At 37.8% G+C, this 288,358-nt stretch overlaps 1 protein-coding gene and 1 pseudogene across 1 annotated transcript; one reads left to right on the top strand and one right to left on the bottom strand.

The window, feature by feature from the left end:
- Nucleotides 1-51,717: 51,717 nt before the first annotated feature.
- On the bottom strand, nucleotides 51,718-230,742 carry HMGA2 (high mobility group AT-hook 2). Its single transcript, XM_087967954.1, has 5 exons — nucleotides 230,136-230,742; nucleotides 227,624-227,710; nucleotides 214,110-214,160; nucleotides 75,763-75,795; nucleotides 51,718-55,538 (listed from the first exon to the last, which is right to left on the bottom strand). The coding sequence occupies exons 1-5, from the start codon at nucleotides 230,253-230,255 to the stop codon at nucleotides 55,491-55,493; spliced, it is 339 nt and encodes a 112-aa protein (XP_087824080.1). The 5' UTR covers nucleotides 230,256-230,742; the 3' UTR covers nucleotides 51,718-55,490.
- On the top strand, nucleotides 123,148-123,757 carry LOC148130169 (uncharacterized; annotated as a pseudogene).
- Nucleotides 230,743-288,358: the final 57,616 nt, after the last annotated feature.

Raw genomic sequence — 288,358 nt, 5'->3', positions numbered from 1 at the left:
GCTGCACAGGTATTAATGGATTAATTCCATTATTATTATTCAGGAAAAAGGAAAAGAAACAAAATGTCAGTAAGTGAATATGTATATAAAACATTGAAAATATATTTATATACCCGAGTCAAGATTATTCATGGTTCAGAAGCTGTGATATTATATGTTTAGAAGCTTGATACCCATGTTTCGCTATGAAACTATGTGGTTGGGCTTAGTTTCTGGGGAGGAAAATAAGGGGAAAAATTCTGCCTCTGCCTACCAGCATTCAGCGGTATTCATCTGGCTAGCCTCCTGTCAGTGTGTGAGAGAGGTGAGGGCTGTTTGGAAACTGAAAGAGTATTTGCTGTGTGAGCAAGAAGACAGCAAGGAGCCTGGGTGTGGCTTAACTCAACTCTTCTGTATTCAAGCTGCTTGGTGCTATGAAACTAAAATTGAAACTGAAATTCCTCTACTCTGCTTGTGTTTTGCATTTGGAACAGATTTCTTTTCAGTTAGGGAAGGGGAGTAGAACATATTAATAATAATATATGAAATACTAGTGCTCTGATGGTTTCAAAAAATCCTTTCTTAGTGAGCACCTAGAAGCCAAGAGGAACATTCATGCCAAATTTCAAGTTTGTAAGGTTTATGGTTCTGGAGATTTTGTGATGATGAGTGAGTGGTATTTCACTTTTTTATATATATATTTCATACATTATATACAGACATATAGACAAAAAGGTTGGCATATACTTTGGCATATAATGAAAGCATACACCATATTGAAAATACAGAACCTACCTTTTCCAAAATACAATATTTATGTGGGCTTAAAATTAAACAGAAACTATTAAACTTTAAAAAGATAGGTATTTTCTGCAAATTGTTTAATTAATTTTTAATTAATATATTCTGGGTTGAAATATATTCCAGTTAGATAGATATTTTTAAAACTGAAAGCTAGGTAAATTCCTTCAATAATCAAAACAAATCGCTTGTCTCTTCTATATCCTGCTGTTATTTGATGGAGGATATGGTTTTTCACTTGTGAGAGAAAAATTTAATTCACTATGTTGCCAGATGTTATTCCCTAATTCTTCAACCTCCCTGCTTACAGAGTAGGTGGTCTCTTGAGGAAAAACTAAGTATATATACACAGAGCTGAGGATATGTTTAGCTAAATGATTCAGAAATATTAAAATCACAATGGTGGAAATAAAAAGGCAAAGAGTACATTTAATTAAATTTCATTTATATAAAGCATTGGTCTTGCTATAGCATTCATAAAGTATCAAAATGAATAGCTCTTGCAAAATGAAACATTAGCAGAAAATATATGTCTGTGTTTCCTGCACCAAAAACAGCTATCACCATTAAAGGTTGGAAAAATGGTGGATTCAGCAGAAAATTGAGCCTTCCAGTCTTCGTTCAAAGGGAGGGAGAGAGGGAAGAAGGGAGGCAGGAAGGAGATTGGGGTGGCACGATTTGATTGGGGTGGGATTTTACTGGTTCACACCGGTTCAGTGGAACCGGTTATTACGGTTCCCAGTAGTTCGGAAAACCGGTAAATCAAGCCTCTGGCTGGCCCTGGCCCTCTCCTCCCACTTCTCTGCTCTCTGCCCAGCCAGTCTCCATTGCACAGGCACAACATTGTGTGCATGTGCGACATGCCTGCAGCCTGTTTTTGCCCGCCTGCCAGGCCAGCCATTGCTGCCTGTTTTCGCTGTGGCTGAGCGAAAAGCTTGCAAGTTCCCAGCCCCTCCCTTCAGGAAATGGCTCCTGTCTGCTCGCAGGTAAGCATGTGAGTCATGCTAGCCCCTCCCACTATCCCCGGGCCTCCTGCACCCATCTACCCAGGCTACCCAGGCCTCCCACACCTATCTCGGGGGCTCCCCAAGTCTCCCTTGCCCATCTCTGGAGCTCCCCAGGCCTCCTGTGCCCATCTCCGGGGCTCCCCAGGCCTCCCGCACCCATTTCTGGGCTCTGCAGGCCTCCCATGCCATCTCCGGGGCTCCCCTGGCCTCCCATAGCCTACCTACCTGCCCCTGCCATTCCTGGGCTCGGCTGGCTGGCTTCCCCACCGGCATGGCCCCATCCCACCGGCGGTGCTGCCTGGGGCCTTCCTACCTGCCCACCTTCCCCCCCATCCATGGTGTCAGCCTCAAGATATATTCACCCCTAACTATCAAGATATCTTCACCCCTAATTATTGCTTATTTGTTGCTATGCTCTTTTCCTCTCTTTCGGCTGTCATGAAACGGTGGGAGGGGGGAATCTTGGAGGGGAAGAAGGCAGGAGGTGTTTTGCATTCCTTTGCTGGGTTAAGAAAGGGAGGGGGGATTCTTTGTTTTAACTTTCCATTTCTTCGCTAGCCTCTGTCCTTTTTTCTGCGCAGCTGCGAACTTTTATCAAAATATGTCAAGGTCACTGACAGTAGCCTCATCATCACCTGGAGATGACCACATGATCCTATTTAGAAGTTTTAATTGGAAGAATCATTTGATCTTTGGAGGGGGAGCAATTCTATCCCTTTGTATATGCATTTTACCCGCCAATATCTCAGTTTCGGAATTGATTCTGTTGCTACCATTCAATTTCCAGTAAAAGAATAATTCTGCTCTACACCATGGAGTCTGAGTATTTCTTTCTTGGGATTTAGAAGGAGCACAGTCTGACATTATTCCGAAACTGACACATCAACCCACCCGGAGAAAACAGCAACTTTTCTTCCGAGGGGGTTTCATCTCATGTCGTCTCCAGCCAGCGATGAAGAGGACCAGGGAGCTGTGGGGGGGCAGCCAATGCTGCTACCAGAGCTACCGGCTGCTGACCTGCTGGCCGACCTGACTCTGGAAGAAACCCCAGCTGAGATGCCCAGATGGTCGTTGGGGGTTGGTTGGAGAGATCGGGACGACCCCCTCCTCCCAGAATCACTGTAAGACGAAGGGGTGCGAAGGAACGGCTGTGGCAGGAGGGGGGAGGAGATGGAATGCAAGCTGGATCAAGGCAGCAGATTCCTTATGGATGTTTCTGAAAAGCCCGGCACGGCTCCAAGGTATGAGGGGGAAGAGGGAGCGAAGTCAGCCCGGGAAGTCGAGCTACCCCCACCCCCTAGCCCAGCCTACACCGGCGCAGCCACCCGCGGCTGCCTGGGGAGCCCCAGCAATAGGTGTGCTTCCTGGAAGACGCCCCCTGCCTCCTTAGATGTGAAATTTGGAGGAAATCCCAAAGACTTGGGGTTTTTCCTGGTACAAGTTGGAAGCTATATGGCAGAATTTGAAAGGGAGTTCAATTCTGAAGCAGCCAAAGTGAGATGTGTTACCAGGACCCTGGAAGGGATGGCAGCAGACTGGGTGGTGACTTTGTTCAATGATAACTCCCCCCAACTGCGAAACCTCGATGTTTTCATGACTGCATTGAGGAGAAGATTTGAGGACCCCCTGGCAGAGAGAAGGGCTAGAATCAAAATGAAAACCCTAACCCAAGGGGGGAGATCGGTTGCAGATTACACCCAGGAGTTCAGGCAGTTGGTCTCCTGTCTCCGAGGCTGGCCCCAAGAGGCCCTGGTGGAAACCTACAAAGACGGCTTAAATGAAGATGTATACCACATGTGCATCTCCCGGAGGGACCCACGTGATTTGCAGTCGTGGTACTTGCTGGCGGAAGAGGTGGATATTGATCTGGCTCGAAGCAGACGCAGAGGGGGCCCCGGCTGGAGAAAACTACTTCCCCCACGTCTACAAGAGACCTCCACACCCCAAAGAGGAGGGATGGCGGCGAGAGCCAAGACCACAGCCTGCTTCCGTTGCAGGAAGGGGGGCCACCGGATGGCGGAGTGCCGAGTCAAGTTGGTCCCACCGAAGATGCAGGGTCTAGGGAGGAAGCCCGAAAACCCCTCAACCAAGCCCCGCGAGACCGGACTGAAGGCGAGGGAGGTTGTAGAGGTCGCCCTTCCGGCGGGAGAGGAGCTGGGACCTCCAACCTTACTCGACGAGAACGATTTGGAGGATGACGCCTCGGTAAGTCCTACCCAGGGGCCCATGACCATCCCAATAAAGTTAAGGGAGCCTACATCGGGGACCGAGGGAGAGATGTTGGCCTTGTTGGACTCGGGGTGCACGAGGTGTGTAATTAACATGAAAGTAGTTAAAAATATGGGCATCGGACTGAGAACTTTAAGAACGCCCATAGCTTTCTGTCAATTGGACAGATCTGTGGCGGGAGGTTGCCCGGCAAGCTTTATAACGGAACCCTTAGAGATGACCATGGGAACTCACCACGAGATCTTATGCTTTATTGTGGCCCCTGGGATGGAACAGCCTTTAATATTGGGATTACCTTGGCTTCGGAAGTGGAACCCCCAGGTGAACTGGAGAGAGGGGTGGATACGCATCCGCACCAATCGGCCACCGGAAGGGGAGGAGCCCCACCCTCTGGAGGGGGAGGAGAAGTCCCATCCGAAGCCCCAAGTTCCGGCCGAGGTAGCTTCCGCAGGTGTCGAACGAGTGGATGGGGAGGAGAAAATCCCGAAGGAGTACTGGGACTTAAGAGAAGTGCTTCAGCAAAGAGGCCTCCTGGTAAACCACCAGGTTTGTTGCAGAATGTGGCCAGGCCAACTGCTCCTTGGAAGGAAATTTCCATGGACTTTATAGTAGATCTACCCGAGAGTGTTGGACACACTGTCATTTGGGTAGTGACTGATTTGTTCTCCAAACAAGCCCATTTCATCCCTTGCTCCAAGATTCCTTCAGCGAAATCATTGGCCAGAATGTTCATTATACATGTCTACAGGTTGCACGGCGTTCCTGAGCGTGTAGTTTCTGATCGGGGGGTCCAATTTACCTCGAACTTTTGGAGGGAATTCTTGAAGTTGATAGGCTCCACCCAGAGCTTAAGCTCCGCCCATCATCCCCAAACTAATGGGGCCTGTGAGAGAACAAACGGGGTGTTAGAACAATACCTCAGATGTTATATAAACTATCAGCAAGACAATTGGGTGGACTTACTGCCTTTTGCGGAGGTGGCATATAACAACTCTGTACACAGTAGTACGGGGTTTACTCCTTTCAAAGTAGCCACGGGACAAGATTTTGTGCCCATACCTGAACTGCCTCGAGAAAAACCCAATGTCCAATCGTTGGACGACTGGATATCTAAACTTCAACTAAATTGGCCGGCCGCTCTCAAAGCTTTGGATGAGGCGCACCAATCTCATAAGAAATTTGCTGACAGAAAGCGAGCCCCACAGATGTTGTATAAGGTGGGTGATAAAGTTTTCCTCTCAACCAAATACTTGCAGACTACCCAGAAATCGAAGAAGTTGGGTCCTAAGTATGTGGGACTTTTTCCCATTGAGAGGATTGTAAATCCGGTGACTGTTCAACTGACTTTACCAAAGACTCTTCGTCGTATTCATCCAGTTTTTCACGTCAGTTTGTTGAAACCAGAACATACCAGTACCTTGAGACCGACCCAGTCTGATCCCCCCGTACCTCTGTTGATCGAGGGGGAACAACATTTTGAGATTAAAGAAATTCTAGACTCTAGGAAATGGAGGGGTCGTGTCCAATATCTTGTAGCGTGGAAACATTTTCCTCCATCCTATGCTGAATGGGTAAATGAGAAAGACATTAGGGCCCCTGAACTGCTTAAGGAATTTTATGCCAAATATCCTGATAAACCATAGAAATGTATGCCAATGTTAATATATGATTGTTTTTTCTTACAGGGACTAATGTCCTTCTTCTAGGGGGTCCGAATGTCAGCCTCAAGATATATTCACCCCTAACTATCAAGATATCTTCACCCCTAATTATTGCTTATTTGTTGCTATGCTCTTTTCCTCTCTTTCGGCTGTCATGAAACGGTGGGAGGGGGGAATCTTGGAGGGGAAGAAGGCAGGAGGTGTTTTGCATTCCTTTGCTGGGTTAAGAAAGGGAGGGGGGATTCTTTGTTTTAACTTTCCATTTCTTCGCTAGCCTCTGTCCTTTTTTCTGCGCAGCTGCGAACTTTTATCAAAATATGTCAAGGTCACTGACAGTAGCCTCATCATCACCTGGAGATGACCACATGATCCTATTTAGAAGTTTTAATTGGAAGAATCATTTGATCTTTGGAGGGGGGGAGCAATTCTATCCCTTTGTATATGCATTTTACCCGCCAATATCTCAGTTTCGGAATTGATTCTGTTGCTACCATTCAATTTCCAGTAAAAGAATAATTCTGCTCTACACCATGGAGTCTGAGTATTTTTTCCTTGGGATTTAGAAGGAGCACAGTCTGACAGTCTCAGCTGGCTGGCTAAGCCACCACATGGCACTCTGCCAGCTCTCCCTACCACGTGACAGCCTCCCGTAAGAAGCACCATCGCCACAGCACCTCTGCCACCTTTGCCCACTTCTCCTGGGCCAAAACAAAAGAAAGCAAGCGGAAGCGGCAGACCTGGCTGCCTCCCATAAGAAGCGCCATTCCCGTAGCACCTCCGCCATCTCTGCCTGCTTCTACCAGGAGCAAAATGAAAGGAAGTGGACGGAGGCAGCCAGGTCTGCCGCCACCGCTTGCTTCTTCTTGTTTTGCCACTTCCACCACCACTGCCACCACCCGCAGAGGTATTGTACTTTGGGTAGGCTTGGGGGAGTGCTCCATAGCCCTGCTACACCACACGCCTCCCCCACTCTTCCTTTTCCCGTCACTTGCTGCTATCTGGAGCTCACAGGATCATTCGGTTCGTCCTAGACCAGGTGTTTGTGTTTGTGTGTGTGTGTGTGTGTGTGTGTGTGTGTGAGAGAGAGAGAGAGACGAAAGAAAGAAGAAAGAAAGAAAGAAAGAAAGAAAGAAAGAAAGAAAGAAAGAAAGAAAGAAAGAAAGAAAGAAAGAAAGAAAGAAAGAAAGAGGAAGGCAGAGAAAGAGAGAGAGAAAGAGAAAGAGCAAGAAAGAAAGAGGAAGGGAGAGAAAGAAAGAGCAAAAGAAAGAAATAAAGAGCAAAAAAGAAAGGAAGGGAGAGAAAGAAAGAAAGAAAAAAAGAAATGGGGAGGGGAGAAAACTCTGTACTATTATTTTTAATTGTTCCATTATTTATCATATATTAATATTTTACACTGTCCCTACACCAAGAGTGATTTTACTGCCTTTCTACTGCCCAGATATTTTTCAGGGTTTACATGTCTATAGTCCAGAGCATAAATACATGTGTGTTTAACAGAGTTGAAAGGGACTTTGAAGGTCTTCTAGTCAGAAGGTCTCAGGCAGGAAAACTGAAGATGCCAAACTCTGAGTAGAGGTCCTGGGAAAGGTGTCAGAATAACAGAATGACACTTAGAAGGGACCTTGGGGGGGAACCCTATACCATTTCAGAGAAATGGCTGTCCAGTCTTTTCTTAAAAATGTCTAGTGATTGAGCACCCAGAACTTCTGGTGGCAAGCAGTTCCACTGATTAATTGTTCTCACTCTCAGGAAGTTTCTCCTTACTCTTAGTTTGCTTCTCTCTTTGTTCAGTTGCCATCCGTTGCTTCTTGTTTGCCTTCTGGTGCTTTGGAAAATACATTGCCCCCACTCTTTCTGGCACCCCCTTAAAAGCCTGTTGCCTATCACACTCTTGAGCAAAGCATGTGAGCCATTTCCTCCTTTCAGTGGACCATGAAAGTACATCTATAGTATGCAGATAATAAAGTCAAAAATGGTGAACAACATTTTTACAGAATTATAAAGTTGAGGCTGGGTGTGACAAGGAATGGCTGGGAGGGGAGGGGCCAGATGAGGCACTCCTTGATGTGAGTGACATTGAGTTGGTCACGCCCACCCAGTCACATAACCACCAAGCCATGCCAGCCAGTCATGTGACCACCAAGCCACGCCCAACCAGCAAGCCACACCCAGCTAGTCACATGACCACCAAGCCACACCCACAAATTAAGCCACGCCCACAGAACCGGTTGTTAAGAAATTTGAATCCCACCCCTGGATTTGATCTATATGTTTTGTCTCTGAATATGTCATTAGGATGCGATCCTCAGCTGATGTTGGTAGCTCATGTCTTTTGTTTTTCTCAGTGAATTGAATATGGTAAAATTATAGATGTTACTACTTTATGTTAACATTCTTGAATTTTTGTTCTGGATTCATGGGCATTTGCAGGAGGAGGCAAGTGATGAAGTACATATTTTGCCTTAAAAACACAAATTCAGCAATCTTCAAGAACCAAAGCATCATGAATTTATAATGTTTCATCATTTTGGTATATTTTAGTTACTAATACACTTGGATCTAAGCTGCAGTTTTTATTTTAATATACTTCTGCTTCTCTGGATAGATACAAATCAGGGGTGAATTTCAAAAATTTTCCCTTCCGGCTCTGTGGGCATGGCTTAGTGGGCATGGCTTCTCCTTTCCCCGTTGCCCAGTTCTGTCTCAATCATCTAGAGGGCCCCCCATGAGCTGGGGAGCTCCAGGGAGCAGCACATGGGCAAGCGATGCCGCCATGACCTCCGGAGGGAGCGCAGAGCCCCGAGGCTTGTAAGGGCGGCTCTGTTTTGCGCCATGGTGGTTTGTGAAATTGCACACAGTTGCCTCTCGCTGCCCAGGTAGCTGGGAAACATTAGCTGAGGGCGAAGTGCAAAGTGACACCTACCTACAGGTGGGTCAGGGTTACTACGGGAGGGAAAATCGAAGAGGGAACCCTGAAGGGAAAAGGCAAGAATAGAGATCGGGATGGAAAGTGGGCAACTGCCCATGACCGCTTTACAAAGTCAGGGTACATGAGTCATTTGAAGGCAGAGAGGCTGCCCTTTGCTGGGGGGATCGGCAAGTGGGGAAGAGGTGGTGTGAAGGCTGTGGGAGATGGGAGGGAAGCTAGAGAGATGCAACCCCCAAGGAGAGGGCTATAGCCATCAGCCTTTTCCAGCACTGTGGCCTGCTGGCTGGGAAAGATGGAGGGGGGGTGTAGTCCAATATATCTGGAGAGTAATGCTTACCTTTGAGCTGAGCAGGGATCAATGAGGCAACCACGTGGTGAGAAGGGATATATAGGGCAGGGATGGGTGGGAGATCAGATTCAAGAATTTTTAGTATATGGTACTTGGTGTGCCAATAACCAATGGGACCATCACAGCCAGTTTAGTCTTCCAACTTTAATTTTCTAACCTTAATTATCAGATCTTGATATTTTCTAATCTTCTCCAATTCTTTATCTTCTATTGTACTATCCTCTGGTATTGCCACCTCAATTAGCTTCATTTTCTTCTTTTCAACCATGGTTAAATCTGATGTGTTATGTGCAAGACTTTATCAGTTTATATTCAGAATATAAATATTTTAACAATATTTTAGTCTACTCATTTTCAATTTCTTTTTCGGCGATGTTCCCACTGCAAATGATAATTTTTACTGAGGTTCTAGTAATAATATGTATTATTTAGACTTAAAATTTAGTATAGTTATCCAATCCAATAAATTCTGTTTGGTTTACAAAATGTAACATTAAGTATAATAATTAAAAATATAAAAACAATTAAAAACATAGGAAAAATTAAAAATTTTAAAAAATCAACAACATAAATGAAACAATACGGTTTGATTATGTTGACAATTAGAATAAAAATTATCATCTTAACTTTTAATTAGTGTAAAAACCTGGTACAGCCTGGGATAAAACATAGCCAGTCACTATCATTTAGTGCAAAACTTTTTAAAATCTCTATATATTAGTTTTATGCCTGTGTATGGATAGCTGTTTTTCTGTCAGCATACTTGTAAAAATTATAGATCAACCAGAGATTTTCACTGCATTTGGGTATCTATGTTTGTAGAATTCCTGTTTGTTTTGTATGGCCGAAGGGGAGGAGACCAGCTGGCCTAAGGGGCGGCTGCTGGAGGCGACTCTTTTTCGGTTTCCAGCTACCTCTTTCGGGCAGAAATCCTCCCCCAACTGGCCAGCTGGTCTCCTCCTTCTCTGCCAGAGGTGGGATTCAAATATCTTAACAACCGGTTCTGTGGGCATAGCCTAATTTGTGGGTATGGCTTGGTGATCATGTGACTAGCTGGGCATGGCTTGCTGACTGGCATGGCTAGGTGGTCATGTGATAGGGTGGGCGTGGGCAGGTGGTCATATGACTGGGGTGGGCATAGCTAGGTGGCCATGTTACTGGCAAGCCAAATATAAGTGGTCCTCGCTTAACGGCCAATTGTTTAGCAAGTGTTCTAATTTATGACTGACCTCCCCAGAGCTACTTGACCTGTTTTTGGTGTTTTGACAGCCATACACACACACACACACACACACACACACACACACACTTATGACCAGTTACAACATCCCACACAGTCTTGTGACTGAGGTTTTCTATGTTTTTTGCCAGTTTCCAACAATTCCTTCTGGTTTCTGGTTAAAAATGCCCATTGGGGAAAATGGACTTGTTTAACAACCAGTGTTTGCTTAATGACCACAAGGTTCACTTAATGATCATGGTGTTTGCCTAACCCAGGGGTCTGCAACCTTAAATACTCAAAGAGCCATTTTTCTATTTTCTTTTTAAAAGGTATCTCTATCTCTTTCTTTCTTTCTTTCTTTCTTTCTCCCTCTCTCTTTCTCATCACTCTATCTCTATCTCTTTCTCCCTCTCTGTTTTTCATTTCTCTTTCTCTCTCTCATCTATAACTGCTAAGATTGGAAGCTGTATTTTCATAATCCTATTTCTTTGCAGTTTTTTTCACACACATTTGTGTATATGTATCCAATACTTTCTTCCTTTCCACTATGTATTCAAAATGGGCATGATTTTGTGTGTGTGTGTATGTGTGTGCGTGTAGCATGTGTATATGTGTGTTATGTATGTGTATGGATATGTATGTATATTTCACTTTTAATGTGTGCCAGTGTACTTACAGTAAAAAAAATGACACTAAAAGTCATCTTATCCTATCTTCCTTCTTTCCTTCCCAACCCCATTCCTCCCTACACCCCATTTTGTGTTGGCTTCCCAGCCAAGTACTTACCAGGTCTGATCCTGTTTAGCTTTTTTAAAATCAGCCTATTGAAATAAATACAAAACTAAACTGCCCAATAATTTACCTACCATCACTTATCTTGCACCTGATTTCAATGTAAACAGCCAATCTGTAGTATTACTAAATTTTGCTAGGCATCTGCTGTTATGCTCTCTTCCTTGATAATCTAGTCGAGCGGTCCCCAAACTTGGCAACTTTAAGACTTGTGGACTTCAACTCCCAGAATTCTCCAGCCAGCTATGTCCACAAGTCTTAAAGTTGTCAAGTTTGGAGACCCCTGTCATAGATCAACCACATGAAGTACATACAAAGCACTTCCACACCATACAAATGGGTTACAAAGACAAAATGATGAAAAATGGGAGACACTGATTACAGCATAGACCAAAAAAAAAAAAAAAATCATATATCATTATTGGGTAGGGGATGATAGCAAAAAAGTAACATAAACCACTCATGGTTAGAACTTGCTTGCTTGAATCCCAGAACTTTAGGATTGTGCAGTCCATCGGCAGCTATGCAAAGCCATCCAGTCCCTTAGAATTATCCATTCACTCGAGACACACAAACACACACGCCCCTTATCCTTGCACGAAGGTGTCAAGCTCCGAGGGAAGTTCACCTGTTCGTGCCCCAGGTAAACTGAAAGCCCTGCAGGGGTTGGGGGATGCAGCAGCAGCAAGGCGGTGATGGTGATTCCAGCGGCATAGGGGCTTCTGGGATCGTTTCCCACCCCCACCCCGCCATCCATGCGGCTGCACACGTGGTGCATCAGGGCTTCCAGGCTCTTCTCCCCCCCCAGCCGCTGTCAGCTGTCCTGGAGTTGATTAAGGGGAGCCTTGCTGACACGAGCCTCTGGCCGGGCAGAGGAGAGAACGTTCTCTTCTCTTCTCTCGCTGACAAGCACGGCCCCAGCCCCGCAGCGCCTTTTCCGTGGCCAGCGGGGGGCAGGAGAATGCTCTCTCCTCTCTCTGGCAAGTACTGCCCCAGCCCAGGCAAGCCCGGGGATGGGGCAAGGTGTTTGGAGACAGTGCAGCAGCCTAGACTGGCCCGGGTTGGGTGTCAACTCAACCGGGGCTTGCTTGTAGGCTCACTCACCCAGGGAGATCAGGGCCACAGTGGAAAGAAGGTAGCAATGGCGGGCAAAGGCAAGTTAGCAACGGTTGGCGAGATGAGGAATAACTGGGCGGGGTGGGGAATGGGCGGGCAGGAAGGGGTGGGGCCAACCAGGGGCGTGATTTACCGGTTCTCCGAACTGCTCAGACTCATGACATCCGGTTCTATAGAACCGGTCCGAACCAGTAGAAACCCACCCCTGTTCTCTGCCTATTTGTTTTGTATGGCCAAGGAGGAGGAGACCAGCTGGCCAGTTGGAGGAGGATTTCTGCCCAAAAGATGTGGCTGGAGACCGAAAAAGAGTCACCTCCAGCAGCCGTCCCTTAGGATGGCTGGTCTCTTCCCCCCCTGCTTTTCCATCCACTGAAATCTACCTGGGGTCCCTTCCCATAAAATTATTTTTCCCTCTTCACCGTGTCTTGATTGCATCCTTGCATATGTCAGTTAATTTGGGGGACTTCTTTTAAACATAGGTTTTACTGCTGTTTCAGATTATAAAGTGCTGTTACAGATTAGCACTAAATCCATGTCAGAAAGGAAGTTAACACTTGTTCAAAACCAGATCAAATTTTGAGAGATGGCTGAACTCAACAGTTTAGACATCTTTTAAACTCACTCCCTTTCCAACTCTAACTCCATTCTATATTAAGAAAAATGACTGGTCAATCCTTCTTTCCCTGCCTCTTCATCCCCACAACCAGATGGGTGATGTTTGCTAGGAAGGCAAAAGAAGCCAAAGGAATTTATCAATTGCTTTCCTTAATGTATCCTGCATTAACACTCTTCCTGATGTCTTTGGGAGGGGGGGCAAATCGGACTTAGTGATGAGATCAATGCAAAGTTATCCAGCTTATTTTTCTGATGCTTCAAGGACTGGAAGAAAGCACAATAAACATAAACCCATCATTGTACATTCTATCACATACCGATTACTAAGTTTTAGGTGTCCTAATATGTACTTTAATTAGTTGGAATAATATAAGTGATCAAGTGATGTTAGAATAAATAAGTTCATTCAATTATTATAGATAACAGTACTGGTGTGCCAGATGACACTTTCCAGGCACTCTGTTGCACCTGGTTTAATTTTATGTTATACATTTCTTTAGTTACAAATAAATAAAAGGGAAATTAGAACGTGGCAAAGCAAATTTCCAGTTTCAAGCATAACCTTTATAACTAAGGATGTTTCTTGGCTCCACTCAGTTCCCAGAGGCAGTCTTAAAACATAAAATACATACTGTCTGCAGTTCAATGTTTTCTTTTGAAAGTGTACTCCTTTTCCCTCCCAAAAGTCAGAGTTAAACTAAAGTAAACTAAAGTAGTCTCAATAAATTATAAGGAAATAGCAGGAAGTCAATTCACCAATTTTATTTTTGGTAAATACTAGAGACCCTTCCTCCTAACATCATATCTGGCCTTTTGATCTCATTGATCTTTTATTAGTATAATTAATCCTATCCCAATCTACAGTTAGAGAAATTGAAATATTGAAATATCTAAGAAGATCACATAATTCTTTGCTTGGCCTGTTGCATTGTTGATGGTTTTACTAAATGATTGACTAGAGACAGATAGTGTGAACCACTTTCCCTATGTGTACTGTACATAAATCTCAATATAATTTTATACTTTTACATAATAGTTCAGTAATGTAGTGCAGAATTAAGTAAATATATTTTTGAGTCACCAAAGGGACTTATACTTTCTTTTGTCTGTCCTTGATAAAACATCTGTAGGATGTAGGATGATTTTTCTCATCTTCAATCCAATTAACCTTGAGAAGTAGATACTCCTTAACTTTGAGATGGTCTCATCACCACCTGGTATAAACAAAGACTCCTTAGCCTTTACAGTCTCATTCTTGGCAGAAGAGCAAAGCATTCCAAGATAAGATAGACTTATCCTCCTTGTCCTTGGTGAAATCCAGTGAGATAAGACCATTGAAAAGCAGATGTGCTTAATTATGGTTCAGAGACTATATAAGTTAGTCAAAATTCTCAGGGTATAAAACTTTGATACAGACCTACCTTGGAGGGTGCTACATGTTTGCTGGTTTTGAAGAAGTTGATGCTTTGTCATCTTTCTGGGGTTCCCTGACTGGTAGAAGGGATGTAAGGTCTTTTTTTTTATTGTATTCTTGTATTTGAATGTTTTAATTGCTGTCTTGGGTTATGTATATTCTTCAGTATTCCCAAATATTCTTTGATTGCTGTCTCACATAAAGTTATTTTCTTACTACCTTGGAGTAAAGTTTTAAGTACTCATATTGTGTCATCACTGCATCGAAATCCAATGACAATCTTGTTGAGCTGGAAACAGAGCAATAGACCATTACAAACCAGGTCCTTTGTTCTACAACCAGGTAATTCAATTATTTTGCTTTTCCATCTTCACTTACTCTAGGCTCTTCCACCAATCTGTGCAAAGGACCTTGACACTTCTACAACACTTTTTACATTCTGCTGAGTTTTATTCATCCTGCTCCTTTTGTGTTGGTTTTTCTGTACACTAAAAGTTGCAGCTTGTATCTTTTTTACTTCTTTCTGATTACTATATAATTTCAGTGACTTTGTACACTCCATATGCTATTTGTTTTATAATTAAAATAAGTTATTTTGAGAGTGCCCACAACATGTTCCTAAGATTCCAAATGTGCCCACCTGCCAAAAAGTTTGGGAGCCCTGGCTGATTAAAGTAGTGACTGGTGTAGGAAGTTTTGTTAATGAAATATCATTGAATGGATTAATGATATTGTAAAGAATAAACTTATTGCTCCTTAATAGGTATTTTTATGAATATTTAAAAGTTTATAAAGATTTTTAATTAATTTCTTCAGGTTGAAATCTTTTAGTTTCTATACCTCCAATTCTAGCAAGAAAAACTTGACATCAAGAGCCTCTTAAACACTTACCACCCTGAGGCTGGCTAATTTCTGAAGTCAAGTTAATATTTGACAGTCAAAAGGAGATTCATTTCAAAAGCTCCCAAACTCCCAATTTCCTCAAATCAGTGGAAATTTATACTATTTCTAGAATTTCTTGCTTAAAGGTTAGCCTAGAGTAGGGGTGTCAAACTAAAGGCCTGGGGGCTGGATCCGGCCCACGGGTGCTTAGATCTGGCCTGCGGGGCTGCCCTGCAAATAGCAAAGGACCAGCTCACAGTGTCTCTGCCAACAAAAATAGAGCTTGGGAGGGCCATGGGCTGCCCTCCTGTGCTCCATTTTCACTGGCAGAGGGTTGCAAGAGGCTGTCACTGATGAAAATTAAGCTCGGGAACCCCTTTTCACTGGCAGAGCGCTTGGGCCACTACAGGCACCCCAACACAAGTAATGTCAAATTGGCCATACCCACCTCATCCATGCCCACTCTTCCCCCCCCAAGGTCAAACACATCTCTGATGCGGCCCTCAATGAAATTGAGTTTGACACCCCTGGCCTAGAGGAATATAATATTCCCTCCATCATCCAAAGTTTAGTGTGATTTCTATAGCAATTTTTGCATTTTCCCCACAACGATCATCTATCTATCTATCTATCTATCTATCTATCATCTATCTATCTATCTATCTATCTATCTATCTATCTATCTATCTATCTATCTATCTATCTATCCATCTTCCATCTATCTATCATCTATATCAGGGGTATCAAACCAAGGCTCAGGATCCGGCCCATGGGGCATGTAAATTTGGCCCTCAGGGCTACCCTGGAAACAGTGAAGGACCAGCCTGTGGTACCTCTGCCAGCAAAAACAGAGCTTGGGAGGGCCATGCATTTTCAGCTACATCAGCCTCCAGCAACCCTTGGTGAAAACAGAGCTTGGGAGGGCCACTGGTAGAGTGCTCAGGCCACCCCTGACATGAGTGACATTGAGCTGGTCACTGGCCACTCCCACCCTGTCCCCTGAAGTCAAACACAACCCTCAATCAGCCCTCAATGAAATCAAGTTTGACACTCCAGATCTATATCATCTATCATCTATCGATCAATCATCCATCTATCTCTTATCTATATTATCTATCATCTCTCTCTCTCTCTCTCTCTCTCTCTCTCTCCCCACCACACTCTCACACACACACCTCTCTCATATATATCTATTTTACACTTCATAACTGCTCCTCTCCCACAGAAATGGCCTCTGGATGGTGTACATTTTAATCAATAAAATTAAGCATTAAAATCAGAATAATTTAAGATTGCATAGGTTGCATATTAAGAGTACATTACTTTCTGAACTTTATTAAGTAAGTGTCTATGGCTAGGAGTGACCTTGAAACAGGGTCTTCTCTTCACAACAACATTATATTTGCTTCTCTCTCCTAGCAGGAGTGTTGAAGGTCCTAGATATTGCTAAGGATCACACATGGAGATACTTCAAGGACAATTGAATAGCTATGTTTAAGTATAAGTATTTCCCAGACAGTCATTCTAATCATTTAACCTAAACAAACAACTTGAGCAGTAACTGAGACATACTACCTATTCTGAAGTAAATATCAAGTTTAGTGGTGTTTCCTTCAAAGTGAATAAATAGAACTTGAACTTCCTTGAGGGGCCTATCCTTTCAAGTCAAAATAAGAAAAAAAAAACATGGAAGAACTGATTGGAGTTTTTGCCCAAGGCTTTGCACTGAAACAAACATACTGATGAGTTAGCTATTATATGGTTATTTCTTTCATCTTTCATGTCTATATGGGTATTTCTTTTTGAATCCTGCCACCTGGGCTTCATCACACAAAAGGTAAGGGCAGGGGGATTCAACTTGTGGTTAAATTCACCACATCAAAAGTAATTAACCTCTTGGACCAAGTTGTTTGAGTTACTGACATTATTTTTAGACTTCCTTATTCAAAATGATGAACCCCTACTGCTAATTTTAAATATGAGCTCATGAAACAGAAATAATTGTAACAATGAAATATTTTTAGAAGCTGAAAAACTGATTTTTTTTCTTTGTCTATTGCATGATATAGTTATTCCTGCTTCCTAGAAATAATTATTTGGATCCAGTTTCACATTTGATAACACAGATATACCGGAAGGGCCTAACCATCAGCTGGGACCCATTGCCAAGTTCACAGGAGAGATATGACACGTGCACTGTCTAAAAAGGATGTGTTGCATCCTGTTATTATAGTAGCCCTCAACAGCTTTGCTGAAGTGATGGTTGACAAGCTATTATAAATGCTTCCTTAAAAGAGTTCTACTCCTCTGAAGTTATCATGCACAAAGCCTCACATAAGCAATAGGAACTGCATGGTGGGGTGGTTTTTTTTTGTTTTTGTTTTGTTTGCTTCTTTGTTTCAGTGGGGATATGTAGGAAAATGTCCCAGTGGATTGTAGCATGTATTTTCTTATGGCCTAGATTTCCCTAACCAGGTGTTTTTCATATGGATTGGACTGTCATAATTCTCAGCCATCCTGGGAACACATCTGGAGAGCACTAGGTTGGGGAAGTCTATTAACAGCCAATAGAAGATTACTATCTCTGAATATAGGAACATTGAGTCATTTAATTGCATCACCAATGATGTTTCGATTTCCCTAGAGTTTTGGCTTATGAGTTAAAGTACTTTTCTGAAAATCATCTGCACATCTCCATCTGGATTCTTGGCTTTTAAAACTTTCATGAAAATAGGGATTCTCCATTCAATTCTATGGAGATTAATATGTTTATCCAGATATGAAATTGTAGCAATGGATCAGTAATAATATTAATTCATAGAGGAATACTCATCTTGGAACCTGATTCAGTACTTTTTGGGTGGGAGGGAAATTACAATGTCTTCCATGTGACTCAATTCCTTTTGTATGCGTAGGATTAGGTGATAATATAATTTCAATCTCAGATATATTTTTAATTACTTTAAATAATAATTTATAATTATACAAAGCACACTAAAATTTATGCACTTAGGAATGTTTTACTACTTTGTTTAGTCTTTGTTCAGAGATTCAAAGACCTCTGATCTAATTTGCATTTTATCAGCTAATTTATGTATAATATAGGTATGAGGGGAGAATTTTGCTTTGAATAATTTCCTGAATTTTGAAATATTTTCTGTTTGCATGTGTATATGCTTGTGAATAAAATTTATTTGTGATTAATTTATTTGTGATTAATATGTATAGAACAGCACATATGGTTCTATGTTATTTATACAAAATATATGTTTAAAAGTAACGTTCATACATAGACATACACTTAAAACACAAGCTGCTTTTTTTTTTTAAAGGAGAAATTGCAGATTGAAGCAAGTCAGGATGGAACAGACTTATGAGGGAATGCATATGAAATTAATATGGATGAGAAATAGATTGATCTAGGCCTCATTTGATGAGGCACTGTACAATAGAAAGTAATGCAATACTTGGGTAGACATAATGTGGTATCTTCAAGAATGAACAAGTTGGTTTTGTAAAACGCAACTACAGATCAGACAGATTCAACTCATATGAATAATTTGAATAAAGATCAACAGGAACAAGGTGCAGTTATATTACTAGATGATGTAAAAGTGTTAGCTAAATTTATAAACAGCATATGTTTACCACTTTATCTAAGTTTGGATTTCCTGAAAAATGTATACATTGGATCTGGATTCTATATTCAGCTCCTATATCAAAAATAAAAGTTAGTGGTACATTTTTCATCCATTTTTTTCAATGTCAAGGATGCCAGCTTCTCCCTTTGATCTTTAATATTTGTTTCAAACCTCTGCTTATACTACTCAATAAGATTATAATATACACAATATATTTATATAATTATCATGATATAAATTAGGCTTACACGAATTACATTTTATTATTTAAAAAATGTTTGAAAAATCCATTCATTAATTAATTAAGCAGTTATCAGTTTAGCATTTATTATAAATATTAGTATGAATACCTATAGCTTTTATTCTGTGTGATATTTTGAAAATACTCACTTTAAATAAGAATAAAAACATGTAAGCTATCTTTCAAACCCAGCAGATGGTAGTCTTTTAACCTTATTTTTTAGTCAAAGTTAAACGACTTATAATATGAACATATTTCCTGGAGTAATATAATAGAATAATATCTGTAATATGTAACTGCAACATATTTTCAAACAGGTAATATAATGTTTTGGAAAATTATTTAATTATTAAAAATTACATATATTCTTAAAACATAATTTGAATTAATGAAGGAAGACTTGCTTTTCAAAATCTTGAATTATGCCATTTTGTATATTTGGCTGGTTCCAAATTTTGAAGGACTACCTTTTTTGAAACTTCTTCATTTGGCCTTTTAGAATAATTATATATTGTATATTTACTTAGTTATACTGTCTTTAGTTAGTCGTTGATCTTACATTTGGTTCAGAATTAATATAAAACTATTATATGATCATCTAAATGGAAACCAGGATTTGTACATTGGATCATTTAATGAATGAAAATGATGAATGCTTATTATGTTTCACATTCAAGGACAAACCTTACTCTGTCCAAAATGTAATTATATTTACAATTACGAGTACTGACATTCTAATTTGGGCTTCGTGCATTTTTGATTTTGGCAAATTTAATCTGATACAAACAATCATGACATCCTATGACACAACACCCCCCTGCAACTATAAAATTTTGTTGATGATGAATCAATTTGATATGAAGTCTTTAATGGCTGAATGGAATAAAGAAATAGGTTTCTATTTTGCTTAGGCTCTGGGAAGATATGTGAAGATCAATGCCAAAAAAAATCTCAGTAGAATTTAGATCACATCTTACTCAACAAAAATATAATAATATTGCAGCCTTAATGTATTTAATTGAATTTATATAGAAAAAGCTTAGGTAAATGATCATGTTGGAGATGTTGTAAGATTAATTGAATCATTGAAATAATTGATAGTTTTAATATTCTCAGGCGGTCATATTTTTTGAATTATTTTCCTATCACATGAAACCCTTTACTTCTAGACAAGTAAAGTAGATTTTTCATGCTCTCCTTATAAGACTTGTTCTTCAACCTTACAAAGATAAAAAACAGAAGGCAGAACTGATTATATTAAAAAAAATGAAAGTCTGATTAGTTATGATTATTACAAAGAAAAATAGCTATTATGCATTGAAAAGTTCCTATTTTTTCTTCAGTTCTCTTCTTTTATTATTATTCCATTTTTTCCTTTATAAGTTTATCTCTTATTTGTTTCTCATTCTGGGTTAATTTTGTAGTTTTTATTTGTATAATGAAAATATAACCCAAACATTCTCAAGGAAAAAATGTAGGTACAGGATATTTGTGTCAATCTTAGAAATTAAAAAAAAAAAATCTTATGGATTAGAAAGCAAAGCTCAACAAATGAGATATTCTCAAATCTGAGCAACTCCTAAAAAAATAGCTCTTGCCATTTGTAATCTGAATGGAAAAAAATGGAGAAAATCAGATGTCTACATAGACGAAAAAGGTCGGAGTAAATACAAAATTGTTTTCTGAGATTACATAACTGATTTTTCTTTCTGACCAGTTCCTTTCTCCTCTCTGTTTGGCTGCTAGCAGGGTTATTTTTTAACTTTAACAGATAGAACTTTTCTTGGACATGAGGTTATTTATGCTGTTGATATTGTGGTAAACTTGCCCATTGAAACTCTTCTCAACAGAGCAGACCAAAAGTTACACACTAGCTTCCTTCTCCCCCCCCTCCCCACCTAGAAACATTGCAGGCCTTCACTTTTGAATGTAATCAAGACAACATGCTCAGGACTCTATTGTCCTTAGAAAGCAAAGTAAAAGCAGATGAAGGGTATTTACAGACTCATCGGCAATGAATGGATGAGGAAGAAATTAAGAAATTAATGGGTGTATCTCAGCACAAAGAAGGAGTTTTGGACATGTGAAATTCATGTCCAGACCAACTATTTGGAATTAATTCCAAAGGTCTCTTGATTTACAAAAGCAGAAGAAATGGCATTTTATCTGCAGTTAATTTTAAAAATAAAAGAAAGGAAAAGCCTGGCTGGTTGAGATTTTAAAATCAGATCTGCAAATGATTGAAAAGGAAGGTAGCAATTCAAGCTGGCCAGCTAAGCATATGTGTCTTTGATCTGGAGTTTTAACATTTAAAAAATAGAAATAATTTGAAATGAATTGTAGTCTATTTGCATCATATAATATCAATGTAAAAGAGAATGGGTGGAAGAAAGGGGGAAAGGCTCAGTCAGTCTCCACCTGTCAGTGGGAAGATAAACTTAGTTCTGTCTTATTCCGTAAATCTTTTTTTCCCATCATAAGCCAAAACAATTTCACATGTGAAAACACTTTTGAACCTCTCTCTTGGAGTTGGTGTGCATGTGTGGGAGAAATATAGTTTTGAATGCACTTGTGTCAGGTTAAGCTTGTATAAAAAGAAAGCATTCATGAAGTTTTATGTCAAGAAAGAATAACCTTTCCTTTTGAAGAAAAGTAAAACACTTGTAGCGCTAATAATATTATTTCCATTTCTAAATCCAGAATCAATGGGATAGTGAAGAAATCTGTAACGAATTGGTGGACAATAATACAGAAAACAGGCTAATGCACATTGTCATATTGTTCCTATTCTGCATACTAATGAAACTGTATATGAAACCTGGTCTTTTTCTAGCTGGAGAATAGAAAATAAGAGTGCCATTTTGGGAAATTGTTGGTTTTTGGCTACTTCCATGTATGTTATCCCATGCTAGATTATACCACTGAAATGGTTCCATAGACCTTCAGGAGCACTTTGGGAGTGGGGATTGTGACAGATGAGAGACTAAAGAAAGATTGGGTATAAAAGTAACACCCTACTCTTTTGTGCTTGCATATATAGTTCTCCTAACATTCTTTTTTACCTATATACATAATTTATTTTACTTCTGATTGCTGTATTTATATTTACATTTGATATTAGTCTTGCATCTACAAAATCTAGAATATTACCCTTTTAAGCAAAGACAGATGAAAAATCATGATCTTGAATTCTGCTTTTAAGATATATAAATTGCTGTCATGTGCTCTTTCTTCACAGCTATAACATGGAAATCTACTTGGAGACTAAACTAACTCTGATTATTTTCTAACTACTGGTAACGGTAATCTCTGTAATTAAATTACAGAGATCTTTTGTAGTTGGAATGTAAGTATGTGTTTAAACTTAAAGCTAGTATAGGATAGTTCCTAAATACAAAGGGGTGCATAATTGGGTTTACACATTATTCTAAGTATAATATGTGCAACACAAGTGTTCTTGCTAAGCAATCACAATTGGGACAAGCAGCTCAGTCCTTAAGCAAAGTGGTCACTAAGTGGGAAATCATGTGACTCTGATTATGCTTTCCATTTCCCCACTTTCAAATATTCATCCTGGTGCTAGAAAACTGAAGAAGTTTCTTGATGAGATGTGAAATGTCTTCAAAGAAAGTCCAGTTGCCTCCTGAAAAAGCACTTTTGGGACAACCATGACCTGAAATCTCCATAGACAAGAAATTGAATGTTTATATTTATAATGTTTTTGAAGGAAGGGATTACAAGAGAGAAGCCAGCACACATAATAAATACATTACAAGGGATCCAATGGCACCGGCAGCACCAAGAATCAGATAGCTCAATGTACACTGCTCAAAAAAATAAAGGGAACACTTAAACAACACAATGTAACTCCAAGTCAATCACACTTCTGTGAAATCAAACTGTCCACTTAGGTAGCAACACTGATTGACAATCAATTTCACATGCTGTTGTGCAAATGGAATAGACAACAGGTGGAAAGCATAGGCAGTTGGCAAGACATCCCCAATAAAGGAGTGGTTCTGCAGGTGGTGACCACAGACCACTTCTCAGTTCCTATACTTTCTGGCTGATGGTTTGGTCACTTTTGAATGCTGCCAGTGCTGTCACTCTAGTGGTAGCATGAGACGGAGTCTACAACCCACACAAGTGGCTCAGGTAGTGCAGCTCATCCAGGATGGCACATCAATGAGAGCTGTGGCAAGAAGGTTTGCTGTGTCTGTCAGCATAGTGTCCAGAGCATGGAGGCGCTACCAGGAGACAGGCCAGTACATCAGGAGACGTGGAGGAGGCCGTAGGAGAGCAACAACCCAGCATCAGGACCGCTACCTCCGCCTTTGTGCAAGGAGGGACAGGAGGAGCACTGCCAGACCCCTGCAAAATGACCTCCAGCGGGCCACAAATGTGCATGTGGCTGCTCAAACGGTCAGTAACAGACTCCATGAGGGTGGTATGAGGGCCCAACGTCCACAGGTGGGGGTTGTGCTTACAGCCCAACACTGCGCAGGACGTTTGGAATTTGCCAGAAAACACCAAGATTGGCAAATTCGCCACTGGCGCCCTGTGCTCTTCACAGACGAAAGCAGGTTCACACTGAGCACATGTGACAGACATGACAGGGTCTGGAGACACCGTGGAGGACGTTCTGCTGCCTGCAACATCCTCCAGCATGATCGGTTTGGCAGTGGGTCAGTAATGGTGTGGGGTGGCATTTCTTTAGGGGGCCGCACAGCCATCCATGTGCTTGCCAGAGGTAGCCTGACAGCCATTAGGTACTGAGATGAGATCCTCAGACCCCTTGTGAGACCATATGCTGGTGCAGTTGGCCCTGGGTTCCTCCTAATGCAAGACAATGCTAGACCTCATGTGGCTGGAGTGTGTCAGCAGTTCCTGCAAGATGAAGGCATTGATGCTATGGACTGGCCTGCCCGTTCCCCAGACCTGAATCCAATTGAGCACATCTGGGACATCATGTCTCTCTCCATCCATCAATGCCACATTGCACCACAAACTGTCCAGGAGTTGGGGGATGCTTTAGTGCAGGTGTGGGAGGAGATCCCTCAGGAGACCATCCGCCACCTCATCAGGAGCATGCCCAGGCATTGTAGGGAGGTCATACAGGCACGTGGAGGCTACACACACTAATGAGCCTCATTTTGATGTGTTTTAAAGACATTACATCAAAGTTGGATCAGCCTGTAGTGTTTTTTTCCACTTTAATTTTGAGTGTAACTCCAAATCCAGACCTCCATGGGTTGCTAAATTTGATTTCCATTGATAATTTTTGTGTGATTTTGTTGTCAGCACATTCAACTACATAATGAACAAAGTATTTAATACAAATATTTCATTCATTCAGATCTAGGATGTCTTATTTTTGTGTTCCCTTTATTTTTTTGAGCAGTGTATTTATCAATGTGCAGCAGATCACTCTCTTATAATCTTTTGCTTTCCAATCTATTTGCGATACAATGGGTGGGGGAAAAAAAACAATAGATCAGGCACAGGATAATTCCTGATTATAATGGTGATCACATGAATGAGGGACACTGCAAAGGTTGTAAATGAGGGCATTGGTTGTAAAATTATTTTTTTAGTATCATTGTAACTATGAACTATCTTACTGAATGACCAGTCAATAAGCAAAGTTTATTGTATCGTTTATGTAATACACTGCAGTTGAGTTATTTATATAAGGCAGATCACAAGGACTATATTTTTAAAATATAATTTTGGAACTGTCAGTAACTAATATAATATATAAATATTTTAGTTTAGAAAGATAAACATTATAGAGAAAATAGGAAGGAAAGAATAAAGAAGAGAAAAGAAAGAGAATGTAGCTGGAGATGAAAGAACATAACAATAAAAGGGTAAAATATATTTGCAATCCACTTCTATGAAGTAAATAAAATGTGGTGGAATTTATTTCTAAGCATATGTTGGATTGTGATCTAATCTACTACTGACTTCTGTATCTTAAAAGTTCCTTGCAAAGAAACAATGAAAGTCTGTAAATTGAAACATGAATGATCTATACCAAAGGCCTAAATAAATGTCCATTGACCATGTGTCCAGTGTACATCATTTACATCAGGGATTCCCAACAGGTGGTCCGCAGCCCGGTTGGAACTGGGCCGCACAAGTATCAGGCACACACGCTTATGCGCACAGCTCCATTTGCATGAGCGGCAGGCACTTGTGCGCACCCATGAAGCTCCATTTGTACAAGAACAGTGGTGCTTCATGCACATGTGTGACTCCCCACTGCTTGTGCAAATGGAGCTGTGCTCGCAAACTCATACACTTGCCACACACAGAGAAACATTTTCTCTCCCCCCATCACCGGTCCACAAAGCCGGAAAAGTTGGGGACCACTGTGGCTATCCTGCATTAGCTATTTTGCCATAGAACAAATCTTGCCTAGCACGTACACCTCTCAGGGCAAATTCCACTGACAGGACTGAAACTGACAGGATTAACTCCAAAGTCTGTGTCAGCTAAAAACTGTGTATTTGGTATTAAGACATGTTTACCTGAAAAGTATCAGTCATGAAGTTTGCTCCTTGTGTCACGTAGCTTGGTTTCAATGATTAACTCTGTAACTTCATTGTTTCCTGCAATCACCCCGCACCCCGTCTTTGAATCAGCACAATAAAAGAGGACAGCGCAAAGCAATCGGGCCGCCGAGACAATTCCATCTGCCCCAGGCGCGATGTGTTCCTCACCTAAAGAAACTATTTGTTTTGTGTCTTTTTCTTTGTGCTTTGGCACTCACCCTTGCGAGGGCTCCGCTAAATTATTTCTTGAAGGGAATTCAGCAACAGACTGGAAAATCGAATCAACGGACCGGTCGCTCGACGCGACAGACCACTGATTTACATTATTACAATAAGGAAAGTAATGAATCTCACATTCCACCACATTTTCAGTAACTGCAATCCCAAAGGTGGTTTTTCAGGAGGTAACTGGACTTTCTTGTTTTTTCTTTTACTTTTTTTCTTTGAAGACGTTTCATTTCTCATCCAAGAAGCTATGTAGGATAGTGTCAGAGCTGAAGAAGCTTCTTGGATGAGAAGTGAAACGTCTTCAAAGAAAAGCACTCCTGAAAAAGCACCTTTGGGACAACCATGACTGAGAATTTCTATAGACTTCCAGTAACTGCAATATGATTATAAAAATTACATTGCAATTAATTTATATAAATGCAAGCCAAATTTTGCATACTGCTCAAACCGCAAACTCCATGCATCAGAAATCAAATAATTTTAGAGAGAGAAAGAACAACCAAATTGCCCATTTTTTGAAGATTCATCTTCAATGAATCTAAAAATTTAATTAAGAAAGAAAAGAGAAAGAAAGGAAGGAAAATGAAGGACTTAAGACTTAAAAAAAACACTTAAGAAAGAGAAAAATAAGATGCAAAATCAACTCAATGTTACTAAGCAAAAGGAAAAAGGAATACAACAGAGAGGGGAAGCTAAAAGGCGGAGGTTAGTAGAGGGGAGGGTAAAAAGGCCAGGTGGGATAAGAAAGGAAGGGAAAAGAGAGGAAAAAGCCACAAAGGTATGAAACAAGATGGGAAAAAGGAATTTTTTTAGGGATAAAGGGTAATGTATAATTTCTTTAAAAAAGAAGATTCTGCAAGGTATATAAGATGGTATTGTAGTACTTGTATTAGAAATAGAAAACTAGAATGTTATAAGAATTAATAAAAGATCAAAATATTGAAATGTTTAGTAATGACAGATTTTAAAATTTAACAAAATATTAAAAGGAATGTTTAAAATACTGAGTTTAATTAAAAAGTTTAATTGACTATTGTTTTGATTTTATTATAAACTCATTATTGTAGCACTTGTCCTTTGAAATAGACAATTGGAATGTTATAAGATTTAACATTTAGATTTATTATTTAATTATATTAATTATTATGGACTTATTATTATTATTTTTTTCTCTTTTTAAAGGTTAGCAGGTAGAATGTACTAAGCAGAATCAGATTGGGCATTAGGCATTATTTTAAATATTAATTTAGGGGGAGGATAGAAAGGCATCACACTCTGATCAGTGATTTCAGGAGAAATCCTTTTTTTTTCTTACTGTAGGGAATGAGATAAATGGATAATTTGGAAAGAATGGGCAAAAAATACAAATACAATGATTTAAATTAAAATGAATTAAATAAAATAGAAATAAGAAGCGTGAAAAGCGGGAGAAGTTATATAGAAGATATAGAATGGTAAATAAGATAGGTAATGGTATATAAGATGAGCACGGATTTAATTGAAGTCCATACAAAGAGAGGTAATCTGGGGCCAAACTACTTTCTTAAAAGAAGTTTTATATTTTTGTGTTTTGTGTGTTCATGTTTTGTTTGAGAATTAATAAAACCTCGGAGGAATGTTGGAGGAGAATAATGGTAATCAAGTCAGAGAGAAATGTAGATGATGATTATAAACTGGATAAATATAGAAAATAATAATAATAATAATGAAATTGAATACGAAAAGAGAAATAATGAGAAATTTGTTAAGAGATATCTATATGTCCATATTGAAATGGTGTAAAACAGAATTATGTTGTATAAAATAATATTTTACTTGACTTGTAAAATTAATAATGGAAAGAGGTTTTATGTATTTAATGGTTAATGATGGTTTGTTTGTCTTTAAAATCAATAAAATTTGTTTCAAAAAAACCAAAAACAAATTGCCCATTTTTTGCTTACCATATGCTTTGTATAATATTTTTTTAAATCAAAATGCAGCATGATTGCTTTATCCAAAGGTGAAAATTTGGTGACAACTGTGTAGAACTTACTTTAACCATTTCAATCTGATCCATAAATTTAATTTATGAGCAAATGTTTTGATACAGTGTTATCTGATGCCTTTCTATATGCACATTTAATTTGTCACAGTAACATTTTCTTGGCATTTTTAAATAAACAAACCTTCTAATTTCACAAAATAAACCTTTGTTAATACAGCTGACCAAAAGATAAGTGATGAGGGCCCTATTTGAGAATGGCAATTACTCTGCTCCCCTCCATAATAGATGAATCTATTATTTTCATTGGAAAGCAAGATAATTACGCATTAAAATATAATCCTAGGAGTTATTTCAATGTATTGGTTTTCCCCATATATTTCCATTTATTGTGCCATTGACATCAGCAGGAGAAAAGAAAATTATATTGACAGATATCCAACTAGAAGAAAATGGGTGGGAATAAAATAAACATTTCAATTTATGGTTTATCAATATAATTATTTAGTGTTAATGCAGTTCATTGTTTTGGCCTAATTTTCTCTCTTTATCTGTATGTTATAATCTAGAAACAATCTAATCTTTAAAAAAATGTTTATAGTACCATAAATAATGCTTTCAACATTTTGCAATAATTTGCATTATTAATTAACACATTAATAATTGCACAGAGCAGAAAGCAAAAGCTTCACACCCTGTTACTGGTGAAGTAAGTGTTAGAAAACACTGGTAGAAAATTAGAGGCTAGATAAAACCAAAAGCAAAAGAATGAATAGTTTCAGGCAATAATCCTCTTTTAGTGCAGATCCTCAAAACTTGTCATACATTTTGTTTCCTTTCCAGCAACATAAACATCTTAGAATCTCAAAATATGGGGCCTATGAAATGTCAGCTGAGTGGGAAATGAGATTCTCCTTTAGCGGCTGCTTCACTTAGAGCCAATTCACATGATAATCAGCACTTTGTAAATGTATGTTAAGAGCCACCCTTGCTCTTCCCCTTTTAACCCTGAGTTTGGGAGGAAAAATAATTCTGATTTATTAAGGATCTTTTAGGTTTTATCTTTGGGTTTTATAGTAAACAATCCTGTATTTCCCTCTGTTATACAACAGCCATGCTGTGAAGCATAACATATCAGATTGGTACTTTGTGCCTTTCTTTAAAGGAAACCACAGTTTGAATTCAGGGAAGTTGTCTAAGGGGTCTTCCTCACAGCTGAGTTAAAGAGCTATCCATCAGTTCCTGAGTTAGGTGGGGAAAAACTACTTTGGCATAAAATTTGCTGCCCCCACCAACAATCTGTATTCTGTCACACACCATTGTGCCAAATGATGCTGTCCTGATTTATATAAGCAGGCACTATTAGGGAATGGCAGATTCTCCCATGTTTGCTTCCCTCCCATACATGTCACCAGTTGATTGCTTTCCTTTATGTGGCATGAGGATTGTGTGACAGATCACTAGGCTTGTAGTGCAAATATAAGCTGATAAGACTTTGTTTGTCCTGGGAATAGTGTTCCTCTGGAAGACTGCTAATCCTGTGTACAAAAAAAGTCTAATAGTTGATATCAATTTAACACTTGGACTTCTTTCAAAAGCATGTCTGCAAAACACTTGTGCCAAACAACAGCTGATTATCAGGTTTTTTAAAAGATGTAAATTTGATGTTATTCCTGAAAAACATTAAATTGATATCTAAAAGAAGCACAAAGAACAGCCAACAAAAACAAAGAGTTTTGCCAGCCAAGAAACAGCCACCTCTTTATTCCATTTCACAATGCTTTTTCCCTCCTTACCCCTTGCCCCATGGCCACTATCTTGCCATCACCATTCTCGACTGCTGTTCAAGTTCTTACACATGTATGAGCCAGTCTTGGAGACGGTTCAGTAAAAGGGAGTAGAATAGAGTTAGTAGGGACCTTGGGGGTCTCCTTGTTCAACCCCCTGCACAAGTAGGAGACCCTATCATTTCAGACAAGTGGCTACCCAGTCTCAAAAGAAGTTACTTTGAAAGAATTGGTCTTTCGTTCTATTCAAAGCAGCATGGAAGGAAGAAAACAGTGAAGAGACGAATGAAGAAAAGAATAAAGGATGGACATGATGAGTGGGAAGGAGGGAGGGAAGGAAGATTTCTGATGGTCCCTGCCAGCTTCTCTCAAGGAAATTCAATGGGGAATTCAGCAAAAAGTCAGAAGTTACTCCCATTTTAACAGGTACTGATGACAGGATGATTAAAAAATTATATGATTATTTACTTGGAGTGAAATTAGAAGAAAATGTTAAAAAAATAATGATTGCTTGGGGGATATGGAATAGATTTAGAAAAATGGCAGAAATTATGGTCTTGAAATTATAAATTTACAATGACAACAGCATATAAAGAGAATTTATATAAGATGTTTTACAGGTGGCATCTACCCCCAGCAAGAATAGCAAAGATGTCTAAGGATAAATCGGCAAAATGTTGGAAATGTCATCAGATACCTGGATCATATTACCATATGTGGTGGACATGTGTGGAAGCCAAAAGATACTGGACTAAAATTCATACATTTCTGGAAAAAATGACAAAACAGCACATAGACTTGAAACCAGAGATATTTTTATTGGGTATCTTACCTGAACGATACAGTAGAGAATTGATATATTTGGTTATTAATGTTTTAACAGCAGCTAGAATTGTATTTGCCAAAATAGAATTGGCAAATTGTATTTCCATGACTTTACAGGTGACGCAGCATAAAGAGATTGGTCTGTAATTTTCAACTAGGCTGGGGTCTCCCTTTTTGAAGATGGGGATCACAAGCCACGGTAATCCCCATCTTCAAAAAGGGAGACCCCAGCCTAGTTGAAAATTACAGACCAATCTCTTTATGCTGCGTCACCTGTAAAGTCATGGAATCAATTATTAACCAATCCATTATCCTCCACTTAGAGACAAACAACCTACTCTCTAATAAACAATTTGGTTTCAGAAAAAAACTATCCTGTAATCTGCAACTCTTACACTGCAAAAACATATGGACTACACAACTCGATCAGGGCAAAGCAATAGACACAATCTAGATCCCATTTCATGTATTCACAACTATGTATACACTTATACTTATTATCTTGTAAACAATTGGCAAATCAATCAAATAAATAAATAAATAAATAAATAAATAAATAAATAGATAGATAGACTTCTGTAAAGCCTTTGATTCAGTGGTACACAACAAACTACTCCTAAAACTAAAATCTTATGGTATCTCTGGACACCTGCATAACTGGATAGAAGCATTCCTGTCAAACAGACAACAAATGGTCAAAATTGGGAGCGTCCTATCAAATTCTGTCCCTGTCAACAGTGGTGTCCCCCAAGGCAGTGCTCTAGGACCAACTCTCTTCAAACTCTACATAAATGACCTCTGTGATCATATTAAGAGCAACTGCATTCTCTTCGCTGATGATGTAAAGCTATTCAACACCACAGACAATACTGCTACCCTTCAAAAAGACCTTGACTATGTATCAGAATGGTCAAACAAATGGCAACTTCAAATCTCAACAAATAAATGCTCTGTCTTACATATTGGCAAAAACAATCAGAAAATAAAATACAGGCTGAATAGTCAAGAACTTGTTGATGATCCAAACTCTGTCAAGGATCTTGGAGTACTCATCTCTAATGATCTAAGTGCTAGAACCCACTGTAACTACATAGCCAAAAGAGTTGTTAACCTAATCTTATGTAGCTTTTTCTCTGGTAATATTACACTAATAACTAGAACATACAAAACTTTTGCTAGACCAGTACTCAAATACAGCTCATCAGTCTGGAACCCACATTACGTATCTGATATTAACACAGTTGAGAAAGTCCAGAAATATTTCACAAGAAGCGTTCTTCATTCCTCTACTCGTTGCAAAATACCTTATGCCACTAGACTTGAAATTCTAGACCTAGAAAATCTAGAACTACGCTGCCTTCAGTCCAATCTAAGTATAGTGTATAAAATCATACATTGCAATGTCCTACCTGTCAATGAATACTTCAGCTTCAACCATAACAACACTAGAGCAAACAATAGATACAAACTCAAGGTTAACTGCACCAAACTTGATTGCAGGAAATACAACTTCAGCAACAGAGTGGTCAATGTTTGGAATACTCTACCTGACTCTGTGGTTTTTTTCCCCAAACCCCAAAAACTTTAACCTTAGACTTTCTACTATTGACCTTTCCTAAGAGGTCCATAGGGGGTGTTCATAAGCGCACTAATGTGCCTACTGTCCCTGACCTATTGTTTCTTTTATTTTTCTTACATGTATCCATGTATTCATAACTATGTTTTTACTTATACCTATTATCTTGTAAGCAGTTGACAAACCAAATAAAATAAAAAAATAAATAAAAACTGGAAAAATGAAAAAATTCCAATAGAAGAGGTGATTAAGAAAATAATGGAATGTGCAGAGATGGATAAATTGACATTGGCAATTAGAGAGCAAGAAGAAAAAGAATATTAAAAAATATGGGATTTATTTTATCAATGGCTAGATAGAAAAATAGGAAAATGAAATATATTATAATATAAATATAATTGAATAGTAAATATAATACAATAGTAATGATACGTTATAATTGATCATTATAGAAGGAATTATAATATGAATTAGAACTTGTAAAAATTGGAAGTGGGCTTGAAAAAAATAATGTGAATTTGCAATCAAAGTCTAATGATGATGTAATAATAATAATATAATATGACATGATTAATATAATATGAATACAAATTTAAACTCAAGGGGGAAAGACTATTGATATTGTGCACAAGAAATATGTACCAACCGACACACTGTAGAAATAAGGTTTTATTTGTTATTTTGTGTTTGTGTTTATTTATGTTTGTTGTTAAAAATAAAAAAAAAATGAAAAAAAGAAGTTACTCCCACTGCCATTGCTTTTTTTTGCCCACCTATGATTATTCTGTTTCTCTGTTCAGATATCTCTGAAATGGTGACACACCAGGGCCTGAGATATCTAGTTGTAACTAAATCAGCACAGGTACCATAAACTTATTTTCTCATACATTCACATAACATTCTGGAAAATAAATAAATCTAGTCTGCAGAACTCCTGGCCACATTAAAGCTGAACTGTGCTTTCCAAATTTGCCTCATTGTCATTTCTTGATATCCTTTCAATCACAGTTAAGAATCCTGTTCTTTGGAGCAGCTTTTTCCGTGAAGTCTGTACAGGCCCATTCCTGGTGTCTTTTAGGAAACCTCTAAAACCTAGCTTTTCAGTAAAGTGACTTATGGGGCAAGGGACTTATAAATCTACATTAAATAGGTGATACAGTTTGTCCTTGTTGGGTGACCAGAATTGACACTGGCAATTCAGTTGTTAAGCAAAGTAGAGGCTAAGTGAAATGGTGAATGTGCTTATTATGATAGGAGTGTACCATATAAAGATAAATTTGCTTTTTATAGAAGTTTATAGTATTTTTTATCAGCAATCATTTAAATAATAGCTTTAATAAGTGACTATAATCTTTTACACTCTTGCACAATAACAGGAATAAAATAACCGAAGCCTGAATTTCTAGGATTCTTTTATGTAAATTCTATTTGCCACTGTTATTCTCCCTTTTCTCATATCCCTTGAGGATCAATTGCCTGCATAATATATGAATGTGTTGCAAATAAAAATACTTAGATTACATCATTTCCAGTGCATGGAGCTAAAAGAACAATATCTTTTTTTTCTATGCAAAATTGCCAGTTTTGTGGCATTTTTGCTTCATAATAAATTCCAGACCACTTCTCATGGTAAATCTAAGTCTTCTGTAAAGTGATCTTATGGACTGTAAAGACTGTTGGGATTTTGTCCCTGACTTGCAAGCAGAAGCTTTTTGAACATTAAAGTTTTATTTGTTAAAACTGAACATTGTTTTGAAAGTCATTTCATGAAATTATGTTTAGATGACTATATGCTGCAAAATTAATTTAGGTGATCACTGTCTGGTTGTCTTTGAAAATAAAGCTATGTTTCTCATTTAAGTTTAGTTACAAAATCAGTATGTATATATCAGATTCATATTGAAAAGTTAGTACAATGATCAAAGGTATCTGCAGGAGAAGTCAGAAAAGTCACGTAGTATGAAATGCATGTAAAACAAAGATGGGCCCTTTTAACCCTTCTGTAGATAATAATGACATAGGGCAATGGTGACATTGGCATCTTGATTTCTTCATTTCTAAGAGTTTTTTAAAAAAATCTTAATGGGTTCCAGAAAATATTTACAGCGTGTCATTTAATGGGATGAAAATTATTTTTTGCATTTTTTTTTCAGTGAGGGGTTCTAAAAATATGTGTTTTTATACCAAGAATTCAAGTTGCTATTATTTTTGCAATTGCACAATGCATAGCTTGGTATAGTAAATCCACATCTGATCATATACCTCACAAAAGTATCTTATAACCCAAATACTGTTAACTTTATCTTCTTAAAATTACATCTTGTGCTACAAAAATTAGAATTTTTTTCTGCATGAATCTTATCTAGGTAAGCAAAAAATAATCCATGCAATCATAAACTAACATCAGAAATCAATTATTTGAGTTTCAAAAATGTTTAAGTGAGTTTCATTAAGTCTTATTTTGATTCATTCTTCGATATCAGCCACCAGTTTGCTTCTTGGCTTCAGCTACTGTATAACCCTCATGTTTCTCATGTGTATATACGCTGCTTGCTGCCTCTGTGACCTGTTTCACACATCTCTCTATTGATTGGGCATGAGCGGGCCACTCTGGTACTTGCATTGGTTCATCAATGAACTTCTTTCTTTCTGCTGTAACCACTTTAAAGAACATAAAAGATCGCTCATATACCCCTTAAGACCAGTCAATCAGCTCCAGCAAAGTGGATGTTCTGGTGTTGATTTGCTGAACAGAAAGCCATGGCAATGCACTCTCAGATAATCCCTTTTCTTCTGTACCTCTTTTATATAGAGTGATTTGTAGTTTATTGTTTTGTTATTCACAATGGCAAAAAGATTGGATTTAGCATATGTTCTGTTTGATAATTGGCTTGATAATGGGTTTTAATAGAAATGATCAAGAACAAGTTCTGGACAGGCAAGCCCTTGGAAAGTATCTAAACAATGAAGATTGGGAATCTCTTATCAGTCCAAGAGTTTACAACTGTAAGTGACAATGATTCATTCCCGGTAAGTAATAAATACAATTTATTAAAACAGCTTAGTTCATCTGGGCTTGAGGACATTAGCCCTCTTTAATCACTGCAGCCAGGTTTACTGACACAAGGGGATGAACTCTCATTAATGGAGTCACAGCAGATGGCAAATTTATCAGCCCATGAGGTTATGTCCAAGAAGCCCATGACAGAAATAATTTCAGTTGATTTTATAGCAAAAAGTGCCCCCCTAACTCCAGAAACTATGACTTCGGTTTCAAAAACTGTTATTAAAGAAAAGCTAGATAAGCTTCAACACTCTTTTAATTGCTACTATAAAAGAAAAAGTATAGGGGTACAGATGACATAAATAGAAAGGATTGTAAGTTGAATCACAACAAAGAAACAGATCCTTCGATGATAAAGTGGTTTGGGGCCACCCAACCACTCAGATACAAAGGATATCTCATTTTCATGTATTTCAATCTGCAATTAATGTTTTTTTAAATTATAATAACATTAACAAAGGAAATCTGTTCACTTACAAAGCAATACTTTTTAACTTAAGTCAGTCTCAACCAAATGTTCCAGGTTGATTTGGAAAAGATGGAATGATAGCAACAGAATGTTATTGAAGTTATATCCTAATGTTTTAGAAATAAGAATATTCTTGGTTCTCTTTTAAAGGTATTTAACAGGATATTCCAAGGTATTGGTGTTAGGTCATTCTAATCCAAACTGTAAAAGAAAAATGTCAGGCTTCAATGACTCAGAAAGAGGTAATAATTCTGATTATAGTTAGATGAGATCTTGCACGGGGAGGGGGGGGGAATTAGTAGAGCTCCAAACAGTCTTAACATTGTCTCTATGTAAAGTTTTTTTTTCCTGATGATGATATGCTAAACATCTTTTAATTTATCATTGAATGACAAAGAAACTGATTCTTTTTGGAGGTTGGAAGATTTAAAATAATCTCTCACATTTCTATACATAATCATTACCCTACCCTACTTAATATCTTGCTGCATTTCAGAACACAAGCAAGAAATGTGGAAGAACAAATGTAGCAAAACACAAGATTACAAAGCAGATAGTGTCAATTTCAAACCAAATCTGGCAGAAGCCATTTTGTTAGTTCTCAGTTGCCACACAGCATGGGGTGAGGGAAGGAGCCTGGAATGCACTGCCAGACACAACACCAATCTTTCTGGTCGGAACTAAGATCACCTCCACAGGTGCCAGATGAAGACAGAGAGGAGTGCCTAATGAGCCCACCAATGAACCAGTGGTGGTATTCTACCATTTCAGTTCTACTGAGTCGGTAGCATTGATGAGAAGCAGAGATGAAACCGGTTCTTTCTGATGCTCTGCTGTTGGGCCCACACACACCCGGGCCACCATACTAACCTTTATGTCCTGCTTTTGAAGCTCAGCTGCTTTGCATGGCAAACAGATTGCTGTGCGGCAGCTGCTGAAGTGACAGGGAGTGTGCAGGCTTGCAGGAGGTGAGTCAGAAAGCCTCTGCCCCTGCGCGAAGTGCTCATTTGGCATGCGCATGCACGCAAAATGTGTGCACGTGCACAAAGCACACCCACCAAGTCACACCCAACAAACCAGGTGGTAAAAATATTTGAAATGCACCACTGCAATGAACCTTATTGGACAGTGTGACCTGTGACACTTGAGAAGAGAACATTTACTATTTTAGCTATACTGAACATATTCTTTGTCAAAATCTTTGTTTTGTCTTTATTTATTTTCAAACCAGCCACCTTCCCATATACCTCTATCTTTTCTATCAATTTTAAAGCTGTTTCTAGTGGGTCTTCTAAAATAAAAACCAGATCATCTGCAAATGCTTGCAATTTAAATTCTTCCTTTTTAATTTTCATCCCTTTTATATCCTTTTCTTCTCTAATATTTCTGTTTAGCACTTCCAAGGTTAACACAAACAACAAAGGTGACAGTGGGCACCCTTGTCTTTTTCCTTTTCTTATATCAGTAGAGTCTGTCAGTTCTCCCTCTATCATTACCTTTGCCGTTTGGTTATGATATATAGCTTCTATTGCTTGGATTAATTTTTTACCAAAGCCCATCTGTTCCAGCTGTAATAACATGAATCGCCAATTCACATTGTCAAATGCCTTCTATGCATCTAAAAATATCAAAGCCATTTGTTTTTCAGGGTGTGCTTCGTAGTATTCCAAAGTGTCCAAGATTACTCTCATATTGTCTTTAATTTGTCGCTTTGGCAGAAATCCATTTTGATCAGGATGAATAAAATTATTTAGGTATTTTTTAAGTCTTTCTGCCAATATTGAAGCAAAAATTTTATAATCTGTGTTTGGTAGGGAAATAAGTCTATAGTTCTTGATTTGTAATGGGTTGGCCTCTTCTTTTGGGACAAGTGTAATATAAGCTTCTGACCATGATTTAGGTATCTACTGTTTGTAGAAGAACAAAGAAAACCAGAAGGGGAGGAGTTTAACAAAGAAGAAACCAGCTTTGAAGAACAAAGGGAACAACAAGCAGGGGGAGAAGGAATTAAAATTAAAAATATGTGGTTTGATGTGATAACAAAAGGAAGAATGCTTTGGAAAATGAAAAAAAGGAGAGTGAAAAAGCAGAAAAGGGAAGTACTAAAGAAAAATTGAAAGAGGGAGGGAGATAAATTTAATAATTGAAATGAGAAATGGAGGGGAATAAGAATGGGGAAAAAAGGAATTAAGAGAAAGGACCAGAAAATGAAGAGGACTAGAAAGCAAACAAGGATGAAAAGGATTTGTACTACAAGGAGAGCGAGAGATAATGGATGAAAAAAAAAGGATAGGGTAAAGATTTTGCAAGGTAATATATTGTGACATATAAGAATAAGTACTGAAAATAGATAAGAAGGTAACCGATATGGGTTTTTTTTAGTTTTCTTTTTCTTTCTTTTTTATTAAAGGATTATTGCTATATTAGACATAGAACTTAATTAAATAAATATGGAAATGGGAATTTATAACAATATTATATATTAATTGATGATTAGTGATGCATAAGAAAAGAAGAGAGAAGATGATGAAAAGAGAATTATTGTGGAAAGATTCATATCAATTGCTATAATTAATTGAATAGATTAATATCTTTGTAATGTATAGATGACTTATAAGGTGATAGAGAAAATGTAATGCGGAATCTGACAAAAAATATATATATTTGTGATGTATAGTAAATAGGGAGATTGGTATTAAGGTAGAATGAAGGTGGCTAGCTCGAATTACTAACCAAAGGGGACAAATTTGAATTAATAGAATAAGGACTGTTAAAGTTGCAAATGTGACAGAAAAAGGTAATATGGAAAATGACCATAGAAATGAGATAAGAATTTTATATAACATTGTAAAAAGATATGAGAATACCCTAAGAAAAATGAATTAAGTTATAATATGAACTCGAACTGGATAAAATAAGTTTAACATTTAATATTAATAAGGATAATGTGATATGAAATTGAATAAATGAAATTAATAGGTAGATTGAAATAAAAAACTTTATTAAAAATAAAAGAATCAGAGCTGAGATTCAGGTAGTCCCAGGTGCTATTATAGCGGAAGGGAAAATTCATTATGAAGTACAAAGGATTTTAGACTCCAGACTATATAAGGGAAAGCTGCAGTGGAAGAGTTACCCCTATCAGAAGCTACCTGGGTGTAGAGTAAGGACATACGAGCAGATAAGTTAGTCAAGAAATTCCATGATAAAAAACCCCAGAAGCCAAAAGAATAATCTGCTGATGGGAGGGGTGGCTAATAGGGACTTAATATGTCTGCACATTCTTCAAAACAGTTGATAATATTAGGAGATACTAGCGGCTTAGGATTCAATTAAAATGTTTAGACTTTAGTTGAAAGCTAAGCTTTGGTTTGAGTGGGAAAGTCTTGATGCCAAGCTAAACTAGCTGAAGGATATAAAGTCTGTGGAGATAATGCTACTGCTTTATGATTGCTGAAAGAAACACAGTAACCACTGAACAGTTGGTAGACATTGGCCCAAATAGACAGGTAGAAGAATTATACTTCATTATTCAGAGTCTCGGTGGTGCAGCAGTTAGAGTGCAGTACTGCAGGCTACTTCTGCTGTAGCCAGCTGCCTGCAGTTTTGCAGATCAAATCTCACAGGCTCAAGGTTGACTCAGCTTTCCATCCTCCCAAGGTGGGTAAAATGAGAACCCACATTGTTGGGGGCAATATGCGGATTCTGTAAACCACTTAGAGGGTGCTGTAAAGCACTGTGAAGTGCTGTATAAGTCTAAGCGCTATTGCTATTCAACTTGGGGCCAGAAAAAGCTACTTCTTAGTTGAATTGAACAGTTCTACTAGAGGAATGGGGTGAGCATAGTCATGTATTATTGCCCTACTTGCAAGATTATGTTAATGTAATCTTATTATAAAGTAGAATTAGCTCATCTGACCATTTAATGTTACATTACTATAAAGTAGAATTAGCTCATCTGGCCTTGTGAGATAGACTTGCCTGGTCTACCTCACAAGAAATTAGGGAGAGTCTCTTCAGAACTCCTTGCTTCATCAATATTCTTGTTGCAGGCTAATTTGTCTTTTATGTTACCCTTCTTTTTACTGCATATCTTTGCCTGTATCCCAAGTTCATTCCCACATTCTATTACACTTATTGAATGATAGCCCAAATAATTTAATATTTCTTGAGCTACATCCAGAAAATTCTTCATATTATCCTCATATATCTCCTTTATGATATCTCCAAACGTATTCTACAGTTGAAAATGGAAGAAGAATTGGAAGAAATTTAGTTTCAGCAGAATTATGTAAGGTAAGTTCTGATTGATACATTCTCTATTAACATCTTTATTTATTCATATAGATAATTTTGCACAGATTCCCAAGTAGTGCAGTTAATTAGTTTCAGTGACAAAACTGATCTGGAAAATCTTCATCCAATTTCCTAAGTGTAGGAACAGACATCTTTTGTGGACATTTATTGATTTACTGTTACAGGACAACTTATTGACTGATGAAGACATTACATTTGGGGCAGGGTGGACAAAACTTTTTCAGTGTATTATTTTTCATTGCCCTCATTGAAAAGTCGTTGTCATCATCATCAGCCATTCAGTCATGTCTGACCTTCAGCCACTCTATGAACTACCACTTCCTCTGACTCACACTGCCTCCCTCAGAACTGCCATAGTCATCCCAGTGTCCCAATGTCATCTTTTATGAGGTTCTCCTTGAAAAGGACTCTGTAGAATAAGTCTGAAGATTTCATAAGACACAAATGAGGAGATACTGGGGGAAATTGACTTAAAAGAAGTATTCTTTACGCTACTTTTATTGATTGAAAAATTGATTCAATGTCTAAAAACAGACTGTGTGAAATTGGTCATCTCTTCTATTGACCACTGACCTCTAATTATGAGATTTCATTAACGTTAGCTATGCTATTTTAGCATACTATTAATTCCACTTTCTATTCAAAAAAGGAGTTAAGCAAGTTGTATCCTAGCCTCCTTCTTTTCAACATTTAATAAAATTAGAGTTCCACCCTCCAAAGTTGGGAAATAAATCTGTTTCAATGCTATATATGATGAAGAATACTATCTGCAATATAGGTAGATCCAAGTGGAGTCTTCAAGCCTTCAGCTCACATTATGGAGACAGGAAACACTTATCAGTTCTAACAAAACAAAAGTGATGTATCTTACTATGAGGCCTGCAAGAGGTAGACATTGCTGGAAGATTAATAGTATCTGCCTAAAATAAACTAAAGCATTTAAATATTTTGAAATTATTTTCAATCTTTTCCAGTTTGAAAAACAAAATAAAAGCTGTTGCTGACCAGGCCTACGAAACTGCTAGTGCTATTACTTATCTGGTATCAGCAGATGTAGTAATTATGTTCCCGCTGATATAAATATTTTTAATTTGAAGCTGATCAGCCATTTGTCATGTGTTTGCAGACTTGTACTTGCAAAGATTCAAAATTTTTGGAACTGGAACAGCCAAAATTCCTAAGAGCCATGCCCTGAGTTCCCAGGAATATTTCCATTTTTATTGCCCTTGGAAGCTGCACTAGTTTCTCTAGAGGCTTACAAGGGGTTCTGACATTTAAAATTCTGGCTAAATTTTGAAATTTCCCCTTCTCTTTCTTTTAATTGTCTTGGAACTTATCTTTGACCATAAATAAAGTTTGTTCTATTTTTAAATAAAAGAGTTTAGAAAGTTAGTGAATGGTAGCAACTTTTCTAATGCCTCATTTAACTATTAAAGTTATTTAAATAATTTATTTTTTTAATTTTACGCCAGATCTCTATTAATGCCTCCCTAATTAAATGTTGCCTAACATTTGAGTGTGTCTTTTGGTTTCTCTCCCATAGGATGGCATGCCATCCAACTTGCAGGTCATGTCCCTTTAACATTAGTATTCTCCTATTGCTTAAAGATATCCAGTCTCTAATCCAGGTTAATGTTGCTGCCTGTTGATATAACTCCCAATCAGGGAGTCCAAAACCACCTCTGTATCTATTATCCTGCAATAGTTTTAGTCTAATTCTAGGTTTTTTACCTTCCCATATTAATTTTGATACCATCTTATTTAGTACCCCATATAATTTTTTATTTAACTTTACCGGCACAGTCTGGAATATGTATAACCATCTTGGTAGCAGGTTCATCTTTATTGCAGCAATCCTTCCTACTAAGGAGAGCTGCAATTTTCTCCATATTTCCAAATCCTTCTTTGTTTGGTTAATTAACTTATCATAATTATCTTCTTTTAAGGATGAACATTTTGCTGATAACCAAATATCCAAGTATTTAATTTTATTTGTAATTTGAAGTTCCGTTTCTTTTTCTAATTCTTTTTTTTATGATCTAAAAGATTTTTAACTAACATTTTAGTTTTATTTTTATTAATTTTAAGACCCGCTACTCTACCATATTCCTCTATTTCGTTTAGCAATATTTTCCCAACTTCATTCGGATTTTCTACAAAAATACCATATCGTCAGCAAATGCTTGCGTTTTATCTCTTCTTTTTTTATCTTAGTGCCTGTAATTTCTTCTTTATTTCTAATTTGGTTTAATGAAACCTCTATTGCAAGTATAAATATCAGAGGTGAGATCGGACATCCCTGTCTCATTCCTTTAGCTATGTGAAATTTTTCCATGAAGTCCCCATTGACCCTTACAGTAGCTTTCTGATTTGAATAAATTTCCTTTATCATTTTTACAGAATTTAGTCCAAATTTCATCTCTGTCATCTGATACAAAAAGAATTCCCAATTTAAATTATCAAATGCTTTCTGAGCATTCAGAAAAACCAGTGATACTGGTATCTCTGGATGTGCTTCATAATATTCCAAAATATTCATTACTGTCCTGGTGTTATTCTTTTTTTTATTTTTTTTATTTTTTAACAACAAACATAAACAAACATAAACATAAAAAAACAAATAAAACCATCTTTCCATTGTACAGTGTGTCGGTTGGTACATATCTTTTGTGCACAAGATCAACAGTCTTTCCCTTCTACATTTAAATTATAATTCATATTATATATATCAACTATACATATTATATTATATTGTTATTAACACCTTATTAGACTTTAATTATAAATTCACATCATTCTTTTCGAGCAAATCAATAATATTTATATTATATTTCTTTTTCCAGTCTTTCAGTTATTCCCTTCTTTTAATATTTAATATTACAGTCCAAGCTATTCCCTATATTATTTGTTTATATCACAACCTTATACCCACTTTAAATAATATAGTTTGATTAGATTATATCACAATCTTATATCCATTTTGAATAGTATAATGTCGTTATCTTATAGATAGTTACAAAAATATTAAGTACTCTATGTTATTTAGTAAATATTAATTAGTTCAGTTAACTTAAACAATTATCTATAGATTCTAACAGTGGTAATTTCTTATGCTAATTTATACTCTAAATGTATTTAATTTTCTTTAATCTAAATATTTTCAACCAGGTTGTATTATCAAAGTTCTATTATCAAAAATAAGAATTCCTATTTCACTCTATCATATACTTATAGATTTTATATTCTAAATAATCATTACTTAAGCACTATCAAATAAACCATTTAAACATAAGCATCAAATCAGATATTTAACTTTACATTAAGTTCTTTTATCACCTTCTTTTATTGCCTATACAATGTTGCCGTCTCTTTTCTTGTTAAGTTCTCCTGTCATCTACTGCATCAGCCATTCCTTGTTGTAGCATCAGGGTTCCTTTCTCCTCTGTTTCAATTGTTAAATAATATGCCAATAGTCCTTTTCAACTTCCTTTCTTCCAGTTCCTTCCATTCATCCTCAGAAAAATTCTCTGCACCTTCACTTTCCTTCTTCACTTTCTTTTCCTTCTTTTTTTCTTCCCTCCTGCCGTTCTGCTGGATTCCTTCCTTCAAATTGCTTAGTCACTTAGCCACTTAGCCTTTATATGTTCTGGACCAATCCCTTCCTCCAACTCTAATTCCAAATCCTCTACCCTTCTCTGTCCAATCCCCTTTCCTTCACAGATACTTTAGCTTACTCTCACTCTCTCCACGTCCCTTTTCTCTTTCAAAATTATTCCAGCTGCACTCCTCTTCCCTTGCAATCTGCTCTCACCATCTTCTAGCCACTGTCCTTTGAGACCTTCTGTTTCTCTCCATCCGAGCCTCTCCACTTGCCTGTTGATTGTAAAACTTTCTCTCCTCCCACGCTGCTACAATTATGGCTCCTGGGGTTTAGCTTCCATCCGATGCCATGCTTTGTCGATCTTCTCCTTCCCAGTCTGGTGGCTGTCACAGCTTCTGGCCAGCCATATTAGTATGACTGACACTTTCACCTAGGACCTGTGAGGTTCCTTTTAGTTCCAGCAGGTGGTCACCTACCACCCCCGCTTCCTCTCTTTATCGCGTCTCCCTCCAGGAGATTGCGACCCTCAAATCAGGCTCCTAGTGCAAAAGATCGAGTCCAAGAGATGGAATCCAATATCTCTTCCCCGAATCGCTGCCACGTCACCACCGGAAGAAATTAAATTAAAACATTATATTAAGATGCCGAGTTGGCTTTCAACTATGGAAACAATGTTCAATCCAAATACCATGGATATTTCTAAAATGATCAGGTACAACCAATTATTGGATAAACAGGGAAACCTAAAAACAAATCAAAAATTGAAGGAAGAAGGAATCAAGTTAGACTGGTGGCCCTACCTGCAGGTGCAAACAAAATATAAAAAATATATGGAAGAATTTGGTATAGAGTTAAGCCCTCAACAGTGCGATAAAATTTTATTAGGACCAGAAGAAAAATGTATATCCAAAATTTACAACTATCTCCTAAAATTTGATACAGAAGAGGAGGTAGTAAAACAGACAATGATTGCATGGATGAAAAATTTTGGATATAACATTCAGAGGATTGGGAAAGACTTTGGAAGAGAAATTATAAACTAACAATGACAGCTACGTATAGAGAAAATCTTTACAAAATGTTTTATCGTTGGCATCTAGCACCATCGAGATTGGCCAAGATATATCCCAATTTATCCAAATCCTATATGTTGGAAGTGTAAACTAACAACTGGTAACTTCTTTCATGTGTGGTGGTTGTGTCCCAAAGTCAAAAAAATTCTGGAATAAAATTAAAATTTGGCTGCAAGAAATAATGAATGAAAAAATAGATCTCAAACCAGAAATGTTTTTATTAGGGATAATTAGAGGCAATATAAAAAATAAATTGAATATCTTATAATACATATTCTGACAGCAGCGAGAATAGCTTACGCTCAAAATTGGAAAGTGGAGGATAATCCCACGGACAATATGTTAATTTAAAAAATTATGGATTGTGTGGAAATGAATAAGCTTACTATGGAGTTGCAAGAGAAGGAAAAAAATTCTACATGATCTGGGAGAAATTGTATGCTTGGATAGACAACAGCAATAATAGATAATGTATAAGGTAAATATGAACAATGTATATAGATATGAATAAAGAAAGATGGGAAAAACCGATGCTACAACGAATTGCAAAAATTGTAAACACGATTTGTGGGGATTTTTTAAATTTGTAAAACTTTAATAAAAATTATTTTTTAAAAAAGTTATTTAAAGAAAATATTCCGGAGACACGGATTTGACAAATATTTTTATGTAATTATATATTTTTGACATAGATGGGAATATATGATACAAATTTATTAAAATATCAAAAGCAAAAGCTAAATGGTTTTGCATTATTTTAATATTCAGGTTTAATGGTACTATACCTTCCCAGATAGTTTGCTTGGTAGTGATAGTGAACCTTAAAAGAACTTTATAGTTACTACTCAATTAGCTATTTTAATGTTGGCTATATTTTATATATTTCCAAGATCTATTAACATGTCTATCAAATAAGCCTTTGAAATTATTATTTTTATGACAGCAATGTATGGAAACATGATATTTTAAATGGAAGACTTTATAGGAAGCAAATATTTAAAGAGTCTGTGAATGGGTTTTATATGTATGTCTTAATATTTCACAAAGTATATACTGTACATATTTTTATCTCAGTGAGTGAAAAGGTCAGTGGTGAAGTTACACTAACAAAGGCAGTATTTATATGGTTTTTCTATATCCAAGCTTCTGTTGCATTATCCAGGAAATTTTCTCTTGCAAAATTTGTTCTTGGTCATTGTGTTGGCTAATTAGGAAGCTTTATTGTACTTTGAATCTCATCAACTAAATGAAAATGTCACCAAATGTTATATGCTATTCCAGGACTTTGCATATTTTATATGTAGTAACAAAATGATTTGTGCAATTAGCATTGCCATTGTTTTTCAAAGCAAGCTACCACTGGGGCTGTGCATTCCTGAGGTCTATATAGAACCATGAATATATTTATAATTTAGAGCTTGGAAGATGGAAAGAGTATATTTGCACTCTGAAACCCACTATACACTGTTTCCAGAATGAGGAAAATGCAGTGCTGAAGGTCATTTTTTTCCAGGTCAAGGATAATTACTAAAATGACTGGGAACAACTCTGAAGTTGTTAATGGAAAGCAGATAGAATAGTGTGAATGTTTCCTGTGTTCTATATAAAATGAAAAAAAGTACTATATGTCTTAAAACATATTTCCTTTGGAACTCAGGAGATGCATCATATAACTTTATGTGTCTGCAAAGGAAAAGGATTGGCTTCATATCAACTACATTTGTGTTACACCTATTTTCTAAGGAAAAAAATATGGCTTTTGGGAAGCCTACTGAACTCAAGTAGTTGCTTGAGGATATTGTTATTATTAGAACCTGAATTTAAACACATTTAGTTGAAAGAAAAATCTTCTGATTTCAATGAAAGGTTCATTTGTACTTATGATTGCATGCGTAGTGCATTTTCTAGACATTGTATATGAATGGGGCTTTGTTTGCAACTTCTAATATTTTATTTAAGCATGAAACTTAATACAAATAGTCCTGGATAAAATAGAAGCTGCATTCATACACTGTATTAGGCTATAATAAAAAAAATTGCTTGACAATGTGTGAACGCAGATGGTAGTTAATTTAATAAACCATGGTTTAAATATACGTAGAGGCAATATTTTCAGAGTTGAAAATAGATGAATTGAAAGAGAGGAATTCCAGGAGATGAATACAGGTTAAGAGCTGAAACAAAACAAAAAAATTCAGAGTATATCATCAAATGTACGGGAGAAATAATAACCATAAAATCAAAGGTAGAGAAGAAAATTAAGCAGAGTCATCAGCACATGAGGTGAAGTCTCATCTCATGAAAATAGGAAAAAAATATCTAACCAATTATTTTATTCTAAAAGAAAACAATATACTCTATCATAATAGTGGCTGGGAAATGGAAACATTGATTCCAATTTAATAAGAATAATATGTACCTAGAAGCATGATTAGTCAAAGTCACCATTTTCTGATAACCAATTAGGCATGGCAATAGTTGCTTTGTGTAGGAACTCCATGCGGTTTTCCACTGTTGAAGATTGTTGTGTTCAGGCCAATCAGGATGCTGGTTCTGTCTGTAGTATTCTGTAAGATGACAATTGGGGTTCTTCTATCACAATGGATAATTACTGTAGTGCTTTGAACTATTTGATGAGAAAATTTGGAAATTCAGGTAATTCTACTTGTGATTTAAAATTCACAAGCAGCTAAGACCAGTTTGTGACTGGCTGTGGAATTCTGGGAGTTGAAGTCCACAAGCCTTAACGTTGCCAAGATTGGACATCCCTTGCCTTGATAGTAGATTGAGTGTATTGTTCAAACAATGTGTATTGTTTGAAGTTTCATGAAAGAATGATGAGCTACTAATTTAACTACACCTGTCTATCATTTATCATCTCACACTCTCATTTGATTAGGTCAACACAAAATCAATTAAACTGTAGAAAATGAGTGTAGAAAAGGCCATGGTGTGATGGAAGAAAAGTAGCGTTATCACTATTGAAATTTATGATAAGAATATTTTTAAAAGCTTTCTTGAGAAAAACAATCCCACCCATATACATGATCTAATTACCATTAAAATCACGATTACATTCTATTTCTCTGTTCAAACTGGACACACAAAATAATTGTGACTTTTATGTTAGTACTGAGAATGTGAAAACTGTATAATTTGATGGTGATTTCATGTGAGTGTTAGGGATTTAAAACGTGGTTGTCCTGAGGTGCTTTAATATTTAGTCTAGTCTACTTTTTGAGAAAGCCTGTAAGTGTTAGAATCAAGGTTATAGAATGCAGGCTACATCTGCGTAATAGAATAGAATAACAGAGTTAGAAAGGACCTTGGAGGTCTTCTAGTCCAACCCCCTGCTTAGGCAGGAAGCCCTACACCACTTCAGACAAATTGTTATCTCTTAAAAACTTCCAGTGATGAAGCATTTACAACTTCTGGAGGCAAGTTGTTCCACTGATTAATTGTTCTGTCAGGAAATTTCTCCTTAGTTCTAAGTTGCTTCTGTCCTTGATTAGTTTCCACCCATTGCTTCTTGTCCTACCCTCAGGTGCTTTGGAGAATAGCTTGACTCTCTCTTCTTTGTGGCAGCTCCTGATACATGCTGCTATCATGTCACCCCAATCCATCTTTTTATCAATTCCAGCAACCATTCTTTATATATTTTAGCTTCCAGTCCCCTAATCATCCTTGTTGCTCTTTCTAGAGTCTGAATATTTGTCTGTGTCTGACGAAGTCATGGAATCATAAAAGTATGATTTGGTGTTGGATTAATGGCTTGGCTAATCCAGTGTTCTGTTCTTGTACATTTTATGAAGGAAGTCTATGGGAAACTCACGATCAACATATTTATTTTTCACATTTTGAGTTGCCCATCTTCCTGAGAAATATGTGTGCAGTATCATTTTTCTCCCCCTAGATCATGACTGATAATGATAGTTCTGTGAATGACAGGATTGGCAATTAGAATGCCAGATTGGTAGATTCTCTGAATATGCTCAATAATTTTTTGGGGGGGTGGGGTGGGGTGGGGAATAAATTTTATCTTGCAGTGGTGATGGTGACATCCAGTGGTGGGATTCAGCCAGTTCGCACCGGTTCAGAAGAACCATTAGCTAATTTTCTGAGCAGTTCAACAAACTGGCTGTTGCAAGAAACAGCCTTTTGTTTTTCCCACTTTACAGAGTTAATCCTGTCAGGAAGGAGGGATTCTGGTATGCCTGTGTTTCTAGTCTAATCCTTATCTTTATTGCCCTGCTTAAGTGTTTTCAGAAACTGCCTCTGTTTTAAGTCTTGTTACATTGTAACAGATAATGGTTCTTGGCAATACACCCAGACTTTCTGTACCCTGAGCTTCTCTGGAGTTTTTTTATTAGGGGCTTGACTTTCTTAAAGAGGAAGTATTGTTTTAAGCTTTTTACACTGCTTTACTTGTTCCTGGCACTATCCTTTTGGGGTGTACTTCCAAGAGGCAGGATGCAAGGTTGGCACTGATTTTTTTTTTTTACTGCCTTTCTGTGGGCATGTGATCTTTCCTTAAATCTGAATGATTTTCTTAGGATATCTTGTGAGGTGAGTGAGACCAGCCGGTATGTTTAAGTGGTGCAAATGGATCTTCAAGTGGTGCAGGATTGCTTCTTCTGGGTGGACAGGGTGCTTTGTCAGCACAGGAGTCTCTTCTCTAGGGGATTCTTCAGTCATCCAGGTCAGTGGTCGCCAACCAGTGGGCTGCAGCCCACTGGTGGTCCCCGAGAAATTTTTGGTGGTCCGCAGAGAAATAGCAAAGAAGCTATTTGTACTTTTGTACAGGTTATCTTTGATTTACAACAGTTCATTTAATGACCATTAAAAGTAATGGCACTGAAAAAAGTGACTTATGACCATTTTTCACACTTACGACCATTGCAGCATCCCCATGGTCATGAGGCCGGGTGAGGCAAAATGCCCCTCGATATGACATTGAGTTGGCCACACCCACCCAGCCACACCTACCCAGCTGGTCATTAGGCAGAAAACCAGTTGTTAAATTATTTGAATCCCATCACCAGTGACACCCTTGCATCCATTTAGTTTCATTCAATTGAGTAAAAACTTAAATGACCATCAGTCTAGGTTGTGGAATGTAGCAGCTTGAAATCTTAAATGCCCATTACTATTCGTTTTGTAAATACTAGGTAACATGTAATACACTTGTACTGTGCCAATACTAGTATATCTAATATATCCATGCTGTTATGGATTGGATATTTTTATTTTTTGTGCATTCTGAAGCCATGGCATATTACATGCTTACTTGTTATGAAATTCCAGAGTTTTTCTTGGAAGTGCTGTTAATAACTGAGCATCTTTATCTTTATTTTTAACAAAATAAATGCACTTTTAATTATAATTGCAATTATTCCAAGGTGTTTTTATGGTGCTTGCATTCCAATTACCATTACTTTCTTGGGTATAAGAATGGATAAAATTGCATTTCACAGAATAAGCAATTGCAAGTTTTTCTGCCCTTATCCAAATTAGGATGCTTTAATTAAAATCTCCATTCAGGTGAACTAGTTCTGCTGATTTCATTAATATCATAGAAAGGGAGCCTCGGTGGCGCAGTGGTTAGAGTGCAGTACTGCAAGCTACTCCTACTGCAATTTGGCAGATCGAATCCCACCAGCTCAAGGTTGACTCAGCTTTCCATCGTTCAGAGGTGGGTAAAATGAGGACCCAGATTGTTGGGGGCAATATGCTGACTCTGTAAACTGCTTTGAGAGGGCTGTAAAGCACTATAAAGTGGTAAATAAGTCTAAGTGCTATTGCTATTGCTATATCCATTCAGGTTTTTTTTAGCAACAATATAGATGTAGGATGCCAACATATTTTTCTGTGATGTTCCTCCTCTTCGAAGTCCAGAGGAGGTTAGCCAGTTGCTACCAATAAGGTAAAATACCTTAATGGTCTTCCTTGTGAATGTTACTTTCTACCCTGACTAAAATCAATGCTATAAAATATTTATGTGGGTAGCATTTGTACATTATCTTACTTTATGCTATTTAAAATCTGATTTTCTGATTATTTCATAGATAATGGTATATGTATATGAAATATTTTCAGTTCTGCATATCTATATTTTTCTTTAGCCACATCTAAATGTTTATATCATTCAGCTGAAATAAAAATTAACTCATCATTTGGGAATGTAATTCATTATAACAATTACATTTCAATTGAAGAGCATAATTATACTATTAGAATGTGGTTTATAGTAATTTTCCAGTTGACTTTACTATTGAAGGTCTTTGAATTGCTGATATCAAAACTATCTCTGCTTAAGTATTTTGTTATTTTTTTTATCTTGTTCTTTCTTGAAACAGTTCAGAAAAGTATATATCCTGCTGCCTTACTTTTATCATTACTTAAATCTTGTGAGATAAGTTAGTCTGAGTGTAATTTATTTGTAAAGATTAGAAATTAATTGTCTACAGGTGCTCTGCAATATCCTAATCATCATAATAATCATGTTGGCTGTATTCGTGTTATCTACTGTTTAATACACTTAAGGTTAGAGATCCTTATTGCCGCTTTTGAAAGCCAGACTGAAAAAAGTACCATCTACTCATTTGAGATTTCATAATTAATGTCCTTTACCTTTATCCAAATAGAAGGCAAGATTAGAGTAACAAATTATTTTTTCTGTAATGATAAGAATAGGATAAAATGCATAACATTTAACTCACTAATTTTCATCAGCCAAAAAATTTAAAAAAACATCTAAAACTTAAATACAAGTTTATAGCTCTGGAGTTTAACATTTTGCCAGCAAGTTATCAAATTTCTCTGAAAACCAGTATGTGTTACGTAACAATTCTTCCAGAATGAAGAAGAACCCATAAATTCATATAATTGCTACAGTTATTTTTCTATATATTTGCCAATTGCCTTGCTTCAAAGTCTGATTGAGTACTTTCAATGAGGACACAGCAATTTCCTTTTCATAACAATGGGGGTTAAACATAACTGTCAGGTATGTGTACATGGCAGTATCATAGTACTCTTGGTTTCCACTTCTTGCTATACTTTGATCAGATAATTTAGAAACGGCAGCAAGTGCAACGGATGGTACATTTCTGCTCACAATGGTTATCATATCCTCTTAAAAATCATGTTGGGCTAGAACTCACTCTCTCCTGGTTTCTGTCTTGGAGCCTTAATCATTAATTGGCTCTCCCTTTCATGTATCATATATAACATACAGCTTGAATGCTGTAACATTTGTACAGCATTTTAAGATTTTTTTTTAATAAGCTTGTTTTACTAAGACCAAACTTTATTGCTTAATTATGAAGTATTGACAAAATACTAGCAATTGAACATGATTACATAAACTATGAGTTTATTGTTCTGAACAAACTGTGATAATCCAGCAAAGTAACAAGCAAGCAGTTCAAAATCATAGACAGCAACTCTATATGAATAACAAAGCAACAAGCTAGAAAACAGTTGAGGAAAATAGAAGAAAAACTGTAGGTTTTTACAAGCATATCAATTGCGCATAAATGGCAGAAAAAATAATGTCCAGTCTTATTTAGGTGCAACCAATGACAGCAAAGAACAGTCTTATAAAATTTATCTCCCATAAAAAATAAACTATATATATAAAAATTTTATGATGTTCCTCCTGTTTCAATGGCCACAAGGTTATTTTCAGTCTGAAAAATGAGGTATAGAAGACCCTGAGAGGTAGTAATGTGTTTTGATTGTTCTACAATATATAGAAAATGTAAGATTTGATCAAAGCTGTAAGCCCTTAGGAATTTGATGCCTGCCTCCATTTGTCAGTAACATTTAGTTCTTCTCACATTGTTAAACTGATTTAGAAACTCCAATATAAGGATACTGATGCTTAAATAGAGTTCCATATAGGTAAAGTTTACTTGATTTCCTTCAGTAATTCATGGTATATTTCCATGTGCACAATAGCAATTTCCTATTAAATCCACACCATTCCTTAAGATTAAAAAGATACATTATTTTCCCTGGATGGGGCTTTTGTACATACTACAGTCATGGAATTAGGGAGTGTGGAATTAGGGACTGTGGCCTATGCCAGTATTTTTCAACTTTGTGAGTTTATGATGTGCACATGTTTTTTTTTTTTTTTTTTTACATCTGGGGTATTTACAGAATACTCCAGCTAGCAAGGCCAGCTGGGGAATTCTGGGAGTTGAAATCCACACATCGTAAAGTCACCAAGATCGAGAAACACTGACCTATGCTATTAAAACCCATAGTCTAAAGAAGAAAGCATTTTGGAGTCTTGATCAAGTTTTCCTCATCAGTCACTGTTTTCTTCCCAATAATATCCCTTATGTCTCATGACTATTCTAAGGGATTTGTTTGGGAGGGAGGGTGAGTGCACCCAGTTGGGTGCACCCAGAAGGAAAAATCTGTCCACTCGCATTGTAGTTTGTCTTTCAGGCCACAGCTTGAATGGTCATGACTAAGTTCCATATGCAGTTATTGTATAATTATTTACAAATTAGGTAACATTAGGACACCTAAAATACATTTTTTCTTATATGCTTTTTCATTGATCCCTAACACAAGGCACTCATGTTACTGGAATAGGTGTTTGTCCTTAACAGTCAATCATGTGAAGCAGCCAGTAAGTAGCTCTCCTTAGTTGCATTTGACTTAACGCTAAAGTCATCCTGAAGAATGTTTTCCTGAGAATCTACCGCTGGCTCAAATAATAAAATAATGTTTACCAACAGATATATCCACTGAGGGTGAGATAGACAGATGAAATAAAAAGAAAGAAATCAAATAAGTCAGAAAGTATTAATCTCTACATAAGAAGCATTTAAAATAAATCTGGTTGACACATATTACAAAAAAAATCACATTTGTGAAAAAAAAATGAAAATACTTGATGAGTATTCTCAGATAATCTACTAGTTTTTACATACATACACACACACAAACATACACACTTATTTGTTGATTGCATTATGCAAAAAGCTGAGCTTGTTGCGTCCAACCTACAAAGATTCAAGTTTCTTTGAGGGGTGGTTTTAATATGGAACAAATTAATATGCGTTCATTTCTCACAAAGCTCTTTTGTAAAAAATAGTTCTAATTAGGGGTTTTTCTTGCTTGCTTTTGTTTTATGTTTTTTGCAGTTCTAAATATTTCAGTCTTTCCATAAACAAATGTTGAAAGAAACAGCAATTTCATCAATAGTCTGGAGGTAGGTCTTGTCAATTGACTAGTCAATTTCTTTTTTTAAAAAAATCAATTGAGGTACAAACTTGGACAGTAATATTTAAACACTGCAGTTAATTATTTTTATGTGATGTAGTGTCAATGAAGAAAATTATCATTACAAACCTTATGAGCAATTTGGTACAAAAATATATTCAAGTTAATGGTACATTTTATAGAAATTTAGCAGAGAAAGGCATAGCGTACTTTAAAAAGAAAAAATATTGTAATGCTGGAAAACATTAACAGTATTGTGTTCTTAATTGCAATGTAGTAACAAAGTAAAAAAAGGATTGGGGGAATGCAAAATGTATGATTACATATCCAATAACAAGTTCCTGCATTGTATGATCATAGCAGCAAGTGTTTATATGATTGTTGAGTTCAATGAAAATAACAGAGGTAGTACTGAAAAGTGTGGTAATATTGCAGTTGTTGTTAAAAGTGCTGCTTTTTAGTAAAAAAAATAAAAATGGGGATATATAACTGAACCAACCTGCCCAGATAAATATCCTATGTCAATGTATATTGCTTAAAAGTAATAAGCCCATTTGAGGTACATAGTATTGGCTCTTGAATGGAGATGTATTAGTGAAGATGATAAGGCCATTCCTCTGAAGGAGTGGAATGGGCTGGCAGCACAGTAATAAATCAAACTAAATATCTAAATTATTTCCCTTGGTTCCAGTATGGTATGATTTAAAATTATTCTGAGGTATTGTTTAAAATTCACTAAAATCCAAATTTTAGTTGCTAAATTTCAGTCCTGAAAGAGAGTCTGATGTAAATCATTTCTAAACAACATGACAATCTCTAGAAAGCAGATTCCATTTCAGGGTGTATGAACTGTTTCCAGAGAGGGTGCTGTTGAGTTCCATTTAGTATTACTTCAGCAGATATGTGTATTGCTATTATATCTTTGTCATTTTTTCCCCTTTCGTTGCAAAGTACCTTTTTTCTTTTGACTTTTGCTTCCTGATTATCAGTTTTATTAATTGAAATTAACTTTTGATGTGTCTCCAAAGAACAGTAACATGAGAAACAAATAAACACAAATCTATTCCAAGGCTAACAAAATAGTATCTAATAGGGCTGGGCATACTTCAAAAATTATTTCAAAGAAGCACTTCAGACCTTCCAAAAATAAACTCTCTGCTGTTCCCTAAAGTTACCAATTTCTTTTTGCAAATTTCTACTCAAGCATAAGAAATTGTACAGCTGCTTTAAAGTCCTGACTCATTGAAATTAGTGTGAGACAAGCACAACACTAATTGGGTAGTTATTAAAGGCATTTGCATTTTTCTTTCAGGCTGCTTTAATGAACAGCAGAGAGGTGCTGTGCTTGCATGAGGTATGTAACCCTCCTGAATCATTCTGAAGCATACACAATCCTAGCATCTAAATCCTTATCTTTGGTGTTCTAAAAAGGGAATTTACTAAGCTAGGGAGTGGGTTGTCAAGAGATGTTGTAAGAACTAGTGTCAAACACCAGTCCTTCCAATTTAAATGCCCATGTTAATTAATATTTTAAAAGAGTCATATATAGGCAGTGCAGTGAACAACTTGAAACCTGCTTCTGAGATTTACTGACCCATTCACCCTTACTTAGCAGCTCAAACTATTAGTAGGTTAAAGAAAACTAAGAGAAAACAGTAAGTATATGTTGCGTTGTTAATCTATGCCCTCTGTGTTACAGCAGTTTCAGGAAACCTGGGACAATGAAGGGATTGCAATAATTAAGTCCTTTTTAAGGTGGATTCCTTCCCTCCTCTCCACCCAGGCCAAAGTAAAAGATTGTGGAAACAGAAGCAAGTGGTCATGGCAGTGTCTTCTCCCTTCAAAAGATCCAACTGCTGATGAGGTAGAAATGGAAAGGTGTGGTTTTCTAATCATCTTCTGCTGATTCTTGTGAGGACGTCTCTTCAGGCTGATCCTGGAATGAGCAATCAGAGTAGTAAATTAATTATACAGCTATTAATACTTTAAGTCAAAGTAAGTAACTGAGTCAGTTCAAACAACTGTATTTTAGCTTAATAAGAGTAAAATATTCTCAGATATGCTTCCTTCCTTGCTTTGCAGTATGAAATATGAACCAGGAATCCATTATCAATAACTTTCTCAGAATTATTCAGACTTACTCAGAATGTGGTAGTCAAGTTTCAAAGTGTAGTTTCAAACATGGAAGCCATGCTTTGTCTTAGCTTGTTGAAGAAGTCACAATGACTGAATTCATGTAACATACTGCATTAAGATTGACAAATTGCATTATGGATGAACAAGGAATATGAAATGTGACTACATTTAAGATGTGAGCTAAACTAACTGCTAACAATGGATTCTCTCTTGGGGAGGAAAAAGGAAACTATGATTGAATTAATTCCTTTGCTCATGTTTCACAAATCAAAGGAGCTGCAAAGTCATGAACTTCTTAACTCATTATAAAACTACTTTAGGCTGTTTTAAGCTGTTTTCCATAGTACCAAAACTTAGGGACATCTTTCACAATTAATTTCTGCAACTGGAGGTGCTGTTTCAATTGTAAACTTTAGGTCATGCCATTTCCATATTGTTCCTTTTAAAGATATTTTTGATTCCAAATATACAGATATGCCTAACAAGTTCATAGAGAAATGCAGATGGCAAAAATTATAAAAAAACCTTTCAATTTTCAGATTAAAGAAAAGGCATGTGCATCTCATGTGCATTGTTCTTTTGATAATCAAATGTTCAGGACTTTTCAACATACAAAGTACTTTACTGGGCTTATCTCATTTATCCACTCAGCTAAGAGTCCTGGGAAACAGGTTATTCTGGGAAATGAAAAACTGCCCAAGGCCACCCAACAAGATTCAGAGCTAAGTGTGGATTTGAACTTTGGCCTCTAATATCCCAACCTATCACACCACACATGACAGCACAATAGTCTTCCAGTTCAGCTATTACTGAATTTTTTAACCAAATACCACACTAACATTCTGCCTGAAGCTTAAAACACATGTAAGCATAACTCTGTTTTGGGAGGCAATGTCTAAAATTTAGGTTAAAGTACAAAACTAGAAACTGTCAGAGATCTGTTTTACTGTCTCTTTCATTCTTAGCCCCAGTCTCCCTCCCTCCCCCTTTGGTTTTAAAATACGTAGGGCCATCTTCTGACCTTGCTCCACTGTGCCATTCTTTTTACACTCCTTATTCAATTAATGTGCAGTACCTTTCAGGCTATGGGTGGTAAACTGGAGACAATAAACACTGCTGATAAAAGGGGCTGTTAGGGAGAAGTTGATTTTTATCAAATTCTGCACATCATCTTGTAAGACAGCATGTGAAAAAGATCTAGGGTGAATAGGTAAACATTTACCCATATAGCAAACTGAGACCTTTTAAGAATGACCAGCTTATAACAGTCTTCATACTTTAATAGATTTGATTTTCCACATGGCTTCATTTTGTCTGGGTGGCTAGCTGACACAATTTATAACTCTCTTCCTTTCCCAGGCCACTGCAGTACACCACTCAGCAAAGCCAGAGGTACAGCTTGTCTGCATTATGTGACCAAACTTCCATTCATTAGTGTTTGAAACACTTCAGCTGTGAAGGGGATGCTAAATGCTACCATGTGTGACACTACTGCACAAGAGCAGCATGGCGAGAAAAAAAACAACAGTAGGCTTTAATCATAGGCCACTGCTTTCTGCAATTCTTTTTCAAAAGGTTTCAAACATTCACCCCCCCTCTCAAAAAAAAAAAAGGCTTGAAAAAAGCTGTAAATCCAGGGAATAAACACAAGTACAAATGAATGGATGACAGCTTAAAAAATATAACCATAGCAGCATCAAGTCATGAGATTTCACACTGGTTTTGTTTAGTCTGCTCTGGGTTATGTGGGAAATGGGGAAAGCATTAAGCAAAAAGGCCCCCCTGCTAAACTGTGGGCCTCAAATATTTAAGCCAGTAGGTTTATACCTCTTGACTAGGAAACAGGCCATGACCCTGAGATGGTCTCTGGAGAATGAGGCACAAAGAAAGATGTAGCATGATCAAAGCCATGGACAGGGAAAGAGAAGGAAGCCAAGCGTCAGCTAACCTCTGGCCTTATTTTTTCAATTAATATTTAAATTACAAAAAAGCACTCAACTATTACAAAGATATAGCATTTTCCACAATCTCATTTCCAGTCACCTTCATGCTCCCAGGCTACACAATTACAGAGGATGTATGAATACATAGAAACTGTACTGTTTATTATTTCAACTTATTTCTTAGACTTTTCAAAATATTTCACAGCTATCATCCAAAGCATGAAGTAGGCAACTTTTGACTTGCTGTCTTATAATCTAACTACTAAACTAAATTACTCTGACACATTACTTCCTCTTGCTTTTTCTGATGACACTGCTAGCTGTTCTATTGTATGTTTCTGTTTCAGCTGTTCTGATCTTTACAACTGCCTCCAGACATCATCAATGGAAGTGACATCTTATGCTTAGCCATTGGATTACTGTTATTGGATCTGGTCTACAAAAAACAGATCATGGCTAAATGGGGGCAGGAAGTTGTATCTCTTTGATACCAATTAGGGGTCTTCCAGATTTTTGCAACTCAGAATTCCTAGCCCTATGAATGGTCACTAGCACCCAAACCTATTGCGTTTTCTATTACTATTTTCAAATACATGCAACAAGTCTTTCAGCCTTGCATGCAGAATTTTTTTAAAAAACTTACGAGGTGACAAAACTCTGAGCAGACAGTTATTCATATACTAGTTCTGGGGTCATGTTGTAGCACTAATATACATTTTAACTGGTGTACAGGGAAATCTCAAGGCTCACAATATGAGGTAACAATTCTTGAAATAACTTTGGCTCACAAGAAATCCCCCAACTTCCCAAATGCTGGTGCAGCAGGAAAAAACTGGCACCTGGTAGTGGTTGTAAGTATATGTGTGTATAGACACGTATTGTTGTTTTTATGATTCAGGAGTTAGTTCTTTTATGTATTATTCATGTGAAGGGGAAAAGAGGGAATTGAAGCCCTGTCTGTAGACACCTACATTTTCACACTGCTGTTTGCAACAATAGACACCTACATTTTCACATGCTGTTTGCATGACCTGATACAGATTCAAATTGTAATCTCTGTAATCTGAAATGCAATGGTGAATGTAAACTGTCGTCTAGTTTTGTCAGATTGGCTTATAGTTATCCAAAATATGCAAGTTATCAAGGTTTTCACATTGTTTTATTAGGAAAGAGGGTCATGCATCAAAAGGGTGATGATAGCATACTGATTTAAAGTCACAAGTTTTGGACTCAAAAGCCAAATACAATTCTTTGAAACTATAATTTCTAAAACCAATTCAAATAAATGATTCAGGAAGACAATATATCTGAAAGTTGTCCTTAGGTCAAGAAGAATAAACACAATTGCATTCTGCCTATCTAATCCTCAACACAAATACTAGGGCAACCAAGCTTACTTCCATCCCAAAATAAAGCTTGACCCTGGATTAACATCTCTGTGTGGGATTCCCTTTAATTCTTAGCTGCTGCAGCTATCTTTAGAAAGTAGATGTTTCTAATTTGTTCTTACCACATCTGCTCTCAATATGGCTGCTGCAAGATTATACAACAAAATGGGATCTTTGGAAATATATTTCTCATGATCAAGGGTCAGACTAGATGGGGGAAAAGGATACAATGGTGGTTACTACTCCTATGTACACTGCTCAAAAAAATAAAGGGAACACTTAAACAACACAATGTAACTCCAAGTCAATCACACTTCTGTGAAATCAAACTGTCCACTTAGGTAGCAACACTGATTGACAATCAATTTCACATGCTGTTGAGCAAATGGAATAGACAACAGGTGGAAAGCATAGGCAGTTGGCAAGACATCCCCAATAAAGGAGTGGTTCTGCAGGTGGTGACCACAGACCACTTCTCAGTTCCTATATTTTCTGGCTGATGGTTTGGTCACTTTTGAATGCTGGCAGTGCTGTCACTCTAGTGGTAGCATGAGACGGAGTCTACAACCCACACAAGTGGCTCAGGTAGCGCAGCTCATCCAGGATGGCACATCAATGAGAGCTGTGGCAAGAAGGTTTGCTGTGTCTGTCAGGGTAGTGTCCAGAGCATGGAGGCGCTACCAGGAGACAGGCCAGTACATCAGGAGACGTGGAGGAGGCTGTAGGAGGGCAACAACCCAGCATCAGGACCGCTACCTCCGCCTTTGTGCAAGGAGGGACAGCAGGAGCACTGCCAGACCCCTGCAAAATGACCTCCAGCGGGCCACAAATGTGCATGTGGCTGCTCAAACAGTCAGAAACAGACTCCATGAGGGTGGTATGAGGGCCCAACGTCCACAGGTGGGGGTTGTGCTTACAGCCCAACACTGCGCAGGATATTTGGCATTTGCCAGAAAACACCAAGATTGGCAAATTCGCCACTGGCGCCCTGTGCTCTTCACAGATGAAAGCAGGTTCACATTGAGTACATGTGACAGATGTGACAGGGTCTGGAGACGCCGTGGAGAATGTTCTGCTGCCTGCAACATCCTCCAGCATGACCGGTTTGGCAGTGGGTCAGTAATGATGTGGGGTGGCATTTCTTTAGGGGGCCGCACAGCCATCCATGTGCTCGCCAGAAGTAGCCTGACTGCCATTACATACCGAGATGAGATCCTCAGACCTCTTGTGAGACCATATGCTGGTGCGGTTGGCCCTGGGGTCCTCCTAATGCAAGACGATGCTAGACCTCATGTGGCTGGAGTGTGTCAGCAGTTCCTGCAAGATGAAGGCATTGATGCCATGGACTGGCCCGCCCGTTCCCCAGACCTGAATCCAATTGAGCACATCTGGGACATCATGTCTCTCTCCATCCATCAATGCCACATTGCACCACAGACTATCCAGGAGTTGGGGGATGCTTTAGGTACAGGTGTGGGAGGAGATCCCTCAGGAGACCATCTGCCACCTCATCAGGAGCATGCCCAGGCATTGTAGGGAGGTCATACAGGCACGTGGAGGCCACACACACTAATGAGCCTCATTTTGATGTGTTTTAAAGACATTACATCAAAGTTGGATCAGCCTGTAGTGTTTTTTTCCACTTTAATTTTGAGTGTAACTCCAAATCCAGACCTCCATGGGTTGCTAAATTTAATTTCCATTGATAATTTTTGTGTGATTTTGTTGTCAGCACATTCAACTATATAATGAACAAAGTATTTAATAAGAATATTTCATTCAGATCTAGGATGTCTTATTTTTGTGTTCCCTTTATGTTTTTGAGCAGTGTATATATGACATGGGATGTCTGTGGAGATTCTCAGTCATCTATGTCATGGTTGTTCCAAAAGTGCTTTTTCAAGAGGCAACTGGACTTTTTGTTTTTGTTTTGAAGAGGTTTTGCTTCTCATCCAAGAAGCATCTTCAGCTCTAACTGGATGGTGGGGAATGGAAGGATTTATATTCCTTGCAGACAGCTGGTCATTTACATTCTTTTAGCGAGTCGTTGAGGTCACTTGGAGGTTTATCTGTGTCCTCAGGGTCATAGGAATAGTGCCTGCATCTCAAACCGAAGCACAAATAGTTCCTGTAGTCTGTAGTCCTGTAGCAATTTTTCTGGAAATCCATTAATCCGTTCATACTCCTGCATCATTCAAAGGGTGTTCATCCCAAAGTGCATAGCTAATCTCCATCGATGTTTAGCTATACACTTTAGGATGAACACCCTTCAAATACTGCAACAATATGAATGGATTTCCAGAAAAATTGCAGACTATAGGAATCATTTCCACTTCTGTTTTAGATGCAGGTACTACTCAGGTGATCCTGAGGACACAGATAAACCTTCAAATGGCCTCAACTACTCTCTAAAAGAATGCAAATGACCAGATATCTGCAAGGAATATAAATACTTTCATTCCCCATCATCCAGTCAGAGCTGAAAAAGCTTCTTGGATGAGAAGGAAAACCTCTTCAAAGAAAAACAAGAAAGTCCAATTGCCTTTTGAAAAAGTACCTTGGGACATAGGACTAGGAAAAAGATCTTTTGAACTCCAATTATTTACTTGATGGTAAACATACTTAGAATTGGATTTCAAGATTGCTGCGCTGCATGTATGAAAAAGATAGGAGGCACATTTTATGCACTAAAACTCTCACTACATACCTCCCATCAAATGTTAAAGGAATTGCTTTGAAGTTAAAGAGAAAGAGATTGAACATCTAAAGCCAAATGCTGTGCACACCTCATTAGGACCTAGCTATGTGAAGACCAGGCTGTCCCTTCCTAGTCAAGCATGCTTATCCATTGGAAAGGGGGCTCAGAAATGTAGATAAAAGAACCTTTCAAAGGGGAAATACACAGTGACATTATTGTCAGCATTAGTCAAGAAAATTTTCCTACTACGGAAGAGCTCACAACATTACATAGTCTATTTAACAGATAAAAATGAGAACTGCTACAACAGGCTATAATCACATTCTTGCTGGTTGAATGGGAGAAACTGTTTTTAACTGAGCGCAGTCAACATTTTCCTGTTTGTATATTGAATTACTTTTGATGTTACAGATTATGACCAGAGCTACAACTGCTTGAAGAATGCTCAGGGGAAAGATAGATCCAAGTCCAAGACTGCCTTGAGTAATATGTTCATGAAGAGTTTAGATAGTGTGTTGTGGTATTTCAATTTGGAAGGGGGGAAGTGTTTTTCATGTCAAAAATCCATGCAATGACAGCACCACAACAAATCACAATAAGAATAATGACAAATATGTGAGATATCCTCATATAAACACTGCAATTAAGTATTTTGATCATAAAGAAACAAGTACACAATCTGTTGCATATAAGTGATATTGTTATGCATGTATTGTTATTCACCACTTCTTCAAACCCCTAAATGCTTTTTAAAATAGCTGACTCGCTTTGACATTTGTCCCACAGACATATGGACTAGCAAGAAAAAGCACCAAAAGTATGTTTTTTTCTCTCTGTGTGTGTGTGCATGTGTTAGAGAAAGGCCTGAAAAAGAGCTCTTTGTTGCAATGGCTTCAGGCCTTATGGCTGCCTTTGTGCAGATCCAAGTCAAGGACTATTTGACCACCATTAAGGCCTAGGAAGGGCAATATGATGAAAAATTCTGCAGACAAGCCACAATAGACAAAATTCTTGGCTATTCCTGTTTGCCACAATACAGTTAACAACAATAGCAACAAACAGCCTGAGCCAAGAGCCCAACCAAAAGACTAGTTGTACTCAACATTTTAATGACAGATCCTGATGCAAATCTTAACAGGCAAAACCAAATTCCAAGCAGGGAAGTGCATTAAGTACCAAGTAAAATCAGGAATGGGATTCAAAAATCCCAGCAACTGGTTTGCTGGGTGAGCGTGGCCATGGCCTACCAGAACTTCCTGTTTCTGGCTTCCGGTGGATTTCCAGAGCCCAGGGGAGGCTGTTCTGCCCTCCCAAGGGTCCAGAGGCTTTCCCCAGGCCTCTGGGAGGCTGAAAATTGCCTCCCCTGGGCTCTGGAGGCTCACTGGAAGCTGGAAACAGGCCCGTTTTGCAACTTCCGGTACTTACGGGAGGGCTGTTTTTTGCCCTCCCAGAGCCTCCACATGGACCCTGCACTTACCTGCATTGTGTGGAGACTCCTGGGAGGGGAGGGGCGGGGCAGGGTGGGCAGGGCCAGTCATTCGGTTGAAATACCGGTTCGGTGAACCAGATGTAACTTTAACATCCAGTTCGCCCGACCTGGTCCAAACCAGTAGAATCCCACCCCTGAGTAAAATTCTTAAATATCTGACTGCAGTGCATTCAAATCTTTACAGAGACAGACCTTTTATGTTTATAATATGAAGTCAGCACCTTTGCTTACAAGCACTTGGTGGCGGCAGCTAGGAAGAATATATTGCTGTTTCATCTGGCAAAACTCAGTATAGATTTGAAGGCTTCTGGGAACAGATTGAGAGGTAGAAATTGATATCACCACACAGTGAACTATTGAAAATAGATCTTAAATACTTAAATAGCTTTATTCATGTTCCACTTACATTAAAAGTTTTCACAAAGATTAATAAATAAGACATTTTTTGTTTCAGCTTACTTGATTTTAAGTTGTACATCAAGAAAAGGGGTCAACTGAATTGCTTTTAGTCTCTTGACATTTACCGTATATCACAGAAGTGAGTACACCCCCTCACATTTTGTAGATATTTAAGATTACCTTTTCATGTGACAATACTTAAGAAATGACACTTGGCTACAATGTAAAGTAATGAGCATACAGTAGTGGCCAAAATTGTGGAAACCTTTTGGGAAAAGTGTATTTTTATGCATCACTACCAAACAGAAAGATCTTGGTCTCATCACTCCAAATAACACAGTCCCATTGCTCCTCTGACCAGGTAACATGGGATTTACCCAGTTTATTCTTTTCAACTTTTATTTGAGAGATAAAAGTGGCTTTTTTCACGGAATTCTAAATTTTAGGCCAAATTCCTGCAGTCTACGCCAAACAGTTCTTGCCGAACTTCACATTGCATTGTGCAATTTCATCTTGGCTACACCCAGATGATTTTCTTCTGTCACATAGGCACAGCCTCTTAATTCTTCTATCATCACTTGCTGTTGTGCACCTTTTCCTGCGTTTACCAGAGTGGTTTTGTAGAGACTGAGTCTCCTTATACCTCTTCAAAAATTTAGAAATGCCACCTTTGGTTAAGTTCCCACCTATTTTTCCTCTAATTTCTTTATAGCTGTCGCCTTGTTTACTTAATAATACTATTTTACATCGCTTTCTGGGTGACCAAGTCAACTCTTTGCACCATTATTTAAATTTTAGTATGTTTGCAAGCTCACTAAATGAAATAACACAAAAAATCCCAACCAACTTGATAGCGATCACATAACACACTTGACAAATGTCCTCCTCTCAGCTTCAATACATGACATCAATAACTGAATCTTACTGTGATCTGATTGGCTCATTGCCAAAACAAGATGACACCTGATTGGCTCTCTAAACACTCATGCTCATTGGGTACAATCAGATGAAGGAAAGCCACCTCATATCAACCTAAGCAAGTTGTGCTTCCTTTTTCTGGTTATTTGGCTATAACTTTTCATAGAATACAGATAATTGAACAAATTTTGTTGTATTACATTCTTGACTAAATTTCCATTGATATATAATTTTATGGTACTACTCCAAAAAATGTGTGGGGGTATACTCACTTCTGTGATATACTGTATGTCTTTTCTTTTCTTCCATTACATTACCTAGATGGAAATAGCATTCTTGTTTAGGTTTGAAGGAGTTAGGGATCAACCTACTTAGAAATAACACATTTACTTTCAATTCCTTTTGTATTATTTTACAATGTAATATACCCATATAGTATGGCACTTTGCATATGGAACACAGCTGTTGTAAGCTTCTTGTAAGTGAACAAACTGACATTATTTTCTCTTTGTTTATAATTTAACTGAGAAATAACTATAGAATTAACTTGAAAGTATCAGTTCAATTTTAGTGACTGAGAGAACAATGATATGGGTATCTCCTACTCTAAATCCCAAAACAAGTAAATGTTTTTTTTTTTTTAAAAAAATCTGGATGAATTTACTAGTGGCTTACAAGATGATATGGTATCTTTTCTAACATAAGCTCAGTACATTCTTCTGTCATTCTAAATCATTTCATGTGGATGTAACATAACAGTTTGTTAATAGAAATAAGGAGAACCTGTTATGAAATTCTCCAGCTCTAAGGCGGGAAATCTTCAAGATTCTGTAACTGTCTGAAGGTAGTTTGGGATTTAATACAAAATCTCCATGACTCTAAATAAGAAAGCATACATCCCTAATAGTGAATGCATTTGCTTTCTTGCATGTGAAAACTGAAATATAAGATCTGGAAGGTATAAAGGCATTTCAAATGCATGTTGGAAATGTGAACAACATGAAGGAATATTTTATCATACTTGGTGAAACATATAAAAAAAGTTGGAAAAAAATGGATTCACATATGTTCAGATACAGAGGATTTTATGATATAAATGTCAATGATTTACATATATACAATCCTAAGAAACATTTAAATTTGATCAAAGTGTTTCTGTTTTTGAACATGATAAAACTACATTTGAAACCGAGTTATGTGGCAAATGGCAAATATAGCTAAAATGAATGTTTCTGTTAGATTGGACATAGAAAATTAACAAGTTTAAAACTGTATGGTAAGATAAAAGCTATTTTTTTTGGATATAATGAATAAATGCAGCAACAGGAAAATATGTGGACCAAAAGGTTGAACGTTTGTTAAAATCTAAAGGAACATTTCTATTTTATTATGTCTGGTGGACATACAGTATAAAAATCTAGAAAATTGATAATGAGGATTTTAAATATTAATATTTAATTGAAGCTAGAACTTTTCCTCTTAAGAACTAATGGATAAATAGTTAGAAAATAATCATGGAAGATTATTATTACCACGATGACTAGATTCATAATTGGCTTAACCATATCAGAGTTCCTTTCTTATGGTTCTGGAAATCAAGAGTTATAGTAACTAGGCCAATAACTATTATTTGAAGGAACTCAGAGTCCTTGCACATCCGCAATTCTTCCTGTATCCCCTGATCTTGCATCAGCAAGGAAATGGAAATAAGTCAATGGCTTCTTTCTGACTGACAAGGCAAGGCCATAGTGAATATGAGCTGAGCATAATATTTGAATGATATGTTTTATGTTGCCAAGCTTTGGCAGTGAATATTGTAACACAGCCCACTGTTGTCAATGTTGGAAGCCATATTAGTACCAGAAGATTCCATGCTGCCACATTCCTGTGCCTGGGAAAATAGGAGGGGGGTATTGTAGAGTGTTGGTAGTTAGACATAATAGCATTCTTTTCTTCGGTCAAGGTCATGTTATTCATGCACCTGGAGGAGGTGTGATTGAAGGGATGTCTCTAGCTGGGGTGGTTGGTGATTGGACCATGTGATGGACTGATGGGTGCAGGAGTTTGATTTTGGACTTTTGAATTACTAAGAAAAAACCTGAACTCTCAGATTTGGGTTTTCCCAGATGTGCCAGTATATCTACTCTAATAAAAGAAACTTTTGAGAAAATGCCTGTCTCTTGAGTTTTTGATTGGAGTTGGGTTTTTCTGGAACCCTGACATTAACCGAAATCTTTTAATAGTCCAGGGTGCCGAGACCCAGCAAAGATGGAGGAGAAAGTGGAGATCACAGAAGGAGCCGTGGGAATGGATACCGGAGAACTTATAGAGACATGGTATTCTCCTTCTGAAGACGTGGTGCGAGCCTTTGAAGCTGCAGAGGAGAGACGACGGCTGGACACTCAGCCCAAGGAAACAGATTCCTGGGAAAGTTGCCAGACTGATCCAATTCCAGAGATGGGACCGGAGGAAAGGCTGTCTGACTATTGTTCCAACTCCAACCCAGTGAAGTCAGCCCACGAGCCAGAATGCAGAGATGTGGGAGTTTTGGGTCCAACAACTCCCGAGACTGAAACCCATTGTCTCTGCCTCGAAGCCAATCATTGACAGGGCTTCTGGAGCATTTTGAGCAACTTGAAGTGGGAAGTTATGCCTCACAGTCCCAACCTCCCCAACTGAGATGGAGCTTAATGCAACTCGTATTCACTTTTCTTGATCCAGGACCTGGCAGTGGAACCAGTATGGCATCGGCATCTTTCCACTCAGCTAGAGATGACTGGAGAATCGGCTCAGCATGACAGAGACAAGCAGCAGGGGGGAGACAGCAGATGCATCCAGCATTTGGAATGCTGCAACCTCCAATTGTCCCCCCCAAGATAGATAAAATCACCCACATCGCAAACCTTCATCTGAGAGGCCCCCAAGGAGAACGTTGGCCCGATGTCCTCTGACTAAACCTGCTGAACCGCTCCTACCCAACCTGCAGGAGTTATCAAGTGCTACTATTGTGGTCAAGCTGGTTATCAAGCTTCCAAATTTCTGGCACCTGCACCAGTTCTGCAACTGTACCCAGCTGCAACAGCCAGAGGCGGAAGGGCTCCATGGAGGCCCTCAGAGACCAGTCTCTGCCATAAACAAGCTGTAGAGGTTCCCCTCCCCACGGGAGAGAGCAAGGAACCTCCGGCCAAAGAAGCCCTTCCTGGAGAGGCTAATGATGACAAGGACCCAATGGTGAGTGCAGCCACCCCCCCATTACAATTAAAGTGAAGTTGGTGGTGCCTGATACCAGGGAGCTTGGAGAATTAGAAGCAGTAATAGATACAGGATGTTCCAGATGTTTAATTGGGTCCCCAGTCATTGAGCAATTAGGGATAAAAACTAAAGCCCTAAAATGCCCAATCAAGGTTGAACAGGTAGATGGATTGGAGGAGTCCCAACCACCCAGATTACAGAACTGATCAGATTAGAAATGGGAAGGCATCATGAACTTATATGATTTATAGTAGCTATAGTAGCTCCAAAAATGTCAGAATCTGTCATATTGGGACTTGCTTGGCTTGACAAATGGGCCCCTACCATTAAATGGGAAGATGGATACTGGAAAATCATTAATTGGTGTCGGCCCACTGCCCCCTGTCCCTCCTAATAAAAGACTGCCAACCAATAGGGGCCTACAACCAGAAACATCAGCTATCGCTTCAGACTCTCCTGCAGGTGAACCCCAGATTCCTAAACAATATAGACACTTAGCCAAGGCAATTAGTGAGGAGGAATGCAACATCCTCCCCCCTCATTGAGCCACTGATTGTGCCACTAAATTAGCACCTGGGGCAAAGCTGCCCAAACCAAAAATGTACTCTATGACACCTACCGAAATGACTGAGTTGAGGAAATACATTGATACCAATTTAGCCAGAGTTCAATGAACCAGCAAAATCTACATTGGCAGCCCTGATATTATTTAAAGAAAAGAAAGATGGGAGTTGTCAATTATGCATGGATTTCCAGGGGGTGAATGGGGTGTGCATACAAAACACGTACCCCCTCCCCCTAATGAAGGACTTGGTAAATCACCTGTCCAAAAGCAAAATCTTTACCAAGCTAGATCTGAGAGAAACCTACTACCGAGTCCTCATAAAAGGGAGATGAGTGGAAAATGGCATTTAACTGCTCTCTGTGGAGTTTCCAATTCTGAGTCATGCCTTTTAGAATCCAAGGGCCCCCTGCTGTATTTATGCATCTAATCAATCAGGTACTACACAAACATTTGTATAAGGGGGTCCTTGTTTACCTGAATGACATTCTTATATTTAGCAAGATCCTGGAAGAGCATGTCAAACTAGTCAGACAAGTATTGAAAAAACTTTTAGCTGCCAAACTATATGCAAAGCTGTTAAAATGGAATTCCATAAGGAGTCTTTGGACTACCTGGGCTACCAAGTGTCAAATCAGGGGATTGAGATGGACCCTGGAAAGGTGAAGGGGGTGCTAGATTGGCAACCCCAAAAGACACGTAAGCACTTCAAAGCTTCCTGGGTTTTGCAAATTTTTATAGACAATTTATCCCTTTGTTTGCCGAGGTTGCCCTCACTTTAACAGAGTTACTAAAAACCAATCCTTCTCTGACCAAACTGAAACCTAATCAACCTCTCACTTGGATAATGGGCTGTCAAAAATCCTTTGAAACTTTAAAGTGCCTTTTTGCAGCAGAGCCTATCCTCCAACATCCGGATCCAAATAAACCTTTTGTAGTCCAAGCCAATGCCAATGACGTGGCTGTAGTGGCTGTGCTACTTCAAAAGAATTCTCAGAACAAACTGATGCCTTGTGCTTATGTGTCAAAAAAGTTGACTGACATGGAACATAGGTGGGCAGTTTGGAAGAAGGAGGCTTTTGCTGTGCAATGGGCTCTCCTATCTTGGAGGCATTTCCTGGAGGGAGTTATAAAAGCCTTTCGAGGCGTGGACTGATCACAAAAACCTCAAGTCTCTGAAGACTCCTCAAAAGCTTTCCCCCAAACAAGTTCACTGGGCTCAATACTTTAAACACTTTAACTTCAACTTAAAGTACATTCCAGGGGGAAAAAACCTATTGGCTGATGCCTTGTCCAGAAAACTCCAATTTGACAGCCAATGAGAGGGAATAGTGAATGCCATGATCTCTGAAGCCCAGCTGGCAGCCCAAGCAACCACTGCAGAGTGAGCCAAGCACCGTTCCGACCTCCCTGGAGACAAGTTGACAGCAGATTTAAAAGCTGCGTTGTCAAATGATGCGTGGTTTAAAGAAAACCAAGCAGATTTGACTTTGCAGGAAGGCTTGGAAAGGAAGTAAATTATATGTGCTTGCCAGCATGAGACTAATTGTGTTAAAACGGAGTTTCTAAAAACACTCCATCTCGCAAGGAGACAGTTTTGGTGGCCAAAGTTGAAAAGAATGTAGAGGATTATCTAAGAAGCTGCTTGGTTTATGCCACCATGAAAAACAGACCAGGGAAGCCGCCTTGGTTCCTCCAACCTGTAGCTGAACCAACAAAACTGTGGGAGGAAATTGCAATGGACTTTATCACTGAACTCCCAAACAGCAGTGGAAATACATTGATTTGTATTGTCATTGACTTATTCTCTAAGCAAGCCCATTTCACTGCTTACAATGGACTGCCTTTGGTGAAAAAGCTGGCCAAACTTTTCATGAAACATATTTACAGACTTCATGGAGTTCCGCGGCAAATAATTTCAGATCACAGAGTCCAGTTTACTGCTAAGTTCTGGGGGAGTTCCTAAAGTCCATTGGATCATCCCAGAGGTTTAGCTCTGCTTTTTACCAATGGATCTTCAGAATGTGCGAACGCCATGGTGGAACAATACATTAGATGCTATGTAAATTATCAACAGGAAAATTGGGTGGACTTGTTACCATTAGCAGAAGTGGCATATAATAACACTGTACACAGTAGTACTGGGTTGACACCTTTTCAAATAACTACTGGCATGGAGTTTGTTCCTATGCATGAGTTACCTAGAAAACCATCCCTCTCCATGTCCCTAGCGGAATGGATGGACACGTTAAAGAAAGGGTGGGACAATACAAAGAAAGCCTTAGTGGAAGCGGCTGAGGAATATCAAAAACAAGCAGACAAGCACCGATCTCTCATACTTTGTGGGAGACAAAGTATATTTATCAACTAAATGCTTAAGATTGAAATTATCTAGTAAAAAACTTGGACCAAAATTCTTTGGCCCTTTTCCTATAGTGAAAGTAATTAACCCTGTTACTGTTCAGCTTAACTTCCCTCGAATACTAGGGAAAATACATCCAGTATCCCACAGCAGTCTGTTAAAGCCAGCTAGAGATTCTACTTTAAGACCTATATCTGCTGCTCCTCCCAAGCCTGTGGTAGTACAGGGTGAAACACATTATGAAGTAAAAAATAATGCTTGATTCTCGATTGCAGAGGGGTCGCTTACAATATTTGGTTCAACTGGAAGGGGTACCCTTTGTCAGAAGTGACTTGGGTAAAAAGTTGGGCTGTCAAAGCCAATAGACTAGTTAAACAATTTCATGATAACTTTCCTGACAAACAAGGTCCTCCTGGAGGGGGGAGAGGGGGTTAAAGTGGTTTGCTTGGACAATGCATTGATCCCTTATTGTGTTTTGTTTATTTTATTTTCCAGGACATGATTTTTTCTTCGCGTGCGGGGGGGGGGGGGGGGACGGGACGCCTGTCAGCTTTGGAAGCCATATTAGTACCAGAAGCTTCCATGCTGCCAAATTCCTGTGCCTGGGAAAGTAGAATGAGGAAATTGTAGTGTGTTGGTAGTTAGACATAATAGCATTCTTCTCTTCAGTCAAGGTCATGTTATTCCTGCACCTGGAGTAGGAGTGGTTGAAAGGATGTCTCTAGCTGGGGTGGATGGTGATTGAACCATGTGATGGACTGATGGGTGCAGGGGTTTTGTTTTGGACTTTTGAATTACTAAGGGAAAACCCAGAACTCTCAGATTTGGGTTTTCCCAGATGTGCCAGTATAACTACTCTAATAAAAAAAACTTTTGAGAAAATGCATGTCTCTGAGTTTTTGATTGGGGTTGGGTTTTTCTGAACTCTGACAACTTTATTTTCAGCCATGTCATATCTGTTTCTAATTTCTTGGAAAAATGACTGGGCAGAATTGTTTTACTATCTTGCAGATGACTGGTTTATTTTAGTTTTGTACAACATAGCTGTCAAGCTAATTTGACTTGCAACTGCCTTGGTACAAATTGGATCAAAACTGCCCTAATCTTGTCCCAATAGTGATAGGCTTAGTAAGTTTATACAATACATTGCATTCTTAACTAAGGACATATTGTGTGGATGCTACCAACATTTACATTCTTGCAACAGCTGCTACAAAATGATGCCAAATCTACTTGCAGGGCATGTTTAATCAAACTGTACAGAAACATGCATATGTATTTTATAATGGCAGAAATACAGGAATCTACTTTGGTGACTGGTTAATTCAACTAAATATTTTTCTTCAATCATCTGCTTTAAAATTTAAACTATTCTTGGATTTGTTTTTTCTTCAGTTTGATGTTCTTCAGATAAGGTGGATGTCAGCCCCCATAATCCTATAGACACCACAGATGTGAACTGGAGTCCAACATATTCAAGTTGGTGGAATTGCGCTCTAGACAATTCTAGCCCACTAATTCAAAGAGTTAAGAGTCTGTGAAAGCTTGGTATATAATACCTCAAAGTCTCATTGATCTCCACTCATTGATGAATATATTTCTGACTTAATACAAAAAGCATCTTGGAAAATAACATCTGTGAAGATATTAGAAGGAAACAGACAGAAAAGGAAGTGACTCTTCAGAAGGCAGCAAAAGATTTACATTATTCTCCATGAACTTCCATGGAGTCCTATGTTTATATTTTATCACTACTTCCTCAGATAACTCAGATTAAGAAGTCTGCATGAGCTCATCTTCTCATCCATTTTGACTATGAACAATATTTGCCTTTAAAAAGCATTTTGATAGTAAGAAACAAAAGGGAGCAGTAAAGCAATGTAAATTATGACAGGATTCACATCCCTCTTAGGTATGTCATCCCTCTCAGGCTTATCCTGTTCTTGTCTATAGAAAACAGTTATGACTGTTTTGGGGCTGTTTCTGAAATTCAGAAAGGTTAAAAAAAAAGATTTAAAAAACAGAATACGTTTGTCAGAGTCTGACATCTTGACAATTTGTTTCAAGGTTTTTTCTTTCCTATGCATTTTTGAAAAATATTTCTAAAATGTGTCTTCTTAGTGTTTTCTTTTCTATTATACTTTTTACAGACAGAATATGTAATGAAAAATGCAGAAGAGAGCAGAAAGTGAAAAAGTCCTTGTTTTTTTGTACTTTGCTCTGAGATTAATCTTTCAAAAAATACTGAGAAATCGTTTAAAACTTGATATTTTGGATTATATCCCATGGTCTTGATATTTTGTCAAAAGGTTTTCAATATCTACATACTTTCTGCAGAATTACTATTTCTAATAATTGTGAGCAGAATTGACACTTCAGTTCTCAAACAAAATAAAGAATGTGTTTGATCATAAATTAATAACTAGAACTATTTTGGAGATAAGATAATCACTCAATTTTAAAAATGCCCTATCATTACTACGAAAGGCTTTTTTTTTTCCTAACAGCTTTCGGGGCACCCACCTGAGGGGCGGCGGGCGGCTTGAGGCCTCGGTTGGGGGGCCGTATCGGGTCACGCGGCAGCACCACACCCCGCCCCCCCCCCTTCCTAAGGCCCCCGACCCCAAGAAGCAATGGGGGGGGCAATTCACCACCCTAAAAACCCTATGGGGGGCCATTGTGGAACGGGTAAGCAATAGTACAGGCAATTCAATCATTATTTTTGTAGCAAATTATTTTTTAAAAAAAACAGCTTGTGACAAATTGAAATAGTTTTTGAAAATGTTTGCTTGAGAGGAGAATGTGTGGTGAAGAGAAAACTCCAGCTTTCTTGTGAATACACCAAAGCAGTAGAATATGAGTATCTGTATAGAGTATAGCAACAGTATGGTCTAGTGATTAAGATGCCAGGCTAGAAAGAGGGAGGCCTTGAGTTCAAGTCCTGAAAGTCAGCTAGTAACTATGGGCCAGACACACTCTCTCAGCCCATCCCATCTCACAGGGTTGTTGTTATTGGAAACATTAGAGAAGGAAGATGTGTTGTATATGTTTTGTCATCTTAAGTTGTTAGTTAATATTCCATCTCTATTATTTTTACAAACAAACAAAATTTATAGGCTTAGTGCCTGCTAAGCAAAAGGCTGCTCTGATGAAGGAGCAGGTGCGGAGCTGGAGAAGGAGGGGATAAACGCTAGAGGACAAGAAAGGAAATGTCTACACAAGAAAACATCTGTTGGATTATCCTTATCAGGTTTGTACATCCTCCCCCCACCTTCTAAGTTACTTGGCCTAGTCTTAGCTCATTGTCCAGGCAGAGAAGAAAGTTGTTTCCTCAAGATCTTCCTCGGAGGAAAGAGAAGACCAGAGTCTACACAAGTAAGGAGCTGCTTATAGAGCCACAGCTGAGACGAGATGGCTCGTTTTGATTGCTGCTGATGGAGCAGGAGAATAAGTTCCAAACTGCTACTCCGGAGGGGTTTCACTTCCTGGTTAGGCATTTTATTTTGAACGTTACATTGAGTTCTTAGTTTCGATTGAGGAGATTCTAACAGCTTATTTTTATTTTCAAACCCATTCCTGAATGCTCAAGAGACTAGGGAGAGTAAACTTCAACAAGTTTTTTTACATTGTTGGGAGTCCAGGGTTTTCTTTCTATTACTTGCTCTCCACTTCTCTGTCCACTACGTCTGTCATACTGGTGTTTGAAGTGGGATCAGGAAACAATCTGGTTAGGGACCCAGCAAGTAGCTGACCCATGAATATCAGAGGAGATCCCTCGGGGTGCTAAACTATAGAAATGCATATTGAATGCACTAGAATTATGCCCTAAAATCCAGGCTTATTCTCAGTTGGTCCAGCAAAAAGACTAGCCATAATTGAGAATGTGAATGGAAATGTGAGACCCCTATCATACACCACTGAGATTCTGCCAAGGTTCTCTGCTGGGATGGGAGCAATCTACAAAGTACCTGGCAAACACAATTAGGGAAAGCTTTATAGATTCCTTAGCAGACTGAATTTTGAATTCTCCACATTTTTTTTTCCTGGGAATTGAAGGTGTTAGTAGGATTTAAAATTAATCAGTAAGATATATAATGTCACAAAATTAATCAATGAAATTTCATAAGATTATTTCACTGAGAGTTCTATCCTCCTTAGCATTGCATCACTTCTGGAACAGAAAAGGCTATCAATTTTTCATCCAAAATGTTATATTTTTTTCCCATTTTAGCAGCTTTATTTCAACACACATAAACCTAAGTTTTATCAAGGAGGTTGCTCACTTACAATACTTGTAAGTATTATAACTTACAATTACAATAATTTATATTAGTTATTAATTTCTAATATTTTAACTTATATTCTATCCTATGCCCTTCTCATTAATTTTACTTCAAATGCACACATATAAAATATATTTCTATTCTAATTTTCAATAAAGTGAAAATTGCCACAAAAGCGTAAGCTTTCATGACATTATGCCATGTTAGTAAATGGTGAGAAAAGGTTCACTTGCTGACTGGTAATCAAATTATGTTTATTTTGTAGGTGACTCTGCAGTTTTGAGTTTTCTGATTTCTCATTGTCCCTGGAAATGGAAGTAATTTGATTTTGAGCTTTTCTTCCCAATTCATGAAAGAATTCTGCAACTGTACTTTAAGATAATCAAACTAAAGTAACCATAACCTACTTCTGTATTTCAAAACAATTAAAACAGATCAGATCATTTCTTGCATATTGTTTGAAAATATGGTTAATTAAATAATGCAGCAAAAAAGTTAGTAGGAATCTAAACTGATAAATTGATGAAATGATACGGTATGTCATGGTATATTTTTAGTCTTTGCAAAATAAATTTAAAAAAAAATGCATATGATTATTTGGTCATTCTGTCGTAAATACTTATAATATGTACACCTCCATTCATTATATAGTAATGTTACAAGTAAAGAAGCATGACAAACAATTATAAGGAACTGAATTAACTATTTGGCAAAATAATCCACTTTTTACCTTAGTTGGCTTCTTCTGGACCACTTGCTGTGGCTGCAAAAAAACAAAACAAAAATAATCCCAGATTATATATATATATATATATATACACACACACACACATTAAAACATCATTTAGACCATTTACATGAATAAAACTTGCTATATTTTCTAATGTAGTAAACATAGAAAAATGCTATTTTACCATAACATGCAAGATGGCTTACAACTACATGTTGATGCCTTTACATACTGAGGTTTACATTTACAGTAAAATAAATAGAATGTCAGGTAATTTTCACATTCTAAACCATATGTCTGATTTAGCTGCAAACTCTCCATTTATATATATAAACTGCGGATATGCCATACTTAACAGCAGACTGCAAGTTTGCCAGGTAAGGAGTGAGTGGGCAGGGAGGGTTCCCGCGGGCCATATGTGTGGTGCAGCCTTGTGTTTCTGCGCAGCCTGGATTAATTGCTTTGGGGGGGGGTGCTCTGGGGGTGAGATTTCTCTGTGGCCCACCAAAATTTTCTTGCGGCCCACCGGTTGGCGACCGGTGGTCTAAATCTACTTTGAACCTCAGAGTAGATAGAAGCCCATGTCAGAAACATCTGGGCTAGAATCAGCAACGTCCAGCTTCATGAGCAACTATTTTATACAAGGGTTACCAGATCTATAGTTGAAGTATCTTCAAGAGCAGCACCCCTCCCCCACTTTTTTTGGCACCAGGGACTGGTTTCATGGAAAACGTTTTTTTTCACAGACCATGGAAGGGATGGTTTTGAATTTGCTCACTCACCTGCCACTCACCTCTAGGCGTGTGGCCTGGTTCCTAATAGGCCATGGACTTGTAACGGTCCATGGCCTGGCATTTGGGGACCCCTGCCTAGAGCAAGAATTTATTATAGTAACGTTACTAGTACAGAAGCATGAGAAGCAGCTGAATCTAATATATGCCACAATAATTTATTTTTTATCTTACTTGGTAAAAGGTTTAATTTTGGAATGGGGTAGATCAGAGTTTCTCAACTTTGGCAACTTTAAGAAGTTTGGATGTCAGCTCCCAGAATTCTCCAGCTAGCATTCTGGCTGGACAATTCTGGAAGCTGAAGTCCAGACATCTTAAAGTTGCTAAGGTTGATAAATCATGCTAGATATCACATCCTTTTTTATATGAATGGCTAAAAAGTATTTCCTATTTAAGCTCAGGCTCTCACTGAGTAACATGTGCGCCCTGCCCCCGTAGAATACTCTCCAGCTGGCTGGGAATTCTGAGACAGCATTAATAATATCAAACACACCAGGTTGGTAAATATAATCAGGGGTGGGATTCAAATTTCTTAACAACTGGTTCTGTGGGCGTGGCTTAATTTGTGGGTGTGGCTTGGTCATGTGACTGGCTGGGCGTGGCTTTCTGGATGGGCATTACTTGGTGGTGACGTGACTGGCTGGGCGTGGCTTGATGGTCATGTGACTGGCTGGGCATGGCCAACTCGACATCATTCACATCGAGCGGCACTTCTCACCTGGTTTTTCATGACTGTGGGAATGCTGCAATCGTCATAAGTGTGAAAAATGGTCATAAGTCACTTTTTTCAATGCCATTGCAACTTTGAATGGTCACTAAATGAACTGTTGTGAATCAAGGATTACCTGTACAAAAATACAAAAAGCTTCTTTGCTTGCAAAAAGCTGCCCTAAATACCAATCATTAGATTAAAAATACCTGCAAGCCAGAGTTACAAGTCAGGCAGGGTGCCAGAGCTCCTTGAGGAATTAAAATAATTAAAATGCAATGATAACTATCAGCAGCCAACTCTTGCTCATAAAGTGAAACCCTTTAGCAGAGGTCATTTAAGCTCTCTTGAAAGAGCACACCCAGGAAAAGCAATCCTTAGATCCATTTGCACCACTTAAAGATACCAGCAACGGGAGAGAAAGGCAAGCAATGGGGGGTGCAACAAAGGAACGGGGCAAATGGAAAGCAGTTTGGGGTGGGAAAAGGAAGAAAGCGGGGGAGACAGCTGCAGCGGGACTTTGAGCACCCCGCCCTCCCAATGTACCTCCACGTGCGGCGGCAGACCCAGCTGCCATAAGCAGGGTCATCACTGACTGCTTCTCATGCCAGCAAAATGAAAGGAAGCAGGGGGGGGGTGCTGCAGTGACGGTGCTGCTTACAGGAGGAAGCCATGTCAGCCACCGCTGCACATGGAGGTACTTTGGGAGGGCAGGTGGTGGGGTGCTCAAAGCTAGGAGAGCACTGCATGGCGGCTTAGCCAGCCCGCCGAGCCCGGGGATAGCGGGGAGCAGGTAGGTAGGCTGGATGAGGCCTCAGGAGCTACGGGAAGGGCTGGCGAGGGCTGGGCGAGGCCTCGAGAGCTATGGGGAGGCCCACAGAGGGCTGGGTGATGCCCGGGGATAGTAGGGGAGGGGCTAGTGTGACTCACAGGCTTACCTGTGAGCAAATGCAGTGAAAGGCAGGCAGCAATGGCTGGCCTGGTAGGCAGGCTGTAGGCATGTAGCGTGTGCGCACAATGTTGTGCATGTGCGACAGGGACTGACTAGGCAGGGAGCAGAGAAGCGGTCAGAGAGGGGTGGGGCCAGCCAGAGGCCCAATGTACCGGTTCTCCAAACTACCGGGAATGGTAACAACTGGGCAGAACTGGTAGAATCCCATCCCTGAGTATAATGATATATAATCACTCATCAATTCGTTTTTTTTTTTTTGTTATTTAGCTCTCAATAACTTGCTACTGATTAAGCCTCAAGCTTAAGCATCTAGCAAGATATTCTGTATATATCAAGTTCATGAAATAGTGAAACAGATCTCTATGGAGACACAGCTGATATTATTCACCATATGTATAAATTTATGCTGGGGATATCAAAATAATGAATTATTTTTCAGTGCAATCTCTCTGAATATGGCCAAATCTCATAAAAGTGTGTGTTGATTTTTTCTATATGAATGCCTAAGTTTTTAGTGGAAAGTTTAGGATACAATGATTGAAGGTATGGGAATAGCACGAGAAATAAGCATTCACTGCCATAATAAAAGGAAACATTTGACAACTATTGAACACTCATTTGTTCATGGCAAATTTGCTTTACAGCTAATATGCAACCAGTCTATATAATCCCTCATTTCCAATTTTTACAATGGATTTTTGATCATAATGTTATCAAAGACTAAAATTTATATCATTATATATCAGCAGCAGCAGCTAAACTATTTCTCCTTGTCTGACAGATATTATTTTTATTTGTAAAATTAGACATAATATATGTAATCTATATTTAGAAACATCTACTCTCTCCCCGGCACATAAATGAAACCTGGAAGGTTGCTGAAAATATAAAAATGAAACTGTAAAAAAAAGTGAACTTTCCTCAAAGGAATAAAAATGCAAAGTGGGGGGCGGGGGGAGAAGGAGGCAGAACTAATTTATAGAAGAATAACCAAACCAATTCCAATCACAATTCTATGCTTTCTAAATCACAAACAGTAATCTAGTTGGCAAAGCTTTTATCGGAGCTGTTAGGAAAAGCCCTGCATGAGTAAGATTCCTCTAAACTTTGGTCTGCATCCAATCAAAGTACAATGTTTCCTTTTGGTTTTTTTCCCATGAATGGCTGCAGTATTGTGCCTCGGTTCAGTCAGACTCCTCTTCTGCAGTCATTCATAAAAATAAAAACAAATCAAAACAAACGCCTACAAAAACTTTCTGAGCCCAGTCTGGAGCCAGTGGGTGCCAGAGGCTGAGAAAACATACTGGCAGCTCTGAGCCTAAACAGCATTTAAGTATTCAAGGATCTGCTTGGTGGTCTGTAAAGTATGAAGTGTTGTGTGGAAGGGCAGCTGGTAGAATTATGTGACACATACTAGGCAGTAAGCCAGAGCTGGCTTTATTTCAAACATTGTCTTTCGTCTCATTGAAGTGTCAGGACCTAATTCATGGAAAATTTGGTGAGTTGGCAGCTGTTTCAGAGGATTTCATTGAGTTGCAGTGTGCAGGAGTCACATGAATGCCAGGAACACTGCCAAGAAAAAGGGGATTTCTGAGCAGTAGAAATCAGTTAGCCTACAAGAATGTACATGGGTTTGATGTGGTTTTGGAGTAAACATGTTATGTACAGGTGTAATCAGCAGGAGACAGGCAAGAGGCAAATGGGCTTGTATGATCAAGATTATTAGAAAAGAGCTACAATACTCATATGACAGCATCTCTTAGGTCCCTCAAAGTGATCAAAGTCATAGTTTGCAAAATACTTTTGGGCAGAACTACTAAAAATTCTGGATCTGCATATGGCTCATTATTGAGATATAACTGGATTCTAAAAATAAGCAGTTTGCTGGGGTTTAGAAATAAAACATATTTTACCAAACATGTTTATACTGTACTTGCAAAACTATTATGAATAGACAGTACTTTGAATAAGCTAGTATTCTAATTTTGTGAAGGACAGCCCAAAATGCTTTCATCCTGTCTTTTCTGCATTTTCAGGTATGAAATAATAAATCATTAATGCTCAGCAATTTAAAAGGGAAAATGAGACCAGTTCCTTATGACAGGTCCAAAACTGGACATTCCAAAACTTTGTTCCAAAACTAGACAAAAATTGGCAGATGGATGAGATATAGATAGAAATGAGAAAAAAAGACAAGTTATAACAAAGGACCTTTAAAGAATTGGGAATGGGCCTTTTCCAGATATTGCATTGTTCATAAACATCAACTTACAATAATACTTGTATTATTGAACAAATAATATAAAGATATTTTATAACACATTTAACATATAATAGTTGTTTCTTATTATTACATTTTGGAAACAGGAATTGTTATCTCCTGAATGCCAAAGTCCATAAGATGAACGAGGAGAACATTCTTAACATACTTTAAAATAGTTTATTCACATATGCATGCTAATGAATAGCAAATCAAAAGCACTAGTGGATATGGTAATATATCTCAAATTAGAGAAGGTTACTCAAATCTCCTCAATAATCTGTTTTGGATTTGGATTTTAGAGCAGTATTTTTCCTAAATACTAAACAGCTACAAATTGTAAAACAGCAGTCTTTAATCTTCATCTTCCCTTTTTAAATTTGTAAGCATGGGTGTAATAGTATACATGCAATAGCATCCATATAATAGGGAACTTCAAAGATGAGGTTCAAAAAGCAATCCACCACTTAAAATTATCTTGCCCTAAAGGCTGAATTGCTGATCTTTCTGCTGATTATTGTCATTTATCTGATGAAGTAAATCACTTGTGTTTTATACCAGATTCTAATAGGAGCTACACCAAAATGGAACTGGATGTCAGAATTCCCAATTGCCAAATCATTCTGGAATGGTACTGTTTTGTTCTGCATAACTGTAATTAAAACCAACTGGCTTCATCCAGAATTCTAAAAAAGTTTAAATTCTTTTTTTAAGTCAGATTCTTTTAGTCAGATTCTTTTTTTAACCCAAGCTTGCAGTGGCTGGGTAAAATACCATACTTAGCAAAAGATGTATAAAAGAAAGGGATAGCTAAGAAATATGCTCCAGCCATTTAGCAATTCATAATTAGATCTCATTTTGTTAAAAAAAGCCCTGGTTTCTGGAATAAGAGGTTGTGATTTCTGCTTAAATTCTATTTTTTTAGTTTAATACCCAAGTATTCATAAAGCATCACAAGCAAGCATAATACATTGTGAATTAATTTTTTCTATATTTTCATTCTTCTTTATTTTCTAGGTTTTAATTAATGCAAATTATATAAAAGAGTTGCCCAACTTATCTTAGTGAATTTATGAATGACTTCTTCCGATCTTTTCAGGGAAATTCATCATAAGATGGGAAGCTATGGTGGTGCAGTGGTTAGAGTGCAGTATTGCAGGCTGACTTTGCCTACAGCCTGGAGTTCGATCCCGATGGGGACTCAAGCTGCCATCCTTCCAAGGTCGATAAAATGAGGACTCAGATTGTTGGGGACAATATGCTAACTCTATAAACTACTTACAGAGGGCTGTAAAACACTATGAAGCAGTATATAAATCTAAGTGCTATTGCTATAATGTCTGGTGTTGCACGGTGGGAATATGCCATTGTTTGGTCAATTACAATATAATATGTATGCAACTTTTGGGGGAATAATATTATGGAAAACAATACACCTCAAAATTATTTGCAAGGATACTCCTTCCAAATTTAATTGCATTCTCATAAAAAGCTCATTCAAGCAACTAGAAGAAACTAACCAATTGGTTTTGGAAAATATTGTCTATACATTTTTATTTATTTCTCATTTAAATTTATATAGTTGTCCTCCTACATACATGACCCTGGGCAGTTTACACAAACTTAAAATAATACAAAACAATCTAAAATAAAAAAGAATATGAAAATATTACAAAACAATACAAAAATTCACAGCTGAGGTAATTATATCTTTAAACAACACTCAGTACAACCACTAATTAATCGCTACTAATTACTGCATTTTGTAGTAATTTTCTTTTATGATATATAATTTTCCTTGGGGCTCATGCTTGTTGACAGAATTGTGTTTTCAGGATCTTCGTTTTGACCAATCTATGCCACTCTTGCATATTGTTGGAATCATGTCTTTGTTCCGGGGTTAAACAAAGATTATTCTTACTGCTATAGCATAAATTTATTATTAAATTATTTTATTTCTTTTTCTTTTTTCTGACACTATAACTAGTAAGAAAAGTTGTGGCTTCATTTTAAATTTAAATTCTATTATTTTCTGCATCAAACGACGTATATCTTCTCAATACTATTTTTTATATATTCACCACATGTGATAAGACATTCCTTCTATTTTAGTACTATAACTTTTTCAACGTTTAGTAGTATAAAATTTGTCTATCTCAGATATTATTGACGGAGTGGTATATCATCTATAAAACATTTTGTAGTAATTTCCTTTTACGATGCATAACTTTGGATTATTTTCTTTAAATAAATGAAAAACATATCATTTATTATTCAATAAATATTAAATGTGTAATATTTTGGACCATGTGTGTAGTTGATAATTTCCTTTAGCGCTATAATTTTTGTGTAGAGCAGATTAACATTTTATGTCATATGCAGAAATATTGAAAATTCAAAAGGTTTCACAAACTTTTAAACACTTCTGTAATTCCAATATGATAAAATAATAATTAATTTTGATTGTAGAAAAACACATCTTCCAATACAGAATTATTCTTTTCAACTGCATTCACAATGTAGTTGAACTGCCCAGCTTTCTTCCAATAGAATATATGTCTGCATATATTTTACTGATGCATTCATCACAAAACATTTTTTTGGGGCAAACTAATCACCATTAAAAATGCCAAACATATTTAATGGATTAGTTTGATGTTTCAAACATATCAAAAACAGATATTTCTTGAGGATTCTTTATGTTATTATTTTGTCCAAAGAGCAAGAGAATGAATAATTGAATGCTAAACACTCAATGATTTAAATGCAGCAAATTTTGGAATTGAGGAAGAATTATTTTGCAGAAATATATGGACTTAACTTTGTTTCAGTTTTATCTTTTGGAAAAGTGGATACCCCTTAATGATTTATGACTGTCTCCCTGATGTTGGTTATAGATGAGAGCTGTAGTTCATCTAGAGGGCACTAGTTTATGGAAGACTGGTTGATGGCATCGTATCTTTCATAGCCAAACAATTCCTAGTTATATTTGAAAATTATCATGGGACTATCATAAATCTTTATTTTTTTATTGGTTTGCTTGGCTGTTAACATGCTGAGTTTATTTTAAACAGATCCATTACGTTTCAGAAGTACTTTATAGCTCCAAACATTAGTATCAAATTGTTTTATAACTTTGCATAATGTTTTCCATATTTCCTTAAGTGATGGATTAAATTATCATTAGATGATACATGCAATTATTGTTTAGTTTAATTAAACAGAGGGCAATATCTAGCTTAGATCCTTGATTTTTGAGGTACCCGGGGGCTATACTTTGTTCCCTTTCCTGTTTAACATCTTCATGAAGCTATTGGGAGTAAAAGCACCTGCTGACACAGGATGAGATATTAGCACACTGAAACCCAACTGTACCCTTAGGACAGTCCCATCCCCCAATTTCTGTACGCTATAGGCTTGGGTGGGCTTAAGCTCACTCCTCCAGACTGAATGGCTGCAGATTCTATGATCTCCACGAAGACTTTCCATCTTTAACTTTGAAGAGGCTGGCACTCATTCAGAACTTATAGATCCTGATTAAACAGCAATCATGGATAGGAGGCATTTGCCAAATCCAGCTTATGTGACAATTGTGCCTATTTCTGGATTGGAATGCTCTATTCATGGCTACTCATACTTTAGTCATTTCCCATTTGATCTACTGTAATGTGTTGTACACAGTGCTGCCCATGAAGATCATTAAGAAGCTGCCACTTGTGGAGAGCAAGGCAAATCAAGGTGTTATCTACAAAGCTTTACAAGAACAAACAATTGAAGACCACTCGTTTTCGATTATTTCTTTTACTACGATCTAATAGAGTGGGCATGTCCTCTCCATTGATTTCAGCAGGAATTCCTTGGTACCAAACCATATAAGGCTTTTATAAATGAATACATTGCTTTAACGTGACCTGGGAATTTATGGTTAACCAATGCAAGACCTATGATAGGAATAATTTGATCATAACAAGTGCAATTCAACAATTTGAATTTGAATGATTTTCATCAGTATATTGATGGAATTCCACCCTGAGCCACCAAGATGAATTCTCCCATCAGTTTCATACAAAAATTAAGAACCCAATGGTGCACTACATAAGAGTCTGCCCAGTAATCCTTTATGGCCGCTAACAGAAAATACTCTTTGAGATAGGAGAAGAACCATTGTAGAATAGTGCAAATGGAGTTGCATGCACGCATGCCATTCAGAACTATCCCCTCCCCCATCACTGTTCTGCAAAGCTGAAAGGGAGGACCACTGCTCTAGCATATTTTAAAGTTGGATTTGTATTACATGCCTCCCCAAGAAAGGCTTGAGATTTGTCAATATTTGTCATCCAATGATGGATCTATAAACGCCTCATAAAAGGTGCACATCACGACTTCCTTTAAGACTCCTAATATTACATTTGCAAAAATGTATTGACCACCTTTCTAATCCAAATGAAAATATTCCCTAGCTCTACAAAAGAGTTAGGCGAGGTAGGAATCACCCTAAGCGGCACTTTATCCCACCTTCTCAAAATTTACAGGTCAAAAGAGTCCATTATAAGAAAAATAAATGATGATCCAGTCACCTCATTAGATTCAGCCAGGAGGATCAAGGCTTTGATGAATCTGAGCAATTTTGTTGCCAAAAGGCTGAGCAAAATGGCCTGAACAGCCAAATAGGATATTTTTCTGCCCATTCCTCTCAAGGATATAGTTTAAAATAATTAAAATATAACTGTTGATGTAACATCAGGCACTCTCATGTTTAATAAATAAAATCAATTAACATCAATAGTGTACAGGATTACTACTCTAAAACAACTGAGGGGAGGCATTTGGCTACGGCTGTCTCTAGTTAAACATGTATCTTAACAACAACAAAGATCATACCACACTTAATTTTCCACATTCCAAATATTCTAGGCTAAGAAAAATATTAAGTAAAGGTAAAAAGTTCCCCTGTCAGTCATCTCTGATCTAGGGGAGAGATGTTCATCTCCGAACAGCCAACGTTGTCCAGAGATGCTTCTGTGGTCATATGGCCAGCATGACTATATGTTGAAGGTGCATGGAATGCTGTTACCTTTCCACCAAAATAGTATCTATTTATCTACTTGCATTTACATGCTTTCAAACTGCTAGGTTGTTAGGAACTGGGGCAAGTAATGGGATCTCATTCTGTCACACAGTACTTAGGTCTTGAACTGCCAGTCTTCTGGTTGATAAATCCTGTATCTAAACTCAGCCTCCATACTTTATGTTGGCATAGGAGTAGGATCCTGGTCAGCCTTAGCAAGTTCTTTTAAATGGTAGGAACAATATATTATTATCTGGGGAATGAGTGGGTTAGAGAAAAACTTATCATATAATGTTCTTGCTCCAATTAAAGGCTTATCCTTAACTGTTCTTTTAAAAAATACTTAAAATTGTCTAGTTCACTTTAGCATATAAATGAAGTCAAATGAACCACAGGCATGTTCACAGTCATGTAAGAAACTTCCTAGGTTGCCTTTAAAAAGTTTTTCTTTCTGGAGAGACTGACTTCTCTGATAGAAATAATATACTACCCCTCAGAATATCTTAAGATATTGCATCATGATTAAAATATTAGATTTTCCCAGATAAAAGACCCCCCAGTCATGGAAATTCAATAAATGACTTAGGGCTAATCACTTTCTGCCAAATCAACCACACAAAGTCAAATGGAAAGAATGAGAGGATATCACTACATCAGCCACTCTGACCTTATGAAAGAAAAGTGACACATAAAAATCATCATCATCATCATCATCATCATTGATTTTAGCCTACCAAGACTGTACAGTACTGTGTCTCTTCCCCCCCCCAAATATTACCACAGAGTTCACATTCCCTGCAAAAGAAGCATGATACTTTTGCACCTTTTAGAATTTCATTTAGGTGCTCTTAGGATGTTGCCTAGCTGACCATCTTAATGCCCTCTAGGACAATGGAATAGTATCCATATGGTAATAATTTTTGCTTTCTGGCAATATAAACCACATTCAAATTCAGAGACCTAAACTGAAAAGGATGGTGTCTTATTACCATCCTCTTTCCTTATTTGCTTAAACTTTTGCATTCTTTGCTTCAGGCTTCCTTTGTAAAAAGAAAAGATGTGTCCCTCCCTCCTGTGGAAGACATTTCTGTTTACAGACAGCTACTTGTGGTAAAACCAGAACTGAATTAAATTCATGCAATTATCACATTTACCAGAAAGAAGAATTTAAATTTAAGACAAACCTCTGAGCCTCACAAAACAGGGAAAATAAACTTGACTGACAAATACAAATACATATAAACAAAGACAAAAACCCTCTTCAATATGGCTTTCCTACTTATTCAGTTTATGATTGCCAACACCAACTGCAAACAATCCAGGAGATCTTTCTCTTCCCAGTAAATGTGAGTCTGCAACAAAATTGGGCATGCACAAATTTATATGCATGTATGAACCTGCAAGGGTCTGCATTAAAAACAGTATAGAGCTGCCAAACAATAATAATTGAATTAATAATATACTGAATGAACTGCTGTAAAATAATATGTCCCATACTATAAAATTACTTCCACATCGATAGGCCAAACAACATAAACCTTTCTCACAGAACCAGATTTCCTTCCCTCTTTCCCAAAGAAATGTCAAAAATGGGATTGAGTTTCTTCCAGAGGAAGGGGAAGGTGTACAGGGAAGGGAAGAGAAAATTGAAATTAACTGTATGAGAGGAGGTAAAAGAAAGAGATAAGAAAACGTTCTTTATGGTGTTTCAGAGACAACTACAACAAACTAAGAGAGCACATGGGCTAATTCTTTTGTTTTCAGCACCTTGCTTCAATCTTATCACAAGATAATCTTCTCAGTTCATAAAATGATTTGGGAGAGAAACATTTCATTGCTTTCACAGTGATGGATAAAAAAAGTGTTCATATGTGTTTGTCAGCACAGATACAGAGAGAATATAAAATGATTTCCATTCTTCTTCTGCCATATTTAATTGCTTACACAAGTCTAAGACCTGTGTAATAATAATAATAATAATAATAATAATAATAATAATAATAATAATAATAATAATAATAATAATAATAATAATAATGGAAAATAGGTATTTTAATAGGTAATTTCAAGTTTTTTTCTTTAAATTCACCAATTTCAGTTATCAGCTGCTCCTGCTTCAAATGTCCTACAAAATGGCATAGGTTTTTCCCATCAATTTTGTGAAATTTTTTCTTAGCAGATTTCCCAGGGGAAGAAAGGGCCAGAAACATTGTACTCAAGTGAACATCTGTGATGTACAATAAATATAGCAACATGTAGACAGACCTATCCAAAGTAAAAATATTTAAATCAGCCTATGCAGTATATAATATTTTCAGTTTTATTTAAATATAAGAAGACATTTGAATTATCTTTTCTTCTTTTAGCAAATTAGAACATGAAAGACACCAAAATCAAAACTCATATTAATCACATGTTGTTAAGACACTATCTTTTTGAAATGTAAATGTTTGTTTAAATATATGCCTACACTGAACAAAAGATGTGACTCTTCTTTTTGAATCCGATGAGACTAGACATTTTTTATTTCATCTACTATTACAAACTGCTGTTTGTCTGCCTTACCAATTTGGGGCTAATCATGGAGAGGTTAGCTGTGTCTCAAGCTGCAATTTGGTCCACAGATGGCTGTTGTTGTCCTAGCTATGACCTCACGAGGAGCTTTTTAATTGCAATGAAATATGGTTGGCTTACTGGCATGTGTTAGAGATGATGTAGTCTTTGAACAAGATCCAGAAACTCTTGGTGGTTCAAAATAAATGTATGTTTTTAATGGGTTTTAGTAGCTATTATCACATTATATACAGGCTTTCATTAATGTTTGAGCCACATTTGTAGTGTTGATATTAAACTATAAGGTTCTAATTGCATGAAGCCAAGGTATCTGAATATCACACCCTTTTCTTAAATATGTGCCTGAATTTAGGATCTTCATCAACTCCCACCCCTATCCATCTACAATCCCTTTTCAAAGTCCTGTAATTTAAAAAGGTGGTTAGCATTTACAAGGAAGGCCTTCTAAATTATGACAGTCAGGTTAGGTGATAGCCTACCTGTTGTGCTTTTTGTGGCATTAGACAACCCTTTTAAAACTTTTGTTTAATTTTTTTGCACACAATGCAATGTCAGGTTTAACTAAGTATTATGTGCAGTAGCAAGAATATAAAACATCAAGCTTCTCTCCTGTTTCTCCCTTGTATTTGAAAAGAGGGAAAAAATACAACCAATAATTTTCAGCGCATTCCTGAATTGTGTAACTTCATTTTAATGCCATTGTAAATTAATTTCAATCCTTATATTCTTTTTCTAGTTTATTTAGTGCAAGATGTTCTTAAAAGAGAGAGAGATAATACCTGGTTAGCATGTTTTCTGGCACACAACAGAAATATTCTTTAGTCAAAATAAGTACTATAGATAGTTCTTGACTTACAGCTATAACTGGGATCAGAATTTCCATCACTAAGTGATACAATAGTTAGGCTATCTCGTAACTGCACCGCTTAGTGATGGCAGTTCCAGTAATCCCAGTTGCAACTGTTAGTCTAGGAGAGTGCTATCATTAGATGAGGACTTCACATTTATGTCCTGCTGTGCTTGCTTTTGATCAATTCTCCCAACCCACTAATCTCCCCTGATCTGTGCCTTTTTGCTTGCCCTGCATTCTGCTGCTTACCCTTGCCAGCTGTGCTGCCAGAGCTGATTTTCACTGTGTTCTTCCTCCTGCAGCTGGACTGGAATCCAGTTGATGAAAAAGGAATGCACAAGGTGAACAAGGTAGGACACGCAGAGTCTCATCTGTCAAAGGGATTTGCCAGGCCTGGCCAGGGAGGAGGCAGGGACAGAGAGGCATAGCATTCGCCATTGCTGAGCAAGGCTGGAGAGGAATGCAGGCTTTGGGCTGGTGCAACACATACTATGCAGTTCATGTTGGAAATGCTTATGGAAAACTGGCCTATGGACTTAGTGAAGGGTGAAGGTGAGCTCAACACCAACAGACTCTACCTGCAGGCCCTCTGCTCAGTTTCATTCCATCTTTACTCCTGCAAAGCCGCATAAACCATCATTAATTTCCAGTATGCTAAAGCCTGAGACTGATTCTGCTGGGGCATGTCCCTCCGTTCTGCCACTACCCCAAATAGTGGTTGTCACACAGCTTTCACCTTTGTCCAAGGAGCAGATGCCAGCTCTGCTTTCCACCCAGTAAAAGTGAGTGCCACATCTCACTGTTCCAGTCTCCTTCATAGCCAGGCCTGGCATGCTCCCTCTAGCAGACAAGGCTCTGCGGCATTTACTGCACGCATGGTAGGCTAAATCCTTGCTTAGCACATAGATCTGGGTCACCAGCAGGGGAATGAAGTTCACCTGAGGGCAGTGGCGGATTAAGGCTCACTGGTGCCCTAAGCACTGACAAATCTTGGTGCCCCCCTCCTTTGTACATACTGTACAAACGAAGCCAAGCTTAGGTGACATAAAAGTTTTTGTGGTGCCCCCTTTAGTCCTGGAGCCCTGAGCACGTGCTTAGTCTCCTTAATGGTTAATACACCACTGCTTGGGGGAAGTGTTGTTGGTATGGGGGCATGTAGTGGAGGGCAGGGCACCCAAAAAGCAGAGATGAAATGGAAGATAGGTGGGTAGACAAGTTGAAGCACCCCCGAGATTATAAATGTGGGCAGACTGCCAAGCAACTGAACTTTGATCACATGACTGTGGAAACACTGCAAGACTCGTAACTTTGGGGGTTGGTTTTAAGTCCCAATATTTAGTGCCTTGAACTCTGAACACTGACTGAACAAATGGTGGTAAGTCAAGAACTACCTATGCAGCAGTTTATCCTTTCTCCCAAGTACATAAATAAACTATCTGGGGTAAAATGTTGTTTGACCATTGTAAAGCAATAGACGAGTAAAAAAGTTTGAAATTTATGTTAGTTATAAACAAGACAAATGTTTGCATTCAACAGGAAGAATTTTTTTTTCACTTCCAGCAATTGTTTCCCTTTGATAGCATATTGGCATATTTTGTGGCTTGTATAGAAGAAATACAAAAGAGAGTTCAGCTTGTTTCCATTTATAGTTGAGTAACAAAGAGAGTTTGATCATGTTCTTTTTTTCTAATGTTCATAATATTTTTATCACTATGTTTATTGTGGTTGGATCTAATTTGTTATTCAAGGGAAGGACATTAGTAATTTTTTTTAATACGCTGCTTTAATTTTTCTTAGTTGGGGCAACACTTTTTACAGTCATGTGTTTTTAAGATTCTGTGGGAATGACCAGATTTTGTCATCAGTGCACAATCTGTTGCATTAACATTAGTTACTGAACAACTGGTAGATATGAACAGGTGCTGTAAGGACCATCCATCCACAAAGCATGTACTAATGATAAGCTAATTTATTCGTTACTCTTGAATAATGAAGGTATACTCTACAGACTATTATTTCTTACAATATCCATTTAAATTTCTTTACTAAATTTTTGTGTTTAAATTTAAAGTGTTAATCAAAAAATGTCAGACTTAATCTTGACCATATAAGAAACAAGAAGATTCAAATAACATATACAGGAAATAAAATTATAGTAAATAAGTAACTGAAAAAAGCATATTCCTAATTATGGAGAAGTGAGAATATTTTAGAATGTTTATACTTTTATTATTTAAACTTTTGAAATAAAATACTACATTTTATGAAGTCATATCAAATTTTGTTATATAAAATGAAACATTTAGTTATTTTAAATGAAAATTCTTTAGATTATTTTCAGTATATATTCCCATTAATCAATAGCACATGCACAATTTTTGTTATTTCCTGTACATTCATGGTTATTCCCTTCATTACAGAGATATGAAGTCTTAGGGGAAAAAATCCAGGGAAAAGTGCATTTTTCTATGTATGTTTCTGTATGTTTTTGGATTTTTGAATGTTCCCCCGCCAAAAAAAGTAGGAAAATTCTTATGCATATTCCGTAACAATTTAATTTTAAATCAACACAAAAAATTTAAGATATGTAAAAAAGTTTATGAAAATACACATATGAAATGAAGATGTAAATTAGCATGCAATAATGTACAATAGTATCATCAATGCTTCTGTTTTTATAACTCAGTAAAACTGGCAAAATGATTAAAAATATAGAACAGAATATCTGTAACTCAGGGGTGAACTGTGTGGTCCTTGATGCTCTCTGAGCTTGATTGTTTTGGTAATAAAAAGATGTTTCATTACCAAACTAAGTAACATCTTCAGTGCTAGGAGGGAGTTTTGCTCTCACTTTAAATACTAGTGGCCTGCCCTGCCAGAAGTGTGGGGAGTGGTTTTGGTGGTTCATTGGTTAGTCTGTTATTTCCTGTCAGGTGATTAGTCTGTTATTTCCTGTTAGACAAACTCTGAGAAAATAAATCATGGGAAATACAATACACAATGAAGATAAGACATTTTATGATATTAAAAACTGGGTACTAGAGGGGATTAAAATTCTAGGCAGAGGAAGAAAAATACAAGTCTACTTTTTTTTGTGTTAATTAACTGGGACCAATAGAATAATGAAAAACATTTTGACATTGAAAATACTAAAATAAACTTTTAGAAATATTGTTGGTCACGCAGTATTCTACCTTGAATAGATTTAAATCTCCAGAGCCAAATGCATTACATTCTGGGATATGAAGAAATTTGTCCCTAACTTCAAAAGGGAGGGGAGAGGAAATCAAGGAAAGCATATACCAAGCACAAGGAGACCTTGACATAACTGTATATTAACAAATGATTTCTAAATTTCTGCTGACAGATTTTTATATACTTCCTTGGAGAAAACTCCTTCTGCCTTTAGATATTAATCTCTTTCTCTGCTGTTACTTGGCTACCAACTAAAAATAACATTCTTGCACTGTCCATTAATTATGAAATTTTTTAATACAAAAAGCATGAAGATACTTTTGTTTGTGCTTTTTAAGTTTTGCTTGTGCTTCTTAAGTTTTCAAGTCCCTGAACTCATATATATTTAACTTTATAGGGTGTTGGAGCACTTCAGACTTACTACTAAAAGAATTTGAACAGCATGATGGAGGAGCAAATGTTTTTGCGTGTATTTCCTGTAAAGCAAATAGGAGTTATTTGTTGAGATGGGCAGCTACAGCAAACAATGCTAGCATCTCATAGTGAACATGTAGTCGCAGTGGTGATTCTTCTAATACATTGTTTTTTGTTTTTTGTTTTTTCTCCAGCATCTTGATTTTGGTGGCATTCTCCATCTGGGATTTGTTTCAATTTAATTTGTTAGATCCAATTTGAGGAAGGATTCTGAGAGATCAACTGAATGCCTAATCTTGTTGCTTGCTCAGTTATGGGATGGAAGCCGGCTAAAGATAGCCTAATAGCTTAATTCCAGAGCTCTTCTCTTCTCTAATAAAAAAGAAAAATCTATTCCTGGTTATTAAGTATTTCCTTACTTTTGCAGTATGTAAAAGGGAGAAATTAGCTATTTAATTGATATTATTTCAATTTAGCCAGAAAACGTTTAGCTGAAGCTGATATAGTTAGTCCTTGATTAACAATTGAGCCAAAATTTTCATTCCTAAGGGAGACAGTTGTTAAGTGAATTTTGTTCAATTTTGCAAGCTTTCTTGCCACAATTGTTAAATGAACCACTGCAGTTGTTAAGTTAGTAAGAGAGTTGCTAGATGAATCTGGCTTCCCTGCTGACTTGGCTTATCAGAAGTTGCAAAAGATGATCACATGACCAAGCGCAGTGCAATAGTCATAAATACGAGTCAATTGCCAAGCACCTGAATTTTATCAAGTGACTATGGGGGTGCTACAATGGTCATAAGTTTTTTCACTGCTGTTGTAACTTTGAAAGGCAGATCACAGCTTCAAAATAAACATTGCCAATCCTGAACCTAGGTTTATTACTCTAAGAGTTTGAAAACTTATTACTCAAACTGTGCATATGTCTCTACATAATTCATACATCTTCCAATTTGAATGTTTATCCATGTGTTTTTCTTGGTAAAATACAGGAGTGGTTTACGATTTCCTTCCCCCATATAGTATGAAATGATGTCTTTGCTATTGTAATTAAAAGGATCATGCCTCCATTGGCTAGCATTTAATATGTGCATGGAGAAGAGCTGATGGTTTTTAGGAATACTAATGGTATACATGCCATGATTAAAGAGTTTGGAATGTCTAGTTGTTGATGTTGCCATGCAGGTAAAAAAATCCATGAAGCTGCAAATGCAGAATCACAGTGGGAACAAGGAGTGTATACGAAAAATAAACATGAGAAAGTTCCAACATTGTGAAAGATGAACAGAATCAACTTCACATTGACAACAGGCATGAGTAAATTATTTGGACTAGAAATTTGCCACTTTCATTTAGAAGATCATATTGTTTCAGAACATGAAAACTAAGAAAGAAATGGCATTGCTTATTTAGTCAGAAAGAATATAGTAAAGAAAACCCTGGAACACAATAAAACCAGTGACAAAAATATAAATTAGATTTCATAGGAAAAGACTAATGAAGAAGAGCAGGTTGATAAATTTGAAATTGGCAGAACATGGAAGCAAGATGTTCTCATTGTGGTTGAAAGCTAGAATTCCAAAGTTGAAAATTGTAATGAGGGAAATGCAATTAAACATAACCAAGAAACAAAAATGAAGGAAAATATATTATCCATTTTTGCCAGTGATTACTAGCACATTCTTCAAACAACCAAAACAGTTCTTCAAAAATAGCAATCAAACCAACTGTTAGTAGTACAGAGTGGTACAAGAGCTCAGTTATAACAACAAAGATGTGATCAGATCAATAATTGCTCATATGCAAATTTCAAGTAAAGCTAAAGCTGAGGAATAAAGCCAGCCAGTTTTCACAATATGATCTTGAGCACATGCCGATCATTTTCAACATCAGGAATCAATTTGAAGTCCTGAGCTTCATTGATAGGAAACCAGAGAAACTGTGGAATAAACAAAGATGTTGTAAAGATGAATATAAAATAGAATGTCAGAGACCATGAAATAGATAAAGTAACCTGGATATCAGAACAGACAATGGAAATTGCGAAGAAAGAAAAAAATCAGAAGGAAATTTAAAAGAATTTCAAAAAGTTTATAAGAAACAGGAAGCAGTATTATATCCACAAAGACACTAAAGATAGAAAAATAATGGAAAAATAAGGAAAATCTGAGTTCTCTGAATTCAGAAGGAATTTTAAACCTTGAATTGGTAAATTAAAGAATGTGCTAAAATACAATAGAGGTATCAATATCCAAAATACCATAGAACATATTCCTTTCTTATTTATACTAGAAGATGAATTTTAAAGTTAGAGGAATTTGTGGAATATTTGCAAATATAGGTCAAGTAACTGAAAAAGAATCAGTAAAGGCTCTACCCAAACTGTGCCAGTAAATCTGGAGAACAACACAGTGGATGAATGTCTGTGGAGATTCTCAGTCATCTAGGTCATAGTTGTCAACCCAGTAGACAGCACAGTGGGTTATATATTTGAAATATTACTTTACAAATCAATACCAAAGAGAGTCAAGAGAGTATGCAAGCAATTGCACAAATTTCACATGTTAGGAATTAATGCTATGCCCTAATATGCCTAATAATGCCCTAACCCTAACTCAACACAGATTAGAGTGCTACACTAGAGATTTCAGATGCTCAAGCTAGATTTAGAAAAGGCCAAGGAACAAGATATATTTACCAAAAGATGTACCCTTGGTAATTAAGAAAGCCAACAACAGAAATAAGTCAGTTTGGATTTCATAGATTGCACAGTAAAAGCCTTTGATTGTGTTGACCATATTAAGCTGAGCAGGTGGCAACCAATGGCTAGGAAGGCCTTTGCACACCTTCAGTTAATGTGCCATTTGCACCCATATTTAGATCGAGAGTCTCTGTTCACAATAACTCATGCCCTTGTAACCTCTCATTTAGAACACTGTAAGAGGCTCCACAGGGGGCTGACCCTGAAGATCATTTGGAAACTTTTAACTGGTGCATAATGTGGCTGTACTTTCTGCACCAGTTGAAGTAAATGGTGCCAAGTACACAACACACATAACACCACTTCTGCATGATTCAAGGTGCAGGTGGCTACCTTTAAAGTCCTACATGGCTTTGGATCAGGGTACCCGAAGAGTCAACTTTGTCCAAGAGTCACCCATCCCACCAGATCTAGGAGAATGGGCATGCTGCAGATCCTGTCAGCCAAAAAGTGTCAGCTGACAGGGACTAGAAGTTGGGCTTTTTCCACAGATCTGCCCTTCGAAGATTACAATGGCCCCAACCCAGTTTGCCTTTTGTAAAGCCTTAAAAATCTTTATATTCCCATGTTTGGTGTGATGAATGTGTCAAAGGCTCCATTTCCTGGTTGTATTGCTAACTGGCCAAGAATCTTGTTTTCACTGTTTTACAATGTTTTTAGTATTTTTGATTGTAATATATTTTTAAATTGTAAGTTGTGCCAAGCCATTGATTAAAATGAGCAGCTATAGAGGTTGAATGAATGAATTGCATGAATGTCTATAAGCCTATAAACAACATAGATTTAACATTTCTGCAAGGCCCTGTAGACTACATTTTTCCATAAGAGAATCCAAATACTTTCATCAATAACAAAAAGTAAGCTATGTTTCTTCACAATCAATATATAACTATTTTTATGTTTTATTTTTGATGTTATTATACATGTTGTCCATTGTACATCACTGGAAGTTCATCCTGATTCTAGTGGTATATAAATTAAACCCCTCAGCTACTCATAGTTGCCTTGAATCACAAGGTAGGCTGCAAATATATTTTATAAATAAAATGAACCAAATCAGCAACGTGGACTGAAAAGAATACAGCAATTTATTTTTATGCTACCAAATAGTGCAAATGATTGAACTATGTGCTCTCCTTCATGGACCAAAGTATTATTTTTAAAATAATTTACATTATTATTTATTTCATAGCAAATTTTATAGAAAAATTGCAAGGTAAAAAAGGAAGAAATTTGTGAAAAAATGTTTTATTTTTGTAATTTTGTAATTTTTTGCATATTTTTTCCTTTTTTCTATTTTCTAATCTTTCTATTACATTTGTTAAGAAACAAATAAAACTAATTAAAATTAGGCAGAGATCTATTGATTAGCCCATTATTTCAAATCCAATTGTGGCATAGAATGCATTTTTATCAACTGTAATGTAATCCACAACAAGCTCTATGAGTTAGCCATTATACTGTTATTTGCACACCACTGTCAGAAGGGCAAGTCAGGGGACTTCATCCTTGTTGGCAGACTGAAGACCATGATCATCCGTGGCTTCAATCCGTGCTCAGAGGGCCCCGATTGACTGTATCTGGGGCCGGAGCCACTCTGTAGGGGTGGTGAAGAAAGGGGAGACCACTAGCTGGGTCGAGGGGAGACACATCTCCCCTCCTTGGCTTGGCAAACACTCCCCTCCAAAGACGGCTGTAGTGGTGGTCTAAACAGGCCACACTGAAAAGGAAGAGCTAGCCAGGATAAGATTGTGCCAGGAGCGGTGAAGAAGAGGACAGTTTGAATAACTGGGCTAATCCGGTGCAACATCTGAATACAAGGTACCCTGAAATTAAATGTTAAAGAATTTCTAAGAGAATTAATTAAAGTGGTAGACAAAGACAGTGGAGGGGAAAAAATTGACAGTTGAAAGTGGCTTTGAATACTGAAAGAAAAGCCTGAAGAAGATATTTTTTAAAATTGGAGAATATACAGTACTATCTTGACACTAAATAGGCAACTCTAAAGCTGAACTTGAACATGTCAAAGGAAAAAAAATATTAACTGATATATGGACTTATTGGAACTTTGGATTTAGAAGCCATAAATAGAGAAAAAAATGGAGAAAAAGGGTGGAAATTTGACATAACAGAAAGTGCCATCTAGTGGCAAAAAAATACTTGTGAATTTCTATAACCTGGATCTTTCAAAGACTTGCGGACAAAGCTGACTGAGGAACTCTGGGAGTTGAAGTCCACAAGTCTTAAAATTGCCAAGGTTGGAGACCCCTGATCTAAGGAGTATTTTGTTCCAATAGAGGCCAGTTAGATCCCAATGGAAAACTGAGTGCATCAACATCACCCTATGAATATTTTCCTGAATCTGGAATGGGAGATGAAACTGCCACTAATTCTGGCTATAATACACCAGCTTAGTTTTGGTTTTCATTTAAAACTCTTGTGAAAGCGGGCTATTTTACATGGAACTTTAAACAATTAATTATTTTTATGTTCAACATGCCTGAAAGGAAAGCTAAAATAAGTATTGCTTTCAAGTAGATTCTGGGTGTAATTTGAACATATGCTGGCTGAGGCACTGTTTAAACAGACAAATATTTTAAGAGTTTATTCATATATGAATGTAAAATGACCACTGGGGGGAAAGATCAAGTGATTCAATGACTACTGAGTCCATTTCATAAATAAATACTTTAAAAAATGACTGAATTTCTACAATTGCCATCTTCCCATAATCTAAAGTGTACTTCGTGCTCACTAAAGAAAATCCAAGGTTTTATTGCTATGAAAATACAACTATTTTATAAAGCTATTCCATTCTTTTGCCTATAAAAATTTATTGAAACTATCTGGCTTGTGAAGAACATTTTAGATATTAATTTGTCTGATTGATTGAATATATTTCTACTACAGTTTATCCTCAATTTATGACAATTGAGCCCCAAATTTATCTTGTTAAGTGAGTTTTGCCCCATTTTACGACTTTTCTTGCCCCAGTTGTTAAGTGAATCACTGCAGTTGTTACATTAGTAACATAATTGTTAAGTGACTCTGGTTTCCCCATTGACTTTATTTGTCAAAATGTCATAAAAGGGGATTATGTGACTCTGGAACACTGCAACTGTCATAAATATGAGTCAGTTGTCAAGCAACCGAGGGTAAATCACATGACCATGGAGATTCTAAAGTCTAATCTTTTTGTTTTGTTTTACAAACTAGGAAGATGAAAATTATTTATTGCTTTTCTCTAAAGCAAGGATGGAAAATCTATGGCCAACTACAGTTAGCTTTAATCTTCTCTTTCTTCTGACCATCGATTTTATGACTGAGGTCAGACTGTAATTCATTGTTAAATGAATGGAAGGCAACAAGTTTTCCACACTTTTTGCAAATACCATTTTGTTTTAAAGTTGTCAACAGTATAACAGGAAATATAACATTCTCTTCAAAGATGTTTCAGGAATATTGTGTTTTTATATTTTATACAACATACAATTGTCATTTTGAATCACATCAACATGTTAGAATATTTGACAAATTTAGAAAAAAATAGAAAAAATGATGGTTAAATTATTTTACAGATCAAGTTGTATGAACAAGATGACAGTGGATCGGAAATGTGTCTATATTCTGATCACTGCTTTTAACATTTTGTTTAAAAATATGGTGGAAAGTCTGCCTGTTCACTTCTTATGGTTCTGCAATGAATAGGTTTTTGTTGAGAACTTCACTATGGCCTGGAGTAAGTGTTTTCCTTCTTCTATAACATTAAGGTTAGTCCATTTAAATGTGGGATCGAATTTAACATATGTCTCAAATTATGAAATTGCATAAAATCAGGGGTGGGATTCTAGCTGATCGGACTGATTCTATAGAACCGGTTGTTATGATTCTGCCCAGTTCGGAGAACCGGAAAATTGCAACACTGGCTAGCCCCTCCCCACCCTTCCCCACCCACTCACTCCTTACCTGGCATGCGCACCATCCAACTTGCCTGCATTAGCCTAATTTTTGGTAAGTTGCTATTTTTCCCGACCACCAGCTGTTCCAACTATCAGCTGTGCTGGGAGTTTTAGATTAGCTAGAAAGCAGGAAATTGTTGGATTTCTTGCTTTCTAGGTAATCTAAAAACACAGCTGAACCTTCCTAGCTTCTATTTTTCAGTGCAGACTCAGCAGATTGCAGAATGGTAGATCGCTGAGTGAATCTGTGATACTGGGAGCAACTCAATCGGCCTGCCTGCTTTGTCTGATTTTGGGTAAAAGTTGCTCTTTTTTAATAAAAAAAGTCAATATTTACATAATGGTGTGTTGTGAGTTAATTTTGTGCGTTTGCTTGCTAGTTATTTACTGAACAAAATAGGCTAAGTACCATATCCTGAATGAAATTCCAAATAAAATTGGGTTTGTGGTTTCTGGTAAAGTTGGACCTTAGGAGAATTGTTTTGCTGTGATGCTGATCTCTCAGGATGAAATGTATTATTTTGTCATTTATCTGTAGTGTTCTACCTTTCTTCGGCGACGGACAGAAATCCATGATTGTGCGCGGTTTCGATCTGTGCTCACCGCTGGAGCACCCTGATCCTTTGGATTCAGGGCTGAAGCCACCCTGTAGAGATGGTGAAGAGCGGGGAGACCGCCAGCTGAGTCGAGGGGAGCTACATCTCTCCTCCTCGGCTAGCCATTACTCCCTTTCCGAAAGGCGATTGCAGCGGTGGTCAGAAATGGCCACCCTCAAAGAGGAACCCAACCGGACAAGATTGAGCAGGAGGGAAGACAAAGGGGAGAGCTTGACAGACCGGGCTAAGTAGAGATAACATCTACGCAAGGTACTCTGGAACTAAAATTATTAAGAGTGTTATTCCTAAAAGAAGATTTTTAAAGTGGCAGAGAAGAGAGGGAAAAGGGAAAAAAAGATTTTTTTCTTTCTCACATGGACAGTTGCAATTGGCTTTGAATGCTAAAAAGAAGAGATTTAAATAAGAAATTTGTGTTAATTTACTCTGACACTAATAGACCATTTTAAGCTGAAATTAAAGTGTCAAAGGGAAAATAAAGACTTTCTGGATATTCTAAAGCCTTCAAAAGGAGGAAAGTGGAGGAAAAAAGAAAAGGTGGACTCGGAAACAACAGAGAGTGCCACCTGGAAATTAAAAGAATTAACTGTGAAATTTTAACAAGACTTCCAAAGGATATATTGTAACTGAAACTGTGTTACAAGATAACAGAGTCCCCGGAAAGGGAAAGTGGAAAAAAGAAGCAAGAATAAATAGTTTTGGATTATTTGGTGATTTTGGGAATTTTGGGTGTTGAATTTTTAGTGGTTTGAATTAAAATTAATCGGGTGGTTGTTTAAAAGTGCTTAAAATGGCAGTACTCCTTGAGGAATTAAAAATGGAACTTAAAAAATGAAAGAAGAGTCGCAAGAGGGAGGAGGATCCTTAGGCTTCGCACTTCAATTTTTAGAAAAGGAGATTTTGAACTATGAAAAACAACAAGAAATGCTTGAAGAATAAGAAGGGCTGGACAAAGAAGAAGCCATATTTAATGACCAAACAATTCAATGTGGGGTAAAATGGAAAAAGAAGGGAAAGGGAGTTAAAAATTCAAAATCTGAGGAAACAACTAAAAAAAAAGAATAGTCTGAAAAGTTAAAGTTACTACATTTGTTATCTAAATTTCAAAAAAAATACAAATTAGAAAGAAAACTATGCTCTTTTGAGGAAAATATTCTAACACACACACACACACACACACACACACACACACAAAATTAGGCTGTTTAGGTTTCACTGATTCAGTTATATGGGTATTAAAATAATATAGTTTTTGAAACCAAGTTGGGAACATGTATTGTTCAAAATATTTCAAAAAGCACTCTGGGGAAAGAGGCATTTTTTATATCTCTTCTTCAATGTATAAAAATGTATGATTCAGTCTAAAAGTACTTCCAGAAATCTGAGTAATAGGAAATTCAGCAAGGAGAACCCTTAAATGCCTTTCTATACTGGCCAGAAATGTTCTTCAAAATGATAAAACCACAAAAAGTATGTATTTACAACAAATGTCAACATTCCAGCATAAATTAAATCAAAATGTATATAGGACAAAATGTTCCAGTCTTTTTCTACTCATCAATTATTTAGAAGAAATGAGGCCTCCAGAAGCAACAAAAATATTGTTATTCTACAATAAGTCTAGGGACTGAACCAGGGGTGGGATTCAAATTTTTTAACAAACGGTTCTGTGGGCATGGCTTAGTTGGTGGGTGTGGCTTGGTGGTCATGTTATTGGCTGGGCATGGCCAACTCAACATCACTCACATCGAGGCACGCATCTCCTCGCCTGGCCTCTCATGACTGTGGGGATGCTGCAACAGTCATAAGTGTGAAAAATGGTCATAAGTCACTTTTTTCAGTGCCATTATAATTTTGAATGGTCACTCCACACAAGCAAAGTACCAGCAAAGGAGGGGAAAAAACTCCAGAGATGTTCCTGAGACAGGAAGTCTAGTCCTGCCAAGAATGTAATAAGGATTAACAGAGAGGCAGTTTCTGTAAGCAACACCAGAATGTTTCCTTCCTGCCTTCCTTACAGGATTAGGCCAGTAATTTCTTCTAACAACCGGTTCTCCAAACTGCTTAGAATGTTAACAACTGGTTCTAGAGAATAGGTGCGAACTGGTAGAATTCCACCCCTGGACTGAACATCCCAGAACTACAGGTTCTATAATCATTAACCCATTACCATATTGGCTAAGGCTGAAAGTCAAAATTCTGAACATGTGGAAGTCAACACTTTCAACCATCATCTTCAAATAATCCACTCCTGTTTACTCACCTACAAAATATTGATTCTGACAGAATACAACACTATGACAAAGGCCAGAATACATTTGTACATGTAGTACAAAATATTTGCATATCCTTTATAAGGTGTTTGTTTATGTTATTCTCGAAACAGGGAATTTAGATAGCTTACTCTAAATTTAATTCCTTTTTTTCTTACCTTTTTCCTTCCCATCTTTGTGCATGAGGGCAGAAGAGTACATATTTCATGTCCAGCTAAGAGAAGATCATAAAGATTTTAATTTAAAGGTGGGGAACTATTTTTCCTGTAAATTGTAGTTTGAGGGCAAGCTAGAATGCCAAAGGAGATATATATTAGAAATCCAATTCCAATTTGCACATTCTTGGTTGCAAAATGATGAACTGGGTTTGCTGTTAATCAGAATCAGAAACTTCTAAACTTCTTGCCTTTGGCAAAGTGAAAGATAGATACAAATTATATAGGCCAATGCTTCAAAATAGAAAATACATCAGTTAATTCTATGACAAAAGTCCATATTTCAAAAACCAATTATTGGAAAAACACATTTATCATCTAAACAAGCTGTCTTGTAGTTCTAAGGAAAACTAAGCAAGGGAAAAACTAAGCAAAGAGACCCAAATGAGGGAATTATATTAGATGTGGACTGATACATGGCCCAACATATTAATAGCTATTCTTGTAAGAGCAAAGCCATTCCCTTTTAGTACTGATGATGTTACCTAATTTGGTAATGAAATGTCTGCAAGAATAGAAAAGCTCAGAGCATCAAGGATTCCATAGTTCAACCTGGAGCTATAAAGATTCTGAACTAAAAAATATTCATCAACACCCCAATCAACAACTAAAAAGCCACACAACCAGGCAACACATAAATACTATGTATAGCAGGGGTCCCCAACCGCCGGTCCGCGGACCGGTATCGGTCCGCAGAACAACTCTTACCGGGCCGCTGGTTGCTGGGCGCCGCCATCTTTTTGGTAAAAAGTGCTTCCGGTGAGCTTTTCCGGGTAGAAAGCTCACCGGAAGCACTTTTTCATCAAAAGATGGCGGCGCTCAATCTCGGTGAGCTTTTCCGGGTAGAAAGCCATTTCTACCCGAAAAAGCTCACCGGAGCGCTGCGCCGCCATCTTTTCGTCAAAAAGATGGTGGCGCCCAGTTGATGCCGGTACCGGGCCGCGGCGCCCAGCTGATGCCGGTACCGGGCCGCGGCGTCAAAAAGGTTGGGGATCCCTGATGTATAGAATAGCTCAAAGCACACATTCTGATAGAGAGAAGTTCCCTCAGGATGGGCTCCAGTATGAGTCCAAAAGGTCAGAAAGCAAAACTTTTGGTCCCGGTTACTGACCAAAATTGGATCCTAAAAATATTACCTTCTACACTATTCTTAAGTAACTTTACAAAACTCAGTATCTTATTTCTTTACAAATTAATTTAGATTTAACTGACTATACTATTCTTGTTTGCTGTATTAGGGTTACCAAAATCTGACAATGTTTTTTTTATCTTTTTATCATTTTTCTCTTAAAGATCCAGAATGTGCAATAAAATAAAGAATTAATTTTACAGCAATCTTACCAAAAATTTGCAGAAAGTGATGCATAATGGTATTTCACATTATCTAAACAAATATATATATATATATATATATATATATATATATATATATATGTATATGTATATGTATATGTATATGTATATGTATATGTATATGTATATGTATATGTATATGTATATGTATATGTATATGTATATATATAATCAAGATATATTTATTTCTATTACTTAAATTATGGGATTAATATATGTTAATAGTGTAATAAAATCATAATTATCTCACTAATCCAATAAGCATTATGTTTAGAATATAATTAGATAAGAAAAAATAGCTAATAATTAAAATAAATGAAGAAAAATTGCATTAATTTCCAAATGTTGTTCAGCGTGAACCCCAATTAATACTATTAACAATTTGAAGATTGTTAGCAAAATACTTTGAAATTTTTTTTGAGAGATGGTAACAGAACAAAACAGATTGAAAAATAGAAAAAGAGATTAGCAATAATATTGAATTCAAAATTTGAACTACTTTTACATAGAGAAAGGAACTTCATGGTGCGTATATACCAGCAAACATATGGAAGTGGAGAGCCAGGAAATAAATCCTATCAAAGGGTTGATAGATACTGTCAACAAATACAATAAAAGTTTGATTTTATGAATCAAGAAAGGAAGCATAATGTTCATTAAATTAAAATTTATGCAACAAACATAAATATTACATTTTTCACACAATTTTTACATACAATAAAGTATATGCAAATTGTACCAACATTGTCCTGGCTGCTTCATCAAACAATGAATAAAATTGCTGTTTGACAGAGCAGATAGAATTCATACTTTCCTGTTAACATATTTTTTAAAATATATTTTTATTAATTTTCTTTTCTTTTTTTTTACATTATAAAACATCATGGTATCAACAATGTTCTTGGCATCTGTACAAGATTTTGGTTTAAATATCATAATACATTATATTGCGTTCATCTACTATTAAATAATATCTTTAGCTATAATTACTATTCTTATATCTTTATATAGTTTACAAAATTTTATTTTACTTTCTTAAGGGTTGTTTCAATTAACATTTTTGTTTCACTTCTTGGTTCTGTTTGTTAGCCATTTATACCAATTGTTCCAAATTGTAAAGAATTCAGAGTCACCTTTTTCTTTCAATTTCATTGTTAGCGTATTCATCTCAGCACTTTCTGTTACTTTGTGTAGTATTAGTTCTTCATTGGGGGTATTTGGTGTTTTCCATACTTGCGCAGAGGCTATTCTGGCGGCTGTCATGATATGTAACACTAGGTATTTTACTTCTTTCGGTAGTCTTTCTTTAATGATTCCTAACAGGAAGGATTCTGGTCTGAGCTCAATCTGATAGCCAGTGATCTCTTTTAACCAATTTTTAATTTGAATCCAGTATGTCCTGGCCTCGGGAACATCCACCACATATGATAAAATGTCCCATCAACTTTTTTGCACTTCCAATATTTAGGACTCATGTTGGAGTAGATTTTTGCCAATCTTGTTGGGGCTAAATACCATCTATAAAATATTTTATATATGTTTTCTTTGTATGCTGCAGATACCGTTAATTTATAATTTATATTCCATATTTTCTCCCATTCCTCTAATTCTATAGTGTATCCAAAATTCTGTGCCTTCTTGTACTTTTGACTATTTCCTCTTCCATTTTAAAATCTAATAAATATTTATATATTTTAGTTATAAGTTTTTGTTCCAGTCCCATTAATATTTTAGTTGGTTCTGCCCTTTGTCAAATCCAAAATCTTTTGAGTCTTTTTTATATTTATTTTGAATTTGCAAATATGGCCACCAATCGATTATAATTCCATTTTCCTTCAGTTCTTGGTTTGATTTTAATTTCCCTTGACTATCTAATAGTTCTTCATAGCTTACCATTTTCCGTAGGTCTAATCTATTTGGATGTATTATGGCTTCCATGGTTGACAGCTATCATGGGATTTCTGTATAGTGTTTACCTTTGATTTTTTTCCAAATTATTAGGTGTTCCTTTTATTTTCCCACGAAAATGCATGCCAACCTATCAAGAGGTCATGTCCTTCTAATGTTAAGATTCTTTTGTCTCTTAATTTAATCCAATCCTTAATCCAACTCAACACCACTGCCTGGTAATAAAGCTCCCATTCTGGTAGTCCGAGACTGCCTCTGCTCCTATTATCTTGTAATAGTTTCATTTTAATACGTGACTGCTTGCCCAACCAGACAAGATTGGATGTCATTTTATTTAGTTCTATAAAAAAAGATTTCCCTAATTTAATTGGAATCATTTGGAATAGATATATTAGTTTTGGTAAGGTATTCATTTTCAATGTTGCTATTCTTCCTAATATAGACAGTTTCAATTTGGCCCATAATTCCAATTCTTTTCTGATTTGCTTAATCTGTTTAACATAATTGTCCTCTTTTAATGATGAACATCTGGGTGATATCCAAATTCCCAGGTATTTCACCTTTTTTACTATTTGCAGTCCCATTATGTTTTCTAATTCTACTTTCTGTTTTGTTGTACAGTTTTTGACTATCATCTTAGTTTTATTTTTATTTATTTTAAATCCTGCTGCTTCCCCAAATTTTTCTATTTGTTGCAACAATATTGGTCCCGAATTCATTGGATCTTCCACTATAAATACCAAATCATCGGCAAATGCCTGAACTTTATATTCCTCATTTCTAATCTTAATTCCATAAATCTCTGGCTAGCAACACTTCTAAAGACAAGATAAATAACAGAGGCGATAATGGACACCCTTGTCTCACTCCTTTTGCAATTTCAAAATCTTCGGTATGATCTCCATTTAATAATACACTTGCTTTTTGATTTGAGTATACTTCTTGTAGTGTTTTTTCTATATTAGTGCCAAAGTTCAGCCTTTTAATATGATATAGCATGAATTTCCAATTGAGACAGTCAAATGCTTTTTGTGCATCTAAAAAAATTAAAGCTGCCTGTTTTTCTGGGTGAGCTTCGTAGTATTCAATCGAAGTTAGTACTGTCCTAATATTGTTTTTAATTTGTCTATTTGGCAGAAAAACCATCTGGTCTGTATGTATAAGTTCACTCAAAATTGGTTTCATTCTTTCTGCTAATATTGTCATAAATATCTTATAATCCGTATTTAGCAACGAGATTGGCCTATAGTTCGCAATAGATCAGTGCCATCTTTTGCAATTAAGGAGATGTATGCCTCGGACCAGGACCTCGGAAGTCTAGCTTGCATTAATGCCTCATTATATAGTTCCAGTAATATTGGTTCAAATATTTCAGTTAAATTTTTATATAGTTCGCCTGGTAGACCATCTGGGCCTGGTATTTTATTATTTTTTTGTTTTTGTATCGCCTTTTGTAACTCTGTTAATGTTATTTCTTTATTAAGTACTTCTCTGTTTTCTTCTGAGATTGGGCTCAGACCGTTTCCCTCCAAGTAGTATCTAATGTTTTCTTCCCTAACATCTTCTTGCTTATAAAGCTCGACAAAATACCTTTGCGCAATTCTCTTTTTCTCCTCCATCTGATAATCCCTTCCTCATCCTTGAGTTGCTGAATTAATCTTTTCTCTTTCTCTATTTTTAATTTATGGGACAACCACCTTCCTGGTTTATTTGCTGATTCAAAGAAATTATGTTTAAGAGTTTTTAAGTTACGTGCATTTTCCTCAATATCTATCAAATTTAGTTCATGTCTAATCATCCCTATTTTTTTCTTAACTTCCATATTTTTGGGTCTTTTTGGAGCTCATATCAAATTTTTTAATCCTTTCTTGTAATTCGTTCTATTTCTTCCATTTTTCTTTATTTTTCTTAGCTATATAGGCTATTGATATGCCGCTCACAAAAGCCTTTGTAATATCCCATAAATTTTGTAAACTACTATGTTGTTTTAGATTAACCTTAAAGAATGTTTCTAACTCATTTTTAATTCTTGAGATATATTCTTTTTCCTTTGTTATTTGTAAATTTAATATCCAACTCCTTTTCCTTTTACTATGTCCTTTCCATGTAATTTAACCGGGCTATGGTCAGCCCATATATTAGGCATTATCTCCACTTCATTAATGTCCTTCTCAATTGCCCCATTAACCCATACCATATCAATTCTGGACCATGATTTTTGTGGACTAGAATAAAACGTATATTTCTTCTCATTTGGATTCCTCTTCCTCCATATATCTTCCAAATTGGTCTCGTGTGTTAAATCCAAATTTTTTTTGGGTAGAATTCTCTTTTTTTTTCTTCCTAGTCCCTTCCATACTAATATAGTCTTTTTTAACATCAACAATGGCATTAAAATCCCCTATCAAGCAAATATTTTCTTCACCTACACTAATTATTTATCATACAGTCCCTTATAAAACTTCTTCTGTTTATCATTAGGGGCATATATCCCCACTAATAGTAAATGGTTTTTTTATGTAAATTAATTTGTATCATTAAAATCCTGCCTTGTTCATCTGCATATTTTTTTTCTGCATTTATCCCTTTTTTTAACGTAAATTGCTACCCCCCTTTTCTTTTGATCTGCCAATGCTGTGAATAATACACCCAATTTGGGATATTCTAGATATTTTTTATGCTGTTTTTGGATATGTACCTCTTGTAGGCATATAATATCAACGTTTTGTTTAGTTAATTTGGTTAGTATTTGTTTCCTCTTAATCTGGGAGTTTAATCCATTGATGTTTATTGAGAGTAATTTAATCTTTTCTTCCATTGTTAATTCTGAGTCTACCTAAATCTTCTGTTTGTTCTTGCTTCTCTTTGGGGTCTTATTCTTAGTCCTTCTCTCCTTGGGTATTCTCTCTTTTCTTTGCCTCTCCCTTCTTGGTCCATTTCCTGTATTCCCTGTTGCTGATCTTCTTGCTGGTCCTCCTGACTCTTGCTTTCTGACTCTTCTTTGCTGCTCCCCTCTTCCTCTATTTCAATCAACTGATCGTAAAGTTCTTGCGTCTTTTCAATACCATCAATTTTTCCTCTTCTTTCTCGCCACGTCACCAGCATTCCTTCAGGGACCAGCTATCGGAACCTGATGTTTTGTTTATTCAGGAGTATCGCCAGAGATCTGTAGTCCTTCCTCAACTCTCTTACCCACCTCGGAATTTGTTTCAAGGTCGTGATCTCTTTTTCTTTATACACCATCGGCTCATCCTTTGTGATTCTATATACAATATCTCTTACATTTTTTCTGGCAAACCTGATGTGGACCTCTCTAGGCAGCTTGTTTCGTCTAGCATAGTTTGTATGGGTTCGGTAGACTTCATCTAATTCTTTCACTATTTCCTGTTGGTCCCTTTGCAATGTCTCTGCTATTAAGTGGTACATTATGTCTCCCAGGTCTTCATCTTTGGATTCCAATACATTTTGGAACCTCAAATAGAATGCTGCACATTCCATTTCGAGATAGATAATCGAATCTTCTAAGTCTCTGTTCATCTCTATTACTTTCCTATCCATCCCTTCCAATTTCTTATCTGTTTGTTCAGCTTTAGTTTCTATATTCTTTATTCTTTGTTCATTCTTCTCCAGTGTCTGTTGGATCGTTCCCATCTTCTCCTCTAAATTTTGAATCTTACCCTTCATTTCTCCCATTTCCGTCTTCATATCTGTATGGTTATTAACCATTGTCTCCTGCATTTTAAGCATCGTTTCCTGAATAGCTAGCTGTTAATGTTGCTTGCATTATCTGCATGTTGGCCACGTTGCTCATCTTTTCCGTATTCAACATTCCTTCTATTGTTTTTTGGCCCGCTGGAGATGCAATAGACATTGATGAGCCAGACATAGGTTTTTTCCCTTTCAGGTTCGCTGTTGTAGTATTGGTTATATTCCTAACTTTATTGTAGATATCTTCCCACTTTACCATTCACTATTTAATTTTTCCTTTGTTATTAGTTCTATTCAGTAGTTTCCCTTAGAATATAAATATCTTTTCTCACTTATGATATTCTAAATTATTCAGATTTGATTCAATCTTTTATAGAATCTGAAACTAACTGGATCACCAAAATTAAAGAAGATAAAGAAGGGAGAGAGCAAAAGGGATGACAGGAAGGATAATATCAAAATGAGAGAAAAAAGAGAGAAAGGGTGTAATATAATATCCTAAAATATACTTGCTGTAACTTATTCTTATACAACTATTTTCTATTACTATATTATGGTATATCAACTGTATTCTTTATCTTTAACTGTCAAGTTCGGTTTCCTTTAAACCAGTGGTCCCCAACCTTTTTTGTACCAGGGACCAGTTTCACACAGAAACAGTTTTCCAAGGACCGGGTAGGGGCGGTGGAGTCCGAGTTTGGTGGTTTGCTTGCAGACGTTTCATTACCTGACTAGGTAACATCTGATGTTGTTACCTAGTCGGGTAATAAAACATCCGCCAGCAAACCACCAAGTTCAGGGAGCGCCAAGGCCTCCTCATTGCAACCCTGAGCGACAGATATTCTCTTCTATTGGGACATTTAAAATGGAGGGTTTCAGCTGCAGATTCAGAAACTGCGCCTGGCTGAGGAGCGCCTTCAAAACTGAGCGCTGGGTGGCGGCAATCCCCAGCACTGGCTTTCTTGCTGAGAACTCCCTAGACTCTTGGCTCCGGAAGTGCCAAATATAAACCACGCAGTAAAGCAAACGAGAAAGTCCACAAACCGAGTTGGGGAGGGGAGGGGGAACAGGAGAAGATCGGCCGAGCAGGGTGAATTCCACACATCTAACCTAGGCAGAGAATTGTTGATGTGACTTTTGAAAGGCATTCGTGGCTCGCCCCCACCCCACCCCAAAGAGTTTTATAAGAAAAAGTAGGACAGTGTTCTGAACCGTGCACACCAAACTCTTTCCCTCTGGGGCGCCTTTAGGGCCAAATTTTCCTTAAATGACTTCGACCATTTAAGCCGAGATAGCTACCAATCGGAAGGTATGGATCTGCGTCCAACTCTCTCACCTAAATTAAAAGGTCGCCAGGCTCGAAGCACGTGCCACGGTAATTCTGTCTCCACTGCTCCGCTGTGGGGGTGAACGGGCGCTTCGGAGGAGCTGCGCCGACAGGAAAAGCCACCCTGCCGGCTTCTTTGAAGCAGTTTCTTCCTGGGCTGGTGGAGGAGCGAGAGAGCGACTGAGAGAGGAACGAGGCGGGAGGAAACCGAAGCCACTGAGCCGGAGAGCAGGACAGGCTTTGGTTGCTAGAGGGCTGGCAGGCACTTCGGGGGCCTGGTGGCAATCGGGGGGCTGATCTGAAACTATGGCTTCCTCCCTCCCCTTCTTTGCGGCCCGGTACAAAATGATCCACAGACCGGTACCGGTCCGGGGCCCGGTGGTTGGGGACCCCTGCTTTAAACAATTCTATATTCCACTTCTTATATATATGACCTTACTTATTTCATTAGTTGTTAGTAATCAATCAATCAATAATCATCAAAATAGTATTTCACCAGTTTTCAGTTTCATGTCATTTAAACTTTTAAATTCTTAATAAATTCAATCAAACCTTAATCAAAAATGTTATTTCATTAACTATATTCTATGAAAAGAAGTCCAGTAGTATTCAATCACTTTCCTTTCCTTGTCCATTCACGTTTTGTTTAGTCACAGTCTGTTACATCAGCTTCTCTTCTCTCCGTATAATCTCAAAATGAATGTCACTTCCGTTCTTGGGTTTAGTCCTGTCTCTTACTTTTTTTCCACTGTTCTTCTTCTTTTACAAGTCACAGATCCATCAGGTTAAACTCCAAATTTCTAGATAATCAGTCTAAATCAACTCCATTTTTTTCAGAACAAGTCCAAAACACCAGTCAATCTTTAATCAACTAAACTGGCTTTGATCTCTGTCTTAAGAGTTCCTTGCTTTCACCGCCAGATTGCCATTTCCCTTTGGACTTCCATCTTCTTATTTAAGACTCACAGTTCTGCCATCTCTCTCTGCCGTTTCTCTCCTCGACTTTCACTTTCCACCTCCTTCACTTCAAGTTCAACCTGTCAATTGATGCTAAAAACGCTGCCCATTTCTTCCAACACCTTAAACATAAAGGCCCAATTTAGGTTGTCAAAGGCCTTCTAAAATATTAAGGCAGCCTGTTTCTCATTATGATATTGTAAGCAGAGGTGGTATTCAGCAGGTTTTGACCAGTTCTGGAGAACCGGTAGTGGAAATTTTGAGTAGTTCGGAGAACCGGCAAACACTGCCTCTGACTGGATCCTTCCCCTGCCACGCCCACCAAGCCATGCCCACAGAACCGGTAGTAAAAAAAAATTAATCCCACCACTGATTGTAAATATTCAATAATATTTAAGACAGTCCTCACATTATCTCTTAGCTGTCTTTTCAGCAGAAAGCCTGCTTGATCTTCATGTACATATACCTGTAAAATCTTCCTTAGCCTTTTTGCCAGAATGGCAGCAAAGAGTTTGTAATCTTTGTTTAATAATGAAATTGGTCTATAATTTTTGTCTTTGTAACATCTTGACCCTCCTTTGAGAGCAACACAATGTTGGCTTCTTTTCACTTCTATGGTATATTTCCACCCTGTGGTATATCATTCATTGTGTCCTTTAGTGGTTGAAGAAGTTTATCCTTGAAGCACTTATAATATTGGCTTGTGAGACCATCTGGGTCTGGGGCTTTGCCTGGCCTCATTTTTTTAATGGCTTCCGATAGCTCAAAGGCAGTTATCGGGTTGTTCATAAGTTGTTTCTGGGTTTGTGATATCTATCTCCTGTCTTTTATACAAATTTGAATGGAAATTATAAAGGACTTTTTAATAAGTTCATTATTTGTTATTACATCATTGCCTTCACAAATTTTTCCAATCACTGTATTTTCTCTTTGTTTTCTTAATTTATATGCTTATCTGCCTGGTTTATTTGCAAACTCTAAATGTGTTTTTTTGCGTAGTTCAGTTTTGTCTCTATTCATATTTTGTCCACTGCAGTAGGTCTGCAAAAGTCTGATGTTTTATGCAAAAACACAATTACATTTAAAACCAAAAATAACAATTGTTAGATCCTATCCATAAGCCAGTTAACAGCAATGACCTTGAAGGAGTGGAGAGGAGGAGTCAGGCTGGAAAAAGTTAATGAGATGGTCTCAGCTCATCTTCTTTCTTTATACTCTTTTTTTTTAACAATTTATTTATATGTTTTCACATTACATACATAGGTGCTTAACAGTGTATTGTCTGGATTGTTTTATTTATATATAATACTTTACCCACTCTTAATTTGTACCTCTACTAGCCAACCATTTGTAAAACAAGTCCCATATTCAAAACTGCTGTGTGTTTTCTTTTTCTTTTCTTTTTAGTGTCAATCTGTCAATTTCTGCACAATCTAAAATTTTTAAAATTACATCTTCTTCTGTAGGTATTTCCTCATTTTTCCAGTGCTGTTTCTTTCTTTACTTTTATATGGCTGTCTGGGTTAATATTAGCAGGATGAGGTGGAAATGCTACCGTAATTATACATATATTTTCCCTTTGGTATATTATTTTGTTACAAAATAAAAACAAACCTAAATTTTGTACAAACTGGGTTTCTATCACTTCTCTACCCACAGTTATATAAACTTGGGATCTATTATACAAAGTGATATTCCCCTCCTCCCCCTATGTGCGCAGGAGGTGGCAGGCATACATGCACACAGTCCTGGCCCACCCCATCGCAGCTTGCACCCGCCTCCTCCTGTATGCATACATTCCTGATGGGATGGGAGGGGCCAGGCTGGAACAATGTGGTGCAGCCCCTTATTGTTTCCAGGATGGCTGCACTTACCATTTCCAGAATGGCTGACTTAACAGCCTTTCAGGTGTGTGCACAGGGGAGAGATGTCCAGCAGCATAGGCTCTGCACCTGGCCCTCCAAGAAGTAGGTGCGGTGGCGGCAGCACTGCCAGAGTTGTGGGTAAGGCACATGATGTGGTGCCTGCTCCATCCCATGTGGCTGGAACAGGGGAGGTAGCTACCCAGCACATCCAGCAGGCCGGACTGCATGCCTCTGCCTTCAGCTATTGCCGCCACCATGGGCCAAGACAAGATGAGGAAGGTGCAGGGCAGTTGCTGCCAGACACCATCAGCCTGCCTACTCTGTCGTGTCTGTTTTGGCTTGCGGTTGGAGAGGAGGTCACTTGGTCATCTCCTCAGCCCCCTCATAGAACTTGCCCTTGGCCCATGCATGGAGTGCATTCCCACTGTACACCTGATGTTTAGTCAGGCAGCCCAGTGGTGGCAGTGGGCTCCGGGTCTGCAGTGTGGATCAGCTAAGTGGCTGGTAGGCTGTGGCTACAACCAGAAACCATCCCCCCTGCACACACAGCAAGCACACGATGGCTGATGACTTCCAGCTGTAGCTGTCCCGCCCCCTGCCTCACCTCACCTCATCCCACGGGACGAGCCTCCTGCTCCCCACCCCACACATCGGAGACCCCTGGATCCCCACTCCAACCCACCAGGTCCCCACTTGCACCATCCACACGAGTGACGTCAAACTGGCCATGCCCCCAGATCACGCCTAGTCAGCCGTCCCAACCATGTCCCTCTCCCCCAACTCCTATAGGCCAATACAATGCTGATCCAGCCCTCAATGCAATTGAGTTTGACACCTGCATTAATCAGTTTCCTATGTTGTGGGTATTCACAAAGTGATTGTATTAGTTAATGAATATCTGGCAGTTGGAACCTTCATTCTATGTCAGCTATGCAAGCTGTGTGTTTTCAACAGGCTCATCTCATGAACGAATACATAAATACAACCTTAGAATACCTTGCTAGCAAGCTTCTAATTGTACATTTTCAACTAAAGTGCCATGGTGATAGAGGTGGTCTCTATGGTTGCTAATCTCAAACGATTTCAAGATTTATAGGCTCATGCTAACAGCTTGCATCTTGAAACCCATTAAAGCCAGTACAAAGTATAATGTGCTCCATATGGGAAAAACTGCTAAGTGCAAAAACAGGCATATCCCACGGAAAGTAAATTTTCCAAATGGACACTCTAGAAAATGCACTTTGACAGTGACCTCACTATGGTCACACACAGCTAGCCACTTCAAACCAGAAATGCATAATTGTTTTCATCAAACCCAAGTTGATGCCAAGTTACATGCCAATAAATAAAGTAATTTTTAAAAGATGTGTCCTCTATAAAACTGCATGTGTGCAAGCACACATACCCCTTTCCACACATTATTTTTCCAATATATGTAGTGAATGCACATGAATAATTTTTCTTTATGAGTGTGTAGGAATTCTGGCAAAAATTATTTTTAACTTTACAGTCTAGATTATAATTGTAAAGAATTAATAATTCTTCAGGAATTTTAATAACATTTGTTAGACCTGGCTCACATCCTATTTGATTATTCCCTTTAAAAAAGAGTGAGAGACAGGTACCTCGGTCTATATACTAAACGAATGATCGATTGGGAACCCCATATCAAAACAACTTATCTTCTGTGGGGCCAAATTTGAAAACAATATTTAATACAGTACAGTACTAAGCAAAATGGTTCAGCTGAGATCGGTATATGTGGGACTGACTGGGGGTAGATTGTAGTGTTGACACTGAAATATAATTGTATCATATTTTATTTATCTTTATATTAAATTATTGTATTTTATTCCAATCTCATTTTAAATTGTATTTTATTCCAATCTCATTTTATATTGTATTTTATTTCAATTTTATTTTAAATTGTATTTTATTCCAATTCCATTTTAAATTGTTTTAATCAGATTTTAGTAATAATTGTGTAGAAAAAGAATCAGATTTGTTATTATCTAAATATGTGAATGAATGCGCTATAATTTTAGAATTATTTTAACATGAATCTTTGCATACTGGATGCATTATGGTATTCAGAGCACACATCTTACATCCTTAAACAGGGAATAGCATAAATTTTTTTTGACAGGTATAATTTTCTTGTGTTCCATCAGTATTGCTTAGAAAGACATTAACTTTTTTCCTGTGGGGCCAATACCAATACTTGTAATAACAATATTCTTTTGAAGTGTAAGCATTCCATGAAAGTCTTGATATCTCAGATATATTCTGCCACATGTGCTATTAAGTATACACATGTGAAGGATATATGCATTATATCAAACAACTAGTACCTTAGAGAGTTTTTAGAAACTATTGTGGTGAAGTCAAAGATGCCAACAACTTTTTAAACAGATTCATATACCATTTTCATAAATTTATTGAATACTAGTTTTATTTAACTATGTATTGTGGGATATAATTTTATCTGCATAGTTTTAATATTTTAATTACTTTTCTATTTATCTTGTTATCTATAAGCCTCCCAGAGTTGTTTTAGAGGAGAAGCTGGGCGCATAAAGATTTAATTTCTCTCTCTGTCCCTCTCTCTCCCCGCTTCCCCCCCGCTTTTGTTGTTGCCTGTGAATCAACCCAATGTGATACTGGGGAATGAGAATTCTAGTTGGCAAAACTTTGCCCCAGTCACCTAACGGGAAAGAAAGGTGGCATAGTTCTTATCTCATTTTCATACATTAGAATCTAAACGGCTAACCTAAATTTACAGAGTTGGGTAAAAATGGCTTTCTGAAAAAATTAGGGTACAGAGTAATATGTTCTTGTTCTTGACTTGAATCTTGGTTTCTCAAGACTCAACCAGCCTTTCTCACCCACATTCCAAATCACAAATAGCAGAAATTATTATTCCCTGACCTAGCATTTAACTTCAGTACTTGCAGGCCTGGAAATAAACCAGAAAGAAGGAGTAGTCCATAACTCCCTTCAAGCATAGTGAAAATACACTCACGTCTTGAGAGCCATGGCCAAATAAAGCCATTGGCTCAGGAATTGAGGTCTTCTTACCCAAGCCTATTGTGAAAAATAGAGAATACTCTTTCTATCAGCTATTATTTTATAATGGATAAGTATGGGAGTGTGGATTTGATTAAGAAAGTCTCTTAAATCCTTTTGTTGATTTAGCTCCAGAAAATTAGTTTGTTGATGCACAAATATCTCTTCCAATATCAAAAGACTCACATTCAAGGATAAAACTTAATGTTCCCACCTGTACACACAGTAGAGTCTGATTGGGGAAGATGGGCCTAAGATATGGATAACTGTAGTGTCAATTAAGTTGGAAAGTGGGAGGCCTCAATTTTGTATGCAAAATAATTTCATTGGCACCCTTATCCTTATCCTGATAACCTGAAAATAACCCCAAATTTGGGTCTAAAAGATCCGCTGAGTGGAACTGCGCAGCCCAATTCCCCTCCCCCACCAGCTCAGCCACCCAAGCCGCAAAGGGTAGGGACTGCTGCCATACACTACAGTTATAGGATTACTGCATTTAAAGAATGACTAGAAATTTCACTCAGTACTCTGTGGTAGTATTTTGTATTAACCTGAACTTAGTCTTATGAATATCATATGCAAATTTTATATTATCTTTACTCTCTCAGTTCATTTCTAATCCCCTTCCAAGGGGTTAGCATTAATGTATAGTTCTTCACAGCTTAGAACCACATTATCTGAAGGAACACCTCTTGCTTTCTACAGCTATTCTTACTGTAAGACAACCTTTGAAAACACTATTCCAGGTGCCTCCTCATGCTGAAGTCCCCATAGTAAAGCAAATCCTTTTGGTGCTAGCCCTTGACTCTGAAATGTCCTCCCCATGTGATATTCCTGGTACTGATTTATTATTGTTCAAACGAAAGTTGTTGAAGTCTCTTACTATTTCTAAAGTTGTTTTAGGTGTGCATATTGCATAGGTACTTTTAACAATTTAGATTGCTGATTTTTAAATTATTTTTTATTGTGTATTTAAGTATCATTTGCGATTTTAACATAGTATCACACTAGCAGAGTTTGCTTTGGAAGGATATAATATAAAACTAAAATATGAATCAACTTGTTACGCATGTGTAACACTTTCTACTTGGAATTCAGCAGGGAGAAATTTCAGCCCCAGAGAAGAGAGACATTCACTCGTCTACACTGAGCCTCCCTACCCCAAAACACCCTGTGCTCCTCACCTTACTACAGTGCTTCTCTGCTATGGTATTTTCCTTTACTTGGGGCTCCATGTGTTTAACGACCATAATCAGGAATGCCAGGATTGTGGTAATTGAGCAAAAGCAGTCACAAGACATCTTGTTTTATGACTGCTTTGATCAATGACTGAGATTCCAGTGTAAATTGTGGTTATAAGTTGATGTTGATGTTAAGGACTTGGTTATTCCAGTATGACAAACTATCTGGAAGATAATCAGACTCTGAAACCATACTTGTAGTAAGTTTCTAGACATGTTCCAATGTCCAACATACAGTTTAATTCCTGTATGTTGGACATCGACCTTCCTACATCTTTTCAAACTTTACAGGTTATAACAGGTTATTGATACATAACTGTACAGGACACAGCACATGCCTATACCGCTACCAGACATCGCAATAATTTTTAAATAGTAATTTTATTAAAAATTACAATTAAAAAGATTAAAAACATTTACAAGTTAGGAAAGTAAAAGGATAAAAAGAAAAAGAACATGCATAAAAGAAAACAATAGAAAAAATAGAGAGGAAAAATATAAGAAATACTTTCCCCTTTCATAACAGTATATAAACAATTTTAGTAACTTATCTTTCTTAAAATGCAATAAATGATCTTTTTGTCCCATTTGTTATCAATCAACAAAGCCTTAATTAGAAAGAGGGAGGGTTGGGAGGGAAGGAGGGAGAAAGAAGAACCAGTCTGCTTGCTGGCTCCACTTTCAATGGAGCTGTCTTTAGTTCACAATTTCTTCCTTGGAAATCTCAGGCATAGCAATAACTTTGGTGTGTTCTATTCTGAAAACACTCAACAGGAATCAGGTTTAGTAAGCAGTGTTGCTAAAGTTAAATTGATAACGTATAATTTATTTATGTAATATGTTTTAGTGGGATGAGTCTAATGCATAGAGGAAAGAAAAGAATCAAACTAAAAATTAAAATAAAATAATTCTTACTTTTAACCTTAATTTGTATCTCCTTAAAAAGTTTTAAACAAATGTATTTTCCCAAAACTGAACTTCAGATCTAAATGACATAAGGTAGAAGTAACTGTGTACAATGATACCTCAGTACTCATTGTTAACTGGTTCAAAGAGGTGCATTGATTAACAAAAACAATGAACAAAAAGTTTTCCCATAAGGAATAATGAGTCACAAGGCAGTTGACAATGAAAAGTTCTAGCTTGTGCTTAATACCAAACAAATGATGAGTAATAGGATGAAATTTTTGCATCAAAATGTATTGAGTACCAAATTCAATGAATTTCAAAGCAGTTGAGTATTAAAGTACTACTATACTATACAAAGGTAATTACAGTGGAATTTCAGTTGCTGTCAGAGAACAGAGAGTATTACTTATTATTTATGTCCGGGATGTGAAGGGTCTGTAAATATTGTAAATATTGTAAATACTTTACAATATATAATCTTTGAGGATGGACCCTGGAAATCGTTCTGCCTTTTAACAAGGATGGATCTGGAGATGACACAATGGCTCACCGTACACCCCATTCCATGTGGATGCCAAAAAACTTTTTTCACTGCTTTAGCTAAAAGAAATCTGGCTCACATGCTGTACAGAGAGGATGCAGATCAGCCACTCAGATTTGTTAGGATGCAGTCAAGTGCTCAGAAAGACCCAATATGCATAATTTGGGAACCACGTTGTACGTTAGAATTGAATTTTACAGTCTGATGAGAAAGTATAGGGTGAATAATTAAATTTCCACAGTCATTTAATTAATTAATTAAATTGCATCTGAGGTCTTCTGAAAAGTCTTTGTAAAAATATGAATGAGTTCTATACTCAGAAACTCTAGGAAGCTCCCCTTTCTTATACAATGAGTGACTTCTACTTTCATAAAAGTGAGTTAACAAATGTTGATGTTTCTCTCCAGATTAGGACTGAAAATTACAGTTTGATTTTGCTCTTGTGTTAACATAAGAACTAGATACTACCATACTACCACCTCTTACAATACTAGACAACACAGTATCAACAGTAGAGACCTTCAAATTTCTAGGTTCTACAATATCACATGACCTAAAATGGACACCTAACATCAAAAACATCATCAAAAAAGCACAACAAAGAATGTTCTTTCTGCGCCAACTCAGAAAGCTCAAACTGCCCAAGGAGCTGCTGATACAAGTTCTACAGAGGAATTATTGAGTATGTCATCTGCACCTCTATAACTGTCTGGTTTGGTTCTGCAACCCAACAGGACAGACACAGACTTCAGAGGATAATTAGCACTGCAGAAAAAACAATTACTACCAACCTGCTTTCAATCGAGGACCTGTATACTGCACGAGTCAAAAAGAGGGCTGTGAAAATATTTACAGACCCTTCACATCCCGGACATAAACTGTTTCAACTCTTTCCCTCAAAAAGATGCTATAGAGCACTGCACACCAGAACAATTAGACACAAGAACATTTTTTTCCTGAAAGCCATCACTCTGCTAAACAAATAATTCCTTCAACACTGTCCAATTATTTACAAAGTCTGCACTACTATTACTGTTAATCACTTTTCATCACTCCTTATCACCCATCCCCTCCCACTTGTGACTGTATGACTGTAACTTTGTCACTTGTATCCTTACAATTTATATTGACTGTTTCCTAGTATGATTGATTGCTTATTGTACCCTATGATGATCATTAAGTGTTGTACCTTATGATTCTTGACTCTTGATGAATGTATATTTTCTTTTATGTATACTGAGAGTATTTGCACCAAGACAAACTCCTTGTGTGTCCAATCACACTTGGCCAATAAATAATTCTATCTATCTATCTATCTATCTATCTATCTATCTATCTATCTATCTATCTATCTTGATATTGCGGACTGTAAAGATATTAATAAAATAATGAACACCTAATTTTTTACAGGAAGTATCCAGGGCCTGGGAATTTTCATTTGCTTGGGAGGCAAGAAATACAAAAGAAAAAGAGTCCCTTTATCAAATATGCCTAGACCTCCTGATATAGGACAGGATCTTCAGCAAGCATTATTTCGCCATATATATTGGATAGGGAGAATGCATCTAGTTATGGAATTCCCTTAATACTTGGATTCTGAGTTATGTAAAGGCTGTAAATTTGATACAGTTCTGTTAGTACATGGACCCTCTGTTTCGAATGGCTGATTATGCACTGGCATCTTTGTTCTTCTATTTGCAACAGATTCTGCTTTTTATTAAAGTTAGTCCTCAAGTTACAATGATTTGTTCAGTGACTGTTCAAAATTACAATGGCTCTGAACAAATGGTACTTATGATTGGTTCTCATAATAATCTTGAAGTCAGGTGATCGTGATGTGATGCTCAATGCCTAGTTTGTGGTTATAATGTTGTAGCAAACCAGGATCATGTGTTCACAGATTCCAACATTCCATGCCAGCTACCAACAAAGTCAATGGAAAAGGCAACAGGAAGTAAGAAGTCATGAACATGTGAGATCCTTACTTAACCATCTGCAAGGTCCTTAATTTATGCAGGACAGCTGGAATTGCTGTCTATGTGCAATGTGATCATCTGACATCACACTTTATGACCATGCCACTTAGCTATAAAAAGAGATTATTAAAAGTTAATGACTTCGTTTGAACAGTCCATCGAAGTTAAGTAGCCTAAGGTAGACATATAAGTATCAAGACATTCATATTACATTATTCTTTCTACTATATTATTTAAGGATCTACATTCTATAATTGCATGTATAACCGTCTTTAAAGACCTCCCATATTTCAGTTATTTAAAATCTCACTTATTTCTGGCTCTGACATACAAATCTTCTTTTTTAACTTTAAAGTGAATCATAGACAATGGTGAATCAAAACCACAAAACAGCAAGAATAAAACAGTCTTTTAAAAAAAGAATATAAACCCTGCACTTTGCTGTTTCAAACTGAAGTAATATTTTAACACATATTTAACACCCCAAGTCTGTATCTTTTCATTTTTAGTGCTGTGATTAGCTCCATTTCCCCATCTCTAAAGGTTAACAGGACTTTTTCTCTCGTGGATATGGAAATTAGAATCGCTTTCATTTCTGAGACCCTGCTGTGCTAACATTTTTAAATGCGCAATTGCTGCTCTGTGATCTCGTGCTAATTAATACTGTTCAGTGTTTTCTCTGTGTGTAATGCAATCAGGGGCTGTACATTAACTGTTTAATGTATTAAACAAGAGTAAGGGTTTGGAAGGTATATACATATTTATTTTCTATGTTACAACAAAAGCACATATGCCACATGGATCATGCTGCAGTCACAATAAAAGTAGGTCATGTGTATCATTTCAGATTTCTTTACATTTTTAAAAGCTAATAAATGTATTCACATCTATGTAATACAGGATTTCAGTTTTTAAATTAAAAATGTGGTTATTCACAGCCCCACAGCAATATGGGTACTCTTTGCCCTTGCTGTCAAAGGAAGCAGGACAATAACAAGATAGCTACAATTCCTTAAATATCTGATGCAGGAGGAGTGGCAGAGCCTGACGCAGTCAAAAGAGGGATCAGCCTAGAGTCTCTACATTGCCACAAGCAGAGTACGTCCAATCCCTTTTTGAATTCCATCCAAACTCCCTTGAATTGCATTCATCTTTATTTAGCACCAAAGGCAGTATTGTTAGTTGAGAATAAATTCCCATGTATAGGCATGAGCAACAAATATAATTGGAACTTAACATGTACGTATAACCCTGGTCTTTCCCACATGACATTTTCTCATTTCACCAAAGCGAAGTTGTGTTAAAGTTCAAAAATAAATTTACACCCTTGAATATATTGTATACCCATAAGAAATATAATAGCACTAGGTTAGACTCAGTGGTCAATGGTGATCAACTTTAATTTTTTTATAAAAAGAAAAACAAGGAAAGCAAAGAAAACAGAGAATATCAAGAAAAGAGATTAAGACATATAGTGAGCCAAATCTTACACTAAAAAAGCAGTTTTTTTTAAAAAAAGGACATCAGTTCACTATGATTTTTGTTGAATATCCAAATGACGGAGTGAAGCCAAGGGATGAAGGCTTCATTCAGGTCCACTATTACTGTAGTTTGTCCTGATTGGCTAAGCCACCTGACAACTCCTTTTAAAAGGACAAGCTGTCAGACAGGCTGCTGCTGGGTTGTTGTTATAATAAAGAGCTTGAAGTCAAAGATCAGTGTCTGCCTCTTCAATCAGCCCACAATCTAACACTGACAACGAGGATGTGATCAGATGAGAAATAATAAAAAAGAGCTGATTGTGATCCTAGCTGGAGTGAAGAAGATGGGCCGCTGCAGAATCTCACTCTCAGCGGCTATCATGAAGCCTCCTAATCGCAGATCTGCATTGGTCCTACCGACATGACTGCACACGCCTCACCCGCTCCATTAAACCCAGCCTTGGACAACTGGGACTCCTATATTGTCCAGTTTGAATGTTTCTTGGAAGCTAATAACCTCTTGGGACTCTCTGACAATAGGAAGAGAGCGCTTTCCTGAGCTACTGTGGCTCAGACATCTTTGAGACCACCAAGGCACTCCTGGAACCAGCAGCCATGCAGACTGTGCCCTGGATGACGCTTCAAAGGACAGGACACATTATGCACCCATGCCATCTAAAATTATCAGGTGGCATGAATTCAACTGCCAAAACCAGGAGGAGGGCGAGTCAATTTACCAATACATCACTGTGTTAAGAAAAGCCGCATTGTATTGTGAATTCAGGGAACTCAATGAAGTTCTCCTGGATAGAATCGTCTGCAGAGTAAGGGATATTAATCTACAAAGGCACTTACTTTCAAAGTCTAACCTTATGCTACAGAGAGCACTAGATGAAGTCCAAGCCATGGAAACCTTGAACAAATCTATGGCGGCGATTCAAAAGACTAGCAGTCTGCCATTTTCATGCAGAGTTGTCACCATGCACCAAGAAAGCGTCGAGTATGAAGAATCTTCCGAGGAGAAAGATTAGGTTTGCTGTCTACATTCATTGAAAAAGAGGACGACCCCCGAAGCAGAAGAGAAGCAGGCTATGTGCGCTGGATGTGGGGCAACCACCCCAGATCAGCGTGTAAATTCAAATACACCATTTGCCAGAGATGTGACAGAAAGGGTCACTTGGCGAGGGTCTACCACGCCAGTCAACCTACCACATACTGCACAAAGCAGCCTGCCTATCAGACAGGTTCCAAGAAGGTGCAACCCCAGAAACCTTGGTGGGGAGAAGAACATTTCACAGAGCTCAAGAACACATATCAAATGACCATTGGACAAGCAAGTTCACCGTGCGTAAGGAAAATCCATGTCACGGTCCTCATTGAGAGTTCACCGTGCACTATAGAAGTGGACACTGGGTCATCAATGTCAGTTGTGTCCTGGGTAACAATCAAGAAAGTAGTGCCAGGGATCATGAAAAAACAGATCATGAAGAAGTACCAACGCATTCAGCTGAAGGACTATCAAGGGAACCACATCCCTGTCATAGGGAGAGGGAACTTTCAAGTAAAATACAAAGAGTTTAGGGGACCTCTGCCACTGACTGTACTAGAGGCACCTTGCCACGCCTGCTTGGCCTAGACTGGTTCGCATCCCTGGGCATGGGGGTGACCAGTTTCCACAACGTCTGAGATGACAACACCAAGGAGCTATTCAAGGAGTTCGCGGATGTTTTTAATGGGAGCTTGGGCAAATATACAGGGACACCCAACCCCAAAGTTGCCCGCATAAGGATGAAGCCACGCAGGGTCCCTTTTGCATTGTGGCCCAAAATAGACAGTCAGCTAGATAAATTAATTGCCTAGGGGGGGTTGGAACTGGTAGACCACGCCAAGTGGGAGACACCCATAGTAACGCTGGTCAAACCAGATGGCTCAATCTGCATCTGTGCAGACTACAAATGTATGATCAACAAGCTCTTACAACAGAGTGCCTATCCAGTCCTGTTGTACAGCATTTATTACATTCCCTGGGCAAAGGAAAGACTTTCGTGAAACTAGATTTGGCACAGGCGTACCAACAGCTACCAGTGGACGAAGCCACCGTGGAAGCATAGACTATTGTAACCCACCAGGAGCCTCTAAATGCTGATTGTAATTTGGTGTGAGTGTGACACCAGGACTATTTCAAAGCCTCATGGAACGCCTTTTACAAGGCATTCCAGGGGTCGTGCCATTTTTTTAAAAAAAGTTTTATTTTTTACAACAAACATACAAACAAAACATAAAAACATAAAATCCTCTTTCAATTATATACATATTTTGATGATGTCCTGATATCTGCCTCCAATAACAAGGAACTACTCAACCGATTAAGAATAGTCCTTAGTAGGTTCCAGGAGGTCAGACTAAAGGTTAAACAAGTGTCTGATAGCGGTACCGTGGGTCGAGTTTTTGGGTTACTTTACTGATGGCTCAGGAATACACCTTACTAAAGACAAAGTCAGAGCCATTAAAGAAGCTCCCACCCCCAGAAACCAGACAGAACTCCAGGCTTTCCTGGGACCGCTAAATTTTTACAGTATGTTTTTGCCACAGAAGGCGACAGTGGCTAAACCACTGAACCGACTTCTGGATAAAAGGGCAAGATGGATCTGGGGCCAAAGGGAAGCTGTCACACCTACAGCAGTTAAAAAACTTTTATCATCAGAGAGCATCCTGATGCAGTATAATGAGACTATTCCTGTCATCCTAACATGCAATGCCTCCCCGTTTGGTGACAGGGCTGTCCTCAGCCACTCAATGCCTAATAGGTTTGAGGCCCTGATCACATTCTATTCCAGGACATTATTGGTGGCTGAATGGAACAACAGCCAGCTGGACAAGGAGGCGTTGGCTGCAGTGGCGGGGGTGAAACAATTTCATGAGTACTTATATGGCCAGAAATTTGAACTGGTGACTGACCAAAAACTGCTATTGGGCCTGCTTGCCAGGGACCACCCAACACCAAACATTTTATCACTGCGCATGATGCGATGGACAATATTCCTGCCAGCCTACCATTATCAGCTGATTCACCAACCTAACAATATCCTGGGCTGTGCCAATGCCCTCAGCCAATGCCTGCTTCCAGCGATTGTGGAAGACCCCACTTCCATTCCACCCATACTCCTCATTGAGGAGTTAGCTTCCGGCTCCATTACAGCAGCCCAAATAGTGAGACACTCAGCCAAGGAGGAAACCTTGGTCGAAATACTAAGCTAGGTGTGGAGGGGATGGCCAAAGGGGCCAATTGGTGAGGACTTCCAACCGTATCACACTCGGCAACACGAGTTATCTGCCCTAAAGGGTTGTCTGCTATGGGGGGATCGGGTGATTGTACTCCCAAAATTAAGAAGATCAATATCACAGGTCCTACATGTGGGGCATCCTGGCATAGTCAGGATGAAGGCAATGGCCAGAAGTTACATGTGGTGGCCAAACATGGACAGGGAAATAGCCGAGTGGGTTGCCACATGTAAACTATGTTAGGAATCCAGACCAGCAACCCCCTTTGCCCGGTGCATGAATGGGACACACCAAAAACACCCTGGTCAAGGGTTCATGTAGATTTTTCTGGACCATTTCAGGGCCATACATTTATGATCATAGTGGGTGCAAACTCAAAATAGCTAGAAATAATACTCATCTCCTCGACAACAGCTGAGGCAGTCATTAGGGTATTAAGAAGGCTATTTTCAACACACGGCCTACCAGATGTATTAGTCTCGGACAAAGGGCCACAATTCACAGCAAAACATTTTGAGCTCTTCGTAGCAGAGCAAGGAATCCTCCATGCCCTGGTCGTGCTATTCCATCCAGCCAGTAACAGTCAGGTGGAAAGAATGGTGTGATCAGTGAAAGACGCATTATCATGAATGGGCGAAGGCAAATGAAGATTGACAAATTCCTACTAGTCCAGCACAATTCCCTAGCACCACCACAAACCGAAGCCCATCTGAGCTACTAATGGGTCTCTGGCTCAGAAAGAGCTTGACCAGCTACACCCTAACTACACAGCAGAAGCACCCACCAATTCGACCAGCCAGCTCCAGTCATTTAGTGTAGGGGATTTGGTGTATGCCCACAACTATGCCGGGAGTGCTCTCTGGGTTCTTGCCAAGGTGGTAACCATTACAGGTCCCCGCTCATATAGAATAGAGCTAGAGGACAGTAGACTGTAGAGAAGGCACATCGACCAACTCCGTGGCTGGTTGGGAACTTCAATTCACTGGCAACCAGAAATAACACAAACTAAAAATGCCCCTTCAGAAATTAGCAAAAGTCCCGAAATCCCACCATCAGCAGATGAAATCCCGAACAATCAACAAGCGCACATACCTGGAGAATCCAGTAGAGAGCCGCCAGAGAACCGGTTCCAAGTGAGCCAGCCATGCCCAGAGCTAAGTTCCAGGCGATTCCATTGGCTGACTCAGGAGCAGCAGCAGATCCAGCTGACCAGGCTTCCACAGCTGCTCAATTGAATTGCACAGGTTGGAGTGAGCTCACCACTGCCCCACCTACCTGTGCGACTACGTCAGCTAAGCCACTCACTGATTGGTCAGTGTCCTGTCTAGGTGGGGAGGAGTGTTGAATATCCAAATGAAGGAGTGAAGCCAAGGAACAAAGGCTTCATTCAGGTCCACTATTACTGCAGGAAAAATAGTTTGTCCTGATTGGCTAAGCCATCTGACAGCTCCCTATAAAAGGGTGAGCTGTCAGACAGGCTGCTGCTTGTTGTTGTTATAATTACTCTTTTATACATGCTAAACACACTTCATCTTCAATTTCCCAAGACTGAAGCAGTAATTCAGGATTCAAAGCACTTACACAGTAAGCAATTATAGAGAGGAATAGGTTCTGTGAATGTGCTGATGACCTGTCCCCTCCCCCAAATACTCTCCTATATTTCTCACTGAGACCATATAGTAGTACAGTAACTTTATATTTTCAAGTGGAAACAGATACTTTTTAAGGGGGGAACAGAAGATTTTACAATTCTATCAAAGGTAGTCTCTGCTTGCCCATATGCATACAGTGATATAAATAAATATAAAGTACAAATTAAAATACTAATATGCTAATATCAATTAGACAGAACTGTGATTGAATGTCAAAAGGAGGTGTATTCACAGGAAGGGGGGGTGCATTCCAGAGGAGTAAGAAGCAGCTCAATCCATCCAATTATCTGTGACAGAAAGACAGTAAAGACTGCCCCTCCCTATTAATTCACAAAATATATTGTAAAAGCAGACAGATGAGTGTTCAGTCTGGCAAGATTTTTGTCTATAGTTATCAAATAATAAAGAATTCAGCTTGGAAAACTCACCATGTAACAGTAACAATGCTACCTCTGACAGATGCCACAATCATTTAGACCAAAAGCACACTGAAACAAGAGTTTTTACATAGAAAAGATGGGATAAATCATGCCAGTAGTGAAAGCATATTCCAAAAATCCCCTCAACTTAGTCCCTTACCGTCAATAGGCTGTCTTTAGATGACATCCATATTCAGTCCTTGTGTTGTTAGCTGGTGAGTTCCAGTGTTAAACCATAAAGTGTGTAACTGGATCTAATCCCAAACGCTTGTATTTTTCAATGAAATCATTTTCCACTGCCATGCTGCAGAAAACAGGATCCAATATGCACAAACACCAAACCTAATAATGTTGAACCCCAACAATATGCCAACCTACCACAATAGTCGATCATCAAGACCTATCTCATCACTTCAAATTAATGACACTTTTAAAGTCCATGTCAATGTATGCACAAAACCCACCCTGATACTAAGAACAAGATTATCAAACCTTCCATGGAGATGGCACAGATCAGTCATAAACCCACTAATTACAAAAGCAATAATAACATTTTCTTCCTTAGAAATAAAAGGAGCTCCAATAATTTCAGGACAAGCTTCTATCTCACCACAAACTGAGCTGGTAAGAGATCCGTCCACAGCCTCATTACTGGAAGGCAATGGCATCTACTAAGCAATAATTATGACTCCCTTAGGCCTGCAAATGCAACAGATTCTTAATTCAATTGTTGACCCTGTTTTCCAAATAGTGTGCTTAAAGGTGTATATGTGCCAGCAACATAACCCTTGCTTATAGTAAGTTGACAATGTCTGTCAGAATTTGCATTTCTTCCCATTTTTGTACCAAAAAGGTACAAAATTAGATAAATGTCAAAAGGGAAAATTAAAAGTTATTTTCCAGGAACTGTCTGTCATACACACCTCAGAAGAATCAGCGGATGAGAAGATAGAACAACTACTACACACAGAACATTTTGAAACAGTGCCTAGAGGGGAATGCAAATGCCACAACTGTTGTTTTTCTTTTTGAAAGAAAGGAACAAATGACTATTTTAAAAATATTGACAAGAAAAACAAAGGAAGGGGAGGAAATCCATTCATTGCTATTGTATGAAATTCTCAACTGCTGTGGGAATCTGAGGAAAAAATGAAAACCTTGCTGTAGGCATGTTATATAACATAATCTTGCAGGTCTGATTGTGTTTCTCCTCCTGTCTCTTTTATAACCATGTAAATTAGAGAGATGACTGCACATACTTCTTACCTGTCCTGGACTGCTCTTTTATTTTGCTAATATTGTCTCTTTCTTCTCCTAGGCCATTCTCTTTGTATAGCAGAGCAAGGTTGAGTAGGTTGGTAATGTCAAGTTACAAAAGATTTAAATAGACCTGTATCTGTGGTACATATGATGAAGAATCCAAGTATAAATAAGGATGACTAATTCTAATAGTTCTTACATATAATTAATCAAATAAATTTCGATGAGGTTAGTACATGTTATACATGTTTACCTAGAATAAAAACTCAGACAGATTCTTAATATTCAAAAACAAGATTATTAACTTTTTCTACAATCTTCAACCGACTTGGTGGAAAGCCTCACTGATGTCTATGGAGCTTGCTTTACAATAAATAACTATGGGTTCCAGTTTGAGCTTCTTCGGTGACAGACCGAAATTTGTGATCATGCACAGTTTCGATCCATGCTCGCCACTGGAGCGCCCCAAGCTGGCTGGTTTGGGAGCTAAGCCACCCCGTAGAGGTGGTGAAGAGGGGGGAGACTGCCAGCAGGGTTGAGGAGAGTCACATCTCTCCTCCCCAGCTGGCCATTACTCCCTTTCCCGAAGGCAGTTGCAGCGGTGGTCAGAAATGGCCACCTCAAAGAAGAACTCGACCAGAAAAGAATGTGCAGGAGGAAGATAAGAAGAGAAAGTTTTGGCTGACTGGGTCGAACTGAAAAAGCAACAATATAAGGTACCCTGGAATTTGAATTATAAAGAACAACATTGTTCCCAAAGAAGACTTTGAAGTGGTGAATGAGAGAGGGAAGGGAAAGGATTTGGGTTTTTTTCTTTTCTTCCCTATATTGACAACTAAGAGATTTAAGCAAGAAACCGGCAAAAATCCACTTTGACCTTAACAGGTATTTAAGCTGAAAATAAAATGTCAAAGGGATAATAAAGATTTCTGGACTCTCAAAAACTTTTAAAAGAAGGAAAAAAACAAAAGGGTGGGATCTGGAAAAATGGAGGAGACCACCTGGAAGTGAAAGGAATTAACAGTGAAACTTTAACAAGATTCCCAAAAGATACATTTTAACTGAAACTTTGTAACAAGATAAGGGAACCCCAGGAAGAGAAAGTGGAAAAAATAAGCAAGAATAAACAGCTTTGGATTATTTGGATTACTTGGGTGATTTTTGGATTTTTGGCTTTTGGATTTAAAGGACTAAAATTAATCGGGTGGTTTTTTAAAAGTTTTTAACTTTTAAACTCTTGGAAGAATTGAAAAAGGAACTTAAAAAACAGAAAGAAGATGCACAAGAAGGAAGAGGTTCTTTTGGCTTCATATTTCAATTTTTAGAAATGGAGATCCTGAACTATGAGAAACAACAAGAAATGCCTGTAGAACAAGAAGGGCGGGACAAAGAAAAAGCCATCTTCAATGACCAAGTGTTTCTATGTGGGGAAAAGAAAGGAAAGGGGGCAAAGAGAGTGAAAAATTTAAGATTTGAAAAAACAACCCCAAAAAAGAATAGTTTGAAAAGTAATTACAACATTAGGAAGAAACAGAAGAGAGGATTACAGAAGAGAGAATCAAAATTAGAGAGAGAAGGGGTCAAAAAGGGAAGGGAGAAGAAGAGGGGGAAGAGGGAAAGGAAAAGAAATTATAAAGGACAGAAACAGGACATAGAGAAATAGGGAAAACGTACAAGGATTAAGGGTATAAGCCTATTTAGAAGACACAGAGATAATGGGTGAAAACTTAATTGAAAGGGGGATTCTGCAAGGGTACATAAGATAGTATTGTTATATTAGAAATAGAAATGAACTTTGAAAATATGAAACAAGCGTGATTAAAATGATAGATAAATACTCATTGTAATGTAATGAAGTGTTTAATAAATAAATGAAATAAAGAGAATGAGAGAATGAAATTAGGAAATGAGGGGAACATTTTAATTATTATTTATTTTATTTATTTATTTATTTATTTGATTTGCCAATTGTTTACAAGATAATAAGTATAAGTGTATACATAGTTGTGAATACATGAAATGGGTACATATAAGAAAAATAAAAGAATAGAGAAACAATAGGACAGGGACGGTAGGCACGTTGGTGCGCTTTATGCACGCCCCCTACAGACCTCTTAGGAAAGGGGTGTGAGGTCAATAGTAGACAGTCTAAGGTTAAAGTTTTTGGGGTTTGGGGAAGAAACTACAGAGTCGGGTAGAGTATTCCAGACATTGACCACTCTATTGCTGAAGTCATATTTCCTGCAATCAAGTTTGGTGCGGTTAACATTGAGTTTGTATCTATTGTGTGCTCTTGTGTTGTTATGGTTGAAGCTGAAGTATTCATTGACAGGTAGGACATTGCAATGTATGATTTTATATACCATGCTTAAATCAGACCGAAGACGGCGTAATTCAAGGTTTTCTAGTTCTAGAATTTCAAGTCTGGTGGCATAAGGTATTCTACAGCGAGTGGAGGAGTGGAGAGCTCTTCTTGTGAAATATTTCTGGACTTTCTCAATTGTGCTAATATCAGATATGTAATGTGGGTTCCAGACTGATGAACTGTATTCGAGTATTGGTCTAGCAAATGTTTTGTATGCTCTGGTTAGTAGTGTGATATTACCAGAGAAAAAGCTACGTAGGATTAGGTTAACAACTCTTAATGCCTTTTTGGCTATGTAGTTGCAGTGGGCTCTAGCACTTAGATCATTAGAGGTGAGTATTCCAAGGTCCTTTACAGAGCTTGTGTCATCAACAAGATCTTGACTATTCAGCTTGTATTTTATTTTCTGATTTTTTTGCCAATATGTATTTATTTGTTGAGATTTGAAGTTGCCATTTGTTTGACCATTCTGATACATAGTCGAGATCTTTTTGTAGGGTAGCAGTATTGTCTGTGGTATTGAACAGCTTTACATCATCAGCAAAAAGAACGCAATTGCTCTTAATATGATCGCAGAGGTCATTTATGTAGAGTATGAAGAGAGTTGGTCCTAGAACACTGCCTTGGGGGACACCACTATTGACAGGTACAGAGTTTGATAGGACGCTCCCAATTTTGACCATTTGTTGTCTGTTTGCCAGGAATGTTTCTATCCAGTTATTCAGTTGTCCAGAGATACCATAGGATTTTATTTTTAGGAGTAGTTTGTCGTGTACCACTGAATGTGTTATAAAAATTTGTGAAGAGGAATATGAAAGAAACATGAAAAAATTATGGAAATATTATAAGTGTTCCTAGAAGTATGACACCCTATTGAAAAGAAATGTTAAAGATGTCAGATTACAACTAACATTAATGATAGAGCTGAATTGGAATAGAATAAGTATTTTATTGTGGCAGTAATTCACAAGCCTCAGAGAGTTTGCTGCATGTCTTCACTCCCATTTAGTCACTTTGCTTCTGGCGAATTCCACCAGCCCAGCCGTGTCCTTTTATCCACTTATGGAGCGTGTTAATTTCCCTAATTAGTTACTGGCTCGATGCCTCCTTCCTAATTGAGATTGGCATCTCAGCCTCCTTTTATTTTTGACATCACGCCATACGTTCTCCAAGTTGTCATCTCCACTGGAAAACTCTTGCATGCCTTCCTTGTTAGCCATTCCCGGCTGCTGCTCAGATAAAGAACCAGAGGAGGTCAAAGGTCCTGACAACTCTATTAAATCAGGTTTATCTCCCCTTGTTAAATCAAATCTCCTCATCCTGGCTACTATCCAAGTCACTAAGCAATGCCGGCTCATATTTTGCTGCCATATCCTCGTCGCTCGAACTCATATCTGCCACAGGAGCAGATTCCAAACCTGGAGTCACAACATATATATATTCTCTTTAAGAACTTAGTGCGTATTTTAAGAATGTACCAAGCAGAATTCTCCTGGAAGTTATGTGTTATATTGAATGTTATAATTGTAAAGGCATAAATTGAAGTATTAAAGCAGTAAATGAAACAAACTGCTAGATATAAAAAGATCTGAGCAATGTAAAAATTGCCAAACAAAAACACTTGTCCCGAAGTTATTGCTTATCTAGCTGGTTGACTGTTCATGTTAAAGCATTGTATTTTTTTTTTCTTTCAAGATTCAAATGAGCACCCACAAAAATGGAGCTTGTTCTTGAAGTTTCTGACCTCTTTTAGTTCCATTCTAGATTCCATCAGAATACCAAATGGATCTCACTTCAATCATCTAAATGCGACCTACAGGTGATGTTCTTATAGGGATTTAGCTATAGGCTCATTATCTTAATGTTCAGATATTATAAAAATAGATTATTAGATGCAATTAAGAATTAGATTTCAAAGATCTATTTTCTGTCATTTGAAATTAATATACCAAATAGCAATTAAGCAGTGATTGGCATTTTATAGCATTAATCTTTTGAGAAGAGTAGCTTTTAATGGAACTATAATAAAAAAAGACTGTCCTTTTAAGTGAGCACTAAATTCCAAATAAGTTATAAATCAGGTGTGTGTAATTATAGAAATTTTGCTGATAATACCTTATGAGAGAAATTGGGAACAAGAAGATATATACCATACGATTAATAGATTTTCTGCTGAACTTTAAACTGTTTTTTAAAAAATCAATTGAGGTACGTAATCAATAGAAAAAGGCCTCATGAGGTTGTAAAATAGTATGCATCAATGTTAATTCTACCAATTGCTACCAACCTGCCTTCCATTGAGGACCTGTATACAGCATGAGTCAAAAAGAGGGATGTGAAAGTATCTATAGACCCCTCACACCCTGGACATAAACTGCTTCAAATGCTAACTGGATCACTTTGTAGGATTACATGCCTGGTTATCTGCAGCTTTGTAGGAAACTGACATCCAGAGTATGTGTGGAATAATATACCTATCCCCCAAATATATCCCAGCAGATGGTATTCAAAGTTATGTTATTTCTGAACCTAGAAATAATAAACATTATTGCTATTAGTCATGTATAGCCTTTTGCTCCTCTTGACTACCATATTGAACTTTGCAATGATAACCTCCTTCCCCCACCAATATTTGGTTAGATTGAGTGCTGGCCTTTAAAAAGTTGTTAAAAACTTAGAAGATATTCACCTTGACATTGGGGTCAGACCAAGTAAGTGCCTTCTGGGAGAAGATATTAATGTGAATCAGGTAGCCTATTATTATTACTGTTTACTGTGGATTATTTTATCTAGTTGTTTTCTGTTTTAAGCCAGTTAGAATCCATAATTAATTTTGGTGGCCGGCCACACACCTTCTTTAAATATATAAATAAACAATTAAGCTTGGCATGAATCATTCTGCAATATCAAAAAGTAACAGAACTTTAGACAATTTGATTTAAATTTATACTACCTATTATTCATGTGTCCAATGCAAATTAAGTTGTTAATCCTAGGGCCTTTGTCATAGGACAATGACCTTGCAAAAGGGAATGCATGGTCATGAATAATCAAGTATACAATGGATCGGGCATCCTAGGTACTATGCACTATAATTCAGTTAATTGTACATTTTTTCAAGCATCCATAAAACACTTATCCTCTCACATTTATTTTAATTAGTATTACTTTGAAGTTGCAGCTGGGCTGTTTAATTCATAATTCAATTTCTTCCCAATTTTCAGTCAGCTAAGGACATTTCTGTTCTACATCAAAGTGACAGAATACTGTTTCTCCCACTATCCTAACCTCCAATCTATAGTCTACATAAGAAAACAAGATGATGGACTTCTATGTCAGGGAAATATTTTGATTATGATCAAATTGAGATTCCAACATCAATTCTTTTTCATTTACAAAAATGATTTATGATTTGTTCTTATCAGTTATAATTAGGTAAGCTAAATGAAACACATATCAGCAACCTATTTGGTAAATGCTATTAGTTTAATTGTGCTTTACACTAACCAGAGAATCAAAAATAAAAAATCCCAATTCAATTTCCATGCAATTATTTTTAGCATCAGATTCTGATATGGTATTAAAATGAAATTTTACATCATGATGGGAATATTATGTTACTTTTCCATAGGCATGCTTGCTGCATCAGAATCCATTTCATATCGAAAGCATATTTCCTGAACAATGCACAAGTATCATCTGCTACATAAGGAAAAAAGAATGTGAAAAGATGAGGGAATTTTTTTGCAAGTCAATAATACAATTTAATTAGTATAATGACATTCTCTTGCTCTAGTATATAACAATGAATCATTTTGACAATATAGGTGCTACCATACAGCAGCAAACCCTTGTAAGAGTCAAATAATTTGTGACAATAAAGTCCTTAATTGAGAGAACATTTGAGCTATTATTTGAGCTATTGATGCTAATTTTAGTCAGACAATGGAATCAGACTATTTTTTATAATTAAACCTGTTTGTTTCTGATCTTGTGGATTCCAGCCTCCTATATACAGTTTTAACAAAACCCAGAAATCCCATCCTTCATATAGGGTAGTTCTGAAATTTGAAGCCTGAGTCTCTTCCTTCCACCAAGTTGTTGCAATAAAATCACATAGATAGCAAATATAAAATTACTGATAAGATAGTGCAGGATGACAAGGCATTCAAGTCAGATTCAACATGCTATTGAGGAACAGCTTATGATCCTTTAGAGTGCTAATAGTGTTTATGATTGGTTAGATTAGATACCAATGGTGTTTATGAATGGCTAGCCTTTGGAACTTGAAGATGCCATGCTGGAAAAGAAATGCTAAAGCTGCAAAGACAGACTTACAGAGGGGAACATGGATCATAAGCATGAACATGGGAAAGCTCAGTGCAGTGAAAGACTAAATGAATCAACTACACACTGATGCCTTCATCATCTATGAATTGAGATGGACTGTAATTGGATGCCTTCAGTCAGAATATCATATTAATTACCACTAAGAACATGAAAACAAAGATAGATTAGTGTTGCTTCTATTGTTAGGAAGGGTATAAAAAACAGTATTTGTCTACAGTGCAGTCAGTCATTGAATAGTAGCAATTAGACCTGGTGAATAATGATTTATTATGATCATCCAAGTTTATATAACAGCCTCTGACACAGAATAAAAGAAAGCTAATTAGCTTTATGATCAATTTCAATTTGAAATCGATAGAACATGCAAAAAAGGTATTCTGCTTTGTAGTTAAAGAATGTAACACCAAAACTGAAAATATTAAGAAAGAAAATGCAGTTGGATTGTATGATCTAGGAAACCAAAAAGAGGCAGGAAATGACATTAATAATTGAATTAACAGAAACAAAAACTGATATGTCATTTTCCTACTAATCCAATGATTTTGTCATTTCATGATGATGTAGTGGTTATAATGCAGTACTGCAGGCTTTTTCTGCTGTCTGCCAGCAATTCCACTATTTGAGTCTTACCAGCTCAAGTTTGATTCAGCCTTCCATCCCATCCTTCCAAAGTAAAATGAGGACCCAGATTGTTAGGGGCAATATGCTAACTCTATAAACCACTTAGAGAGGGCTATAAAGCACTGTGAAATGGTATATAAGTCTAAGCGCTCTTGCTAACACTATTTTAAAACAACAAAAATGATGCCTATATATACCTGGGCATTGCCAAATGGAGTGCACAGAAATCAAATTGTAAGAAAGAAGGAGACAAGCTCAGTTGTAATACCAAATACATGACTAGGCTCTGAGTGTGGAAGAGATCTGTTCCTGTGCAAATTCCAAGTTAAAGCAGAAGAAAACCGACCAATTTCCATGATATGCTCTTAGGTGTATACCCACAATTTTCAAGGAGAATATCAAAAATTGCTTTTAAATCCTGAGCTTCATTGATGGTGAACCAGAGGGACTGTGAAATAAAATCAAACAAATTGTTAAGTAAGAATGTGAAAAAGATCACCAAAAATCAAGAAATAGAACAAAGCAAATTGGATCTGAGAACAAGCCATGGAAACAGCCAAGAAGAGAAATCAAAATCAAGAAAGACAAAGGCCTCAAAAAGAAACATAACAAATAATTTCAAACAGCTTTTATAAATTGCAAGAAGCAATATAACAATTTTTGTAAAGTTATAGAAGGAAGATGGAAAATTAAAGAAAGTGTTTCAAAAGAACTGAATTCAGAAACAGGTTCCAATTTCAAATTGTTATGCTAAATGATTCCAGCAGACAGGTGGTAACTGATTAAAAGAAGATCGAACAAAGACGGAAAGGGTGTACCAAAATTCTGTACAGTAAAGATGTCAACATCCAAATGACTACTCATTGGAAAATGAATACCTGATATTGAGAAAGACTGAAGACAAAAGGAGAAGGAAATAGCAGAGGATAAGATAGCATGGACGCAATGAACATAAATTTGGGCAAACTCCAGAAGGCAAGGAGGACAGTGGAATATGGTTCTATGGTACATGGGGTTACAAAGAGCAAACACAACTTAGCAACTGAACAACTAGAAGATGAAGCTAGATCAGTACTACAAAGTTGGAAGGCTACAGGAATTGATGAAGTATCTGCAAAAATACGGCAGTCAATAGAAAAGAAAATGTAAACAGAAGATGAAAGCATCAATGAAATTCTGTCAGCAAATCTAAAGAATGACATAGTAGCCAATGCATTGGAAGAGATAGTCTACATATCATTGCCAAAGAAAGGAGACTTTCTTTAGAGTGCACAAACTATTGAACAATGCTCTTAATTTCATATGGTAGCAAAATAATGTTTAGAATAATTCAATACAGAGAAGATCCTTAAATGGAAAGGAGATGCCAGATGTTCAAGATGCTTTAAAATGCCAAATAAAATAAGACATTATTGCCATGGTGGATAATTAAAGTCAAAGAATACTAAAACCAAGTCACTATATTAGGGGTGTCAAACTCGATTTCATTGAAGGCCACATCAGGGTTGTGCTTGACCTTGAGGGGGCTGGGCGGACATGGCTGGGGTGGATGTGGCCAGGATGTGTGTGGCCACCTTCCCTATCTCCCTCCTTCTAATTCCCATCTCCCTCCTTCCTCCTGTTTCCCTTCCTTCCTCCTTCCCTGCCTCACTCCTTCTCCTTCCCATCTCTTTCTTTTTCTTTCTTTCTCTTTCCTTCCTTCCTTCCTCCCTCCCTCCACCTCATTCCCATCTCCTTCCTTTCTTCTCTCTACTCCATCTCTTCCCTTTCATGGGGGAGAAGGCAACTCCCTTCCCCGGTCCCTTGCTTTTAAATATGGCTCTTATTAAGAGCTGGGCATACCCACTCAGATACCTGCTGCTTGTTTTTTCCCAAAAGAAAGACAGAAATCAACATCATAACTTTTTAAGGATTTGAAAAGCTGTTCTTTTAATTTTGGGGTCTCACTTTTTGGGACAATCCCACCCCTCCTCCCCATGCTTCCTTTGTTTCCAAGAAAAAAATAAATTGGAGGAAAGGAGATGAATCCGAGTCAGAGAAGGGACTCTACCAAACCCAAATTGCTGTCTCCTCTGCCCCCAGCCCAGAAACAATGCTCCCAGAGCTGGAGGCCATGCTGCAAAGACAGGAAAAAGAGGAAGAAAAACCTGACAACTGTAAAAAAAAAAACACAGAGAGAGAGGAAACCGCCCCCCAGTCTCCTCCCCTCCAACGTGGCTGCTTCTGCAGAGGCCAGTGGCCTCAGCACTGATTGCTGTTGGAGCCCCACAGGAGGCGGTGAGTGCCCAGGGGACAGGGCCGAGGCAGCAGATCTAAGGCTGACTATGTTCTGGCCCAGATGGCAGCCATCAAACTGTAAATCAGCGCCTGGCTGGACTGGGCTGGGGCTGAGAATCCAGGAGTCTGTCCTTTGCTGTCTCTAAGGCAGCCCTGCAGGCCAGATTTAGCCACATATCTGACCCACGGGCCTTCAGTTTGACACCCCTGCAATATATGCTTCATTGATTGTAGAAAGTCATTTGATTATGTCAATCACTTCAATTGTGGAAAATGCTCAGACACTGAAGCCAAATGATCATGTTTGGCTTAACTCTCTGGAAAAATCCATAATTCTGGGAAAAATGAAAAGAAAGAAGAGGATGACCAGCAGTAAGGTGGATGGACTCACTTATAATGGCAATTTGTACACTGTTGAAAGTAAGAAGTAGACTGGACACAGATCATCCTGGAGAAAATTTATCAGTCAATTAAATTTATGTAATTTAAAACACAATACTAGGTAACCACAATTCCACTTACTTTTTAAAAGAGACAAAAGCTCCAAAATGGACTCTACTCATGTTTTGACAAATTTCATTTCGAGAAGGAAGCAAGGAATGAAAGAAAACCAGATTTATCCAAATCTCTTGTATGAGTTTGTAAATCAAGAGGATATTGATCATTGCTTTTAAATTTTTAATTTAATTAATGATCATAATTAAAAGGAAATATAATAAAGTCTCTGCATAACCTAAAAATATAATGAAATGTATTAAGCCAGTTGAGAAGTCATAGTTTATTTCCTAGAGATAATAATAACCAACGAAGTCAGGGAGGAAAGATAGATTATTCCATTTAATATCAACAGAGACAATTACTTACATTATTCCTTTTCATTTCCAGCTGGGAATCAAGTCACAGATTTAGTGTCACAGGGTCTTCATTTATCTTTCCAGAAGTCAGCTATTAAAACAATCCATTTTAAAAAATCCAAATCTACTTCTATATGCACGAAATTCTGAGGCTACAATACTATGAAGTAAACAATTTCAGTATTTATCATGCATCCTCATATGCACTGAAAATACCACTGTCATATTTTTAATGTTGTCCCAATGTCTGCTACTCCATGTGAACTTAAAATAATATATTCAGTAAAAACAAAAAAGCAGATATAGAATGAGGAAAGAGGAAAAATATGGCCCTTCTCTGAAATAGAAAATCTGACTCTTTCACTAAGACTACTGTTTTGTTTATGATGAAAAGATCCCATTAAGGCTTCAGCCCCATCAAACAGCAGACCAAGACCATGAATGACACCTATCATAGGCCAGACCAAATCCATGATTAGACGAAATTTGCTAAAGGACCTTTGTAGCTGAGAAAATGCCTACTCCAGAAAGGAATGTAGAAAATTCCTGGGACCACAGGCCTTTCTTTGTTGGCAGCCTGGTGTTATTCTGAGGAAAATAAAAGCACATAAAAAAGAACTTAGATGCTATGAAAAAAACGTCCAAAGCATTGTTTAAATCTTGCTATTTTATAAAAGTGTACCAATTTTGTTTGGAATCAATTTGAAAAGTATTTTTCTCAAATTGCCATCCATTAATTTAAATGTTTCTTTTGCAGAAATAATATATTTCCTTTTCTTGCTATTTGCCTAAATTAAACTAATTAATGTATTAGTCTAGTGTTTTAATTACAAACTACAGGTTGTCTGCCAAGTATTAATTCTGCATTTATGCTGCTTTCTCGCTATCTATATCAGGTTAACATTAAAGTAACGTGTGACACTTCTTTACACCAATCAGATGCAACAAATATTTATTGGGTAGTTTAGTCTCATCTAACAGTATAGAATTGATTGTGTAACTAAGAAAGCATGCACAATCATTGAAGACAAACGAAAACTACTCCTTCAGTTGACCACTCAACCTTAGAAAAGCACTAGATTTCACTTTCAATATTTTGTTTTATCTGCAATAAAATAACTATAGCTATACTATCTAAAATATGGATTTACAGATTCAATAATTACTTTATCAGAATAATATAAAAGATAGTGTGTTAATAATATACAGTTGTGCTCATAAGTTTACATACCCTGGCAGTATTTATGATTTCTTGGCCATTTTTCAGAGTTTCTGTTGTTACTATGATTTAAAAAGAGTAAACACAGTTGATTGATAATAAATGGCTACAGCCAACCACTAACCATGAGTGAAAGAAAAGTTTTTGTGTTATCATTCATATTCTCTGAAAAATGGCCAAGAAATCATAAATTCTGCCAGGGTATGTAAACTTATGAGCACAACTGTATATCAATCATATTAAATACTTTTAAATTCAATTTGATTGTTTGAAATCTGAAGTGGGATTTCTCAAAAGCTATCTGAAATTTTCATAATTCTTTAACTTTGTTCACTTCAACTCACTTGACAGGTAATTTTGCATTTTCCTCCTAGATATCTAATATAATCAAATACAATCCGTGATTATTCAGCTATAAAAATCATGTTTAGAGGAATAGATTCTACAGCAAGTTTCTTCCACTAACTAAACCATGTATTCATGTTTTTTAGTTTGTCTCTTTTTAAAAATATATATTACTGATTCATGAAATGTCTATTTTGCTATATTTAATGTTGCTTAACATTTTTTCCAATATAGAAAAGATAAAGAACGAAAAGAGATACAGGTTGTCCTCGACTTACTACAATTCATTTAGTGACTGTTCGAAGTTGCAACAGCACTGAATAAAGAAACTTATGACAATTTTTCACATTTATGGCCCGTTGCAGCATTGCCATGGTCACCTGATTTACATTTGGATGCTTGACAACTGACTCACATTTATGATGGCTGCAGTGTCCCAGGGTTATGTGATTGCCTTTTGCAATCTTCTGACAAGCAAAGTCAATGGGAAAACCAGATTCACCTAACAACTGTATTACTAATTTAACAACTACACTGATTCGCTTAACAAATGAGGCAAGAAAGGTCATAAAATGGAGCAAAATTCAACAAATTTCTCACTCAGCAACATAAATTTTGGGATCAGTTGAGATCATATTGTAAGTTGCGGACTACCTGTAATTCTCAAGTTATTGTTTTGCTATTTTGTACAATCTCTATTTTAATATTCCCAGAATCAATACACTGCTAGATAATATTTCAAGGAAACTAGATTTTCTGACACCTGCCCCCATCTTCTTCTATGTATCAGTATTTAATAATAAGATGTTATTTCGGGACTTCCAGTTTGAGCTTCTTCGGCGACAGACTGAAACCTCGTCTCTGCGAGGCTTTGATCTGTGCTCGCCACTGGAGCGCCGGAGCCGGCTGGTTTCGGGGTTAAGCCACCCCGTAGAGGTGGTGAAAAAGGGGGAGACTGCCTGCAGGGTTGAGGAGAGCCGCATCTCTCCTACTCAGCTGGCCATTACTCCCTTTCCCGAAGGCGGTTGTAGCGGTGGTCAGAAATGGCCACCACAAAGAAGAACTCAACCGGAAACGAATGTGCAGGAGGAAGATAAGAAGAGAAAGTTTTGGTTGACCAGGTCAAACAGCAAAAGCAACAAATAAGGTACCCTGGAATTGAAACTATTAAAAAAAACAATAACATTGTTCCCTAAGAAGATTTTTAAGCTGCGAAGGAGAGAGAAAAGGGAAAAGTTTTGGGTTTTTTTCCCTCCTTTTCCTATACTGACAGCTAAGAGACTTAAGCAAGAAATTGGAAAAAAAATCCACTTTGACATTAATAGGCATTTAATGCTGAAAATAAAAAGTCAAAGGGATAATAAAGATTTCTGGATAATCAAAAGCTTTTGAAAACAGGAAAGGAGAGAAAAAGAATAAAAGGGCAGGATCTGGAAGGGAGGAGACTGCCTGGAATTAAAAAGCACTTACAGTAAAATCTCAACAAGACTTCCAAAAGATACATTTTAACTGAAACATCGCAACAAAAACCCCAGGAAGAGAAAGTGGAAAAGAAATAACTTGGGACTCTTTGGATTACTTGATGATTTCTGGATTTTTGGTTATTGTATTTGAATGACTAAAATCAATCGGGTGGTTGTTTGAAACTGTTTAAAATGGCTCTACTTTTAGAAGAACTGAAAATGGAACTTAAAAAGTACAAAGAAGATGCACAAGAATGAAGAGGTTCTTTTGGCTTCGTATTTCGGTTTTTAGAAATGGAGATTTGGAATTATGAGAAACAACAAGAAATGCCTGCAGAACAAGAAGATTGTGACAAAGAAGCAGCCATCTTTAATGAATAAGTAATCTTTGGTGGGGGGAAAAAAGGAAAGGGGGGAAAGAGAATGGAAAGTTTAAGATTGGGAAAAACAAATCAAAAAAAAAATAGAGTGAAAAATAAGTATAAAATCAGAAAGCAACAGAAGAGGGAAATGCAGAAGAGAGAATTAGAACTAGAGAGACAAGGGGGTAAAAAGGGGAGGGAGAAGAAGAAAGGGAAGAAAGAAAGGAAAAGAAGTTATAAAGGACAGAAACAAAATATAGAGAAACAGGGCCTATTTAGAGATAATGGGTGAAAATCTAATGGAAAAGGGGATTCTGCAAAAGTACATAAGATAGTATTGTTATATTAGAAAGAAATAATTTTAGAAAATATGAAACAATGTATGATTAAAATGTGTGATAAAATAGCTATCATAATTCAGTGGAATGCTTGTCAATAAATAAATGTAACAAAATGAATATTTAATGATTTACAAAACATATGTGAAGAGAAATAAGGGAAAAATTAATTATGGAGATTATGTGTCTTTCAGGAAGTATGATATTTAATTGAAAAGAAGTGTTAAGGATGTTAAGATTTTAATGATTATTAATGATAGAACTGAATTGGAATGGAATGAGGGTTTATAACATATATTTATAATCTTTTTTTTTAAGAATATAGTGTGTATTATAAGAATATACCAAGCAGAATTCGATTGGAAGTTATGTATTATGTATGATATTGAAGGTCATAACCTTAAGGTATATATTGAAGTTTAAATAAGAGTTGAATGGATGTAATTTAAAGATATAAAGGTGTCATACTCCAATTAGTAACTACAGGAGAAAATTTGTTTACCGAGAAAAGATAATATGAAATTGAAACAGAACAGACAAAAGTATAAATATAATGATTTGAACTGAGATGAGATAATCAAAATAAAATTGAGAAAATTAAAAGAGGGGGAAAACTATATATAAAATGTAGAATAGTATAAGATATGGAATAGAACACAAAAAGGAGCATGAAATTGAGTTTTATGTCTGTATGAAGAAGTTCAACCCGGGACCATGCTATTTTCAAAAAAGATGTTTTACTTGTATTTTGTATGTGTGAAAACCCAAATAAAACTTAATAATAATAATAATAATAATAATAATAATAATAATAATAATAATAATAATAATAATAATAATAATAATAATAAGTTATTTCTAACAAATCCTGCTCAACTAAAAACAATTAGTCTAATAATATGAAGTGATATTAACCTTTCACTTTCAAATCAGAAGAACACCAAATGCAGAGCACAGTTAATTAAAACCAAACATATATAGTAGTATTAATTTTGCAATCATATTGTTATGATTGTTTTGTTACTGTTTCTGAATAACTCATTCTATTCTACACACATTCTATTGATAGTAGAAAGACTGAGTTCCAAGCAGATCAATCAGTAGCTGTAATGGCTCAGTGGTTAGAATGCAGTATAAGGTTGACTCAACTTTCCATCCTTCAGAAGTTGGGAAAATTAGGACCCAGCTTTTGGGGGGGCAATATGTTCACTCTGTAAACTGCTTAGATAGTACTGTAAAGTACCATGAAATGTATATATGTCTAAGTGCTAGGTAAAAAAGATCAGGTACATATATCAGTCTTTCTTTCTTTCTATCATATTCATTTAAAAATGTAACATGAGAAGGGTTTAGGCATACACTAGAACTGAAAAAGCAGCTGATAATTCTTCAACATATTCCTAGCATATATTCTCATACACATTATATAGAGAAGCATTCTATGTCAGATTTTAGAAAGTGACTCATGACTTCAACTCCTATTTACTTTTCAGTCATACCTGCTTTAAAATTATTTTTGTTTTGTTTGTGTGTTTATGTGATTTGTAATTAACAATGAGATAATGATAATCTGACTATTTAAAATTTAAAATACTACTTCTGTGCTACTATATATTTTGATATAATAAAACTGATGTGTATGCTATAACCATAAAAATAATATCAGTGAAAAATTGCTGCATTTCAGTTTCTTCAATTAGCATTTTTGGAATCAATTGCAGAACCACAGGTTTACACCAGAGTATATACTTTGCATGCAAAATATTAGGGTTGGACAGTGCTTCCAATTTCAATCCCCACAAGATGCTTTGGATCATGGGAATGTACCACCTGCTTTCAACATTTTAAAGCAGCTGTACTGTATAGTTCTACAAAACAGCTTACATTCATCTTACATTCATTAGTCAATCAGCTGCAATTCTGAGCTATGTGAACAAATGGTCTGTGATGGTTTCATATACTCCTCAAGCTTTATTGGAATATATCTTTTCCTGCTTTAAATAGAAGAATACATATTTGAATGATTCCTACCAAGTATTCTATTTTTACATACAGTATGCATAAAATTAGCAAATATCATTGGTAAATTTTATTTTTAAATTGCTTAATTATTTTGAAAAAAAATTGAAGGAACATTTGATGAGACTATGCAAGCTTCATATTCAACATTTGATAATTTTGATCATGAAGTTTACATATAGCAGAAACACTGCCATAGGAGCATTTTTAAATAAGGAGCCCCCTTGTTTGTTCTTACTTCTGGGGTTCTTAGTATTTATGAACCAATAAGATACATTTGGAATGTTATCAACATATTAGGGCTATTCTCTGAAGGGAGTGTTAGGATGGGGTTTGCTAATCAAACATTTCTGTTCCTTCAGAAGCAAAATTAGTGAAGCTTGTCTTTATCTTACCACCACTTCTAAATTCTTAGGGTTTCCTCTATTATCTCACCTTTTCTTTTTTCTTTTTCCTGAGCAGCATGTGGGGAATATGTTTCCAAACAAAATACTAAACTCATTTTATTTCTAAGAATGTTTATAAGGCTTATATGTAACCTACAACTTAAGTATAAATTAGACTTAAAACTGTGTTTTGTTTTGCAGCATACTGAATTTTTCATTTGTATATTTTCAATTAGAGAAAAAGCTAGTATGATCTAAAAACAGGCATAAATATTAAATTCAAAATAAAGGAAAAGACTAAAATTATTTTGAACTGCTTTGGGCTTAAAATTAACTTTAAAACAATTTTGGAAAAAAAGATATTAATTTATTAGCTTGAAAAGCTAAAATATCCAGCATTTTAAAATCGGGTTTTAACAGCAAGGCAAAGCCATGAATATCTTCTAAACTGAGCATATACTGTATCACCTGCCCCAGAGTGTTTGATGAAATAAGAGCAGACATAATGTTCATTCCATCACGAGCCAGATTCTCATGTTGCAAAAGATGCCTGCTAATTTCCATTTGTAGAAGAATTTAGCAAAATATATTATTTTGCTTGCTCAAAATCAAAATGAAACCAGTTGCTATTATCTGTTTACCATGCACAATTAGTTTCAAGTTGTAGAGATGATTAATCAAGCAATTCTATAGGTTCTAAAATCCTGAAGTCCATGAAATTCTCATCTAAATGCATTGAGTAATTAGGACTTCCGTCCCATGCCTCTTAAATTCCTATATTTCACTGATTTTAAAGGCTTTTATCAATGTGTCTAAATTTTAATATGTTTCCTCATAAAACTGGCTATAGACCTTTATATTATTGGTTTTCCTCCAAGTTAGGATGAAAGAACAGCAAAGCAACAGTAAAACTGCTGAAGATTAATTTTACATTTATCTAAAACCTAATGCTATTTGGTTTGGTGACTAATGTTCTCATGCTTTTCAAGATCATAATGAAGTTGCAAACTGTGTTTTAATGGTCTGCAAGTGTTACTCATATTACTAATCACTTCCTATCTACTCTGCAAGAGAGTCCAGGAATGGGATATGACTCCTCCCTCTGATGTCATAGAGCTGAGTCTGCCACTATAAAAAGCCAGCCCTTAGCTGGCCCACCATCTTTTAGGTGAAGGTGCTTGACAAACTTAATGTGTCTCTGGAAGATAAACAGTGAAATTAGATTCACTCCCCTCCCCATCAGGACCAGACATGTAAGGGTGGGGCTGGACTCTCTTGCAGCGTATATAGAAAGGGCATTCTCAGCTAATTATACCAATGCCCATTCTCATCCACGCTGCGACAAGAGTCCAGGAATGGGACATACCAAGGCCTGCATGTCCACAGGAGGGCCAATGTCTGGTTCAGTCACTCCAACTGTGGTACCACCTTCTGAAGCACCTTCCGTCCAAATGAGTCTTCAGACGAAGTGAAGGAATCCAGGCGATAATGCATATAAACAGTGAAGGGGACGCCCAGGTAGCTGCTCTGCAGATTTCCTCCAGCAATGCCTGAGTAGACCAGGTGGCAGAAGTAGCTGTACTCCGAGTGGAGTGGGCTGTGACATTCTTGGGAACTAGCAGGGACAAAATTTGGTAGGCCTTGGAGATGCATGTTCTAATCCACCTACCAATTGTTGATGAAGCCACTTTGGTCCCCAAGGAAGTGGGATGAAACAACACAAACACGGCCTCAGATTTTCGAAAAGCAGCTGTCCGCTTGATATAGATCTGGAGGGCCCGCCTTACATCCAGCTTATGCCACTTGTGCTCCAACTCATGTTGTGGTGTAGGACAGAAATCTGGTAACACTATGCCCTGAGCCCAGTGGAACCAAGAGTTTATTTTAGGGACAAACATAGGATCTAGCCTTAGAACCATCCTGTTCTCATGGAAAACACACAGATCCTGTCTGATGGAGAGAGCCTCTAGTTCCGATACTCTCCTGGCGGATGTAATGGCCACTAGAAAAACCACCTTAATGGTCATCAATTGGAGAAACACTGCTCAAAAAAGGGACCTGTAAGGGCCTGCAGCACTTTAAGTCCCATGTGGGAAACCTATGAACAAAAGGAGGGTGAAAGTTAGCCACCCCCCTCAAGAACCTGTATACTGAAGGATGGGATAAGGAAGCATAACCTTCCTAGGATAGAACTGAAAACAAAGCTGCTACCTGACTGCGAAGAGTGTTAGATGTGAGTCCCTAGTCTAGCCCATCCTGAAGAAAGATTAACATCTCCACGACAGAAGCCGAAGAGAACCCATGAGAGAACCAAGGAGAGGGCCGCAACCTGCCTGCGTAAGGTGTTGGGGGCCAAACCTTTCTTCAGACCATGCTGAAGGAATCTGAGAACTTCCACCAACTGGGCTGAAGCAGGAGAGAGACTCTCCCTAAGGCACCATCGGGAAAAGGCTTTCCAGATGGTACCATAGATGTGCCTTGTAGAAGGTTTGTGAGATGCCAGGATAGTGAGGATGACCCATTCTGGGAGATCAGCCTCCTCTAGCCACTGCCACTCAAGTGCCACACGGTCAGCTTGAGCCACCGGGGCTCCAGATGGAGCAGAGCCCCCTGGTGAAGGGAGATTAGATTGGTTGGGATCCTCCAAGGAGAAGCCACAGATAGGTTGACCAGGTCCGCAAGCCAGGGCCTCCTTGGCCAATAGGGGGCCAGAAGGAGGAGCTCCGCTCATTCCTCCAACATCTTCCGAATTACTGCCAGAATGATGGGAAGTGGGGGAAAGGTGTAGAGGAGACCTTTGGGCCATCTGCACCGAAGAGCACTGGTCCCCTCCGCTCCCTGGCAAGGAAACCTGGTGAAGCATCTGGTGACTTGGGTGTTTTGAGGAGTGGAGAAGAGATCCACCTCCGGTGTTCTGAATCTGAGGGAAAGGTCCCTGAATAGAGACAGAGGAATGGACCATTCCACTTGGTCAACTAGGCTCCTGCTGAGCCAGTCGGCCTGGGAGTTGTTGACCCCAGAGATGTGGTCCGCTGAGATTGACAACAGGTGTTTCTCTGCCCATAATCCCAACCATTGAGCCTCTCTCATGAGGGCCTTGGACCTCGTCCCCCCCTTGCCGGTTGACATGAGCCTTTGCGGCCATGTTGTCTGTAAGGATTAGAACATGAGAGCTGGTCACTGATTGCCTGAAATGCTTGAGAGCCAGAAAAATGGCTCTGAGCTCTAGCCAATTTATGGGAAGGGTCTGCTCTGACCTGGACTAAATGCCCTGAACAATCTGGCCCTGCATATCGGAACCCCAACCCAGGAGACTGGCATCGGTGGTTATCACTAGCCTGTCTGGGTCCCTGAACATGAGTCCCTTCCAGATTGACGAGGAGCGCCACCAATTGAGTAATTGCTGGATTTGTGGCGGGAGCAGGACCTTGATGGATGAGTGGCTGGTTCCTGCTCGTTGGTAGGGAAGCAGGAACCATTGGAACGGTCGGGAATGGAGCCGAGCCAATGGGACAATGCCAATACAGGAGACCATCTTCCCCAGAAGTTTGGACAGCAGCGACAGGGGGACAGTTCGATGGTGCTGGATCTGGTTGATGAACTCTGCCAGGGTCTTTCCAGGAAAACCTGGCACGACATGGTATCAATGACTGCTCCTAAGTGTTGCAATTTGGTTGTGGGAGAGAGCTGGCTCTTTTTGGTGTTGACGGAAAACCCGTGGCTCTGGAGATATGACAGGGTAATCTGCAGATCCCGATGGGCTGCCTGGATGGAGGAGGACAGAATCAACATGTTGTCCAAGTAGCATTGGATCCTCATTGGAACAGAATGCAGAGATGCTATAATACTGCCAGAACCTTTGTGAAGACCCTTGGAGCAGATGAGAGGCCAAAGGGAAGTGCTCGATACTGGTAATGGGCATTCCGATAACAGAAACAGAGAAACTGGTGATGATGAAGCCAAATGGGGATGTGGAGGTAAGCCTCCGTAAGATCAATGGAAGAGAGGAGGTCGCCCTCCCAAACGCTCTCTAAAATAGAATGCAGAGTCTGCATTTTAAATCGCCTGTATTTTACAAATTGGTTGAGGAATTTTAGATCAAGGATGGCTCGCCATCCCACCGAGGCTTTGGGAACGATGAAAAGGCGAGAGTAAAATCCACGTCCTCGTTGAGAGAGGGGAACAGGTTGAATAGCCCTGATGTCCAGGAGGTGTTGAATGGCCTGATTCATGAGGGCCTGCCTTGAAATGTCCCGAGAGACAGGACCAGGCATGATATTCCCCTCTGAAAAAAAAATCGGGGCGGCCAAAGAGACCCGCGCGCGAGCCAAGAAATCGCACACACAACACCAATGCTACACACCCTTCCTTTCCAGCCGGTCACGTGTGGATCAGCTCCAGAGCTGGGCAGCCGCTTCCCTGGAGGCGGGGCCAAGGCCGCCGCCTGGGAGCGCCCGCTGCTTTCCTCGCCAGGGCCGGGCGGTGGCGTGTTGCACGGAGAGATGGATGGTCCGTGGCTGCCCAGCTCCCTATTCCTGCCGCTCAGCGGCCTCGCCGCACCGCCCAGGCTCCGCTCAGGTGTCCGGCTGGGGCTGTCAGGAGTTGCTACCGCCGGCGTGGCTCACGCAACTCCAGTCCCACATTGCCTTGGGAAGGGAAAGGCAAAACCGGGAGCTGCTGCGCCTGAGCCTCCGGTGCCACCGCTGCTGTTGCAAAGCGCCACCGCGGATCTTCCTTTTTGCCTTTCCCTTCCCGAGGCAACGCGGACTGGAGCCGCGCCGGCGGTAGCAACTCCTGACTCAGGGGCCTCCGAGGGGAGGGAAGGAGGAGAAGAAGGGGGGAAAGGGGGTGGGCGATTTCCAAAATCGGAATTCGATTTTAATCGGAAGAATATCATGTCTGCAGGACAGATCAAAAATTTCTGGGGTGGCATTAGGAAATCCAATTGTAACCCTGACCTAATAATGCTGAGCTCCCAGGCGCCCGTTGTTGACTCCTCCCATTTGGAGGCAAAGAAGGCTAGGTGACCTCCGATGGGTGGGGAGAACAAGGGATTACTTAGAGCGATGGAAGGAACGACCCCCTCCCCCCGAAAGGGCCGTTTACCAGTAGAAGGTTGTTGCCTGCCAGATGCTTCCGCACGTTGGTCTTGGCATTGGGAGTACAGCCTCTGAGAGAGAGGGAAGCGGGAGGAGGTCTCTGCTCAAAAGGCAGGAGGGCAATAAGGAGCTGGGGGATAGTCGGCTCTCTTCCCAGAGGAAGAGAGAATTTTACGTTTATCTCTGGTTTCGATGCGATAAGGTTCCAGAGCATTGCCAAAAAGCTTATCGCCTGCGAAGAGAACTGAAGCCAGATTCCATTTTCGTCATGACTCTGCCTGCCAATTTTGGAGCCATAAAAATCTTCTTGCTGCTACTGAAGATGCCATGGCCCAAGATGCAAATTTGGCAGAATTGAGAGTGGCATCCCCAGTGAATTCGCCACTGCGATAATCTCATTAAGGTCTTGGTGAGACCGAAGGTCAGAAGCAGGCAATCTATTCTGGAGTTGGCACAGCCACCGTATGGATGCCCTCGTGAAAAAGGATGCTGCTGTTGAAGCCCGAACAGCCCATGCCGCGGCCTGGTGATTGCGCTTCAGGGTCTGTTCGGAATGTTTATCATTTGGTTTCAGGATATCTTCTGGCTCCATGGGAGTGCCAGAAGATGAGAACGAGGCCAGAACCGGAATGTCAACAGAAGGCACTGCCAGGGCATTGTCCAGGGCTGCACTGATGTTGTAGAAACGCTTATACAGAGAAGATGGGCGAGGACCTGCCAAAGGGAAAGCGCACTGTTCCTTGACCATGTCCAGGAACAAAGTGGGAGAAGGTAAAACCTCTGCATGCACTACAGGCTTGGAGAAGAGTGAGTCTCCTTGGCTAGAGGGATTTCCTTGTGGCTCGGGAGCCACTTCCTCCGGTGACAGCTTGGCAGTGACCAAGGCCTTGCTGAATAATGGCCTGAAGAGAGTAGGTTTGAAGACCAATGCAGAGGCTGTCTGCTCTGGGCGAGAATACTCTTCCTCTGAAAGATTTTGGTCAAAAATCTTGCTCTCTTCACGCTCTGAACGAGAGGAGTAACTGTGTTCAGATGATGAACCCCCTCCTTCCTCATCAGCCTCCTCCCATTCTGGTAGAGAAGAATGGACCCTGAGGTCCTGGGGCCTGTGTAATTCAGGAACTTATAGATTGAGAAGGGAGAAGACCCTGAACCCTTTCCAGAGGTCGAAGAATTTGCTTGAAGCCTTCAGCCAATCCCTGCCTAATGGCCAATGAGACAACATCTTGGATATCCCCTGGTCTATGCTCAAAGGTAGAGGCAGAAGGCAAAAGGCCCGCTGCTGTGGGAGTGAAGGTGGCTTCAGGCCTAGACTGAGAAGAGGTTCGAGGCCTGGAGGGAGGGGGAGGAGCATAGGGCACAGAAGCCTGTTGGAAATAGGGCCCAGATCTGCTGAGATCCTGAGGATCTGATTGTTCTGCAAAAGCCTCAGGAGACCAGGATGGAGGATGGAAAGACTCATATATAACTTCTCCTCCCCTGGGAGGGCTTGGCTGGGGCCCACGGGTATCATGCTGTAGTTGCACTCTCTTCTGTTGAATTGTTCTGTTGAACTGCCTCTCTAGGCCACATGTCTGCGCTTCTCTGCCCTCAACTCAGCCTGAGTTGCCTTCTTAGGGGCTAGAGCCTTCACTCTGATTTTAGCAGCCACCTCCCTCTGGACTGATTGGGTGCACTGCCTACATCTTTTTCTCTTATTGGGCTTAAGAGACTGATCCACTGGGGGGGGGGAGCTGTGCCTGAGCCTTATCTTGATCCATTTGTAGAAGAAAAGCTCTTGCATTGGAAAGAAACTGTTTAGAAATTTAAATTAAGTCCTTTAGGGTATAAAATGCCCCCTGGGCTTACAAAATGGCCACTCACCTCATGGTGGAAGGCTTCGATCCAAGATGGCCACTGACTAGGGGAAACAGGCTCCGAGATCGAAGAATCACTCCTTAGGCTATAAAGAGCCCCGAGCGAAGTCAGCAAAGTAAAACATAGCTGCCGACCACACGATCAGCTGGCTGGCGCTGTTATCGGTTTGCCGATCGTTTTTATGATCGTTCAAACCGCAGGCGTGAGGGAGGTCTCCAGACACTGCACAGCTTGCCTGCACAGCGCTCTGGCAACGTTGTTCCCAATGTTGCAGGAGAGAGAGCCCTGCTCTCCTGGAAGAGCAGCTGCCCAGATCCCTGAGAGCTGCTTGAAGTGAGGAAAAAAGTACTGAAGATCGCTGGTGATTGCTATCTAACAGAACGCTTTCAGAGACACAGCTACTGACTGAAAGGAGCTGAGTCAAAAGCTGGGGTCTCTCCCTGGGGCTGGCTTTTATATCTTAGTACAGACTCAGCTAAAGGACATCATAGGAAGGAGTCAACCCATACTGGGCTCTCGATGCAGCATGGAGGAGAAAGTATTAAAGTATAGTAATTATGAAAATACAAGAAATACTAGTGAATTAAATAAGAGGCAAGCATTTGGAATAATATAATAAAATAGAAAATGTGTAAAAGCATTGTTAAGATAAGAAGTTGAATATAAAAACTGAATATGTAACTATGGTCATATTTGTATGTAAATGTGGAAACCTGTAATCATGCTGTTCACTAAAAAGAGATGTTTTTAAAATGTAGAAAACTGAAATAAAACTTGTTTTTTTCAAAAAAAGAACAATCTACATAGGCTCATTTGTTTGGATAAAGAGACCTAAAGCCAAAAATCAGCTCAAAGAAAAATTTGCCCCTTCATTCCATTAGAGAAAGAATGGAGAGCATGTCTCTTAGTTTGTACTGAAAAATATTTAATCTTAAAGGTTTAAGGTCTATCTACCTCTAAAGAGCCAATTGCTTACATTTCTAGATACCTTCCATCACTTAAAAATAGGTTCCTAGGTAAAGAAGGTATTGAATGATGCCATTGTGCACAGAACCCAGTTCAACAGATTTCTTGGAAAGAATAAGAAAATGGTGAATTTTGTGACAAAGCAGAAGACTTGAGTGGAGAAGATCCTATGTACCATCCCTGCCATTTCAAAGTAAAGTAGTATGTGATGGGAATAATCATTCCACAATCTGGTGTCTTTCATGTCTGCTGGACTACACTCTACAGTATCTTCAGCCAGGATATGACATCACCTTGGATAAAGCTAGATGAGAGAACTATAGTTATTCAGAGCTGACAGGCCTGAGTTTGATGGCAAACCATCTGACTTGGTATCAGGCAACTTCCTGTCATCAACCAATGTAAAGGTGTGACACAATTTAAGAAAGAGAGTAACTCAATTCATACAAAAGCACATTAGACAGTCAACTGAAAGTGTGGTTTCTCTAGGCTCCAGAATACTTCTTTTCCTCAGCATACTAATGTGCCTTGGCACAGAACTGGGGAATTTCTGTCAAAACTGTACACAAACCCAATCTAAAACTATGCCAGATTTATGCATCAGTCCATTTTGACTTCATATTTGAGATTGGCAAGGTCCATTTAAAAAAGAGCTTAGACACACCCCAGAACCCTTGCATGAGACAAAACTGAACCTAGAGGCTGCTAAAAAATGTTCATAGCTTCACACAGACTGGTGAAAAGATTGCCAAGGTAGCCTTGAAAGCACACTAACATACCCAACACAAAGAGGTCCTACTATATTTCTCAAATGTTTTCCTGTGCTGACAGCAATTAGAAAGTTCAACTGTAATTTCACCCCTTGTTCAGGCAGGACCTTGTCTCACTTTAAACAGGAAATGGGGACTGAGCTAGCAGAACCTGAATATAATGGAAGTCTGTAATGGCAGTGTAGGTAGCACAGCCATCAATATAAATCTGTCATAGACATATTCTTGGAGGCACAACTTACATATGCTACAGACCCAACAATTTCTGATGCTGCTAGATTTATGGCCTTTGAGAAGTAAGAAGTCTTTGAAGCAACACTGCCTTTGAAAATATACAAGACGTGTGTGTGTGCGCGTGCACACACACAGACAAGCTGGTATTATTAGGGACTATAACTCATATCTTATTAAAGGATTTCAAACAGAAAGAAATTGTTTCAATGCTACTGTTATAAGGTGAAATTGCATGAAAAGAGAAACAGATTAAAGCATCATTTTTCCACATTTCTGACTATGGCATTAAAATAGCTAGGAGCTATTAGGAGAATTATATGTGAAGTTCTCATAGGAAGGAAGGAAGGAAGGAAGGAAGGAAGGATGTTTGCTTGATGCTGTCATTATTTTTCTTAATTATACCAGTTGAAAATATTATTTATATTATTTGCTCTTATACTGGATGTTTTTTTAAAAAATCAGCTTAGCTGTGGTTTGTTAACCTGTTTTGTATTTTCTATTCTCTTTTTATATTTATTGTATTTGCCTTTCTTCTTTTGTTTCTGCCCATTCAATTAGGTCAAAGAAGCACATGCTCAGGCTGTCACCTGAAAAATGAGGCCTAGCAAGGCCTTTTCTATCCAACTGCCTGTCCTCTGAAACACCCCAATTGGTAAAACTTTTGCATATACTCAGCAGGTTCTCAAGCACATCATGATTAGCTTTCCTGACAAAACCAGGAAACAATGTTAACAAGTATAAAAGGAACTGTTACATATCATCTCAGAAAGATGGGGAGTTCTGATTGCTCTCTATTTTGATTGTTTTGAATACTGGAGTTATCTTTTCCTGATGCATTGCATGTATTGTGATTCTTTGTGTTTCTTGTTTGTATTACTTTTATCTACTGTTTTTAACATTAATATTTGCCTAGATACATTCCAGTGATTCTAGTGGCACATGTCAATAAAGAAAATAAATTAATCCAGCCTTTCTGAGATGTATCATCTGAATCTGTTCTACGCAGATGGCTCAGGTATGTCAAGAGTATACCTAGCACTACAGCTTATCAAATGGTGATTTACTTGAATAGACCCAGCTTATCTGCCTCATCTGAGAAAAAAAGATTTTCCTAGATTTATTTAGCATGTATTTAGTTTGGTTGTGCTCCACCAATAGATGACACTATATCCACTTACTGTAAAATATGCTGGATGAAAAACTGGATGAAAATACTGGATGAAAAATACTGGATGAAAAACTTAAGGAAATACTGTTTTGCTACATCAAAGCAGCAGGTGAAATATGTTCTCATGGAATCATAATAATGGCTATACTAGGTTATTCTGAAAAATTCAGACGTGTACATTTAATAATTACCATTATGAGCAAAGCAATATGAAAACTCCTTAAGTTGAATCAATTAGCTAGCTAAATACTGTTCATTCTTAGCAGCTGCCGTCTTTTGAACATTTTCTTAACATCTGCTCTCAATAAAGTTTTAAACTGGTGGAACCAGGATTAAGCTAGAGTTTTTGTAAAAGTATTAGAAACTATGGTCAGGATATACCTTTACATCTAGTTAGTATAAATTGATATTTCTGTACATCTTGTACAGCTAGTTTCATATGCATACTACATTTTCCTATGAAGCACCATGATTTTTTAAAAAAAACCAGTCATCTATAAGCCACACCTAATATCTCTTATCAAAGACACTCATATTTTGTTAAATATTTGATAAATATTTTATGGCCATAGCATTCAGAGCTAAATATACTTCAGCAAAACAAGTAAAACCAGTATACTGCCATAATATAATACAGAATGTATTTCTATTCGCTAAGTAAGGATTACTTGGGTCAAGGACGAAACAGTAGTTGCAATGACTACTTCCATAAACAAAAAACAAGTGCTCTCCTCTTAGATTGCAGCATATTATTGGAAGTGGTTTAGAATACAGTAAATGGATAAATTGCTCAATTGCTATTCATTAATTTTAAACCATTTTTAAAAATTTGCATAATAGAAGGTTTCCTACGTTCTACCACTAACTGATTAACTGAATGACTCAAGCCTGTAAAATCACAATTGGATCTGCTATCTTCCTTCTGGCAGGACAAGTTCAAAAAAAAATTCTGTGAGAAATGACTGTACTATAAAAAGAATGTGATATTTGAGTGTATCACTTCTCTCTCTCGTTGTTGGCACTAACTTCTCTCCTAGGCCTTCTGCCATATTTCAAGAATGCTGTATGAATCATACTCATGTGGGTCACCTCACTGCCAAAAATACTCTTTTCAGCAGCTACCAAGGCAAGTTTCTCTCAAGTCTTTGCCAATTGTGATGTCCTTCAGCCAAGATCCTCAAGTGTAGTATGTCAGTAGGAGGATTTCCCTGCATACCTTTAACCCTCATCTGGAAAATAAACAAGCCACTTGCTATAAAATAGTAATTATATAAGTTACTAATCAAGTGTATATGAAAGCATCGTTTTAAACAGAAAAATGAGGCAAAGAAAAGAGAAGCAGATATAGCCCTTTTCATTCAGACTTGTTTCATGTAAGATGGTTGTCCAATTTTCATATCTGTGTTGCAAACATCCAGCTGATGGGAGCAAAAGATATAAAATTCTAGTTGTTTGTGGCCATCTGATGGCTGTTTAAATTTTAGCATGCCAGGTATTGGAACTCCCATTCTAATTCCCATTTTATATCAGAAATCTTATATCTACTGACATGTATGTATAGATATGAATACTACATGTATGCATAGTACTGATTCATATAGCTTGCTGTCATTAACTCTGTGATTTCCATAAGAATTGCTGTGCAATTTTTCTAAAGAAAAAGTAATGAAAAGAAGAAAAATTATAAATATGGATGGAGGCATCTTTTACTTTATAAGGAAATTCACAGCTTTTTCTTAGATAAGGTAAGGATGCATATGAAAGATACCGTGAATGGGAAAAACATTGCAATAAGTCACGTGATGGCAATGTGATGCTACGAGTTTGGAACCTGTGCTCTAGATAAAGCCTTCATTTCTCAAAATTCCTTCTTGAATAACTAAAACACAGTAAACCTTCCCCCAGTAATAAAAGTATCTCAGTCTACACTACAAGAAAAAAGAAGACTGCATTAGTCATGGCAATATAATAAGCATTTGTAGGGTATAAACTAGTTTGGTGATTATACTGCTGCAACAGGAAGAAAGATGGAGGCAATATTCTCTTCTATTGGAACAATTGTAAAACTATTTTAGTTTACCATATCCACACTTGGTGAACACTAAATCAGTCTGAGACGGAATATAAAGAATAATGCACAATTTATTCAAAGTCAAGGAAGTGGAGAAGTTGCTGTGAATGATTATCCAGCTCACTTTGCAGGCTGACAAAAAGATTTGGCTACTTCCTGCAAATTACCTTTTGCAATCCTTTTGAAAAGCTAGGAATATGGAAACGTAATACTCTTAATAACCCCTTCTGGTCATGGTTGCATTCCAGGAAGAATGAAAGGGAATGCCTATATTTTCTCTCAGTTTAACCTACTAATGTGTTCTCAAAGAGAACAGTGTTGTCTAAACACACAGAAAATCTGAAGTTTTAGATCAAACTTAGAAATAGGGCAAATTGTTTTTTATTTTTACATGTAAAACAATGTATGTTCAACCTGTCTTTCCTTCTACAGAACCGTCTGTCCATTTGCAAAAAAAGCAATCTAAAATAACCACAAGTGCAAAGTTTTATGTTTTAAGGTCCACCTGTAAATTAAAATGAACCGCATAATTTGCTTTAAACATTAATGGCAAACAAACTATTCTCAAAAATCCTCTTTCCCTAAGATGCTAACCAGCCTGATTTATTTTTATTGTCTCAGCTAATAGCCTCATAGTAAACCTGATTTAAGTACTCATACAGTACTTTTTCCTGTGACCAAAATATAGTCCATAATTTATGTCGTAATCTACTGCTGATGTTGGAGCAATTCTTAACTTGGTTCTTATAGGATCATTATCTAGAACTGTCATGGACCATCCCAAAATGGAGGGAACCATCACAAATTTTCATTCACTTCAAAAATGGAAACTACTATACCATTAACTTGGGGGGGGGGGAAGAAATCCAGAAAGACCACAAAAATATAATTATAATATCAAGAGGAAATCAATTCTCTGAATAATCATTGCAAGTGTCTTCATGTTTAATGGATCTTATAGCTTGTCACATATTGGAAACTTGGGTCATACAGTATCTAGTAATCATAGAAAGATGCATTCCAATGAAAATAAATAACAATAGAACGCAAAGAAATACTATCAGTTAAATATAATTTGGCAACACCAATTAATTAACCCTGCCTTTAAAAAGTCAAAGTCCAAAGCTTTTATCCACAATTGAGCCCAAAATTTCTGTTGCTAAGCAATACAGTTATTAAGTGATTTTTGCCCCATTTTAAAACATTTCTTGCTACAGCTGTTTAGCAAAACCCTGCAGTTTTTAAGTTAGTAACACAGGTATTAAATGAATCTGGCTTCTCCACTGACTTTACATATCAAAAGGTGGTTGCATGACCATGGGGATGCTACAATGATTACAAGCGTGAAATATAGTCATTAGTCTTTTTTTCAGAGCCACTATAACTTTTAATGGTCACTAAATGAATGGTTTTAAGTCTAAGACTATCTGTATACAAGACATCTAAGGTATTTCGTGTTCATGGGAAACCATTCCTAACTTTGGTAAAAGAATCATGCAGATCCTCCAAAGACATATTTCATCTCTGTTACATAGAAGCCCCTACATTAAAGGAAGTTCAGACTTTTTTAACTTGTTAGAATTTAATATTTCCCACTATTAAAAAAAACACCTAAGCAACCAATTTCACCTTCTCAAAAAAACCAACCCCTCTGAATTTGTCTAACTCAGGGCCTTCAACAAAACAATACAAAAAGATGATGCTTTGACTTAATAAATAGCTATTCAAATTTGTTAAATATATGATACCTTTAGTTTAAAATTTTAATTCAAAATTATTTTCTGGCTGCTATTGAAATACTCCAGAGAGAAGAGAATCAGTCTCATTATAATGTAATGAATGTTTGTAGAGTTGTAAAGCAGAAGTTTAATTAACTTCAGTGGGAGAGATAAAGCAATTTTAATTTCAGTGAATACATTTAAAATTATATTTTTATAATTCATTTTTTTTTTACATTTTAGTTTAACTCTTTTACACTTTCTTTTCATTTTAACTGCAAAGGTAAGAATGATAAACTACAAAAATGGTAGAGAATAACATAAGCAGAAGAGATTAAGGGGAGGGGGCAAGAATACACAGAAGAACTATACAAGAAAGATTTTAATATCCCTGAAAACCACAAGGGTGTGATCGCTGACCTCAACCCAGACATCCTGGAGTGCAAAGTCAAATTGGCCTTAGGAAGCAATAACAACAACAAAGCTAGTGGAGGTGACAATATTCCAGCTAAGCTATTTAAAATCCTAAAAGATGATGTGATTAAAGTGCTGCTGTCATGTTCCTGTCGGAGCCTGAATCTACAAAAGAAGATGAGCCAAATTTGGAGCTGACAGAGATTGAGGGACTTCGTTGGCTTCGGAGGAAAATAGGGAGGAGCCTGTCAGGCCAGGACCTTTCAGGATTGGGACTGTTTGTAGGCAGGAAGGGGGGGGGGCAGGATGACCAAGAGAGGCTAGAGAACTCATGTGATGAGCAAGGACAACCCCTCTTGATCCTCGAGCACGGAGAGCGAAGAGAAGGTAAGAACAGCGCAGACTGACCTTATTACTCGGGAGGCAAGTGCCCCTCCCCTCTTCACAAGGCACACCTGGGGACTGAGACTTAAGGAGATGCTGTGGGAAGGGGCATTGTTGGGAACAAATGCTGAATTAATGGAGTGTTGAGTGCAGATGTTTGAACATTCCTGGATTCCTTGTATTCTTTATGGATTTCTGGATTAATTGCCTTCCTCCTTTGCTTCCTGGACTCCTCAACTTGCCCTGCTGGATTTCTTGCTTTGCAGCCATTGCACTCACAGCATTGGGCTGGACTATTTGCAGCCAGAGGCTGCTAGAGGTGTGTGTATGTGTGTCATCACTTTGTTCTGGGACTTGCCAGAAACATAAGAGCTTTTGCGGAAATTTGGAGCAATAAAGGGGTGGTTTGAATTGCCAGCTGCCTCTGTTACCTCTGTGCCATGCTCCAGGTCATTACAGCTGCATTCAATATGCCAGCAAATTTGAAAAACCCAACAGTGGCCACAGGATTGGAAAAGTTCAATTTATGTTCCAATCCCAAAGAAGGGAAATGCCAAAGAATATTCAAACTATTGTATGATTTCGCTCATTTCACAAGCTAGCAAGATTATGCTCAAAATCCTACAAGCTAGGCAGTATGTGAACCAAAAGCTACCAGAAGTATACAGCTGGGCTTTGAAGAGGCAGAGAAATTAGAGATCAAACTGCCAACATTTGCTGGATTATGGAGAAATAGCAATAGCACTTAGACTTATATAGCAATAGCACTTAGACTTATATACCACTTTATAGTGCTTTACAGACCTCTCAAAGCGGTTTACAGAGTCAGCATATTGCCCCCAACAATTTGGGTCCTCATTTTACCCACCTTTGAAGGATGGAAGGCTGAGTCAATCTTGAGCCTGGTGGGATTCGATCTGCCAAATTGCAGTAGGAGTAGCTTGCAGTACTGCACTCTAACCACTGCACCACCGAGGCTCTATAACTCATATACTGCCCCATAGTTCTTTAAAGCACTCTCTGAGTGACTTACAATGTCAGAAAAGTAGTACAACAACTTTGTCACCCTGCTTGTTTAACTTATATATAGAGTACTTGTGCAAAATGTCAGGCTGAGTGAATCATAAACTGGAGTTAAGATTGCTGGAAGAAATATCGACAACTTTGTTATGCAGATGATACCACTCTGATGGCAGAAAGTGAAGAGGAACTAAAGTGCCTTTTGATGATGGTGAAAGAGGAGAGTGCAAAAGTTGGCTTGAAACTCAACATTAAAAAATTAAGATCATGGCATCCAGGTCCATCATTTCCTGGCAAATAGAAGGGGAAGAAATCAAAGGAGTGACAGATTTTATTTTCTTGGGCTCCAAGATCACTGCAGATATTGACTGCAGCTATGAAATTAAAAGAAGCTTGCTCCAAGGGAGGAAAACTAAGGCAAACCTAAATACCATATTAAAAAGCAGAGACATCATTCTGCTGACAAAGGTCCATAGAGTCAGATGTGGTTTTCCCAGTAGTAATGTATGGCTATGAGAGTTGGACCATAAGGTGGCTGAAGAATTGATGCTTTTGAAATGTGCTGGAGAAGATTCTTGAGATTCTCTTGGGTAGCAAGGAGATCAAATCAAACCTAAAAAAAAATCAGTCCTGGCTGTTCTTAGGAAGGACAGATACTGAAGCTGAAGCTTAATGAGACTGAAGGCAAAAGAAAAGGGGGACAGAAGAAGATGAGATGGTTAGATAGTTGTCATCAACACAATGAGCATAAATTTGGGCAAACTCCAGAGACAGTGGAGGACAAGGGAGCCTGGGCCCTGGGGCACGGAGATCAGATGCATCTTAACAACTGAAAACGAACAACAGCACTTTAATTATTCTAATACTTTAAAACTCAGCCTGGTTTAAAAGATAATCAGAATTTAATAGTAACTCTTTTTCTTCCACATTCAGTTTTATGGTATTTCCCACCCACCCACCCCAAAGCAGAAGAAAATCCTATGTGAAATTCTCATGAATAGAATATGGTATTTATGTATTGTAAATACAAGAGAGCTGATATGTTAGATTAATTCCTTCTGGTATTCAGTCCAAGACCAAAGTCATCTTTTTTCCATCAAGATCAGCTTGATTTTAACTATTAGGGGCAATGCAATCTTCTGAGCCAAAGTTATTCTCTTTTTTTCTTCTTTCCTCTTTTTTATTCATTTGTATTTTTCCTTCTTAAGGAAAGATAGATTTCTGGTTTATGACAGAAGATTAAACTGATTGCCAGTAAAAACATTTTGAGATTAAGTCAAGGATTTCAAATTGTCCACATGTTCCAAAGCTTATTCAATGTAATTCCCATGGAGAATTGGAGAAACCAAAATAAAAGTTCATTAAACTAAAAACCTAAAAACTCATCCTTGGTATCTTGCCCTGGCCAGTTTTTTTTTAAGTTGCCCTAACACCCAGGGGTAGGGAAACTTGGCTCTTCTATCACTCATGGACTTCAACTCCCAGAATTCCTGAGTGAGCCATAAAAGGTTCCCCATCCCTGGCCTACTGGTTTTTCAGTTGTGGGGGAAATCAATTTTTGACTTGAATGGGACTGTTTAATATACAAATGTAGGACATATGGCTCACTCAGGAATTTTGGGAGTTGAAGTCCATAAGTGATAGAAGAGCCAAGTTTCCCTCCCCTGCCCTAACCCATAGATTGCTAATTTTCCTGTAATATGGAAGACTGACACATTCTTCTGCATACATATGGAAAATTTGGAGTAGACTACTCTTGTTTTCAAAAACAAGAAAAGCTGCTCCTTTAAAGGGTTTATGGTGTTTTTCTGCTACCGCCTGATTCTACAACTCTGATACATAAGAAACTCCTTTTAAAACTTCTTTGTTTTGAAAGCAACTTGTCAAATAGCATGGGATAGGAAAGGCTTGTGATTTGTGTTAACAAGGTTTATCTCATTAGATTTTCTTTCAATTGTAGCATTGATATTCATGTTAATTATTTAGAGAGTATGCTGGATACATAAAGGCAGAAGCCGAAACAAAATTTAATCAAAGAAACCCTTGCCTCTTCCGGACTATGATCCAAAAGAATCTATTGAGCTATAAACAGGGATAGCTGTTTAATTAATTGCCTAATCCAGTGGTTAGTAAACACTTTTAAAAGTCCAGAAAATGCCACAAACTAGAAAAGAGAATGTATTTAAATAATAGTTATTTTCCTAGAACTTTAAATACTAATTTAAAACTTGGTTCAAACTGCTTTGTTTTCAACCAATGCATTGTTTTCATAATTCTCCCTGCTAAAATTATATGAATTAAACTTTAAAATGCTTACCTTTGATTAGAATTTTTTATTATTTTCAATGTTTTTACTTGGTTCTATTTCTGACCAGCTGATTCAAAGGACTGGTTTGTTTTTGTCCCTGCATCTACTACACATTTCATTGCAGTCAATGGCAGAGCAGCTACAAATATTTGAGTAAGGGCTTCCCCCTCTTGCTGTAGCTGCTGGCTGTTTGAGTATTACCAGAAAAAAAATGGCTCCAAGCCAGTTGGCAAAAACAAGAAAAATAGTACAGGACGCTAATATAAGCAACTAAAAGCCCAGGAAACACACTTACACGGAGACACACTATTCTCTCCCCACCACCTTTCTCTAGCTGAGTGAGATTAATTAAATTTCTATGCTGCTATTCGTCTTAGCTCCTGCCCACCTAGAAGTTTGAAAGCATGCAAATGTGAGTAGATAATCAGGTACCACTTCAATGGGGAAGAAGCAGTGCTCTGTAATGTTATGCTGGCCACATGAGCAGCATAACTGAAATGTCTTCAGACAGCACTGGCTCATGGCCTCAAAATGGAGAGAAGCGTCACCCCCTAGAGTCGGCAAGGAGTAGCAGAGTAAAATCCGCAGGGATAGCTTTTCTTTCCCTCCTTCCATCTGACTAATACAACAATTCTGTAGAAAAATTATATTCTACAATATAATAAAAAGTTAAAAGGTTGTCTTTTATAGATACCATATACCTTTGTATTGTAATTACCTCTGGGTGGAGAAAGAAAAGTATAACTACGTAGGAATACAAGAATCAATAGCATTTGGCTATCTATACTTTTTGGGTGCAATACCTACAGTATGAAGGACATGCAAACTATATACACTACATGAATATACAGAATGCAATATTCTGCTGAAAGAAGTCTGTGTCTGTGTGTGTGAGAGAGAGACAGAGAGACAGAGACTCAGTGATACCAAATAATTTATGAAAGATAGGCTCATATTAAGTTTTTTTCCTAAATAGACCTTTAGTAGTTGATACAACAATGTACATATTTCTAAATACACAGAACTAGAAAGAAAAAGATATGCAGTATAATATAATTTGTTCCTTTCATCAAAAAACACCAGTCAGAATGGTTTTTTCTCAAAATAAATATTAGCTTTTAAATAGTAATGGAAAAAAATGTCTTAATTAAAAGGCAACTGGCTATCTTGCAAGCCTTTAGTTTTTTGATACAATGACTATTACGGATATGATCCAAGCATAGTGTAGGTATTTCCCAGATGCTAGGAAACAGGAATAAATTTTTAAAGAACCATTCATGATTAATCTAAGAAACGTGGCAAGGCATTTAAATGCCTCTTCTAAGCAGGAAAATTACTAATGTAACATTAACAAAAATGCTATTCTTCTTTTAAGTGAAGAGTGCTTTCAAAATATACTGCATAGCAGCATTGGTATTCAGCAGGTCCTGACCAGTTCTGGAGAACCGGTAGTGGAAATGTTGAGTAGTTCGTAGAACTGGCAAATACCACCTCTGACTGGCCCCGTCCCCTGGGTCTTCTTTTGTTGCCCTGCACAGGAGAACGGAGCTTGAAAGCCGGTTAGTGGGGTGGGGAGGGAATGGGATTTTGCAGTAACCTTCCCCTGGAGTGGGGTAGGAATGGAGATTTTACAGTATCCATCCCCTGCTATGTCCACCAAGCCATGCCCACCAAGCCACGCCCACAGAACCAGTAGTAAAAAAATTTGAATCCCATCACTGCTGCATAGGGAATGAGGCAAAATAGATGTAGATTTCTGAACCAATTTAGGCCTACCGAAGGCACATGGTACAGGCCTTATCATGCCAGATTATTGCATTATATGAGAGTGATCGTGTTATATATCACCTTACAAGTGGTTGCTTTAAAAGTTAACTGTTTTACATCCTTTTTATAAGATGTCCTCCTTCTAAAGGTAAAGTTCACAGTAAACCTGTCTGTCTCCTTCTGATATGCATTTTTAGAAATACCCCCTCATCAAAAACACAGTCTTTAAAGTATTAACAGATGTGTTTTTAAGGGCCTTGCTACCTCCTCTAAAAGAAAAAACTTCCACATGAATTGTGTCCTGCATGGATGGCAAAACAGATTTCAACTTTTAAAGTCAATATAAAATGTTGCTCTGCTTTTGTTTTGTGCACTTTTTCCCACTAAAATAATATACAAGTTATGGTACTTTTCCCTGGGAAATGCTTCTCTCTTTATCTGTAGTGACCTTAAGTCAGTGTCAAAGGTTTATGAATGAGTTTCAGATTGAGTAAGTGGCACCTCCCATCATTAGCTGTCTACATTGTTTATAACCACTAGAATACTTTTGGTCAACCATGATAAAACAAACATTCCTTCCTAAGCGTTTTCTGCTTTTCTTTGACAGCATATAACTAGTTCAAACAAATGTTGAAAAATACAACAGTTTTTGCCTGCTGCTATAAAGTTGACCTTTAAATTAATTTATGTCCATGAGGTTGCTTTCACTCATGACACCTGGTTTTTATATATGTATATATGCTACATGTAGCTAGAGCTGTGCTTAATCTGCAGAAAAGGTCTTATCTGTGGAATTTGTGGGGGGGGGGGGGAGAGGTAGAGGAAGTTTTGTTTTGCCTATAAGCAGTCACCCTGAGCCTTAAAAATTCAGTTATTTTCTGGCAATAACAAATTTCTCAGTGTGAACAAATAAAACTGAGCTGAGACTCCCAAGTAAAACCCAGTAAATGTTATTCTTTAATCTGGAGTAAATTAACCTGATAAATACCATCATCATTAGAAACAACCCTCTCCCCCCACCTCCATTTTAAAAATAGAAAATAATAATGTTGTCTTTGATAAACTTAAAACTCTGTCATTCCCTTATAAACTGTTACACATGCCTAGGAGACTTGATCACTACCTATCCACTAATGTTACTGTTGTTGTGTATTTACATTACATTACATTCTTATATACTGGTACTGTTGTGGAGAAGATAGTGAGCATTTACTTTTGTGAAGGTAAGCTGTTCATTTTATTCATCCTTCCTGCTAAAAACTCTGTCTCCAGCCTATACATTCAAGACTCTGAATTGTTATTTCTGACAAGCAAAAATACATATTTTGTTAGTCATGTTCCTGACAACTCAAAGGTTATCAGCTCAGTCTTCACACATGACTTTGTAAAAGCCAACTAGGAGATCGAAATAAGTCTTTTCTGGCTCAGAGTATTTCCAGCAGAGTGCAGTGATAGACTGCCAAATTTAAGTTCAATGTTAGAAAGCAAAAACAGCTCTGACAGGAAGAGGAAAAATGAAGAAAGAAGCAAGAGCATCCAAGTTGCCAACCTTACTGAGATTTTTACTGATAAATCTTTTTAACAAGAAACCGTGTGAAAAACAAAGAACAAAAGCTGGAATGTGAAGATATCTTGCTGTTTTGGGGAAAATATTCCTAAACACACTCAAGCATTCAAGCATGTTTAGATTTCTTTGGCTTAATTATATAGAAAAAATTACACACAATTACATTTTTATATTAATAGTCATTTAACTACCACTACCATTGTTTTTGCAATAAAGAAACATTTTCCAAAAGAATTCTGTACTCAATTTGATATGCTAAAGGATGTCAACAAGCAAAGAGCAGTTAATTCTCTGAAAATCAAACAGAGATGGAATACTAAAAGCTTATTGCTTCTTCAGCATAATCTCTAAATACTAAAAGATGAAGTCAGATCAGGATTCTAGGCATTACCAAGTCAGAACATTTTCAAAACATTTGAAAGGTTCAGTTTATGTTCCTACTTATTTGTTTGTTTACTGCCCATATAATCACAATGTGACCAAAAAAGGAGACTTAAGAGATTGTACAAACTACTGCACAATATCCTTAATTACACATGCTTGCAAAATAACGCTAAGAATCATTCTACATAGATTAGAACCCTATATATAAGGGAGCCCTATATGCAAAAGAAAAGTCAATACAGGTAGTCCTCAACTTATGACCACAACTGATCCCAAAATTTATATTGATAAGCAAGATAGTTAAGTGGATTTTATGACCTTTCTTGCCTCAGTTGTTAAGTGAATTACTGCCATTGTTAAGTTAGTAACACAGTTTGTAAAGTGAATCTGGCTTCCCATTGACTTTGTTTGCCAGAAGTCTACAAAAAGGGATCATGTGACCCTCAGGACACTGCAACAATCATAAATATGAACCAGTTGCCAAGCATCCAAATTTGGATCACGTGACAATGGGATGCTTCAATGATCGTAATTTTTTTCAGTGCAGATGTAACTTTGAACAGTCACTAAATGAATGGTTGTAAGTAGAAGACTACCTGTATGTACTTCATCAAATATAGAAAGACCTATTATTGTGTTGACCATGTCATGCTTGGAATGTACTTAGAAAATGGAACTCCAAAACAACTCAGGAACCCACAATCCAAATAGAACGTGGTAAAACATACGAGATCAAAGTTGGTGAAGGTGTGATATAAGAGTGTATACTCTCTCCTAATTCAACCTATATGATGAATATATATCAAAGGATGCAGAATTTGAAAAAGATGAGTATCAATAACTTGTCCTGTGTTGATGTAGTACTATGAAAGCCAAAAATGCAAATGATCTAGAGCAGGCGTCTCCAACCTTGGCAACTTTAAGGCTTGTGGACTTCAATTCCCAGAGTTTCTCAGCCAGCTTTGCTTTGTCCACAAGCCTTAAAGTTGCCAAGGTTGGAGACCCCTGATCTAGAGGGTCTTATAACAAAAGTCAAGGAACACAGTTAAATATGGGTCTAAAACTAAATATAAAGATGATCAAACTAATGTGCTAATTTATTCTTATATTCAGCAACCAGCCTTTGACCATTAAGATTCTGAAGTGATAATTAGTTTCCCTTTTTAGGATTGTATAATAAAAGTCAAGAATCCGCAGTTAAGAAATATAATGCTGATTAGTATTTGGAAGGTGCTAATGAAGACCTTGGAAAGGATGGTGATATGTTTATACTTACAAAGATCAGAATCATGTAGGCAATAATTTTCCTCGTGTACTGCATAGAAGTGAAATTTAAACTTGGAACAAGCATGATAAAAAGAATGACACTTTTGAAAATATCCAAGATTCTAAAAAAAATAGCCAAGAAAACTAGTGGATCATTGGGGAAGGGAGATCACTTAAAGCTTAAATGACCAGGTTCAAATTATTACCGTATTTGCCGGGCGTATAAGACGACTGGGCGTATAAGACGACCCCCAACATTTCCACTCAAAATATAGAGTTTGTTATATACTCGCCGTATAAGACTACCCCCTCTTCCACACACCTTCCACTTTTGCACTTTTTTTTTTTTTTTTGACGCACTTTTCTGCTTTGGACAATTTTGAAATGAGCTAATCCAATTTTGAACCAAGAATATGCAAATAGCTATGGAGTTTAGAAATGAGTTTTAAAAATATTTTTCATTGCTTACCATTAAGCGTAAAATATGTTGTAAATAAAATGAGAACACAGGAAACGTTCTCTTCTCAATACAGCTGATCTCTCTCTCTCTCTCTCTCTCTCTCTCTCTCTCTCTCTCTCTCTCTCTCTCTCTCTCACACACACACACACACACACACACACACACACACACCAAAACCCGGACACTGAAAAGGCTGCCAAGGAACAGTATATTCAATGCCTTCTCTTTAATCAAGAAACAAGGAATTCCTTAGAATCTTTCTTTTCCCCAAGTGGCCCTCTTAAAAAAAAAATATGGAGGTAACACTTTCATTCAAAAAGTCTTCCAGTATCTGGAGTCGCTCAGACATATTGAAGTGAGGCAGGAGAGTAAGTGAAATTTGAAATGATCCAGCTACCGCTTTTCTTCCTCCCGCCCGAAGGCCATTATCTCCACGTCAAAACGAACGAGGGAGGCAAAGAAGCAAAACACACTAAAAAGGATCTCTTTATTTTCCTACACAAGGTCACACCTACTTTTCCGCATTCAAAGGACAACCTCTCCTCACCACCACCACACACACACACACACCCCAATACCCGCAAACAATGTTCTGGGCATTAATCACCATTGCTACATTAACCTGGTAAATTTATACCCTGCCTCCCCCAGTGTTGCTTTGACGGCAGGATTTCACACAGCGGGCGCCGCCGCTCTCTTCCCCGCTCTCCCACCGTTCGCACATGTTGGAAGCACCGTAAAACCTGATAACCCACCCGGGGCTCCCCATCCTTAACCTACAGCCGCCGCATGCAAAACCTGCGTGCAAAAAGAAAAAAAGAAAAAGAAAAGTACGCTGCACGTGAGGATCTTGAATCCTCTCCTCCCCACACCGCTAAGGAAGGAAGAAGGGGAAAGGTTGCGCAGCGCGTGGCGAGTGACACCCGCCACACACACACACACACACACACACACACACACACCGCTCCCCCCCAGCCTCCCTCCCGGCTGCAACTCAAGCTCGAAGTGGGAGTCGGAGTCCTCCGGCGTATAAGACGACCCCCACTTGGAGGCATGTTTTTCAGGGCAAAAAGTCGCCTTATATATGTTGAGCACACTGTATGATGATCCATGCCCTTGTGAAGTCAATATTGCTGGGTTAAATCAAAGGAAAGAGAAGATTACAAGAACTGGCAAGAAGATGGATGGACCTAACTGCGGTGGCAATCAATGCACCACTAGAAAACATGAAGGGTCAGGATGGGGACAGATCATTCTTGAGGAGGTATGTCTATAGGGTTGCTAAGATTCAACAGTGACTTGATGGAAAATAGCCAATTGACCACCACTGCTTTTTATTTTAAACTTGGCACATAACTTACAGATGTATTTTCACCGTTGCAGAACTTGCTTAAGTTTCTTGCCTCTTATATAGTGCTGTCCACAGAGACAGCAAGAATAGTCAACTGGCAAAAAGCACCATTATAAATCCGCAAGCTTGCCCCTTTCCTATTGCATTAGACAGCCAATCAGCACAGAATTCCAGGAGCCTTTCTTCATTCTGATAAAAACAGCAGGATCCTGCAGGTGTCACTCCTCCTCCACAGTCTTCCACTTATACCATACTCCTTCAATGAAGGAATCAACACTATTACATGTGATTGAAATTCAATCTAGAATTATTGCAGGGCATTTTTAAGTATCTAAAGAGAGTTTAGAAAACATTTGCTATTTCAATTATTTTTCATGATAATGACAGATTTCAATTTATTTTAGCACCTCTCCTACTTAGGAACAATTTACAGACAAGCACATATTGTGAAACACTGAAAATCAAGAAGTGAAAAAGAGACACTAGTTTTCAGCAAAGAAATTTCACTAGTTGTATTTTTTTTATTTTTGGCTAAACATCAGTCTTTATGCAAAAAGTCAACCCTTCCTGAATAAATGAATACTGAATTTTTAGAAGCTTAACAGGTGCTGTGTACTGTGTTTGAATGTATCTATTCAATACTGCTCTGAGTAGGCAGACTTGCAACATTTATGGTTATAAAGTCTTCCAGAAATACCCCACTGTGACAGCTTGAGGCTGCAAGACAAACATTGCTATTGATAATCTTTCCAATTTGTTTATTTATTTAGTTGATTTATGTAGCTGTCCTCTTAAAATGACTCAGGGCTATGTACAATCAAAAGCAAACAAACAAACAAATCAAAAGAAAGCTCTTACATGTTGACTGTTCTTAAGAATATTTCATACAGATTAATTAGAATTTAGCATATATAAAGTATGCATGTGGAAAAAGTTGAGATTCTAACTTAAAGATTGTAAAGTACAGTACATAAATAGGCTGTGGTAGTTTATTAAAATAAAATGTTCATAAATGCAAGAATAAGGCCTTTTATATCTAGTATGATGCAGAATACAAAATGGCATTTGATCTTTTAATATATTTTTTAAATCCCATAAATTATTAAATTTATAATGCTACTGTTACATAATTGGGTAATTTCTGAATGACTTGATATGACATAGTAGCCATGCCTAGAAACAGACTGTTCTCTTGTGTAACCTTTTGATCTTTCCTATTCTTATTGCTTTCCTTCTGGCCTGTTCCTTACCTTTAATGAAGTCAAAATGTAAAGCCTTCTTTAAGCCCTGATAAGTAACAATGACAAGTGTTGATCATTTAACTACTACAGTTTGCTGTAGGCTAAACATAAAACACAGTTAGCCTAGAATCCTTATCTTAAATGTTGATTACTTCAAGCCATGACAATTAATCTATAAGTGGAGATAAAACTCCTTTTCTTGATGGTATTGTAAGAACACTTAAACATAAACCTGTGTATTTGTTTCCTGTTTAATTGCTATCAGATAATGCCTCCTAAAAATAAGTATACAGTATGAAAAATGGAAGACATAACTAAGGCTGGCTTTATCCAAAATATCATGTGATTTATTTATTTATTTTGTTTTTGCTTAATGTGGTATATGAACTTATCTCATTGTAATAATACTTAGTGTGCTGGGTAAATTAAGGTAGTTGTAACAAATCATGATTAAACATGTCATGGCTTCACAAGATGTCTATGCTCTCAGTAAATGATTCTACATTATAGAAGAAATTAAAAGTACAGCAATTATTTGTAGACACATTTTACCAAAGCTTTGTATCAAATGGCACATGACAAGTCTAACAGCACAATCCTGTATCTCCTCTCCATCAGAGCCTTCCATCCTTCCAAGGTCGGTAAAATGAGGACCAAGATTGTTGGGAGCAATACGCTGATTCACTAAACTCTTAGAGTGGGCTGTAAAGCACTGTGAATGGTATATAAGTTAAAATAATATTGCTATTTTATCCAGGATAACAGACAAAATATTTTTCTTTCCCTTTCTTTCTTTCTTTCTTTCTTTCTTTCTTTCTTTCTTTCTTTCTTTCTCTCTCTCTCTCTCTCTCTCTCTCTCTCTCTTTTTCTCTCTCTCTCTTTCTCTGCATATGCATATGTATGAATTTTAGAGATTGCCTCAAATCAATAGACATTTTATTTTTAACATTCTCATTAAATGATTGGAAGATAAGGGTTTGAATTAATTAAAGTTGATAGAAAAACAAGCCTGAAAGTAGATTTGGAGATTTATTTGACCAATTTGACTTATTGCTAGTTTTATCTCTGTTTTCCCTTTTGTCTCCATAATAGAGCAAGTCTTGGGCTGCCCTACAGCCTCCAGACCTAAAAAAGAATCAATGTAATCTTTCTTTGTTTTATCATGCTAAAGAAAATGTGTGTATATTAACCTGTCCTTTCACCAAGGAAAACACCCTTTTATTAAGGGTGAAACTGAAAACACCTAAGATTGGTGGTCTTCTGTTTACTAAAAAAAAAATCACTGAAAGGCTTGGGAAAGTGCAGCTCTGCTGTTCATGTCAACATTCCACCCCTTCTACTTTTCCCAAGGTCTCAGGCAGAAAATCCTTTTTTTTTTTTTGTTCTTATCAGTTCAAACAAGAACAATGAATTCCTCAAGCCCACAAGAATGTGACAAGGTGCCAACAAAGCCAACCAGGAAGGTGATGTATGGTCTATAGGCTTTAGCAGCTCTAATAAATCACTTCTCGATCTAGCACTACAAGGATTGAGTTCAAGCAACTTGCAGCCCACATTTTTGTTTCTTCACCAGAGATTTCTTTCACCTGCCATCATCCAAAGAAAACCAGGAATACTGATAATTACATCTGTGCAGCAGGAGTGCAATGAGTTTTAAGTCAAGCAAAATTGATTACTTTTCAAATTTTTATTTTTGTAGATGTTGAATTTTTACTAGATCAACTTGATAAATCTATATATTTTACAATAGTTTCAGGATACATGATATTGTTTCTTTAAAGTTACATGATTTTTTTTTATAAATTAAGGATGTCCTAAAATAATTGAATGCTTATCATTTCCAAAAAGTAACTTCAGCAGATCATGAATCTTATTATACAGACTGCTGAAAAAAATATTGATTAGTGTCATTCATCTATTAGAAAGTTCTCAGATCACAATTTATAGAATGACTTTTTCTATTATTCATTGAAAAAAATTAGGTTTGTGCACAAAATTACAAAAAAGGTTAAATTCATAGAAAGACTATTAGCATGCAGTGAAATTGTTCATAAATTCATTTTTTTGCGATTACTGAAGGTATTATTGTAGCTAGGAAAAGAGGAATGGGTGGTGTTAAGTGTTTTTTTTACTTTGAAACACTCAAGAGATGGGTTTTATTCACTTAGTGAGTGGGTTTTTATCACATACCATAAAGGTGGGACACCTTATATATGAGCACAAAAGTATTTTGCATGAAGACATCATATCACATTGGCAATCATATGCACAATGAATGAGAGCAGGGTGTTCTTTACCAGTTTAATTCAGTGTGTTTATGTGTGTAAACACACACATACAAGAACAAAGATTCTACACCTTTGGCTTCAGGTTCTGGTTAGTATCAGTGTCTACATTATTGAAGAGAGGGAACATTATTTCAGCTATGCAGAGAGAAGAATCACTGCTGTTTTGGCAAGCACATAAAATAAACCATCTTCCTATTTCTCTTTAAACTCCGGATAAATACAAACTACTGATCAAAATCAGGAAACATTAGTAAATTGTGTCCATTATGCTGGTCCATGAAATTAGAAGGAAGGTAGACCATATGCTTCCTAGGAGTAATGTCATAATGGTATTCTACTAGTGCACATTTATTCCCAAACCATTTCTGTGAACTGGAGGAGTATAAAATCTCTTTAGAATCTACCCAGGAAGTTAGTTTCCGGTTAGTTAACCATAGTTAACTCCAGACAACTGGAGCTGGAAATCATTTAAACAAAAATAAATGAATGAATGAATGAATGAATGAATGAATGAATAAATAAATAAATTTAAAAAATGAAAGTGATATGAGCTTGAAAAGTCAACCCTATGAGCATAATAGCCAACCTCAATATCTGGATATTAATCATATTTTCTGTCTCCTCTTAATTACTATAGTGTAGACACTAATAAATTTAGTTACCTGATGGAGTAACAATTAAATTAAACAATTAAATTATAAACATAGTTACAAACAAATGTATTAATAAAGGATTTTAAAAACTGCATATAATTAAAACTAATAAAAACAGCATCAGCATGAAAACAATATGAAATCAGACTAAAACCACCAACAAAAAAAAGCAGTGCAGAGAGCTAAAATGCTAGGCTATTCCCCCAATCAAAATTTGATTTAGGCAATTCATAAAATATCTATCAAAAATTATATAGCTTGCACCATGAAAAGCAAGCAGACTTTTTTTCCTGACAAGTAAGGATGCCTGAGATATTTGAGAGTTACTATGAAACTGTAGAAGTAAAGAGTGCTTCACCTACTGTGTTTCCCTGAAAATAAGACCCGGTCTTATTTATTTACTTTTTTTCCTCCAAAAGAGGCATTAAGTCTTATTTTGGGGGGATGTCTTTTTCAATGTCTCACCTTGCGGCAGCAGCACTGACTGCCCTGCCCAGCAGGAGGCCGTGTGCACTTCTGCGGCTGCTTGCCACTGCCTGTGCACAGCGCCCCCTGGCCTCCATTTTGCTGTCAGAGGCCTTCAGGAAAGGCCTCTGCAGCTAAGAAACGAGCTCGGGATTGATGCATGCAGTGCCCCCTGGCCTCCATTTCATCATCAGAAGCCTTTCCTGAAGGCTTCTGATGCCAAATGGAAACTGGGGGCAACATACGCATCAATCCGGAGTTTGTTTCTTGGCTGCGGTGACCTTTCCTGAAGGCTTCTGACAGCAAAATGGAGGCTGGGGGTGATGCGCACAGGTGGCAACCAGCAGCCACAGAAGTGGGCTAGCAAGGAAAGGCAGGTGTCGGGGCGTGGGAGGATATACTTTTATTCACCTCATTCTCCATTGGTGTTTCATATCAATACCTATTAATATATTTTTCTACAAGTACAGTACATTCAAAACTGGTGCCTTAAACTCCAACATGGATAGCATTTATTAACTGGGATAAGTCTGTAATTATTTTTATTTACTGTGCAAAGCATGTTAAGGTCTTGGGATTTAAGAGCTGACCAGCAGTGAAGCTGATGCAATATAGGATGATGCAATGAGAATGAATCAGTATAGCATGGGTATTTCCTTTTAAGACTAGGGATGGGTTCTAGCCTTTAAGAGGTGCTTATATAAAGGCAGTCATTAGAGGATGTGTTCTCTCTCCTTGTGTCTGGTATTCATTTCAGAGTTCTCCGAGTTAAGAAGAAAGATTACTTGTAAAGTATTTTGCCTACCACGTATATTTCTGTATATAACTGTCTTATAGATATACCACTGTTTAACGTCTAAGCTTCTGTGTGCTGTGTTTGCTCCTGGGTTGTCTCATAATAGTAGTGATGCTGCAAACGCTCTGACGAAAGATATACAATAATTCTAAGTAACAGTGATTAAAGGAATTGTCTCTATAGACCAGGGCTATGAAACTCAAGGCCCTCAGGCTGGATCTGGCCAGTGGGATGCTTAAATCTGGCCATGAGGCCGGCCTGGAAATAGCAAAGGATTGGCCCGCAGTGACTCTGGCAGCCAAAACGGAACATGGGGAGCTACACATGCCCTCCTGTGCCCTATTTTGGCCAGCAGGATATTGCAAGAGGCCATCTAGGCTAAAAATAGGGCACAGAGGGAACACAAGGCCCCTACATGCCCCATTTTGGACGGCAGGGTACTGCAGGAGGCATCCGTTCCATCTCTCCCCCCCCCCCACTTGGCCTGCCTACACAGAAGTACAATGCTGATCCAGCCCTTGAAGAAAATCAGTTTGACACCCCTGCTATACACAATTGTAGAGGGCAAGGGAAGACTGACAGCATGTGGCCATGATGTAAACCAGGGGTCCCCAACCTGAAGCATGCCAGAAACCAGGCTGAGCAAACAAGCAAAGCTCCATCCACAGGATGCAGGCAGCATGTGAAACCACACCCCTTCAAATCCATAGAAAAACCTCTCTCCACAGTACTAAGTCCCTTGTGCCCAAAAGGTTGAGGGACGCTGATACAAAACATAACTTTTATTCTTACATCTGACATCAGGATACACATATGGAATGTCAGGATTTGGCCTGCAGATACATTTAATCACTGCTATTTATACTCAACACCTACTCAATTACCTTTCAACAGTCTGAGATCTAGCAATACTGATACGTTAGCCCTACTCTGTGACCACAATTAAAAAAATGAATGCATTACTCCACCCTAAACTAGAAGTGTGAATTCACTCTGTCAAAAACAAGTAGCTTTAAGAAAAATAAGAGAAGGAAGGAAGATGACAGGTTTGAAATGTAACCTGTATGTTAAGAAAAGTGAATTAGCAAGGTTCTACTTCATGGGCCATTTCCTAATTTGAATTCAATCTGACAAAGTAAAAGACTAGCAGATTTGCATCTTTTGTATATACTGGACAAAAAGTAGAACAGTTGTGAAGAAGCTTTTCTGTTTCACTTAAATGAAGCATTCATTTTTAAAAATCCCCAAGTTTGTATCTTGCTCAGTAGATCAGAACAGTTGAGTAAATCACTTATAAACATATTAATTTTGTAATTCAAAATGGACTTCCTTACATAGAAGAATCTTCATTTAGCAAAAGTGCATTATATTATAAGCTTTCGAAGACATATCCATAACCACTTGTTTTATTTTTATTCAGTTATTTAGTGCAGCGGTCGCCAACCAGTGGGCCGTGGGTCGCGGCCCACTGGTGGGCCGTGAGAAAATTTTGGTGGGCCACAGAGAAATCTCATCCCCTGAGCACCCCACCCCACAAAACAATTAATCCAGGCTGCACAGAAACACAAGGCTGCACCCACCCACATGACCCGTGGGAACCCTCCACGTCCACTCACTCTTTACCCAGCAAACTTGCCTGATAAATTGCTATTTTTCCTTTTTCTGACCATCAGCTGTTCTGCTGTGCCAGGAGATTTAGATTAGTTAGGAAGCAGGAAATGGTTGGATTTCTTGCTTTCTAGCTAGTCTTTAGATCTTTGGCTCTGCTTTTAAGCACAGCCGAACCTCCCTTAGGACTGAAGTTTCTATTATTAAGTGGAGACTCACGGCAAGCAAATTTTATGTGACAGACTGAGCTAGCCGATGGCAGATAGATAGACCACTGATCACTATCTATTCCAAAATATATCAGGAAAAATTAATAAAGGCAACATAAAATATAAAATAGTAAAAAACAAAGGACAACAGAGACCAATGGATAGTTCTTTTTCTAAAAATATATCCTACATAACAACTAGTCTTTTCTTCCTCCTATTTATTAAATTAACAAAATTGTCCCTGTGACTTTGGTTGTTTGTCTTCATAACATGTTTATCAAAGAATGCAAAATAATTCTGAAAAAAAAAAGGAAATATTGAAAAGAATATCTGTGTGGAAAGAAACCCAAAATATAAAAACTCTTAATTATTCCACAGAATCTTTGTAACTGATATTATCAGACTTCAAAATAGATATATAACATTCAGACCAATTTTTCAAAATGCTCCCAATGAGCTTGAAATAAAAATGAAGTCCAGGATGCATCCAAAAGTAAAAGTATTGTAACAGTGCTACTTCCATTTCACATGGAAAATAATCTGATAGTATCAAATTTACTGTAGCAGTGAGAATTCAACAAAGAAATCTGAAGTGATCAATAAAAATAACAATAAAAAGTTTTGCATGCAATTATTTTGAAGAAGAGTAGAGTCAGTGTGGTATAGTGCGGTGATCCCCAATTCATAGACTAGTATCAGTCTGTAGCCTGTTAGGAACTAGGCCATGCAAATGGCAGGTGAGCAAGTGAAGCTTCATCTGCGTAGATGTGGAATCACTGAGCCATGGTGGCACAGTGGTTACAACGCAGCACTAATTCTGCTGACTGCTGGCTGACTGAAATTTGGCAGATCGAATCTCACAGCCTCAAGGTTGACTCAGCCTTCCATCCTTCCGAGGTGGGTAAAATGAGGACCCAGATTGTTGGGGGCAATATGCTGACTCTGTAAACCACTTAGAGAGGGCTGTAAAGCACTGTGAAGTGGTATATAAGTTTAAGGGCTATTGCTATCTAAGTTGTGCACGAAATCATCCTCCCCCAGGATTGAGGAAAAATTGTCATCCACAAACCAGTCCCTGGTGCCAGAAAGATTGGGGACTACTGGTGTGGTGGATAAAGCATCAGACTAGAAACTGAGAGACTCTGAGTTCTAGTCCCACCTTAGGCACGAAGCACCTGGATGACTGGTTATGGACACTCTCTCTCAGCTCTAGGAAGCAGGCAATGGCAAGACACTTCCAAAAAAACCTTGCCAAGATAATTGTAGGCACTAGACTCGGTGTCAGCAACACGCAGCTCTGGAGCCGCATGCAGCTCTTTCATCCCACTGCTGCAGCTCCCGGTCACCCTGTTGCAGCAGAGGGATGAAAGAGCTGTTGCCCTGTCACAGCTATACTTGCTTTGCGCGACAACAGAATTCCTCCTTCGCCATGGTACATTTGCTGTTGCCGCTAGCAAAGAGGGCTGGGCAAGAACAGTGGGAGTAGACCTTGTGGGGTGGGGGCCATCCTCCAAGCCTGGCCTTCCTCCTCCCTCATTGGTGGGCCCAAGGGAAAGAAGGGGTGGGGAAGCGCCAAGCACAAAAGCCCAGCAGGAGCAGGGATGGTTGGCCTGGGAGAAGCACCCCTATTAGTGAGTCAGACAGTGGAGAAGCCTGGCCTGGCTCTTGCAGCAGGACACTGTTCAGCACCTCCAGATGTAAGCTGCCGCCTTTGAAATGAGCTGTGCCTTTGAGGAAGCAAGGCACCGATAGCTGGGGGCGTGGGAGGGCAGTGGAAGCATCAGGGCTTCCCCCCCCCTCAGCAATCTGGGCCTGGAGGAGCATGTAGAGTTGCTGGCCAAGCAGCAGAGGGTCAGAAGGCATGCTCTAACATCACCCCAACACGTTTCCAGTGTGCGCTCCTCTCCCCGAAGTGGGATTGGGTGGGGGGTAGGGGGAAGGGAGCAGGGGGAAGGGTAGGGGGGCTTCTAGGAGGAGAAGCTTGACTGGCTTTCCTTTTGGCATGGGGCGGGGGGGACCCAATAAAAATCCAATTTCCCCCAATAAATGGGGAAAAATAAAGGCTCGGTGGTCCAGAGTCCAAAAAAGGGGGTGGGGTCTGTTCATTGGAGAAAATCAGTCAAAATCTGGGCAGGAGGCTATTCAGAGAGGGATCTGCCTGGGTCTCTTTTTCCCTCCCCCTTAGATTCCCCCCCTCCTGGCTTTCTTTCCTAGCCTTGTTTTAAGGGGAGGGGGAAGCAAGGTGGGACAATAGTAGCTAAAAGACTGTGAAGGGGAGCAGATAAACCCCCTTGTGGTATCAATCGGCTCTTTGCCTCCCCACCAGCTTCAAAGCATTTTCCATGGGAAAGCGAAGGGCCTTGGTTGGAGGCAATGGGCATAATATGCAGCAGCTCCAGACCACAACTAGTTCTCAGGCTAGTAGCCTCCCAATCCTCTCTCTCTCTCCACTCCCACAAGTCCAGAGGGGACTCCCCCCCCTCCCCGGTTCACGTTTCTGAATCTTGTTTTTTTTCTGGGTGAGGGGAGGAGAGTGCAAAATCTGTGCTTAAATCTTGCACCGGTGCAAAGTCCTGATTATTAAATCAGGATGAGGATGGGGGAAAAAATGCTATTCCTTTCCCAGGGAAAGTGGAATAAAAATAGATGTAGGTGTGTGTTTGTGTAAATAACAGCCCAGGATAGCTTCAGTCATAAACAACAGCTGCTGTTATTTTTGTTGACAGCTTCTAAGCTACACAGCATTCTTTAAAAATACTAACAATAACAAACCATAATATACAGGATTAAAGGAAGGAAGATTAAATCAGAGGAGGGGGGAAGGATGGAAAGAAGAGTGGAAAGAAGGAAGGACGGAGAGAGGGAGGGAAGGAAGGAAGGTGAAATCAGAAGAAGCAGGGAAGGAAGAAAGGAATAAGGATGTGATGGCCCTCCAAAGGCTACTGCATTACACTCCCATCATTCCTGAGTTGTGCTGTTAAAGAAAGCCAGTGCCACAAGGGAGAAGTCAAGTTGTGAAAGAGTGATTGAAATTGAATCACTCAATCGAATTGATCATATTGAAACTAAGTGGTGATAGGTCATAACAGAGGTGTGCATTCTCCCTGATGCAGTTTCTTGTTATGTGTCCTATGATTTAAATTTCAGATAAATGTATTTCTCTGCTGCCCTCTTGTTAATTCAGTGAGGTATCCCAGGACACTGCCAGGGATGAAGGGAATACTGCACAAGATGACCCAGGAGCAAGCCTCATCTCTGTACCCATCAAACATTGCACGCCTTCCCCATCCCCATTTGCTCTTCTAGCACACTTTTATTCCCTTTGATATAACAGGTAAAAGTCTTTGAACATACCTGAGAGCTAAACTTTAGTTGTACTTGGAATCTTAATTCCTCCAAAGGGGCTCAAATAGTGGAAAGGGAGGGGGGAGGAGAGGGGGAGGGAGAGAGAGAGATAAACTCATTTTAAAAATATCTCACTTAGCAACACAAATTTTGGGCTCAATTGTGGTTGTAAGTCAAGGACTACCTGTATTGTTCCACAGAATTCCCTTGCTTGATAATACTGAATCTCAAAAGAAATGGAATGATGGAAGCATTCTACTTTCTCCATAATCAAAATGGTCAGGGTAATATTGACATAAAAATTAAGTCCAGGCTGCATCTAGGAATATGGATGGTAGAAAAAGCTTGCTTTATTTTTTTTTTTATTTCATTTAATGCCACTTGTAATGATCGTCTTAGATCTGTTATGCACAATGATTGCCATGGAAATCAAATAATGTTCATTTGATAGCAATCTTAAAAAAGAACATCATGTGTACTTTTTCACTTATATAAAAACCACCCCTAAAAATAAATATTAATCACTGATACATTAAGTAAACAATTCTATGAAATCCATTGAATTCTAGAACACGTTAACTTTAATGTATTTTATGTTCTAACACCAAACAGTTGTTTCTGGATGGAAACATGATTGGACGTTACAGTTTTTGCTTCTATAGAAGCTTTTATGACCACTCTCAAACTGAATGATTCAGAAAGATCAATGCATCTTTGCTGCAGCTACCATCTTCTTTACCATTATTGTAGGGCCATAAACTGATGGGACAAACATGCCAAACTCTTGAAAAAGCACCTTTCGGTTGCCAAATTCTGACATTCAGTGGGAATATCAATGGCCACATCCATTCTATTGTTTCCTTATTGCTCAAGCAGATAGATGAAGGCAGCTTGAACAAAGTTTTTACAACATGGAATTTACTGGGTTCTTGTGAACCCATACTGCATGTATTACTTTCTCTTTATTCTTCTACTTGATTTTATTTCAATTTTTAGCACAGCCATGAGCATAAGACTAAGTGATTTTGCCTAAGTCCTATTATTATCTCTCCTGATTTACCAATTCATTAGCTTTTCTATGAAACAATGTAAACAGCATGATACAGTAATCCTGAAATGAAACTCTGAGTTCTGTTTACTTGTCTTTTTTTTTTAAAAAAAATCACTGGCCAAATTCTACAAGGCATTTTGAACACATCATCTTTTCTGATACCAATACTTTTCCTAAGAGTTTTGGGACAGGAAACCAAAAGTGTAATGTATAAGCAACTTTCATTATAAAAGAAAAAGAATAAATCCTTCCCTTTCAGCTTTCATTCTAAACATGCCAGAGGCACTGCCCATTCAGCTTCTGCTACCCATTTGGGGAAGGTAGAAAGGGTGATCAATCACAACCTTCCTGTGAGGTACATGATTTGGCTCATAGACTGAACTTAAAAGTTGAAAAGCCTTAAACTTTGTATTTATTTTCAATGGGGAGTATAATAGCTTTACTTTAAATAGCCACCTGGTCCTTACAATCGCTTGATAAAACCTGGCAGATTCCATGAGCAATAAAATGGTTAAGTAAATATTACCTAAGAATATAAGAACTCTTTAGCTATTGTTTCTAATTCAATTTTATTTTTTTGCTATGCTGTATGGATGCATAAAAAGGTTGCTAAACATTTTTCTCCAGCAGCACCTAGTCGTAGAAAACAATGCTAATATTTCCAAAATTTTCTAAATTATTCTGATTAATATGCTTATTTATTTAATTTAGATTTACTTTTATATTAACTCTAAAATTCAAGATCATACAAGTTGAGCATTGTGAACAATTGTGTCATTAGAACCTATTTTTATTATTACTTCCTGAAAAATGAAATGTTTCTTTATCTGAAGTCTGAAATTTAGCTTATTATTATATTATATACCCCTTATAATCATTTAAACTTATTGTGTTATATATTCTTACCTCGATGCTATTCCCTAATATTTACATGTGCCAATGCCATACTAATGAAGTATACATAAAACAAAATATTTTATCCCAACCCCATCCCATGATTCCTACCTAAAACATGTAATTCCTGAACAGGCAAAGGAATGCTTTGAAGTTAGAATGATAAAACTGTAAAATATATGTAAAGGAGGATTTGCCAGCTAGGGTTTTTTTGTATAAAAAATATTTGCAAGTTCTAAGTGGTAGAATCAAATATTGAGATATAAGTTAATTTGTTAGTTCAACCTATTTTGTTGCTTTACTGTAAAACAACAAGAAAACACAGTAGTGTTACAGTATGCTGTTTATGCAGAGACTTGACTATAGTTTCAATATCATCAATATTAGATGCTAATGTTACATTTAGTTATTTTGTTTCATACCTTCTTGAAAAAATAATAATCCCTGTAACCTAAGTCTACCCTATTACCTATCCCTATTACTAAGCTTAGTACGGAAGCTAGTGTCCCCTAATAAGAGTCTCAATTGAAATCAAAATGTCAAATACATCAAATTGTCTTAGAAAATTCATATGCAAAAAGATGAAAAGCATATCCTTTCAATGTTTAGACACCAATCTTTTTTTCGATTCTGTATTCTTTCTTTAACTATGTTGTTATGAATCCTGATATATGTTTTATTGTTTCAATGTTGTAATGTTTATATGTTATTGAAAATTATTTACTTTTTATTGGATAGCTTAGAATATTGAAGAGAAGAGTGAAAACATATTATTTCAATATTAATTACACTTTATCTGGAACATGGGTTGCTTTTCAATTTCTCTAGAAAATTCAATGAAGGAAAAGCAATGGATCCACAGAACATGATATTTTAATAATGACTTCACATGTTCCATTGTGAAGTTCTGGCATTGTGAAGTTCCATTGTGAAGTTCTGGATTGCAATTTTCATGGCAAAGTCCTCCTGAGTTCTGAATTAAAATGAATTCAACTTTGACATATAATAGTTCATGAAAATTATTTAAGATGTTCCCCTTTTAAAAAAAATCCAGGTGTTGTGATGCCTAGTATAATAATTTTAAAGTTGAGGTCTTCCATTTGGAATGCACACAATTTTCTGAAATACATTCAAATGAATTTTCATTTTCATTTTATTTATGCATGTATGTAGCCAATAAAAACAGTCTAGGGCACATTAATGTGCAGAGATATAAAACGTTATTACTGAAATAAAATAAAAGATCAAATATAAATCCATAAAATCCAGGAAATTCAAAGATATAGAAAGATTTTCATAGTTGGAAAAACCTCACGCAACATATTGAGGATGGTTTCAAAAGAAAGCCATGGAATGACTTTCATCTATCCAACTGCAGCATATCTGTTAACCATAGGATATTACTACACAATTAAATATACCACTGACCAGGGCCATTGACAGCTTGCTCCAGAACCAGAATTTTATATGACACTGAATGGCAACACATGTCTATTCATCTATGTCAGGGGTGTCCAACCTTGGCAACTTTAAGACTTGTGGACTTCAACTCCCAGAATTCCTCAGCCAGCTGGCTGAGGAATTCTGGGAGATGAAGTCCACAAGTCTTAAAGTTGCCAAGGTTGGACACCCCTGATCTATGTGGACAATACAGCAGTGGCTGCACAGGTGTCAGCTTTTGATGAGGGAGCAGGAAACTTGTGGTAACACTTCAAGAACTGGATGATATTACACCATCAACAACTTACTTTTTTATTTATTTTATTTTTAAATAAAACTTGAACTTTATTAAAGTTCAAGATATTAAAAAGTTTACAAAAAGCAAAATGTTAAAAAGATTTACAAAAATTCCTGTAATAGAAATTATATCGACATCTTTTAATATCATTTTCTTGGCAGTACACTAAATACCATATGTACACATAGAATTTGACAGGTTTTTTTAGCATATTAACTATATTAATTCACAGTTCTTAATGTTAATAAACAAAGCTATATCATCATTATAGATCACTAATTCAGATAAAAAGAGAATAATAATAATAATAATAATAATAATAATAATAATAATAATAATAATAATAATAATAATAATAAAGAATATCATATTGATACTTAATATATGTATATACTGTATATTTAAAACAAACATCAAGGGGATTTATAGACTATATGCTGTAGTTTAATATTCCGTGAGTATGGCAGGAGGAAGGGAACGCATTTTTATCATTCATTATTGCATACTTCTATATTTTCTACAATACATCTAGGTAATTATAAATCTTAATCTGGATGTCTATCTAAATCTCGCTTCTTCTTTTTCCTAGCAGTTCCTCAATTTCTACAACTTCTCCCTCATCCTGTCTGTTTGCTAGTATTCCAATTTTATTTCCCTTTTTTCTTCTTTTTAAATTCCTTTTGTGACCTTTCTTTATTGTACTTTAACCATTGGTACCAAATTAAATAATACTCTGAGTCCTCCACCATCAACAATTTAAAGGCCAACCCAAAGAAAACCCAAATGTGCACCTTCCACCTCCAAAATTGAGATGCAAAGAAAGAATTGGATGTTATGTGGCAAGGAAACCAACTACAGTACATCGAAGTATCTTGGCGTAATACTTGACAGGATGCTGTCTTTTAAATACATTGCCTGAACACGAAAGCTAGTCAGCTCAAAGAGCAATATTATTAGGAAGTTGATAAACTACACATAGGGAATTCAACCATCTATGTTGCACACATCAACTTTGGCTTAAGCGTCTCTGAAGCAGATTATGCTGCTCCAGTATGTCCAATTTCTGCACATGTGAAACAAGTTGATAGCAATACGCTTAGTGAAAGGATGTTTCAAACCTACACAAATTGAGAAACTGTATCTCATCCTCACTGGCATTGCCTCACCTAAGATCAGGAGAGAAGTTGCAGCAGATGCTGAGAAAACTAAGCATCCTCTGAATGGATATATGCCCCTAAAGTCCTCCAACTCAGATCTAGAAACAGTTTTATGACAAGAAAAACATTCTCCAGGGGATACAAGAACAAAATAGAATTAAAAGATGAAGGAAACTGTTGAGCAAGGAGTAACATTAAAGGAAGATATGGCTGAAGGATCTGATCTCCCTTATAGTTCGAAAGTTGGAGTGTCTAAGTAGTAAAACCAATATGCTTAAGTGGAGGCTTTTAGCAGATAACAAGATGCTGTGTGAATGTGGAAAGATACGGAGCCTGGCCCATCTGCTGATACATTAGCTTCTATCAGAAACATGTACCAATAATGACTTATTTTTGGCCAACGATGAAGGTGGCTTCTTTCTGGCAGTTTAAAGTTTGATCACGACATGGAAGAAATAATAATCAAAGTGACATTTTACCAAAACAGAATAAAATGTGATTACTTCCCTGACTTGAAAATTGTATTTCTGTTGCAATCTAAAAAATAATTTACCTTCTGCTGTTATTGTTGTTGGATCAAGACTGAATCTTGTGGGACCCCATTCAAATACCTCTCTCCAGACTGATGAAGAATTTTGAGCTATCTTTGAATATAATTTTGAACCCAGCTATGTGTTCACTTGTCATGCACATATTAAGTTTCCTAGCCAAATGCCATGGGGTATTTGTTAAACGTGAAATCAAGATAGCAAGAGCTAGTAGAGCTAGCAGAGTTAGCAAATCAAATTAAGATTATTCCCATATTTTATAGACTGGTATTATTATAATGTATGGTGTGGTATAATCAGAAAACTTGCCTCCAGAAGTTGTGAATGCTCCAGTACTGGAAGTTTTTAAGAAGACATTAGACAACCATTTGTCTGAAATGGTATAGGATTTCCTGCCTGAGCATGACTAGAAGAGCTCTAAGATCCCTTCTAACTGTTATTCTGTTATTACTTTATTTGGGTGGTATTGTTGTTATATTCTTTCAATTTAATATCCCACATTACATTTACCATGTACTTTTATAGTTTCAGTGTAAAAGAATGTCCATTATGTGTATCAGTAATATAAGTAAATACCCGAGTACTGTACATTTTTAGTACTATGTTAGTAATATTACCTTTTTTTTTTTTCTTCATTGGAATGGTTTGAAATTTGTGCGCCTTGAAAGTTGTGCATTCTTCATCTATGATTCCTGCAAACAGCATGTTGATCCTGAAGATGACATATGTGTAGCCATATTTTATTCTATCTTTTGTCTATTTTTTTCCTAGCTTCTTTAGGCTTTCTGCAAAGGAATTTAATGCTATTTCAGGTTCACCACTCTCTAGATGTTGAAAAGGGGGTTATAGAGATAAAGGGGGAATGTTATGTCTAGGTGGCATTCTTTCCCGTGAGAAGAGAGAAGATGCCTGCAGTTGGAGGAAGGTGGAGTTTGGAGTCACCAGACTGATGGACTGAGAATTGATTGGAGATTGTGACTCTGGGGGGAAGTTTCAAACTTTTGCTTTTTACTGGGTATAATTCTGGAATCTAGCCAGAGTCAGAATTACACCAAGTCCTTGCCAATTTGATATGTTCCTAATAAACAGACTTTAAAGAAAGATGGATCCCTTGAATTTTTATTCAGGGGACATGTTACTTGGGACATGTTACATTATTCTGACTCTCCTAAAGAAAAAGTATTTTTCAGATTCCTCACTGAAGATCGCTATCCAGGGTCCTGACCCCTGGCTGCTTACCGGATCTAGTTAGTCAGGCAGCAGAAAAGACTCAGGGAAGATGGAGAAGAAACAGATGCCTAAGAAAGTTACACGAGAGTGTAAACTTTGTGGAGGACCCTGTGAAGCTGCCAATCCCCATGGAGACCCTTGCAAGTGATGGCTTTAGTATAGGACACCGTACGCCAGATGGACATCTGTCCAAGACCCAAGCTGACTGGGGACCCGAAGGAGGGATCCAGCTGATAGCCAAGCCACACTTCCTGACCCGCTGCTGGATTGTTCTCTCACTGCTTCCTGAGAATCAAGAGACACTATCCTGGAGTGGAGATCTACTGGAGCAACTGATTTAAGTGAGACAGGAGAATGGCAGTATCAAACTGTGGTGCGCAAGCAGACATTCAAGGGACTACCCGACCAATTTGAGCAACTGAATATTGGGCAGGAAGTTTGTGATCAAGCAGAGTTGCAAATACCTCCCTGGACGGATTGATCTACCTGAGCTTCGAGCCGATCAACCCTGGAGTTGTTGCAACTGATTGGTGAAAGAAGTCCTCCCAGATGGGCGCAGTCTACTGCTGTAGGAGCTCGAGTGGCCAGTCCTCCGGCACCAGGTCTGACTCGTACTAGGCAGCAAAGACATCACCGAGGAACCAGCCCTCCGCAGCCACAGTTCCCACCAGCCAACCAAATACCCCCAGGATGGGTGTTTTTCCCTGGCCAAGGATGGGTGCGAGACTAGGGCCAAATGGTTCCAGCCCAGGCATCGGCACCACAGCCACAACTACCGCCTGCCAGAGCGAACACACCCCTGCCTTTCAAGCCTGTTTTCGATGGGACTGCAAGCAAGCTGGCTTGCTTTCTAAATCGAGCCTGGTCCTACATCGACTGTCATGGGGATGAGTTCCATGATGATAGAGAAATTGTTTCCATCCTGGGTGACAACCTAGAAGAGGAGGCATTTGAATGGTTTACCCAAGTCCATGATGAAGGTGCCCCAGAGTTGGATAATGTAGATGACTTCCTGTGAGCGCTACGAGCCCAATTTGAGGATTCTTCCCAAGCCCAAGAGGCTGAGGCAGAAATTTAAAATGATGAAGCAAAAGGGTTGGCCTGCAAAAGAAATAGTTAAAGAATTTCGCCACCTGGCAGGGAGATTAAGCAATTGGCCTGAGCGGATCCTGGTGCACTACTTCAAAGAATGCCTGGATGAGGAATTGCTAAAAATATGCATATGCAGAGCAACGAGAGACTGAATCCTTGAGTGGTACCGAGTGGCCATTGCCATGGATAATGAAATAAGAAAGCACTGCCGAGTCGCACCAGAGAAACAGCCCCAAAGACAACTTGGTCATCGTACTATCTCTCGTCAAATAGAAGAGTGTCCCAGGGCAACGGCAACCAATCCCATCAAATGTTTCCAATGTGGACAACAGGGTAATTGAGCTTCAGAATGTTTGGCGCTGGCTCCTGTGACCCAAGTGAGAGCACCCACTCCAGCCAAGCCAAAAAGGGCTCCCAGAAGGCCAGCTGAGAAAGGAAAATTTGTCTGCCTGGCCGTGGAGGTCCCCCAGCACAGGAAAGGAAGGAACTCCAGACCTTGATGCACCAATAATACTAAGTGCAGACAGTGAAGAAGATGACGCAATGGTAAGTGAAGCCATCTGCCCTTTTCTAATAAAAGTGAGATTAACTGTGCCCAGAACAGCGACCCATGGGGACATAGGACCATCATAGATATGGGCTGAACCCACTGTCTCATCACTCCAACCATAGTAGTAAAGTTGGGGATAAATACAAAAGTCCCATCTGATTTATACAAGTGGATGGGTCACTAATAGGAGGCCACACAGCCACGCTTGTCACCAAAGAGCTAAAGCTAGAGATGGGAGGGAGCTGATTTGCTTTATACTAGAGCTGATTCGCTCTATAGTAATGCTGAAAATGACTGGGTCAGCCATCTTGGGCCTCGCCTTGCTAGACAAATGGTGTCCCACTATTATTTGGGAAGGTGATTATCGGAAACTCAAATTAGGACTTGGCCCCGAACCACCTCCAAATCCATGATATGAACAGGCTAGCAGGCAGCAAGCTCCAAACAATAAGAATGAAGCAATAGTAGCATTATCAGACCTGGAACTCCTTTGATTCACAGGGAATACAGAGACTTAGCAGAAGATTTTAGCGAAGAAGAATGCAGTGTACTACCCCCCAACTGGCCCTCAGACTGTGCGATAGAATTTGTGGAAGAGGAAAAGTTACCTAAACCAAAAATGTATTCCATGACTCTCAGAAATGAGGGAACTAAGGGAGTACATTGATACCAATCTGGCTAGAGGTTTTATACAGCCAGCCAAATCCAGGGTAGCTGCCTCTGTGTTATTCAAGGAAAAGAAAGATGGGGGAATGAGGCTATGCATTGGTTTTAAAGGAATTAATGCTGTGTGCATACACAATATCTTCCCTTTGCCCCTCATGAAAGATATGCTGGGGTACTTGGCTAAAGGAAAAGTATTTACTAAGCTCAAGCTCCAGGAGTGGATACTAAAAAGTGCAGATAAAAGGAGATGAATGGAAAACCACTTTTAATTGTCCCTTAGGAAGTTTCCAATTCATTCACCCTGAATTGAGTTTTCATGCAATTGATAAATGAGATTCTGCATGAGCACCTTTACAAGGGGGTTCTTGTTTACTTAGATGACATTCTCATCTACAACAAAACCCTAGAAGAACATGTAAAGCTGGTATGGCAAGTATTAAATAAATTATTGGCAGCCAAACTATATGTAAAACTGTCAAAATGTGAATTTCACAAAAGTGCTTTAGGCTCCCTTGGCTTATGCATATCGAACCAAGGGATAGAAATGAATCTGGGAAAAGTAAAAGCAGTTTTAGACTGGCAATTCCCACACACCCAGCAACAATTGCAAAGTTTTTGGGGGTTCACAAATTTTTACTGCCAGTTCACTCCTTCATTTGCAGAGATCACCCTACCCATCACTGAGCTACTCAAAGCAGGGAGAGGACCTGCCAAGCCATGGCCAGGGCAATCTCTAAAATTGACTTTAGAATTTCCAATGAGCATTTGAACTGTTAAAAAAGCATTTCGTGGAAGGACCAGTACTAAAGTACCCAGACCCAGAATAACTTTTTGTGGTCCAAGCTGATGCAAGTGATGTGGCTGTGGCTGCAGTCTTACTACAAAAAAATGTCAGTGGAACAGCCATGCACTTACATTTCCAGAAAACTCACTGAGACTGACAGAAGATGAGCAGTGTGGGAAAAGGAAGTGTATGCAGTATGTTGGGCACTGCTCACCTGGAGACAATTTCAGGAAGGTAGTCAACAGCCTTTTGAGGTTTGGACTGATCATAAAAATTTAGAGGCGTTAAAGATACCCAGAAAACTCTCCCAAAAACAAGTTCGTTGGGCACAATACTTCAAATGCTTCAATTTTGAACTCAAATACATCCGGGGGGGGGGTATTTACTGGCTGATGATTTATCAAGAAAACAGCAATTTGGACTTCTGGCTGATATCCTGGTGCTATCGGATGTGAGAAGCAGGTCTCTGAGCTCCCATGCCAAGTTTTCCCTGTTGGAGGGCTCCGAAAGAAGCCAAAACCACCCTATAGGGGTGGTGAAGAAAAGAGGGGTGCTCTGTAGTTTGGGGAGAGCAGAAACTTTCCTGCTGGATTCAGGGCCTCTTCTCTCTCCCTCGACGAGAAGAGTCAGCCACAAAGCTGGGACAGCCAAGGCAACAAAAAAATGTGCAGGGGTGGTGCAGATAAACAGTGATTGGAGCTGGATGAGAAAATTCCTTTCTGTTTAGACCTTACTTTAAAGAAAAGAAAGAAAGAGGAAAATCCATGAAAAGAAACTCTTAGAATGATCTTTTAAAGCAACAAACTACCATTGAGAGAAAAATCCTAGACCCGAAAGAAAACGAACTAAGGAGAGACCTTTTAAAACACAAAAAATTGGACTTTTAAATTGGGCAGGTGTTGTTTTGGAAAGGCATTATAAAATGCCGGACTATCTACTTGAATCTATTTGAATAGTTGACTTTGCTTCCATAAATTGAATTAAATTTGGATTAATTAAATCTACAAGACTTGAAACAATGCTGAATCCTAAGCTGAGGGCACCATCTATTGGTGAATGGAATATACCAGACTCCTACAAGTTTAGAAATACCTTTTGATGAGAGGAATAAACAACATTCATCTGGAGGACTGTGGTGACACTTACTGTTCTTTAACTAGCTACTGTATGATTATGGGAGACTCTATTACAAGAATAAGGAAGACTTTTAAGTAAAGCAAAGTGATTTTTGACTTGTGGAAGCTTCCTGGACTATTTATAATACTCAGTCTTCAATACTATCCTGCCGAGCATCCTTACCGAAAAGCTGACTGACTTGGGTTTTCCCTCTTCCATCTGCGACTGGATCAAAGACTTTCTGAGGGACCGACCACAAACAGTCACATCCAGCTCCCTGAAGCTTAGCACTGGCTCCCCACAAGGCTGTGTGCTCGATCCCTACCTGTACTCACTGTATACACATGATCGTCTGACCCATCCACTGTGATCATTAAGTTCGCAGATGATAGTACTGTATTGGGTCTCATTACAGGTGGAGACGAAACAGCATACGGGGGGAGGTTCAAAAATCATCCTCATGGTGCCTAGAAAACAACCTGCACTTAAACATCAGCAAGACAACGGAGATGGTGTTAGACTTACAGAAGAAGAGAGAGGAACCCACCCCACTTTACATCAAGGGGGGCTGTGTGGAGGGACTTTCCTCCTTTAAATTCCTGGGAGTCTACCTCAGTGAAGATCTTACCTGGAAAATCAACACAACCCAGGTGGCCAGAAAGGCCCAACAGAGACTTCATTTGTTTAGGGTCTTGAGAAAGAATAAAGTGGAACAACAACTGATAACCTCCTTTTACTGCTCCACAATAGAAAGCATCCTCATATATTGCATTACGGTGTGCTATGCTGGCTTGACAGCCAGCAGATAGAAAGACATTACAGAAGGTGGTTAGCACAGCACAAAACATCACGGACTATTCCCTGATACCACTAGAAGACATCGCTAGGGCTCACTGCCTTAGAAGAGGGAGGAAAATTCTCAGGGACGACTCACATCCCAGTCAGCATTTCTTCACTCTCCTACTATCAGGTAGGAGATATAGAAGCATAGCCAGTCGCACCAACAGGCTGAAGAACAGTTTCTACCTGTGGGCTGTCAGACTTCTGAATGGAAAATAACTTCATGTCAGCATAGTATGATAGACTTGCAGGGCCAGTGCGTTGTGCAGTGTGTAATAAGATTGGGTCTGGGTTAGGGACTTTTGTCCTCACTATGAGATATGTTGTGGGGGGGTGCATGAAGGGAAGCTCAGCCAATCTCATTGTACACATGTTGTGCTCTGACAATAAAGATAATAATTTAAATGGAATTGAATAATAATCTTGAGATGTAAAGGACTATGATTATTGAATTTTCTGAGGAGTAACATTGGACTGGAATATATTGCTTTTGGACTTGAATAAGAGCAGGACTTATTAAATTAAGACAAGATGCTCCATCAAGGGGAAAGGAGTGAGATTTCAAGAGAAATGGCATTGATGTTTCAAAGCATTAGGGGTACTATGGAAAAGAATCACAGAGAGTACCTAATGCAAAGCATATATGGGAAAATAGAAAGTATGCTGCAACTGATGATGAATGAAGGTCAAAGAGTCCAGGAAAGAGAGGAGATAGCAGAAAGAACAGAAGAAAAGAACGGACAAACCAGCAAACAAAGCAAGAAGATGGGAAGGAGAAGATGATAAAAATAATGACAACGCCCAGAAAGCTTTCGACAATGTAAACTGGTCCTTTATAATACAACAGTTAAAACACATGGATATTGGTGAAAAGTTTTTAAAAACAATTATGGCAATATACACACAACAGGAAGCAAGAATTGACAAGTAACTTTCATATACAAAAAGGCACAAGACAAGGCTGCCCTTTGTCCCCGTTACTATTCATATATACATTAGAGGTCTTAATGAGAATAATTAGGCAAGAGGTCCAGATTAAAGGATTGGAAATTAAAAAAGAAAATTTTAAATTGCAAGCATATGCCAATGACTTAGTATTTTTCTTGGAAGACCCTGAACAAACAGGTCTGAAATTATTAGAATTATTATTCTTCCATATTGAAGAATATGGAGAAGTAGCTGGTTTGAAAATAAATAAAGAAAAAACAAAAATCATAACTAAGAACATGGCCAGCAAACAAAGAGAAAACCTCATTAAGTTATTAGATATTCAAATAGTACAAAAAATAAAATATTTAGGAATCAATATCTCGGCACGTTGCTCAACAATTAAGTTGGATAATTATGATAACTTATTGAAACAAATTTAAAAAGATTTTAAAAATTGGAATAATCTTCAACTATCATTAATAGGCAGAATTTCGGCTATCAAAATGAACATACTACCTAAAATTTTGTTTCTATTTCAAAATATACCAATTAAATTAGGGAAAATTTTCTTTAAAGATGTGAATAAAATAACATTAAATTTTGGGTGGAAGGGAAAGAGACCAAGAATCAAATTAAAACTTTTACAAGATGCTAAACAAAGAGGGGGATTAGGCTTTCTGGATTGGGAACTGTATTATCAAGTGGCTGTCTTAACATGGATTAAGGATTGGATAAATTTGGATAATAAATGACTTTTACTTTTAGAAGGGCACGATTTACAACAGGGCTGGCATGCATATTTGTGGCCCAGTATACATACAACACACCAATATTTTTTGAGGCACAAAATCCAACACGCTCTAATCTTAATTTGGAATAAAATAAGATTGCAAAACTATATGGAAATTCCAAACTCATTCTTCTCCTTAGAAGCCATATCGTATCCGAATCTCTACAACCAGAAAAAGGCAATCACATATAAAGATATTTTAACAGATGAAGGCAGGTTAAAACAAAGACTGGAACTTTACCAGCAGGGTTTAACATTGGAATGGTGGGCATATTTCCAAGTACAATCCAGCTATGAAAGAATGAGGAATTAACTGTCAAGATATAATATTAGATAAAATATTATTAGGATCAGAGAAGAAACAAAGAAATTGTATAACTATTTACTAGATTATAAAATGTATGAGAAGCAGGTTAAAGAACCAATGTTAACTTGGGCTAGAAATTTCAGCCATAACATAAATTTGGACCAATGGCAGCAAATTTGGGACTGGAATAAAAAGATTATATTAGAGTCCTACAAAGAAAACCTGTTTAAGATGTTTTACAGATGGCATCTTCTACGTGCTAGGTTAGCCAAAATGTATAGCTTTCAATCACCTACATGCTGGAAATGTTTGAAAGAATGTCTGGTACAAAATATGGCAATGGCTAGAAAAAATGTTGGATTTAAAAATAAATTATACACCAGAAATGTTTTTATTGGGAATAATAAATGAGAATTTAAAAAAAGGATATTTATCTAATCATTTATGTTATTACAGTTGCAAGATTATTAATTGCCCAAACATGGAAGTTAAAAGGAATACTGAATGATAGAGCAATAATAGAAAAGATTTTCCAGTGTGCTGAGTTTGATAGTATGACATTAGAATTGAAGGAGCAACTTCCGGTTTGAGCTTCTTCAGTGACAGACCGAAACCTCGTCTCTGTGAGGCTTCGATCCGTGCTCGCCACTGGAGCACCCCAAGCCGGCTGGTTTTGGGGCTAAGCCAACCCGTAGAGGTGATGAAGAGGGGGGAGACTGCCAGCAGGGTTGAGGAGAGCCGCATCTCTCCTCCCTAGCTGGCCATTACTCCCTTTCCCAAAGGCAGTTGCAGCGATGGTCAGAAATGGCCACCACAAAGAAGAACTCAACCAGAAAAGAATGTGCAGGAGGAAGATAAGAAGAGAAAGTTTTGGTTGACCGGGTCAAACAGCAAAAGCACCAAATAAGGTACCCTGGAATTGAAACTGTTAAAAGAAGATTTTTAAGCTGCAAAGGAGAGAGAAAAGGGAAAAGATTTGGTTTTCTCCTTTTCCTATACTGACAGCTAAGAGACTTAAGCAAGAAATTGGGAAAAAAAAATCCACTTTGACATCAATAGGCATTTAATGCTGAAAATAAAAAGTCAAAGGGATAATAAAGATTTCTGGATAATTAAAAGCTTTTGAAAACAGGAAAGGAGAGAGGAAGAATAAAAGGGCAGGATCTGGAAGGGAGGAGACTGCCTGGAATTAAAAAAGAACTTACAGCAAAATCTCAACAAGACTTCCAAAAGATACATTCTAACTGAAATATCGCAACAAAAACCCCAGGAAGAGAAAGTCGAAAAAGAAATAAGAAGATATAACTCGGGACTATCTGGATTACTTGATGATTTCTGGATTCTTGGTGATTGTTTTGAATGACTAAAATCAATCGGTTGTTTGGTTGTTTGAAACTGTTTAAAATGGCTCCACTTTTAGAAGAACTGAAAATGGAACTTAAAAAGTACAAAGAAGATGCACAAGAACGGAGAGGTTCTTTTGGCTTCGTATTTCAGTTTTTAGAAATGGAGATTTGGAATTATGAGAAACAACAAGAAATGCCTGCAGAACAAGAAAATTGCGACAAAGAAGAAGCCATCTTTAATGAACAAGTAATCTTAGATGGGGGGGGAAAGGAAAGGGGAGAAAGAGAATGGAAAGTTTAAGATTGGGAAAAACAACTCCAAAAAATATAGAGTGAAAAATAAGTATAAAATCAGAAAGCAACAGAAGAGGGAAAATATAGAGAAACGGGGTCTATTTAGAGATAATGGGTGAAAACTTAATGGAAAAAGGGATTCTGCAAAGGTACATAAGATAGTATGGTTATATTAGAAGCAGAAATAATTTTAAAAAATATGAAACAATGTATGATTAAAATGTCTGATAAAATAGCTATCGTAATTCAGTGGAATGCTTGTCAATAAATAAATGTAACAAAAGGTATATTTAATGATTTATAAAACATATGTGAAGAGAAATAAGGGAAAAATTAATTATGGAGATTATATGTGTTTTAAAGGAAGTATGATATTTAATTGAAAAGAAGTGTTAAAGATGTTATGGTTTAATGATTATTAATGATAGAACTGAATTGGAATGGAATGAGGGTTTATAATTACATATATTTACAATCTTTCTTTTTTTTAAAAAAAAGAATATAGTGTGTATTATAAGAATGTGCCAAGCAGAATTCGATTGGAAGTTATGTATTATGTATTATATTGAAGGTCATAAACTTAAGGTATATATTGAAGTTTAAATAAGAGTTGAATGGATGTAATTAAAAGATATAAAGGTGTCATACTCCAATTAGTAACTACAGGAGAAAATTTGCTTAATGAGAAAAGATAATATGAAATTGAAACAGAACAGACAAAAGTATAAATATAATGATTTGAATTGAGATGAGATAATCAAAATAAAATTGAGAAAATTAAAAGAGGGGAAAAACTATATAGAAAATGTAAAATAGTAGAAGATATGGAATAGAATACAAAAAGAAGCATGAAATTGAGTTTTGTGTCTGTATAAAGAAGTTCAACCCAGGACCATGTTATTTTCAAAAAAGATGTTTTACTTGTATTTTGTATGTGAAAACCCAAATAAAACTTTATAAAAAAAGAAAAAGAATTGAAGGAGCGAGATACTTCAGAATTCTATGCGGTATGGGAAAATTTCTAAGTATGGAAGGATATGAAAGGAAGTCTAAAAAATGTGAACTAGAATTTAAAAAGAGTCTGTATTGCAACATAAAGTCTAGGATAGAAATCGATATGAAATCAAATGTAAATATGTATATAGCTGTATATATGTATATATGTTTATATTGTTTGATGATATTTTGCTTATATAACAATGTAAAGACTGAGATATATGTCAAAAGGACACCATGTTCTATGTTTTTAAAGCTTAATTTCAATAAAAACTATTTTTTTTAAATGACTAATGAAATAAACCAAGAGAAAAGCATTTTAATAGATTTAAAAATGGAATTGGATAACCTGGAAGATACTTTTGAATGAGAAATAGGGGCTTGGGTGGATATTTTGGAGACCTGGCAGCTTAGGAGGATAAAGATGGGGAAAATATACAGTCTGAATGGTGATGATACAAATGATGATAGAGATAAAGATTCAAGAGAGGAGTATGGGAGGCAAGCCAAAAAATGAATAAGAATTGAAGTATTGAAATGAATGAGAGATGATGGATAGAAAGGAATTTATAGTTTGCAGCAGAAATTCAAATCCAGAAAGCACACACAGATGACTGATTCAGCAAGATTCATTAACTTTTTTATATTTAATAACATGAGTAAAATGTACAATACCAATAGTAGATTCTTTCAACATAACACAAGCAAAACATAAGCAGCAGCTTCAGAATTCAGATCAGAGAACAGTTTCAGTTTTGATTCAGAGTTGCAGACAAGACTCAGAGCTTAATATAGAGCCACACCTAGGCTCCTTCCAGTTTCAGTTTTCAAACAGTCCTCATTGGCTGACTTAATTGCTATGCAGTTCATGAATATTCTGAATAGATAGATAGATAGATAGATAGATAGATAGATAGATAGATAGATAGATAGATAGATAGATACAGTGTATACACATGTACACATTTTTTAAATATAATGATGGCCTGATTAGAAATTTGAAAAGAGATAGACACAAGAATATACACCTTTATGTTAGATGGAAAGATTCCGGAGGCTGGAAGCGCTTTTTAAAGACGGTATTTACCCAAAAGCTCACCCCGAGCGCTGCCCTTTTTATAATAGAATATAACGGCAAAAATTGATGGGTTGAAAAGGGTATTGTGATTTTTTTATAATAGAATATAAGTAAAAAAATTGATGGGAAAGATTAAAGAGTGAAAGATGATATTACCATGCATGCTTATAACATCATTGGCATTAAAATGGAATATTGAAATATTCAATAACCACTTAAAAAACCATGTATATTAATATTATATAAGTTTGATTAATATAACAACTATAATTATCATTATTGATGTTTATATTAAAATAATTTATACCCAGGGACCACACTGTTCATGTATTGATATTGATATTTATTTAAAAATAAAAATCTAATAAAACATTTAAAAAAATTAAACTGACATACAAGAGCTCCAGTTGTGGAACTCTGATCAGCCCTAACTAGAGCTGCAAGGCTGAGGTTCCTTCTTACAAGATTGGTGGGTCTCATGCATTGCTTTTCCTTGCTCCGTATGTGCCATAAGACAATGACAAATCAACAGGGTGCAGAAAGACTATTACTGAATAAAGAATATTACTGAAATCTGTAGCTATTCATTAATAAATGCAAAAAGAAAAAGAAAACCACAATTCAACAGTAAAAGGGAGGAGGTAATTCATGTAATTCCTCCATTCCAACCAGTATCACAAGTCCCCCAAAAAATGAAAGGTAAGCTCTCAACAGACCCTTGGTACCAAGACAACAAGGACAATCTAACCCAAAGAGATGGTGTGGTTCGGAAAAGGTCAAAACTATACGTTCCCAACACACTGCGAACCCAAGTCCTGCGGTGGAGCCATGATTCAAAGCAAGGGGACATTTTGGCTACTTAAAGACATTGCACTTAGCCAGGAGACAATTCTGGTGGCCAAGAATGAAAAAGAACATTGAGGACTATGTGAAAAGCTGTGCTATAACAAAGACGAGACCTGGGAATCCCCCAGGACTTCTACAGCCGGTGGCAGAACCATCCCAACCTTGGGAGGAGATAGGGATGGATTTTATAAAACTCCTGTAGAGTGGAGGGAACGCAATTTGATTTATTCTCCAAACAACCCCATTTTATTGCATGCAATGGTCTCCCTTCAGCAAAGAAATTAGACAGGCTGTTTGTTAAACACATCTATAGATTACATGTGGTCCCTCCCTGAATCATTTCAGATAGGGAAGTCCAATTCACTGCAAAGTTCTGGATGGAATTTATTAAGGCTATTTGGTCATCCCAGGGGTTAAATTTGGCTTTCCATCAGAGTACTAATGGGGTGGCAGAACGTACAAATGCTGTGATGACCCAGGGCATAGCACAGAGATAACACAAACAGCTTGCAGTTTAAACCACCCCTTTATTGCTCCAAATTACCCCCAAACGCTCCCACATTTCTCACAAGTCCTAGAGCAGAGTGATAACAAACCCCACACACAAACCTCAAGCAGCCTCTGGCTGCAATTAGTCCAGCACTGCATCACCAAGGCTGAATGGCAATAAATTCCAAATGTATTTGGCAAAACAAGAGCAAATCAAGGAGCTCAGGGAGCAAAAGATCCAGGTAATTAGTCCAGAACACCAAAAGGAATGCAAGGACTCTTGGCAAGTTCACACACCGGCATGCAACACTTCAGGAACTCAGCATTTGTTCCCAACAAATGCCCCTCCCCACAGCGTCTCCTTAAGTCTCATTCCCCAGGTGTGCCTGGTGAAGATGGGCGGGACATTCTCCTCACGAGTAGCCTGCTCCATCTGTGTTGATCATGCCTTCTCTGCACTCTCTGAACCCTTGCATCAGTAGGGGATGGTTCTTGCTCTTCATCTGAGCTCTGTCTCTCATGTTCATCCTGCCTCTGTTCCTCCCTGCTTGCAGGCCTTACTAACTCCGGAAAGCCTTGCCTGGACTGACTCCGCCTTTCCCCAGTTTCCTCCAAGGCCAACGGAGCTCCCTCTCAATTGCTGTCAGTTCTTGTTCCAATTCATCTTCCCCCGCAGATTCAGACTCTGACTGGGGCATGACAAATGCAATGGTTGGGCAATATTTGAGATGTTATGTAAATTACCAACTATCAGATTGGGCTGAGTTGTTACCATTTGCTGAGGTAGCTTACAATAATGCAGTACACAGTAGCACAGGGTTAACTCCATTTCAAATTAACACTGGGATGGAATTTGTCCCTATGCTAGAGTTACCTTGAGAACCCCCTTCTTCCATGTCAGTAAATGGACTGATTCTTTGAAAGAATCGTGGGAAAACACTAAGCGAGCTTTAGCGGAAGCCGCGAAAATCTATAAAACACAAGCTGACAAACATTGCTCCCAGAAACCACAATTTAGGGTGGGGGATAAAGTTTACCTGTCTACCAAATATCTGAAGTTACAATGGCCTTCAAGGAAGTTAGGGCCAAAGTTTTTAGGTTCCTTTGAAATTGTTAAGATAATTTAACCCTGTCACCGTGCAACTTAAACTTCCTCGTCTGTTAGGGAAAGTGCATCCGGTTTTCCACAGCAGCTTGTTAAAGTCGGCTGTCAGTTCCTCTATTAGGCCAGTAGATCGGGCCCCACCAAAACCTTTAGTAATCGGGCCATGAACATTATGAAGTTAAACAAATCTTAGATTCTAGAATATATAGGGGTCAATTACAGTATTTAATACATTGGAAAGGATACCCTATTTCAGAAGCCAACATGGGTAAGAAGTTGGAAAGTAAGTGCTGACAGATTAATAACAAAAATTTCATGAGAAGAATCCTCACAAGCCTAAGTGAGTTCCTGGTGGTGGCAGGGGAGGTTAGAGTTTATCTAATCTTTTGTGGTTCTCTTTGCTGGAAGTTCTTTTCGCTTGAAGGGAGGCAGCCTGTTAACCCTGAAGATGACACATGTGTAGCCATATTTTATTCTATCTTTTGTCTATTTTTTTCCTAGCTTCTTTGGGCTTTCTGCAAAGGAATTTAATGCTATTTCAGGTTCGCCCCTCTAGATGTTGAAAAGGGGGTTATAGAGATAAAGGGGGGGTGTTATGTCTAGGTGGCATTCTTTCCCGTGAGAACAGAGAGGTTGCCTGCAGCTGGAGGAAGGTGGAGTTTGGAGTCACTGGACTAATGGATTGAGAATTAATTGGAGATTGTGACTTTGGGGGGAAGTTTCAAACTTTTGCTTTTTACTGGGTGTAACTCCGGAATCTAGCCAGAGTTGGACTTTAAAGAAAGATTGATGCCTTGTATTTTTATTCAGGAGACATGTTATTTGGAAGACTGACACAGCACACTTTAGTTTATTTCTGCTTTTAGCAGTGAACTATCAACTGTCACAGCTGTTCTCTTTATCTTATTGCAGGCCTATATGCATAATATTAGACCTCCAGAGATTCACTGTCTTTTTTTATTATTACCACTAATACTATCCTCCTCCTCCTTTTCTTCCCCTATGTTCAAGCATCTGTTTCTTCAACTTAGAGTGGATTCTGAATTCCAACAAGGCAGAATAGTTCCTGGCTGCACATTCATCAACTGAGCTTGCTCCTTTGTTTGATTCTTTTCCTTTTGGACACTTGTTTCCTCTGTCAAATAGTGTTGTTTGATCTGATACAACTTTATTCTTTCTTGTGAGCTGAAGTGTGCCACTTGCTATATCAATCCTCTAATTTTAACTTAAAAAAAAAGAGATCATAGTCACTTTGCATCATTATTTCTCAGTAAATTTATAGACAAATATTAACCATACTGTATGTAGTTCAGTCAACAACTTCAGCATGAAATCTTTAAAATAAATTTGACAGGAATAAGGCACATTCTATCCATGGAAACAATTGCGTTCCACCTAATGTACTGCTCAGAGTTTAGATTCTTCTTTTATTCTGGATTTTTAATGAGCTGGTGATTTTTTTCCACTTTTTACAGAAGCTTATAGTAGACATATTTATTTAAGTTGCATGTCTCTGATCTTGCCAAAGGCGACTCTAAGTGGCTTACAATATTTGATAAAAGCACCATATAAGACATTAAAACAATAAAGATCTTAAATTTAAGATTCGGTTTAAATTAAATTGACCAAGATGGTGAGGAATGGTCAAAGTGAGCATGGGTACTGGAGTGTTATCTAATCCATTACTACATCCAGAGTGTCACACCCTCACTGGGGTACCAGGCTATTTGGCAGTGTCCCAGAATGGATTTTATCATCATTAACATGTCATAATAAGGTACAAATCACTTGTAAATTAATGGGAAGGACATTTCAAAGAACTAATCCAAAGAAACTTAATTAAGATTATAAAGGCAAAAATATAGGGATCCCAATTCATCTTGATTAAATTAATTGATGTTCCAGTCAAACTCTATTAAGTTAATGTATTGGATCCATTGACCCTTTTTACCATATACAAAGTCTACAAATTCTGTTTAACTTTCAAATTTGTCTAAATTGGTCACTTAAGAGACACAAAACAATCACTAAGATGATTTGCCAATAATTTTTATGCTTCATTACAAACTAGCTGAAATGTCAAAGATTCTGGAATGGACCTTCTTAATTTTTATATTTTATCTAGCACTTGGTATTTATATTAATTATTTAATTAGGATGTAATCAATAGGGCACGCAGTACTAACAACAGCAAATGTATCAACATTTATTAAAGAACAATACCAACAATATTCTGGGACAGAGGGGCAATTAGCACTTTCCTATAGCATCATCTCCCTCCCCAATGAAAATGTTCCATGCAAATTATTAATACAGTTACCCATAGCTGAAAATTGATTGGCAATTGAGAGAATCAGAGAGAACTGAGGAACCAGAGAACACTTTTGTAGGTATATAAATGGAAAGGGCCTTACTCCCTTTTTCTTTAAAAATGGGGCTGCAGGTAGTTTATTTATTTATTTTATTTATTTATTTGATTTGCCAATTGTTTACAAGATAAGTATAAGTGTATACATAGTTGTGAATACATGAAATGGGTACATATAAGAAAAATAAAAGAAGAATAAGGGAAACAATAGGACAGGGACGGTAGGCACGTTGGTGCGCTTATGCACGCCCCCTACAGACCTCTTAGGAAAGGGGTGAGGTCAATAGTAGACAGTCTAAGGTTAAAGTTTTTGGGGTTTGGGGAAGAAACTACAGAGTCGGGTAGAGTATTCCAGACATTGACCACTCTATTGCTGAAGTCATATTTCCTGCAATCAAGTTTGGTGCGGTTAACATTGAGTTTGTATCTATTGTGTGCTTTTGTGTTGTTATGGTTGAAGCCGAAGTATTCATTGACAGGTAGGACATTGCAATGTATGATTTTATATACCATGCTTAAATCAGACCGAAGACGGCGTAGTTCAAGGTTTTCTAGTTCTAGAATTTCAAGTCTGGTGGCATAAGGTATTCTACAACGAGTAGAGGAGTGGAGAACTCTTCTTGTGAAATATTTCTGGACTTTCTCAATTGTGCTAATATCAGATACGTAATGTGGGTTCCAGACTGATGAACTGTATTCGAGTATTGGTCTAGCAAATGTTTTGTATGCTCTGGTTAGTAGTGTGATATTACCAGAGAAAAAGCTACGTAGAATTAGGTTAACAACTCTTAATGCATTTTTGGCTATGTAGTTGCAGTGGGCTCTAGCACTTAGATCATTAGAGGTGAGTATTCCAAGGTCCTTTACAGAGCTTGGGTCATCAACAAGATCTTGACTATTCAGCTTGTATTTTATTTGCTGATTTTTTTTTGCCAATATGTAAGACAGAGCATTTATTTGTTGAGATTTGAAGTTGCCATTTGTTTGACCATTCTGATACATAGTCAAGATCTTTTTGTAGGGTAGCAGTATTGTCTGTGGTATTGAACAGCTTTACATCATCAGCGAAGAGAACGCAATTGCTCTTAATATGATCACAGAGGTCATTTATGTAGAGTATGAAGAGAGTTGGTCCTAGAACACTGCCTTGGGGGACACCACTATTGACAGGTACTGAATTTGATAGGACGCTCCCAATTTTGACCATTTGTTGTCTGTTTGACAGGAATGCTTCTATCCAGTTATTCAGTTGTCCAGAGATACCATAGGATTTTATTTTTAGGAGTAGTTTGTCGTGTACCACTGAATCAAAGGCTTTACAGAAGTCTATGTAGATTGCGTCTATTGCTTTGCCCTGGTCGAGTTGTGTCGTCCATATGTTTTTGCAGTGTAAGAGTTGCAGATTACAGGATAGTTTTTTTCTGAAACCAAATTGTTTATTGGAGAGTAGGTTATTTGTCTCTAAAAAGTGGAGGATGATGGATTGGTTAATAATTGATTCCATGACTTTACAGGTGACGCAGCATAAGTTGTGGTAGAATACATTTTGTAGGCAAGAGGTTCCAGATTTAAACTTTAACATATTCAGGAATACCTAAGAAAGACTGGTCAGCAACTACACAGCCACTCCTGTCAACATAGTCAATACTGTGCTAGGCTGACTGACAGAAGTCTGTTTCATTTGGTCAACTGTAACACAACTTCCTCTGTTATTATAACATGCTGAAAATCTGGCTGCTAATAAGAGTTGAGAGGAAAGAAAGATGAATGGAGAAATTAGGCTAATGGGAGGGGCCTTGCCATCCCTGTTCTGTTCCACTATAATAGCACAGAATGATTGACAACTTATGATACACTTCTTGACTATGCTTTAGGAGACCAGCACACCAAACAAGCACTGAAATACTATCGTTCTAACAGTTATATTATTGCAGTTCCTATTTTTTAAAGGCTATAGATGTTCAGACTGCAAGACAGATACAGCAGTCAGTTCCTAAACTATTTATATTATCAAAATACATTCAAAAGGATGACAACCAGTTACATTTGAAAGAAACTAGATAAAAGAAATGACTGAGACCTTCATCCTGAAGTGGTAAAGATGCATACAAGATGGATTTTAAAACGCATAGTGCTGAGATATTTCATGTTATTTAGTAAGGGTGAACTACAAAAATTAATAGTGCTTTCCTGTAAACACTGGATTATAAGTACTTTTCATACAGGACATATAATCTGTGTACATATTTTAAATGCTTTTAAGATTAAAAATGAAAAAAAATCATTTGATGAAATAGGAATTAATATGTACATGTCAATGCTATTCCATGGAAGATTTAAAACAAATCTACTACAAAAGCATAACAAATTCTGCAATTTAATTGTTTAAAAAGTGAAACTTATGAAACCTGTCAATAGCTATAACTTCTCACTTCTAAATATAGTCCTCCTACTGTACTTGTTTTTTCAGAGGAGAATCAAGGAAACCTTCAATTGCAATCACAACAGACTTTCTCAAATGCATTTTTGCTAGATGTTGATACAATGGAAGAAATATGGGGGGAAAATCTAATTCAATTGCTCAAGATCAAAGATTAAGAAAAAAGAGTAATAAGGAAAAAAAGAATTATTTTTATTCTAATCAGTTTGGGAAAGGGAGTATGTAGCAGCAAATCCTCATTATTCTCACCTTGTAGTTCCCCATCATATAAAGATAGTCCTCAACTTACAACTACAATTAAACCAAAAAAATTATGGTGATTAATTTGTTAAGTGAGTTTTGCCCCATTTTACAACTTTTCTTACCACATTGTTAAGTTAATCACTGCAGTTGTTAAATTAGTAGCATGGTTATTAAGTTAATCCGGTTTCCCTGTTGATTTGGCTTGTCGGAAGGTTGCAAAAAGGTAATCACTGCAACCATCATAAATGTGAAACAGCTGTCAGGCATCCAAATGTAAATCATGTGACCATGAGGATGTGGCAATGGTCATAAGTGTGAAAAAACGATCATAGGACACTTTTTTTCACTGATGTCATAAATTTAAACAGTTATTAAACGAACTGTTGTAAGTGGATGACTACTTGTATTATTGAACAAAAATAAGCTCGGTCCATTATTCTAACAATGAGAAGATATGTACCCTATTTTTGTGCACTATAAGATGCACTCCCCCCCCAAAAAAAAATGGGTGGAAATGTCTGTGAATCTTATAGAGCAAATGTTGCTGAAGCCCCATCCATCTGCCAGCCCCCACCCTTCAGCCTCTGCCTCCCAGCAATTTGCAACCTGGTCAGCTTCAGCACAGCCTGATTTACCACGAGCAGCTGATTGGTGGTTGGATCGGCCTCCCTGAATACCGCCGATCAGTTGTTCTAGGCTGTGGGGATCACTACCGCCCATTGCTGCCCTCGCTGCCTCACACCACCTCTGCATGCCCCATTTGCGGCCTCCACGTGTCTTGTTTTTGGCTTCTACTCATCCTATTTTTGGCCTCCATGCATCCTGTTTTTGGCCTGTTCCAGGCAGTGGAGATTGCTGCTGCCCCTGGCAATTGGCAGCGATAAGTGGCAGCGATCCCCGCTGCTTGGAATGGGCCAAAAACGGGATGCGTGTAGGCCAAAAATGGGGTGCAGGGGGGCACGTGGAGGCAGAGATAGGCAGCAGCAATAGGCAGTGGAACAGCTGGTTGGTGGTATTTCAGGAGGCTGATCCAACCACCAATCAGCTGCTCGTGCTAAATCAGGCTGTGCTGAAGCTGACTGGGCTGTTTGCTGCAAGGAGGCAAATTGCTGGGAGACAGCGACAGATTTTTTTTTCTTGTTTTCCTCTCCAAAAGCTAAGTGCGTCTTATGGTCTGGAGCGACTTATATTGCAAAAAATACGATAATTAGATTAAAACCCCAGTCTTTCAATCAAAGTCTAACAGAAGTAAACAAGCTGCAAGCTTCCATTGCAGAGACTAAAAATTAACATGTTCTGAAAATAACAGATAAAATTTCAGAAGTATTTTTTAACCCCTATACTGCAGCTGGCATCCAAGGAATAATGAAAAAGTTAGCATGCTAGCTAATCACTGCTGATCATTAATGCTACTATTAACTATTAAAGCATCATAAAGTAGATACCAAAACTACTGAGCATTTTTATTGAAGTATCTTTGCTTTTAAGAACTTGTCGAAATATAAATGATTGATTTCTGATTTGTAGACTGACTGTTTAGGCACATACCTGGATTTAGGCATTTAGTGTTGCACTGCAACTCAAATCTTGATTTGAGAGGGCTTTCAAATAGATTTTAAAATTCAAACTGACTTTAAAATTTGATTTCTTCTTCTGATGTGATAAATGATTAATAATATTTCATGCTGTCTATCCTTTTCATTTAAAAAAAAATGAAGAAAATAAAGCATGCCTTCTCTACGTGACACAGGAATAATTAAAAGAGATTTCATTTGTATTTAATTGCACAAGTTTATATTATTGTTATTTTATGCATTTAATACACCAAAACAATTAAAGCAAGGTAACAGAGTTTATTTGTTTGTTTCACCAGGGGATTCATAGTTTAGGAAATCTAAAATATTTCATTAAACTAACTGAGATCTGTTAGCTAATGCATCTCTTTATATACATAGTGAAGGACACAGCAGAAATAATACTTCATGAAGTTTGATAAACAACATACAGTATAATTCACAAATCTAGCAAAAACAAATTAGGGAGTTATTAAAAATGCATCTTCTGTCTTTTCTGAACTATAATTTAAAAAATATCTATAAACCCTATTATAAAAATATTTTGAGAAATATTTGCTGCAAATATACTTGATTAATCATAAAATAACTCCAATGTCATTTTAAAGTTTAAACGGAACTTACAGTATCTCACAGAAGTGCAAAACACAGCCATTAATGTCTAAATTGCTGGCAACAAAAGTGAGTACACCCCTCAGTAATAATGGGGCCCAAAGTGTCAATATTTTGTGTGGCCACCATTATTTTCCAGCACTGGCTCAACCCACTTGGGCATCGAGTTCACCAGAGTTTCACAGGTTGCCACTGGAGTCTTCTTCCATTCCTCCATGATGACGCCACGGAGCCGGTGGATGTTAAAGACCTTGCACACATTTCACCTTCCATTTCAGGATGCCCCACAGATGCTCAATAGGGTTTAGGTCTGGAAACATGCTTGGCCAGTCCATCACCTTTACCCTCAGCTTTTTTAGAAAGGCAGTGGTTGTTTTGGAGGTGTGTTTGGGGGTGTTATCATGTTGGAATACTGCTCTGTGGCTCAGTCTCTGAAGAGAGGGGATCATGCTCTGCTTCAGTATGTCACAGTACATGTTGGCATTCATGGTTCCCTCAATGAACTGTAGCTCCCCAGTGTCGGCAGCACTCATGCAGTCCCAGACCATGACATTCCCACCACCATGCTTGACTGTAGGCAAGACACACTTTGTACTCCTCACATGGTTGCCACCATACACGCTTGACACCATCTGAACCAAATAAGTTTATCTTGGTCTCATCGGACCACAGGACATGGTTCCAGAAATCCATGTTCTTAGTCTGCTTGTCTGCAGCAAACCATTTGCGGGCTTTCTTGTGCATCATCTTTAGAAGAGGCTTCCTTCTGGGATGACAGCCCTGCAGACCAATTCGATGCAGCGTGCATTATATAGTCTGAGCACCGACAGGCTGATCCCACCCCACCCCACCGCATCAACCTCTGCAGCAATGCTGGAAGCACTCATACGTCTATTTCCCAAAGCCAACCTCTGGATATGACACTGAGCACGGGCACTCAACTTCTTTGGTCAACCATGGCGAGGCTGTATGGTCTTGGTCACCGTGCTGCAGCTCAGTTTCAGGGTCTTGGCAATCTTACAGCCTAGGCCATCTTTATGTAGAGCAACAATTCGTTTTTTTCAGATCCTCAGGGAGTTCATCGCCATGAGGTGCCATGTTGAACTTCCAGTGACCAGTATGAGAGAGTGAAAGTGATAACACCAAATTTAAGACACCTGCTTCCCCTTCACACTTGAGATCTTGTAACACTAATGAGTCACATACCACCAGGGAGGGAAAATGGCTACTTGGGCCCAATTTGGACATTATCACTTAGGGATGTACTCACTTTTGTTGCCAGGGGGTTTAGACATTAATGACTGTGTGTTGCATTATTTTGAGGGGACAGCACATTTATATTGTTATACAAGCTGGATACTCACTATTTTACATTGTAGCCAAATGTCATTTTTTCAGTGTGATCACATGAAAAGATATACTTAAGTATTTACAAAATGTGAGGGGGTGTACTCACTTCTGTGAGATACTGTATATGACAAGAGTTGCCTGTAAAATGCATAAGGCCCTATGGCTTTAGATAACACATCTCATTGATTTTTGTCTTGCTATACTTTGCTCTCAGTACAGAGGTCTTGGTATAGTCTAATGCAAATAGGGAGCTCCTTCCTAAGCTCTTTCAGCAGAGAACAACTCTACATGCACATATTTCTCATCAGATCTCTGACATGTGTAATGAATTACCGTATCAATGAGATTCACTCAATCACAGAAAATAGAACCATAGAGCTGGAAGGGACCTTGGAGATCTTCAAGTCCAGCCCTGTTCAAGGCAGGATCATGTAATGTACATGTTATATATTCAGGCTAACACAGTAGTGGTATTCTACCAGTTCGGCCCGGTTCTGCAGAGCCGGTAGCAGCGATGAGCAGCGGAGACCAAACCAGTTCACTCCGCCGCTCTGCTATTGGGCCCAACTGCCCGCCTGGGCTCCCATACTCACCTTTATCCTCTGAATTTGAAGTGCAGCTGCTTTGCGTGACACAGAAGAGTGCTGCACGGCAGCTGCTGAAGCGATGGGATCATGCAGGCTTGCAGGGGGTGAGTTAGAAAGCCTCTGTGCCCGTGCAAACGCCTCTGTGCCTGCGCAAAGTGCGTGTTTGGCATGCGCATGCACGCAAAGTGTGTGCATGTGCTCAAAGCACATCCACCAAGCCATGCCCACTGAACCAGTGGTAAAAATATTTGAATCCCACCACTGGGCTAACATATATTAAAGCATATTCTTGGGGGGCATCATAATATTTAAGAAATAAAAAAAAATGAAAAGATAGAATATAGCTCCTCAATAATTAATATACATCATGCTAGCCTAGCTTAAGGATAAACTATTTCTATTCTACAGTATAGAAGCAAGAGCCAGTTTGGTCTAGTGGCTAAGACACCAATCTAAAAAGCAAGATACTGCAAGTTCTAGTCCCACCTTAGCCATGGAAACCAGCTGGGTGATCTTGGGCCAGTCACACTCTCTTAGCCCAACTCAACTTGCAGAGTTGTTATGGGGAAAATATAAGGAGGAAAGTGACATATGTTTTACAAGTTATTTGCAAAAAGAATAATATAAATTTATGTATGTGTGTGAGTATGTATTTCAAAAAGCTAATAATTGTTCAGCATGATTGTTGAGGAAAATTATATGATAAATTGAGTAGTTCACAAAGGATTTTCAAGATTACAGCTGACAATTACACATATATTACAGCAAGTGTTTTCCCAGCACAACTGACACCCCTTCTTCTTTTTCTTTGCCCCCTTTCCCAGCTTATTTCTCTGCTATGTTCTTTCATTTTATGCTGTTTTGGTTTTTTTTATTGTATTAAATGTTTTTAATAATTTGTAAACCATCTGGAGTCACAGGGAGTCAGGCAGCATATAACTTCAATAAATTATTATCATCATCATCATTGTACAGAAAAGTCTGGCTGCATCTGTCAGTTTGATAAAGGGATCTTTTTTCCATTTATTGGTACAAACCAAATAACTACAAAACTCATGCATTGTCCTTTTAAATGTTCTCCAGAGAGAATATTTCTTCATCTCAGACTGCAACATACTATCAAACATTATTTTTAAAACCAGACTGCCATTAAACATTATCATAGTTGTGAGGCTATCTTATGTAAAAATTAAGACCAAAATGCAGATCCCAGTGCCCACCTGGACATCTGGGCCAGTCACGAAACTACTTTATATGATTGTTGAAGTGAGAATAAAGTAGGACAACATCCCATTCTATGTGTGTTATCTCATCTCTAGAGTACAAGTGTTTTGGGGGGTGGGGGCTGGGAGTTGCACTTCCCTTTGAGTGACGGGGCATCTTTCAACAAAAAATGCATTGGCTAGAACAAAACTAAGATTTAACCTAATTTTAATTCATTTTATATGTATCTTTTTAAACTTTGGTAAATATGATTAAGTAAAAAGAACAATAGCTGAAGTGTTAGCAGAAAGCTTAACAATGATTGGGAGCCTACATGCTGATGTAGAAATTCTTCTCCTAGTGATTTCTAATTCTTGGATTCAACATGGAAGAAAAATTGCATTTTGACTCTAACTTTTTATTTAATCAAATTCTGACATGGAGATGTGCTTTTGCAGGGAAAAGCGATCTGTACTGTCATTGTCTGCCCCAACACTTTATCTGGTAGTCTGAAAAACGTCCTCTTTTAGGAGCTATAAGCTCCTCTTCATTTTATAAAAGAAAATGGGAATGGTGGAGCTGTTACATGCCTGTTGAGATGTTATTTTAGATCTCTTCACACTACCTGGACAGTGGCAATAGTTTGTGCAGCGAAAGAAGCTACAGTGACAGGAACGGCACTGACATTACTAATATGGCCTGAATCAAGCATCCACAAAGCAAAATTCTGAACTCTACTGATAGGGTGTTAGGATGCAGGTGAGAGAATGAATCCAAACTAAACCTTAATCCATATATCTACTCTAGCTACACTATCCCTACTTTAAAAAAAATATACAATTTCCACGGTTGTGAATATGTATGCCTTGATTTAAAGATTGGCTTGAAAACCCAAGCTCACTTTGGTTAAGCCATTTTTTTCTGATGTAGCCCAAAGTGTCAGCCTTGGAAGGTATATTTTACTTAGAAGCTTCGAGGCTGCAACAACGACGCTCACACAAAGAGGATAAATAATATAAACCATTGAGTTGTTTGGTATAAGTTTCTGAACTCTGAGGCAGAGTTGTCCCTGGACACCACAGAAAGAAACAAAGAAGTTTTGTTTATTAATCTTATCTTTGCATACACTCTGTTTGAATTTTATCCTCTTTCATAATCACTTTCCGATGCCTGATAAACCCCTCTTTAACCTTTGTAACTGAATTACCCAACAAACTATCTCATTCTCTTTTTTTAAAAACAAGAGCTGAGGTTCATTCATGCTGATAAGGCTCACACAACTATTTCCACTCAATAAATAAAGTCTCTGCGCAAATTAGAGTCTAAAGGTAGGAAACTAGTTACTCTTCATGAGCCTTCTTTCAACACTTTCATTGAGCAGTGCTTGCAGTTTTCAGAGGTCCAGGAAAAAAACCATTAATCAGCTCCTACAGCCTACTTTATGTGCCTATATTTACACATACAATGACATGTGCAATCTAGTATCTATTACCACAAAATCAGTATACTACTTCTACTATTCACTGAAGAGGTAACAAAAAGTCCAGACCTTTCCTCCCAATACCAATGCTATAGCCAGAAAGAAGAGTAAGCTTTGGCCAAAGAAAGTGAAGGTATGATTGGGGATAATGATAAAACAAACAAGTGATAACAATCAGGAGCACAAAATTGCTGCAACATCAGGCATGCAGGACTTCTGTTTGTGGTTTTTTTTCTACCAACATCTATCTATAACCACATTTTCTAATCTACTCTACCCAAATGTACCGTATTTGCCGGCGTATAAGACGACCCGGCGTATAAGGCGACCCCCCACCACCACCAGAAACGCCTCTCAGAAATCCCGGGGCTGCAGCGGCAGGGCGGAGTGCCAGGGCCGTGGGAAGAGCAGGAAGGCTGCAGCCTCGGGCGGAGCGAGGCGAGCGGGATGAAGCGGAAGCGGCGCAGGGGATCCGGGAAGCCAGAGGCGCCTTCGCTGCGTCCAACAAGCATCCGAAAGCCGGCAGTGGATATACCGGCGTATAAGGCGACCCCACTTGGAGGCATGTTTTTCGGGGCAAAAAAGTCATCTTATACGCCGGCAAATACGGTATTTGAATTAACAGATCCTGGGAGTCCCAGCCAATATAATTAACAGACATCTTGCAGTTATGGTATAACACAAACTGATGAGGCAAATTAGGCAAGGTTAACCTACAAATATAGAGAAGGTATATGTATATAGCCCCACCAGAAAGATGAAGGATGATTTACTCCAAGCTGGACTACCATTCTCTCTTCTACTTCTGATATTGCTCTCTGCTCTCTGCAGCTTTCTGGAATCTGCCTCCTGCAGGGCCACCATACTACCTGTTTGATATGAATCCTGGCTATTAACTAAGTATATCAATCATTAAAGCCAGGTTAGAATCTGCTAGAAGATAAATTAAGTAGAAAATAGCAATGAATTTAAATGAATAAAAACAAGATAACCATCTATATTAATGCTATGTTTGGAGGATGAAATAGCTATACTTATAAATGTAAAGTAGTATTTACCCATTTCCTGGGTCGGCCCCTTGGTCGTTTTTCTCCAGTGGCTTCTGCTTTCTGTAAAAACAAAGATACATGATATAGATCCAAATTATTTGTAATTACATTATTAGACAATCTTGGTATTGGGCTAACTAGTGCATACTTCCTGCAACACTGTTCTTTTATTTATCTACTGAATAGATGGCAGCTACCAAGAAAGAAAGAAAAACTGCTACTATCTTACTCTTTCTCCCCCATCCCCATTCTTTCTCTTTTTTCCCTTTTGGAGAAAGGCTGCAACCATCCTTTCATAAAACAGAATGAAAAGTTCATTGTTTAAGGAAGGAAATGGGTTTTTTTTTAAAAAAAAAAAGATATACTATTCACTGTGATCTTCATGTGTCTAGACTATTGATAAGAATGTATGGAAAGCAAATCAACATTCTTGACAAAAACTATCTTTGGATGTATCTGTTTAAGGAACTTTTCTTTGTTTGTGGGCCAAAACAAACTCAAAATGTTAGCAATGACTGCTAACATAAAAAAGCTGGGACTAGAGGAATGTAAGAAGATCAGGAAACATACTGTCTATACATAAATTAAACATTACACAATTCAGAGCATACTCAAAAGATACATTTATTTAAAAAGTTATTTCAATTTCCTCCTCTCCAATTCTAAACACGATTTCGGGGGTAAGCACTAATATTAATTTAAATCCTATAAATAAATAAAAAATTGTATGAAGTTAAATTCTTGAATGAATTTAACTGAATTAATACGGTATCCTGCGTGGAGGCTTTAGTTTTTCGTACCTTCCCAAGTGATTTGCAAAAGTGGATAAAAAGCCATTTAAAATGTTGAATACTTATACCATTTACATTCTATGTTATTATTCAAAAGGAAATTTCCTTGAATAGGTTAACACATTGTACAAAACTATAACTATTACTTGTTTGGATAAGGGCTCTATCTGGGTTCACACAAAGCACAATTACATAAACCATGATTTAACTTCTATAATGGATGTGTTCATAAAACATGCTAAGCCATAGCTTGCTTAGCTGCAATTCAATAAAGAATAATTTGGTGAGTTCATATAAATTTTTTAAGAAATGATTAGCTTGATAAACAGACCAAAGCAAAACCTAGCTAATTATATCCTGGCTAAGGGCAAAATGTGAAGCCACCTCCTGACTCCAATGATAACCATTAAATATTCTCACAGGACTGCAGTCTTAAGATTTAAGCAGCACTTCCCCTGCATTACTTATAAACAGCAGCCCTATACGTTAATATTATTGACTCCAGGAAAGGTGATATGGGTGGCGGGTGGCGGTGATTGTCTGGATACTAGGAAGGCATCCGGGAGCCTTGCTCCACAGATTACCAGATATAAGATGCTGTTTCTTATGTAGCAGGAGGGGTCAGCTGGATCTGTTGCTATATTATACCAGCCTTCCTGCTGCATAGCGACCTCCCTGCCTAAGCTCCTCAATTCTGTGACTGGGCTGGCGGTAGAGTTTCCTGGACTCTTAATCCTGGAGAACCTCAATCTGCCATTCTGGCAAAGGATCAGAGGTAGCTCAGGAGTTAGTAGCCATTTGTCGAATTGTCAAGACCCAACTCATCCAGAGGCCAACTCATCACAGTGGTGATATACCTGATCTGTTGTTTTTTATGGCAGAGCTTTATGGATTTGGGGAAAATATTAATTTTTTTCCCCTGCCATGGTCAGATCACTATCTGGTAAGTCTCCAATTCTCAAGTGCCACCCTCCTTTGTTACCTGGGCCCACCCCAAGTAACTAATGTAGCCAATTATTCTGAAGAAGATGCTGTTTGGTCTGACTAAAGCCTTAGTGACCAAATGGATTAGTAAAACTGTGGTAGCTTTGGATTGGATTGTGGCTGAATGGCCTCTCCATGATTCCCGATATTCTCTATCGTATATGATGGAACTGAGGGAAATAAAGCAGGTAGTGTGTTACTGATGAAAGACAAAGAGCAAAGACAACTGGACATGCTATTAAGAGTCTGCCTTATGGTGGTAAGGGTGGAGAAACTTAAGTATTTCCTCACCCTTATTGGGTCTCCCGATGGTCACCAGAGTGATTGATTTGCTGGTTATACCTCTGTACATGCATCCAATCTCCTCTCCAGACTTAAGTTTAGATGAGGAGGATGAGTCAGTCCCTGGCACCTCTGGGGGAGACAGGACAGTGAACCTGGGGGCTAGTGTAGATGTGGATCAGGAAGCAGCAGGCTCCACCTCAACAGAGCAACTGCAGCTGGAACAACTGGATGGACAGTCAGCTGAGCTCGGGCAGAGGGCATCACAACTGCAGCATGGTAGCGTTGAGACTCTAGGCAGGGAGAGAGCATAGCTGCCAGTGGCCATGAGGAAGAGGAGCTAACCCACTCCCTAATCCAAGGGTGTGCAGGGCTGAGGCAACACGAACACTGGTCAGCCAGGCTACTTGCAAGGCAGCAACCTCATCCATCGTGAGGGGCTGTCCCAGCATTAATTATTTAAGCCTGTTCAAGGAGAAGAACATTGCTGGAAACAACGTGTCCAGTTGTCTTGCTTCATATCCCAGCCTTGTTGGGTTTCCTGCCTTGGACTTATGATTTGGCCCTTTGGTTTGTGCCTTGACATCGTGCCTTGCCGGGCGGACTAATTCAAGCCTTTGGGTCTCCTGCCTTGTCGAGCATCTTTGTTCTGCCTTCTGCCTAGCTTCAGGGATTGAGACTGATCCTCTTGCCAGCTCCTTCAAGCCTCTGGTGGGGTTCAGAGGGGGTGTGTGGGCTTTTGTTTTTCAAGAACTGCTGGGGACTGTACATCTTGGAATACAGCGAAGCTCATAAGTGTGAACCAGTTGTCAAACGTCTGAATTTTGATCATGTGATCATGGGGATGTGGCAAAGGTCGTAACTGAAAAATGGTTATAAATCACTTTTTTCAGTGCCATTGTAACTTTGAACAGCCACTAAATGAACTGTTGTAAATTGAGGTCACTGTACCTCAGCCTTGGGCTGCAAATGTTGTTAAGTATCTTGGCCACTATAAATATATTTTGAATGTTTTTATTGTTTAAATGTTTGTTTGTTTTTTTTAGAATTTTAAGCCACACAGAGTTACTGGTTGAGATGAAAGGCTAGAAAATAAATTAAATAAAATGTAATCCCAGTAGTGCCCATATTCTTTAATTAGTGGTATGCCTATTTATATGTTTTTCTTTTTTTCTTTTTCTTTTAGTACTTCAATACTCCATTCTTTCAGTTCCTTACTGAAAATCTTTGTATAAGACTAGGCCTTGTAAAAGGAATTCTGATACAGCATGTGAAAATACTACAGCAGTTTTTTTTACAATTTCTTGGACTATAAATACATACATACACACACACACATACTGAGAGTATTTGCACCAAGACAAATTCCTTATGTGTCCAACCATACTTGGCCAATAAAGAATTCTATTCTATTCTATTCTATTCTATTCTATTCTATTCTATTCTATTCATATATATGTACACATATGAAAGAAACATGAAAATATAACAGCACAAAATTAGATAATAAAATATCTTTTAAAATGGTTTTATAAAATCTTCATCTTCATATTCAATTATAAATATCACTTCATAGTATAAATGCAATTTTTTGAAATACCACATTCAAACAACCTGCATGAGGAAACATCTGTATTAACTATTTACATGAAATTCAGTGAATATTGCTTAAAATATTTCAGCAATGTCCTCTTTCACTATGGATCCAATTTTTTACACATGCCATCTAAAATCAATTTAGGTAGATTAATCCTGAAAGCATTTTTAAAGTGCATCTCAATTTCTATTCAAAATCTGAATTACTATCTTTTACTCCTTTCTATAGAATATCGAAAAATATGTGTAGGCTTTTTCTAGAAGATAATTCCAAAAAACTGAAAGATCCATAAATGGTAGCAAAGACAAAAATAAACTGTTCCCATCTAATGATCAGCAAAATTTTAGCACCCAGATTTGACATCTCACCTTTGACTATCCATTTCAGTACAATTGGATAACTCCTAAATTGCTATTTGTCAACATTAAATTGCTTGTACAATAAGGTTAAGCTTGCTAGATATTTAAGGTATTTGTTTATGAAAACTATGTGTTGTTTATTTTAAACATTTATTTTATTTTATTTATTTTCTGTAAATGGTGAGAAATCCTGAAATAGCTAGGCCTCTGAAATTAAAAAAGAAATATTGAAACCACTTGCTCTTTCTAGTGAAGAAAAGGTTATAATTTATTCTCCAATGAAAAACTGTGATAGGAAACACAAGCAAGAACACATGTGATATCAGCCCAAGACTGCTTTGTGAAACCATGTATCTTTGAGAGAAAAGGAATACAAATAATAAATCTAACAGTGTTGCATTGCATTCCATTACTGTTAAAAATACTGACATTAAAAACTGAATACAAACACGGACTGATAATCCAAATATCTCTGATTCACAGTAGTAGAAAACTAAAATGTTACAACCTCACTTCAGGGCAGGAACTGGATATACTTCATTAATTTAATTCACTGCAGTACAGATATTCTCAAAAACATTTAAAATATCTAAAAATGTTATGTCAAATCAGATAATTCATCTGACCCCATCCTACCTTATATTTTCATGTAAGTAAAAAAAAGTTTCTGTTGAGAATGCATGTATTTTTAAAACAATTACTGTAATACATATCATTTCCAGAGTAATAATAAGTCTTTATTGATTAGCCCTTGGGCCATATCAAAGTGCAAAGTTCCAGCAACAATCTGTTACTAAAATTTAATAAAAGCAATTCAAAACGAAATTTGAGAAAATACTATTTAAAATGGAACTTGATAAAATACAATTTAAAATGGAATCTAGACAAAATACGATTTAAGATGAAATAGTAATAAAATACAATCCAAAATAAAATTGTAATAATGTACAATAATTTAAGATATAGATAAAACATAATTATATTTTGGAGTCATTTCCAGAGTGATAATTGTGTTATCCTTTTGCACAAATTCCTGAGACTCTCCTTTAATAGTTAAAACAGTTCTTCAAATATAATGTATTCATCTGTCATCTATCAAAGTAGACTTCAGAAATATTTGGAGCCTTACCCTAACTAGTATTTAAAACAAATGACTGAAAAATAAAATTATTTAATAGTTTCATGACTGAAAAAGTATCATGACTGAAAAATAAAATAGTATCAAAACTGAAAAATAAAATTATCTAAGGGAGAATTTGAGGGAGAATTTGGTCATAGTGGAATATTTCCCCAAAAATAATCATAACAGCAATTTCCTACCACTCTTGGTGGAAAACTCTACAGGATGTAGTTCTCAGATTAGACTTTGTTCAGAGGGATAAGAAAGACAATGATATATTCCAGTCAGGGGTGGGATTCTGCCAGTTTGGACCGGTTCGGATGAACTGGTAGTTCCAGTGAGCATTTGGCCCCGCCTGCCCACCCCTGTTCTTTCCTGTGCTTTATTTCATTGTTTTAGAGCACAGCTGATTCACGCAGCAGAGCAGTTTGCCATTCCTCAGCTGTTTTTTTCACAGGGGCTGCAGTAGAAGGTAAGTATTAGAGCTGAAAATGGGCTTTTTAAAATGCTGTGCACGCACACAGAGCATGCGCTTGGTGCGTGCGTGCTCACCGAACTAGTTGTTACACCGGTTGAATCGCACCACTGATTCCAGTTCAAAAAAATAGAAAAAAGGGACAAAGATTTCACAACAGAGTGATAATATCTTTCCAGCAATCCTATTGGTGTTACCTGAAAGACCCAATGAATCCATTGAACTTTATTCTCAAGTGATCACAGATACAGTAGAGCCAATGCAAATGTTCTTAAAGATACATTAAAGAAAGAATAACAAGAATCCAAATAAATGTTCTTTAAACCATATATGTATATTCCTCAGTGGTAATATTATTATACAACTAATTGATATAACTGTTGAAGAGAAATGAGGATGAATTCAAAGCAATTAGCTAGACAAAGGTGTTCATTAATATTTTTCTCAATTCTCTCAAGTAGGATCTTAAGACAAAGATTCTACTTTCACAGACGAAACTTGAAGCCAACCTAAGCATGTTCCAAATTTCAAACCTCTTTGAACAAAAAGCCTGCACCTATTGCTGCTCATCTTCCCCAACACTGCCAAAAATAAACCGTGTAACTTCAAGGGAAATTTTTTTTGCTATATCCTATCAAGGATGTGGTTTGAATCAAAGATGGATATAAGAAAGCAAGCATTTCAGAAAGTTCATAGGGCTAAAGCCCACCAAAGTATAACTGAAGACATTTCTCTAGCAAAATACAAGTAGTCCTCAACTTGAGACCACAACTGAATCCAAAATTTGTTTGGAAATGAGACAGTTGTTAAGTGAATTTTGCCCCATTTTACAATCTTTTTTGCAACAGTTGTTAAGTGAATTATTGCAGCTGTTAAGTTCGTAACACGCTTGTTAATTGGATAAGGCTTCCCCACTGACTTTGGTTATCAGAAGGTCGCAAAAGGTGATCATGTGACTCCAGGGCAATGCAACTGTCATAAATATGAGTCAGTTGCCAAGCATCTAAATTTTGATTAGGAATACTGCAATGGTTGTGTGAAAATGGTCATGTCATTTTTTGCAGTGCCATTGTAATTGCGAACAGTCACTAAATGAATTGTTGTTAGTCGAGGATTATCTGTATCAAAAATTCCTCTTTCATTGCAAATGTATTAAAACTAGACTAACAACACTTCTTCAGTCATATTCAATGTTTTTCTCAAATTTAGAAACATATAACTTCATTAATCATTTTTCGAATACTAAGATTTGTATCTACTTCAGAAGTTTAGTCATATAGTAATCATAATTTATGCTATACCCAGTGGAGAAATTCAGCTGGTTCACACTGGTTCAGGAGAACCGGTTGTTAAATTACCCACCCATTCCCCACTATCAAAGTGGATCCTGAGCACTGCACTGTAGGAGAAATGGGCATTGAAGCAGCCAGCACGAGGGAAGAAGGCCACTTTCCTTTTTTCTTCTCCCTATTTCTCCTCCTTCCCTCGTTTCGGTTGCTCCATTGCCCGTTTCTTCATTGCAGCATCCAGGATCTTCTTTGATACCTGAGGGGGGGTGTAATTTAACAACAGGTTCACCCAGGGTCAGGTTGGCCATCAGGGGAGGCTAATCCCGCATGTGCAGTGCAGCTGGAGGACAGAGATGGGCCACACCTCCCACAACAACCAACCTGACCCTGGGCAAACCACTTGTTAAATTATTTGAATCCCACAACTGGATATACTACATCAGGGGTCCCCAACCGCCGGGCCGCGGATCGGTACCGGGCCGCGAAACAAGCCTTACCGGGCCGCTGGTTGCTGGGCGCCGCCATCTTTTTTTGGTAAAAAAAGCGCTTCCGGTGAGCTTTTCCGGGTAGAAAGCTCACCGGAAGTGCTTTTCGCAAAGATGGCGGCGCTAACGCTCCGGTGAGCTTTTCCGGGTAGAAAGCCATTTCTACCCAAAAAGCTCACGGAAGCGCTGGCGCCGCCATCTTTTTTGACGAAAAAGCACTTCCGGTGACGTCACCGGAAGCGCTTTTTCGTCAAAAAAAGATGGTGGCGCCCAGCTGACGCCGGAACCGGGCCGCGGCGCCCAGCTGACGCCGGAACCGGGCCGCGGCGCCCAGCTGATGCCAGAACCGGGCCGCGGCGTCGAAAAGGTTGGGGATCCCTGTACTACATAATCAATTCACTGTATTTTCTGTACTCTTAATATCCTGATAAGGTGAGTTACATCCTCACATATGGGTGAATTAGATGAAGCCTGACTTCACTCAATATGTAAAATACCAGGATTACCATTTTAGATCCTCCATTACTCTTTAGTCAATAGGATGACCACATGAAAATATTTTGCATGAGTCAGTTCCACTGATATCCAGCTTCAAGCTTCAGAATCATACTAAAGAAGTATACCGTTTACTGTATTCCGGTAAATAAACCTGCCTCTCCATCAGTCTATACCTAAGTTACTAAGAAAAGAGTAGCACAATAACACTACGAAAAGACTACCAATCACACTCAAACTGGAATGGAGCGAATGCTGCCTGCATGGTTTCATACAAATTAGCGCATGCTAAAGTAATCAAGTCACTGCTTTAGCAGACATGGGTTGCTTTACTTTATAGGATTACATTTCTGATTGCTTTTCATAACTATCACCAGTATGTGAATATGGTTATGAACTATGCACAAGTCAATGTAATCTTATTTCTTGTTTTGCTATGTGCCAAGCTCTATGGCCCCAACATTTATTTACCAGCATGGTGATAGCTATGATACAATGTCATTTTTAAGGGCATACTCAAGATTAAGAATTGTTTAGTAACAGAAGAAGAATTCGTATTTGCATAGCACCTCAAGAATTATCCTGACATAAGCCATAAATTACAGGCACTTTGGAAGTAAAGGAAACATGCTAACAAAAGCAGCTCTAGAATTGTTTTACTATTGGGGAGAGGAGAAATCACTGTTCTAAATAAAAAAAAAAAGCTGGAACAGCTAAAACCCTGCATCTTTCTCTGTGTGCAAATTTACCACAAAGAAGGAGATTGGTTTCTTTTCCTAGTCCAAGTATAAATAAAAGGCAGTTTACATACAGATGTGATCTATGCTTGCAAATTAGGCTTATTCCTCAGTGTCTGGATGATACTGTCTTAAGAATGGAAAAGACAATGCTGATGATATTCACACAGTTTAGGCTGTTTGTTTTAATTGACTGGTAAATAAAAGGCATATACATATTTAGGAGACAATGGACATATGTAATCACATTTTTTCTCAAAACAGTTTTATTTATTTTCTAACTACAATTTAAGCTGGATTTAGTTTTTAAAATGGGATGAATTTGTCATTTCATCTAATATGTACTTAAGTCCCATTAATATAATGAGAACTCACTTCCAAAAAATGATTTGTAATACAATATCCCAAATGTGTATCTTTATTCTAAAAAAATTCTTTAAAAAACAAACTGTATTTTATCAAGCATAAACAAATATGAATTGTAAATCTAAAAATCTAGACTATGACCCATAAAATATCAATCCTTGTTTAAAAGCTATTAAACAATTTTCCTCAAATATTTAAAAAATCCATTTTAAACAGCAACGTAAGAATTTGTTCAGTGACAGAAATATTTGAATTAGAACAGTCCTATCCTGCTTCCTATCTTTCTTGTTTTACCTCTTGATTCCTTTGTGAACTTAAAACTTTAAAAGAACTAATACTGCTGCTGTTATTTTAGAAAGCTCTATTAATTATACATTTATTTAGTTGTGGGTTTTATATTACTGTTTTTATGGGCTATTCTCTGGGATTTGTGCAGCAGACATGAAACAAGCTACTCATTAGATCCTGCAGCATTTTTATGTATTGTCAAGTTTCACACTACTAATTTCTTAACAAGCTCAATTTGTTTTAAATGCCTCCCAGGCCTGATTTCTAAGTCTACCAGAAGCTGTGTAACCTTTCAAAAAATTCAGCAATATACATCATTGAGCATTCCAGGACATTCCCAACAGATTTAATGGAATTTTCTCTAAAATATAACAAAGATCCACCTCATTCACACATATATATCATATAGACACAGAGAGGTATATTTGTAATTATGAAGTGTAAGAGTTCACAAGAGAAAATAATATCAATTAATCATGAGCTTCTTCTTTATTTGCCTGTCTGAATTCTAAAAGTAACATTTATCTTATAATACATTTCAATTACTTTACTTTGAGAAAGAAGCCACCTATTATTTACCATACATTTTGGCAACATTTAATTACCTAAAGAATCTACTTTTATGATAAAATAATTTTAGCACTGACAACTCCTGCTTTCAAATCTAGGTTGGAAATAAATGTATGTATGTATGTGTGTGTTTTAATTATTTAATAGCGATATCTCAGACCAATAAAAAGCATAGAGTTACAGTTAACAATAATATATTTTGCCTAATAATTTAATATATCAAATGTGCACATTATGTTATTTTGTATACATTAAAATTGCAAAGTGGGTTATAATTCTTAAAGGTCCAAAAGGATAAAGCACTTCTATGATTTATATGCCTTTGTATACTTTTATACGTTATAATTTGTTTGTTACACTTTAAAATTTGTTTTTATTAGCTGCTTTAACAATGGAAAGGCACAATATAAATTATTTAAACAATACATATATACAGTTTTTCCATTGGAGCAAAGAAACTGAATTCATATGAATATACTTTTATAAAAACAAATCTATTTCCCCAGGAGAATATGGTTAGGATAGAGAACCATGCATGTATAAAATTAATTATCTACACCTCAACACCTTAGAAATACTTCAAATATAGGCAAATAGTCCTTTTATTAAACAGATATTTAAACCATGAAGGAAAACTTAACCAATAGTCACTTCTGTACATTCAATAATAAATGCAGAATATATGTTGGAAGATATATTTTAGAAGAGTTTTGAAATCTAGATATTATTGGCAGAATCCACTTAAAACTTTTTGAATGAAATCTTTTTCAATCATTGTAAGTTGAAAGTAAAGCTGCCTCTTCTGTGACAGCTATACAACACAAGTGTTTCACAGAGCCACAGCATCTAAGTAAATGGTACATTTTTAATACAAAACTGGTAACATCTGCAGAGTAAAATTATTCTATTCTTAAAATAATCAACAATTTTAAAAATAATTATGAATTATGAACAAAAGTGTAGCCATTCCTTTGTGAACATCTCTAAATGAACCCTAATTCTTTCTAAATCAGCTTAGTATTATAAAATAATCATAGAAATATGTTAATTAACATTTATATATGTGCACAATCCTAAACCTATTTGTTCTGCAAACTGAATTTAATAGAATCAATAGTTAGGATAACCCAGACAGCTGATTAATTATTTAAATTTATAAATCTCAAATACTGCTTTTGCTATAAACATGATAACTGCTTCATACAAAAACTAGAAGTATAAGTTTTGTGATGTGAGGTAAATAACACATTCATTAATTGGTTTCACTTATCATGTTATTATTTAAATTACTGAGGTTTGTTGAATAAACCACTATATATGGGTGCTAAAAATATCATTAAGCTATCAGTGGTTTACAAAATCACAGAACATGATTTTGCACATCACACTGAACCAAAATCAAACACACTACAGGTAGTTTTCACTTACAACCAGATACTTACTGATTTGTGGCAGACCTCTCCAGGAATACTTACAACCTGATTTCAAAGTTTTGATGGCTAGTCCACCCACCCACCCACCCCCACAAAGTAGTCATGTGACATTTTGGGTTTTTGATGATTGACCTACATTTACGGCTACTTGTAGCATCCTGAGATCATAAGATCACATTTTACAGCAGTTTTACTCAAAACTGACATTTATTTCAAGTTTTTCTCAAACCTGGCCCATAGCAAACCACTGGTTCACTTACTTAAAAACCATCGCAAAAAAAAAAAGTCGTAAAATTAGATCAATTACGTTGGTGTCCCAAATGACAACCATCACAATGTACCAGCATAATGGGCAGGCTCCTTTACAGTAATAAGTTGAGGACATTATGGCTCAGCAAGATTTGTATACTTATGTAGTTCAATTTTCTGTTTCCACAATGGCCAGCTGTGGGCCTAAGGAAAGCCTATAGCAGAATGTGAAAACCCTCCAGAAATTGTCATGAAATATCAGGGAAATCTGGGGGGAGGGGGGGGAGAGATAGTTTTACAGATTTACAAAAAAAAAAAAAGTGATGTACACCATGGATAGCTGTGTCCTTTGTAAATTCAGTCTTTTCCCACCTGGTCCCCTCCATAGGTATGGAATATCTGTTCCCAGCCTTCAAGACAATAGTCATGAAATTCTGGGAAAAAATAAAGAAGGGCTCATTTAATTTTTCATTAAAGCTATTCCCATTAGTAGTCACTGATAAAACTTTTTAGAGAAAATGTCACTGGCTAATCATTGCTTGTCTTATATTGCCTTCTATCCATTTTATTGGATGACTGCGAGATTATGACTTTAGCAGTATGAAACCTATTCATTTCCTTCATACCATCTTTAATTTTATAAACCCTAACAATCACCTTACCTGCAACTCTCTTTGGGGGGTGGGGGGTGGATTAAAGTTACAGATTATTTATGTTGTGCATGTCTGCACTCTTTCTACAATATTCTTTTTAAAAACAGATGCGCCAGTGAAATATATTCAGTATTTTAAATTCCATTTGCAAAAATGGGGAGAAAAAAGGGATGGGACAAAGGCAAAAGAATAAAAAAAAGTTTTCTATACTGAAACTCAAAGGAGCTAAATTAAAGAAAGACAAAAACATTATCAGTCCCTAAATTTAAAAAAAAGCATTTATCATAGGTTGCTATAATAATTCATAATATCACCATTAACAATATCAAAACTGGTATGTATATATATAAAAAGTCCTAAAACAAGTTTTAATTAGAAGAATCCCACATCTGTATAACAATAATATTTGTGTTTTTCTTTATGATGTATTTGTAAATGAAAAACGCTGATGGTAGCAACTGGTCTACTAAACGTGATGCATCACCTTTCAAAATTACTTAAAACTGAGGTCAGCAGTATTCTTATAAAGAAACTGTAAATAGCTATAGTATGCATTTGTCCATTATTATTTTGTTTAAGTTTTTTTCTTGTGGTATTATGTCTTAGAATCTGTTAAATAAAAAAAATTGTCTGAAGACAAAGTGGACTACTTCAATGAACTTGTCAATTCATGCTTCCTTCCCTTGACAATATTCAGAATGCAGTAATTGTTACAAATGTGGTATTTCCCCCCTCCCTAGATATACTTTTAAAGTCAAGCAAGAAATATAGAGGATAAACTGGTATTCAACCCTGATGTCTGATTATAATAAAGATGATGATAAAAGATAAACATATATCCTGACACCATCAATGTATTACTTAGCTATATAGTTAACAAAACATTAGAGTAATAATTTGCCTAGGTATATTAAAATTGTTCAGAATGTGAACATTTAGTGTTAGATACTAAAAATAGTTGAATTTATTTAACAGTAGTAAACATAGTTAGTGAAATCCTGGATTTGGAAATTAAACATATGTAGAAGCTTTGGGGGTGGGGAATTGCTTCTCATATGTCCAAGATCCTCTTCCAACATTCCTGCCTGAAATATTATTAAAATGGCTCAAACCCCACAAAGTTCAAAGGTTAAATGTGAAACTGTTTAGACCAGGGGTGTCCAACCTTGGCAACTTTAAGACTTGTGGACTTCAACTCCCAGAATTCCTCAGCCAGCTTTGCTGGCTGAGGAATTCTGGGAGTTGAAGTCCACAAGTCTTAAAGTTGCCAAGGTTGGACACCCCTGGTTTAGACAATAGCTAAAAAACAAGAGGTAATGAAAGCAAATATTTTGTTCTGACTACTCTCACCTTTTGAGCTGCTTTAGAGGGACTCTTGTTTTTGCTTCCTTTAGGTCTTCCTCTAGGTCTTTTGGGAGATGGCTCTCCTGTCGGTTCCTAAAAACAGAAAACACACTGTTGTCTCCAAAAACTCTGCAGAAATCTAAATGCAAACATCAGAATTTAACATACATACCACACTTGTTTTATGTCAATGAGTGACTCAACTTGGATAGTGAAAGAGAATGTTAAACAGGAAAATAACAGTATATGTTTATCTGCATTATTTAAAATGTTTCTCCATAGCAGCTTGAGCTCCATAGAAAAACAATGAAAAAGTATGTCAGATATTATAGCAGATACATTTTCCGCAACCAAACACACCTAATAAGATTATGTTTTATCATTCTAATCAGTGGAGGCTCTTCCTATTCACCTGATAATTGTTTATTAAATATACATTTGTAAACACTTAGACGGAATTCCAACTTTAAAGAACCTTTAAGGCATATATTTTTTCTCGTTATGAAAGTTACCACAGTGAGCTTTGCTTTGTTCTGTAGTTTACAATACACTTTGTCTAGCTTAATGGAATTTATATATTGTACAGTATTTGGGGGCTTTGCATGTTCTGGCCTGATGAGAAAACGATTTAAAATTTATAGCATGACTGCAATTCAGAATATATAAAACCAGTTTTTGTTCAGATATTTTCCCCAAATGGTTTCTGTTTGATCATAAACGGAAGACTGCTTAAATGTGTAGGATTCTAGTTTTTAAATTCAAATATTTATTCAATGAATCATATGGACTAAAAGGGAAAAAAATCCACTTTCAAATATCGAACATTTTAGTTGGATTACAGGATGAAGTTCAACTAATTAAGTGCAGTTGTGAATGGATCTTAAAACGGCTGCATTCTTTAGGTTGCAAAATTAAATTCCTAATCCTATACACGCTTACCTGGGACTAAAACCCAGCGTTCAGTGGGACTTACTTCTGGTCAGGCATGCATAGAATTTCACTGCACTATAAGTGACACAATTTTTTTAAAAATCAAGCCAAATAGTTATAATATTCAGCACTGACTGGGAGAGAAGTGGACTTTTTTTCTGTACTGTGTATTTCATAATATTTCATGTTCAAACAAGGATCCTCCAATACAACACGCTTCTTTCAAAAATAAACTGATACTGGTGATGGGAAGGGGTCACTGAAACCATGATAGTTTAACAAAGATAACACAGTGTGTGTGTGTTTGTTTGTGTGTGTGTGTGTGTGTGTGTGTGTTTATACTGTCCTTTCCCCAATATATTTATTGATTTATTGTTGGGGATGTGAAGAGAAAAGTAGGGTAAGTGTGAGGTCTTAGCTAATGATCATCCATCAGCCCCGCAAATTTAAGGGAACCACCACCACCACCACTTCGAGGTATTTTACATTTCAGGTTTCAGATCAGGAAGTGGTTTGATGCTAATGAATGAAAAAAAAAATTATGCCGCGGAAGCCAGCTTTAAATGCACTTAAGAGGGCAACTCCTATTGCTGATAGCTGCCTCGAAGGAAATGGAAACCAATCCAAACAACAGAAAAAGTTCTCCATGCGGCTAGGCAGCGCTACAATAGCAACCTTAATTGGATGCATCCGCAGAGAATCTCTCTCTCCACATGACTTGAAGGGAGTAGGACAACCCGAGTATCCCCGTAGCATGTTTACTTTGCCAAATGTACGACATATTAGTTATGGATTTCATTTCGTGGGGGGAAAAAAAGGGAATGGCCAGGACTCAAATGTCCCACGAGCACTCACACAGCCCTAAATCACGAAACACCCTTTCCCACACAGAGTAATCGGTTTCCTGGACTGGAGGCGGGAGGGGGCCAGACTAAACCTCGAGGAAGTCAAACAATCCTACAAAATGTAAAGTAAACATGCAGCCAACAATGGCTCCCCCCTTTGAAACACACAATTGGGGAGTCTGACCCCCCCCATCTCTCGGCCACGATGGGAGGGGGTGAAGTCGGATGGGACCAGAGGCGGCAACAGCCACTGCGAGACGAGCTAGAAGACACATGGCACAAAGATTGAGACGTAGCTCAGACAGTCCTGACTCCCATTCTTCCTTTCAGTCCGCTCAGACTCAGATTTAAACTTTGCTCGAAACTAACCCGCGAGCGCTGGTTGGTGGGACCGGAGCCGAGTAAAAGCACACAATAAAGGCAAAGATAAGTTTTTGCCAGTTCCAAAGAAACAAACGCACGCGCGGGCGGGCGGGCGCGCGCTCCAACATTTCTCCCTCTTTTATACGCGCGCGCACACAGGCACACGCACACACACATTCCACCCCTTCCCCTTGCCAGTGGGATTTGCAGCTCCGAGCCGTTTCGTTACAGTTGCTAACGAGCAAAGAAACCCGTGTGGCCGCCACAAAACTTTTACATCTACAAACACACACCACCAATGCCGAGGAGCTTGCAAGGCACGTGTGCGCCCGATTCTCACATCTCTGGTCTGTCCTAGGTTAGCTAGAGGAAGTACTGACTTGTGGCTGTTTCCTGGGTCTCCCTCGTCCCCTCTTCGGCGGTTCGGCGGTGGCAGGTTGTTCTTTGGCAGCCGCGGAAGAAGTCGAAGGCTGCCCGGCTCCGTCGCCTCGTGCGCTCATCGTGACTCCTTGCTGCCTTTCAGCCTCTCCGCAAGGCTCTCAGCTCGCTCCCGTTCCGCGAGGCACCTTAGAAAAACTGGAGGATTCAAAGGCGACCCCGTCCGCTCGCAACCCCACGGCAGCACCGCTACCCCTACCACCACCACGCCGGACGTCCTGGTGTTGCCAAAAGGAGAGGAGAAAAGGAGGAGGAGGGAGATGATGGTGGTGGTGGCGGCGGCGGCGGCAGCAGCGGCAGCAGTAGTTGGGCCAGTGAGGCTGGTGCTGGCGGTGGCGGCTGCAGAAGGAGGCGGAGGGGGAAATCTCCCCTCTTTTCAATTTAGCGGCGGGATGGAAATACAGGAAGACTTTTTTGTTTTGAGAAAAAGTGGAGGGAGTGGAAAGAGATAGAAGCGCTTGAAATGCTAGGAGAGAGCAGGGACTGTGGGTGGGTGAGTGGGTGGGCGGGCCGGCGGGAACGCTCCTCTTACGAGCGCAAAGCAAGTGTGGGCTCCGCAGACTTCGGCGCGTTCAGGCAAGCAAGCCGAGTTAGAGAAGGCACTCGGAAAAGTGTATAACCCAGCGCGCCTTTCGGCTGGGCTGAAACCGGATCGTGCACGTTGGGAGTGAAAGAGATCACACGGACACAAGAGAGAGAGAAAGAGAAAGCCTCCGAGAGGTTTATGCGTTTGCCTCCGTAATGATATGCCGAGAGACAACGGCCGGCAAGGGGATGGAAACACTAGATGCCTGCCCTCGATAAGTAACCTGCGTTAAAAAAAAAGAAAGAAAGAAAGAAATATTTTGCCCTGGGTGGGAAAGAAACGAAGGCAGCAAGAGGGGTGGGGGAGGCCACCATGAGGACAAGAAGAGGAGGAGACAAAACCAGAGAAAAGGGGAAAAAACAAATGAGGACCGGACCTAGAACAAATGCTGTAAAAGATTAAAAGGAAAAAGAAAAACAATCGCACCTCAAAGAATGGGCCCTTCCAAGATGGTACCTGTCCAAAGTCGATGCTGCCCAACTTTCAAGAATAAAATGGCTGAATTGGTTGAACTGACCCAGATAAATCAGGTTTCCTCATGCTGCTTGCCAGGATCATTTTTCTTGGGAGAAATACTCAACTTTACTAAAACAAAGTTCAGTATATATTTCCAGAAAAATAATTTGAATGTGAAATAATTAACACATAAAAATGTCATTTGAATATATGCCACCATCTTTTCTTTGCCCTTTGTTAAATTTAAACCCTTAAATCCACTTTTTCTCTACTGATGACATCCAATTATATTTATCCAGTACTGATTTTTTTTTCAATAAAATCATCAAAACCAAGCAGTTAAAATGGTTGAATGAATTCAGTTCCAATCTGCAAAACTCAAATACAAATACAAACACTATTTTATAGCCTCCCTGGCCAGTAGTATAATAGCAGAAGCCATAATAGCAACATTTGATTTACATAAAGCAACTATGTATCCTCCTAGTTCCCTCCATTGCCTGTCCATTTCCTTGTCGATTTCCTTTACCTCTGTTTTGAACTGCATGCATTTTGTTAACCCCCTTAGTATGTTATTTTTCAAATACAGGCCTTGAGTTACCGTCTTTAGTTTTTGTAGACTTCTTCTTTTAATCACAGCTTTTGCATACTGATCAATAATTCAACATTTTTACATCCAAAAGGTGTTTTCGTGAGCCACGGGTCTTTTGGGATATCTATTCAGTTGCTGTCCATGCACCCCTGTGCTTTTCTCTGTATTTTGCCACATTAGGACCAGGGCAATCCAGCCTCCATGATGAAATAATTTAACAAAATACATCTTCCTGTTTCGTATAATATTCAGCTTGATGTATGGCAAAAAAAAGATATGAAAGGAGAGGCAGACAAACTAACTAAAGTCCAGGCAACATCAGGCCTTTTACATTTCTGTGGCAGCCCTACAACAGATGAATATTTCCCTACCTGTATAGTGATATACTGAAAAGAGAACAGCAAAGCCAGAAGAGAAAATCAGAACACCACTCAGAAAAGACCCATTGGGTCTATTAGCAATGGGCATAGCACCATTTTGTGCCACGTTAGGAATAGCACTTTAACTCAGGAATAGGACAAACCCTTAGTGTTGTTCAGTGGCTTCCAATTTTTTGTGGCACAAACGACACCATTTTACCAGGATTGTCTATTAGTAATAATTTCTTGTAATTCATGCTTATGCCCTTAATGATAGCATCTCATTGCAGTGACAGTATCTAGCAACTTTGTCCTTTTTAAAAATTTAATCTTGGATTCCCTTCCCCCCCCCTTTTTTTAAGTATTCAGCAACATGCTGGTTTTTGTACTCTTCACTTTCAACCAATAATTCCTTATGTCTTCCTTATTTCCTTTCATTAAAATGGTATCATAATATATCTGAGATTGTTCATCGCTCTTCCATTCTGACATTTATTTTATGTTCTTTATGTTAAATAAATATAGTAATAGTATACAACCTTGGCATATTCCTTTCTTAATTTTGGACCATTTAGTTCTGTTTTGTCACATCCTGATCATTATATGTATTCTTCATTGGGCAAATGAAGTGACCCAGTAATTCATTTTTGAAGAGCTATTCACAGTTATAGGATATATAATTGAAAGCCTTAGTATAATCAAATAAGCAAAAATATATACCTTTCTGAAACTTCTTTACCTTTTCCATTGTTCATCAGATGTTAGCAATGTAACATCTGCCTCTTCTCAATCTAACCTGCATTTCTGGAAGTTCTTATTCCATATATTTTTGAAATCTGGATTGCAAAATGTTGAGCATTATCTTACTACCATATGAGATAAGTGCAATTGTTCAGTAGTCCAGGTCTCATTTAGTATTGGAATATAAGTAAATCTTCTCCTAATCCATGGCCATTATGTGATTTCCATATGTGGACTACCCACACTAGAATATCCTTTGATATAGATAAATGATTCTGACAAAGAGTTTTATTATAACTTATGTAAAAATAGTTCCACTACCCAAATTATAGGATCATTTTTTGTTTGTGTGTCTACAAGTCAGTCTTGATTCCAATCAATTGCCTGAACGAGTCCCTACAAAGATTATTTTTTTTTTTACATTTTCAGGTGTGGTTTGCCTTTATCTTTTGCTTAGGGTTGAAAGAGTGACTGACCCAAGGTCACCCAACTGATTTCGTGGCTAACGTAGAACTAGAACTCTTAGTCTCCCAGTTTCTAGCACAATGTCTTTAACTCCTATATGAAACTGGCTCTCACTATCTTAAATTTATACTACATTATTTAGGGATCATTATCTTAAGTATGATTCTATCTCCCATGAAAGTTTTTATACTATTTTTTTTATTATAATAGATCCTAATGTTCCTGTGGAAACTTAAAACCATTTATGGAGGCTCTACAGTCTCTATAGTATAAAATGTATTAATCACATATTTAACCTGTAGGAAGTGATGCTGTCTTAACATTTTAGTCAAGTATCTCACACCACAGAAACAGACATATTAAGAAATAAAGAATCACTTTCCACACTAGCAATTTAGATCAGCTGTTGCCAACCAGTGGGCCGTGAGAAAATTTTGGTGGGCTGCAGAGAAATCTCACCCTCAGAGCACCCCTCCAAAGCAATTAATCCAGGCTGCGCAGAAACACAAGGCTGCGCCACCCACATGGCCCGCGGGAACCCTCTCCGCCCATTCACTCCTTACCCGGCAAACTTGCCTGCTAAATGTATATTTTTCCTTTTTCTGACCATCATCTGTTCTGCTGTGCTGGGAGATTTAGATTAGCTAGGAAGCAGAAAATGGTTGGATTTCTTGCTTTCTAGCTAGTCTTTAGATCTTTGGCTCTGCTTTTAGGTACAGCCAACCTCCCTTAGGACTGAAGGTTTGCTTGCAAGCAAATTCAGTGCAGACTCACAGCAAACAAATTTGAGAGACTGAGCTAGCTGATGGTAGCCAGATAGATCTCTGAATGAATCTGTGATTCTCTGAGCAACTCAATCTGCCTGCCTGCTTTGCCTGATTTTGGGTAAAAGTTGCTCTTTTTTTAAATAAACAATTCAATATTTACATACATGGTGTGTTGTGAGTTAATTTTGTGAGTTTGCTTGCAAGCAAATTTTATGTGACAGACTGAGCTAGCCAATGGCAGATAGATAAATTTCTGAATGAATCTGTGATTCTGTGAGCAACTCAATCTGCCTGCCTGCTTTGCCTGTTTTTGGGTAAAAGTTGCTCTTTTTTAATAAAAAAAATCAATATTTATATAAATATTTATAATATTTACATACAAGCCATGCCCAGACAGTCACATGACCACCAAGCCACACCCACAAATTAGGCCATGCCCATAGAATCGGTTAGTGGTCCCTGGGATCCAAAATTATGAGTTTGGTGGTCCCTGAGGTCCAAAAGGTTGGCAACCCCTGATTTAGATCATGTTTTAACATCACTAGACCATCACTTTGCTGAATCAGAGGCTGTGAAATCACCTTTTCAATACAAATGAAAAGGGGTGTGGAGCGCTAGTCTTGGCAACTTTAAGACTTGTGGACTTCAACTCCCAGAATTCCTCAGCCAGCTTTGCTGGCTGAGGAATTCTGGGAGTTGAAGTCCACAAGTCTTAAAGTTGCCAAGGTTGGAGACCCCTGGTGTAGATGACAGATCAGTTTAAATAAACCACGCCTACTAAATCTATCTCCCTTTGGCATCCATGGAGATATATTCCAGCAATTCCAGGTTTTCATACCGAACAGAAAAGTTCTATGCCTCCACTATTACGACTTTCGGCTGCTTAGTCTATAAGTGAGGAATAAAAATAAAGTATCACCTCATGTATTGTTCCCAAATGCAGCTGGCACAAAATAGACTCAAACTATATTTCAGATAAAAAGACCTTACACACAATATTCCTCAAAATTATATGATAATTTGATTGAAACGTTAAATAAAGCAGGTTGCAAAGAAGAACATGTATTTTTTAATATAAATTTTATTAGTGAAACAAAAGGAAAAACATTTAAAAACAATGAACGTGGTGCATACATCCCGACACACCTGCTTGTCTTACATCACCAAATGACACATATAATAATACAAATTTACATATATGTATTATTTAGAGAGAGGAATGAAACTGATATAAAAATAATTTTATTCTCATCATATTAAAAACAAAGTTATCCCTCCTAATAATTGGCATTGGCAGTGATTATAGTAGGAGAATGTTGGCATCAAAAGAGTAATAAGTAGATACAGTAACTGTCTTCAGGTACTACAAGTGACATTATTGGTACTATCTATGGACTATGTATAAAAAGATAGGGACAATCCAAGTGATTGGAGCATTCTTTCTTTCTGAACCAAATCAATCCCTTAATTTACAAGGGAGCTGAGAATAATGAAGAAGTGGGTGATAGCTGGAGTGCAAAAGGGAGAAATTCTCAAGACACATCAGAGCAAGCAGGGATTAATTCCTGACTGAAGTCTTTCTCCGTAATAATGGGAGCAAGAAAGAAGGCTTGTTTGCCTTCATAGCGCACAAAGCAGGCCAGCATGTTTCTTCTATATGGTATAATACATCTCAATCACCCAGATGTGATGAGAAGGAAGCAAGAACAATTGGTGGCTTATTTTGAGCAGCATACATAATTCTCCGCAGATAAAATAATCAAAGCCACACTTCAGTTGAACGCCAGTGTTGGGGTCTGTTTCTAGGAAGACAACCTCAGAAACTGCTTGTCTTCTTATTTGGGGGATATTTTGTTCACAATGTGTTGATCCAAATAAAAGGTGGATAGGTATGGAAAAATTACAGTCTGGTTTTTGGCCAGACTTCTTTCTTAATAATTATCAGTTACTAGCCTTATCATAATTAAGGGAATTGATAGGGTTTTCTTGGTTCCTATGAATGCCTAAAAGAAATAGTTAAAAAGCATTTAATGAAGCAACTCTCCCTTAGTTGGGGAATTCTGTGAAATTCTAAACCAGACTTAAACATTACGTTTTTGAGAAGGAGGCACTAGACACATCTGATTAATATTGATTGTCTGGTCTATTTCAAATAGGTGTTCTGGCTGCGATATGATGCTAACTTTAATTAACTACACCACAGAGTGGATGGGGCAGAATATGGTTCCACTTGTTTTCCTGGTTATCCTAGTTTGTTTCAATGCTTACTAGATCATGTGGTGGGATTAGGTTTGGTTTGAAGTAGTAGTGATCTTTGTTTGACCACATCCAGAAAGTGATGCTGGGGCATCTAGATCTACAAGATTCCATCTCATCCCCCCATGCCATTCAATATTTACATAAATTATTCAGGGGATAGCATGCAATATGGCATGATGATTACTAACTAGTTCATCCAACGCCAAAGAACTATCAGTATTCTAGCATCCGGTTACCCTGAAAAATAAAAGCCATCACCTGGCACTGTTCTTATATCATCAACTACCACTGAATTAAAACATGCCTGATATGACATTTGTACAATTATGATCAATAGCCAATTTCAATTCTTCCTCCTGCACTAGTCAAATATGCACTCGTCAGTATATGACCGAGTCTTGATTACTTTTTTGTCTTGAATATTCCAGTATGATCTACATGGGTTATATTTGAGAAGTGTCTTGTGCAAAATGCACTAATTAGGGTAGTAATCATTACAATTTTTTTTAAAGAATGGCTTTTAATTTTTAGCCAATTATGGTATTAAACTAGTAACTTAAATATTTTAAAATGAAAATATGGAATGCCTTATTGTGAGTACAGCATCAACAGATACTGCCAGCCTCAAAGACTCCAGCCCATAAAAAGGTAATGCTTTTTCATGTCCAGTTTGACTGCTGGAGATGCCTATATAGACATGTATATAGTCTATATAGTTTTCTAGAAGTGATTCAACATTGCCTTCTGCCCATGCTTAATTTTAAAAATAATCGATGGAGATCTTCCAGAGATTTGGGTTGGTAAATTACCAATACCAATATCCAGTAAGGTTTAATGCCCAATTTATAAAAGTTATTCTGAAAAAAAGGTTTTTCTGATGTCTAACTTCTTTGGAGCAAAGAGTTTTTTGTTCTCAAGGGATTTTTAAGTTTTGAGTTTTGAAAGTGAAATCTTCCATTTTTAATATTGTCTGTTTTCTTGTTTTTTCAATATTGTTGCTTAAAATACTATTGCATAAAACCAAGCTCAGTTTTTGTTGTTGAATGACGCTTAATTGCATACATTGTTTTAGTCATTGTGCTGGGCAAAATATGCCAGAGAAGGGAATCAGGTGGAGAAGTTAGATCAGCCTCCAGTTGCTTAGGTTGCCTTAGGTTCATTTGAGCCTGATCATTTATGCCAGGGGTCGCCAACCTTTTGGACCTCAGGACCACCAAACTCATAATTTTAAATCCCAGGGACCATTAACCGGTTCTGTGGGCATGGCCTAATTTGTGGGTTTGGCTTGGTGGTCATGTGATTGGCTGGGCAAGGCTTGTATGTAAATATTATAAATATTTATGTAAATATTACATTTTTTTATAAAAAAGAGCAACTTTTTTATAAGAGCAAAATTAGGCAAAGTAGGGCAGGCAGATTAAGTTGCTCACAGAATCACAGATTCATTCAGTGATCTATCTATCTGCCATCGGCTAGCTCAGTCTCTCAAATTTGCTTGCCGTAAGTCTGCACTGAATAATAGAACCTTCAGTCCTAAGGGATGTTTGACTGTGCTTAAAAAACAGAGCCAAAGATCTAAAGACCAGCTAGAAAGCAAGAAATCCAACCATTTCCTGCTTCCTAGCTAATCTAAATCTCCCTGCACACCTGAACAGCTGATGGTCGGAAAAAGGAAAAATAGCAATTTAGCAGGCAAGTTTGCCAGGCAAGGAGCGAGCCTTGTGGGCTGCGCAGCCTTGTGTTTCTGCGCACCTGGATTAATTGCTTTGGGGGGAGTGCTCTGGGGGTGAGATTTCTCTGCAGCCCACCAAAATTTTCTCATGGCCCACCAGTGGCCTACAGCCTACCGGTTGGCAACTGCTGATTTATACCTCAAGTGAGAACTCAGGATTGATTTGATTATCTATTTGTTTATTTCCTTGGCTATTCATCGTATTTTCAAACATCTTCCCCGACATCAAAGTTGAAGAGTCACTATGCTTTGTATCTTGCTTGTTGAAAGTCTAACTTTTGCTTCTTTGGTTTGTCAAAAGGGAAACTCTTACTCAATTGTTCAATAATTATTACCTTGTCATTGAGTTATTGTCATTTAGTGATATTTAATACTGCTATTATATTAATTATGACTAAGTATTTTGATTTTTTTCTCTTTGCTATGAAAGTGGGCACCATTTGATCAGAAGGGAATTTCTGAATATGAACAGATCTAGTCTTCAATCAGGAACTTCCACCATAAATTGAGACCAGAATTGTATCATGTCATTTCAGGTCTGTATATTCCATTCTCTTGTTTTTAGCAGTGGAAAAGACAGTACCCCACAGAGCATATTTAACTATTGTCAATAAGCAACAAGTATTGCCATGAATTCCAAATTCCAGTCCGGAGTGCTTAGTTCAGAGTCTCAATCTAGAATCAAGGTCTGCTCATGGAAGGTTTCAGGAGAAGGAGAAGCATTGCTTTGTTTTGAAACCTTCCTCACTGTGCAATATTGCCCTGAAAATGTCAGTTTGGGGATTTATTGCTACATGGCTGAAGAGAAAGTTTTAGATACCTTGGGGAAACTGCAATATGCTAGTCTGGGCAAGTCTTAAGTTTTATTTATTCATTGCATAAGAAAATGCCAAAGGATGGAGGCAGGAAAAATGGCAGGTCCTGAGAAATGCAGGCATTATTTTCTCTTAACTGCTGGCTGATGCAGCATGTTGCGTTGATGTGCTGCATAGTCCTGGAGGACATTTTCCCTTGGAGTTCTGAATGTGTCTGTAATCCTGTTCCCCTCCACTTCACCCGTCATTATCTGGTAGCTGTGACGGCCGAGTACTAATTGCACCTATGGAAGCAAAGAGAAGGAGAGGACACCCTTTCTCCATTTCTTCATTACTCTGCTGTCTCCCTGGAACATGTAAGAACACCGTGGTGCATTGCCATAAGGCTCTCCCTGCTGTTTTCCTTGTGACCCTCAGAATCAGGTAAGCAGGTACAACAGTCATCACTCTTTAGCTTGGATTATAACAAGATTCAGTAAAGAATGATGAAAGAGAGGAATGATTTCAATTTGGAATACACATGTGCCTTACTAGTGTGCCAAGTTTGTATTTTGAAGTAGTTAAGTTGCTTTGGAAATTGGAAGATGTCAAAATTTCCTGTTTGTATCCACGGGGACTGTGTGACAGTACTAAGTAAATATGTTAGAACATTCTAAGGCAATGATGGGTTTCCAAACTTCTGCCAAAAATACCATGTCTACTTCTTAATATAGCTTGGAGGCATCCCCACGTCACCACAAAGGCTCCCTGGGAATTCAAATGCAGCTCCTTCATTATCTGTACTCCCCAAGACTCATACCAACAAAGGTAAACATATAGCATAGATTTGAGCTATTCAATAACACAAGGTATGTTTTTCTAATATTTACACTAAATATATTATGTCTATGTTTTACCGGTAAACAAGAGCCAACAGTAAAACAGCTGCTTACATTAAAACTCAATAGTTGTTAAAATACATTCTTAGGAAACATGCCCATTATCTTATGCCCACTTTAAAAAGTACATCTTGTACAACAACACAATGTATCATCTTTGTGATTTAAAAATAATATGAGCAATACATACTTTGAAATGTGCAGATGTGAAATAAACACGTCATTATTATAGGCTTAAGCAACAAAACATCAATGAGGTGTGGCTCTAGTACAAATTTTGCTTCAGGTTCACTTTGTACCTTTATCCACCCCCATTAATTACATAACAAGGACAGCCCCACACAATGGTTAATTTTCCTCTTGTTTTATCATTGCTTCTATGTAACACCCTTGCAAATAAACTGCTTTGGGATAAACTGCAGCTATAGTTTAAGGCAAGATTTCTAGAGTGGAGTTGTTTGAAGAATGTTACTTTATAGATACATAGACATCTTTTTCACTGGCTGGAATGGAAGAACTAATGACAAAAGCAGCAAAGGGCTGTGACTTAAGAAAAGGCAAAATATGGAAAAAGGTTTCCAGAAGCAAATCTTTGCAGTATACACTTGCCACAGATTATATACCAAAGATAAGCAACAGTAGTTCAAGAGACATGCCCTTCACTGTACTTTTATAGATTCAAGAACTCCAGCAGTTTTTGCTGCCAAAACATAGTTGCAAAATGATGACTGTCCCACCAGTGTTTGTCATTTTTAATTTGAAATAACTCTCGAAAGAAGTGTTAAGCTTTTAGCAGGTATAATACAACTATTGGCAGTAAAGCAAAAGCAGAAACCAATTCCTGCTCCCCATATGGAACAAATAGTAATGTCAGTGCCTAATCTACCTTCTGACTATGTTAGCTGTCCACTAAAATTGGCTCTCAGCCTGCTTTACATATCCCTTTATTTTACCTATTAACAGTTAAGAAAAAACCCTTTATCAACTCATTTATTAGAGCCACAATTCATTTAAAAAAAATACTTGTAATGTGCCCTTCAGGAGTCCTGTGGATTGATTGGAATTGTATTTTTTCCCCTGCTGCATCACTATATTCTCTGTAAACATGAAAACAATTAAATCAAAATAAAGTTTTTGAAAAAGATGAATTGCAGCTGCATCCTGTAAATGATTTGTGACTGCTTATTACTCAATTTCAGTTGGTTGTTACTTAACAAGGCATGCAAATCTGCCTAACTGAAAACATTGTCTTGTGTGTAAAATTAAAATAAGTTCCAAACAATAATTATTTATCATGATTGTAAAACAAAACATTTTTAATAATTCCTATTTATATTCATATCTTACCCATCGAATATTTATTATCCTGCCAATCCCAAATGACTGTAGGTGGTGAAAGGATAGTAGAAATTTCTATAGTAGAAATCAGGAGAGTGTTCTAGTCCTCTTTTGGGCACAGAACCAGTCAAGGTAAATTTGGGCCAGGCATTCTTTGTCAGCCCTACCTGCATGGCAGGTGATTATTATGGGAGAAAACAGGAGGAACAGGAGGTGTAGGTTATCTTGAGTGGTACGAAATATAGATAGTATATAAACCCAATAAATAAATTAATGGCAATCAAATATAACCATTCTGAGGCGGATGAATACAAATAGCTCTGAAGGCCTTCATAAGTAGCAAGTCCTGACTAACATTTGTAAAATCATATGGCCTACCCTGACTTCCAGCCTGTTCTTTTAGAGGAGGGGCCTCTGCATAGAAAATATTTGTGGTTCAGTTTCTCTCTCACAACAGAACACTGAAAGGGAACTTCCAGCACACCCTCCCCAATTCTCTAAGTTAGTGGGCAGATTCTTCAGGGAAGAAGCGGTCTTTTCAACACCAGCTATGTAAATGCAGTGACCATCACTCAAAGTTGTACTTAGAAACACACAAGAGCCAATGCAAATAGATGATCGGGGAAGTTTAAAGTAAATCTTAAAACCAAATTATAAATAACTAAAACCCATATAACCACAAATATTTTCACAACTGAATAATCCCATAGAAGTATATGAAACAATGTACTGAGTTTTTGAAAACTTATTCAGTATGTGTGTGAGAGAGAGTATTCCACACAAAATACAAAGTATCCTTTGAAAGTGTTTACCCCATTTCTAAGGTAAAATTTAAAGACTCCCAACTAAAGAGATCTATTTATTTATTATATTACTATTCAATGTAGTTACCTACAAGTGTTGTTTTGATGCTGGACAAAAAAAACCCATAGAATAAGTACTTGAAGCACAAATGACGAGGGTGAAATTATCATATTTTGGAAACATGAAGATGCAATTCCCTTAAGAAGTCCATAATGTTGGAAAAAGTGATAGGAATGAGAAAAGGATAGCGGCCACACAGACGATGAACTTGATTACAGCAGCAATAAGTATCACTTTTGGGAGACCTGAAAGGCCAGCTGGGCTAGATTATCCAAAACAAGGCTTTATATTTTAATGCATGTTTTCATATTGCTTAAGCAGCTTAACAGTTGAGTACCCATAAATTAAATGTCCTCTAAAAGTAAAAAAAAAAATGTAAAAAATATTATCATAAAGTTCCAAAATCTAGGAGCAACCACAAAGAATGCCCCACACATGCACCAAATCAAATATTAATTAATATTTGATTAATATCATTTAACCAAATTAAATGTCCTCTAAAAGTAAAAAAAAAAATGTAAAAAATATTATCATAAAGTTCTAAAATCTAGGAGCAACCACAAAAAATGTCCCACACATGCTCCAAATCAAATATTAATTAATATTTGATTAATTAATTAATATTTGATTAATATCATTTAATCAAATTAAATGTCCTCTGAAAGTAAAAAAAAAAATGTAAAAAATATTATCATAAAGTTCCAAAATCTAGGAGCAACCACAAAGAATGCCCCACACATGCTCCAAATCAAATATTAGCCATAATTTGGACATACTTTAAGCAGTGATTTTCAACCTGTGATCCACGGAGCCCTTGGAGGGGGAGGTGCAATGATGCCACGGGGGGTCCTCAAAGGCTTGAAGAAATATTATGATTTAAATCTTGAGATAGGTCTTGAGGGTCTATGGCCATGGTGTGTGGCCACAAAAGGTATTTAAATGTGGAGGGGTGAAGAAAAGATTGAGAACCACTGCTCTAAAGCATTGTTCCTGATCTTGCCAACCTGATTTCTTACAGAAAAACAGAATTAGAACGGACCTTGGAGGTCTTCTAGTCTAACCCCCTGCTCAAGCAGGAAACCATATAACATTTCAGACAAATGGTTGTCAAATCTGTTTTTAAAAATGTCCAGTGTTGGAGCATCCATAACTTCTGGAGCCAAATCATTCCACTGATTAATTGTTCTAACTTTCAGGAAATTTCTCCTTAGTTGGTTCTCTCCTTGATTAGTTTCCACCCATTGCTTCTTGTCCTGCTTTAGAAAATAGATTGACCCCCTCTTCTTTGTGGCATCCCACAAAGATATTGGGACTCTGCTATCATGTCACTCCCTAGTCCTTCCGCTGATTAAACTAAACATATCCAGTTCCTGCAACTATTCTTCATATGTGTTAGTCTCTTTGGTGGACTTCTCACAATAGCAAAAAGCATATAGTAGGGGAAATGAAATTATGCAAGGAATAATCCCTTTGCCTCATCATACTTCTACTTGTATCTTTATGTTGTTTCAAAATTTTAAAAGTGAATACAGTCAACAAATGTGAAGAAACAAGATATATTTGTCTAAAAGAGAATAGATAGTATTTCTTTTTACCAAGAATAAAATGTGAACCAGAATGTTAAGAGCATATTAAGAGCAACTGCATTCTTTTCGCTGATGATGTAAAGCTGTTCAACACCACAGACAATACTGCTACCCTTCAAAAAGATCTTGAGTATGTATCAGAATGGTCAAACAAATGGCAACTTCAAATCTCAACAAATAAATGCTCTGTCTTACATATTGGCAAAAAAAATATCAGAAAATAAAATACAAGCTGAATAGTCAAGATCTTGTTGATGATCCCAGCTCTGTAAAGGACCTTGGAATACTCATCTCTAATGATCTAAGTGCTAGAGCCCACTGTAACTACATAGTCAAAAAGGCATTAAGAGTTGTTAACCTAATCCTACGTAGCTTTTTCCTCTGGTAATATCACACTACTAACTAGAGCATACAAAACATTTGCTAGACCAAGACTCGAATACAGCTCATCAGTCTGGAACCCACATTACGTATCTGATATTAGCACAGTTGAGAAAGTCCAGAAATATTTCACAAGAAGAGTTCTCCACTCCTCTACTCGTTGTAGAATACCTTATGCCACCAGACTTGAAATTCTAGACTAGAAAACCTTGAATTACGCCGTCTTCGGTCTGACCTAAGTATGGTATATAAAATCATACATATAGATACAAACTCAAGGTTAACTGCACCAAACTTGATTGCAGGAAATACGACTTCAGCAACAGAGTGGTCAATGTCTGGAATACTCTACCTGACTCTGTGGTTTCTTCCCCAAACCCCAAAAACTTTAACCTTAGACTGTCTATTATTGACCTCACCCCTTTCCTAAGAGGTCTGTAGGGGGCGTGCATAAGCGCACCAACGTGCCTACCGTCCCTGTCCTATTGTTTCTTTTATTTTTCTTATATGTACCCATTTCATATATTCATAACTATGTATATACTTATACCTATTATCTTGTAAGCGATTGACAAATCAAATAAATAAATAAGTGTGTGTGTGTGTGTGTGTCTGTGTCTGTGTCTGTGTGTATGTATGTATGTGTACAGATAGTCCTTGATTTATGACCACAATTGAGCCCAAATTTTCTGTTGTTAAGTGAGATATTTGTTAAGTGAGCTTTGCCCCATTTTGTGACCTTTCTTGCCATAGTTGTTAAGTGAATCACTGCAGTTGTTAAGTTAGTTACAGGGTTGTTAAGTGAATCTGGTTTCCCCACTGACTTTACTTATCAGAAGATTGTAAAAGGTGATCACATGACCTTCATGGAATTTATCTCATGTACAGTGGGCAAAAATAATGATTCCACTTTCCCCATCATGAATAGCCAAGATGAAAGCAATGTAAGCTGGAAGAACTCTCAGGGTAGACAAGTAACAAAATAATTGTTTAAGCTGCCCCATGTAACCCTATGGCAAGATGGGCAACAAATACATTTAACAAATAAAGAAATTAAGTGTACAGAAAGGGAAATTGTATTTATCTAGATCAGGGGTGTCCAACCTTGGCAACTTTAAGACTTGTGGACTTCAACTCCCAGAATTCCTCAGCAAAGCTGGCTGAGGAATTCTGGGAGTTGAAGTCCACAAGTCTTAAAGTTGCCAAGGTTGGACACCCCTGAACTAGATGTTCCAAAAAGAAAGATTAGTCTGAGAGGGTGGAGAATATCTGTGAATTAAACAACTTTTATGTACTATTATCTAATTTTGCAAAGATTTTCAGATATCAAAGAACTAACAGTGCATAAGATTTACATTACAAGCCTGCAACTAACATAGTTAACATCTTGGATTCTTACTTTCTACTTGTAATAATTTTTCAAAAGTTCACTTGTTTGATGTTACAGTATTTGTCAACTGCAGTGAGTTGCTTTGGAATGCAGCAGTAGATGAAAGTCTAAAATGATTAATTATATACATATACATTTTTTGCAGATTCTTATCTTCTTTCCTGGTAATACATTTTCATTCAGGTTTTTTTTTTCTATGCAACAATGGTCATTTTGGTTATAAGGCTTCACAATCAAACTTGTGTTCTTATTGCTTGGCATTTTATTTATTCATGTTCTATTTTTTAGTATAGGTATAGTATTACTGTAACTTTGTTAGGCAGTACTTTGTTAGTACTGGTATTTTCAGTCATTACTACTTTCTTTGGATTCCTTTATTTGCCTACTGCAAGTAAAAACTTCCTGCTAATGCTTTCAGGTGAGTATATGCAAAGGCTTTTCAAGGCATCCATGAAATTTTAGAACTCAGCAGCACTATGATTTTCCAGCTGAACTGCAACATCAAACATATGCTAGGATGTTTAGTCTTTAAGACGTGATACCATAAAACATAATTTACTTGAAGAAAGAGACTCAACTGCAAAAATCCAAACAACCATGAAATGGCAGCAAACTGATAAGAAAATAAGGATGCTTGGGGAATAGTTGATTATTTTTTCAATATTTGAATTGGAAGGCTGTAGATATAGGACAAATATAGATTTTGTTAGAAAGCCAATGCCTGAAGGCAAACATAAAACAACAGTATCACTGTATGGTATAACAATGAGAAAAATATGAAGGTCTGAAAAGAAAAAAAGGAAAAGGGTGAAGTCAGAAATACATCCAGTGACTTCTAAATGCCACTGTAGTAAGTAAATAATTTATCTCAATATTGAATAAGCATCACACTTTAAGATAAATTTCCTCTCTGGGTAAACTGAATATTCACCTATATACTGTATTTGTTATTGCTCTTGAGAAATTTACCAGAGTTAAGAAAAAGATCAGCTGCAAACACAAGTTTTGAATTTAAAGAATTTCAATTCCATTGAGAGCAGTATTCTCTTGGATTTAAAAATACCTCAAATTCTTATAAATAAGTTGAAATCCATTCGACACAGAGAATTCCATATTTGATAATATGGAATAATTACACTACAGACATTATGTTTTCTTTTAAATTATGTGGTATTTATTAGTAGTTTTGATTGAAGTATATTCGACTTTTTGTCCTTGCAAAAATCTGAGGTTTTACTATACATAGGATGAAACAGATCAATATAAAAATGAAGACTTCTATAGATTTCTATACATTTTTTATATTCTTCCATAATGCAGGTGGGAGCAAGAAAGCCAGCTGAAGTATGCCATTTGTATTTCTAAAACAGAGGAAATGTGTTGCCCAAACAAAATAAAGCAAGATACAAATTTATTTACTTCACCTGGAACCATGGTGGCACAGTAGTTAGAATACAGTACTGCAGGCTACTTCTGCTGACTGCATTTGGCAGATCAAATCTCACCAGGCCCAGGTTGACTTAGCCTTCCATCCTTCTGAGGTCAGTAAAATTGAGGACCCTCATTGGGGCAATATGCTGACTCCGTAAGCTGCTTAGACTGTGAAGTGGTATATAAGTATATAAGTGGTGAAGTGGTATATAAGGTGCTATTGCTATACAGATAAGAGTATATATTTTAAGCGCTAAGAGTAATTTATAAATGTGAGTGTCAAATAGAATAGGGGGATTTCCAAGCTTACTTCCTAATGTGAGGTAAGTTTCAGGAAAGTAAATGTGAATATGGATATAAATATTTCACAAATATTCAGTTCAAAAATATAATCCAATCCAGTAAGGGTACTCTTATATAGATGAGAAACTCTGTAAACACAATTTTCTTTTCTTTTTTCTTTTACTAGTATTTCCTTTACTACACTTAACCTGATAGCCTTTCAGTATCACATTAACCAGCACCATAGATTAGATTTGAATTATGAATGGTTATAGTTTAATAAGCTTTGAAGAAAACAAGTTGAGAATGCTATCTAAATTGATACTGAAATAATTTTGTGCATTTACAGTCAATGGGGAATCTAAAAACTTCAACAATTTAGCAGTATTTGTATTTATACAGAGTATGTGAGTGTAGCTTCACTAGATGGTTTGATTTGCATTAGATCTGCACTCATATACATTTGATTAATTTGAAATGATATATTTTGATTTGCTTGGTTTTTTTTACATTACTGTAATGCTGTTCTAAAAGTGCAGCATTCTTTAGCTTTTTTGTAGGGGGAGAGAGACTTTAATAAAGACCTTTTAACTTCAGAGTATAGCTGCAGCTGTAGGAATAAGCATGCAACCCATGTTTTATTGGGTTTTTTTAATAACTTACTATGAAAGCACTATTCTAAAGATATAGACCTTTCTGCATTAAAGAAGCAAGTTTGGAGCATTCGGTCACAAGAATGAAATCTAATAAATATACCCCACTTAATTAACCCTTTCCTTTTTGAGGAGATCAAAGTGTACTCTTGTAATAACCATTTCAGAAATTTGCCTTGCAAAAAAAGTTTACTGCACACTCTCTAGACCTTTGACAGAGATGATGCTTGTTTTATATGATATGAACAAGCTGTCCACAGTAAAGAGATGAGGTATTTTCTGAGAATTTGGTAGCATGTCTTGTATCACAAAGAAAGAATTGAAATCAGGCGTGGTCATCACATTGCTTCCAATCCCCACATGCACGCATGCCCCTGTGCATGCATGCATGCCCCCATGCATGTATCCCACCCTTGTGCATGTGCCCCACCCCCTGCATGCACTCACGCATGCATGGCAGACTTGAAGACCAGCTGGCAGGTGGGAGGCGCACATACATGCAAGGCGGAGTTGAGCTGGGGCAATGGTGCATATGCCCACAGAGAGGTTCACCACCACTGCCTTAGAGAGACAGAGGCAGACATGGACATATGTTCTTGAATTTTCAGAGAAAATTACTAGGCCACAACTTGTATCCAGCCTCCTCTGCAGCATCACAAGTAGTCAGAATGCACATATCCTGGACTGAACTTAACTATTGTGCCATACAGAAAGAGCTCAACTTACAACCATATGTTTAGCAACTATTTCAAATTACAACAGTACTGGAAGGAATGACTTATGATCATTTTCCACACTTACGATCATTGCAGAATCCCAAGGTCCTGTGATCAAAATTTGGATGCTTAGCAAATGGCATGCGTTTATGCCATTTGCAGTATGCCAGGATCAAGTGATCACCTTTTGCAACCTTCTGACAAGGAAAGTCAACGGAGAAAACAGATTTACTTAACCACCTTATTATTAACAACTGATTCAGTTAACAATTGTGGCAAGAAAAGTCGTAAAGTGGGGCAAAGTTCACTTTATATCTGTCTTGCTTAGCAATGAAAATTTTGGATTCCATTGTAATTGTAAGTTGAGAATTGCCTGTATAATACTATTACCCAAATGAATATGTTAGTTTCTTGTGTACTCGGACAGCATTGGTCATGGTCATCAGCCTATGATGAGATAAAAACTGAGCCAGTGATGTAGAAGGGGAGCTGATTATTTGTGGTGGCCCATTAAGATATTTTCAACATTCCCATCAATGGCAGCAGTGTAGCAGCCAGACAGAAGATATTCAAATTCTGGTTTCCTCTCTTTGAAGTAATGGCTTTATAACCTCTGCACAGTTACACACCATGGCCAAACAGTAGTCACAACTTCCTAGACACACAATCTTTATGTCAAACTTGACTAAGACTGGTGGAGTATCCAAAATGCAGTCATGTGACCACCAGGGGAACTTCAAATCTGAGTCATAAGTAGCTTTCTCAAAATCTGTCATAACTTGAAACAGTTACTAACTGACTGATTATAAGTCGAGGATTACCTGTATATACTGATGAATAGTATTTTTAAAAAATAGTAAGTGAATAGCAAGTCAAATTATAAATTATGTAATACATAGGAGACATACATTCAAAATGTAGAGTTGGCAATTTTGCTCTAAAAATGTTGTGAACACTTACTGGGTTCATGCTTGGATAATCCTCACTACTTTCCCCAATTTCTTAAATGACCCAGGTTTTCAAAGATTCTGCAGTTGGAATATTACTGAGCTATCTCAGTTATAAAGCTTCTGAATTCTGGACTGAAATACTGATTGCTGACATTTCCAAAAGCAGGGTCTTTTAAAAACTTGTAGTGGCTCAAACACTGATAGGTGTATGGATATGTATCCAGCTATAACCCAGTGCTAAACACCCTATATAATCTTTAAAGCCAAGTTAGTTGCCCATTTCTGATTTATACCTTTGTTATTGCATTCAGATGAGGATAAACATCTTCCCTGTTATTTAGTTAATTGCTGTTTGATGAAAGAAATTGAGACAACTTTTGTTTAATTAACGAACAATGCTATCCAGTCAGTCTACCAGAAGAGATTTGTTTTACTTTTTGATAAGAATATCAACATTCTGAGAAGAGTTTTCTATTTAAAATAGCATAAATCAGACTGATCCAAATTTTTAAGGCTGACATTAAAATTTAGTTAATATTAAGAATTTTTATTATCAGTTTACACATTTCATCCATAGTTCACAAATGATTAGGGGATAACAGAAATCAAGTTGGAAACTTTTATATTTAATTTGAATGTTGCAATTTTGTAATTATTTAATATTTTTATAAATTCATTTGCAATATATTTTATCTCTAACAAAATATATTTCATGTGGCATCCAAACAGTAACATCATCTTTGTGTCATCAACATGTTTTATCTGCTTTACTTTCATTTACTTGTAACTCATTTAATCCCAAAGACTCCGAAAAATCAGCAAAGTTCTCCAAATGTATAAATATTCTGAATAATGGATGTTTTTGACATTTTGATAATTTTTATTGTCTTTCCGTCCCATCCTAGTTCACCTTCCAAAACATTCTCCCGTGTTTCTCCAACAATATGCCCCCCTAATAGGAAGACCCAGCATGTTTTCTAGGCATAAAATGAAAGTAAGCCCCTCCCCCCAAATTTAGGCCTATTTTAAAACATGCGAAATGGGGGGGGACTTGCCGTTAGGAGCGCCCCGTGGGCAGCCATGCCTCGCCAACAGCTGCTCCTAACAGGCTATCATGGCAGAGCACGGAGAGCTCCCTACTACCACCAAGCACCTTTGCTGCAGACCCGAGACCTTTGGCGCCCGCCACTGCTGCTTCCTATAGTGCTTCCTCCCCAATGATGCAGGAAATGATGGCAAAAACCCACAAATTGATAGCGAGGAACCATGAAGATATGAAAACAGAGATGAGAACTGAAATAGGACAAGTGAAAAATGAAATACAAAATTTGAATAGAAAGATTGGAAAGATGCAGGAAAAAGTGATAAAAATGAACAGAAATTAAATTTAGTAGAGGCAAGAATGGAGATGGTGGAGAAGAAATTAGAGGATTCAGAACAAAATTGGGAAAGTACTCTACTGCGAACTCCGGGATTCGATGGTACACATGGAATTAGAGAAGGCATCATTTCATCTTAGGTTCCAAAATGTGGTTGAAGACAAAAAGGAAGATTTACGTGCAATTATGATGAATCTGATAGCGGCGGCTTTACAGAAACCCAAACTGGAAATTGAAAATGATGTAGACGAGGTCTACAGAGTATATACACACTATGCGAGGAGACATAGACTACCCCGAGAGGTTCATATTCGATTTGCGAGGAAGATAACACGAGACCTGCTCTTTAGTAAGACCAGAGATGAACCACTTGTATACAAAGATCATGAAGTGGTTACACTGAAACAAATACCTGGGAGAGTCAGAGAGCAGAGAAGGGGCTACCAATTTTTATCAACTCAGCTTATTAGAAATGATATTCCATTTAGGTGGCTCACCCCAGAAGGGCTTTTAGTTTTGTGGCAGGACAAAAAATACAAAATTGATACAATTGAAAAAGCACAGGAATTTCGTGAACGACACCTAGGACCCGAGGAAGAACAAGAAAGTAGAGATGACCTAATTACAAGAAGCCAAGAGGAACAACGCTCTGGAGAAAAAGAATCTGATTCATACTCTGAACCCAAAATCTTAGAGAAGAAGGGGAAGGCAACAGACTAAGAAAAAGAGAGCCTAGAACAAGAAATGAAATGAGAAATGCCTCACACAGTCAGTGATACTGATAGAGAAATCACTTTATTTTCAGTCAATATCAATGGTTTAAATCTATCATCAAAAAGAAAACAGATATTTGAGAAACTTAAAAAACAAAATGCTGACATAACTTGTATCCAAGAAGTGCATATTCCAGACAATCAAGCAGACCTCTTAAAGAATATAAATTTGGGTAAAATGTACTCGGCACTTGCAAACAAAAAAATGGGGGGAGGGGGGTATTGTAGTATACGTAAAGGATTGGTTGCAACATAAACAAATATACAAAGATCAAGAAGGGAGAATGCTCTTTACAGAAATAAATGTAAATCTAATAAATGTAAATGTAAAGATGTTATTAGTTACAATATATGTCCCGAATACAAACCAAAAAGACTTTTATAATAGGCTTCACCATAAGATAATAGAATCTGAGTATGTTAATGTATGCATTGTAGGAGACTATAATGCAGTCCCAGACAAAGATAAAGATTATAGAACTTCCAAAAAAAGAAAGAAAGAAAGAAAGAAAGGAGAATACTCCCTTCGTCTTTTAATAATATGGTAAGAGAACTAAACTTGAAAGAAGTGTGGAGAGAATTAAATCCAAATAAAAAAAATATACCTTTTTTTCGAACCCCCACCACTCTTGGTCCAGAATAGATCAGATATGGATGGACCCTGGGTTAATGGATAATATTGAAAGGATCGAGATTTTGCCAAATCTATGGGCTGACCATAATCCCATCCAAATTAAATCGAAAGGAAAGAGAAAAATTGGAAGATGGACATTTAACAATACCATATTAAGAGATAAAGAATATATTGAAATGATAAAGAAAGAATTGAACGTATTTTTTGAAATAAACAAAAGAGAACATACCTCTCTACATAATCTTTGGGATACGGCCAAAGCCTATGTGAGAGGTCTAACTATTGATTATAGTATTAAAAAGAATAAAGAAAAAAGACAGCAACAAAACATATGGATGGAGAAACTGAAAGATTTGGAAATAAGTAGACAAAAGGACCCAAACAATTCAAACATTAAGAAAGAAATTGATCTGGTAAAACATAAAATAAATTTAAATGTACAGGAAGATTTGGCCCAAAAAATTAAATTAGCAAAACAAAAGGGAAGGGAAATGGGGGACATGACTGAAACATTTAAGTATATTAAGGGTATAAATAAGGCTATAGAAGATAGGATTTTTAATATTAAGCAGAAATCAAGAATGACAGGAAGTTAAAAATTAACGTTAGAAAGTATAACTTCACAGAAATAGGGGAATCTTGGAACCAACTTCCAGCAGAGGTAATGGGTCAATCAGTAACTGAGTTTAAACATACTTGGGATAAACATATGTCTATTGTCTGACAAAAAATAAATAAAATAAACATAATTAAAATAAATTAAAAAGAAAACAAAAATAAACAAAAATAAACAAAAACTCCAAGAGCAAATTCAAAGGACCACAGGGTCTTTTTTGGCCATCAGTTTCTATGTTTCTATATGAAATTATGACATCACTAGGTACTGAATATTGGAACCTGGTTTATTTATGCCCAAAATAGATTAAAACAATTTTTCAAAATATTTGTACTTTATTGGTTCAGCATCTTTATTTTTTTAACTTATATCCTATTTAATTTTTATGGGAGATTAACAATGAATTACAAGTGTGCGAGTAAGTAAAGTGAAGAAGTAATGGAAAATCATTCCAACACTGTTGCCAAAAAACTGTTGTAAGTTAAATCTGGTCCATGTCTTATTCCAATCTGGGAAAGAAACAGAGGCAGAGGAAAATAAATTTAAGGCAGGCTGCAATTGGAAAGGAGATTTATTGGCCCAGAGACAAGCAGTGACAACAGCAAGCATTTCTAGGAGCAGCTGGCAAATTTGTCTGGTGAGTAGATGAGTTTTTAATATGTTTTGCGGGCTTTGTAATTGAACTGTCTGAGTTTGTGTGTCCTTTACTATTTAATTGTGTTGCAAGATTTCTATTATGGTCTGCAAGGTTCTGACCAGCTCTAAAGGTAAAGGGAAAATGCAAGTCCTAGGTGTTTGTCTCCCTTATCTAATCCTGTCAGCCTAGTCATGTCAATCTCAGCTCTTGGTCTATTCTGCCATCTATTTGGAGATCACTTTAGTCAAGTCCAGTTTTACAATGCATACATTGTTTTATGAATGAAACTTAGTTTCCTTAAGTTTTGCCTGCAGGCTGTTTTAGTGGAGGAATGTCTGGGGCCACTTTCTTCTTCTGTTAAGGAGATTTTTCCCTTCTTCTTCTTTACGGGGAAATATTCTATTCTATTTCTTTTCTTATTCTGTAGAATATTTTATTCTGGGGAGGGGAGGACTTCCTACAAAACATTGCATGGATGGTCTCACAGAAGAAGCCATCACCTTATCTCAGTTTAATAATTTTTCCAAGATTGCTGCATATAAACCATAAATCTTGTGGCATCATAAAACCTGTAGTGGTGGCATAAGCTTTTAAATGCAATAACTGAAAAGTAGAACAGAAGCAGATAACTGAGATCAAAGCAATTTTGGAGATTTCCTCAGAAGAGCAATGAATTCTTAGTGAAATAAGGTCAGGATAATGAAATACCAGTTCATAAAATTGAACCTAACTCAGTAGTACCTAACATGCTGATGTTTAACAATGAGTTTTTAAAAAGCAAAATAATAAAAAAAATTTATTGAAATTAGCCAGTCTACCCATGTTTCCAATTCGTTTAAATCGTTTCCAACTCCTTTAGTAATAATTTGTGGTCATTTTCATATACTTTGTTTATAAAAATTATAAACATAGATCCATAAAGAACTCTCATCTGGAAAGGAAAAGGAAGTAAAATCAGCCCACCAATTGCTGACACCTTCACTCAGGGATCCTTTGAACCTGCACGAAGAAGGAACACCATCCTACAGATCAATATTCAAACCGTGACATAGGACAAGTTTCAATATTGCTGGAGACCGCGCCATTATCTTGATTAGTTCTGTGGAACAAAAATTACTTGTTTCCGAATGAACGGTTATTTTAAGAGCTACGTCCGCGGCCTCTCCTCGCTAAATTCTGCCTGCTAACAGGACCCGCCTTCCAGCAACGAGATTACGAGGTCCCATCAGGGGAGGGTGGAGAGGTGAGGAGGGATGCCGCGCGGCACAACCCTGTCTCCGCGTCAGAGCCGATCGATCTTTCCTGGCGGTTGTGTGTCAAGTGCTCGGAGCAGCCTCCAGTTGGCGCCAGGCATCTTTGCGTTTTTTGTGTGGCAGTGCCAAATAGGCCACTGCGATGACGCTGAAGAGGAGGGGAAGGGAAGAACTGCCACCCGCTTGCCTGACGCGGAAGACCTTGCGAAAGAAGGGCGCGGGGCAGACGCCTACTTCCAGACGACGCTTTAAAACAAGTCGGCGCAGTCTTGGCTTGGAAGGCGGGTGGGTTTCCTTAGGGCCGGCCACTGAACCTCCTTTCCCCCTTCTCCGACGGGAGGGAGCGCTGGGAAAGCCGAAGGGGGGTTAACTGAGCACCCTGGAGGCGAGCGGAGGCGCTTCTCGCCTCGACCCCCAACAGCCTCCGCGGCCTTTGAAGTGTTTCAGCCCCTCCACTTGAAAGGAGATCGATTGCAGAACAGGCACAAAGACTCCGCTGCCTTACAAATTATTTTCCCACGATCGGAGCGAGGCAATTTCGTGGCAGCAAAAAATGGGCGCTAGTTTTCCACCCACCCCTCCTCCATTAACAAATCAATATATTTGTCGTATTCTAACCATGTAAAAGGACGCGGGGCGAGGGCATGTCCGGGCGTGCTTGGAGGCCTGAGACAGGGCATGCCGTTTTCTTCTTTGCCGAGAACAGAATTTGTGGCCACGGTGGTGCTAATGGTGTTTGGATGGGCTACAGGAGGAGCGGCGGGGTTTAGAGCAGATGAACGGAATGAAAACACACACCCGAACGCGCCGACAGGAAAATCCTTTCACAGCGGGCTACTCTTTTTTTCCTCCCCCCTCTCCCCCATTATGAATGATTGAGTTTGAATGATTAAGCGTGAGGCTGCTTCCTGTGCAAGTCTACAAAAATCTTGCCCCATGGAGATGATGGGAATTTCATCAGGTAGAAACAGACACCCAAGCACAGCTTTGGAGATGATTGATGGCCTATTTGCCAGCTTTAACTTAATTAAATTGCAGTATAGATCCAGAACTTATTTAGTTTGAGTTACAGAGGAGAACTTCACTATTTTAGGCTGCAGTTAGGTGTCAGCAATTTCTGTTATAATGTGTAAAGACACCATGAATCTACTATTAATTGTATTGCTAGTTTAAAGCAAGGTGCCTGGTTTGCATTTATCCAGCATCTTTGCTGCCTTTCTCAATGTCTTATCTCAACTTGGAATAAAATATATACTGGGGGCAATTAAAGTGGGAGGTAGCTGCTTTTGCATTGTATTCAGTAATCTTTAGACTGTTTATATCTGTAATTAGCTTAGATTATCTAGTTTTCTGGATTCTAGTCACACTAAATCATAAACCATACTGCCTGGATTTATGCAAAGTGCTTCAATCAAATTTGGTTTAGTTTAATTTCAGTTTGGTTTAGTTTAATTTGTGGTTTAGTGTGTTATATGTGCATATATAATATGCATATATAATATGCAATTTATATGTTATAGCATATACATTGAATTTTAAAAAATGTCTTAAGACAGAGAAAAAAAAGTTTTATCTAATGTATAACTTCTTAGGTAGTGTGACAAAACACACTAAAAAAAAAACCTATACATGAAAATAGGACAGTGTAGCTGCTGAAGCAAAAGACAGAATATAAATGTTTAACAAATGAAGCAATGTAATAAAGTAGAATCTGTATTCTGCAGTTGTCAATCACAACTATCAACATATCCAGAAGAAGGAAATAGAGCTCTTAAAAGGTGGGAAGAACTGAAGGATGGAATAGATGAACGGGTTGTACATCCCGTGATGAATGAATGAGATTTGTAGCCTGGTTGGAACTCTTAATTTGGGACCTGTGAGTTGAGAGGTTGATCTGGAGCAGCGATTGCCAACTGGTGGGCCGCGAGAAAATTTTGGTGGTCCGCAGATAAATGCCACCCCAAAGCACCCTCCCCAAAGCAATTAATCCAGGCTGCGGGGAACACAAGGCTGTGCCACCCACATGGCCGGAGGGAACACAAGGCTTGCGTCACTTGCATTAGGAACAACACAAGGTAGTGAGGGGAGGGGGAAAGAGTGGAGGGGGGAATTTGCCTGGCCACCAGGTTGCTTCTTCCACTTCTTTCTTCTGCTTTTGGCTGCACACAAGCAAAGAGCAAAAGTCTTTCTTTCTCTCCCCCAAACTCCACCAGAAATGAGTCTTTGGGACCCTGCAAGGCTTCCTGCTCCAAGAGGCTGCGCTGGCAAAGACTCATTTCTAGCGGAGTTTGTGGGGGGAGAGAAAGAAAGACTTCTGCTGCTTTCCTTGTGCGCAGCTTGAGAATGGAGCTCAAAAGCAGGCTAGGAATGGGGCTGCCTTGGAGGCGGTGTGAGGGAGAGAGAGAAAGAGAAAGAAAATCACCAGCCCTCGAGGTTAGACCAGATCTCTCTCTCTCCTTTTCCCTCCCCCCAATGTCAGCAAGCCACGCCAGTCAAAATTCACATTAGTGGTCCCCGGGATTTAAAATAATGAGTTTGGTGGTCCCTGAGGTCCAAAAGGTTGGCGACCCATTGATCTGGAGTACCAGTGTATAAGTACTTGGAGATGATCAGGAAAGCTTTGAGTTTTGAGCACTAATCCTGTCTCCATCTTTTTATCTTGGGTGTAATCTCTGTGTTTATTGTGGAGGTTATAGTTTTCATATAATTTGATTTGATAAACATTTAATTTGATGGAGTCAATAATGTTTTGCTGAACTAAAGTCCTTCATCTCATTGGAAGATTCTGTTCCAATGAACAGCTGTAACCATATTCAACCAAATTTGATAATACCACCTTCCCCTCAAACATTCCTAGTTAATATCAGTCATCTGGAAGCAAAGAGATTGGACTGCCATCTGTCAGAAATGGTATAGGGTGTGATGGCAAACCTATGGCACGTGTGCCAAAGGTGGCACGCGAGCCATCACTCAAGCTCGGCTCCACCGTTCATGTGCACATGCGCCTCCCACTGGCCAGCTAGTCTTCAGGTCTTTGCCTTGCATACGTGGGGGCAGGGCACATGCGGGGGTGCGCAGGGTGGTGCACAGGGTCACGGGGGGGTCACATGCACATGCATGGGGGCTGGATGCATGTGCAAGGCACACGTATGTGTTGCATATTGGGGATGTGCACGCGCTTTGGGCACTTGGTGCCAAAAAGGTTAGCTATCATTGGTATAGGGTCTCCTGCTTGGGTGGGGGTGGGGTGGTGGACTAGATGACCTGCAAGGTCCCTTCTAACTCTATTAATCTGTTAATCTTTGGGTTTATTGTTTGACAGCACCACCTGGAACTTTACTATTAACCTAGGAAAGTATTGAAGCAAAGGAGCAGCAAGGGAGAATGTATACCCTATGTTCAAACTCGTGTGTTTGAAAAAAATTCTTTGAAAGTATGGCCTGCTGAAATAAAGAACTGGCCTCAAAGGCAAGATTTGTTGATGTGCTGTAAAGCAGTGGTCCCCAACCTTTTTTATGCCGTGGCCCGGTACCGGCATCAGCTGGGAGCCGCGGCCCGGTACCGGCATCAGCTGGGTGCCGCCATCTTGTTTTGATGAAAAAGTGCTTCCGGTGAGCTCACCGGAAGCACTTTTTCATCAAAACAAGATGGCGGCCTAGCGTTCCAGTGAGCTTTCCGGTAGAAATGGCTACCCGGAAAAGCTCACTGAAGCGCATGCGCATCTTGTTTTGATGAAAGGCTTCCGGTGAGCTTTCTACCCGGAAAAGCTCACCGAAGCACTTTTTCATCAAAACAAGATGGCGGCGCCAGCAAACCAGCGGCCCGGTAGGATTTGTTCCACGGACCGGTACCGGTCCGCGGACCGGTGGTTGGGGACCCCTGCTGTAAAGCTTACTCACCTTTGCCTTGTGTTTATAATCTTGCCTGTATTTTCTTTATTTTTTTAAGCTTTATTTCTTCTCCTTTTGCTGAAGTGGCTTCATAATTCCCTGCTTCTCCAAAAAGATAGAGGATTACTCTTAATAGATACTTATGTACCTAGTTTCTTACCTACAAGTAAATTGTACTTTTGGAATACAAGCAATAGTGTCTGATCTACTTAATCGTTTTGCTCAGAAGAGCCAAGCTTACAACAATCAGAAATTTGAATTGCAGTCTGAGTTCAACTAGATTTACTTGCAGTGGCTAAGCGCATTAAGGGAACATTAAACCACGTACCAATCTTTGGGGTAGCAAGGGACATCTTTTAAAGCGTAGACTAATTGTGTCATTTTGTGGGAGGCACATAGTCCTTTCCCAAGAGAGAATTTCTTATAAGGAGATCACAACTGCCTATTGCCAGAGGAAGATTAAACAATTGGAACTTAGGGATAGCAGAGTGGAGAAAGGAGTGTATGCTAGTTGGGGAATTCTGGGATTTAACGTCCATACATCTTCAGGTTGTCAGTGAGAAACACTGCTCCGGAGTGAAAAGGACAGGTCTTTTTTAACTAGTTACAGCCACTCTTCTCCAACTTCCACTCAAAGATTGTTTTAGGAGAGGTGGAAGGTTTGTTACCATGTTTCTCATAAAATAAGGCCGGGTCTTTTTTTTTTTTTTTTTTTTTTTGAGCCCCGAAAAAATGGCTAGGACGTCTTTTCGGGGGTGACTTAATTTCCTCCCCCACATGCACCCCAACCTAGAGTGCCCCATGCGCAGTCACCTCTCCACGAGGCCACTTCTATTGGCTGATGGAAGATCCCCGAAGGCAGAGTCACCAGCCGCTTCTATCAGCTGGTAGAAGCGGCCTCGTGGAGAGTTGAGTGTACATGGGCCGCTCTAGGTGGGGGTGCACGTGGGGAGGAAATCTATCGGCCGGTAGAAGCAGCCTTGGGGGCGAGCGCCCACACGCACTCCCCTCGCCACGAAGCCATTTCTATCGGCCGATGGAAGCTCCCCAAAGGCAGAGTCACCAGCTGCTTCTATCAGCCGGTAGAAGCAGGTTCGTGGTGAAGGAAGTGTGCGAGGGGCACTCGCCCTGAGGCTGCTTCTACTGGCCGATAGAAGTGGCTGGTGACTCTGCCTTCAGGGAGCTTCCATCGGCCAATAGAAACAGCTTTGTGGCGAGGGGAATGCATGTGGGCGTTCGCCCCGAGGCTGCTTCTACTGGCCGATAGAAGTGGCTGGTGACTCTGCCTTTGGGGAGCTTCCATCAGCCAATAGAAACGGCTTCGTGATGAGGGGAGTGTGCGTGGGGTGCTCCTGTCAGGAGTGCTCTGCAGGCAGCCACGCCTCACCCTGAAGCGGCTGGCGTCTCTGCCTTCGGGGAGCTTTCATTGGCCAACAGAAATGGCTTTGTGGCGAGGGGAGTGCACGTGGGCGCTCACCCCGAGGCTGCTTCTACCAGCCGATAGAAGCGGCTGGTGACTCTGCCTTCGGGGAGCTTCGAAACGGCTTGGTGGCGAGGGGAGTGTGCATGGGGCGCTCCTGTCAGGAGTGATCCGCAGGCAGCCATGCCTTGCCCTAAAGTGGCTGGCGTCTCTGCCTTCGGGGAGCTTTCATTGGCCAATAGAAATGGCTTTGTGGCGAGGGGAGTGCACGTGGGCGCTCACCCCGAGGCTGCTTCTACCAGCCGATAGAAGCGGCTGGTGACTCTGCCTTCGGGGAGCTTCTATCGGCCGATGTTCTATCGGTAGTAGATTGGGGTATTCTACATGCAGGGTGCTCCTAAAGGCAAGTTTTCACCCCCCCCTTCCCCCTCATTTCTCTTCACCTCGTGTAGTTTTAACGAACAATGTGAGAAATGGCGGGGAAACGCATGGATTAAATAGGCCTAAATTTTGGGGGCGGTGCTTAATTTCACCTCATGCCTAGAAATCATGCTGGGCCTTCCTATTGGTGGAGGCCGTATTGTTGGAGAAACACAGTATTTCACTTAGTAAGGGTAAGGAAATACAGCACTCATAAGTGAAGCACCACATTGTCACAGGGCCACTCATCCACATAAATTACCCCCCCTCCCCCAAACTCAAATGCAAAGCCTGCCCTTCCCACCACTGGCAGTTTACTTACCAGTACAGTAGTGACCATGCCCACTTCTATTTTTTCCCACCCTCCAGACAATTTGGTGTCACAATGGAAGAAGAAACCCTGTGAACCCAGGCAATAAGCTCCGGTTGCAAATTATAGCAGGAAGTAGTATACTTCATGTTGGTGTTAAACTGCTATTTGTTCTTAGCATTTACATATCATTAGTTTATAGGTGAGCAAATCATATATATATATATATATTGAATATGTGGAAAGTTGCAGGAATGTGTACATTTTAAATGGAATAAAGTTACATTTAAAACTTAGAAAATTATTATTACTCTGCCTATAGAGAAAAATAAGATGAGAAGCAGAATAAACAAATATGTTTAATGGACAGTTTACTGTATTGAACAGATTAAGATTAGTAATTTGCTTACATGTGTTAATCATAAAATAATTGATTTAGACAATAATCCACTATAAATAAGCAAAGAAAATTATTTCTATAAAGCTGAAGAACACATTTGTGTGAAGACTTTATACTTCTTTACCAACAACAATTAGAAAAAATGTACATATTAAATACCTAAATTAACATGTTTATATTTGAATGATGTTCTAGAACTAGAAAGAAGAAAGGGTACACTTGTATGCAAATCATAAAGTGGAAAACATGGGCATGGGATATATTTACAAGGAGTAGTGGGAAAGATAATATCATCCATTTCAGTGCTCAGGAAGTAGCAAGTGGTGTATACTGGCAGTGAGCCAAGCATGTTCTGCCCTTTGTTTCTCCTAAGATAAACATTTTTCACCTTTGTACCTGGGGATAGGTAGAGAACCTGGAGAGCTATGAAACTACAAAGGTTCCCATACAAACAAGAAAACAGGAGTTAGTTTGTGATGAAAGATACTCCCTGCCCCACTAATTAACATCAACTGCTGATGACTTCATGAACTTGTTCAGGTGATTTTGGAGGATTTTTTCCCCCAACCAGTTTGGTGTATTGGTGAAGGCAGCGGCCCCCAATCTTTTGGACACCAGGGACCGGTTCCATGGAGAGGGTTTTTTGTGCACCAAAGAGGGCCTGGTTTCTGTGTGCTGCCTGCATCCAGCAGAGGCAGCTTTGCTTGTTTGTGCAACCTGGTTTCTGGCATGCTGTGACCTGGTGCCCATCCACAGACTGGGGTTTGGGGACCCCTGGGTGAATATATTACAATATATCTCCATTTAGTCTTTTCTCATAACTAACCTTTTTCAGTTCCTTCAATTTTTCATGAGACTTAGCTTTTAATCACTGATCATCCATACTGAGTGTGTCTGAATATATTTTCAACCTTGTCTGAATTAATTGTAAAGTATAATGCTATAACTGGACATGGTACTGACCCGATGAACAGCTTAAAGTAAAATCATATAATTAGTTCTTATGATTTAAAAATGTCCTTTTGTGCTACCAATTTGCAAACTGAATATGAGTCAATAATATGCTCAATTATTATTCCATATTCTTTTTTTCCATGGCGCCATTACCAAGTCAGAAATCTTTCATATTTTATTTCTGTTTCCCAAGTGAAGAACTCTGCATTTAGAATAACAGAATGGGAGGGGATCTTGTAGGTCATCTCATCCAATTCCCTGCTCAAGCAGGAGACCCTATACCATTTCTGACAAGTCTTGTCTTGTCTTGAAAGCCTCCACTGATGAAGCACCCACAACTTCTGAATGCAATTTTCTCCTTATTTCTAGGTTAAACCTCTCCTTGATCAGTTTCCATCCATTGTTCCTTGTCTGGCCTTTGGGTGATTTGGAAAATATGTTGTCCCTCTTCTTTGTGACAGTCCCACAAATATTGGAACACTGCTATCATGTCACCCATGGTCCTTCTCTTCAATAGACTAGCCATACCCAGTTTTTGAAACCATTCTTCATGTGTTTTAGCCTCCAGGCCCCTAACCATCTTTCTTGCTCTTCTCTGTACTCTTTCTAGAGTCTCAATATCTTTTTTATTGTGTGGTGACCAAAACTGGATACAGTATTCTAGGTGTGGCCTTATTTATTTTTTTAATAAAGTTTTATTTGGGTTTTCACACACACAAAATACAAGTAAAACATCTTTTTTGAAAATAGCATGGTCCCGGGTTACACTTCTTTATACAGACACAAACTCAGTTTCATGCTCATTTTTGTTCTATTCCAGATCTTATTACTATTTTGCATTTTCTATATAGTTTTTCCCCTCTTTTAATTTTCTCAACTTTATTTTGATTATCTCATCTCAATTCAAATCATTATATTTATACTTTTGTCTGTCCTGTTTCAATTTCATATTATCTTTCCTCATTAAATAAATTTTCTCCTGTAGTTACTAATTGGAGTATGACACCTTTATATCTTTTAATTACATCCATTCAACTATTATTTAAACTTCAATGTATACCTTAAGGTTATAACATTCAATATAATACATAATACATAAGTTCCAATCAAATTCTGCTTGGTACATTCTTAAAATACACACTATATTCTTTAAAAAAAAAAAGGATTATAAATATATGTAATTAAAACCCTCATTCCATTCCAATTCAGTTCTATCATTAATATTCATTAAAGTCTTAATATCTTTAACATTTCTTTTCAATTAAATATCATACTTCCTTGGGGACACATATAATCTTTCCATAATTAATTTTCCCCTATTTCTCTTCACTTATGTGTTATAAATAATTAAATATTCATTTTATTACATTTATTTATTAACAAACATTCCACTAAATTATGATAACTATTTTATCCATCATTTTGATCATACATTGTTTCATATTTTCTGAAATTATTTCTATTTCTAATATACCGATTGCGCGTATAAGACGACTGGCGTATAAGCGAGCCCAACATTTCACTCAAAATATGAGTTTGTTATATACCGCTATAAGACACCCCACTTGGAGGCATGTTTTTAGGGCAAAAAGTCATCTCATACGCCGCAAACGGTAAGTTGTAACACTTGGGGTATTCTGGATATAATTTGATTGACACCCCGCCCTTTTCCCCAAACTTACAAAGCCACCAAAATGCTTTAGAGAGGCAGCTGCCTTTCTCAGGCTGGCACTCACTCTCCCTCTTTGTGACAGCCCGCGTGCGCCATCAGGACTCCAAGGGTGGGGATGGACAGCTGCCAACCTCTCTCTCTCTCTCTGTGTGTGTGTGTGTGTGTGTGTGGGTGGGTGGTGTGGAGGGTAATTCCGGCTATCTCTGGCCTCCGCCGGTTTTAAAGTCGCTTGGCCGGTTCCCAAGTCGCAAGCACACGCTGGCCGGGAGACGCGGCACTGGGTGGCAGCTCGGTGCCGGGAGGCAGATCTTTCTCTCTTAAGCGGGGAGGGGAGGAGGGGACAAGAGGAGGGACGGACGGGACAGGGGCGGGAGGAGGTCCTCGCCTTCTTTCACCGCCCACCGGACCCTTTTCTTCCCAAGGGGACCCTGGAAAGCAGCTCGGGAGCCGGGTGGCCCTGCCCAGCGGGGTCCCATCAGGAACTTCCCGAGGACACCCCCGCCCCAAGCACAGCCCTCCCGGTCTTTCAAAGAGGGAGGGAGAAGCGGGAGGAGCAAATTGCCACGCCACGCTGCCCAGAAGGAGGGGCGCCACAGTCCACCCCACCACCTTCTCCCCCACTCCCGGCCATACAATACTAGATTTCCGAGCCGCGGCGGGGGTGGGTGGGATGTACCTTGGACAACAACGATTCCGCAGAATCCCGCAAACGTAATACTATTTTATGTACCTTTGCAGAATTTTTTCAATTAGATTTTCACCCATTATCTCTAAATAGGCCCTGTTTCTCTATATTTTGTTTCTGTCCTTTATAACTTCTTTTCCTTTCTTTCTTCCCTCTCTTCTTCTCCCTCCCCTTTTACCCCCTTGTCTCTCTACTTCTAATTCTCTCTTCTGCATTTCCCTCTTCTGTTGCTTTCTAATTTTATACTTATTTTTCAAACTATTCTTTTTTGGGGTTGTTTTTCCAAATCTTAAACTTTTCATTCTCTTTCCCCCTTTCCTTTTTTTCCCCCACATAAAATTACTTGTTCATTAAAGATGGCTTCTTCTTTGTCCCAGTCTTTTTGTTCTGCAGGCATTTCTTGTTGTTTCTCATAGTTCCAAATCTCCATTTCTAAGAATTGAAATACGAAGCCAAAAGAACCTCTCCCTTCTTGTGCATCTTCTTTGTACTTTTTAAGTTCCATTTTCAGTTCTTCTAAAAGTGGTGCCATTTTAAACACTTTTAAACAACCACCCGATTGATTTTAGTCATTCAAATGCAGTAACCAAAAATCCAGAAGTCACCAAGTAATCCAAATACTCCCGAGCTGCTTCTTCTTACTTCTTTTTTCACTTTCTCTTCCTGAGGTTTTACTATTTTGTTGCCATTTTTCAGTTAAAATGTATCTTTTAGAAGTCTTGTTGAGATTTTACTGTAAGTTCTTTTTAATTCCAGGCAGTCTCCCCCCTTCCAGATCCTTCCCTTTTATTCTTTTTCTCTCCTTTCCTGCTTTCAAAAGCTTCTAAATATGCAGAAATCTTTATTATCCCTTTGACATTTTATTTTCAGCTTAAATGCCTATTTATGTCAAAGTGGATTTTTTTTTTTCAATTTCTTGCTTGTCTCTTAGCTGTCAGTATAGGGAAAGGAAGAGGAGAGAAAAAACACCAAATCCTTTCCCTTTTTTCTCTCTCCTTTGCTGCTTGAAAATCTTCTTTGAGAACAGTGTTTTTTTTTAATAGTTTAAATTCCAGGGTACCTTATTTATTGCTTTGGCTGTTTGACCCGGTCAACCAAAACTTTCTCTTCTTATCTTCCTCCTGCACATTTTTTCCAGTCGAGTTCTTCTTTGTGGTGGCCATTTCTGACCACCGCTGCAACCGCCTTTGGGAAAGGGAGTAATGGCCAGCTGAGGAGGAGAGCTGCAGCTCTCCTCAACCCTGCAGACAGTCTCCCCCCTCTTCACCACCTCTACGGGGTGGCTTAGCCCCAAAACCAGCTGGCTCGGGGCACTCCAGCGGCAAACACGGGTCGAAACCGCACAGAGTCGCGGTTTCGGTCTGTCACCAAAGAAACTCAAACCAGAAGTTTCCTATGTGTGGCCTTATAGCTTTATAGGATGGTATTTAGTATTTTAGTATTTATTTGATTTGTCAATTGCTTACAAGATAAAGTTATAAGAATAAATATAGTTTTGAATACATGAGATAGATACTTATAAGAAAAATAAAAAACAATAGGACAGGGACGGTAGGCACGATTGGTGTGCTTAGCATCCTCATGAACTTGATTGAATCCCTCTGTTAATGTAACTTTGGATTGCTTTGGCTTTTTTGGCTGCTGCTGCACATTACTGGCTCATATTTATTTATTTCTGTTAAATGTTAATGTTGTCCTATTTCTCTAACTTACAATAATGTTCTTATTTTTCTGTCTTCTTGAGTATTATCTATCTCATCTATGACATCTACCAATGTGATAAGCATTTCCTCTATCTCCTGACATTCCTCTGATGACAAGTTGTTGATTGGCACCATTTGAGTGCAATTTTCCCTGGAATTTAGAAGAGTTTCCTGAGCACTTGCCTAACAATAGATGTAATTCATTAAATATATAATTAGTCATACACATTAATTTCACTTTAGTTTTGTATCTAGTTTGTCATAACTTTTAAATGTTCGTTCATCATTAAATATATTCAATTTATTTTCTCCACAACTAAAATATTTGCTTTAAGAAATGACATGCATCATTTTGTCATAAAGGAGTCTTAACATTTCTTCACAAAATATTTTTGTTTTAATAATGAAAAATCTTCAAAATTGATAAATGTGTTTCATATGTTTCTAAATGTTTTTGCAAAAAAAGTTAATGAGTCCTTCATTCAACAATCTGTATAATAACATTACTTGCTACATTTTAATGTATTTTTCATAAATGTATCACTCATGTATAGATAAACATTGAGATAACTTTTAATAGTAATGTCATTACAGTTTTGCTTAGCAAAGGTTTAGATAATAAAGTGTTTATGACAAACATTGACCTTTAAAATTACCCTAATAAAAAATGAAAACAAAAGATACTGATGGTATCAGAAAACTGTACTTTGGTAGCATACTGTTTCCAGTTACTTACTTATCAGCATTGTTTAAATTAACCATGACTAAAATATGCTATATCCTTTCCTTCAATTAACTTTTCGTTCATTCAGAAATTCAGTGGGGCTCACCCTGTAATGGGACTCTTCATTCTTCAAAGAGTTCAGCTTCCCTGCCAGAGTTTTGAACCAGTCAGACAGGAAAAGGCTGAGATTAAACCCCAAGGAATTGTAGTAATCACCAGACTTACTTGTAACCATAACACTTGTGCACTTATAGAATATGTACATAGATATTTTGCAGACCTCAGGATATCTAATGTCGCAAACCATTTTCACTTGATTTCCTATATTATCCAGGATGATTATCTTACATTATTCCAAATCAGTAAAATTGGCATGGATAGTGGACAAAACGACATTTTAACATGTAAAGTCCAAACTCATTAAGCCAGAATGAAAAAAAAAAGTATAATCAGCAAAACTAAGCAAGTATCACTTAGCCAATGGCCATGCTAATTAGGTATGAGAGCTCCAATTCAACAGGTTTGGAGGTGACCAGGTTAAACAAGACCCTCTCATAAAAAGGCAAGCTAATTTATGACTTTAGTTTTTAGGAGCAGATTGCTATGTTGCATTTTATCAGGAAAACTAATATCACTCTGAACCATCAGACATTTTTTTGTAATTTTGAATATTTTTCATTATTTTTTAAAGAAAAATCTACATTAAAATTCCCTCTAACCCCCCGCTCCTCCATATATCCTTTTTAAAAATTAGTTTCCAATGGAGACTAGGCTTTTGTTAGTGGAAAATACATTTTTTCCAGGATTTATATTAAATAAAGTTTCTATAGTTTATTTGTTGGAACATTTTTCCATAATGCTTACAAAAGCAAAAGAATTGTTCTTGGATTTATTTAAGGATGAGCCAAGAGCAACTACCTGTTGCTTCTCTTTGGAACCTGATGACGTTCGTCCATCGTGTTCGAAGAGGACCTTGACATCTACCGGGTTGTGGGCTGTCCATGGTGTATCCACAGGTGGCTGGTAAGGCCTATACAGTCATGGAATGTTCTGCCACATGTTGGGCAGACGTGCGTGGGCACCATTGTTACAGCATTTGCAGCTCTGGCTTTGTGGACTGCTCACTTCTTTTGTGCTGTAGTAGTTCTTTTGTCTTCAAATGTCTGGCAGCCTTGGTGGATCAACATGTACCATGTTGATTGATCTTGTACCAGGGTTTCCCAGGAGGGTGTCATTGTCCAGGGACTTGAAGGAGGCTTTCAGTGTGTCTTTCTATCGCTTCCTTTGTCCCCCTTGCGATCACTTTCCTTGAGACAGCTCACCATAAAGGAGCTGTTTAAGGATGCAATGGTCTGGAATCCTTGCAACATTGTCTGCCCAGCATGTCTGGGCTTTCATCAGCAAGGTGTGAACTGATGGCAGGCCTGCTCTAGAAAGGATTTCTGTGCCTGGAACCTTGTCTTGCTACTGGATCACCAGAACTCTGTGGAGGCTGGTTGAGAGAAGAACTGACAGAGAGCAAGAGGGCAGCTCCGTTGGCCTTGGAATAAACTGGGGAAGGGCAGAGTCAGTCAAGACAAGGCTTTTTGGAATTAGTTAGGCCTGCAGGCAGGGAGGAGCAGAGCTCAGACAAGGGGCAAGAACCACCCCCTATTGATGCAAGGACTCAAGGACACAGATGCAAGGACACAGAGCAGAGAAGGTGGGATCAGCTCAGACGGAGCAGGCCTCTCTCAAGGAGAGTGCCCCACCCAGCTTTGCTGGGCACACCTGGGGAATGAGACTTAAGGAGATGCTGTGGGAAGGGGCATTTGTCGGGGAAAAATGTGGAGTTTTGGAAGTGTTGTGTTCTGATGTTTGAATGTGCCAAGAATCCTTGCATTCCTGTGTGGCATTCTGGGCTGATTATCTGGATATTTTGCTCCTGAATTCCTTGCTTTGCTTTTGTTTTACCAAATACATTGGGGATTTATTGCCGTGCAGCCTTGGTGCAGACAGTGCTGGGCTGGACTAATTGCAACCAGAGGCTGCTTGAGGTTTGTGTGTGGGTTTATTATCACTCTGCTCAGGGACTTGTCAGCAAAGTGGGAGCATTTAAGGGAAATTTGGAGCACAAAAGGGCCAGTTTGAACTGCCAGTTTTTTGTGTTATCTCTGTGCCATGCCCTGGGTCATCACAGGAGGTCTTGTAGCCCAGTCTCCTTTATCTTGGTGACAGCCTGGAGTCTTTGCAAGTTGAACAGTTTTCTATCAGTCCTGTATCTCAAGCTAACTTCCAGGGAACTATTCTGGAAGGTGTCTGACAGCATGGCTGAAAACATTATGCTGAACAGGGTCAGTGCCAATACACATCCTTGCTTGATGCTGTTTGTAATGGGAAAGGTCTCTGAAGCTTCACCATTGTTCAGAACACAAGCTATCATGCTGCCATGGAACTGACATACCATCAGGATGAATCTGTCAGGGCACCCAAACTTTGACATGATTCACCACAGACCTTTGTGACTGATAGTGTCAAAAGCCTTGGTGAGATCCACGAAGGTGGTTTACAATTCACGATTCTGCTCTTGAAACTTCTCTTGAAGCTATCGGGCTGCGAAGATCATGTCTGTTAGATCTGGAGGAGTGGGCGCAACAAACGGAGACGAGGCATCGAATAGTGACTCAACTCTTTATTAGTGACTTCAGAAAGAGAACAACACGCTAGGGCAGCAGCAGCTCCTTTTATAGAGCTGGCTGCTGTCACAGTGTCCAATGATTTAAGTTTGCCGCGCTGGAAGCGTCCAATCAGCGGCGACCCGCTATCAGCCAATCAGACTAGTCAGAAACGACCAATCACGATCTGCTAACTGCGGGCCAATGAGAAGTGCAGGATTACGAGCCTGCTGTGGAAGTAAAACTATTAGGATTTAAAACCAGTGCGTTTGCTTAGTTCGTAACAATGTCCACGGTGCTACTCTCTTTGCAAAAACTGCACTGTGTCTCTGCACTGTAATAGACCCAGTTCCAGGTGGTTAGTCAGGTGATTCAGCAACACTTGTGCAAGGATTTTACCTGCGATGGAAAACAGTGATTATCTATGATTATCACAGACTTGTCAATTCCCTTTCTTCTTGTAGAGGTGTACAATGGATGCATCTTTCAGTTCCTGAGGAATGGATCCTTGATTCCAGAAGGATTGGAACAGCTGAGTGAGTTTGTTGACAAGCACTGCACCACCATCCATATAGACTTCCACTGGGATTGCATCAGATCCTGGAGCCTTGCCACTGGACAGCTGGCTGATGGCCTGTAGGGTTTCAGTCTTTGATGGTGTGGGGCATCCAAGCTGTAGTTGATATCCGCCTGGGGCATTCTGTTGATTGCCTTGTTGTTGATGGAAGATGGGCAGTTAAGTACGGATTAGAAGTGCTCAGCCCAACACTGCAGAATCAGAGTCTTCTCAAGTAATGAGAGTTGTACCATCTGAGTCCAGAAGAGGCGAGCTCCGTGAGGGCTGTACAAGGACCTAATATAGCTATATAAAGCAACATATTGTTTGTTCCAATTTGGCTTAACATTATATGTGAATTCAACCAATAAAATATATTCTCCAACCTGGAGAACCCCAAATGACCTGTACCAACTGACCCATGTAAGAGTGCAGCCCCAAACATGAGAGGGTGTGTGTTGGTTTAAGAAATCCAAATGTAAAATTTTATGATGTTGAAATATCCTAGTAGTGTACAGTTATGGAGCTGTATAATCAGTAAGATTTAGTAAGCCAATGTATTTCATTTGCTAGTGTCTCATAGGGACTTAATTCATTGGCATAATTAATTCAAATAGCACAATTCATTTGATTCTGTAGTAGCCCTAGTCTGTGATTGGGCAAACCTTACTCCTATGAAACCAATGTTCCAGAATGTTACTGTTAAAAAGAAGTACAGTCATCTAATGATAGAAACAGCGAATTAAATGATTACCATTTCAAGAAAAACTGTTTCACTAGCTCTGATCTGTAGCATCAGTGAATGTTTTCATGATAATTGTCAGAATGTCTGCAGCAAGGAGAATTTTTGTAAAGCAATGCAGATGTGTTTTTTAACAGTTCTCAAACCAATATCAGGCTTCCAGCTCATGAAAGAACCTTCTCATACATATGGCTCATATATGGCACAGACCTTTCCTATTTGAAGGAACAGTTTGTACTCTATATTCTTATCTGGGAGTTACTTTCTGCAAAAAGAGACTTCTACAAGTGGTGCTTTGAAAAAAATGCCTGCTTGGAACTAAGATTAGGACATTTTCAGTGGGGGCACCAATACTTTGGAATTCCCTGCCAGTTTTGTCAGACTTTTATTTTATTTTTTATTTTATTATTATTATTTATGGCTGCCCCTCACACAGCAATAGCATACAATGTTAAAACAACAATTTAACAACCCAAACCATAACATTCAAAGTCAATAATAATCCAAACATTTTAGAAACAGCCTTAACCAGAGCAAAGCTTGTCTAACTGCTAGGTAAAATCATCCATCACCATGGGGCATTGTATCACCAATATGTTGCTGATACCCAGCTATCTATGTCTATCTAAGGTGAAATGAGTGAGGCATGGATGTCCTTTCATGGTGCATAGAGACTATGGGAATCCAGATAGGGAATGACAGATTTCAACTGAACCCTGATAAGATGGAGTAGTTGTATCCTTACGATTTATATTGACTGTTTCCTAGTATGATTTGATTGCTTATTCTACCCTATGACTATTACTAAGTGTTGTAACTTATGATTCTTGACTCTTGATGAATGTATCTTTTCTTTTCTGTATACTGAGAACATTTGCACCAAGACAAATTCCTTGTGTGTCCAATCACACTTGGCCAATAAAGAATTCTATTCTATTCTATTCTATTCTATTCTATTCTATTCTATTCTATTCTATTCTATTCTATTCTATTCTGTTCTGTTCTGTTCTGTTCTGTTCTGTTCTGTTCTATTCAATTCTATTCTATTCGTGGGTGGGCCCTGCTGCATTCAGGAGTTTATCAACTGTGTTTTAGATGGGATTGTACTACCCCAAACAGCCAATGCATAACTTGGGGGTCCTCTTGAACATCCCCTAGGAAGCAGGTAGCAGCTGTAGCCAGGAGAGCCTTTGTGCAATTCTCTATTGTACACCAGTTATGCCACTTCCTGGACAGGGAGGCTGTCCATTTGGTTACTCATGCTCTGGTCATCTCATGATTGAAGTATTGCAATGTGCTTTATATGGGGCTATCCTTGAAAAGTATCCGGAAGCTTCAGCTGGTACAGTCACACTTCTTTGGGTACATATTTGGTGCCCAAAGAAGGGCAGATATAACATTCTTACTCCACAGGCTGCCTTAGATGCCAATTTGTTTCTGGATCCAATTGAAGGTGTTCAATTATATATAAACCCTTCATGACATAGGACCAGGCTATTTTTTTTACTATTTTCTTTAACTAGAATAATTTACACAAAAAGTAGTGCACATAACCTCAACAGATATGAGTTAGTCTCCAAAGTAGTCAAAACTTACATGCACACATTAAATATAATTAATATTCTATATGCACATTCAATATAATTAGAATAAATCCTCATAAGAACTTTAGTTAAGCTTATGTCAGCAATACTGAGTTGTCTTCCATGTAAGGACTTTTCATTACTGTTAGGGTAGGTTCTTAGGCTGTTCTGCAGTCTGATTTGCAGAGTTGTCACCCAAAGCAGTTACTGTACTAATACTAATGCCTGATATTTAATAAATGGATTTCCTTGAAGAAAATATATAACAAAATATAGCAATGAATGGAAACTAACCAAGGAGAGAACCCTCACTAACTAACTAAGGAGAAATTTCCTGTCACTGAGAACAATCAACTAATAGGACAGCTTGCCTTCAAAAATTGTGGGTGCTCCAGTTGTGGGACATTTTTAAGAAGAAATTGGACAACTATTTGTCGGAAATTGTATAGGGTCTTCTGCTTAAGCAGGGGATTGGACTCCAAGGTCCCTTCCAACTGTGATATTCTACATGTTACTCAGAAAACAACAACAACAACAACAACAACAACAACAACAATAACTTGATAAAGTGCCAAATTCAATATACATCTACATGATTGTGTGACGAACAAAAGTAACAACACCAATAATAATGATTCAATGCCCAGTCCAGTCTAAGATGTGCTAATTATGTGACCAACCATAAAAACAATAGTCTACATAGCTTATTTTTTGATACAATAGCAGGGAGGAGGTTTTTTTCCCTACTTTTCTGAATCCCATGAATGTTCTAAACAAAATAAAGAGCAGTAATAATTTACTGATGAAAAAGAGCATGCCAGAACATGCTGAATTTTAGAAGAAAGTAAAGGTGATCATAAAACATAAAGACCAATTATTGAAATTTTCTTTGTTCTGTAAACTGCAGAGAACAGAAATGAGCAAGAGGCCCATGCCATAGGAATGGCCTTCTGTTCTGAAACTCTATTTTCTTTAAGCTCACATTTGCTAATTAATTCCTGACCGCAAATACCATGATTAATTATTATCCTGATTGTGCGTAGTGTCACTTTTCAGAAATAATATTTTCTCTTTATACAGCATATACATATTCTGAAGGGGGGATTTCAAATTAACAATGGCAATCATACAATGAATAAAATTAATGAATTTTTTAATACCCAACTTTTCCTAATTTTTGTTTTTGTTTTCCATGTATATCCATGTATAATGTTGAGATAACCCTTGTTGGAATTTTTCAGTTCATTAATTGAGAAGGTAAGTGGAGCCAAGCCCCACAAGAGTATTTAGGGACAGATTTAGCCCACAGAAGGACCAATTATTAAGGGAATTGCATGCTTTGAAAAAAAAACTTTTCCATCTCTGAATGATGAAGAAGGTTCCAGGATGTGCAGACCTTTATTATATTCAACTAATGCTGGCTGATCAGTAAAATCTTGTATTTTTGGCAATGACCAAAGCTTTGCTGCCTTTAAGGTCAGAAACCAAATTCTGATTCCTTCCCATGTGTGTTGCCTTCTAGATATGAGGCTCAGATCAGCAGTTGTAGGTCACAGTAGAAACCTCCCAGTATGGTCAGTAGACAAGAACCAGAGCTGTAGTTTAAGAACATCTGGAGCCCCATATATTGTTGCTCCTGTGTTACTAGCTTAATGTTTGTTTATAATAGAGTGTTCTCTATTATATAATGATATACATACCTATTTACATAACTTGCTCTAATCAAAACCAGTATTTTATGCAATCACATTGACAGCATTTATAGTTATTGAAAGGGAACCTAATCATTATTATGCTAGTTTGACTTCAGCATAACTGGTCTCCATGTTCTTTAAATTAGTGCTCATCCAGCTTTTCCTCAGCTAATGCCCATAGTTCACCAAATCTAAGGCTTGGTTTCTACAGTTCCAGCCTGTGAACCTTGTGAAACTGTTTTCAAATAGACACATTTAATAATTCATACTTCTTGATTCAGCTGGAAATATATCACTCGAACAAAGCTTCCAGGGCTGGCAGACTCTCAATGTAATATATGGAATAAGGTGTAATTTGGGATAGTAGAAAATATTTTGGGTTACATACTTCCAAATCTATATACATTGTTAATTATTGATAGGGAGATGAGACAGATGACAGTGTCTTGTGGCTAAAAATTGGCTAAATGCTATTTTGGGTTATGTAATAAAGAACATTCTCTTAGAGGTTGAGGTGCACACCTCCAATACTCTATTCATTTCAAGATTCAGTAGATATTACTAGTAGCAGTAGAAGAAGATAAGATGGCTATACATATTGCTAAAATAATATTCAGCCTTATTCAAAACACCTTTTTTGATCAATGCAAAATCATAATTTCTTGCAAATCAATGTCGCACACTATAGTTAATAAAATAAATTACAGGATTTGTATTTGAACAAACAAAGTACAACTATTTCAAATAGAAACTACTTTTTATTATTTGAAGAAAAAATAAAAATATAAAAGTCTAGAAGGAGAACCTTTTCATCCTCTGCAATATCATCCTGCTGTGGATCAGATTGGGCCCATCTCTACTGAACCTGGATCCAGAATCCAGGAAACTTCAGGCCAATTAACTTGCAATGAATACCTGGGAAAATCCTGGAAAAGATAATCAAGTAGTACATTTGTGAGCAGATAAAAATGAACAAGACAATTAATAGAAGACAGAATGGGTTTGTTAAAAATAGATCATGCAGGGAAAAATATTGCTTTCTTTGACAAAGTAACTAAGTTAGTGGAAAAGGGAAATATAGTTTACTTACTCAGTAAGGAGTTTGACAAAGTAGACCACAGCTACTTCTTGGTAAGATAGAGCAGTGCAGGATAGACAGTACCATCACCAGATGGATTCAAAATTGGCTGATCAACTGACAAGTGAGTGGATCTACATCTACATGGAGGGATGGAGGGAAGCATACAGTGGGGTAATCTTAGGTCCAGTATTCTTCAACATATTCTTAAATGATCTAGATGACAGCATAGAAGGGAAACTCATCAAAGTTTCAGATGATACCAAGCTGGGGATAATAGCTAACACTTTAGATTATAGGCTTAAGATTCAGAAGGACCTTGACATATTGAACACTGGGCCCTATCCAACAAAATGCAATTTAATGGTTAGAAAAGTAAGATCTTGTATATAGGCAAGAAAAACCAAATGTATAGGTATAGAATGGCTGGTACATAACTCAATAGTAGCAACTGTGAGAGGGATCTAGGCGTCCTAGTAAACCACCATCGAAGTATGAGCCAGCAGTGTTCTGCAACTTTCAAAAATCAAATGCAATCCTACTTTGCGTCAACAGAGAGACAGTTTTAAGATCATGTAATACTACTGTTTTATACTGCACTGGTGAAATCACTGTTGGAATACTGAGTCTAATTCTGATAACCATGATACAAAAAGATATTGAGAACCTAGAAAGAGTGCAGGAAAGGGCAACAAATACAATAAGGGGTCTGGAGGCTAAACCATATGAAGAATGATTGAGGGAACTAGTTATTCTATCGAAGGACTAGATGTGATATGATAAGTTTTCCAGTATTTGAGGGATGTCACAGGGGAGAGGGAGCCAATTGGTATGTGTTGAAGCCCATCACCCTGAGTGCGTTAATGATTTATGCTTTATGATTCTGGATGCTGTTTAATTTTTGTGTATTTTTATTGAAGGCTGCCTAGAGTCACATGTATAGTATGAGATATTTAGCAATATATATTTATTTAATGGACAAATCAAGTAAACTTCAGAATCCCCCCCCCCCTCCAAATTAGGCATCTTTATAATCTTGGGCTTCTTCGAGATTTTTTTTCCTAATGATAGAGTCATTATCCATAATTCAATGCTGCTTCTGAAACTCTTCTCACTTGGCTAATAGTCTGAAGGGTTACTATTGAAGAAACATTATTTCAAAGCTTCCTATGCTTGGTTAAACTGATGATGCAGTCCTTTGGATCCATGTTCAATTCACCATGTAAAGTCTAGTGGGAAGTCTGGTATTTGAAGTTTTAATTTATTGCTAGATTTTGGTTTAGACAATTCTGGCAAACTCAACTAATTCAAATCATTTATTTGCAGCAAAGCAAACCCTTAGGTTAAGATGTATTTCTAGTCTGAAAGTATAGATGATATTTTCCTCTGCTCACATAAATTTTCCAGGAAGGAGAACTGCTAAAGCAATTCCATGGTTTGCCACTACATTAAACAAAATCAAAATTAATCTACTCCCGATTCCAGGTTCATTATTGCTTTTGATTATATTTTTATCCTGTCTTATTTTGAGGAGGGGGGGGGGACTCAGGGTAGCAAATATACCTCTTCCCTCCTATTTTTCCCTGTGGGGTAGGCTGAAAGAGAGTGAGTGGCCTAAAGTCATACAATGGCTTTTATTCTAACGGGGTTCTAGAAGTTTCTCCTGATTTCTAGACCAGCAGTTTAGCCACTAAACCAAACTTATTCTCATCAGTGCTCATTTTCCTTTTAAAAAAAACAAAAACTATTATTTTCTCTTCATTAAAAGCATTGTGAAACTGAGATGAGATCTGTTATGGTATTTTAAAATAACTTTTTAAAAATAAGTTACAACCTATTGTAAAAGGTATAATGTCTTGTTATGACTCTTTTCTTTCCATCCTCTTTACACACTGGAGGTCAGAGAGAAAACTACATGGAACAGCTGCTCACATCTTACCAGGGTAGTTTACATTAGGCTGGTTTTTCTTCAGAGACTCGTAGTTTAAACAAATGGTTGTGTCCATTTTAATCATTTTTGTCCTTCTTTGAAGTATTTTCCCCCAACATGAGCATTGCCCCTTTCAGAATTACGTTTAGCTTTACAAATTGGACAGCTCTACCCTGTCTTACTAAACACAGCTGTTTCTATAACATAAACATTGTTTTAGAACATGGATGAAGAATTCCAAGAAAAGAGCTTCAAGTGTTTTAAACATATGGTCAGTCAGGGTTTGCTTGCTATCCATACCTTCTCATAGCTGGTGTGGCATTGAGTAAAGATATATCCCTTAAATCTCACGTGTACAGAAAGATCCTTGGGTGATCTGGGGTAGGCCTTCTGAGTCCATTCCATTCCCCTGTTGGGTCTGCAACCCAGGATCCTATAATTTCCTATTTTGTAAGATGGTTTTGTGTAACTGAACATAAGTGTTGCATTGCCCTTCATGGCCAATTACTTTATGATCAACAAGCTATCATTGAACATTCCATGAGGATGTAAGTACCTCAGAAGCAACCCACATTAGAGGCAGGTGACAAAAGAGCATAGACTCCTGTACTAGGTATCCCTTTGCTGGAAATTTCTGGTGTATGTTGACATGTACACATACATGTACAATGCTGACATGTACACACCAACTTTGGGTACACATTATTTGAATATTATTTTTAAAATAATACCTCGTGATTTGTGTCACATCTGTTCTCTCACACTGATTTGATGATATATAACGTCACTATGATGTGACTTGTGTGTCATTTTATATTTATACCTTTTTTGGGATGTTACTGCCCCCATGTGGAAAAGACAAAAGCTATCAAGACATTGAATCACTCAAAAATATTCTGGGACTGTACTCCTTGAGACCGGAGAACCATGTTAATATATGGTAGCCCAAAATCAGAAGACAAGCTGTAGCACCTTTTTCAATTAACACATATATTAGATTTAAGGCTGTTGTAATATTTATATATAGCAGTGGCTTTTTCAAAATATTAGAAGCCAAAATGATAACATTTCCAATTGAAGAATGCCCCAAGATTTAATTCCATGTCCTTGAATTAACACTGGCAGTTATGTCCATTATTAGGGTGGGAGAGAGTGGAAGTGATCTGGCAAGGGCTTTAAAGAGTTGGGGGACTGCAATGGCTCTGCCATTCATGCCAGCAGACCAGAGAATGTAGAGAAAGAAGAAGGTACTAAACTGCTCTCTTTTCTGTCACTCTGAGCAATGGAATAGAACAGCGTCCTTTATCAGTCTTGGGAATTGAATGCCCAGCTTTCTGCCATTCCCAGTTTCCATCATTTTCCCTCTGAAGTAACCATTCACAGTCACAGAGACCAGTTAACATATGCATTCCTAAAAAATCATTTTTCTTTCCATTCCTGTTATTGTTAACATGGAAAATTGAAGTTGTAAAAACTTTATTTCCTTTGGAATATATTTCCTTCCTGGAGATTTCCTTAATTCCTCCTCTTTTTCATTTATCTTTGTTCAAATATTTTGCATTTTCTCAAGTCTTTGACTTTTCAATTTACTATTCTACTGTATAAAGTGCCATTTTGTAAAAGCTTTACTAGCATCCTTTATTTGCATCACTTAAGTTTCCTTTAAAAAGATTCTCTTTATAGTTAATTTCTTTAATAGAGTTCTTAAATTTATAATTTTTTGTAGTCTTCCACAATTGATCTTTTGTAGCAAAATATCATTTAGCCTCCATCTATAAATTCTAATTTTTCCCTAATATGTTAAAGTCACTGGGTATCTGAAAAGGTCTTTAGCAATATCTCCACTGCTTGTTATCACTTAGGGTATATATTCTCAATATCATAGTTAGGGTTTCATTCAAATTATTATCGACCCTCATGAATCTGCCACAATCATCAGTCAATATCAATATTGGTTTTAATTGTGGGTTTATATACAAACAACTCCATTTTTTCTTACCTACACCTGAGGAATAAATTTTTATCATAAATTTTAATAAATCAAATATTTTTTGTCTGTTATTCTTACATGTGTTTTCTATAAACAAATGATCTCCTATTTTAGCTTTTTCAAATAGTGTAATAACTTTTCTGGTTTTTTTGTCTGGTATTTGCCCCATTTATATTCCACATTAGGCATTTAAAATCAATATTATGTCATAAACTTAGAAAAGTCTATACAGATAGTCCTTGACTTACAACCATTCATTTAGTGACTGTATGAAATTACAACAGCACTGAAAAAAGTGACATGACCAGTTTTTACACTTACAATTGTTGCAACATCCCCATGATCAAAATTTGGGTGCTTGACAACTGGCATGTACTTATGACCATTGCACTGTCCCAGGGTCATGTGATCACCATTTGTAATGTTCCGAATTGGATACTGACAAATAAAGTCAATGAGGGGCAGCCAGATTAATTTAACAACCACATAATTCACTCAACAACTGCAGTGATTTGCTTAACAACTGTGGCAAAAAGGGCATAAATGGAGAATAACTCACTTAACTTCTGTCTGTTTAGCAATGGAAATTTTGAACTCTATCCTAAATTTAGGATTACCCATACTTGTAACGCCCAATGTAATAGTCTCTTCCTCAGACTCTTCGTGTGTTTGCTGCATAGCTCCTTCATTTTTAATCAATTGCATCTCTCCAATTGCTCCTTAAACCTTTCAAAAAATCTCTTGACTTTTGGACTCATGTGCTGTTTAAAAGTTAAAAACAATCCTTCCAATTTGTTCTACCTCAGGGGTGGGATTCTACCGATTCTGACCAGTTCTAAAGAACCCCTTGTTAACTTTCTAAGCAGTTTGGAGAACTGGTAGTTAGAAGCAATCTCATTTTGTTTTTTTCCACCCTTATTACATTCTTGGCAGACAGCCTAGACTTCCTGTCTCTGGAACTTCTGGGGCTTGACTTTCTTAAAGGGGAAGGGTTGTTTTAAGATTTTTACACTGCTGTTGGGAGGAAATACTTCCCTGGACAATCAGCACTTTGAAGAAATAATTGAATAATGAAGCAGAGCTGTCAGAAAGAAGCTTTTAATGACAGGGAACCAAGATGAGTGACATTCAGCAAGGCTTCTTGGCTAGCTAGAAAGACTGAGATTCAAACGTCAGCTTACATATTCTTTCTGAGTTTTGGTCTAAAACTGGTTTTTGGTGAAGGTTAATTCTGTGCTTGGTGACGTTTAATCCTGTGTTTATTGATGGGATAATTTTCCCTATTCAGTTTCAACAAGAAACAGCTACTATTGTTATTTAGTTATTTGTATTGTGTTTGAATTTTTTCCTGCCTTATGGTTTCTTTTTCTATCTGGGAAGGGGTTCTTCCTTCACTGCTTTAGTGATATCTGGCACTATCCTTTTGGTATACTTCCAAGAGGCAGGATGCAAGTTTGGCACTGATTTATTTCATTGCCTTTCTGGGGGGAACATGTGACATTTCCTTAAATCTGGATGATTTTCTTAGGATATCTTGTGAGGTGAGTGAGACCAGCTGGTATCTTTAAGTGGTATAAATGGATCTAAGGATTGCTTTTCCTGGGTGTGCTTTTTCTGGAGAGCTTAAATGACCTCTCTGCTAAAGGGTTTCACTTTATGAACAAGAGTTGGCTGCTGATAGTTATCACTGCATTTTAACTATTTTAATTCCTCAAGGTGCTCTGGCATCCTGCCTGATTTGTAACTCCGGCTTGCAGGTATTTTTAAACTAATGATTGGTATTTAGGGCAGCTTTTTGCAAGCAAAGAAGCTTTTTGTATTTTTGTACAGGTAATCCTTGACTTACAACAGTTCATTTAGTGACCATTCAAAGTTACAATGGCACTGAAAAAAATGATTTATGACCATTTTCACACTTATGACCATTGCAGCATCCCCACTGTCATGAGAGTCCAGGTGAGGAGAAGCACCCCTTGACATGAATGATGCCGAGTTGGCCACAACCACCCAGTCACATGACCACCAAGCCACACCCACCAACTAAGCCATGCCCACAGAATCTGTTAAAAAAATTGAATCCCACCCCTGTTCTACCTGTTTTGTTTAAGTTTGTCAGTCCAAAAGGTGAATTATTTTCTCTTACCCAGTGTCCTAAAATGTATATCTTTGAGCAGAATTACTTCTGTATTATTAACCCATAGTTTACTATTGTAATATTATTGTAGGACCAGTCTATTGTCTTCTTCCACTAAGTGTAAAAGTATATCTCTTGGCACTTTTCCTAACTTTGTATATTCCAGTTTTAATTCTGTACACCTTGTCTACCCTATATCCATATCTTCTTTTTCCGATTCCAAAAGTTTTTTTTTCAGATTTTTTATTTTTAAACAACAATCACAAACAAACCCAAACATAAAACAACAAATAAAACCATCTTTCCATTGTATAGTGTGTCAGTTGGTACATATCTTTTGTGTACAATATCAGCAGTCTTTCCCTTCTATATTCAAATAATAATTCAAATTATATATATCAACTATGCCTATTATATTACATTGTTATTAACACCTTATCAGACTTTAATTATAAATTCACATCATTCTTTTCGAGCAAATCTCAACTGTTACATGACCTAATACATAATATCATTCATTTCATTATAATCAATTATAACATATTATTACCTTATCTTATCATTACTATCATACTATATTTATATTATAATGTATTTTATTTCCCTATTTTCTTATCTAGCTATTGATAAAATAAATAGCAAATTTTATAATATTCTTTGTCTTCTTGCTCTCTAATTGCTAGTGTCAATTTACTCATTTCTTAGCTTTCTGTGTTGTATAGTCCAGTTTTGTATCTACTATCCCATTAAAATCTCCCATAAGACATATATATTTGTATTCCAATTCTATTATTTTCTTATGCATTTTTTTATAAAATTCTTCTTGTTTTTCTTTGGGAGCGTATTTGCAACTAAAAATATATTTACGTTACTGTCAATTATTTCCACCAATAATATTCTTCCTTCTTCATCCGTAAAAATTAATTCACCTTTGATCATATTCTTAATGTATAAAGCAATTCCCCCCCCCTTTTTTTTAATTGTGCCAATGAAGTATATAGATTCCTGATTTTAGGATATTTCAATACCTGACCATGTTGTTTTTTTTAATATGAACTTTTTGCAAGCAGATTAAATCTAACTTTAATTTTTCTAATTTGTGAAATATTTTCCTCCTTTTGATGGCTGAATTCAATCCATTTATATTTATTGTAATCAATTTCTTTTCTTCCATTATTTATACTTTATATGTAGGGTTTACAGCTCTTGTAGATCTCTGCTCTCTTACTTTTTTGAAGTCCACCCTTCCACCTACTGCTCCTTCCTCACATATTATTTCTTCTTGCATTAGTTTATTTCTTGCTTCGGCCATCTCCTCTTGAATTTTGATTGTTTCCTCCTAGTTGTTTCTCATCTTTTTTTTCCTCTGAAATATTCTCCATAGAATAATTCTGCTTTCTCTATTGACTGCTGGTTGCTAAGTGGGGAGGAACATGTAGGGATTGATGAACTTGTGGTAGTTGTCTTCCTCATTTCAAATTAATTGTAAATCCAATCGATAAAAATCAGCTTACAATTTCAATAAACAATAAACTATCTTCAGGTTCTTCTTTGCCTCAATCCAATAAGAAAAAGGAGAAAAAGAGTTTTAAAAATTAAAATTCAATATAGAAGTAAAAAAGAAAAGAGAAAAAAAGAATGCTAAAAAATCAAAACAAAGAACTCAACTCCAAGAAGCACACAAAAAACAAGAAGAGGAATTAAAAAAATGTTTAAAAATAAAAATAATCCACCAGTAGTATCAAAAAGAGAATAAATAAGTCAAAGAAGGTAAAAAGAAAAAGAGAAAAAGTTTTAAAAGGCTAATATTCCAACAACAGAATCCCAATCAAATGGAAAAAGGAAAAGAAAAAAAAACCCAAAAGGATCAGGCCAGACAAGGCTGCCAGCCAGAAAAATATTGCAGTTTAAAAATTTGTCACAAAGTAAATCACTGCCAGCATACAATGTCCAAGGCACCCTATCATTGTTTCAGTAAATATAGTCCAAGGTCACCAAAGACACTTCTTTCAACTTCAATTCCCAGCCACTAAGATTTTACAAGAGTAACACTTGCATAACAATTCTTCAGTGCTCCATTCTCTGTCTTCTCTAAATATCAACAACCTGGCTGGGAAGTTTCTGTTTCTCAAAGTAAAAGTGTTCTTTAAGGCCTCTAGTTGTCAGTGTTACTTTGTTTTCTGTAGCTTTCACTTCCTCTTTACAATGTAACAAAGTCAAAAAGAAGTTTCAAAATAAAACGTTCTCTTACACAAAAAAGAGAAAAAAGAAAACTAACAAAACACAAAGAAAAGTCCAATTTCTCCCTTTAAAGTAGATATTAAGAATTATTTTCCATTGATTATTAAACAAAAAGTCCAGTTCAGTTAAAATAAAAAGATTTCCCTTCTTTAGAATAATTCATGAAACAATAAAAAAACCAATTAATTTGACAAAAGACTTTTTTTCGCCGCTGTTTCCTCTTCTTGTCTTCAATTATCTTTCCTTTCCCCTTTAGGGGGAACTCTTTTATAAGGAAAAAAAAAAGTTTAAAATCTCACCAGAGCTGACACACTTTCTTTCCCTTTCTTTCTTCTGTTCCAGAGCTGGCCCAACCTTTCAGCAGCTTCAATGGTCACTTTCCTCCGCAGCTGAATTAGAGAGGTTTTCCTGGATCAACCAGGGATTTTGCGATAGCCCTGGGATCAACAGGCTGCGCTCTCCATGATCACTGTCTCTTCGGGTTGGTTTAGGTCCAAATGGACCGTCCAGCTGCGGGGATATCAGTGTTGGTCCTGTAGCCCCGAGATCTTTCATCTGTGTTGTCGCGACGTCATCCCTGATTCCAAAAGTTTTCTTAAAGATTTAGCAATCCTCGTTCTAATATCTTCAGTAGGTTCTTCTTGGAATTGCTCTCATTCTCAAGAAAATTTATTTCTCTCTTAATTCCACACTGTTACACGCTGTATAGATTTTTTTTCTGTTTCTTGCTTTTCTATCTTATTTTCCAAAATTTCTATTTTTTCTTATTTATCTCTCCAATAAACTGTATAACAGATTCTTCAAATGTTGTATTAATCTTTTCTTCCATATTTACAAAGCTTTTCCACCTGTCTCTCTCCAAAGTTTTGTGTTGTTATGGTTGATATCTGTTAAAACAGTCACAGATGTAGATACAGATTTGAGTCACTGATGCTGTGACATTCTTCCCCAGTTCTTCAAACATTCCTTGTAAAATCTCTGTTGTAATCTCTTTCTGTTCTATTGTTAATGATCCTCCCCTCCCTTCTCTGATTTTTGCTGCTTTCGTAGTTTTGATGTTTTGTAACTTGCAATCCAGAAAGGAGAAATAGAAAATAGAGATGTTTTTCTCCTCTTTATCCCTAATTCTTTAATACAGTTTAATAGTTTCCAGTTTTATAATCACACAATCTTTCATAATGTTTCATATATCTCTGTTTAACTAAATCAACCAAACATCTTTCTTTGTAAGTTTAAACAGTCTCAATCCCACGGAGATAAATATTATTTATTTAATTAATTCCAAAATCCTTTAAGATGAATAATTTTCCACATTTGACTATCCTTTTCTTCCATTTAAGATCATGGTTCAAATTCTTGACAAGCTTTTTACTTTTAATTCTTTTAAAGTATATAATTATTTCTTTATTTTTTATTTTAATCCTGCTCGCACAATGAAGAAACACTTGTCAAATGGCTTAGATACTCACAAAGCAGTTTAGAAGATCTCTGTAACTTTTACAATTTTTCTGTTCAAACATGCACTACAAAATGGAATTTTGGGCAAACTCAGTATTTTTTAGCAGGCTCCACTTGAGGTTGTGAGCATGTATTTTCTTCTGCTGCTCCCTAATGCTTTACTCATGAATGACCTATAGGGTCCCTCCAGATCTCCACCATGCAGCATATTTAGAGACATATTCGTCCTCCATTTTCCCCACCAAAAACCTGAGGCCCATTTGCTTTCAAGATAAATACATAAAAGAGCAGAAGTGGGTGTCCACTTAATCGATTGATGGCTGTATCAAGGTTGTAGTTGACCTTGGGGGTGTGGGGGGGCAGGGGCGGCCCCTTGCTGGCTCTAGGGCGACCCCACAAATCCAAGACTGACTGCATTCCAACCCAGATGGCTTCCACCAAGTTGTAGATCAGTGCCCAGTCGACCTGGCCTGGACCAAGGCACAGTGGGCCGGTCTTTTGCTGTCTCCAGGGCAGTCCTGCAGGACAGATCTAATCACATCGTGGGCTGGATCTGCCTGGTAGCCTTGTGTTTAACATGTCTGTGTTAGACAACTCAGGAGGTTGTTTTCATTATTGATGTAGTATGTATATCAGATATGGCAGAAAAGTCATGCTTCAGGTCCCATCTGTTAGGACACTACACTTGGTAGGCTTAAGGAAGAAAGCTTCTCTACTGTGGCACCAACCTTATGGAATCTGTCTCAAAGTGAGATCAGCTCATTACCTACCTATTTTCCAGCAGCCCCTCAAGACTTGGCTTTGTTACCAGGCTCTCAGTGGAAGTGGTCCTCTTACTGGTCTAATCTTAAGTGTTTTTATGCTTTAGTTTAAATGGTGCTTTTTGACATTTGTATTGTTTTACACCTTTGTAGTATGCTATCCAAAGAACCTTTTATTAGATGGGCAACTATATAAGGTTGATATATATATAAATAAATAAATGTGCATTGTGTGCACTGGATGTGCTATGTAAATCCAAGTACCTTAGAGAAAGAATTTGTAGCTGAGGACCCAGCAGGATTTGAAAGAGAGATCTTGGGAGAAGATTTGATTGTTGGAAAAAACTGCAGCATTTGGAACAGATGGTCAATACCAGACATTTGTAAAGGCAGCTTGGCAAAGACGCTGGAATGTGAGGAAGCTCAGGAAAGAATTATTTTTCCTTCTTTCCCTTCTCTCTATTTTATTTATTTTTTATTTATTTTGATTTGTCAATCGCTTACAAGATAATAGGTATAAGTATATACATAGTTTTTTATTTATTTATTTTTTAAATTTTTATTGGTTTTTAAAACAGACATAAACAAACAAAACATAAAAACATCAAGCCATCTTCCATATGTATACATACAGTGTGCCGGTTGGTTTACAAATTGTTTTGTGCTTCCATTTCGTAGTCTTCAATTACAATTACATTGTATATAATCTCGTATTTTCAATCAAAAATTAAATACCTTAGTATCATTATTAATCAATCATTTGACTATGCTTTTATTCATTCATGTTTTACAAGATAATCATAATTTACTTAGTTTGTTTTATAACAGTTCATATTATCATCCCAAATCTATCCTAAAATCATTTTGTAGATATAATAAGAAAAAAGTACATCTTTATATATTTATTATTTTCTAAAAGTCTACATATTTCATTACTGTATTTTATTGTCCAACCATTGATAGAATAGATCCCAAATTTTATAAAATTGTTTATCCTCTTGTTCTCTAATTTCAAATGTCAATCTACTCATTTCAGCACATTCCAATATTTTCTTAATGGTTTCCTCCTGTGATGGTGTTTTCTCATTTTTCCAATTTTTAGCAAATACAATCCTAGCCGCTGTTAATACATTTACAATCAGATATTTCAAGTCTTTACTATATATTTCAGGTAAAATTCCAAATAAAAATATCTCTGGTTTCAAGTCTGTATGTTTTTTTTTTTGTCATTTTTTCCAACCACATGTGGATTTTGGTCTAGTATTTTTTAGCATCCTCACAAGTCGACCACATATGGTAATATGAGCCAGGTGTCTGATGACATTTCCAACATTTTTTGGATTTATTCTTGAACATTCTTGCTATTCTTGTCGGGGGAAAATGCCACCTGTAAAACATCTTATACAAATTTTCTTTATATGCTGTTGACATTGTCATTTTACAATTTTGAGACCACAATTTTTGCCATTTCTCTAAATCAATCCCATATCCAAAATTCTTCCCACAAGCAATCATTGCTTCTTTAACTTGTTCTTCTTCTAATTTAGTTTCTAATAAATATCCATACAATTTTTAAATCACCTTTTCATCGGTACCTGTCAAAATCTTAACTGAATCAGTCAATTTATCATAGAAACCTTCTATTTTAGAATCTTTATCATACCTTGAATGTATTTGCACATATGAAAACCAATTCATCTTTATACCTTGTTCCTCTAGCTTTTGTATAGATTTGAGTTCACCCTTTTCATTCAATATTTCACCATATCTAACTGTTTGTTCCTTTTTGTATATTATAGGATAAGAAAATGCTTCGATAGTCAATAGCCAGACTGGAATTTTCAAATAACATTGTCTTTTAATCTTCTCCCAGTTTAACCACAGAGACTCCCGTATATAATGTCTTCTAAAATACCCGTGTTTTAGTTCCTTTATACCATAAAAAAGCATGCCACCCCAACAACAAATCATGTCCTTTTAATGTCAACAATCTAGTATTTCTTAGTGTTATCCATTCCTTAACCCACATCAGATTTGTAGCTTGATAATACAACTCCCAATTAGGCAAAGCAAATCCTCCTTTAATTCTAGCATCTTGCAAAAGTGTTAACTTTATTCTCGCTTTCTTACCTTGCCATATATATTTCAACACAATTTTATTTAAATCTTGAAAGTTGTCTTTTCCAAGCCTAATTGGAATTGTTTGAAACAAATATAAAATTATGGGTAATATATTCATCTTGATTGCTGAAATTCTCCCTATTAGTGACAGTTGTAAATTTTCCCATTTCGCCAGATCTAAGAGGAACTTGCTGCACTGAAGTATATACATAGTTATGAATACATGAAATGGGTACATATAAGAAAAATAAAAGAAACAATAGGACAGGGATGGTAGGCACGTTGGTGCGCTTTATGCATGCCTCCTACAGACCTCTTAGGAAAGGGGTGAGATCAATAGTAGACAGTCTAAGATTAAAGTTTTTGGGGTTTGGGAAGAAACCACAGAGTCAGGTAGAGTATTCCAGACATTGACACTGTTGCTGAAGTTGTATTTCCTGCAATCAAGTTTGGTGTGGTTAACCTTGAGTTTGTATCTATTGTGTGCCCTTGTGTTGTTATGATTAAAGCTG

Source organism: Notechis scutatus, chromosome 6, assembly GCF_049901735.1.
Source record: "Notechis scutatus isolate UNSWTSFEM ecotype Mainland chromosome 6, rNotScu1.2, whole genome shotgun sequence".
Taxonomy (NCBI): domain Eukaryota; kingdom Metazoa; phylum Chordata; class Lepidosauria; order Squamata; family Elapidae; genus Notechis; species Notechis scutatus.
The sequence above is the reverse complement of the archived record's forward strand: the minus strand, read 5'-3'. Positions and strand labels throughout refer to the sequence as shown.

What these genes read in the sequence shown, in the direction of transcription:
- HMGA2 (XM_087967954.1), bottom strand. Translation starts at nt 230,255, where the DNA reads ATGAGCGCACGAGGCGACGGAGCCGGGCAGCCTTCGACTTCTTCCGCG. An exon ending in GGGGCCGACCCAGGAAATGG is followed by an intron (nt 75,796 to 214,109) that starts GTAAATACTACT and finishes GTTTTTTTGCAG; the next exon opens with CCACAGCAAGTGGTCCAGAA. An exon ending in TCCAGAAGAAGCCAACTAAG is followed by an intron (nt 55,539 to 75,762) that starts GTAAAAAGTGGA and finishes TGCTCATTCCAG; the next exon opens with GATCAGCCTGAAGAGACGTC.